At 37.8% G+C, this 288,358-nt stretch overlaps 7 protein-coding genes and 2 long non-coding RNA genes across 21 annotated transcripts; 3 read left to right on the forward strand and 6 right to left on the reverse strand.

Moving 5' to 3' along the window:
• The first annotated feature begins 86,385 nt into the window (after window positions 1-86,385).
• On the forward strand, window positions 86,386-99,537 carry LOC128020602 (heparan sulfate glucosamine 3-O-sulfotransferase 6-like). The gene is made up of 2 exons (XM_052607226.1): window positions 86,386-87,015; window positions 98,695-99,537. The coding sequence occupies exons 1-2, from the start codon at window positions 86,537-86,539 to the stop codon at window positions 99,311-99,313; spliced, it is 1,098 nt and encodes a 365-aa protein (XP_052463186.1). The 5' UTR covers window positions 86,386-86,536; the 3' UTR covers window positions 99,314-99,537.
• Window positions 99,538-113,668: 14,131 nt separating this feature from the next.
• LOC128020613 (GTP-binding protein Rab-3D) lies at window positions 113,669-123,477 on the forward strand. Its single transcript, XM_052607235.1, has 5 exons — window positions 113,669-113,999; window positions 115,449-115,685; window positions 120,249-120,367; window positions 120,549-120,673; window positions 122,660-123,477. Exons 2-5 carry the CDS (start codon window positions 115,449-115,451, stop codon window positions 122,845-122,847), a joined length of 669 nt encoding a protein of 222 aa, XP_052463195.1. The 5' UTR covers window positions 113,669-113,999; the 3' UTR covers window positions 122,848-123,477.
• Window positions 123,478-124,426: 949 nt separating this feature from the next.
• Window positions 124,427-126,652, reverse strand: LOC128020624 (uncharacterized). The gene is made up of 3 exons (XR_008185370.1): window positions 126,344-126,652; window positions 125,264-125,341; window positions 124,427-125,146 (listed from the first exon to the last, which is right to left on the reverse strand). It is a non-coding gene; the product is annotated as an uncharacterized LOC128020624 (long non-coding RNA).
• A 2,462-nt stretch (window positions 126,653-129,114) lies between these two features.
• Window positions 129,115-134,600, reverse strand: LOC128020710 (ATPase GET3). Its single transcript, XM_052607340.1, has 7 exons — window positions 134,339-134,600; window positions 133,680-133,827; window positions 132,989-133,137; window positions 132,024-132,174; window positions 131,528-131,635; window positions 131,235-131,435; window positions 129,115-130,544 (listed from the first exon to the last, which is right to left on the reverse strand). The coding sequence occupies exons 1-7, from the start codon at window positions 134,479-134,481 to the stop codon at window positions 130,416-130,418; spliced, it is 1,029 nt and encodes a 342-aa protein (XP_052463300.1). The 5' UTR covers window positions 134,482-134,600; the 3' UTR covers window positions 129,115-130,415.
• Window positions 134,601-134,815: 215 nt separating this feature from the next.
• On the reverse strand, window positions 134,816-138,352 carry LOC128020719 (RING finger protein 11-like). 2 transcript variants are annotated; one of them, XM_052607350.1, is made up of 4 exons: window positions 138,221-138,352; window positions 137,872-138,095; window positions 136,713-136,882; window positions 134,816-136,639 (listed from the first exon to the last, which is right to left on the reverse strand). In XM_052607350.1, the coding sequence occupies exons 2-4, from the start codon at window positions 137,968-137,970 to the stop codon at window positions 136,468-136,470; spliced, it is 441 nt and encodes a 146-aa protein (XP_052463310.1). In that variant the 5' UTR covers window positions 137,971-138,095; window positions 138,221-138,352; the 3' UTR covers window positions 134,816-136,467. The 2 variants fall into 2 exon arrangements, with proteins under 2 accessions (XP_052463310.1, XP_052463319.1); XM_052607359.1 differs by lacking the exon at window positions 138,221-138,352 and having other exon boundaries at window positions 137,740-137,876.
• A 1,439-nt stretch (window positions 138,353-139,791) lies between these two features.
• Window positions 139,792-145,461, forward strand: LOC128020703 (UV excision repair protein RAD23 homolog A). Its single transcript, XM_052607328.1, has 9 exons — window positions 139,792-140,058; window positions 140,794-140,955; window positions 141,053-141,231; window positions 141,402-141,448; window positions 141,523-141,650; window positions 141,783-141,858; window positions 142,709-142,839; window positions 142,932-143,096; window positions 143,808-145,461. Exons 1-9 carry the CDS (start codon window positions 139,993-139,995, stop codon window positions 143,919-143,921), a joined length of 1,068 nt encoding a protein of 355 aa, XP_052463288.1. The 5' UTR covers window positions 139,792-139,992; the 3' UTR covers window positions 143,922-145,461.
• A 51-nt stretch (window positions 145,462-145,512) lies between these two features.
• Window positions 145,513-233,326, reverse strand: LOC128020632 (nuclear factor 1 X-type-like). Of its 12 annotated transcripts, none has more exons than XM_052607315.1 (14): window positions 233,280-233,326; window positions 225,537-225,620; window positions 197,248-197,779; window positions 166,216-166,278; window positions 165,632-165,706; window positions 164,765-164,885; window positions 164,593-164,628; window positions 164,374-164,498; window positions 164,034-164,108; window positions 161,547-161,678; window positions 157,869-158,038; window positions 156,964-157,120; window positions 154,929-155,020; window positions 145,513-150,440 (listed from the first exon to the last, which is right to left on the reverse strand). In XM_052607315.1, the coding sequence occupies exons 3-14, from the start codon at window positions 197,663-197,665 to the stop codon at window positions 150,426-150,428; spliced, it is 1,479 nt and encodes a 492-aa protein (XP_052463275.1). In that variant the 5' UTR covers window positions 197,666-197,779; window positions 225,537-225,620; window positions 233,280-233,326; the 3' UTR covers window positions 145,513-150,425. The 12 variants fall into 12 exon arrangements, with proteins under 12 accessions (XP_052463275.1, XP_052463214.1, XP_052463207.1 ...); XM_052607254.1 differs by lacking the exon at window positions 233,280-233,326 and adding an exon at window positions 231,825-232,778 and having other exon boundaries at window positions 154,929-155,017; XM_052607247.1 differs by lacking the exon at window positions 233,280-233,326 and adding an exon at window positions 231,825-232,778.
• Window positions 233,327-260,048: 26,722 nt separating this feature from the next.
• Window positions 260,049-262,143, reverse strand: LOC127947379 (DAN domain family member 5-like). The gene is made up of 2 exons (XM_052544496.1): window positions 261,368-262,143; window positions 260,049-260,928 (listed from the first exon to the last, which is right to left on the reverse strand). The coding sequence occupies exons 1-2, from the start codon at window positions 261,845-261,847 to the stop codon at window positions 260,653-260,655; spliced, it is 756 nt and encodes a 251-aa protein (XP_052400456.1). The 5' UTR covers window positions 261,848-262,143; the 3' UTR covers window positions 260,049-260,652.
• Window positions 262,144-262,802: 659 nt separating this feature from the next.
• Window positions 262,803-264,522, reverse strand: LOC127947443 (uncharacterized). The gene is made up of 4 exons (XR_008151293.1): window positions 264,125-264,522; window positions 263,751-263,815; window positions 263,585-263,660; window positions 262,803-263,505 (listed from the first exon to the last, which is right to left on the reverse strand). It is a non-coding gene; the product is annotated as an uncharacterized LOC127947443 (long non-coding RNA).
• Between the last annotated feature and the right edge of the window lie 23,836 nt (window positions 264,523-288,358).

A 288,358-nucleotide genomic window follows, 5' to 3' on the forward strand; every position in this document is an offset into this window, starting at 1 on the left:
TGATATTGGTGGATGTTTCAGCAGGGGTTGTTGTAATTGTCGAAGTCGCTATTGTTGAAGATGTTTCTGCAAAACTAGTGATAGATGTTTCTGCAGGAGTTGTTGTGATCCTGGACGTGTCTGTTAGTGTAGATGTTTCTGCTGCACTAGTGGTAGATGTTTCTGCAGAAGTTGTTGTGATTGTGGAGGGCTCTGTTTTTGTAGATATTTCTGCTGTGATAATGGTGGATGTTTCAACTGGGGTTGTTGTAATTTTCAAAGTCTCTATTGCTGTAGATGTTTCTGCTGCACTAGTGGTGGATGTTTCAGCAGGAGTTGTTGTAGTTATCTTGGAAGTGTCTGTAGTTGTAGATGTTTCTGCTGCAATGGAAGTGGATGTTGCAACATGAGTTGTTGTGATTATGGAAGTGTCCGTTGTTGTAGATGTTTCTGCTGCACTAGTGGTAGATGTTTCTGCTGTAGTTCTTGTAGACGTTTCTGCTGCATTATTGGTAGATATTTCTGCAGTAGTTGTTGGGATTGTGGAAGGCTCTGTTGTTGTAGATGTTTCTGCTTCACTAGTTGTGGATGTTTCAGCAGGAGTTGTTGTGATCATGGAAGTGTCCGTTGTTGTAGATGTTTCTGCTGCACTAGTGGTAGATGTTTCTGCTGTAGTTCTTGTAGACGTTTCTGCTGCATTATTGGTAGATATTTCTGCAGTAGTTGTTGGGATTGTGGAAGGCTCTGTTGTTGTAGATGTTTCTGCTTCACTAGTTGTGGATGTTTCAGCAGGAGTTGTTGTGATCTTAGAAGTGTCTGTTGTTGTAGATGTTTCTGCTGCAAAGGAAGTGGATGTTTCAGCAGGAGTTTTTGTGATCCTGGAAGTGTCTGTTGTCGTAGATGTTTCTGCTGCAAAGGACGTGGATGTTTCAGTAGGAATTGTTGTGATCATGGAAGTGTCTGTTGTTGTAGATGTTTCTGCTACACTAGTAATAGATGTTTCAGCAGGAATTGTTGTGAATGTGGAAGTTTCTGTTGCTGTAGATGTTTCTGCTTCACTAGTTGTGGATGTTTCAGCAGGAGTTGTTGTGATCATGGAAGTAGATGTTTCTGTTACTCTATTGGTGGATGTATCAGTTGGAGTTGTTGTGATCTTAGAAGTGTCTATTGTTGTAGATGTTTCTGCTGCATTAGTGGTAGATGTTTCTGCAGTAGTAGTTGTGATTGTGGAGGGCTTTGTTTTTGTAGATATTTCTGCAGTGATAATGGTGGATGTTTCAAATGGAGTTGTTGTAATTGTCAAAGTCTCTATTGCTGTAGATGTTTCTGCTACACTAGTGGTGGATGTTTCTGTAGGAATTGTTGTGATCGTGGAAGTGTTTGTAGTTGTAGATGTTTCTGCTGCAATAGTGGTTGATGTTTCTCCAGGATTTGTTGTAATTTTGGAAGTGTCTGTTGTTGTAGATGTTTCTGCTACACTACTGGTGGATGTTTCAGCAAGAGGAGTTGTGATCATGGAAGTGTCTGTTGTTGTAGATGATTCCACTGCAATAGTGGTTGATGTTTCTGCAGGAGTTGTTGTGATTGTGGAAGTCTCTTTAGTTGTAGATGTTTCTGCTACACTAGTGGTGGATGTTACAGCAGTAGTTGTTGTGATCATGGAAGTGTCTGTTGTTGTAGATGTTTCTGCAGTAGTAGTTGTGATTCTGGAGGGCACTGTTGTTGTCGAAAATTCTGCAGTGATAATGGTGGATGTTTCAACTGGAGTTGTTGTAATTATCATAGTCTCTATTGCTGTAGATGTTTCTGCTACACTAGTGGTGGATGTTTCAGTAGGAATTGTTGTGATCGTGGAAGTAGATGTTTCTGTTACTCTATTGGTGGATGTATCAGTTGGAGTTGTTGTGATCTTAGAAGTGTCTGTTGTTGTAGATGTTTCTGCTGCACTAGTGCTAGATGTTTCTGCAGTAGTAGTTGTGATTGTGGAGGGCTCTGTTTTTGTAGATATTTCTGCAGTGATAATGGTGGATGTTTCAACTGGAGTTGTTGTAATTATCATAGTCTCTATTGCTGTAGATGTTTCTGCTACACTAGTGGTGGATGTTTCAGTAGGAATTGTTGTGATCGTGGAAGTAGATGTTTCTGTTACTCTATTGGTGGATGCATCAGTTGGAGTTGTTGTGATCTTAGAAATGTCTGTTGTTGTAAATGTTTCTGCTGTACTAGTGCTAGATGTTTCTGCAGTAGCTATTGTGATTGTGGAGGGCTCTGTTTTTGTAGATATTTCTGCAGTGATAATGGTGGATGTTTCAAATGGAGTTGTTGTAATTGTCAAAGTCTCTATTGCTGTAGATGTTTCTGCTACACTAGTGGTGGATGTTTCTGTAGGAATTGTTGTGATCGTGGAAGTGTCTGTAGTTGTAGATGTTTCTGCTGCAATGGAGGTGGATGTTTCAGCAGGAATTGTTGTGATTGTGGAAGTCTCTGTTTTTGTATATGTTTCTGCTACACCAGTGGTGGATGTTTCAGCTGGAGTTTCAGCAGGAGTTGTTGTGATTGAGGAAGTGTCTGCTGTTGTAGATGTTTCTTCTGCGCTAGTAGTGGATGTTTCAGTTGCAGTAGTTGTGATTGTGGACAGCTCTGTTGTTGCTTTAGATGTTGTAGCAGGAGTTGTTGTCGTTGATAGGTATTCTGTTGTTGTTTCATAAAAAATGCTTATCAGTTTAGAAGGCACTCTCAATAGTAATAACAAAAGAGATTAATTGTGTGTACATTTTGAATGCATATTTTAATAGAATATTTCTGAAACACCAAAGTTTATGTAAAACCATGTCTAATCTGACCATTTTTTACAGTCTGTTCAATGTCTCACATATGTACAATACAACATTTTTTCAAACCTTTTGCTTTTAATATATTGTCAGACAAACCTGTATTATTAACTGAAATTGAAGTTATGCTCAGGGCATTGAGAGTTGTCTCGTCACTCAGTAATTCTTCTGCAATTTGGAGTTCTGAAGGCACAGCCTGAATAGAGTTGAAAGCAAGTTCTGATGTGGTGATGACTGATCCCTTGCTGAAATACATTTTTAGAAATACTGTCATATTGGACTAATAAATGGGTTAATCGCATGTATGAGTTATCTCTCACAGTTGAAAACATACACAAAGGCATTGCATTTAAAATTATCAGCAGTGAAGTATTCAGTATTTACCTGAATAGTAGCACAGTGACTCTAAGGAAGGAATGGAACTTCTTCAAATTAAGTGTGAGCTGTAATAAAGTACAGAAAGTTACAATGAAACTATGAGAAATATAAAGTATTTATGATTCATTAAATGTAAATAATTAATACGTTCATAATTTGAATGATTATATAGTGAATACAGTATGTGGGTTTGAACTCACGATATCCTCAACAAGCCTAGCCCTGTTTATGAAAGCAGGAGACTGTCGATCATTGAGGTCATCTATGAAAGAATCTTTAGAGCGGAATTCCAGCTTAATTTTCACTTCATTTACTGGCTCCTCTGTTGTAGATGATTCTGCTACACTAGTAGTGGATATTTCCGCAGTAGTTGTGAACGTGGAAGTCTTTGTCGTTGTAGATGTTTCTGAAGCAGTAGTAATTGATGTTTCCGCCTCAGTTGTTGTGAGTGAGGAAGTCTCTATTGTTGAAGATATTTCTGCAACACTAGTGGTGGAAGTTTCAGCAGGAGTTGTTATTGTGGAAGTCTCCGTTGTTGTAGATGTTTCTTCTACATTGATAGTGGATGTTTCAGCAGGAATTATTGGGATTGTGGATATATCTGTTGATGTAGATGTTTCTGCTGCACTAATAGTGGGTGTTTCAGTTGCAGGTGTTGTGTTCATGGAAGTCTCTGTTGTTGTTGATGTTTCTGCCACAATAGTGGAGGATCTTTCAGCAAGAGTTGGTGTGAATGTGGAAATATCTGTTGTCATAGATGTTTCTCCTACACTATTAGTGGATGTTTCACCAGGATTTGATGTAATTGTGGAAGTATCTGTTCTTGTAGATGTTTCTGCTTTACTAGTGGTGGATGTTACAGCAGGAGTTGTTATGATTGTGGAAGTCTCTGTTGTTGTAGATGTTTCTGTCGCACTAGTGGTGGATGTTACAGCAGTAGTTGTTGTGATCATGGAAGTGTCTGTAGTTGTAGATGTTTCTGCTGCAATGGAAGTGGATGTTTCAACAGGAGTTTTTGTGGTTGTGGAAGTCGCTGTTTTCATAGATGTTTCTACTGCATTAGTGGTAGATGTTTCTCCAGTAGTTGTTGTGATTGTGGAGGGCTCTGTTGTTGTAGATTTTTCTGCAGTGATAATGGTGGATGTTTCAACTGGGGTTGTTGTAATTGTCGAAGTCTCTATTGCTCTAGATGTTTCTGCTACAATAGTGGTGGATGTTTCAGCAGGACTTGTTGTGATCATGGAAGTGTCCGTTGTTGTAGATGTTTCTGCTGCACTAGTGGTAGATGTTTCTGCTGTAGTTCTTGTAGACGTTTCTGCTGCATTATTGGTAGGTATTTCTGCAGTAGTTGTTGGGATTGTGGAAGGCTCTGTTGTTGTAGATGTTTCTGCTTCACTAGTTGTGGATGTTTCAGCAGGAGTTGTTGTGATCATGGAAGTAGATGTTTCTGTTACTCTATTGGTGGATGTATCAGTTGGAGTTGTTGTGATCTTAGAAGTGTCTATTGTTGTAGATGTTTCTGCTGTACTAGTGGTAGATGTTTCTGCAGTAGTAGTTGTGATTGTGGAGGGCTCTGTTTTTGTAGATATTTCTGCAGTGATAATGGTGGTTGTTTCAAATGGAGTTGTTGTAATTGTCAAAGTCTCTATTGCTGTAGATGTTTCTGCTACACTAGTGGTGGATGTTTCAGCAGGAGTTGTTATGATCATGGAAGTGTCTGTTGTTGTAGATGATTCTACTGCAATAGTGGTTGATGTTTCTCCAGGATTTGTTGTAATTGTGGAAGTGTCTGTTGTTGTAGATGTTTCTGCTACACTACTGGTGGATGTTTCAGCAAGAGGAGTTGTGATCATGGAAGTGTCTGTTGTTGTAGATGATTCCACTGCAATAGTGGTTGATGTTTCTCCAGGAGTTCTTGTGATTGTGGAAGTCTCTTTAGTTGTAGATGTTTCTGCTACACTAGTGGTGGATGTTACAGCAGTAGTTGTTGTGATCATGGAAGTGTCTGTTGTTGTAGATGTTTCTGCAGTAGTAGTTGTGATTCTGGAGGGCTCTGTTTTTGTAGATATTTCTGCAGTGATAATGGTGGATGTTTCAACTGGAGTTGTTGTAATTATCATAGTCTCTATTGCTGTAGATGTTTCTGCTACACTAGTGGTGGATGTTTCAGTAGGAATTGTTGTGATCGTGGAAGTGTCTGTAGTTGTAGATGTTTCTATTGCAATGGAAGTGGATGTTTCAGCAGGAATTGTTGTGATTGTGGAAGTCTCTGTTTTTGTATATGTTTCTGCTACACCAGTGGTGGATGTTTCAGCTGGAGTTTCAGCAGGAGTTATTGTGATTGAGGAAGTGTCTGCTGTTGTAGATGTTTCTTCTGCGCTAGTAGTGGATGTTTCAGTTGCAGTAGTTGTGATTGTGGACAGCTCTGTTGTTGCTTTAGATGTTGTAGCAGGAGTTGTTGTCGTTGATAGGTATTCTGTTGTTGTTTCATAAAAAATGCTTATCAGTTTAGAAGGCACTCTCAATAGTAATGACAAAAGAGATTAATTGTGCGTACATTTTGAATGCATATTTTTAATAGAATATTTCTGAAACACCAAAGTTTATGTAAAACCATGTCTAATCTGACCATTTTTTACAGTCTGTTCAATGTCTCACATATGTACAATACAACATTTTTTCAAACCTTTTGCTTTTAATATATTGTCAGACAAACCTGTATTATTAACTGAAATTGAAGTTATGCTCAGGGCATTGAGAGTTGTCTCGTCACTCAGTAATTCTTCTGCAATTTGGAGTTGTGATGGCACAGTCTGAATAGAGTTGAAAGCAAGTTCTGATGTGGTGATGACTGATCCCTTGCTGAAATACATTTTTAGAAATACTGTCATATTGGACTAATAAATGGGTTAATCGCATGTATGAGTTATCTCTCACAGTTGAAAACATACACAAAGGCATTGCATTTAAAATTATCAGCAGTGAAGTATTCAGTATTTACCTGAATAGTAGCACAGTCACTCTAAGGAAGGAATGGAACTTCTTCAAATTAAGTGTAAGCTGTAATAAATTACAGAAAGTTACAATGAAACTATGAGAAATATAAAGTATTTATGATTCATTAAATGTAAATAATTAATACGTTCATAATTTGAATGATTATATAGTGAATACAGTATGTGGGTTTGAACTCACGATATCCTCAACAAGCCTAGCCCTGTTTATGAAAGCAGAAGACTGTCGATCATTGAGGTCATCTATGAAAGAATCTTTAGAGCGGAATTCCAGCTTAATTTTCACTTCATTTACTGGCTCCTCTGTTGTAGATGATTCTGCTACACTAGTAGTGGATATTTCCGCAGTAGTTGTGAACGTGGAAGTCTTTGTCGTTGTAGATGTTTCTGAAGCAGTAGTAATTGATGTTTCAGCCTCAGTTGTTGTGAGAGAGGAAGTCTCTATTGTTGAAGATATTTCTGCAACACTAGTGGTGGAAGTTTCAGCAGGAGTTGCTATTGTGGAAGTCTCCGTTGTTGTAGATGTTTCTTCTACATTGATAGTGGATGTTTCAGCAGGAATTATTGGGATTGTGGATATATCTGTTGATGTAGATGTTTCTGCTGCACTAATAGTGGGTGTTTCAGTTGCAGGTGTTGTGATCATGGAAGTCTCTGTTGTTGTTGATGTTTCTGCCACAATAGTGGAGGATCTTTCAGCAAGAGTTGGTGTGAATGTGGAAATATCTGTTGTCATAGATGTTTCTCCTACACTATTAGTGGATGTTTCACCAGGATTTGACGTAATTGTGGAAGTATCTGTTCTTGTAGATGTTTCTGCTTTACTAGTGGTGGATGTTACAGCAGGTGTTGTTGTGATCGTGGAAGTGTCTGTAGTTGTAGATGTTTCTGCTGCAAAGGAAGTGGATGTTTCAACAGGAGTTGTTGTCATTGTGGAAGTGTCTGTTGTTGTAGATGTTTCTGCTACACTACTGGTGGATGTTTCAGCAAGAGGAGTTGTGATCATGGAAGTGTCTGTTGTTGTAGATGATTCCACTGCAATAGTGGTTGATGTTTCTCCAGGAGTTGTTGTGATTGTGGAAGTCTCTTTAGTTGTAGATGTTTCTGCTGCGCTAGTGATAGATGTTTCTGCAGGAGTTGTTCTGAATGTGGAGGGCTCTGTTGTTGTAGATGTTTCTGCTGCACTAGTGGTAGATGTTCCTGCAGGAGTTGTTGTGATTGTGGAGGACTCTGTTTTTGTAGATATTTCTGCTGTGATAATGGTGGATGTTTCAACTGGGGTTGTTGTAATTGTCGAAGTCGCTATTGTTGAAGATGTTTCTGCAAAACTAGTGATAGATGTTTCTGCAGGAGTTGTTGTGATCCTGGACGTGTCTGTTAGTGTAGATGTTTCTGCTGCACTAGTGGTAGATGTTTCTGCAGAAGTTGTTGTGATTGTGGAGGGCTCTGTTTTTGTAGATATTTCTGCTGTGATAATGGTGGATGTTTCAACTGGGGTTGTTGTAATTTTCAAAGTCTCTATTGCTGTAGATGTTTCTGCTGCACTAGTGGTGGATGTTTCAGCAGGAGTTGTTGTAGTTATCTTGGAAGTGTCTGTAGTTGTAGATGTTTCTGCTGCAATGGAAGTGGATGTTGCAACATGAGTTGTTGTGATTATGGAAGTGTCCGTTGTTGTAGATGTTTCTGCTGCACTAGTGGTAGATGTTTCTGCTGTAGTTCTTGTAGACGTTTCTGCTGCATTATTGGTAGATATTTCTGCAGTAGTTGTTGGGATTGTGGAAGGCTCTGTTGTTGTAGATGTTTCTGCTTCACTAGTTGTGGATGTTTCAGCAGGAGTTGTTGTGATCATGGAAGTGTCCGTTGTTGTAGATGTTTCTGCTGCACTAGTGGTAGATGTTTCTGCTGTAGTTCTTGTAGACGTTTCTGCTGCATTATTGGTAGATATTTCTGCAGTAGTTGTTGGGATTGTGGAAGGCTCTGTTGTTGTAGATGTTTCTGCTTCACTAGTTGTGGATGTTTCAGCAGGAGTTGTTGTGATCTTAGAAGTGTCTGTTGTTGTAGATGTTTCTGCTGCAAAGGAAGTGGATGTTTCAGCAGGAGTTTTTGTGATCCTGGAAGTGTCTGTTGTCGTAGATGTTTCTGCTGCAAAGGACGTGGATGTTTCAGTAGGAATTGTTGTGATCATGGAAGTGTCTGTTGTTGTAGATGTTTCTGCTACACTAGTAATAGATGTTTCAGCAGGAATTGTTGTGAATGTGGAAGTTTCTGTTGCTGTAGATGTTTCTGCTTCACTAGTTGTGGATGTTTCAGCAGGAGTTGTTGTGATCATGGAAGTAGATGTTTCTGTTACTCTATTGGTGGATGTATCAGTTGGAGTTGTTGTGATCTTAGAAGTGTCTATTGTTGTAGATGTTTCTGCTGCATTAGTGGTAGATGTTTCTGCAGTAGTAGTTGTGATTGTGGAGGGCTTTGTTTTTGTAGATATTTCTGCAGTGATAATGGTGGATGTTTCAAATGGAGTTGTTGTAATTGTCAAAGTCTCTATTGCTGTAGATGTTTCTGCTACACTAGTGGTGGATGTTTCTGTAGGAATTGTTGTGATCGTGGAAGTGTTTGTAGTTGTAGATGTTTCTGCTGCAATAGTGGTTGATGTTTCTCCAGGATTTGTTGTAATTTTGGAAGTGTCTGTTGTTGTAGATGTTTCTGCTACACTACTGGTGGATGTTTCAGCAAGAGGAGTTGTGATCATGGAAGTGTCTGTTGTTGTAGATGATTCCACTGCAATAGTGGTTGATGTTTCTGCAGGAGTTGTTGTGATTGTGGAAGTCTCTTTAGTTGTAGATGTTTCTGCTACACTAGTGGTGGATGTTACAGCAGTAGTTGTTGTGATCATGGAAGTGTCTGTTGTTGTAGATGTTTCTGCAGTAGTAGTTGTGATTCTGGAGGGCACTGTTGTTGTCGAAAATTCTGCAGTGATAATGGTGGATGTTTCAACTGGAGTTGTTGTAATTATCATAGTCTCTATTGCTGTAGATGTTTCTGCTACACTAGTGGTGGATGTTTCAGTAGGAATTGTTGTGATCGTGGAAGTAGATGTTTCTGTTACTCTATTGGTGGATGTATCAGTTGGAGTTGTTGTGATCTTAGAAGTGTCTGTTGTTGTAGATGTTTCTGCTGCACTAGTGCTAGATGTTTCTGCAGTAGTAGTTGTGATTGTGGAGGGCTCTGTTTTTGTAGATATTTCTGCAGTGATAATGGTGGATGTTTCAACTGGAGTTGTTGTAATTATCATAGTCTCTATTGCTGTAGATGTTTCTGCTACACTAGTGGTGGATGTTTCAGTAGGAATTGTTGTGATCGTGGAAGTAGATGTTTCTGTTACTCTATTGGTGGATGCATCAGTTGGAGTTGTTGTGATCTTAGAAATGTCTGTTGTTGTAAATGTTTCTGCTGTACTAGTGCTAGATGTTTCTGCAGTAGCTATTGTGATTGTGGAGGGCTCTGTTTTTGTAGATATTTCTGCAGTGATAATGGTGGATGTTTCAAATGGAGTTGTTGTAATTGTCAAAGTCTCTATTGCTGTAGATGTTTCTGCTACACTAGTGGTGGATGTTTCTGTAGGAATTGTTGTGATCGTGGAAGTGTCTGTAGTTGTAGATGTTTCTGCTGCAATGGAGGTGGATGTTTCAGCAGGAATTGTTGTGATTGTGGAAGTCTCTGTTTTTGTATATGTTTCTGCTACACCAGTGGTGGATGTTTCAGCTGGAGTTTCAGCAGGAGTTGTTGTGATTGAGGAAGTGTCTGCTGTTGTAGATGTTTCTTCTGCGCTAGTAGTGGATGTTTCAGTTGCAGTAGTTGTGATTGTGGACAGCTCTGTTGTTGCTTTAGATGTTGTAGCAGGAGTTGTTGTCGTTGATAGGTATTCTGTTGTTGTTTCATAAAAAATGCTTATCAGTTTAGAAGGCACTCTCAATAGTAATAACAAAAGAGATTAATTGTGTGTACATTTTGAATGCATATTTTAATAGAATATTTCTGAAACACCAAAGTTTATGTAAAACCATGTCTAATCTGACCATTTTTTACAGTCTGTTCAATGTCTCACATATGTACAATACAACATTTTTTCAAACCTTTTGCTTTTAATATATTGTCAGACAAACCTGTATTATTAACTGAAATTGAAGTTATGCTCAGGGCATTGAGAGTTGTCTCGTCACTCAGTAATTCTTCTGCAATTTGGAGTTCTGAAGGCACAGCCTGAATAGAGTTGAAAGCAAGTTCTGATGTGGTGATGACTGATCCCTTGCTGAAATACATTTTTAGAAATACTGTCATATTGGACTAATAAATGGGTTAATCGCATGTATGAGTTATCTCTCACAGTTGAAAACATACACAAAGGCATTGCATTTAAAATTATCAGCAGTGAAGTATTCAGTATTTACCTGAATAGTAGCACAGTGACTCTAAGGAAGGAATGGAACTTCTTCAAATTAAGTGTGAGCTGTAATAAAGTACAGAAAGTTACAATGAAACTATGAGAAATATAAAGTATTTATGATTCATTAAATGTAAATAATTAATACGTTCATAATTTGAATGATTATATAGTGAATACAGTATGTGGGTTTGAACTCACGATATCCTCAACAAGCCTAGCCCTGTTTATGAAAGCAGGAGACTGTCGATCATTGAGGTCATCTATGAAAGAATCTTTAGAGCGGAATTCCAGCTTAATTTTCACTTCATTTACTGGCTCCTCTGTTGTAGATGATTCTGCTACACTAGTAGTGGATATTTCCGCAGTAGTTGTGAACGTGGAAGTCTTTGTCGTTGTAGATGTTTCTGAAGCAGTAGTAATTGATGTTTCCGCCTCAGTTGTTGTGAGTGAGGAAGTCTCTATTGTTGAAGATATTTCTGCAACACTAGTGGTGGAAGTTTCAGCAGGAGTTGTTATTGTGGAAGTCTCCGTTGTTGTAGATGTTTCTTCTACATTGATAGTGGATGTTTCAGCAGGAATTATTGGGATTGTGGATATATCTGTTGATGTAGATGTTTCTGCTGCACTAATAGTGGGTGTTTCAGTTGCAGGTGTTGTGTTCATGGAAGTCTCTGTTGTTGTTGATGTTTCTGCCACAATAGTGGAGGATCTTTCAGCAAGAGTTGGTGTGAATGTGGAAATATCTGTTGTCATAGATGTTTCTCCTACACTATTAGTGGATGTTTCACCAGGATTTGATGTAATTGTGGAAGTATCTGTTCTTGTAGATGTTTCTGCTTTACTAGTGGTGGATGTTACAGCAGGAGTTGTTATGATTGTGGAAGTCTCTGTTGTTGTAGATGTTTCTGTCGCACTAGTGGTGGATGTTACAGCAGTAGTTGTTGTGATCATGGAAGTGTCTGTAGTTGTAGATGTTTCTGCTGCAATGGAAGTGGATGTTTCAACAGGAGTTTTTGTGGTTGTGGAAGTCGCTGTTTTCATAGATGTTTCTACTGCATTAGTGGTAGATGTTTCTCCAGTAGTTGTTGTGATTGTGGAGGGCTCTGTTGTTGTAGATTTTTCTGCAGTGATAATGGTGGATGTTTCAACTGGGGTTGTTGTAATTGTCGAAGTCTCTATTGCTCTAGATGTTTCTGCTACAATAGTGGTGGATGTTTCAGCAGGACTTGTTGTGATCATGGAAGTGTCCGTTGTTGTAGATGTTTCTGCTGCACTAGTGGTAGATGTTTCTGCTGTAGTTCTTGTAGACGTTTCTGCTGCATTATTGGTAGGTATTTCTGCAGTAGTTGTTGGGATTGTGGAAGGCTCTGTTGTTGTAGATGTTTCTGCTTCACTAGTTGTGGATGTTTCAGCAGGAGTTGTTGTGATCATGGAAGTAGATGTTTCTGTTACTCTATTGGTGGATGTATCAGTTGGAGTTGTTGTGATCTTAGAAGTGTCTATTGTTGTAGATGTTTCTGCTGTACTAGTGGTAGATGTTTCTGCAGTAGTAGTTGTGATTGTGGAGGGCTCTGTTTTTGTAGATATTTCTGCAGTGATAATGGTGGTTGTTTCAAATGGAGTTGTTGTAATTGTCAAAGTCTCTATTGCTGTAGATGTTTCTGCTACACTAGTGGTGGATGTTTCAGCAGGAATTGTTATGATCATGGAAGTGTCTGTTGTTGTAGATGATTCTACTGCAATAGTGGTTGATGTTTCTCCAGGATTTGTTGTAATTGTGGAAGTGTCTGTTGTTGTAGATGTTTCTGCTACACTACTGGTGGATGTTTCAGCAAGAGGAGTTGTGATCATGGAAGTGTCTGTTGTTGTAGATGATTCCACTGCAATAGTGGTTGATGTTTCTCCAGGAGTTCTTGTGATTGTGGAAGTCTCTTTAGTTGTAGATGTTTCTGCTACACTAGTGGTGGATGTTACAGCAGTAGTTGTTGTGATCATGGAAGTGTCTGTTGTTGTAGATGTTTCTGCAGTAGTAGTTGTGATTCTGGAGGGCTCTGTTTTTGTAGATATTTCTGCAGTGATAATGGTGGATGTTTCAACTGGAGTTGTTGTAATTATCATAGTCTCTATTGCTGTAGATGTTTCTGCTACACTAGTGGTGGATGTTTCAGTAGGAATTGTTGTGATCGTGGAAGTAGATGTTTCTGTTACTCTATTGGTGGATGTATCAGTTGGAGTTGTTGTGATCTTAGAAGTGTCTGTTGTTGTAAATGTTTCTGCTGCGCTAGTGATAGATGTTTCTGCAGTAGCTATTGTGATTGTGGAGGGCTCTGTTTTTGTAGATATTTCTGCAGTGATAATGGTGGATGTTTCAAATGGAGTTGTTGTAATTGTCAAAGTCTCTATTGCTTTAGATGTTTCTGCTACACTAGTGGTGGATGTTTCTGTAGGAATTGTTGTGATTGTGGAAGTCTCTGTTTTTGTATATGTTTCTGCTACACCAGTGGTGGATGTTTCAGCTGGAGTTTCAGCAGGAGTTATTGTGATTGAGGAAGTGTCTGCTGTTGTAGATGTTTCTTCTGCGCTAGTAGTGGATGTTTCAGTTGCAGTAGTTGTGATTGTGGACAGCTCTGTTGTTGCTTTAGATGTTGTAGCAGGAGTTGTTGTCGTTGATAGGTATTCTGTTGTTGTTTCATAAAAAATGCTTATCAGTTTAGAAGGCACTCTCAATAGTAATGACAAAAGAGATTAATTGTGCGTACATTTTGAATGCATATTTTTAATAGAATATTTCTGAAACACCAAAGTTTATGTAAAACCATGTCTAATCTGACCATTTTTTACAGTCTGTTCAATGTCTCACATATGTACAATACAAAATTTTTTCAAACCTTTTGCTTTTAATATATTGTCAGACAAACCTGTATTATTAACTGAAATTGAAGTTATGCTCAGGGCATTGAGAGTTGTCTCGTCACTCAGTAATTCTTCTGCAATTTGGAGTTCTGAAGGCACAGTCTGAATAGAGTTGAAAGCAAGTTCTGATGTGGTGATGACTGATCCCTTGCTGAAATACATTTTTAGAAATACTGTCATATTGGACTAATAAATGGGTTAATCGCATGTATGAGTTATCTCTCACAGTTGAAAACATACACAAAGGCATTGCATTTAAAATTATCAGCAGTGAAGTATTCAGTATTTACCTGAATAGTAGCACAGTGACTCTAAGGAAGGAATGGAACTTCTTCAAATTAAGTGTAAGCTGTAATAAATTACAGAAAGTTACAATGAAACTATGAGAAATATAAAGTATTTATGATTCATTAAATGTAAATAATTAATACGTTCATAATTTGAATGATTATATAGTGAATACAGTATGTGGGTTTGAACTCACGATATCCTCAACAAGCCTAGCCCTGTTTATGAAAGCAGGAGACTGTCGATCATTGAGGTCATCTATGAAAGAATCTTTAGAGCGGAATTCCAGCTTAATTTTCACTTCATTTACTGGCTCCTCTGTTGTAGATGATTCTGCTACACTAGTAGTGGATATTTCCGCAGTAGTTGTGAACGTGGAAGTATTTGTCGTTGTAGATGTTTCTGAAGCAGTAGTAATTGATGTTTCAGCCTCAGTTGTTGTGAGAGAGGAAGTCTCTATTGTTGAAGATATTTCTGCAACACTAGTGGTGGAAGTTTCAGCAGGAGTTGCTATTGTGGAAGTCTCCGTTGTTGTAGATGTTTCTTCTACATTGATAGTGGATGTTTCAGCAGGAATTATTGGGATTGTGGATATATCTGTTGATGTAGATGTTTCTGCTGCACTAATAGTGGGTGTTTCAGTTGCAGGTGTTGTGATCATGGAAGTCTCTGTTGTTGTTGATGTTTCTGCCACAATAGTGGAGGATCTTTCAGCAAGAGTTGGTGTGAATGTGGAAATATCTGTTGTCATAGATGTTTCTCCTACACTATTAGTGGATGTTTCACCAGGATTTGACGTAATTGTGGAAGTATCTGTTCTTGTAGATGTTTCTGCTTTACTAGTGGTGGATGTTACAGCAGGAGTTGTTGTGATTGTGGAAGTGTCTGTAGTTGTAGATGTTTCTGCTGCAATGGAAGTGGATGTTTCAACAGGAGTTGTTGTGGTTGTGGAGGGCTCTGTTGTTGTAGATTTCTCTGCAGTGATAATGGTGGATGTTTCAACTGGGGTTGTTGTAATTGTCGAAGTCTCTATTGCTGTAGATGTTTTTGCTACACTAGTGGTGGATGTTTCAGCAGGACTTGTTGTGATTATGGAAGTGTCCGTTGTTGTAGATGTTTCTGCTGTAGTTCTTGTAGACATTTCTGCTGCATTATTGGTAGATATTTCTGCAGTAGTTGTTGGGATTGTGGAAGGCTCTGTTGTTGTAGATGTTTCTGCTTCACTAGTTGTGGATGTTTCAGCAGGAGTTGTTGTGATCATGGAAGTAGATGTTTCTGCTACTCTATTGGTGGATGTATCAGTTGGAGTTGTTGTGATCTTATAAGTGTCTGTTGTTGTAGATGTTTCTGCTGTACTAGTGCTAGATGTTTCTGCAGTAGTTTTTGTGATTGTGGAGGGCTCTGTTTTTGTAGATATTTCTGCAGTGATAATAGTGGATGTTTCAACTGGAGTTGTTGTAATTGTCAAAGTCTCTATTGCTTTAGATGTTTCTCCTACACTAGTGGTGGATGTTTCGGTAGGAATTGTTGTGATCATGGAAGTGTCTGTTGTTGTAGATGTTTCTACTGCAATAGTGGTTGATATTTCTCCATGATTTGTTGTGATTGTGGACGTGTCTATTGTTGTAGATGTTTCTGCTTCACTAGTTGTGGATGTTTCAGCAGGAGTTGTTGTGATCATGGAAGTAGATGTTTCTGCTACTCTATTGGTGGATGTATCAGTTGGAGTTGTTGTGATCTTAGAAGTGTCTGTTGTTGTAAATGTTTCTGCTGCACTAGTGGTAGATGTTTCTGCAGTAGTAGTTGTGATTGTGGAGGGCTCTGTTTTTGTAGATATTTCTGCAGTGATAATGGTGGATGTTTCAAATGGAGTTGTTGTAATTGTCAAAGTCTCTATTGCTGTAGATGTTTCTGCTACACTAGTGGTGGATGTTTCTGTAGAAGTTGTTGTGATCGTGGAAGTGTCTGTAGTTGTAGATGTTTCTGCTGCAATGGAAGTGGATGTTTCAGCAGGAATTGTTGTGATTGTGGAAGTCTCTGTTTTTGTATATGTTTCTGCTACACCAGTGGTGGATGTTTCAGCAGGAGTTATTGTGATTGAGGAAGTGTCTGCTGTTGTAGATGTTTCTCCTACACTATTAGTGGATGTTTCACCAGGATTTGACGTAATTGTGGACGTATCTGTTCTTGTAGATGTTTCTGCTTTACTAGAGGTGGATATTTCAGCAAGAGTTGTTGTGAATGTGGAAATAACTGTGGTGGATGTTTCAACAGGAGTTGTTGTGGTTGTGGAAGGCTCTGTTGTTGTAGATTTTTCTGCAGTGATAATGGTGGATGTTTCAACTGGGGTTGTTGTAATTGTCGAAGTCTCTATTGCTGTAGATGTTTCTGCTACAATAGTAGTGGATGTTTCAGCAGGACTTGTTGTGATCATGGAAGTGTCTGTTGTTGTAGATGTTTCTGCTGCACTAGAGGTAGATGTTTCTGCTGTAGTTCTTGTAGACGTTTCTGCTGCATTATTGGTAGATATTTCTGCAGTAGTTGTTGTCATTGTGGAAGTGTCTGTTGTTGTAGATGTTTCTGCTTCACTAGTTGTGGATGTTTCAGTAGGAGTTGTTGTGATCATGGAAGTAGATGTTTCTGCTACTCTATTGGTGGATGTATCAGTTGGAGTTGTTGTGATCTTAGAAATGTCTGTTGTTGTAGATGTTTCTGCTGCACTAGTGCTAGATGTTTCTGCAGTAGTAGTTGTGATTGTGGAGGGCTCTGTTTTTGTAGATATTTCTGCAATGATAATGGTGGATGTTTCAAATTGAGTTGTTGTAATTGTCAAAGTCTCTACTGCTGTAGATGTTTCTGCTACATTAGTGGTGGATGTTTCTGTAGGAATTGTTGTGATCGTGGAAGTGTCTGTAGTTGTAGATGTTTCTGCTGCAATGGAAGTGGATGTTTCAGCAGGAATTGTTGTGACTGTGGATGTCTCTGTTTTTGTATATGTTTCTGCTACACCAGTGGTGGATGTTTCAGCTGGAGTTTCAGCAGGAGTTATTGTGATTGAGGAAGTGTCTGCTGTTGTAGATGTTTCTTCTGCGCTAGTAGTGGATGTTTCAGTTGCAGTAGTTGTGATTGTGGACAGCTCTGTTGTTGCTTTAGATGTTGTAGCAGGAGTTGTTGTCAATGATAGGTATTCTGTTGTTGTTTCATAAAAAATGCTTATCAGTTTAGAAGGCACTCTCAAAAGTAATGACAAAAGAGATTAATTGTGTGTACATTTTGAATGCATATTTTAATAGAATATTTCTAAACCACCAAATTTTATTTAAAACCATGTCTAATCTGACCATTTTTTACAGTCTGTTCAATGTCTCACATATGTACAATACAACGTTTTTTCAAACCTTTTGCTTTTAAAATATTGTCAAACAAACCTGTGTTATTAACTGAAATTGAAGTTATGCTCAGGGCATTGAGAGTTGTCTCGTCACTCAGTAATTCTTCTGCAATTTGGAGTTCTGAAGGCACAGTCTGAATAGAGTTGAAAGCAAGTTCTGATGTGGTGATGACTGATCCCTTGCTGAAATACATTTTTAGAAATACTGTCATATTGGACTAATAAATGGGTTAATCGCATGTATGAGTTATCTCTCACAGTTGAAAACATACACAAAGGCATTGCATTTAAAATTATCAGCAGTGAAGTATTCAGTATTTACCTGAATAGTAGCACAGTGACTCTAAGGAAGGAATGGAACTTCTTCAAATTAAGTGTAAGCTGTAATAAAGTACAGAAAGTTACAATAAACTATGAGAAATATAAAGTATTTATGATTCATTAAATGTAAATAATTAATGCGTTCATAATTTGAATGATTATATAGTGAATACAGTATGTGGGTTTGAACTCACGATATCCTCAACAAGCCTAGCCCTGTTTATGAAAGCAGGAGACTGTCGATCATTGAGGTCATCTATGAAAGAATCTTTAGAGCGGAATTCCAGCTTAATTTTCACTTCATTTACTGGCTCCTCTGTTGTAGATGATTCTGCTACACTAGTAGTGGATATTTCCGCAGTAGTTGTGAACGTGGAAGTCTTTGTCGTTGTAGATGTTTCTGAAGCAGTAGTAATTGATGTTTCAGCCTCAGTTGTTGTGAGTGAGGAAGTCTCTATTGTTGAAGATATTTCTGCAACACTAGTGGTGGAAGTTTCAGCAGGAGTTGTTATTGTGGAAGTCTCCGTTGTTGTAGATGTTTCTTCTACATTGATAGTGGATGTTTCAGCAGGAATTATTGGGATTGTGGATATATCTGTTGATGTAGATGTTTCTGCTGCACTAATAGTGGGTGTTTCAGTTGCAGGTGTTGTGTTCATGGAAGTCTCTGTTGTTGTTGATGTTTCTACCACAATAGTGGAGGATCTTTCAGCAAGAGTTGGTGTGAATGTGGAAATATCTGTTGTCATAGATGTTTCTCCTACACTAATAGTGGATGTTTCACCAGGATTTGTTGTGATTGTGGAAGTCTCTGTTGTTGTAGATGTTTCTGCTTTACTAGTGGTAGATGTTTCAGAAGGAGTTGTGATTCTGGATATCTCTGTTGTTTTAGATATTTCTGCTGCACTGGAAGTGGATGTTTCAACAGGAGTCGTAATTGTAGAAGTTTCTGTTGTTGTTGTAGAGGTTTTTGCTGCAATAGTGGTGGATGTTGCAGCAGGAATATTGTGGTCTACAATAATGGAGGATATTTCTACAGGAGTTGTCGTAATGGTCGAAGTCTCTGTTGTTGTAGATGTTTCTGATTCACTAGTGGTGGATGTTTCTGCAGGAGATGTTGTGTTTCTCGGTGACTGCAATGTTGGTGTTGATATTTCAGCTGTACTAAGAGTACTCTCATAGGTAGTTGAAATGGTAGTTGTTTGCGACTTGGTCATTGCTAGAAAAGATAAAAATTTAGTGTTCTGTTGAAGTTTACATATACACATTTTGTTACGTATATAATGTTTTATTTGTCAAAACATTTCGAAAATTCATGTCAATTTTTTCCCCTTGCTAATAAAATCTTAAAATATGTTATAACTATGAATGTAAAAAAAAACTGACAAGAATCAGCCACTAGGTGGCAATATAGTATTTACGATCTCAATTCTCAATCTCATGTGGACTTCATTATGAAAAGAATATACTTTTCCGATGATAGAGGGCACTGCATGTTAAGAATATCATCAGAAATATTCAGCGTCTTTATGTACAGACATGTTCTCCACGAGTGTTTTAGAACCACCCTCCAAATTAATGTAGCTTGTTGGTGTTTTTTGTTGTTGTTGTTTTCCAATAAATAAATTTTAATGCAATATTATCGTTACTGTAATACTATCTGTGACGTTGAATCACTTACTGATAAAAATCCATATTATAACAAAAGTTCTCCACTCCATTGTGGAAAATTTCAAGTGGTGAAGAAAACAGTCTGTAAAGTAAGCAATACATCACTTAAGATTTGTATACACACATAAACATATTTTCCTTAATCAAAGGAAAATAAAGCACAAATCATTAATTCATTAAATTCATTCATTCATATTGCAATTTACAATTCACACATGCTGACCAAAGTACTGAACAATAAATATAACACATAAAATACAATAAAACATGAAATAAGATGAGTCACCTACCATATTGGTTAGAACATATAAACACACACGCACACACTAGCTTTAATCCTTTTAAATGAAAAAATTATAATAACACTTTCTCGATGGATGTGACTTCAGATTTTATGCGGGAGGTCGTTTTAGAGCCTTGGACCCACAACAGCAAAAGATAAATGAATAATTAAATAAATTATAAATGTAGTCTATGGGAACCACCAGTGTAAATTCAGACAATCAAACAGCATTTTAATTTAGTGACAGTTTCCGGAACTTTTACCCAGTGTCAGAAATAACAGTAGAGTACCTAAAACTGTTTTATTTTCTATTATATATATATATATATATATAAAAAATTAATTTATATTAATTTAATATATGAACTGAATAAATTATCATAAAACACATTTAGTAACACTACACACACTACACACTTCTGCTACAATCAATTTACTATCCCTTTTTTAACTTTTATTTTTATTCATAATTCACATACTATGAGAAATAAATGCAATTATTTTTTTCCTGTAGTCTGTTAAAATTCCCTGTTTACTTTATAATTAACACAAACATCTTTCATAAAAAATAGATTTATAAAATTACCTTACCTTATACTTGAGCAAATATCTTTTACACTAAACGGTAAAATGAAAATTGTTAATCCACTGTTGGTTTAGCAACTTCAAGGACTAGTTATCCTTTGCTCAAGTTTCAGCGCTTGACTCACCTGTAGCAATACTGCCTTAAATAGAATGCATGACGTGGTTGTTTTTTTCTTCTTTATTGAATTGCATAAATAAGCAAAGGAATGCTACTCGGCAGGGGGTTATATTATTGTGTCTTCAACAGTGTGTGGTTCTCTCTCTCTCTCTCTCTCTCTCTCTAATAATAGCTGTGATGAAGATGCTAAATGAAGGTTTGCTAGGTTTTAAAAATAAACGACTTGACACCCCTGTCTTCGAAAAGTTGATGATGAAAATCTAAGCATGAAAATATCATAGGATACACACTTTTATAGAGTGTATTTTTTATAGAACCTTGGGATTACTTTTATAGAGGAATTCTAAACTTGCTTTTTTTGTTTATTTGGTTGAAATCGTTATATTCTTTGTGATGTTAGAAGCTTATCTTTCTGTTAAACTGATTGTCATTATCACTGATACAAAAGGTATGTATTTCTAAAACTTTGTAAAAAAAGTTTTTTTTTTTTTTTTTTATGAAAAATGTACCAATTACAAGCATATTTAACTTTCCTTGAATAAAACGATAATTTGCTATTGAAACAAATATAAAACTGGAAGACTTGGATTCGTATGTGGTAGATTATCATGCAGCACATTTACATATAAGCATGTTTATTTTTGAAATGTCATATGTTCAAGATGTCAAAAGACACCTGGTTAACCAAAGCATTCTTTAAATTCTCTGCTTCGGGAAAAGTTTCCCACATACACCTTTTGAAATTTTTTTCACTAGTTAAATTCCTAGTGCTGACTGGGTTCATGTAAACTAAAAATGTTTAGTTTAATATGAAATTGATCTATTTCTTTTAGGGTTGGGCAAGTTAACGCGTTATTATCACTTTAATGAATTAACTGATTAACGCAGACAATTATTTTATCTCGCATTAACGCAGTTTTTAATTATTATGAATTCCATTGCTCACTGGCTCTGAATACACATACAGACAAATCATGGGTCACAGGAGTGGAGCTCCCGATCAAATTATTTAGGCTAAGCATCAACATTCACAAACCACTGTCCACTGTTATTTTTAACAGAAAAGAATGCAACAAGCTCATAATCACGACTTCATAATAGGGAAACAGGAAGTTTCCGATATCACGTGAAGACAGCATTGTTTTTTTTAACTTTGTGGTTTATTATTTAGAGTCATATGGGATGCGGTAACACATGGCCCTCTCACAATATATTGCTGTACACATCAATCGCTTTTGCCACTCAGAAATATTCACTCAGTCATGCAGCACATATCAGGAGATCTGCACTCCGGCGCGGTTAGCACTCACACTCACTGATCTATTTATAACTGGACCGCGCTCTGGCCCACCTCTTCCAACTGAGCTTGGGACTATTAAATGGAGCAATCACACTAGCCAAAGAACCAGGTTTTGGGGGTTAAGATTGCCTAGTGTGAGGACAACCTAATTATTCTCCCGCATCCCGCGCACACGAGAATCTACCTTCCCATCTAGTGCTGTCCTGCGCTGCACTCTACTGCAATGGGTCTCACGATTGTGCAGGTTTCTAATAGGAAGGTTCCTGTTATAATGTTATGATCGAGGCTCTGAACTCTGAGCATAACTTGCTTTTCTATAACAAACTATCAAATATTTTCTACAAATGTCCTGGCAGTGACAAATAGCTTGTTTTATATTTAATTTAATTACATTAATGTTACCAGTTAAGTGTGTGTGTGTTTACTGCTGTGTGTGTGCACTTTGGATGGGTTAAATGCAGAGCACGAATTCGGAGTATGGGTCACCATACTTGGCTGAATGTCACGTCACTTCTTTATACATCTGTCTTACAACTACCAACCCGATTCCAAAAAAGTTGGGACACTGTACAAATTGTGAGTAAAAAAAGGAATGGAATAATTTACAAATCTCATAAACTTATATTTTATTCACAATAGAATATACATAACATATAAAATGTTGAAAGTGAGATATTTTGAAATGTCATGCCAAATATTGGCTCATTTTGGATTTCATGAGAGCTACACATTGCAAAAAAGTTGGGACAGGTAGCAATAAGAGGCCGGAAAAGTTAAATGTACATATAAGGAACAGCTGCGGCAATATAGTGGAGCAATATCAGAAAGGAGTTTCTCAGAGAAAAATTGCAAAGAGTTTGAAGTTACCTGTATCATCATCTACAGTGCATAATATCTTCCAAAGATTCAGAGAATCTGGAACAAACTCTGCCCATGATCTTCGGGCCCTTAGACGGCACTGCATCACATACGGGAATACTAATGTAATGGAAATCACAACATGGGCTCAGAAATACTTCCAGAAAACATTGTCAGTTAAGACAATCCACCGTGTCATTAGCCATTGCCGGCTAAACTCTATAGGTCAAAAAAGAAGCCATATCTAAACATGACCCAGAAGCACAAATAAGTACACTCTTTCTGATGTTAGAAGCTTATCTTTCTTTTAAACTGATTGTCAATATCATTGATACAAAATATATATGTAATGTGGACGACTTGGATTCGTGTTTGGTGAGTAGCACATTTACATATAAGCATGTTCAAGGCGTCAAAAGACACCTGGTTAATCAAAGCATTCTTTACATTCACTGCTTCTGGAAACGTTTCCCGCATACACCTTTTGAATTTTTTTCACTAGTTAAATTCCTAGTGCTGACTGGGTTAATGTAAACTAAAAATGTTTAGTTTAATATGAAATTGATCTATTTATTTTAGGGCTGGGCAAGTGAATGCATAATTATAGCTTTAATGCATTAACTGATTAACGCAGACAATTATTTTATCTCTTTTTAGTTTTTTATTATTATGAAAGTCCATTGCTCACTGGCTCTGAATACACATACAGACAAATCATGGGTCACAGGAGTGGAGCTCCCGATCAAATTATTTAGGCTAAGCATCAACATTCACAAACCACTGTCCACTGTTATTTTTAACAGAAAAGAATGCAACGAGCTTGTTGAGTGAATCGTTTTGTTAACTTTAGGGTTTATTATTTTGAGTCATATGGGACGCAGTAACACACATCCCTCTAACAATATATTGCTTTACAGAGCTATTGTTTTTGCCGTTCAGAAATTTTCATGCAATCATGCAGCACTTATCAAAAGATCTCCACTCTGGCATGGTTAGCGCTCACACTCACTGATCTATAAAAAACTGAACCATGCTCTTGCCCACCTCTTCCAACCAAGTCAGGGACTGCTAAACGAAGCGATCACTCTAGTCAATGAACCAGAATTTGGGGGTATCTACCCGCCCATCAAGTGTTGTCCCGCGCTGCACTCTGCTGCGATGGGTCCCACGATCATGCAGATCTCTAATAGCAAGGTGCCTGTTGTAATGTTATGATCGAGGCTCTCGACTCTGAGCATAACTTGTTTTTCTATAACAAACTATAAAATATTTTCTGTAAATGTCCTGGCAGAGACAAATAGCTTATTTTTAGTTTAATTAATGTTACCAGTTAAGATTTACAAGATATTTTTACCTGCTACTACGTAAAGTGTTTGTAAACCAAATGTTTTTGCACTTTTGTTCATATAGCAGTACTTTTAAATGAAAAAAGATTTAGCATTTTCCAACATGACAATGCCAGACCACATACTGCATCAATTACAACATCATGGCTGCATAGAAGAATGATCCGGGTACTGATATGGCCAGCCTGCAGTTCAGATCTTTCACCCTTAGAAAACATTTGGCGCATCATAAAGAGGAAGATGCGACAAAGTAGACATAAGACATTTGAGTAACTAGGAGCCTGTATTAGACAAGAATGGGACAACATTCATATTCCTAAACTTGTGGAAATTGTCTCCTCAGTCCCCAGACGTTTGCAGACTGTTATAAAAAGAAGAGGGGATGCCACACAGTGATAAACATGGCCTTGTCCCAACTTTTTTGAGATGTGTTGATGTCATGAAATTTAAAATCAACTTATTTTTCTCATAAAATGAAACATTTACTCAGTTTAAACATTTGATATGTCATCTATGTTGTATTCTGAATAAAATATTGAAATGTGAAACTTCCACAACATTGCATTCTGTTTTTATATACAATTTGTACAGTGTCCCAACTTTTTTGGAATCGGGTTTGTACATTAGAATTTTGCAGTTTTAAATAAGCAGGTAAATAAATAAATAAATAAATAAATGTTGGAACAAAATAGCCAGGGTTCATCCACCATGTATCATGCTTGTGCCACATTCTTTTATTATGTGACTCTGTTTTAAGTCCTACATAGATGTGACAGAGAAATTTCCCTGTAATTACTAGACAGCTTCACCTTCAGGCTAGATCATTTACATAAACAGATGCATAGTTAAAGACTTCACATTTTGTTGATAGGGTTATTTCCTGAAAATATAAACACAATTTTCCCATAATCAGATCAGCAATAATTATATTAATAAAATAATTTCATAAAAAAATAACAACTGAATATTCACAACAGCGGTTAAATGCTTCTTCTCTCCATTTAAAGCTCTATTTGGTCCTTCTCCAAACCACTTTTTAATCTGTCTTTCCAATGGAATTTACTTAGTTAGAGGTTGAACTCATAACCATTTATAACACATAATTGGAAAATCATGTGTCAAGTCAGGTCAAGTCACCTTTATTTATATAGCGCTTTAAACAAAATACATTGCGTCAAAGCAACTGAACAACATTCATTAGGAAAATAGTGTGTCAATTATGCAAAATGACAGTTAAAAGCAGTTCATCATTGAATTCAGTTATGTCATATCTGTCCAGTTTTAATAGTGTCTGTGCATTCATTTGCAATCAAGTCAACGATATCGCTGTAAATGAAGTCACCCCAACTAAGCAAGCCAGAGGCGACAGCATCAAGGAACCAAAACTCCATCTGTGAGAGAATGGAGAAAAAAAACTATGGAGAAACCAGGTTGGGGGACCATTTCTCCTCTGACCAGACAAAGCCAGCAGTTCAATTCCAGGCTGCAGCAAGTCAGATTGTGCAGAAGAATCACCTGTTTCCTGTGGTCTTGTCCTGGTGGTCATCTGAGACAAGGTCTTTACAGGGGATGTGTATCTGGGGCTCTAGTTGTCCTGGTCTCCGCTGTCTTTCAGGGCTGTAGAGGTCCTTTCTAGGTGCCGATCCACCATCTGGTCTGGATACATACTGGATCCGGGTGACTGCAGTGACCCTCTGATATGGATACAGACTGGATTTGGTGGCTACAGTGACCTTGGAATAAGAGAGAAACAGACTAATATTAGCATAGATGCCATTCTTCTAATGATGTAGCAAATATATCGGGTGTTATGGGAAGTGTTCCCGGTTCCTGTTTACCTAATTAATGCAGCCTAAAAATATTTTAACGGATTTGGATATTAGAAGCATATTAGTGTAAGCCAGGTTAAAGAGATGGGTCTTTAATCTAGATTTAAACTGCAAGAGTGTGTCTGCCTCCCGAATAATGTTAGGTATTTTTTTCCAGAGTTTAGCACCAAATAGGAAAAGGATCTGGCGACTGCAGTTGATAATATCAAATTGCCTGAGTTTTGAGAAATCAGCAGATGTGGAGGATTATAATGTAACAAGAGCTCATTCAAATACTGAGGTGCTAAACCATTCAGGGCTTTATAAGCAATAAGCAAGATTTTAAAATCTATATGATGTTTGATAGGGAGCCAGTGCAGTGTTTGACAGGACCAGGCTAATATGGTCATACTTCCTGGTTCTAGTAAGAAACCTTGCTGCTGCATTTTGGACTAACTGTAATTTTTACTAAGCATGCCGAACAACCACCCAATAAAGCATTACAAAAATCTAACCTTGAGGTCATAAGTGCATGGATTAACATTTCTGCGTTTGACATTGAGAGCATAGGCCGTAATTTATATATATATTTTGTTAGAAACGTGGCTTTCTAAGAAAGATTGCTATCAAATAGCACACATGTTCTTAACTGATGACGAAGAATTGACAGAGCAGCCATCAAGTCTTAGACAGTGTTCTAGGTTATAACATGCAGAGTTTTTAGATCCTACAATTAACACCTCTGTTTTTTCAGAATTCAGCAGTAAGAAATTACTCGTCATCCAGTTTTTTTATATCGACTATGCATTCCATTAGTTTTTCTAATTGGTGTGTTTCACCGGGCCGCGAAGAAATATAGATCTGAGTATCATCAACATAGTGAAAGCTAACACCATGTTTCCTGATGATATCTCCCAAGGGTAACATGTAAAGCATGAAGAGTAGTGGCCCAAGTACTGAGCCTTTAGGTACTCCGTACTGCACTTGTGATCGATATGATACCTCTTCATTCACTGCTACGAATTTATGGCGGTCATATAAGTAGGATTTAAACCATGCTAATGCACTTCCATTAATGCCAACAAAGTGTTCTAGTCTATGCAAAAGAATGTTGTGGTCAATAGTGTCAAACGCAGCCCTAAGATCCAATAACACTAAAAGAGAGATACAACCACGATCAGATGATAAGAGCAGGTCATTTGTAACTCTAAGGAGTGCAATCTAATTTGCATCACGAAGAAGGAATATATTTGTGAGGATACTATCTTTTCTAGTATCTTGGACAGAAAAGGGAGATTCGAGATCGGTCTACAATTAACTAGCTCTTTGGGGTCAAGTTGTGGTTTTTTAATAAGAGGCTTAAACAGCCAGTTTGAAGGTTTTGGGGACATTTCCTAAGGACAAAGAGGAATTAATAATAGTCAGAAGAGGATCTATGACGCAGAGTGGGTATATAAGGAGCAGCGCAAGCAACTCACATTCAAGTCTTCACTAAGTAGCCGAGACAGTGACCCGGCCGTTCAGCGGAACAGTGATGTGGCAAGGGGACGTAATGTCTCCGTTCCCTCCTTCAGGGAGCGAGGGTTACATACGTAACCAAGACGTTCCCTTTCAGTCAGTCATGTTCGACTTTACGAATGGGGTCCCTTACAAAACGCCACATGGCTGTCTTCCAGCGACCCGTGTGAGTGATAGCACCCTGTCGTGAGGCCAGCACGAGTGAGGGCCTATAGCTTACACAGAATACACTGGGTAGCATTTTCCAGCTGGACGTATGCTAGCAGGTTGCCTGCCCGTGGGAGGACTTACAGAGGGCAGGTATCCACCAAGGATACATAAGAACTCTGAGGTACCCAGCCCGCAGGGTGAAAGTTTCAATGACAGAGCTGGCAAGGGGCTTGCCAAGGGAAAGACACATGCAGCGGAGAGACTTACTGTGGACATATACGGGATTGCCCAGAAAAGGGGAATCAGAACACATGGAGGCACCTAGTCCCACACAGGGCTGACAAAAGGGAATGTACGCAAGTGTTGGTCATTAACAGTGCTGGAGGAACCCAGGGTTCTGACTGAGGAACTCACCTGAGTGGAATAACACACGCATCCAGTCCGCGGAGTGGAATGGCGCAGCAAGCGGATTGACACCAAGCAGGTCCTTACTGGCCCGAAGGGGTGAGTACCCGAGAGGACACAGGCTCAACACTGAGATTATAAAATCTTGTGAATGTGTTAGGTGTCGCCCAGCCCGCAGCTTAACAGATGTCTGTTAGCGAGGCACCATGCACCAGCGCCCAGGAGGAAGCTACACTACTAGTTGAGTGAGCACTCACCCCTAGGGGGCATGGCAGGTCTTGAGCCTGATAAGCCAGGGCAATAGCATCCACTATCCAGTGGGATAACCTCTGCTTGGAGACAGCCTTTCCCTTCTGCTGGCCTTCCTAACAGACAAAGAGCTGGTCTGAGGTCCAAAGGCACTGAGTTCTTTCCACGTAGGTGCGGAGCGCACGTACTGGACAGAGAAGTGCCAGGGCTGGGACTGCCTCCTCTAGGGGCAGCGCTTGCAAGTTCACTACCTGATCCCTAAAAGGAGTGGTGGGAACTTTGGGCACTTACCCAGGCCGGGGTCTCAAGATAACGTGAGAGTTAGCCGGCCCGAATTCCAGGCACACTTCGTCAACTGAAAATGCCTGCAGGTCCCCGACCCTCTTCACCGAAACCAAAGCAGTCAGGAGCACAGTTTTCAAAGATAAAAACTTTAGCTCTACTGAGAGCAAGGGTTTGAAGGGAGCCCTCTGCAGTGCTGATAGAACCACTGCGATGTCCCAAGATGGGACTTGCTGAGGGCAAGGCGGATTGAGCCTCTTTCCCTCCTCTCAGGAACCTGATGATCAGATCGTGCCTCCCAAGAAACTTACCTTCAACAGGGTCATGGTGAGCCAAAATGGTGGCCACATAGACCTTGAGGGTGGAAAGAGACAGCCTTCATTCCAACCCCTCCTGAAGAAAGGAAAGCACTGACCCGATCGGACATTTCCAGGGGTCCTCATGCTGTGAAGAACACCAAGTGACAAAGAGGTTCCACTTCAAAGCATAGGCGTGTTGGGTAGACACAGCTCTAGCTGAAGTGATGGTAGCTACCACCTGTGGTGGCAAAGTACCTAAACCTTCTGTGACCCTTCCAGAGCCCACACATATAGGTTCTACAGATCAGGACGTGGTTGCCAGAGGGTGCCCTATCTCTGAGAAAGAAGGTCCTTCCTCAGAGGAATTGGCCAGGGAGGGGCTGTCGCGAGTAGTACAAGTTCAGAGAACCAGGTCTCGTCCTCCCTGATCTTGCACAACGTCTGTGCAAGAAGGCTCACTGGGGAAACGCATACTTGCGCAGGCCCTGCGGCCAGCTGTGTGCCAGGGCGTCCGTGCCGAGAGTGCCCTCGGTCAGGGAGTAAAACAACTGGCAGTGGGAATTTTCTGGAGAGGCAAACAGGTCTACCTGAGCGTCTCTGAAGTGTTCCCAAATCAGCTGAACCGACTGGGGGTGGAATCTCCATTCCCCGGAGCGAGACTGCTGCCGTGAGAGCTCGTCGGCTGCACGATTGAGCTTTTCCGGAATGTGAATGGCATGAAGCGACCTCAGATGCTTGTGACTCCACAAGAGGAGATGGCGGGCGGGTTGCGACATGCGGCGGGAGCGTAGACCACCCTGATGGTTGATGTACGCTACGGTCGCAGTGTTGTCCATACGGACCAGAACATGCTTGTCCTTCAGCAGGGCCCTGAAGCGGTGCAGAGCAAGCCATACTGCTAGCAACTCGAGGCAATTGGCATGCCACTGAAGTTGGGGTCCTGTCGAGGAGCCTGACTCAGCATGCCCATTGCACATGGCACCCCAGCCCGTGGCAGAGGCATCTGTTGACACAACAACATGTCTATACACCGGTTCTAGGGGCACGCCAGCCCGTAGAAACGACGGGTCCAACCACGGGGTGAAGTTTCGGCGGCAGGCCAGAGTGATGGTCACTCAGAGCGTGCCCTGTTGCCATGCCCATCTCGGGACTCTGTACTGAAGCCAGTGCTGATGCGGTCTAATATGAAGTAACCCAAGTGGTATGACCACCGCCGCAGACGCCATATGCCCCAGGAGCCTCTGAAAGAGTTTCAGTGGAACCGCTCTCTTGCCCTCGAATTGTCTCAGGCAATTCAGCAGTGACTGCGTGCGCTCGTTCGTAGGCCGCGCGAACATGGCGACCGAGTCTATTTCCATACCGAGAAAAGAGATCCTCTGCACAGGTGAGAGCTTGCTCTTGTTAAAATTACAAATGACCTGCTCCTTGCGTCAGATCAAGGCTGCATCTCATTTCTAGTCTTACTTGATCTTAGTGCTGCGTTCGACACCATAGATCATGACATACTCATAGATAGATTACAAAACTATACAGGTATTCAAGGGCAGGCTCTAAGATGGTTTAGATCCTACCTGTCCGATCGCTACCATTTTGTTTACTTAAATGGGGTGTCATCTCATTTATCATCAGTAAAATTTGGAGTGCCACAAGGATCTGTCCTAGGTCCCCTTCGATTTTCAATATACATGTTGCCCCTTGGTAATATTATTAGAAAATACGGAATTAGCTTCCACTGTTATGCTGATGATACTCAGCTATATATCTCAACGAGACCAGATGAAACTTCTCAATTGTCTAAGCTAACAGAGTGTGTTAAAAATGTAAAAGATTGGATGACAAATAATTTTCTCCAATTAAATTCGGATAAGTCCACTAAAGGAGGTAGAGCTTTTTCACATTTGGCTCCCAAACTCTGGAATAGCCTTCCTGATAATGTTCGGGGTTCAGACACACTCTCTCTGTTTAAATCTAGATTAAAAACGCATCTCTTTCACCAAGCATTCGAATAATGTATCTCTTAAATTGTGAGTGTAGTTGCATCTGATCAAATGTGCATTTTTATTCATTAGCTTGGGTTAAACTAATTTTAGTTTGTTGGATCAGCAGCTATGCTAATGATGTCTCTATTTTGTTTCTATGTTTTGCCACGGGATTTACATCCGGTGATAACTAGGATTTACACAAGCTCCAGTCTGGATCCAGAACACCTGAGAAGAGATGATGCTGACCCTCAGAGGACCTCAGATGATGCTAACCCTGCATCAACAAACTAACAAATATTGCTACATGTGTGACTGCAATATTAATAATGTTCATCGTCTTGCTGACTACGTCTTGTATTATTTTTTTCTAAAAATCCTGTCATACGTGCACAAACTGACAGTCACCACCATAAGTTACTACTAAATATTGTAGAAACATTATTTTCTGTAAAGTTGCTTTGTAACGATTCGTATTGTAAAAAGCGCTATACAAATAAACTTGAATTGAATTGAGTTGAATTTTCCCAGTTGACCTGAAGACCCAGTCAGGCAAGGTGTCTGAGCACCAGATCCCTGTGCTCGCACAACCACTCTCGGATCAGCCAGTCGTCGAGGTAGTTGAGGATACGGACACCTTGTTCCCTGAGAGGAGCCAGGGCTCCCTCCGCGACCTTCGTAAAGATGTGGGAAGACAGAGTCAACCTTAATGAGAGAACCTTGTCCTGATATGCCTGCCCCTCGAAAGCAATCCGAAGAAACGGTCTGTGTCGAGGAAGAATGGAGTACGCATCCGTCTGTGCAGAGCTCGGTTCAAGGCATGCAAGTCCAGGATTGGCCGTAACCCACCTCTCTTCTTGGGTACTTTGAAGTAAGGGCTGTAAAAGCCGGACTTTATGTCGGCTGGAGGGACCGGCTCCGTGCGCATGACAGGGGCATCTTTGCCCACCATCGTCGCGTGGACACCCTGAAACCTGGGGAGACGCCGGGCAAACTGAGTCGCGTAGCAGAGCCTTGAGCATCCGGATGAGCCAGCGGGAAGGCCTGCGGAGCTCTAACCAAGCTCCCAGACACCGAACCGTGCACTCGTCTTACTCCAAGTAGCAAAGAGGGCATGAGAAGTGGCGGAACAAAAAGAAAATGAGAACAAAGGATTCTCCCCTGGCCCTCTTCTGGGGGAAGGAGTGGTCCTGCTACCATCTCCTGATGAGCTGACGTTTCCAACTCTGGGTTGCCCGTCTCAGGAACGACGCTTGGCCTGGCGTTTGGCAGGCTTAGCGGCAGAGACGGGTTACGCCACCCTTCTGCGGCCATCTCTTCGCTGCGGCTGGGGTGAAGGCTGCTGCTGTGGCTGAGCGGGAGTGGAGGAGGCCACAGGGGGTGCCCTCGGCGACAAGCAGGCTGAGGCGGCTGCGCCGGCGGCAGGGTGGAGGCATCAGTGGGCCGACAGGGCAGGATGTGTCTGATGGCCTCAGACTGCTTCTGGGCGGCAGAGAACTGCTGGGCAAAACTCTATACCGCATCGCCGAAGAGGCCATCGTGGGAGACCGGGGAGTTGAGGAGCTGAGCCCGATCAGAGGTCGGTAGCAGTGCGCACCTCCTGCAAAACCCCTGGGTCAGCACTGCCCTCGTGCAGCTGCAGGAGCAGCTTGGCTTGATAGACCTGAAGTGAGGCCATGGCATGCAGGGCAGAAGCGGCCTGACCCGCAGCTCTGTAAGCCTTGGCCACAAGCGTGGATGAGAACTAACAGGCCTTGGAGGGCAGCTTGGGACCACCACGCCAAGCGGAGGCGCTCTGTGGACACAGTTGCATCGAAACAGAACGCTCCACCGGGGGAATCCCTGCATACCCCTTGGGCGCCCCGCCATCGAGGGCAATGAAGGCGGAGGAAGTACCAGAACGGTTTCGGGCAGTTAAAGGTGCCTTACTTGAACTGGTTACTTCCTGGTACACTTCCGGGAAGAAAGGAACCAGAGGGGGGTGTTGGCGATCCGCATGAGCAGTCCCCAGGAACCAATCAACCAGCCTCAATCGCTCGGGACAGGGCGGAGGATTCCACTCAAGCACGATGCTCTCCGCTGCCCGGGAAAGCACGGCCGTCAGCTCGTGATCGGACTCGGACAATGCTGGCACTCCCGAGGGAGGCAACGCAGGCAAATCCTCATCTCCCGAAGGACTCAAGCCCGCATTGTGATGTGGCAATCGACATACTGTCCTCTTCGCGAGCCCCGAATGAGAGAAGCCTGAGAGGGTCCAGCAAACTCATCTGGAAACTCAACCGGCTGTGGCGTATGTGAGGGGGTGTGGCCTGAGGAGGTTGGCTCTTTGAGGAAGCCTACACAGTAACCCTCAGATCACCCTGGCCACCAGCTGAAGTAGCCCTCTTATGAGAAGAAGAGCTAGAACGGGGTGTGGCCTTTTAAGGTAATCGAGTCTCGATCTCAATGCCGAGATGGTCATGTCCCCGCAATGAGAACATGAGCCATCCACGAACGCAGTCTCAGCGTGCTGGAAGCCCAGACACGTGACACATACATACCCACTCTGTGGGGCGGAGCTTGTGATGCAAATCTCACAGACCAAGGTACTTTGTGTACCATTGGCTCGTTTTGTACCACTCGAAGGTGATTGGGCTCTCAGGCGAGATCCCATTCGTAACGTCGAACATGACCGACTGAAAGGGAAGTAGAATTTATAATTTTGGCTATATGAACTTTGCACAAAACTAAATAACGATCTGAGATATCATCACTTGGCTGCATAATTTCAACACCATCAACATTAATTCCATGTGACAGTATTAAATCTAAAGTATGATTTCGACAATGAGTAGGACCTGAGACATGTTGTCTAACCCCTATAGAAAGTGAAAAGTGAAAAGAAAGGGACGTGACATACGGCCAAGTATGGTGACCCATACTCAGAATTCGTGCTCTGCTTTTAACCTATCCAAAGTGCACACACACAGCAGTGAACACACACACACCATGAACACACACCCGGAGCAGTGGGCAGCCATTTATGCGGCGGCACTCGGGGAGCAGTTGGGGGTTCAGTGCCTTGCTCAAGAGCACCTAAGCCATGGTATTGAAGGTGGAGAGACCACTGTAGATGCACTCCCCCACCTACAATTCCTGCTGGCCCGAGACTTGAACTCATAACCCTTCGATTGCAAGTCCAACTCTCTAACCATTAAGTTCAGAATGTCTATAAATGCTGATCCCAATGCATCTTTTTCATTATAAACTTGGATATTAAAATCACCAACTATTAAAACTTTATATGCAGCCAGAACTAACTCGGATTTAAAATCATCAGTCTCTTTAATAAAGTCTGTATGGTGCCCTGGTGGCCTGTTTACAGTAGCCAGTACAAACATCATAGGGGATTTATCATTAACATTTGTTTCTCTGGATAATGTTATATGAAGCACCATTACTTCAAACGAGTTTTATTTGAAGCCTGCCCTCTGAGAAATCCTAAAACATTGTTATAAATTGAAGCAACATCTACCCCTTTGCCTTTTGGACACGGCTCATGTTTATAACAGTAATCTTGGTGGGTTGAACTCATTTAAAATAATGTAATCATGAGGTTTTTGCCAGGTTTCTGTGAAACAGAGCACATATAGATTATGATCAGTGATCATATTATTTACAAAAAGTGTTTTTTTAGAAATGGATCTGATATTCAATAACTCAAGCTTTATCATTTGTTTATCCGTATTGCATCTGTTTTTTATTTGTTGAACCTCAATTAAATTATTACTCTTAAATTGGTTTGGACATTTTTTAGTATTTTCCAGTTCGGGGAACAGACACATAAACAGAAACCATAAACAAAACCATGGTGACATGGCGTGTAGCATGGACTGAAGTGATGGAGGGATAATTTGTGGAGTTATCTCTGTGTACTTAATTTTAGCGAAGGTGGCGCTGCTCATTGGCTGACATTCACACGGGAGCTCCGATTGTTTGGTCAATGTTTGTTAGTATACGTTGTTTTTTTTCTTTTCTCTTCCAGTTTTTCTAGTTTTTGTTTGTTTATTAATTACGGTCCCACTGTGTCAAGTTGTGTATTTGAATATCGCGAGTGTAAACGTCTGCAATTGGATGTAAACAATGGACGGTAACATGGCTTATTTGGAAATCTTTCTGGCGATCACTCTACTCTCTCTACTTCTGTCAAACACTGAGCCATTCAGGATAACCTACGGCAGACATCAACTACTTCAGCTGGGCCCTTACAACACAGCTGCAGTGGACACCTCCAATGGATTTTCCCTTGGAATACCTACGTTCAACTGAACAGCGATTTGTCAGGACAAAGAGGAAGCGTGGCTCGAGAGGAGGAATTAAACACCCCGTTCGTGCAAGAGGATCTAAATCCCCACTACCAACCATGGTCCTCTCTAATGTGAGATCGCTAAGGAACAAATTAGATGAACTCCATGCCTCTACGCAATACATAATAATAATGAATACAGAGATAGTTGTCTGTTATGTTTCAGTGAGACTTGGTTGAACCATACAGTGAATGATGACAGTCTTTCCCTACCTGGCTTTGGTACACAGTTAAGACTTGATAGAGATCAACAAGCTACGGGGAAATCGATTGGTGGAGGACTATGCATGTATATTAACATCAAGTGGTGTAGACACCATATCATTAGACACACCATCAATTCCCCAGACCTTGAACTCTTATCAGTTTCCTTAAGACCTACATATTTACCACGAGAGTTTGGACAACTATTTGTATGTCTAGTGTACATTCCCCTTGACGCAAACTACAAAGCGGCTGCAGATGCGATATATCAACACATACAAGAACTTGAGGCAGTGTCTCCAGACAGTCCCAAATTTATTTTGGGTGACTTTAATGGCTGCTCTTTGTCATCTGCATTACCCCGCTATCAGCAATATGTGAATTGCGCAACGCATGGATCAAATATAATTGATCTATGTTATGGCAACATAAAAAAATGCTTACAAAGCAGTCAACAAACCAGCGATAGGCGGCTCAGATCATAACTTTTTATTGCCCTCTTATAGACAAAAATTGAAGAGGGAAAAATCTAAAATCGCATCAGTGCATGTGTGGGACGATGACAGTGTGACAGCTCTGCAGGGCTGTTTTGATTGCGCAGAGTGGAGCATTTTTGACTGTGTAGATCTCGACGAGCATGCGGATGTTGTCACGTCATATATTAACTTTTGTGTGGATAATGTGATCCCGACAAAACGTGTGAAACAATTTGCCAATTCAAAACCTTGGATTACAACTGAGATTAAAAAACTCTTAGTGGATAAAGAAAGAGCATTTAAAGCAAATGAAAGGTATGGGGGGAAGCTGATTCAGAAGGAAATACAGACGGAAATCAAACAGGGCAAGAGACAATATAAAGACAAAGTTGAAAAACAACTAAAGGAAAATAATTCACGTATGGCGTGGGGGGGTATTAAAATATCATAGGTCAAAATAACTGCTCTAATACCCCGGAGCATACAGTTGAGCAGGCAAATGCCCTGAACGAACATTTTGCGAGATGGGAGAGTGACGTGCCAGCCAATCCAATAAGCCTTGATGGAAGAGCAAGTGCTTCAATCAGGGTAAGCTGTGAGGAAGTGGGGCGGATCTTCTCCCATATAAGGACAAGGAAAGCTGTCGGCCCTGACAGACTGGAAGGCACCATCCTAAAGAGCTGCAAAGAACAACTGAGTCCAGTGTTCAGAGGATTGTTTCAGAAATCACTTGACACACATAAAGTTCCAAAGATATGGAAAACAGCGGAAATTTTACCACTTCCTAAGAAACCCAAACCAGTTGGACTAAACGATTTTAGACCAGTAGCACTCACTTCGCTTCTACAAACCGAAGCTCACATAGATACGTTACAGTTTGCTTATCGGGAGAAAAGGGGGGAGGAAGATGCTGTCACAACCCTTCTGAATGGAATTTACAAACACCTTGAAACACCTTCCTCTCATGTACGCATCCTGTTTGCAGACTTCTCTTCAGCTTTTAATACTATCCAGTCACACAAGTTGATAGAGAAGCTGACAAACATGGGTGTAAATCTCAATCTTGTAAAGTGGATTCAGGACTTTTTAACAGGTAGACAACAGTATGTGACGGCGGGTCACAGCGAGTCTAGAACCATCATGACAAACATGGGAGTGCCACAAGGATGTGTTTTATCACTATTGTTATTTATTTTATATACTAATGATTGTGTCAGTCACCATTCTAACTGTTCACTGATTAAGTTTGCAGCAGATAATGAAAAGGACAACAGGACTGAGGTTGACCAATTTCATGAATGGTGCAGTCAAAATTCATTCATTTTAAATATTTCAAAAACAAAAGAAATGGTGATTGATTTTAGGAAAAGGCCCCCTCCACTGCAACCTGTTACTAATCAAGGGACAGTTACTGAGACTGTTGAGGAGTAAGTATCTGGGCACTATTATTGAACACAAACTTACCTGGTCTGTTAACACATTAGCAAGATACTCGGAAGCACAGCAATGGTTTTATTTTTTAAGGAAATTGCGCAGTTTCAATGCTGATACAACAACTTTGACATTGTTTTATTTAACTTTTATTCAGAGTGTGGTGACTTTCGCCATCCAGTGCTGGGGGGGGGGGTCTTTCTGTCCAGAACAGGAATATGCTCGAAAAGGTGACAAAAATGGGCAGGAAAATTACTGGATCTGAGGTTAAAAGCATCTCCAATCTCGTAGATCAGTATACCCTCAATTTGGCTCTGAGGATACTGGATGATCCATCCCACCCCCTTTTTTCAGAGTTTTCACCCCTCCCCTCTGGACGCAGATTTTGAATGTCCCTAACAAAAACTAAACGTGCCATTACATCATTTGTGCCGAGGAGCATTCATTTACTGAACAGATCAGACATAAGCCCTATTCGGACGGGACTAGTTTTACAGGGGGTCGTTAGAGAAATCTGCGTTTCACAGACGTAATTGGTGATTTTAATCCCGTCCGAATCTGCCATGTCTGTGTTTTTCTCACACAACCTCTGTGATAATTCCAGAGCAAATTACCTACTGTTTTTCAGCAAACTCAGTGATCCTCTGAGAAAACTAATCCTGTCCGAATGCGAATGTCTGTGACTGCCGGTGATATTTTATTTCACAACGCGTTTCCTTGTGTGTTTTGGCCAATGTGACTTACCGTAGATGCTCTTACCGCGCGGATGTTTGAAATATTTGCTTAAGCAAATAAATAATAATAAAAAATAATAATAAAATCAAGAGCAAGATCACGTAAACTGTTAATACCGACTATTGTAATATCAGCATCAGGTAAGATTACTCACGTGCTTTTATGCATCGGTTACATAATGTTTTTATTACATTTAATAAAAAAAAAAAAAAGGAAAACAAGTTAAACTAAAGGAACCACACATTAACATGGTTTTGCTATACTAGCCATTTAGTATTTATTGTTTAATAATAAGAATGGCAATCATTCTGAATGAATGCAATGCAAGCATACAGAGCGCGTGACCTCTGTGACGCCCAGATGCACAAATCAGACCCTCCCATCTCTGTAATAAACACGGAGATGTTAGTCCCGTCCGAATTGGTACATGAAAATCACAGACGTCAGGTGGTAAGAATCGAAACTCAAACGTAGTTTAGAAAACTAGTCCCGTCCGAATAGTGCTAAAGGCAAAAAGACATTTTTTAATGTGTACTATTGATTATTTGTTTAATTATTTACTGATTTATTTTAGTGATTAGATTGATGATTGTATGTCAACACCATTGCTGTTTTGTTGTTTGTTTTGTTTTACTTTTTACTGTATCCTTTATGTTATCTGTGTTAAGGTTAAATGTGGCTCCCTTGAGTGCAAAACAAATTCCCCTCGGGGCAATAAAGGTTTCATCATCATCATGGCAAAGAAAAAGAAAAATAAAAGAGGGAAGAAAACACCTTCTTGCCTCCAGTTCGCATTGCAAAATGGATAAATCATATTGACCACGTCTAGCCACCTGTGCATCCAGATACACGACGCCTTTTTTTTTGGTTGGGCATTTCAGCACACAGAATTACGCATATCCCAAAGCAGTGCGTTGATCCAGGGAAAGCATGTTTATTCTGAAACAGCCACAAACATCCGGGTTCTGAGGGATCCTACGTGTTGATTCAGTTGAATCCCCAAGTATAGTGTGAGCAGTCAAATCGCAACTCGACGATCGGACCGTACAGTGAGCACACAAAAGTCATGAGCTTTGGCTTAACATCGCATGCGATCTACTCGTACAGTGTGAGTTGGTACCTTGCCAAAATCGCACAGAAATCGCACAGTGTATGCCCGCCTTTAGACATCCAGCCATTGAGTAATGACAATCTGCTATGCATCTCGTCACCACGGTAAGCAGGGAGGGGACCAGAGAATATTACAGTGTCTGACATCATCCTTGCAAGCTCACACACCTCTTTAATGTTATTTTTAGTGATCTCCTCGACTGGCGAAGTTGAACATCATTAGCGCCAGCATGAATAACAATCTTACTGTATTTAAGTTTAAATTTGCCAATATGTCAGACGCTCTGGCTCCCGGTAAACATTTGACTATGATGGCTGGTGTCTCTATATACACATTCCGTACAATAGAATCGCCAATAACTTTGATCGGAACAGAAGAGCAGTGTTTTGACCCATAACTATGCTGCCTCACTGTCACCCAGTTGCCCTGCTGCAGGGGCTCTGTTGCCAGAACCGAACAATGTACAGGAATCCCTGAACTAGACACAACCAAAGCCATATCTAGAGCCCTCACATTCTTACTGTCCTCAATCAAAGTTTGGATGCGTGTCTCTAATTCTGAAATCTTCTCTGTCAGCCTAACTATTTCCCTGCATTTATCACATGTGAATCACTCATCACAGACAGAGATAGATAAACTGTATATGTAGTAAGAGGTGCAAATAACAATAGCAGGAGAAGCCATTACTCACCTTGCTTGATGAAATATTCTTACCACAGTTGTTTGATGAACTTGTGAAAAACTGGAGCAAGAGAGAAGATAGGAGAAAAGAAATCAGCGATAGGTACGAATCAAAATGCTAATGAAAAGCTAATGAGTGCTAACGCAATGCAGCTGCACTGCACTCACACATTTAAAATAAAAGTGAACGATCAAAATTAATCTGATAAGATTGATCGATAAAATCTGAAATATGGTGGGAATTCAGTTTTAAGAATTTTAAGATAAGAATTTTATCACTTTAAACAACAGAGAGTGATAGTAAGATAAAGATTCTAGAGAAGAAACAGCTACACGGAGCTATGATCAGCAGCCAATGTGTCTGATTAAGAAAACCATCAATTAAGTAAAAAAATACTGAGACACCTTTTATAGTACAACAACAAGAAGTAGCATGTTTTACTGTAAATGTATCGCATCAAATAAGAAATGGAATATTGAGCATGATGTTGTGCACCACTTATTCTCCACCTCAGATCTTTATCTTAATCTAAATGGTAAATGTTCCCTGGACATTAATGGCTCTTCATGGAAACACAGTTGTCAATAAAGAACCTTTATTTTTAAGAGTGAAGGTGATCAATTTTAGCACTATGCAGAAGCCACACTGAAAAGGTTCATTAAGATTGTTAACTAAATGATCTCTAATACCACTGAAAAAGAGTGGAAGCATATTAAGCACAATTCAACATGCAATATATAAGAGCTCAGATACCCTTAAGGACATTGCAACAATACCGACACAACCCACACAGCAAACCACTGCAATGGTACAAACGTCATATATCCTGTCATGCTTGTGACACACTTTCTCAGAAATGGTTCTTATGTGAGCATTAGCATTTTTTTTCAAGTTCTATTGCATTGTTGTTACAGTCATTATTTAAACTAAGAAAGAAACTAGGTCAAACTTGGTATGTCGGATACTTTTATTTTTAATCAGCATATCAGGAACAGTAGAGTGCCTTCAATTTGGCTGTGGAAAGATAGCACTCAACCCTGATGTCCAACTAGACAGGTTGCATGCAAATTAAGCCAAAATCCTATTTTTAGTACCTGTTAGAGTAGATAACAATAAAATAGACAAAATAGTAAAAGGTGTTTAATAATAATTTGCTGTTCAAGTTCATTTTGTGATATTGGTGGAGATGTGGGGATTGCAGACATTATAACAATATTTTTCTAAATTACTAGGATTTTTGAAGTTGACACTGCAAGCAAATGGCATGCACAACATGAAAAAAATAAACAAAAAACAAAAGTCAGAAAGAGAGACTGTCTCTCTTATGAAGACTGGCAAATTAATCTGGGGACTTGGCGAAAGAAGCTGACAGACTGGTCTAACCAAACCGCCTGATAAGACATACAGTGGGGAAAATATTTATTTGATCCCTTGCTGATTTTGTAAGTTTTCCCACTTACAAAGAAATGAATGGTCTATCATTTTTATTATATGGTTTATTTTAACATTGAGAAAAAGAATACCAACCAAAGAATAAAAAATAAAAAAAAACTTTATTATAAAGGTTAGAAATTGATGTGCATCTCAGTGAGCAGTGATGCCTAGATCCCTAGAAACTGAGAAAATTATATAAATACTGTTCGTTCTCTTACACAAACCACTCATTTCATGTCTTAGGTCATCAGTGTATACTTACGATGGGGAATTGTTTAATTTGGACTTCTCTGTGCATGCTCTTTGAGGTGGTGACATAGACCTGCATTATATGAGTGACAGACAAGAACGGTTTGACCTAAAAATATCAAAATTGAAACTAGTGTGAAAACAAAGACACCTACATCTTGGATGCCCTTGAGGTAAGCTTTTGCCAAAGTTGCCAACATTTGTTTTTCAATAGGATTGAGGTCTGGAAACTGGCTAGGCCACTCCATGACTTTAATATGCTTCTTCCTAAGCCACTCCTTTGTTACCGTGGTGGTATCTTTCAGGTAATTGTCATGCTGGAAGACCCATCCATGACCAATCTTCAGTATTCTAGCTGAGGGAGGGAAAATATTTAAGCTTTTGTTTTTGTTTTTTGTTTGTTTTTTTTTTTACTTATTTAATATAACCGTATGTTTCAGTTCAGTTTTATCTATAATCAATCACGAAACTATCACAAAAATTAAGTATCCTGGGGATGATAGAGGGTATGCCCATAGCCAGCTATGAGGTCATCAAGGTCTGGACCTTGGTATTTTTCTGAGGCGTACTTTGTGAAATAATTGCCAAATATAGTATTAACTCTTCCTTCGTAAAGCAAAGATATTTAATCACACCAAGATTAATCTTAAACTTCCTCATCTGAGCTGCCTTAGTCATGTCACGATGACAGTCATTGCTCGTCAATGTCAAAAAAAATATTTGAAATGACAAACCAAATCAAAGTAGACAGGCTTTATGTTCACAGAAGCTGCATACCGCAGGGTACGGGGGTGAGATTTAGGACCTCAGTACATTTAAATCCCTGGCTATGGCCCTTATTGAGAGGCAAAAGCCATGCTGAGGGAAGGAGGTTCTCATCCAAGATTTAACAGAACATGGGCCCCTCAATGTGGTGAAGTCTCTTGTACCATTAGCAGAAAAACAGCCCCAAAACAGAATATTTCCACCTCCGTGCTTGACCGCAGGGATGGTGTTCTTTGGGTCATAGAAAGCTTTTTTTTTTTCCTCCAAACAAGGTGAGTCGATTTAATCCCAACAAAACAGAAAATTAAGTCCAACAAATTAAAGCAGGTAATTCAACTCATTTATCTTTCTCTCAGAAAGGTTTCTGAAGTCTGACTTGATTGTCACTTGTTTGTCACATGTCAAAAAGAAAACTTGATGATCTGCATGCATTTTGTAAATTCATCACACAACAGGAATCCTATGATGCCCTAAAATGCTGATTCATTTAGAAGCAACTGCAAATGTCTGTAGACCAACCCCCCCCCCCCCTAAAAAAACGCACAGAGCTTAATACAAAAATAGTATTTTGATCTAATCCTCATCTTACCTTACTTTCAGAAATTATTGTAAATTCCAAGAATTGATTCTGAACTAATATTTCCTATTTTTATATTCCTAATTTTTATATATGTACTGTATCTCTTGGTTTCCCTCCTATGAACTGTGACAGAATGCTGATCCTTTTAACAAGATGAACCGGGCTAAGGACTTTCTCCTGTATATCCAACAGGAGGGACGGCCTTTGGTGTTTCTGAGCATGCTGGTAAGTTGGAGAGAATCCATTACTGATGTGTGCTTCTGGATGGGACTAAAAAGATCATATGTTTAGATTCTTGACTCCTGATGATTGCCGCAGACCCGTAGCAGATTTTATAAATTACGTGCTAAAGATAAACGGTTCCGAGTTCCTTGTAGATGTGGAGGATCCTCATCCTCTTCTGGAAGCATGTCCCTCCACATACCACTCCAATGAGTCTGCTCCCTCCTTTTCAGCCCAGGAATGCCAGCCACTCGGAAATCAAGGCTGCCGGCTTATCCGCTGTCAAGCCCAGGAAAACGGGAGCTAGATTATGTCCCTGCGCTCCCTGATATGGCGCTACCCCCAGAGTTCTCAACTATCCTCACTCCAGAGTCCACTCTAAAAAAACTCACTTTGGTCTTTGTGGTGTGTTTTTTTCTTTTTGTTTCTCCTCATGTCTACTGCCACCATGCTTATGCTGGACATGCTCATGCTCATGCTGGATTTGTATTTTGTTGCTTTTGAACAGGTTGCCACAAAATTGCGTGGCCGAAATATGTGTGGGCTCTGCTATTGCAGTCCAGTCTTGTTGGTAAAGTGCAAGAGGTTTGCTCTGCCTTACCAATAGATCAGTCCCTTGATTATGATATAGTGAAATCTGTCATTCTACGAGCGTTCAAGTTAGTGCCTGAGGCATACCGTAAAAAATTTGGGTCACATTTGAAAACAGCCAAACAGACGTATGTTGAGTTCGCAAGGGAGAAGAAACCCCTTTTCGAGAAATGGTGTCTTTCATGACTCTTGATCAGCTTCAAGAGCTGCTCTTGCTGGAGGACTTCAAAAGTTCTATTCCAGAGAATGTTGTTGTCCATTTAAATGAGCGGAAAGTTGCAAACGTTTTCGATGCTGCGGTTTTTGCAGATGAGTTTGTGTTGACCCATCGGACTGTGGTTTCCCCCGCATGTCGTGTTAATGTGCCCCCTTCCACTTGCGAAGTATCTGATAGGGAAGCAACATGTGTTTTCTCACGCATTGGCAAAGGTGAGACTCAATCAAGTGCGCGCCGTAGGAATGCTTCAAATGATAAACGAGTTTGATTTTACTGTCTCGACAGCAGTTATTTAATTTCTGACTGTAAGGCATGGAAGCAAAAGAACTCTGATTCCAAATCTAAAAGTGTTGCACGTATGTGAGGAAAGCCATATGACCGCTCTGTCCTATCAGCCTTTCTTACTGACTGGTTCAGTGTCTGTCTCAGTTGACGCTGAGTGTAAACCTGTCACCATTTTGCAAGACACTGGGTCAGTTCAGTCATTTATCTTAGAAGAATTATTGCCCCAGTCAACCAAGACTTATTCTGGGACAGACGTGCTTATATGTGGAATTGGAATGCAGTGTATAAATGTTCCTCTTCACAATGTCTACTTAAAATCAGACCTTGTAACGGGTACTGTAAAACTTGGTGTACGTTCTCAGTTACCTGTCGAGGGAGTGGGTGTGATTCTTGGAAATGACCTAGCTGGGGGCGAAGTTTTTCCCAGACCAATTGTGGTCTATACCCCTAAATTGTGTGAGCAACCTGACCTAGCCCATCAATATCCTGCAGCTTTCCCTGCATGCGTTGTGACACGTGCCCAGTTGGCTAAATTCAGAGACATGGTGGATCTCTCTGAATCGTTTTTGGTGGCGCATGATGAACTTGTGGAAGATAAGAAGGTAGTAGAGGCAGAAGTTTGCCCTAATTACGAGAATGCAGTTATAGTTTCTTTAAAAGTTGCTAGGGAACAATTGGCTGTTGCACAGAAGTTAGACCTTTCATTGGTGAAATGCATTGAAGCTGCTGTCCCCCTGAGCCAAGTGTCTAATGCTAAGGTGGCTTATTTCTTTGAAGATACAGTGCTCATGCGTAAGTGAAGGCATGAAGTTCACGAGGATTCACAAGAATCGAACCAAATTTTATTGCCAGCTGATTACCGAGAGCAGGTGTTAAAATTGGGTCATGAAACATGTGCTATCAGGGCATTTGGCTGTCACAAAAACCTTTCATCGAGTTTCCCGGTACTTTTATTGGCCTGGATTAAAATCAAATGTATCTAACTTTTGTAGATCGTGTCCTGTATGCCAATACAAATATACCAGTTGCCCCTTTGCAGCTGATACCGGTTATGAGAGAACCTTTTGAGTGACTCCTTGTTGATTGTGTTGGTCCTGTACCAAAATCCAAGTCAGGACAAAAATACATTTTGACAATCCTGTGTACCGCAACACGTTTCCCAGAAGCGATACCTTTACGTTCAATTAGAGCCCAGGTGGTAATTAAAGAGTTGGTGAAGTTCTGCACTACCTTTGGTTTGCCTCGTGTTGTGCAAACTGATCAAGGTTCTAACTTTACATCAAAGGCATTCAATCAGACCCTTGCTGAATTAGGGGTTAAACATCAGCTCTCAAGTGTGTACCACCCTCACAGGGCGCACTTGAAAGATTTCATCAAACCCTTAAATCCATGTTGTGCTCTTATTGCTTAGCAAGTGGGAAGGATTGGGCTGAGGGTCTTCCATACCTTCTGTTTGCTGTCCGTGAAGCAGAGCAAGAGAGTATTGGATTTAGCCCCGCTGACCTTGTTTTTGGGCACACTGTGCGTGGTCCTTTGAAGTTGCTAAGTGAGCAATTATTAGCTAAAGCCTCCACTCCTGTGACTGTACTTGACTATGTCAGCACTGTTCTTGAGCAATTGCATAAGGCCTGCGAACTTGCTAGAGAACACTTGGTTATAGCCCAGTCAAAAATGAACACCCGCTACGATAAGAGAAGCATGAGTCGTAGTTTTTAACTGGGTGATAGTGTTCTTGTTCTCTTGCCTGATCTGGGTTATGTGTTCCAAGCTAAATTCTCGGGTCCTTATGAAGTCAAAGAGAAGCTCAGTGACACCAATTATGTCATTCACACTCCTGATCGCAGGCGAAAGACCCGTGTATGCCATATAAATATGTTGAAGCAGTTGAGAAATGTGCGTGGTGAGAAATGTGTTTCTTCCCTTGTTCCATCTGTGGCTGTTGCTACTGCTGGTGTGATTCCAGAGGATGAACCTGTTGGGAAGGATGTGCCAGTTGTAGCTAAACGGCTTCAAAACTCTGCCATATTGAGTGACCTGCAGAGCTTTCTTGTACACCTGACATGTGAACAGGATGAGCAGATTAGTCGAATGGTTCAGGACTATCCTTCAATCTTTTCTGACGTGCCTGGTAGAACAACCATGTTAAAACATGATATTGTGTGTGAATCTCTTCCAGTTAAGCACTGGAAGCATGACATAATGATATCTGAGGTGGAGTACATGCTGCAGCATAGAATAGCAGTGCATAGTCAAAGTCCATGGAGTTTGCCCTGTTTGTTAGTGCCCAAATCCGACGGCTCTTATCGTTTCTGTACCAACTATCGTAAGGTTAACTCCTTAACGAAACCTGACTCTTTCCCTCTGCCTAGACTGGAAGACTGTGTTGACAGGGTAGGCTCTGCTAGGTATGTCACAAAATTAGACCTGTTAAAGGGTTATTGGCAAGTCCCCTTAACTTCAAGGGCATCTGAGATCTCTGCATTTGTCACCCCTGAACACTTCCTGCAGTCCCACTTTATATTAGGTGGCCTTGTATTTTAAAATACTTTTGCTGCTATTGAGGTGGGATAGGGGTAAGGTTAGGGAGAGGGTTGGAGGTATGGGTAAGTTTAAGGGTGGGTTGAGGTGTAAAGTATGGGTCAACAGTGTAATTATAAATGTAATTACAGAAATTAAATACAGATGTAATTACATGTAGTTTTTTTAAATATAAGTACAATGTAAAAACATGTATGTACAGAATAAGTACATTGTACTAAATTATTAATTAAAATGTAAGTACATAGTAGTTAAGGCCACTTAATATAAAGTGGGTCCCTTCCTGCAATATGAGGTGTTAGCTTTCGGCATGAGAAACGCTCCTGCCACCTTCCAGCGCCTTATGCAGGTGGTTTTGACAGGAGTGCCAAATTGTGATGCGTACTTAGATGACTTAGTCATCTATTCAAAAACTTGAGAAGAACACGTCAAAACTTTGAAGTTAGTATTCAGTCGCCTGGCGGTTGCCTCCTTAACCTTGAATATTGCCAAATGTGAGATAGGAAAAGCTGTGGTAACCTATCTGGGGAAACAAGTTGGCCAGGGTTGTGTCAAGCCAGTTGAGGCCAAGGTTGCTGCCATACTTGAGTTTCCTACACCCCGTAACAAGCGTTAGTTACGCCGAGTGGGTATGAGTGGGCATGAGTGGGTACTATCGGGATCTTGTTGTAATTTCTCCACTGTTGTCACCCCTCACAGACCTTCTCAGTACTAAAAAGAGTTTTAAGTGGAACACTGAGTGTGACCATGCTTTTAAGGCAGCAAAAGATCTTCTTTGATATACCCCAGTGTTGTCTGCCCCTAACTTTGATCTGCCTTTCAAACTCCAAGTGGATGCCAGTGGTACTGGTGCTGGGGGAGTTCTGCTGCAGGAGGACACCCATGGAATTGACCACCCTATCTGCTACTTCTCCAAAAAATTCTAGAAATGCAAGCAAAGCTATAGCACAATTGAAAAAGAGGCCCTTGCTTTGCCTCTAGCTCTTCAGCATTTTGAGGTTTATTTGGGAAGTAGTGCCATACCTATCGATGTGTACACTGACCATAACCCGCTGATTTTTCTCTCCCGCATGTCCAACTCCAATCAGCGTTTGATGCGCTGGGCCTTAATTATCCAGGAGTATAACCTTAAAGGGGGGGTGAAATGCTCGTTTTCACTCAATATCCTGTTAATCTTGAGTACCTATAGAGTAGTACTGCATCCTTCATAACTCCTAAAAGTCTTTAGTTTTATTATATTCATAAGAGAAAGATAGTCTGTACCGACTTTTTCCGGAAAAACACGAGCGTCTGTAGGCGTGACGTGTGGGCGGAGCTAAAGAATCACGAGAGCCAGTAGGCTTTTGCGCTGATAGCGTTTGGAAGCTGTGACATTACCTGAGGACAAAACCAACCAAAACAAACCATTGCTAACAGTCAGATTCAGCGTATATTTATGATCCAGAGGCTGAAATTTAACAAGAGCAGCAGCAACGGCTCTATGTGGTATGTACTGAAACTTTATATATATTTGCTTAGCGGTTTTGGAAAATGATTAAGTTGCACTTTGTCGTTTTTTTTTTTTTTTTTTTTTTTAAGCTGTACATGTGGAAAGTGCAGTTTGATGACAACATCGCATGTTGTTTACTTGATGTGCTTACGCGCCGATAGCTAAGTTAACAACAAAGAGATATTTGAAGCAGTTTTACTAGAGCTGTAGTCAAGTCCGACTTTGTCGAGTCCAAGTCAAGTCCAAGTCCAGGACTAGTCGAGACCGAGTCAAGACCGAGTCCAAAGAGGTTCGAGTCCAAGTCAAGTCCAAGTCCAAAAGTTTCGAGTCCAAGTCCAAGACCGAGTCCAAATGAAAGAAAAAAGGGTCCTCTTCAAGACCACATACTAAACTACTGATAATGTTTGTGATGCGAGAGAAAGCATATCTCCTATTCTAAGAAAATCATTTTACATTATTATTTGTAATGATCAAAAAGCATGTGCAAAGTAACAACTCTGTAGGACAGGGGTCTCCAAACTACATCCTGGATGGCCAATGTCCTGAAAAGTTTAGCTCCAACTGGCCTTAAAACACCTGGAAGATTAGTGTGTCTAGTAAGAGCTTGATTAGGTTCAAGTGTGTATAATTAGGGTTAAAGCTAACAGGGGTGTTAAACAAGATCCTGGGCCCTGTGCATAGGCAGTCCTGATGGGCCCCCATGGCCCCCACCCATGAAAATATCCAGGTAAAAAATATATATTTCAGATTCATACTTTTCAAGGGCCCTCTCTTCCTTTGGGGCCTTGCTAATGAGTACTGGTTTTACTCCCAGTCCGACCCTGGGAGCTAAACTTGGATAAACAAACAAAGTTTGGAACTGTAAGGTCAAATAATTTTTATGTACTTTATTTTTTGTTGACATTATATCTGTGGTCAAAAATGTATATGACTATGCCTAATTGGAACAGTGCACAGACACACGCAAAGCTCGGGATATGACAAATGCGCGCAGCAAGGCTAGAATGGATACGTTTGGCTCTACTGGCCATGCGCACATAAATACAGCAAATTTTTTGTCCTACTGTGCTAGTGCTTGCATAGACTAGTCGAGCTCTGTCGGAAACAATCGACTACTCCAGCATGCATTAACCATAATGAATACAAAGTGTTTGCAAGTACGACGTGAATTTTAGAATTACAATATTGCGTGGAGCTGTTACTATATGACCTTATCTATGTTGCATGTAAAAATAAAATATGTAATGTAATAATTAGGGTTGTGCCTGAAGCCGAATACCTTATTCGGAATGGCAAGGATAATGGCTTAAAAAAACGAATAACGCTCAAGGAATAATTCTGCCTGAATACTCGGCTAAAGCTGACAGAGTCTGGTGTTTGCTAGATAACAGGTGAGCCAGGGCATCAGCGCCAGAAATGAATGAATGTAAACTATATGAGTGAAAAGAGAGCAAATCAAACACCGCATTGTTGTCGCCTCTCTGTGCATCTCTCAGAAATCAGAGCGTTGCAAGAGTAATTTTACCTATAATAATACATCATAGCTACACGTTATATTATTTGTATATATTTAAAAGGCAAATATTGAAAGCTACCATGATACGAATGAATGGAATAAGCACAGCGCGCTCACCAATCAAACAGCCGCGCTGCGCGTCTCAGTCTCTCAAAAACCAAATCAGTTCTCTCTCAAGAGTAGGCTAATAATCAGCTTTGATACGGATACATTGTCTACTTGTCCTACATGTTTGCATATTTACCTTTTGCTGGTTTGCGCGGAACACACACATCTGTTTAGTGAAGTTCATTAACATTAAGACTGCTCAAAGTTTTCTGCGTAATGAAAATGTGCGCATTGAATGGATTCAGTCGTGTTCAAATGATCACTAAACGTTTGTCATGACATCTCTCTGCTTGCATGATAAATATTATTTTAGAAATTAATAATTATTTCAGTTTAACACGACATACTTGTTCAGTGATAACTACGAAAAATATATAAAAAGTCATAATGGTCTTATCAAGTAACTGTACGATGTTGTATCCGAATGCAGATAGGAAAAATTTTGTGATTGTTACAGATACAAATACTGGCTGTTACATGAAAATGTAAATATGTAATGTCATATATATTTTAAAGTTTTTAAAATTTACATATGTAATTGTTGCATAAGGCTATGCATTAATACGCGTTTATTGATAAAAAAAAAAGGCTATCTAGGTGTAGACGTAAATAAAACACAATCTAACAGGTTGAAAATTAAATTAGGAACATTAATTTAACAGTAAGTGCACCACTGGTCATGCACATCCTTTCCCGGAACAATACTGAAAGCTAAGGCAAGATGGAGAAACAGATTATCATAGTTGTACAAGGATAGCCATTTTTTAAATGAATCTATTAGCAGAGCTACTGCAAGTGATTTTAAGTGAATTCCATTTATTATTTGCTGAAACTTCTTCGTCATCATGGAGAGCGGGTCATGGTTGCCCAGCAACAGCAGACGCCACTGGAGCGCAAGCGCAGGCTACAGAGTGCTTTGGAAATAAGGAGAGCGGTGCGCCTAGCGTTTTCCACACGTTTTCAGTCGCGACATCATGCAAATGTGGTTTTGTTTTGAGGGAGAAATTTTTTATTTTATTTTTTTGCTGGACTCGGTCGAGACCAACTAGAAGACTTGGCGAGTCCAATGGCCAAGTCCGAGACAAGTCCGAGTGCAAATTCAACGAGTCCGAGACAAGTCCGAGACGACAGAAAAATGTCTCGAGTCCGGACTCGAGTCCAAGACCGGACTCGAGTACTACAGCCCTAAGTTTTACTCATGCAGTTTGATGACAACATCACATGTTGTTTACTTGATGTGCTTACACGCTGACAGCTAAGTTAACAACACAGAGATATTTGAAGCCGTTTCACTCACCGCATGCGGTTCCAACACACGATTGTGACCCTTTTTCGTTGGGACTGCATTATCCTTAAGAAATAAACGATGTGCAAATCCGTCGTCAAACTGGGCCTTGTTTGTAAAACAAGCATCTTCAAAATGCAGTGGAACAAACACAAACACTTACACAACTCCGTTGATGCTCTGTAAAAATAAACTCCATCCACTGGTCCCTTAATGCTGTTTCTCTTTAGGTAATCTGTGCAGGGTTGTCTTGCCCTGGCAACCAAAAACACACTCCTTTTGTGACATTTCGCGACGCTCTTGCTTTGATCAGTGAAGTCTGTTGTGCTCTCAGTGCTGTGCTATACGGGAGTGCGCGCTCTTCCGGCAGACGCGCCCTCAGGACCCATGTAGCTGACACAGAAAAGGTGTATTTCTTGCTGAATATTTTGTTACCCTTAAAGTATTTGTTTGTTTGTTACAAATGTTGTTTAATAATTGAATGTTTATTTGAGTATTGTATATGTTTAACAATTGCAAATAGTGACACCTACTGGGGAAAATATGTAGCATTGTACGTATGTAGGTCACGTGGTTTGATAAGCTGCATTGCGCAAGCACGAGGTAATCACGGAGAAAAACTTCAGGAGCCGTTAGAGTGAAAAACGTGCATTCACGTCCTCTAAAGTGCAAGAATTCATCGTGAAAAATTAAGAGTTGCCAGCCCTCGTGGTGATCCAGTTGACCCGGTGGAAAATAGCAGCCGTCAGTGGAGGTGAAGATGTCGTCATTCAAGGGAGCAACGCGATTTCGTCGTATTGAAACTCCATCTTGCTTTTCGCGTGACTGAATTCCTTTCTGTGTAGAAGAGCAGCGCAAGAAGACATTTTGCAGTGACAACCGATAGCCACAAGGCGGCGACATTGCAAAGTTTGAACAATTAAGTCATCAATAAGAGTTGATACCCTTGGATTTGGAGGTCAGACTGTATTTTTTCAGCTTGAAAAATTAATTTCTTGGTTGATGTTGCATTAACATTTATTCTAATTGAAATTGTATGCAAATGGTTGAAAAAAGTTTTTGCATTTAATACTTCTCTGAGTTGAGATTAATGTGTAACTTGTTTAATAATTGACATTGTACAATTTCAATGTGTTAGTACAGCTGGCTATTAGAGTTTAAGGCTGAATCATTTTGTGGTTTAAACCAAGTTACCAACATGGATGTAAATAGATCAGACAGTGTCTTGGACCAAGTCATTCAAGCTCTTGAAGATGAAAAAGCGCAATTAGAGGGGAAATTAGAAACTGAAATTGATGTCTCAGAAAGACAAAAGTATGAAGAACGCCTTGCAGAAATTAATGCAGATTTGCAAGCTAATAAGACAAAACTTCAAGGGTCATCATCACAAGTTGAGCAAGAAGTTAGGCGTTCAGAAAGAGAAAGACGTCCAACAGAAAAAATGCTTGAGTTAAGACGTGATGAGTTAGCAAAAAGAGAAAAGAAGTTTATGTTCACATACTTAAACTTTAAAGCTGAAGCTCAGTTTATCAAATCTAAACTGAAAGAACAATGCTCTAAAACCGAGTTAGGTGATATGATAGTGACTGCAGAAAAACGTGAAGCAGAGTTAAAACAAACCTATGAGAGTATTCGTGCAATGAACGTCCCATCTCAAGATATAAGAAGGAAAATGGATAGCTGCACTTCAGTAACTAGTGAAGTAACCGTACTGTTGAAAAGATGTTGCGCAGAAGTTGACACTAAAGAGTTTGATGCGGAGGCTGTAAAAGAAACACTCCTCCAGTTACTGCAAAGAGATGACGCCAAGTCAATTTATGGATCAACTGTGTCGAGAGCTGAAAAGGAAAGTCAGCAGGGAAGTCATATGTCAGTAAAAAGAGCGGAAGCAGCGGCACGCTTAGCTGCAAAACGTGCTGAACTAAATCGAGAAAAAGAAATCTCAGCTCAAAGAAAAGAGGTGCTAGCCCAACAAGAGAGGTTAAAAATGCTGGAGGAACAAAGGGATCTTGAAGTCATGGAAGCTGAATATAGTGTGTACGCAGAAGAGGAATCAAGATTGAACGCTGAAATAAGAGAAACAAACGAAAAATGTGCTTTGCCTCCATGTCAGCATCCGCTGCAACACAATAGCCATTCGTGCACCAAGGTTTCAACCTTTCAACCTTTAGCTCAACCGTGCTCTGAAAATAAGCTAGAGACTAGGGTAGATGAGGTTGTATTAGTGAAAGCACTAACAGAATCCCTGGCAATGACCAAACTTCCAGCTCCAGAGCCATTCACCTTTACAGGTGACCCACTCAAGTTCATTGAATGGCGCACTTGTTTTAAAGCTTTAATTGAAACAAACTGCACAACTTCAGCACATAGGCTCTTCTATCTAAAAAAGTACATAAGTGGAGATGCTCTTAGTGTACTAGAGGGAACATTTTATAGGAGTGATGAAGATGCATACACGCAAGCTTGGGATGCCCTGAATAAACGCTATGGACACCCTTTTGTAGTTCAAAGAGCATTTAGGACAAAGCTGAGTAACTGGCCAAAAATAGGACCTAAAGAATCACTGAAATTGAGGGAGTTTAGTGATTTCCTTATCTCCTGTAAAAATGCAATGCCTCATGTACATGGTTTGGGAGTTTTGGACGATTGTGAAGAGAACCAGAAATTGCTTCAGAAACTTCCTGACTTTATAACAACTCGCTGGAATAGGCATGTCAGTAAAGCACTCGATGATGAAAAGCCATACCCAAGTTTCGCTGAGTTTTCAGACTTTGTGGCAGAAGAGGCACATATTGCATGTAATCCTGTTTCCTCTCTACATGCTTTAAAACATGCAGATGAAAGGTTAGGAAAGGAGCAAAAACGTTTCAAAGCCAGTGCTCTGATGCAAAATGTTAAACCCATTTCAAAGAACTTTAATGCATTGGAAAGAGAAACCAGTACCAAACTCAACCCTTCTGCCACTCGAGATAAAAGACAACTAGAATGTATCTGCTGTCAGCAAAATCACTTCATATACAAATGTGAAAAGTTTGCGGCAATGCCTCTTGAGGAGAAGAAAAGGTTTGTCATCAACAACAAGATGTGCTTTGGTTGTCTGAGAGTCGGCCATATCTCCAAAAACTGTAGAAAGCGAGCAACTTGCAACATCTGCAGGCAAAGTCATCCCTCTCCACTTCATGAAGAACGTTTTCAAGGAGGAAAACCAGAAGCTTCATCTGACGAAAGGGCTTCCATTAGCTTATGTAGTGTGGGAATGGACAACTATAATCGCACTTCAATGATAGTTCCAGTATGGCTCTCTTGTGCAACAAAGGACAGCCCAGAAATTCTAGCCTACGCATTGCTGGACACGCAGAGCAGTAATACATTCATCAATCAGGACATCTGCGAAAACTTCAAGTACATACAGAACCTGTGAAATTAAAGCTGTCCACAATGACTGATCGAGCTACGATAGAGGATTGTCAGAGAGTAGATGGGCTAAGAGTGAGAGGCTATAGTTTGCAAGAGTACATTGAGGTGCCACCAGTTTACACTCAAGACTACATTCCCTTGGAACGAGATAGCATTCCTACTTGCAAAAAAGCTCAGAAATGGACCCACCTGCTCAGTGTTGCAGACAAAATGCCAGATCTATTGGATTGTCCTGTAGGGCTTCTAATTGGCTATGATTGTCCAAGAGCTCTAAAGCCAACCCAAGTGATATCAGGGAATGATAACGAGCCTTACGCAGTCAAAACAGACTTAGGCTGGAGTATAGTGGGATCCATAGCTCCCAATAGTTGCTCTAGAGATGTAACAGGGTTCTGTCATCGCATATCGGTGAAGGAACTCCCAGCTATAACACCTGCCTCTATAATCAGGACATTAGAAGCTGACTTCCGGGATACAGATTCAAAAGAGAGGACAATATCTCAGGAGGACATTCAATTTCTTCAACAGTTGGATGAAAGGGTTCAACACAACAGAGAAGGACATGTGGAAATGCCCTTACCTTTCAGAAAGCGTCCTCAGTTGCCGAACAATAAGAAGCTTGCTGTGGTTCGTTTGAGATATTTGAAAAGGAAAATGGAGAGAAGTCCTAAGTACAGAAAGGACTATGTGAGATTTATGGACAGTGTCTTTAGAGATGGAGATGCTGAAGAAGCAACTACCACTGGAAAAGAAGACAGTACATGGTACATCCCACACCACGGGGTGTACCACCCAAGAAAACCAGAGAAAATAAGAGTGGTATTTGACTGCTCAGCCAAATTTGAAGGCACATCTCTAAATGACCACTTACTCACAGGGCCAGACTTAACAAATACTCTGACTGGAGTGCTGTGTAGATTTCGTGAGCATCAGATTGCTATTGTTTGCGATGTGGAGAAGATGTTCCATCGCTTTCATGTCAATCTAGATGATCGTGATTTCCTGAGATTCCTATGGTGGGAAGAAGGGAACATTGAAAAGGAACCCAAGGAATATTGCATGCGAGTTCACATATTTGGAGCAGCATCCTCTCCAGGGTGTGCGAACTATGGCATGAAATATCTAGCCAGCAAATATGAGAAGGACTACCCACTGGCAGCAAGTTTCATTCGCAAAAACTTCTATGTGGATGATGGTCTTGTCAGCATTGATTCCAATGAGAAAGCCAACAAGTTGATTAATGAAGCGAAGAGATGTTTTGGCCAAAGGAAAACTGCGCTTACACAAGTTTGTGTCCAATAGCAGAGAAGTTTTGAATGCAATTCCAGAGAGTGAACGTGCCAGTGTAGTAAAGGATGTTGATCTGAACTACAATGAGCTTCCAATGCAGAGTGTACTGGGAGTAAAGTGGAACATAGAGACTGATACATTCTCATTTAAAGTCGACCTTACTGAAAAGGCTGCTACTCGAAGGGGAATTCTATCAGTGGTTGCAAGTGTGTACGACCCATTAGGTTTTCTTGCTCCCTACATCTTTGTTGGAAAAAGAGTGCTCCAAGAAATGTGTAAACGAGGAGTAGGATGGGATGAACCTCTTCCCTCTGATCTGAAGCCAAAGTGGGATACATGGCTCCATGACTTGGAAAATCTCCAAAGGATTCGAATACCAAGATGCTTCATTCCTGAAAATATGGGCAAAATCCAGAAAATTGAACTGCATCATTTTTCAGATGCCAGCAGTGAAGGTTATGGACAGTGTTCATATATCAGGACTGTTGCTGATGAGCAAGTGCATTGTGCGCTGGTCATGGGAAAGGCCAGAGTAGCCCCTACAAAGGTTTTCAGCATACCACGCCTTGAGCTGACTGCAGCCACAGTTTCAGCATCAGTAAGTCATCTTCTTAGAGAAGAGCTAGATCTGGAGATAAATGAGGAGTTTTTCTGGACGGATTCCCAGATAGTATTAGGGTATATCAAGAACGAAGCCAGACGCTTTCATGTTTTTGTGGCTAATCGTGTCCAGAAAATAAGAGACTCTACAGATCCAAAGCAGTGGTTCTATGTGGAAACCAATCAAAATCCAGCAGACTGTACATCTAGGGGTTCCAAGGTGGCAGACCTAATTGACTCAAGTTGGTTGAAAGGCCCAAAGTTTCTATGGGAAAAAGAAATTGTTACTCATAAAACTTCACCAAAGCTTCTTGTAGGTGACCCTGAGGTAAAGGTCCTGAAAACAGATGCCTGTGTAAGAGACAACTTTCTTGAAAGACTAACAAGATTCTCAGATTGGAATACAGCAATCAATGCTATAGCTAGAATCAAAAGACTTGTGAAAAGAGACAGATCAGGGTTCATTAGTGTAGAGGAGAGAGAGAAAGCAGCTCTTGTGCTCATCAAGGCAGCACAAAAAGAAGCCTTTGAAGAAGAACTGAAATGTCTCAGTCAAAACCCTGCTAAGCTACCGAAGAATAACAGGTTATACCAACTTGATCCTGTTCTCCAGAATGAACTGCTCAGGGTTGGAGGACGGTTAAGAAAGTCTAACGCAGCATTGGAGTTGAAACATCCAATAATTCTTCCTAAGGAAGGCATTGTCACACAGCTGATACTTGACCATTGCCACAAGAAAATTCAACATCAAGGTCGAGGTCAAACCTTAAATGAGCTCAGATCCAGTGGATATTGGATAATGGGTGCAAGCAATGTAGTGGCCAAATACATCAAAAATTGTGTTACATGCAGAAAGCTGCGCAGACCAGTTGAAGAACAGCGCATGGCTGACCTTCCAGCTGACAGAGTAGAACCATCACCCCCATTCTTGTATTCTGGTATTGACTGTTTTGGCCCCTTCTACACGAAACAAGGTCGGAAAGAATTCAAACGGTATGGTCTGTTGTTTACGTGCCTGAGCTCCAGGGCTGTACATTTAGAAATGTTAGAAGATCTCACTACTGATGCATTTCTGAATGCTTTAAGATGTTTCATAGCAATCAGAGGAGCCGTGCGACAGATCAGATCCGACCAAGGCACAAATTTCGTGGGGGCAAGGAATGAGCTGGAGAAAGGTTTGAAGGATCTAGACCAAGAGAGGATCTCTACCTATCTTGCAAGCAAACAGTGTGATTTCCTTATGAATGTTCCTGAAGCAAGCCACATGGGAGGTGTGTGGGAACGCCAGATAAGAACAGTAAGGAGTGTGATGAATGCTGTTCTGGCACAAGCTAAAGGAAGACTGGATGACACCTCATTAAGGACATTCTTCTACGAGGCAATGTTAATTGTGAATAATCGTCCGCTTACCACTAACACAATAAATGACCCAGAGAGTCTTGAGCCCTTGACTCCTAATCATCTGCTTACGATGAAGACATCAGTGCCTCTGCCTCCTCCTGGCAAATTTATTCGTGAAGATCTGTACGCTAGGAAAAGGTGGAGAAGAGTGCAATACTTGTCAGAGCAGTTTTGGAGCAGGTGGCGTAAAGAATACCTGGCCAACTTAAGCCTCAGACAACAATGGCACAAACCTAGAAGAAATGTTCAAATTGGAGATGTAGTGATTGTCAAAGAGGACAATGTTCACAGAAATGAATGGAGGTTAGCTAGAGTTGTTGAGACAAGTGCAGATGATGATGGGCTTGTAAGAAAGGTTAAACTCCAAATGGGACAAAGTAAGTTAGGTAAAAAGGGTGAGAGATTGACACAAATAACTCTTTTGGAACGTCCAATTCAAAAAATAGTGGTAATAGTTGAGAACAATTCCTAAACTACGAGTATACACACAGTTGTCTTAACATACAGAGTAGTGTTGTTCAAAGAAAATGAAAATAACTCCTATGTTGAAAGTGTTGAAAGAAGAATGAAAGTTAACTGACAGCTTATAGGAAAATTACAGGCTTAATTGATTTCAGTTAAAAGGTAGTAATTTCATAAATCCTTGTAATTTTGGTGGCAGTGTAGCTGACACAGAAAAAGTGTATTTCTTGCTGAATATTTTGTTACCCTTAAAGTATTTGTTTGTTTGTTACAAATGTTGTTTAATAATTGAATGTTTATTTGAGTATTGTATATGTTTAACAATTGCCAATAGTGACACCTACTGGGGAAAATATGTAGCATTGTACGTATGTAGGTCACGTGGTTTGATAAGCTGCATTGCGCAAGCACGAGGTAATCACGGAGAAAAACTTCAGGAGCCGTTATAACCCATATAAGGAAATTCCGCTCCATCTAACGTCACACAGTGCCATACTCGAAAAAAACTTTCCGAAACTTGTGACAAACCGGAAGTAGTATTTTTGGAACAGAAATACTCCTTCAATCATACAACTTAATTTTTGAAACTTTGTCCATGTTTAGCATGGGAATCCAACTCTTTAACAGTGTAAAAAACTCAGTATGCATGAAATAGCATTTCACCCCCCCTTTAACCTCCAACACATCCGTGGAAAAGACAATGTGGTGGCGGAAGCACTTTCTCGAACTGCAGATGGAGACTTAAGTGGGTTGGTTAACCAAGTCAGGTTTGAATTGCACTTCTATTGGTGTTCTAGGTGTAGTTTATTTTACAATCTGTGGGTTGTAAAAAATTAATGTTGGGGGTGTTGCGTCCTAAGACGCATTTTAAGACGTATTTTATTTGTAATCATTTAATGTGCTTTGTGGTGTGTTTTTTCTTTTTGATTTGCTGCCCATTAACCTCAGCTCCATTGATTGGCTGCAGTCGGGAGAATGTCAGCATATAAAGCCAGCACCATCTCACAACAAGGAGAGAGAGAGAGGGCTGCAGATGCTAACTTGCCACATGGACTTCTTTTCCCCTTGTTCCAGATAGCTTCATCCTGTTATGTTGTTGAAATCTGTTAACTATTGGGGCAATTGTAGATATAGTTGGAGACTTATGGTTTTGTTTAGAATTTAAGATTTTCTTTTAAGGAAACCTGTAAGGAGATGGGTGGCATTTTTATTTGGATCTGCTTTTCTCCTGGTTCTGGGTAGTTAGGGAGAAAGGGAACTTTATTTGTTATTTATTTACTTTTTGTTCTAATGTTTAGGTAAGTTATGGTTAAAACGGAGTTAGAAACCTTTTTGTTTGTTTTGTTGGCCTTTGCCCCCTCCTGAAGTTTGTTTCCTTTTTCTTTTGATTCAATAAATACTTTTTCTAAGTTTACTAGTTTTGGGATGTGTGTTACTGGGACTAGAGATAAGAAGGACCTGTGCTCTCTCTCTCCAAAACTTTGTTACTGCTATGCTTAGTTCCCCTAGACTTTAAAAGAAAAATAAAGCTAGCACGTAACAAATGCATTACATGTATGGTGAGTATGCTGTCCATGCAAGAACTGGGATCTTTCCAGCTTCCAGGAATTGTGTACAGATCCTAGCAACATGGGTCCATGCATTATCATGCTGCAATATGAGTCACAACAATGGACCTCAGGATGTCGTCACGGTATCAATAAAATGCACCTGTGTTCGTTCATACGCCTGCTCATACCATAACCCCACCGCCACCAGGGGCCACTCAATCTACAACACTGACATCAGCAAACTGCTCACCCACACGATGCCATACACACTATATGTCATCTTCCTGTACAGTGAAAACCAAGATTCATCCGTGAAGAGAACACCTCTCCAAAGTGCCAGACACCATCGAATGTGAGCATTTGCTCAATCAAGTCGGTTACGATGACGAACTGCAGTCAGTTTAAGACCCCTATGAGGACAATGAGCATCCAGATGAGCTTCCCTGAGACGGTTTCTGACAGTCTGTACATAAAATTCTTTGGTTATGCAAACCAATTGTTGCAGCAGCTGTCCGGGTGGCTGATATCAGACGATCTTAGAGGTGAAGATGCTGGACGTGGAAGTCCATGGGAAGGAAAAAGAGCAACAAAGGCTTTAGAAATTGTGTATTTCAGACAGATTTCTTTGGTAATTTCAAACTTGACATTTAAACATAACCTTTATTAACTGATTTTGATGTTTCCCCATCAAGGCCATCCTTGAGGTGGCCCAGCAGCAAATGGACCGAGGGGTATGTATGCCCCACTTACAGTCTCTGCCCAAATGACTAGTCTTGGGTTTTTCCAGTGAAGTTGAAATTGTAAAAATATGTAATAATATCTGTAGCAGATAATCTGAAACCTGAACCAAACTGCTTGTCACTTAAATAAACACCTGTAATAATCACAATATAGGACACACTACCACAAGCTCAGTTTTGACTGGCATTCATACAGAATCCATCATGTTTCAATGAGATGTAAAATGATCTTACTATAATTTAAAGTGCATGTGAGGTTGTGCAATGTTAACCAAAGGCAAAGGGTGTAACACAGGGAAACTTGTGACATTTTTGTGAATTCCTGTGCGTTAAAAATAACTCTGTCAACACCTAATGATCATTAGTCAACTTTTATGAAATGAAATGATTTATTTTATTTTTTTTCTGTTAGAGATTGGCTAACAAATGGTGCTGTGAGAAACATAACGGCCTGCAATGTTTGCCAAAAAAAAAAAAAACTTAAATAATCCCTATTTAATATGTATATATGCTTATGACCTTTTTGGCCGATTCCAACCAAAACATCACCAATATGACATATATGTCTTGTAGCAACACAGACACGCATCCATTCATGTGTAGGTTGTACTTCAATGCAGGTGAGCTTGGGAGAAGAGTTTTATCTGTCTGAGCACCTGCCACAGATTCACAGATGTGAATAGTTTTGCTAAACACATGCTTTCACTGAAAGTGCTGAGAGTATAACATGATATATACACAGTACAGACCAAAAGTTTGGACACAGCTTCTCATTCAAAGAGTTTTCTTTATTTTCATGACTATGAAAATTGTAGATTCACACTGAAGGCATCAAAACTATGAATTAACACATGTGGAATTATATATGGAATTATATACATAACAAAAAAGTGTGAAACAACTGAAAATATGTCATATTCTAGGTTCTTCAAAGTAGCCACCTTTTGCTTTGATTACTGCTTTGCACACTCTTGGCATTCTCTTGATGAGCTTCAAGAGGTAGTCACCTGAAATGGTCTTCCAACAGTCTTGAAGGAGTTCCCCGAGAGATGCTTAGCACTTGTTGGCCCTTTTGCCTTCTGTCTGCGGTCCAGCTCACCCCTAAACCATCTCGATTGGGTTCAGGTCCGGTGACTGTGGAGGCAAGGTCATCTGGCACAGCACCCCATCACTCTCCTTCTTGGTCAAATAGCCCTTGATCCCTTCAGTGTGACTCTACAATTTTCATAGTCAGAATCAGAATCAGAATCAGAATGAGCTTTATTGCCAGGTATGTTTACACATACGAGGAATTTGTTTTCGTGACAGAAGCTCCGCAGTACTACAGAATGACAGCGACAGAACATAAAACACATAATAAAAGAATAAAAAATACAAATAAGTAGATAGTGAATGACAATATACAAATGACAATTGTAGGCAGGTATATTACAAAATGAAGTTATGTACATACATATATATTGTGTGCAAAATTTAAGTGTATACTAAGTATGTGTGTTAGATAAATAAAGTGTGTGTGTATATAAATATAAAGTGTAGTGTGTTCGCCGTTATTATCAGCTGTTCATAAGATGGATTGCCTGAGGGAAGAAACTGGTCCTGTGTCTGGTCGTTCTAGTGCTCAGTGCTCTGTAGCGTCGACCAGATGGCAACAGTTCAAAGAGGGAGTGTGCTGGATGTGAGGGGTCCAGAGTGATTTTGACAGCCCTTTTTCTCACTCTGGATAAGTACAGTTCTTGAATAGATGGGAGAGTTGAACCGATGATTCGCTCAGCAGTCCGGACTACTCTCTGTAGTCTTCTGAGGTCAGATTTAGAAGCTGAGCTGAACCAGACAGTTACTGAAGTGCAGAGGATGGATTCGATGATGGTGGAGTAGAACTGTTTCAGCAGCTCCTGTGGCAGGTTAAACTTCCTCAGCTGGCGGAGAAAGTACAACCTCTGCTGGGCCTTTTTTACGATGGAGTCAATGTGAATGTCCCACTTCAGGTCCTGAGAGATGGTGGTTCCCAGGAACCTGAATGACTCCACTGCAGTCACAGGGCTGTTCATGATGGTGAGTGGGGGGAGTGCAGAGGGGTCACTCCTGAAGTCCACGATCATCTCCACTGTTTTGAGCGTGTTAAGCTCCAGGTTGTTGAGACTGCACCAGACAGCCAGCTCTTTTACCTCCTGTCTGTAAGCAGACTCGTCACCGTCCTGAATGAGGCCGATGAGTGTGGTGTCATCTGCAAACTTCAGGAGCTTGACAGAGGGGTCCTTAGATGTGCAATCGTTGGTGTACAGGGAGAAGAGCAGTGGGGAGAGAACGCAGCCCTGGGGAGCTCCGGTGCTGATTGTACGGGTGCTGGATGTGTATTTTCCCAGCCTCACTAGCTGCTGCCTGTCTGTCAGGAAGCTGTTGATCCACTGACAGACGGAGGTGGGCACGGAGAGCTGATTTAGTTTGGGCAGGAGGAGGTTTGGGATGATCGTGTTGAAGGCCGAGCTGAAGTCCACAAACAGGATCCTCACATAAGTCCCCGGTCTGTCTAGGTGTTGCAGAACATAATGCAGTCCAATGTTTACTGCATCGTCCACAGACCTGTTTGCTCTGTAGGCAAACTGAAGAGGATCCAGCAAGGGCCCAGTGATGTCCTTCAGGTGGGCCAGCACCTGTTTTTCAAATGACTTCATGACTACAGACGTTAGAGCCACAGGCCTTTAGTCATTTAGTCCTGTAATTTTGGGTTTCTTAGGGATGGGGATGATGGTGGAACGTTTGAGGCATGAAGGGACTTCGCACAGCTCCAGCGATCTGTTGAAGATCTGTGTGAAGATGGGGGCCAGCTGGTCAGCACAGGATTTCAGACAGGCTGGTGTTACACAATCTGGGCCTGGTGCTTTTTTCCTTTTCTGCTTCCGGAAGACCTGGCGCACCGCATCCTCGCTGATCTGAATTGCAGGTGTGGGGGAGAGGGGGGATGCAGGAGGTGAGAATGGTGAGAGTGCTTGATTGGAGAGGTGTTCAGGATGGGTTGCAGGAGCTGTTAATGGTGTGAACGGTAGTTTGGAGAGGCATTCAGGGCTGGTTGCAGGAGTTGTGAAGGGTGTGAATGGTTTTGTGGGGAGGCGTTCAGGGCAGGTGATGGGTGTTCTTTCAAACCTGCAGTAAAACTCGTTCAGATCGTCTGCCAGTCGTTGATTCTCTACAGTGCTGGGGGGTGGTGTCTTGTAATTGGTGATCTTCTTTAGACTTTTCCACACTGATGCGGAGTCGTTGGAAGTGAACTGAGTCCTTATTTTTTCAGAATAATTCCTCTTTGCCACTTTGATCTCCTTTTCCAATGTGTATTTAGCCTGTTTATACAAGACATTGTCCCCCTTCACGTAAGCATCTTCTTTGGCCTGACGGAGCTGTCTGAGTTTTGCAGTGAACCACGGTTTGTCATTATTGTAAATTATTTGAGTCTTTGTAGGAATACACATATCCTCACAGAAACTGATATACAGTTTTGTTCAAAATAATAGCAGTACAATGTGACTAACCAGAATAATCAAGGTTTTTAGTATATTTTTTATTGCTACGTGGCAAACAAGTTACCAGTAGGTTCAGTAGATTGTCAGAAAACAAACAAGACCCAGCATTCATGATATGCACGCTCTTAAGGCTGTGCAATTGGGCAATTAGTTGAAAGGGGTGTGTTCAAAAAAATAGCAGTGTCTACCTTTGACTGTACAAACTCAAAACTATTTTGTACAAACATTTTTTTTTCTGGGATTTAGCAATCCTGTGAATCACTAAACTAATATTTAGTTGTACGACCACAGTTTTTTAAAACTGCTTGACATCTGTGTGGCATGGAGTCAACCAACTTGTGGCACCTCTCAGCTGTTATTCCACTCCATGATTCTTTAACAACATTCCACAATTCATTCACATTTCTTGGTTTTGCTTCAGAAACAGCATTTTTGATATCACCCCACAAGTTCTCAATTGGATTAAGGTCTGGAGATTGGGCTGGCCACTCCATAACATTAATTTTGTTGGTTTGGAACCAAGACTTTGCCCGTTTACTAGTGTGTTTTGGGTCATTGTCTTGTTGAAACAACCATTTCAAGGGCATGTCCTCTTCAGCATAGGGCAACATGACCTCTTCAAGTATTTTAACATATGCAAACTGATCCATGATCCCTGGTATGCGATAAATAGGCCCAACACCATAGTAGGAGAAACATGCCCATATCATGATGCTTGCACCTCCATGCTTCACTGTCTTCACTGTGTACTGTGGCTTGAATTCAGAGTTTGGGGGTCATCTCACAAACTGCCTGTGGCCCTTGGACCCAAAAAGAACAATTTTACTCTCATCAGTCCACAAAATGTTCCTCCATTTCTCTTTAGGCCAGTTGATGTGTTCTTTGGCAAATTGTAACCTCTTCTGCACATGCCTTTTTTTTAACAGAGGGACTTTGCGGGGGATTCTTGAAAATAGATTAGCTTCACACAGACGTCTTCTAACTGTCACAGTACTTACAGGTAACTCCAGACTGTCTTTGATCATCCTGGAGGTGATCATTGGCTGAGCCTTTGCCATTCTGGTTATTCTTCTATCCATTTTGATGGTTGTCTTCCGTTTTCTTCCACGTCTCTCTGGTTTTGCTCTCCATTTTAAGGCATTGGAGATCATTTTAGCTGAACAGCCTATCATTTTTTGCACCTCTTTATAGGTTTTCCCCTCTCTAATCAAGTTTTTAATCAAAGTACGCTGTTCTTCTGAACAATGTCTTGAACGACCCATTTCCTCAGCTTTCAAATGCATGTTCAACAAGTGTTGGCTTCATCCTTAAATAGGGGCCACCTGATTCACACCTGTTTCTTCACAAAATTGATGACCTCAGTGATTGAATGCCACACTGCTATTTTTTTGAACACACCCCTTTCAACTAATTCAACTAATTGCCCAATTGCACAGCCTTAAGAGCGTGCATATCATGAATGCTGGGTCTCATTTGTTTTCTGAGAATCTACTGAACCTACTGGTAACTTGTTTGCCACGTAGCAATAAAAAAATATACGAAAAACCTTGATTATTCTGGTTAGTCACATTGTACTGCTATTATTTTGAACAATACTGTATGATGTTACGGTCTCTGTGAGTTCATCCAGATCGGTGGCAGCAGCTTCAAAAACACTCCAATCAGTGAGGTCAAAACAAGATTGTAAATCCTGCTCTGCTTCATTAGTCCATCTTTTTACAGTCCTTGATACAGGTTTAGCTGATTTTAGTTTCTGCCTGTAGGACGGTATAAGATGAACCAGAAGGTGATCAGAACGTCCCAAAGCTGCTCGTGGAACAGAGTGAAATGCATCCTTTATTGTGGTGTAACAGTGATCCAATATATTACTGTCTCTTGTGGGACAAGTAACATGCTGTCTGTATTTTGGCAGTTCACGGGACAGATTGGCTTTATTAAAGTCCCCGAGAATGATTAAAACAGAGTCCGGGTGTTGTTGTTCTGTCTCTGTGATCTGATCAGCGAGTTTCTGTAAAGCTGAGCTCACATGCGCTTGAGGATGGATGTAAACACTGACCAGAATGAACGAGTGAAACTCCCGCGGCGAATAGAACGGCTTGCAGTTAATGAAGAGTGTTTCGAGATTTGAGCAGCACGTCTTCTTTAACACAGTTACATCTGTACACCACCGTTCATTGATGTAAAAGCATGTCCCGCCGCCGCGCGATTTCCCAGTCGATTCTGATTCGCGATCCGCTCTAAACAGCTGAAAGTCCGGCAGATGGAGCGCGCTGTCCGGTATGGTGTCATTCAGCCAGGTTTCCGTGAAACACAGAGCAGCAGAGTGTGTGAAATCCTTATTTGTCCGAGAAAGCAGAAGGAGTTCGTCCGTTTTGTTGGGTAGAGAGCGGAGATTTGCCAGATGGATGCTAGGCAACGGCGTTCGAAATCCGCGCTTCCTGAGTCTGACGAGCGCTCCCGCTCGCTTCCCCCGTCTGCGCGTCCTGAAGCGCTTGATCAGCGCCGCTGCTCCTCCGATAACAACGTTCAGTAAAACATCTGAATAATTGAAATCCGGAAAAACATCTTGTGGTGCGTTCTGCCGAATGTTCAGCAGTTCTTCCCTGGTGAAACTGATGGCAGGAATATAACTAAAGACAGGACAAACTAACAAAAACACAAAAACATATGCGGAGCTCGTCACGGAGGCAGCCATCCTGTATCGGCGCCAGCGTGAAAATAAAGAAAACTCTTTGAATGAGAAGGTGTGTCCAAACTTTTGGTCTGTACTGTATATATATATATATATATATATATATATATATATATATATATATATATATACGGAGGCCAGCGAGTAGTGCTGTGCAGGTAAACCTCACTCCCCGATCTCAAGAGACGCACTAGCGACAGACGCTAGTGGCTGTAGCCATTTAGCCTCCTTGTTAGTGCGTCCGCCTCCCATGCTGAAGACCTGGGTTTGAGTCTAAATGAACAATGTTTAAAATCAAATTATGATTAATAAATTTAGTTTCATTTTGTTGGCTGCAGTGGAAGAATACAGTACTTCATTTTGAAACCTGAGTCTGGAAAAATAGCCAGAATCACTAAAAAAAAAAAAAAAGAAAAATCAGTAGTTCCTTTTAAAAAGGAACATGAGGTCTGAAGCATGTAGCCAGCTGTAATGTAATTCATGTCTTGGCTAGGAAAGCATCTCTGATTTTAGGCTTTCTGTTAGCCTCAAGATGTCCTGAGCTTAAGGTAAGACCACACGCTGTCTGCTTCATGTCTTTTCTGAGCATCATCAGGTCTCCTCTCAGGGCCGGATTAACCATACGGGCAACTGGGCAATTGCCCAGGGGCCCAAGACCTCTAAAGGGCCCAGGGCAGCAAGGGCACTAGCAAAAAACTGTATCTGGTAATCTCCCGCTTTATATTAAACGAACTGTCAACACAGGCTTTTGCGCGCTGCACAGAAGAGACGCTGCGCTGCCTATGACTATGGCTGAGAGTCAGTCTCATGCGCACTAACCAATGAAGAGAGGGCCTCAAGTTAAGACCCTCTCCTCATTGGTCGGTCCGCATGAGGTGGGTCAAATGTTACTACATGTTGCTACAACAGAAAAAAAGTCTCTGACATGGAGAAGCTAAGTGGCAGCGCGAAGCAGAAATTAAAATAGGAAAGGACATCAGAAATGCAGAAAATTTAAAGTATATACCTAAAATAGGCAATTCCTTCACTCCTGTTAATGTTGCCGACAGTTCTGTTAAGTCAGCTTCCATCAACGACGAGGACAACTCAGCTAGGACTCAGCTAGGACTTTTCTACACCGCCAGCTTACGTTTACAGCCCGGAGAGCGAAGAGCATTTCAAATTCAAACATGCACTTCATCATTATTTAGGACTTAAATTGTGTGTTTTGCCAGATTATGTAGCATTTATTTCTGTCTAGTCTTCTTCAGAGAAATAGGGTGCCAGATTTCTATAGAGCCTTCCAGGCGAAAACCCGGCTAAAACACACCGTAAACGGGTCTTAAAATGTAGCGGAGAAAACACCCAATCTGACAACACCATATAACTGGCAGATTTCAAATTGTTTGTGTTGGACTAATAACTTGATTGCCTTGTTGAATTCTGAGGAAACAGGGTCACCCTGTCAGGGTGATTTCTGCTTAAAATTAGCTGAGGACCAAATTGTTTCTTGATGTGTAGTCTGTGGTCTTCTGTTATAGGTCTATCAATTCAATACATTTCTATTGGGGATAAATGTTAAATAAACAATGGTTTGAAAGTGGTTGCTTATTTATTAATTTTTGTGAAAATGGAGGATATTTCCCTCCCTCTCAATGTAGTGGGTCAATTTTACCAGATTATACAAATGCTGATGTGTTTTGTTTTCATAGCATTAAATGTGAGTGAATGGCTTTAGTGCATTTGTAATTCTATGAGCATTTAAATATTTGTAAATCAAAATACACCTGATGACAGTTAGAATTTGAAGTATTGAGTATATTTACTGTATATTACAGTAATATATTCTGTATATGACCATATTATGGTGATCCTGGGGTCGTGATGATGGGGCCCTTGAATATTGTTGCCCAGGGTACAACAAAGTGTTAATCTGGCCCTGTCTCCTCTCGGTACAGAGAGTTGTCTTCATTGAGACCTCCACTAGCTAGAGCTCCGCTAGGACAGCATCTGTATGCTCTCTGTGAGCCTCCTTGCAAGATGTCCTGACTCCTGAGCATGGTGCGTCTTTAGGCCTCCTCTATTTTTAAAGTATCATCATGCTGAAATGCATTTTGTGCCTTTTCTAAAATCCATTTTTATGGTAAAACCACATGTTGACTGCTTCGTGCCCTTTCTTAAATCCACGGTTATGGTAAGGGTACACCCCATGTGCTTCGTGACCTTTCTATCTCTCTTAGACCCCACTTAAAAAGGGGTCCTATTATGCTTTTCCACTTTTTCAGCTTTAGTTAGTCTGTAATGTAGCTGTTTGAGAATGAAAAAAAAGTTCTTCAAAGTTACAAAGCTCAAAGTCCAATTCAAAAGGAGATATTTAACAGAAATCACTTTTCAAAAACTACACCGTTCGACTCGTTTGTACTACAATGCATATTTTCCGGGATTTGTGACATCACAAATACCAAGGAATGGGTTGAGACCTAGTTGAGCTGCACTGGAGAAGGCAACGAGTGTTATCACTTTCTGTGTCTGAAATCGCTCACTCATTCACTCATTCACTAATCCCTATATAGTGTATGGCAGTTGAGTTCACTATATCAGGAAGGAGCGAACAAAAAAATAAGTGAACGGATTCGGACAGTGACGTACAGCCTACACTGCGCGTGAGACTTGGAGCTGTTGCAAAAACATTGCCATATGTTCTTTTATATTACATGTAGGCCTACCTAATTTTCGAAAATAAAACTAGTAGCAATAATACTCAAAATTACCTTATATTGCTGTTATACATACCTCCGCATCATCTTTGCAGTGGTAACGTTATATAATTATTTTTTTTTTTTTTGTAATGCTTTTATGTTCATAATCATTAAATGCCATTAAAATAACATACTGAGAACAAAAATAAACACACATAAACACGTTCATAATTATGTATTTATTATTTTTAGTATCTTGACACTCGCTCAAGCAGCGTTTTGAGCTCAGATAAAATGGTTGTAGAGCGTCCTCAGGCGACCGATTTTACATCAGAATACACTACCTATTATTAACGAAAAAAAATTTATTATCCACCAAATTATCATCTTTTTTGCAAGTTAACAACGATGCCACCTCAGTAAATTAGTCAAATATTAAACTGGGGTATTGCCTACATAACACATTTTAATATAAATAATGTAGGAAAAACGTTAAAACAGAAATAATAAAGATGTAAACGTAATCTCTCATTCAAACTCGCTCACTCCCACTCTTGCTTCCAGCTCGACGCTACTCCGCATTGGATTGTGGGAAATAGTGCTTCAGTGAGTGTACATCGGTTGTACACTCGAAATCAGAATGAATTGTGGGTAAAAAGTAGTGGACAAATGTAGGGAATGAAGTAGTTCACTCGGAATTCGGACAGCACTACAAAATGGCTGACACCCCATATAGTGCACTATATAGTGGATAGGGAGCGGTTTCGGACACAGCAACTATGTCAGAGAGTGTTCCCAAAGCAGACAAACTTAGAGTTGTTACAATCATCCGGGCGCCAAGTGCAGCCAATCACAGCACACACTGGCCCAGCTAACCAATCACAGCACATTTCATGTTTCAGAAGGTGGGCCTTCATTTGATACAGGAAATATATTACAACCATTCATACCAGACTGGTGAGAGAGGTGGTATAATGTGAAATAAGTGAAAAAGAATGCTTTTCGAACAACTCAGTATGAGAACCTGTTTTAGCACACCGACAAAACAAAATAACTCTTTAAAAGAGCATAATAGGACCCCTTTAACCAGAGCAAGTTTGCCACGTTAAGTAAGCTCTCTGTGAGCCTTCTTGAAAACTGCAAACGTTGGTAGGTCTCCTCTTGTTGAGACCTTCTCTACCCAGAGCTCCACTTAAAGAGTAATGGTCAGTAGCAGGCTCATTGTAAGCCTCCTTATAAGACATCCTGAGCTCGGGGCATTGTCAGCGCAGCTCTCGATTTGGAGAATTGTTATGAGACTGAGACTACTGCTCTCAGCTAGGCAGTAGGGCAGTATGCTAAGTTGTTAATCTCTCTGTGACTCTCTTTGGATGCTGGCCTGAATAAGAATATAGTTAGGCTCCTTCTCTCCTGTTGAGGCCTCCATTCTTGAGAAGCTCTGGAATTCCCCCAGAGCCCTCTAAAGGACACAACATCTCATTCCTCATTCTCAGGGAAACATGGTAAAATGCTTCACCTGAGACATTATGTTTTGTAATGTTTTCATTTATTTTAATACATTTGATAGAAACACGTCTACGCACTTGAAGAAAAAAATAAATAGGCATTATAAAAGCAACTATAGGCCAATTCTACTTATAATTAAATGAATAGGCATAATCAGTGAAAATTAATTATTTATGTGTGCAGGCAAAACAGCATAAACTGATCTGTAAAAGTTTTTTTTAACTCTTTGTTTTGAATTGTGAAGCACAGAGATGGCAGCATGAAAAGAGACCGTGTGTCATATCCTTTGATTATTAAAGCTGTTAAAACAACTGGATTTTACTGGATAATAAAAGCACTTTGCTATGGTTAACTGCAAAAAAAATGTTCAATGGAGCTTAGGATTTATCCTTCTGTCCATGTCTGTGTTGCATGTTTGCTGTCCATCTCCATTCAGATAAATGTATCATAAGAATCAGCATGAAATTAAAATTGACCATTTACTATAAGGATACATTTTCCAAGGCTTATTGCGAACAGTTCATCCATGCATATTATCCTATAATATAAATTAATCTTTTTAATCTTTAATCATGCAACAACTTCCTTAGCCTCAGAAATGACTTTGTTTTAGACGATGCAACCCTCTTTTATTTCAATATCTGTGGTAACACCCACTTTTTCCAGTCAGTTTTAGATCAATCAATCAATCACCTTTATTTATATAGTGCTTTAAACAAAATACATTGCGTCAAAGCACTGAACAACATTCATTTGGAAAACAGTGTCTCAATAATGCAAAATGATAGTTAAAGGCAGTTCATCATTGAATTCAGTTATGTCATCTCTGTTCAGTTTAAATAGTGTCTGTGCATTTATTTGCAATCAAGTCAATGATATCGCTGTAGATGAAGTGACCCCAACTAAGCAAGCCAGAGGCGACAGCGGCAAGGAACCGAAACTCCATCGGTGACAGAATGGAGAAAAAAACCTTGGGAGAAACCAGGCTCAGTTGGGGGGCCAGTTCTCCTCTGACCAGACGAAACCAGTAGTTCAATTCCAGGCTGCAGCAAAGTCAGATTGTGCAGAAGAATCATCTGTTTCCTGTGGTCTTGTCCTGGTGGTCATCTGAGACAAGGTCTTTACAGGGGATCTGTATCTGGGGCTCTAGTTGCCCTGGTCTCCGCTGTCTTTCAGGGCAGTAGAGGTCCTTTCTAGGTGCTGATCCACCATCTGGTCTGGATACGTACTGGATCCGGGTGACTGCAGTGACCCTCTGATCTGGATACAGACTGGATCTGGTGGCCACGATGACCTCGGAACAAGAGAGAAACAGACAAATATTAGCGTAGATGCCATTCTTCTAATGATGTAGAAAATACGGTGTTATGTGAAGTGTTTCCGGTTCCGGTTTACCTAATTAATGCAGCCTAAAAATCCTTTAACGGATTTGGATATTAAAAGCATATTAGTATGTTATGTGTATGCCAGGTTAAAGAGATGGGTCTTTAATCTAGATTTAAACTGCAAGAGTGTGTCTGCCTCCCAAACAATGTAAGGTAGCTTATTCCAGAGTTTAGGCGCCAAATAGGAAAAGGATCTGCCACCCGCAGTTGATTTTGATATTCTAGGTATTATCAAATTGCCTGAGTTTTGAGAACGTAGCGGACGTAGAGGAGTATAATGTAAAAGGAGCTCATTCAAATACTGAGGTGCTAAACCATTCAGGGCTTCATAAGTAATAAGCAATATTTTAAAATCTATACAATGTTTGATAGGGAGCCAGTGCAGTGTGGACAGGACCGGGCTAATATGGTCATATTTCCTGGTTCTAGTAAGAACTCTTGCTGCTGCATTTTGGACTAGCTGTAGTTTGTTTACCAAGCGTGCAGAACAACCACCCAATAAAGCATTACAATAGTCTAACCTTGAAGTCTTAAATGCATGGATTAACATTTCTGCATTTGACATTGAGAGCATAGGCCATAATTTTGATATATTTTTGAGATGGAAAAATGCAGTTTTACAAATGCTAGAAACGTGGCTTTCTAAGGAAAGATTGCGATCAAGTAGCACACCTAGGTTCCTAACTGATGACGAAGAATTGACAGAGCAACCATCAAGTCTTAGACAGTGTTCTAGGTTATTACAAGCAGAGTTTTTAGGCCCTATGATTAACACCTCTGTTTTTTCTGAATTTAGCAGTAAGAAATTACTCGTCATCCAATTTTTTATATCGACTATGCATTCCATTAGTTTTTCAAATTGGTGTGTTTCACCAGGCTGCGAGGAAATATAGAGCTGCGTATCATCAGCATAACAGTGAAAGCTAACACCATGTTTCCTGATGATATCTCCCAAGGGTAACATATAAAGCGTGAAGAGTAGCGGCCCTAGTACTGAGCCTTGAGGTACTCCATACTGCACTTGTGATCGATATGATACATCTTCATTCACTGCTACGAACTGATGGCGGTCATATAAGTACGATTTAAACCATGCCAATGCACTTCCACTGATGCCAACAAAGTGTTCAAGTCTATGCAAAAGAATGTTGTGGTCAATTGTGTCAAACGCAGCACTAAGATCCAATAAAACTAATAGAGAGATACACCCATGATCAGATGATAAGAGCAGATCATTTGTAACTCTAAGGAGAGCAGTCTCAGTACTATGATACGGTCTAAATCCTGACTGGAAATCCTCACATATACCATTTTTCTCTAAGAAGGAATATAATTGTGAGGATACCACCTTTTCTAGTATCTTGGACAGAAAAGGGAGATTCGAGATTGGTCAATAATTAACAAGTTCTCTGGGGTCAAGTTGTGTTTTTTTTTATGAGAGGCTTAATAACAGCCAGTTTGAAGGTTTTGGGGACATATCCTAAAGACAATGAGGAATTCATAATAGTCAGAAGAGGACCTATGACTTCTGGAAGCACCTCTTTTAGGAGCTTAGATGGTATAGGGTCTAACATACATGTTGTTGGTTTAGATGATTTAACAAGTTTATACAATTCTTCCTCTCCTATAGTAGAGAAAGAGTGGAACTGTTCCTCAGGGGGTCTATAGTGCACTGTCTGATGTGATACTGTAGCTGACGGCTGAATGGTTGCAATTTTATCTCTAATAGTATCGATTTTAGAAGTAAAGTAGTTCATAAAGTCATTACTGTTGTGGTTTTGGAAAATGTCAACACTCGTTGAGGCTTTATTTTTCGTTAATTTAGCCACTGTATTGAATAAATACCTGGGGTTATTTTGTTTTCTTCTAAAAGAGAAGAAAAGTAATCAGATCTAGCAGTTTTTAATGCTTTTCTATAGGATATGCTACTTTCCCACCAAGCAATACGAAATACCTCTAGTTTTGTTTTCCTCCAGCTGCGCTCCATTTTTCGGGCTGCTCTCTTTAGGGTGCGAGTGTGCTCATTATACCATGGTGTCACTGTTTTCCTTAACCTTCCTTAAGCGTAAAGGAGCAACTGTATTTAAAGTGCTAGAAAAGAGAGAGTCCATAGTTTCTGTTACATCATCAAGTTGTTCTGAGGTTTTGGATATGCTAAGGAATTTGGATACATCAGGAAGATAACTTAAAAAGCAGTCTTTTGTGGTAGAAGTGATGGTTCTTCGATACTTGTAACAAGAAGTAGAATTTACAATTTTGGCTATATGAAGTTTACACAGAACTAAATAATGATCTGAGATATCATCACTTGGCTGAATAATTTCAACACTATCAACATCAATTCCATGTGACAATATTAAATCTAGAGTATGATTTCGACAATGAGTAGGTCCTGAAACATGTTGTCTAACACCAATAGAGTTCAGAATGTCTATAAATGCTGATCCCAATGCATCTTTTTCATTATCGACATGGATATTAAAATCACCAACTATTAAAACTTTATCTGCAGCCAGAACTAACTCGGATGTAAAATCACCAAACTCTTTAATAAAGTCTGTATGGTGCCCTGGTGGCCTGTATACAGTAGCCAGTACAAACATAACAGGGGATTTATCATTGACATTGGTTTCTCTGGATAATGTTATATGAAGCACCATTACTTCAAACGAGTTATACTTGAAGCCTGCCCTCTGAGAAATCCTGAAAACGTTGTTATAAATTGAAGCAACTCCTCCCCCTTTGCCTTTTAGACGCGGCTCATGTTTATAGCAGTAATCTTGGGGGGTGGACTCATTTAAAATAATGTAATCATCAGGTTTTAGCCAAGTTTCTGTCAAACAGAGCACATCTATATTATGATCAGTTATCATATTATTTACAAAAAGTGTTTTCATAGAAATGGATCTTATATTCAATAAGCCAATCTTTATCATTTGTTTATCCATATTGCATTTGTTTTTTATTTGTTGAACCTCAATTAAATTGTTAACCTTAACTTGGTTTGGACGTTTTTTGTATTTTCTAGTTCGGGGAACAGACACAGTCTCTATAGTGTGATATCTAGGTGAAAGAGTCTCCATGTGCTGAGAATTAACTGACCTCTGTGACGGGAGGCAGCTAGCAGACGGTCGGTTTAGCCAGTCTGTCTGCTTCCTGACCTGGGCCCCAGTTAGTCAAGTATAAACACTAAGACTATGTGCCATATTACTAGACAGAAGAGTGGCGCCACCCCAGGAGGGATGAAGACCATCTCTTTTAAACAGGTCAGGTCTGCCCCAAAAGCTCGTCCAATTGTCTATGAAACCTATGTTATTCTGTGGGTACCACTTAGACATCCAGCCATTGAGTGATGACAATCTGCTATGCATTTCGTCACCACGGTAAGCAGGGAGGGGACCAGAGCATATTACAGTGTCTGACATCGTGCTTGCAAGTTCACACACCTCTTTAAAGTTATTTTTTGTGTCGTAGTTCATGATGGTGATTCTTCCACCGCAGTTTCACCGGAAGGAGGGTCGATGATGTGGGTGAGGACTTCTCGGCGGAGATCCCACCCGATAGTAGCCTCAGGTTTACTATCGGGCTGACTCTTTTACCGGGCAAGAGTAGTTGTTATGATCAGAGCCTCCACAGTATAAACATAGTCCTTGGGACCTCCGCCGTTCCCTCTCCCTCCGGGACAGCCGAGCTCGACCCACCTGCATGGGCTTGTGATCGTCGACAGAACCGACCGTGTTCTCTCGACTCAAGCGCCCCCTACTGGGAGAGAATGGAAGTCTGGAAGGACTGTGTTGGCGGCCCAGGCGATTAAACCTGGCCTCCACCCGCAACGCCAGGTCGATGAGTTCGTTGAGAGTAGGGGGCAGCTCGAGGAGGTAGATCTCCTGCTGAACACGGTCGGATAACCCATGCAGGAATCTATCCCACTGCACCGCCTCGTTCCACTGGCACGCGGCCGCTAGGGTACGGAACTCGATGGAATACTCGGTGACAGATGAATGTCCTTGTCGGAGTTCCGAGAGGCGATGGGCGGCCTCCCTGCCGGTCGCGGCCCGGTCGAAAACTCTCTTCATCTCGTCAGATAGGAGGTGGAACGAGGCACAGCACGGATGTTGATTTTCCCACACCGCCGTTCCCCATAAGGCAGCCTTGCCAGATAGAAGGGTGAGCGTGAACGCTACCTTGGATTCTTCCGTGGCGAAAGTGCGGGGCTGCAGAGCAAAATGCATAGAGCACTTGTTAAGGAATGTTCTGCAAAAAGTTGGCTCACCAGCGTAATTCTCCGGCGCCGGAAGTCGCGGCTCTGGCTGGAAGTGGTCCTGGGGAATCCCAGAGGGAACGGTTGGCGCAGGCGGCGCGATGGGCGCAGTGGGGGACATGAGCTGATGGATCTGCTGGGTGAGCTCGGACACCTGTGCCACCAGCGCTTGGACAGTGCGTCCGGTGTTCGAGATGCTCTCCTGCTGCCGATCCATTCTCTTGACGCTGTGATGCATGAAATCGGTGAGGGTGTTGGTGCTCGCTGCTTCCATGTTTGGGTGAGATCGTTCTGTGACGGCTGGTGAAAGGACAGTGTGGAAACAATAGAGAGTTAACGTATTTAATGAGATGATGAGATATTGTACAAAGACACACAAAGACGATGATACAGGAACACTCCAGAGGGATGATTAAGGCGGTGAGAAGTCCAGACGGTAATGGAGTGCAGGTGAGGAGTCCGGGTGTTGACGGCCTGAGGCAGCAGGAGAGAGTGGCACAGGAACTGTGGGGAACAGAGCCGAAGGTAAGTGTCCGTGGCTGAGTTATCGTGCGGAGAGTGGATGAGGTTCTGGGGAAACACAGACATCCAAACGCAAACTACACAGAAGCCAGACGGGGGTAAACACATCGACATGAAACAACGATCTCACAAACACAAGACGTGAGACAAGCCATTATATAGGAGATGGGTAATGAGTGGCAGCTGTTGCTGATACAATTAACTGAGACGCCCACACCTAATCAGTGCAGACGCAGAACACACAGAATTCACCACAAAGTGTAAACAACCCGAGATCACGGTTTACCAACCGTGACATTATACCATCGCAAATACAGCAGAGTAAATAAGTATTGCTAACCGTGTTTCACATAGATTATCAAGGTGAGGTGAAGTGTGTAATAAATGCACTACTAGTAGCACCAAACTTAAAACTTTTTGGAAAAAAGTTGTTACCTTTGAAAGTCTGTTTCTGCCAGAGAAATTACACACTTTAAGGTTTCAAAATGTCCTGCCATGACATGCCCATTGATACCCCTTTGTCTCTTAATGCCTTCTTTACTTTTATCTCCTTTCTTTCTTGAGTGATACACCCATCCACTGTAATGTAATTTATGCCTTCCCTTTACTTAAGGGTAACCACTGCCCTTCCATACCATGCAGCGGGCAGAGACTGGCTTTGCCACCATAGACTTCAGCTTTCATGTGCAGAAAGTGTACTGAGGTCCAAGAAAGGCACATCAGAGGCACAGTGCATTTCAGGCAATATTTTTACTTGTGTGTGAATGTTTGACACTTTAAACACTTTTCAACCTTCAAAGCGTTAAATTACAACAAATAGGCTGCTGTGGGCAAGCTACAGATGGCATTATGCCACAATATCCAGGTGTTGTGCAGGATAGATATTTATCTCCTCTGCATTGTTCCTCTGAAGTTCTAAGCATGTGCTGTTGTTTTTCAACCATTAGCATGATGTGAACATTCACCCTTTACCAATTGAGCATGCAGATTAAATTGTGTTTGAATGTCAGTATAAACGTGTATGTGAGCACAAATGTATGTATGCATGCAGGTTTGTTTCTAAGTGCAGTCATGTAATATTGAAGAAACACATCCCCAGCTGTGAAAACATATGCCACATCTGGCTGAAGGTGATTAAGAAAATTTGCACACAAAAAAACAAAGAAAACATGTAACACTTTACAATAAGGTTCAGTCTGTTCACCTTAGATAATGCAGGTAACTTGTTACAATAAAATTATGTGAAAAATGAACAGTAACCAACATTAAACAACCTGTTAAATTCTCTCATAGTTTATGATTCCATACATTAGGAATGCAGAAATATTGTTTTGTTTTTTACCATTTGTTTTTCTCTCCCTAGTTTTTATCGTTCTTCATAACAACAGTAGCCTATATTATTTGTTTGATTACAGTAGCCTTTGTTAGTGAAATGCTGTCGATCTTGTCGATCGTGACCTGATTTATTTATGTAGGCTAATTACTTAGGCAATCGCAGGGGAGGAAATAGGAGAGTTAAAAACTGCAACACGTAGGGATGCTGGTTATTTAAATATAGCCTATGTACCTGTTGTACCCAAATCAGTCATCTCAGATGCAGGTGCCGAATTCTGAATTCCGAATGATCTTGGCTGTGTCATTCCATACCAGACCCTAAATACCTCCTTAATTGCATTTATTGTTTAATTGACAACGGTGCACAAGTAAGACAAAAAAGTCAAAATATTAACAAACAGAAACGTATAGAGTGTGTATCCATGCTATATGCACTTGCTTTTCATAACTATCTTTCCCCTTTCTAGCCAGCTTTAGCCCTTTAACTGCCCCACCAAGAAAAAAGCATTTGAACAATTTTTTGTTTGCATTTCTTATCTCTTTATGTCATTAGTTACCACACTCAATGTAATTTTTTTCAACACGTCCCATAATTTTTAAAATATCGGCCTCTACCAAATGGTTGATATGTCACTTTATGGCAAAAGTACCGGAATTCATACACATACTATGGAAATCAGAAAATATGAACTATAATGAATGATCAGAAAGTTATATTTCTCAGCAAATAGTACATTCTGACAGCAGAAAGGATTATCTGAAAACATTAGCTTAGCTTTTCTACGTTTACCATAAAGTGACAAATCAATCATTTGGTTGAGCAGGCAGTTAAAGGGTTAAAATGCACGTGTCTAATGATATAGACTTCTTAGTTTTTTATGTTATCTTATAATTTAGCATTTGCTAAGATATCACCCCGGAACTGGAGATTTTCTGAAATTACTACATTCCTCCATCACTCTATCATCCGTTTAAGCTTCAGTAAATGCAAACGTTGTTCATGCAACTAGTGAACAGTGCAGTAGGCCTCAGTGAACGAAAAGCATCTGCTAAATGAAGCGTAACCAGCTGAGAAAACACATCCATACTAATATGCAACTGTAACGGTTCGTAAAAGAGGAGGAAGCAATTGCAGGCAATCAGAAGAAGTTTATTGATAGTCCAGAATGTAGGCAATGGAAAGGAAGGTCTACGGTGGCGTGAGAAGAGCTGGATGGTGAAGTCGATGGTGAAGGTGAAGACGGTCAATGGATGAAACCAGGAACAGACCGGAACACTGACACGAAGACGACAACACGAATACAATCCAGCACACGAACACGGAGACGGTAATCCAACTAGGAAGTGGAGACATGAATGAGGATCTGACAACAGACAGAGAGATGAGTGAGTATATGTAGCTGAGTGGAGATGAGGATCAGCTGGAGCGAGACAATCAACGCACAGGTGACAACAATAACCCAAACGAGCACATGGAGACTACGGGAGTACAAATACAAACACGAAACATGACACGGAGGAAACAATGGATTTCCTACCGTGACAGTACCCCCTCCCCTAGGACGTCACCTGACGTTCCCAGCCTGCTTTACCTGTAGATTGTAATCATCAATAAGGCGGTGATCCAGTATGTCCCGAGCAGGAACCCACCTTCTCTCCTCCGGACCGTAACCTTCCCAATCCACCAAGTACTGAAATCCGCGTCCCCTCCGTCTAGAGTCCAGAATACGATTAACCAAATATGTGGTTTCCCCATTAACGATACGATGGCGGGTTAAGACGGGAAAAAATCACCGGTTTAATTTTGGACACATGGAACACGGGATGAACCCTCCTGTACGCCGGAGGAAGGCTAAGACGCACTGTTACCGGATTAATGATTTTGGTAACAGAAAACGGGCCAATAAATTTAGGAGCAAGCTTATTCGAAACGGAACGCATAGGAATATTCTGGGTTGAAAGCCACACTCTTTGACCGACGACGTAACGGGGAGGCTTCGACCGGTGGCGATCGGCTTTAGCCTTGGTGCGCGACCTAGCCTGGAGCAGAGCTCTACGAGCTCTGGTCCAGGTGCGGTGACACCTCTGGACTAGTGCGTGTGCGGAGGGGACCGAAACCTCGGATTCCGTACTGACAAAATTAGGTGGTTGGTACCCTAAACTACACTTAAATGGAGACATGCCCGTAGATGACACTGGCAAAGAATTGTGTGCGTACTCCACAATTGAGAGTTGCTGACACCAGGACGAAGGATTATTGGAAGCCAAACATCGCAAAACCCTTTCGACATCCTGATTGGCTCGCTCGGTTTGACCATTGCTCTGGGGATGGAACCCGGAAGAAAGACTAACAGTCGCTCCTAACAATTTACAAAACTCTCGCCAAAATTTGGACACAAATTGGGGACCCCTGTCAGAAACCACGTCTGTCGGAAGGCCATGTATACGGAAGACGTGGTCAATGACAGCTACCGCTGTTTCCTTGGCTGATGGTAATTTGGGCAAGGGAATAAAATGAGTCGCCTTCGAGAACCGGTCCACTACGGTTAAAATCACCGTATCGGTTCGGTGGGCAACGAGCCGGGGGCGTTACCCCTTCTAAGGCAGTCAACACCTTCGATTCGACCTCCCATCTGAGCGCGGAGATAATGATGGTCCCCGGTAAAATGGGCTCGGGAGTAGCAGTACGATCGGAACGCTCAAAAAGACGGGATAAAGCATCGGGTTTGATGTTTTTGGAACCCGGCCGGTAAGAAAGTGTAAAATCGAAACGACCAAAAAACAATGCCCACCGAGCCTGCCTGGAGTTAAGTCTTTTGGCGGTTCTAATGTATTCAAGATTCTTATGGTCCGTCCATACAATGAAAGGTACACCCGACCCTTCAAGCCAGTGACGCCATTCTTCCAGTGCAAGTTTGACTGCCAACAACTCTCGATTGCCAATGTCATAATTAACTTCCGCAGGAGATAAACGGTGAGAATAATACACGCAAGGATGCACCTTTCCATCTGAGGATGCGCGTTGGGACAACACTGCTCCTACCCCCACCTCTGACGCGTCGACCTCCACTATGAATTGACGTGAGCGATCAGGAGTGACGAGAATGGGAGCTGAAACAAAGCAGCTTCTCAGTTTGGCAAACGCAGCCTCGGCTGCGTCTGACCACCTGAACGTCAAACTAGGGGAGGTCAAGGCGGTCAGAGGAGCGGCTAGTTGGCTGAAATTGCGAATGAAACGCCGGTAAAAATTGGCGAACCCCAGAAATCTCTGCAGGGCCTTGCGAGACTCTGGGGATGGCCAATTTACCACAGCCTTAACTTTCTCAGGATCCATGCGAACACCCTCAGTCGAAATGATGTGTCCTAGAAAAGAAACAGACTGTGCATGAAAAACGCATTTCTCCGCCTTGACAAACAATCCATTCTCTAGCAACCGCAGAAGCACTCGTCGTACGTGTTGCATGTGTTCCTGGAGAGACGAAGAAAAAATCAATATGTCATCCAGGTAAACATATATGAACAGATCGACCATGTCTCGCAACACGTCATTAACGAGTGCTTGGAAGACTGCCGGCGAGTTCGTTAGCCCGAAAGGCATCACGCAGTACTCAAAATGGCCTCTAGGGGTGTTAAAGGCAGTCTTCCACTCATCCCCCTCCCTGATGCGGACCAAATGATAAGCATTACGTAAGTCCAATTTAGTGAAAACGGACGCTCCCTGCAACCTCTCAAAAGCTGAAGACATAAGCGGCAAAGGATAGGTATTCTTTACCGTTATGTTGTTCAGCCCTCGGTAGTCAATGCAAGGTCGCAAGGATCCGTCCTTCTTTCCCACAAAAAAGAACCCCGCCCCCGCTGGAGAAGAAGAAGGGCGGATGAACCCCGTTGCTAGAGAACTGGATATATATTTCTCCATGGCCGCCGTCTCTGGAATAGACAAAGAATATAACTTGCCCTTAGGTGGAGAAGTACCTGGCAATAACTCTATCGCACAGTCATAGGGACGATGAGGAGGAAGAGAATCAGCACGAGACTTACTGAACACCTCCTTCAGGTCGTGGTACTCCGCGGGCACGTTAGCCAAATCCACTGCTTCCCCCTGAAACACAGACTCAGAAACATTAACACCAGCAGACAAAAGACAAGACAAATGACACTCCTCGCTCCAGCTAACCACAGATCCGAGGCGCCAATCGATCCTGGGGTTGTGTTTCTGGAGCCAGGTGTGACCGAGAACAATGGGAGATTGAGGTGAGTCCGTGATGAAGAATGAAATCTCCTCCGTATGGTTGTCAGATGTGATGAGAGAAACAGGTAAAGTGGTCTGTGTGATGACTGGCAGTCTGTGTCCGTTGAGTGCAAAAGGTGCAATGGGGTGTTTGAGGGAGGTGAGAGGAATGTTGAGCTTACTAGCAAACTTAAAGTCCATGAAACTACCCTCGGCCCCAGAATCCAACAAAGCGTGATGATCGAGTGCGTGGGTGGACCACCGTAGACTCACCGGAAGGAGTGTCGATGTAGATGAGGTCTTCCTGGCAGAGATCCCACCCGATAGTAGCCTCCGTTTTACTATCGGGCTTGGTCTTTTACCGGACAGCGCTGGATGTGATGTTCTTGGCTGCCACAGTATAAACACAGTCCCAGGGATCTCCGCCTGATCCTCTCCTCCCGGGAGAGCTGAGCTCGCCCCACCTGCATGGGTTCAAGATCTCCAGGTGGGCTGACCGCAACCTCTGAGCGCTGACGCTGAGCCTCCGGTCTGGTCGCGAGAAGTGCTCTCCCCCTCCGTCTGGCGGCTTGGTCGAGTCGGTTGTCTACTCTGATGGTGAGGTCAATCAGGCCATTGAGAGAAGTGGGGAGCTCAACGGCGCGGATCTCCTGTTGGATGCGGTCAGCCAACCCATGCAGGAAGTGATCCCACTGCGCCTCTTCGTTCCACTTACACTCCGCCGCCAGGGTGCGGAACTCAATAGAATAATCGGCTACGGACCTGTCTTCCTGATGTAGGTCCGTGAGAAGTCTAGCCGCCTCCCTCCCGGCGACGGAGCGGTCGAAGACCCGTCTTATCTCCTCCGAAAGGGCGTGGAACAAGGCACAGCAGCTGTCTTGGTTCTCCTACACCGCCGTCCCCCAGAGGGCAGCCCTCCCCATCAGTAGTGACAAGACGAATGCCACCTTCATTTCCTCGGTGTAAAACGTGCGGGGCTGCAGGGCGAAGTGCAGAGAACAATGAGACAGAAATGATCGACAAAACTCTGGCTCACCCGCATATTTCTCAGGGATGGGGAGGCGTGGTTCGGACTGGGAAATCCCCCCGGAGACGATCGGCGGTGTGGGTGGCGTGGGAGGCGCAGCGGGTGGCGGTTGTTGTTGATGTTGAGCCTGGAGAGCGAGCTCGGACACCTTCGTCACCATTGCTTGGAAAGCTCGACCCATCTCATCTATCGCCTTGTCTTGGCGATCCATACGACCAACGGCTCTCTGCAGAAATTCCTCCAGATGAGATGGGGAGCGATCGCCTGCTGCTTCCATGATGGTCAGATCCTACTGTAACGGTTCGTAAAAGAGGAGGAAGCAATTGCAGGCAATCAGAAGAAGTTTATTGATATCAGAGTCCAGAATGTAGGCAATGGAAAGGAAGGTCTACGGTGGCGTGAGAAGAGCTGGATGGTGAAGTCGATGGTGAAGGTGAAGACGGTCAATGGATGAAACCAGGAACAGACCGGAACACTGACACGAAGACGACAACACGAATACAATCCAGCACACGAACACGGAGACGGTAATCCAACTAGAAAGCGGAGACATGAATGAGGATCTGACAACAGACAGAGAGATGAGTGAGTATATGTAGCTGAGTGGAGATGAGGATCAGCTGGAGCGAGACAATCAACGCACAGGTGACAACAATAACCCAAACGAGCACATGGAGACTACGGGAGTACAAATACAAACACGAAACATGACACGGAGGAAACAATGGATTTCCTACCGTGACAGCAACATCTTAAACAAATGATCACAAATGCAGCCAAACAGTGGCAAAATACCTTGTCTTCAATAAATTATTTAAAATAACAAAGCAAAGCAAAATTGAATTTTTGCCTAGTGGAACCAGTTTATCCTGCAGGAGTGCATAGCTTTGAACATGCCTAACAATATACTGCACACACCATGAGTTCACGCAAGTTCAGAGAAAAAAAAAAAAAACAGGTTTTATAGCTGTTGATCATATTCTGACAAATGTGATGATACTGTGATACCCAGACCAGTAGTGTTTATTTGAGATATATCAAATATATCTGACCCTGGACCACAAAAGCAGTCTTAAGTGTGTTTTTTTTATTAGTATTATTGAGATTTATGCATTATCTGAAAGCTGAATAAATATGTTTTTTTAAGATAGGACAATATTTGCCCGAGATACAACTATTTGAAAATCTGGAATCTGGGAGTAGAAAAAATTTAAATATTGAGAAATTCACCTTTAAAGTTATCTAAATAAAGTCCTTAGCAATTCATATTACTAATCAAAAATGAAGTTTTCATATATTTAAGGTATGTAACTTACAAAATATCTTCATGAAAGATAAATTTTACATAATATATAGTAATGATCTTTGGCATAAAAGAAAAATCAATAATTCTGACCCATACAATGTACTTTTGGCTATTTGTACAAATATACCCATTCGACTTAAGACTTGTCGTCCAGGGTCAAGTATATGTATGTATACCATGTCCAGCCTGAAGCGACATACATTTTTGCATAACAAAAGCTATTTGGAGTAGGCCTACTTAGGGTAGGTTTTGAAATCTTGTCTTTCTACATTCCAAGAAAAGCACATAAAGTGCACAATATGTTATTATATAGGAATTTGTATTGATCTGTATTGATTTTTCACAGGTATTCGAGCATATTTTGAATTACTTTGCATTTGTGTTGTGTTTTGGAATTAAAGGAAATGTCTTTAAACGTAATGAATAATGTCTTGGCAGAATTGTTTTCTTTCTAGTGACAGGTCTGATACATTTTCTGTCAGCAAGAGTATGCTTAAGTTCATTTTATGTAAAATTGTGTGCCACAAAATGGTGATTTAATCTTGGCCTGGGGTGAACATGTAGCCAGGTCATCAGTCATGTGTTTAATATGTGTTTGTGGGTGGCAGATCACTGGTGGTCTTCCTAGAATATGTAGATGGTAGACAGGAACACTTCTCAATTATCCTTCAGTACTTTTTTTTATTTTCAGTGCAGACAATGATTATCTCGTACAGGTAGCAGATGATGAACAGTATATTGGCCCTCTTATGTGGCATGTTTATAGTAACCCAAGCTGACAACATTTTTATGGTATCTTGAGTGGTGCTATAAGTGGTCAACATCATGTTCAATGTCAGGTTGCCTAGAAAAGTAATAGAACTACAACCTTTTCTTAAAAATACAGGTTGCAAGGTTTTTTTTTGTTTTTTTTTTGCCATAGAAGGACCATTTTGGGTTCCCCAAAGAACCTTACAATGTTTTGGAACATTTTATTTATCCAGTATTGTCCAGTAAAAAGTCCAGTTTTTGCTGTAAAGTCTTAACAATCTCATTTTATGGCATAATCGTAAGTGTGATACAGGGGTCCTGTGGAGAGAGTTTTTAGTCATAGTCAGGTAGTGTTGTTTTTAGCCTTGCTGCAGGCTCCATGGAGTCTGAACCATAATGACACCTGCCCTGTAGCGTTAACAAGAGTGTATATTGTGAAGAAAGATGCAAAATCATCTTTTTCTGACTATCCACAACTGTGATCCATAATTGTGAGGGAAATTGTGCATCTTTTGCACCAAAATAATATTATGTCAGAATGTTTCTTATATTCTTTAATACTGGGTAAAATATAAATTGTTAATATGCGTACATATAATTTTACTAATTTACAATGATAAAGTATGTCAGTTGTGTTATTTTAAGTCAATTGTTTAATTTGCGTAATTTATTTTTATTATTATTATTATTATTTTTAAGGTTTTTGTCAAATGGCAGTTATTTATGTTATGACCCATACCGACCGTAAAAAAGCTCTCTAGCTATCGTCGATTTAACAGCAGTTAATGCATCTGTAACAGTTTAGGTTGGAAAGTCATAAAAGTAATTTGAGCAAAAGGGGTGGGACTCGGAAAACAGGGCGTGGTTACGCACCCAAAACGAGTGGGAGATTGAGGGGCAACCCTGGTCCCCCGAAGCTGCACGACCACGGGACCTCAAGCCAAAAAAGACCAATTAGTTATAATTCCTATGTTAATTCTTTTGATAGGACATCATCGCGCAAATATGGAATGCTTTTGATTTAGTGACTTTGTGGTGCAAACATGTAAATCTGACAAAAAAATAAATAAATGTATTATATTTATTATTATGATTATTATTTTATTTATTTATTGCAACAAAAACCGTTATTTTACATTTAATACGGCATGGTTCCTCCGTTTAACGTTGTATTCCTTTCGAAGCATAGACACTCATGGGATGTTGGACAACGAGTTGCGACTTCGGACACCTGAAAACGCACTCCAAGGTGTCTGTGCTCTTTACCATGATCCTTATATTCACCTATTTATTCTATTGTCTCACTGGATACTGCGATTCCATGCCGAGTCCATTGTATGTCCATCAGACTTTTAGAAGTAAACTTTTCCTAAAAGAAGGGAAGAAACTCGTGCACTGGAACGGCTCCATCGCTCGCGAACTCCCCGAGCAGGATGCGACAGATGTGGAAGATGAGAAGCGGCAGCGAGGTGTAGGTTATGACACGTACAACAATCTCTCCGTGTCAAACAACTTTGGGACCAAAGAGTTTCCTAAGGCGATTATTATCGGCGTGAAAAAGGGAGGAACGCGCGCGCTTCTGGAGTTCCTGCGCGTTCATCCTGACGTGAGAGCCGTGGGCGCGGAGCCGCACTTCTTTGACAGATTCTATGGGAAGGGTCTCCACTGGTACAGGTGGGTCTCCCGTTAGTAGTTGTGAATAATATGTATAATTATCATTTTTCTATAGGGTTAGGAATGATCAAAACAGCCAGACGTGTATTGAAATTCAGCAAGTAACTTCATTGCCATACAGCCATCAATGGTAGGTTACCTTGCTGCTTGTTGAATGGACACTTAAGGCACAACTAAAATATAGTTTATTTTGAATTTTGTTTTGAGAGATAGATGAGAAAGTACCCCTTTTGTAAGTAAGATCTGTTATGTTTGTTATTTTGGTCTGGTCCCCTCCTGAAGTTTTTTTGCTCAGTGCTTAGTACTTTTTTTAATTATTATTTGTTAAATAAATCCATTTTCTAGACTGTGATGAAAGTCTGTGTCTGGTGATTTTTCTGTGGAGGGCTGGGATGGGAGAAGATCTTCCGGTGGTTGGTAGAAAAGTTGTCTTTTCTAGCTCGTTCATAAATTTCCTTGTTTTTGCCATCCCTGACCCTAGACAAGGGCAGCACGTAACAAATGTCTTTGCAATTTATACCAGTGGCTTTATTTTAAAGAAATATTGCACAAGCAAACGTGTTTGCAGGTGTTGTATCTAATAGATTGACCCTTTCATGCCTATATATGTGCAAGTACCTGTTTAGAGTCACTGTACATGTAAATGCAATATATATATATATATATATATATATATATATATATATATATATATATATATATATATATGTATGTATATATGTATATATATATATATATATATATATATATATATATATATATATATATATATATATATATATATGTATATATGTATATATATATATATATATATATATATATGTATATATATATATATGTGTGTGTGTGTGTGTATATACTGTATATACACACATACAGTAGAATAGACCTTACAGTATGTGGCCCTGCCCCTTTTCAGCACTACACTTGTTGTCCTCTGTCTTCTGGTTTGTGTTTCCACAGCGTGAAGGTAAGGTCGTACAAATTTATAAATGAAGCGCTCCTTGTAAAATCTTTCCAGTCTACTGGCATACATCCTGAGCATTGCAATGCTCATGATAAGTTTCATTAATTCTAGTCAATACATCCACACTTAACCAGCTAATTATTATTCAACAGCGATGCTATAGATGTAGGCCTACCGCAAAACATTTTTCTTGTTTATTATTTAATATGTATACATTTATTACAAACAGATCACAAATAATAGTTATTTGTTATATTATAATATTTCTATTATATATATATATATTATTTTATTACTGTCTTTATAATCACTCCCTATGGTTTTGATTCTTATAGACTGCAATTTTCTTTATCCATGTTACCCACTTAAAATCTTAAGAGTAGTGATTAAGTAAGCCAGCGAATGTTTTATCTCAAAGAGGACCAGTTTTCTAACAGACATTGTAATTTATGTAGAGCTCCTGAAATGCATGCATCCGAGGCCCATAAAGTTAATGCAGCTCTCGTCATAAAGTCTTCCAGCAAAGAAAATTGGTTTAATTAACTCCTCAAAAGAGTTACACACTGAGATTCCTTCATTCATCAGTTGTTTTGGGCCACTGTCAAAATTGCATGTTTAGACTGTATCAAGGAGCTTGCATTTATCTGCATAATCATAATTCTTTCATTCTCTTTAATGCCACTTGGTTCATTTATATCAACTGTCAATAACCCTAACCCCACCCAGTTTTAGAGCCGTGTCTCATTGGCAGGAAATTCAGCCCTCTGCCAATAAATTGACCATCAAATGGGACAAATGGAAATGTCTAAGTATTGCTGGGAAATTAATTAAAGGGATAGTTCAGCTAAAATGAACATTTTGTAATCGTTTACTCCCCCTCTTGTTGTTCCAACCCTATATGAACCTTTCTACAACAGCGTGTTGGTTATCAAACTTTTTTGGGTCCCATTGACTTCCATTGTATGGTTTCGGTTTCCAACATTGTTCAAAATATCTTCTTTTATTTTCTAGACAAGAAAGAAAGTCATACAGGTTTGGAATGACATGAGGGTAAGTAATGACAGTTTTAATTTTTTGGGTGGACTGTCACTTTAAAAATGTCTTTCAAGGAACGCTTTATTCCAGAATTAAAATCGTTTACTTTTTTGTCACAACATAAAAGGAAGTTTTTGGGTAAAACTTTAATAATCATGGTCACTGTTTCCTTTCTTGTCAAGAAAGCTATAGCTTGTGAAGTTACTTTGAGGTTTAGTATGATGATTTGTCTCTCTTTCTCGTGTGCACACACACACACACACATTTGTTCCAGCATGTGGTGACAGCCTTATGTAAACTAAATGTGCATGTATGGTTCTTTTGTAAAGTATAATTCGATATCCGCCTTGTCAACACCACAGGTCTTCTGTGTGTGTGCAGATGTGTAATGACAGCTGAGCTATTGTGAATGCCAGCTGGAAGCTGTACATGGAAGAGCTTTGTCACATGGTCACTGTGTGTATACGTGAGTGAGAAAGAGAGAGCAAGAGTGAGTGAATGAGTTGAGAAAGAGAGACATACAAGCTCTGTAAGTGACCAGGTGCTCATATAATTTAGTCATTAAAAGGTTTATGGAACTCATGACTGTAGCCCTTGCCAAAAATTTTACATTGTACAAATAACTGATTTTATATCCTGCAAATACTGTTTATAGTATATGTGTGTTTAGTGAAATATCATTGCATCGTTTATTTTATATATGTGTGTGTGTGTGTGTGTGTGTGTGTGTGTGTGTGTGTGTGTGTGTGTGTGTGTGTGTGTGTGTGTATATATATAAATACTACAAAAATATTTACTTATGATAATTATTAAATAATGTCAGGATGGGCTGCATAATTTAATAAAGAATTGTAATTAAGTTCTATATTTAATCTAAAATTCTTAACTGAAGATTTAAAAATTCTTCTGATCTTCTCATGAATTGATAATAGGCTGTTCTGATTAATATGTCCATGCCTTACATATTCTTCAATTGTGTTCATTAATCCATAAAACTGTAATTGTTCCTCCCCCATCAATGCAGGCTGCACCTTTTCATTACTCCATAAATCACTGTCCAGAATAAAAGTCACCTCCCAATCAATGATGTGTGCGGTGTGCGATTTCTCCTTAACCAACTTTATTGCACTTAGGCATAGAGATGGTTAATTAACATGCACATATTCAGTCTAGTAGACAAAGTGCTGCTGCCTTTTTCAGCTCTTGACATTCTTTATGACGCTCCAAGGTGCTTTGCAATAAAGGTTTATGTTTTAAGAGCTGTGTTTTAAGATAATGCTTGCTCTTGTAATAGGTTTAGTTCCTTGCTGTCTTGAGTGTTGTGTAACACAGAAGGCTCTTAGAAATGAGGAGGAGAGATATTTATATATTTCATGATGTCAAAGTGCTGATTTGACAGGCTTGATTTCCCATATAACCCGGGTGTCTAACATTAAACTAGCCATTGATTGATCAGGAAACCATCACGGCACACACCAGTGGTGCAATACAGAGACAGATGTGTTATCTATATCCTCAGCCTCATAATGAAGAATAAGTGTCAGGAAGCAACCGAAAAGGAGGTTTTCACAGCGATTCCATAAAATAACTTTATTTGATCATTTCAATATCCTGAAGAACCTTTTTCCCCCATAAAGAACCTTTAGTGTAATGCAAAGCTTCCATGGATGTTAAAGATTATTCAGTGGAACCATGGATGCCAATAAAGACATTTCTTTTAAAGAGTGTAGCTTTGCTTTGCTTGTGATTTTTTTTATGATGTGGTTAGCTGGATAATCATTTCCTCTGAGGTATTCAGTGGGTAGGTTCCAACCGATGCCAAGAGAAAGAAAGCTTCGACTTATCCCAAGTTGTTCACCAACCCACAATGGCATTGATAGTTTCTTAACAACTTAATGCATGTCTTCTCAGCAGAAATGCCTAGTCTTTTTTTAGGCCTGCTTTAGAGTAAATCTCACTCTATTTCTTTTGAATACTGCCCTCCCAACAAGAAAAGTATGATTAATCAGGCAATAAAACAGAGTGTTTAAAGACAATAATTATACTAGAACATCCCAATTCTGCAGCTGCAGTCGTTCTTCTGCGGATGACTTAAAGCTGCACATACGGTAGGCTGTTAACAAAGCCAGGGATGTGGTTTCCACTAGGCTGGTCTTAAAGGTTCATTATGCTGCTATACACTCCATATTGAGTCACTTAAAATTATGTGTGGTGCATATTTGAACAGATTTCCACTGAACGATCTGTTTTTACTTTTATATTCCTTCATGTGTGCATTGTTACTTCTTTTGGAGCTATAGATGATATCTGCTGCTTACATATAAATTTACTTCTGTTTTATAAATCTAATTCTCTAAGCCTCACTTCAGTCAGCAGTTACACATTTGTCACAAAAGTCACTGCACACACCATCATAGCATATAGCATACACTGTGCAGGTCTTCTTTTTTTTTCCAGGGTACTCTCTCCAAATTTGTACCAATAATTTATGCCAGCCAGTCTGATTAGATAATTAGGAGCTTCAGAAGAAGATTAAAAAGCAGGAAGAAAAGGAAGCACTTCCTGACAGAGCTTCAAGAAACTAATCAGGAGGATGTAGGTAGATCTGCAGTATTTAAAAATATATATTCTTTTGTTTTTGTGCAAATGACCAGATGAAAAAAAAGATAATGTAAAATTTAAATAATAATGAAGTATGTGGTTATAGTTAAAATATAAAATATAATATAAAATAAAAAATAATGTATTATTTAATTAAATACAATAATAACTTAAAAACTCTAAACTATAAAAACTACTTAGATATGTTTAAAAAACATTACATAAAATTATAATGAAAAAAATATATAAAATGTAAATGTATAAAGTGTAATATGCAAAAAAAGATGTCATGCCAATAATTGTAATTAAAATATAAATAAATCTAAATAAAATGTTTATCAGTAATACTCAAATAATACTGTTCAATACAATAAAATTGTGTATGTATATATAAATGTAAATAAAATAAATACTTTTAATGTTTGGTGTAAGTATGCAAATTAAAATTATTTGATTAATACTTAAAATATATTGTGTGAGACATGGTATTTTAGATGTTTTAGACATTTAGATGTTAACCAGCTGATAAGGTTAAATTAATAGCAATTTGTGATGGAATTCGGAGGGAATTGGCAGTGTGCTGAAATCTGACTGAAGTTGGAGTTTGTGTTTTTGTGTCTTCATCTGTGGGTGTGGTCGTCCTGCTGCTGCTTCACAGATAAACCCACACAAACACAAGCTCGCAGCAGCAATGCTGATTTTCCCACATGATAGAAAGAGCAGAAGGACCATTAGTTCCCCTCTTTCTCTCTCTCTCTCTCTCACACACACACACACACACGCACACACATGTCTGTAATCCCTAGTCTGTTTCCTGTTAATGCGGGACCTCATTCTCCCTTTCAAGGATGTGAGCATTTAAATCTTGGTTTCTCTTTTGACCTGTGGCTTTCTTGCTGTGCCACACATGTAGATCTGATGTTTCCCTGTCCACGGAATGTTTCTAAAATTAAGATATTTTATTTCTCTGACGCTGCTCTTTCAGAGCTTAACTAAGATGTCAATCTTGACTCATGGTTGTTTCAGATATTTGCTCAGCATTCATTTGGAGAAAAGCTGAGTAAAATGACTGTGTAAAATGTGTATCTTCTGTGTCTTAGAGAGGGCAAATTAAATTACTAGAACCTTTTCTCAGGAGAAAAACCTGAGAAGAAGCTTCCATTTCATACAACTGATGTGTAGGAGGAAGAATTGAGATGATATATATATATATATATATATATATATATATATATATATATATATATATATATATATACAGTTTTGTTCAAAATAATAGCAGTACAATGTGACTAACCAGAATAATCAAGGTTTTTAGTATATTTTTTATTGCTACGTGGCAAACAAGTTACCAGTAGGTTCAGTAGATTGTCAGAAAACAAACAAGACCCAGCATTCATGATATGCACGCTCTTAAGGCTGTGCAATTGGGCAATTAGTTGAAAGGGGTGTGTTCAAAAAAATAGCAGTGTCTACCTTTGACTGTACAAACTCAAAACTATTTTGTACAAACATTTTTTTTTTCTGGGATTTAGCAATCTTGTGAATCACTAAACTAATATTTAGTTGTACGACCACAGTTTTTTAAAACTGCTTGACATCTGTGTGGCATGGAGTCAACCAACTTGTGGCACCTCTCAGCTGTTATTCCACTCCATGATTCTTTAACAACATTCCACAATTCATTCACATTTCTTGGTTTTGCTTCAGAAACAGAATTTTTGATATCACCCCACAAGTTCTCAATTGGATTAAGGTCTGGAGATTGGGCTGGCCACTCCATAACATTAATTTTGTTGGTTTGGAACCAAGACTTTGCCCGTTTACTAGTGTGTTTTGGGTCATTGTCTTGTTGAAACAACCATTTCAAGGGCATGTCCTCTTCAGCATAGGGCAACATGACCTCTTCAAGTATTTTAACATATGCAAACTGATCCATGATCCCTGGTATGCGATAAATAGGCCCAACACCATAGTAGGAGAAACATGCCCATATCATGATGCTTGCACCTCCATGCTTCACTGTCTTCATTGTGTACTGTGGCTTGAATTCAGAGTTTGGGGGTCGTCTCACAAACTGCCTGTGGCCCTTGGACCCAAAAAGAACAATTTTACTCTCATCAGTCCACAAAATGTTCCTCCATTTCTCTTTAGGCCAGTTGATGTGTTCTTTGGCAAATTGTAACCTCTTCTGCACATGCCTTTTTTTTAACAGAGGGACTTTGCGGGGGATTCTTGAAAATAGATTAGCTTCACACAGACGTCTTCTAACTGTCACAGTACTTACAGGTAACTCCAGACTGTCTTTGATCATCCTGGAGGTGATCATTGGCTGAGCCTTTGCCATTCTGGTTATTCTTCTATCCATTTTGATGGTTGTCTTCCATTTTCTTCCACGTCTCTCTGGTTTTGCTCTCCATTTTAAGGCATTGGAGATCATTTTAGCTGAACAGCCTATCATTTTTTGCACCTCTTTATAGGTTTTCCCCTCTCTAATCAACTTTTTAATCAAAGTACGCTGTTCTTCTGAACAATGTCTTGAACGACCCATTTCCTCAGCTTTCAAATGCATGTTCAACAAGTGTTGGCTTCATCCTTAAATAGGGGCCACCTGATTCACACCTGTTTCTTCACAAAATTGATGACCTCAGTGATTGAATGCCACACTGCTATTTTTTTGAACACACCGCTTTCAACTAATTCAACTAATTGCCCAATTGCACAGCCTTAAGAGCGTGCATATCATGAATGCTGGGTCTCATTTGTTTTCTGAGAATCTACTGAACCTACTGGTAACTTGTTTGCCACGTAGCAATAAAAAAATATACGAAAAACCTTGATTATTCTGGTTAGTCACATTGTACTGCTATTATTTTGAACAATACTGTATATATATATATAAATTAAAAGTGAAATAAAATTTAAAGCAAGGATATAAAGTTTTACCTATCATGTGTTCCCGGGGAATCGAACCCCCAACCTTACACTTGACAGTACAATGCTCTACCACTTCAGCTACAGGAACACTATATATTTTCAATACATTTTTTGCTTTATTATATGATTTTGATTAGATTTAGATTTGCAGTTTTGCTCATTTCAAGATAATTTTTTTGAAAACTGACCCATTTGAGAATTCAATCAAAAATGTCTTATATATATAAAAATATATATATTTTGTATATACATATTGATTTTTACCTAATCATAACCATTCCAACCTATGAAAAAGACTCATATTGAAAATATCACTACTGAAATATCTATACTATATATATATATATATATACTCATTACAGACTCAAAAGAGATGTCTTTTTTTTTTTTTTACATTTCAGAGACCTCTATCTTCTACTAAAATATCTGTACCCATTCAGGCCCATGGTGAGCTCTTTAAGGGAAGAAACTTCCTCCCAGAGACTCATTGCTGCCAGATGTGGCAGAGATCAGGATGGGAACATCCCGGGTCACTGCTGCCAGACACAGGGCCTGTTCTGTCTGGATGTTTTCCTAATGGGAGAAAGGTTGTATCCTGTGGTTCATTCAAAAGAGGGATAGAAGATCCCACTCTGTTCTGATGTGTATTATGCAAACATCAATGAGGACTAGCTTGTGTATGTGTGTTGTGTAATAAGGCATGACTTACCACACAGTGTCTCTTTTTTATAGTTCAGCACGTTTTTGGTTCAGAAATGTATTTGAATATTTTGAAAAGTAACTCAGTAACAGCGCACCACAGAAACCTAAACCAAATAAAAATAGCCAGTCTGTATAATTGTTTGATGCCCAGAAAGAAACCATGTTATTTTGTATATAATTTGTAAAGAATCCAGATTGATCCAGATTGCTCATAACAATGACAATAAATTAACAAATACATATAAAATAAATATAAAATGTAAATTATACATTAATTAATTAATGAACTCCCTGCTTGCTGTTTTTAATAAAGTTAATACATTCAAAATACAATTAATTAATTAATTGTCTGTCTATAAATAAATAAATAAAAACATAAAACATTTAAAATATGAATAATATTTTAATAAACACACAAAGTATCCAGAGTGCTCATAGCAACATAAATAAATCCATACTTACATGCATACATGACTAAAGTAATTTAATATATTTAAAATAAGTAAATATATGTAAAAGTATAAATACATTTACTAATTTAAATTGATTAATTAAAATACAAATAAATAACTGTCTGTCTATCTATCTATCTATCTATCTTAAATATCCTATATGGATATAGTCATGTATTTCACCAGTAGCAAAATATAAAATGCACCAGACAATATAAATATTTTCTAAATCGCTTATGCAGTTTTACCTAGGTGAATCTATTTTGTTGTAAGGATGTTTAGAAATGTTAGGGCACTTCTAAAAACAATGCACAACAATGTGTTTTTCTTAACATTTTAATGCATTTTAAAACATAATTATTGATGTAATAACCAACTGAATGGCAAATGGATGAAGTCTGTTGATATGTTTTTAGGTGATTTTTTTTTTCTTCAGCAGGCCACCCGCAGCTGTGCCGTATGTACCAGTAAACAGGAATAAATAGTTGCCAGGTTCTGAACTAATAACCTTATACATACTCCAGGCTAGCATTCCCAGTCCAGATGCTAACCACTAACGCTACACTAGGTGTGATCAAAACAAACAGCATGGATGCTAGCCTAACAACTGCACAGGTAACAGCAGCTGTCATGAGCCACCAGATAAAGAACAAAACACACAAGTGCTCAGCTGGCGAGAGTTTAAAGGTTATCCGAGGTCGCTAGTAAGCTGCGTTTGCGAACCTGGACTAAATGAGGGCTTTATCTTGCGATGCTTCTTTGGATTGGGAGATCAAACGGGTGGACCACAGTGTGTGGGCCTTTGGCGTGAATTGAGAAAAGCCCAAACTTTTCACTGATTACCAGCCTGCTCTCCACAACATAAACATGATGTCAGCAGACACGGCCATTGCCATTATGGCTTCCATTAACTTGATTACTCTGAATTAAACATGCACTTAGCAGTGTGTACATAGCCAAACAGCACTTGCACTTTAGATGCAGGGTGAGAATGACAACACTGACATTAACCATGACATGCTCATGTAAGGCTTCAAGATCACATCCCTAAAAGCAGGCACTGGGAACATGCATCATGTAAACGCAATCAAAATTTAAAACATGGCTTCAGAAGTTGTACGGGCAATTTTCTTGGAGCTTAACATACTATAAAGTGGTGAACATGTGCTGCATTAAGAGTCATTAAAAATTCTCCTTAAATAATAACATACAATTTGGAATGATACCAGGGAGGATAAATAGTGATAAAATGTCATGATTTATGGAGCACTGTTTATTTAAGAGCATTGCATATCAAATGGCAAATCCAATTTCTCAATGTTACTCTTTATTCTCCTTTACAAACCCGTCAGCCTGATCCTCTGATTCTTGTCTCTGTGGTGAAGCTCTTAAAGAGGAATATGATTCATATTAGAGTTAATTATTAGCCTCATGGCAAAGAGATGATGGCCAGAGTCAGAGAAGGAAACAAAGAGAGATCGAGCCCTTTCCAAACCCTATCCCAGACCAGTGAAAAGTTAATCTACTGCATATGTTCTCTATGGAAATAATCAGAGTTAGTATAGAGACTTTTCCACTTGATGCAGGAGCCACTGAACAATAATTGAAGAGATTAACTGAACCTTAACCAATATGATCCTTAATATTTATACGTTTATGTGTCATTATCGCAAATGTGCACCAACTCCCTTCTCGCTTACGTTTATTTCACAAGGCTGGTTTTTAAAAAAGTCAGCTCTTATGTTTATTTAACAACACTTTACACTTTGCATTACTCAGGATAGAGTGAGTAATTCAGCACTGACCTCATCAGAGAAATGCTTTATTTGATAATAAAAAGAACATCTTTCATCATAATTAAATGAATTGCAAAACATGTGTGAAAGCTTTGTCCGCTGGCAAGAGCTGAAATGGTGGCAATTATCATGTCTCCAGAGTCACTCTTAATAAAGTTTTTCATTTTGCATTATTGCTTATAATTAAAGTTTAATATTTAGTTTGGATGCCACAGGTGCAGCCACAGAAAACCTGTCCCAAACCTGCCTACATACAGTAAATTACATTTTAGGTGCAGTCCAAACTGTTCCTGATGTTGGCCAAATTCTAATGCAGCGCTGAATCCTTAAAGGCACAGTTCACCAAAAAGGAAAAGATTTTTATATGTCGTTCCAACCGTGTATAACTTTTTCAAAATATCTTGTTTTGGGTTACACAGAAAGAAAATAAGCCATGCAGGTTTGAGATAACATGAGTGAGTAAATGATGATAGAACTTGAATTTTTTGGTAAATTATCCCTTTAAAAAATATATAACAAGAACAAATAACAATCGATTAAGTGTTTTCGCTATTTCAAGAGGATGCGGGTTATTTGTTTTAAATGGATGACCAATCAGAGCAGACTTGGCATTCTATCTATTTTTTTTTTTTTTTTGGAAAGGTGTTATTTAAAGAGACAGGAATTAAGGGAGTGTTTATAAAACATTTTTCAACTAAAATGGGAAAAAATTTATGTATTTTGGCTGTTCATGTACACGACATGTCTCAAAGTTTTGAAAGTGATTTTGAAAATAGTGAAAACGGGGATAGTATGTTCAGTATAGTGTGTGTGTGTTGGCTTATAGTGTTTCTTTGCAAAGTGACAACGCCAACTACTGGCCTGGCATGCATGATTCAGCATTTTTAGCCATTTTTGCTGATCTGTCAACATGGATCCTTTTGAAAATCTGTACACAAAAACAAATAAAAAGAAGAAGAAGATGAAGAAGAAAATAAAAATGTTTCTGTTTTTGTACATCAATGCTGTTTAAAGATACCCTAAAAATTAGAGTTTCAGGCAGCGGTACTGCACCTGTGTTCAGTATGAGAAAAATAATGTGATTTTAAACTTTGAAGCAGAATCCAAAAATATGTGGCAGGATTTGAGGTGTTTCAAACCATTTAGAAATATTGATCACAGAATAAATTTTTACTTTTTTGTTCTGTAGGAATCTAATGCCTCGTACTTTAGATGGCCAGATGACCATGGAGAAAACACCCAGCTACTTCATCACCCATGAAGCGCCATCCCGCGTCTTCTCCATGAGCCGCGGCACTAAACTCATCGTGGTGGTCCGTGACCCTGTGACCCGGGCCGTGTCGGACTATGCTCAGACCCTGACTAAAAACCCCGGCCTGCCATCTTTCCAGAATCTGGTCTTCAAGAACTCCACCACAGGTCTGATCGACACGTCCTGGAGCGCCGTGAGGATCGGCATCTACGCCAAACACCTGGAGAACTGGCTCAGGTATTTCCCACTCGCGCAGTTTCTTTTTGTGAGTGGCGAGAAGCTGGTGACGGACCCCGCGGGAGAAATGGGCCGGGTGCAGGATTTTCTGGGTCTCAAACGGGTGGTGACCAATAAGCACTTCTACTTTAACCAGACTAAAGGCTTCCCCTGCCTCAAAAAGCCAGAAGGGAGCAGCAGACCGCAATGCCTGGGGAAATCGAAAGGGCGACCGCATCCACACATAGCAGCAGATGTGCTGCACAGACTCAGGGATTTCTACAGGCCTTTCAACATGAAGTTCTACCAGATGACTGGTCAGGACTTTGGCTGGGACTAAACACTTGCAGGACCCTTTGTGATAATATACAAAGCAATTAAACTGTCTATTTATGACTGATCAATGTTGATTTCCAGTATCTTTAGCTGAGTACGCTCAGAAATTGTTAATTTCAAAGAAACTACAGGTGCAAACAAGGAGATTGTTGGCCAAATTAAATCCAGACTGGAAAAGGTCTAACAAAAGTATATTTTATTATATAAACTATATGAAAAAAAAAACAAAAAAAACAATGCACAGTGCAAGTGAATTTAAACCTAGACCAGCATGAGCAAACATTTCAGTAAATTGCTTTCTTTCAACCACCATTCACCATTTTTCTTGATTACTAATTAGAGATAATCAGCTGGATTCAATTTGCAGGTGGACCCCAAAGAATATGTGGCATTTATACAAAGCCATTGCAGATATACTAGAACAACAAATAGTATAAAAATGCGAATCATTCAAATAATTACAAAAATGTATAAAAAAAAAAAAGGCACAAATTATAAAAATAATACAAACTTGCAAAGTCAACACATTTCCAAAAAGTAAAATGAAATAAAAACTTGCACAGTGTACTTTAATTTATATAAGAAATTCTCCAGTCTGGATTTAATTAAGTGTGCAGCCAGCCATTGAAACATTTTTATTTCATGCTCCTCCTCATCAAATGCATTTTAAAATGCATTTCACAGTATACATTTGCATTTTACACATGTATTTTAAACTGTTTTGGTGTGCAACAGATTCAAATGAGAACTATCTCAGACTGAACAGAATAACGGCTCTGTGATTTCTAAACGCTCCCTTATTTCAGATGCCCATAATGATACAGCTCAAAACACATTTGTACTTTGTGATTTATTGCTGCCAAAAAGAGCAAAAACTTGGATGTTCTCATTCGACCACTGTTATGTAATAGACATGAGACATAGAGGAAAGAAAAAAGACAGACAGCAATAGATACTGTATAAACTTTATTTATTTCATGTGTTTTTGCTCATTAAAATGAATTTCCTGCTTCAGAAAAAAAACACATTTGTTTTATAATGTGTTACAGTAAAAATGGTTAATGTTGACTCTGTTTCTTAGATTCTGGACCATGCATTTCATATGCCATACATTGTTGATAACAGAATTCTCTAAACATGTGTTTCCATAGTGAAATAGAGCTATGTAACCCTTTAAAAAGTTTATTTTATTTTTTCAAAATAATTATTAGAGATGTTATACAGCTGACTGAAAACAAAGTTTTGCTTCTGCTGTAAATTACTATTATTTATATTTATGAATGTAAAGACGTTTTGGTCTGTCAGTGTCTGAATATAAATTAAAATCAGTGAATCTTCTTTTTCTACAAAACTTATAATAAACATGATATGAACTAATCATACACACATTTTCTTCATTTTACTGTTCTCAGTGACCAATTATTGGTCTAGCTGTTGTTGTTGTTTTTCCCCAGTGTATAGAGATACATAATGAGTAGAAAATACATAGAATTTTCAAATGAAAAGCATATACTGTCTGAATAGTAAACAAAAATAAATAAAACATTAAATTTAATTTTCCAATTTAACCCATTACATAAAATACATTTGCAGTATCTGTGCATAGACATACTAGTTTATACCTTATTTTATAACTTTAAAAATAATATTTGTATAACTTCAGGGAAGAATTTGTAATTATAGCTGTCAGTGCCAACCAGGCTAAATGTGAAGTTAACATTCTGAGCTGAAGCTTTCTGATGTGTAAGCAATCAGTTTGCAAGGGTCATAGAGACTTTTAGGATGGTAATCTTTGACCCTTGATCCATTTTCAGAGCCTCCCCCCATCCACATTAATGTTACTCATCTAGAGAAAGCTTATTCATTCCAAAAAAATATCAAAATCAATAAGTGTCTGTTTAAGTTTATAGTTCCACTGCAGTGTGCCATCATCCATTTAGTCCCCATCACCATGATTTAATCCAGATCGAGTGCTTCTTGCTTCCAAACATCCATAAAGTGTTATTTAACGAAGGATTTACAGTATTTTCCAAATCCTGATATATTAACGTGGCCTGTATGGGTTTATATGAAGATGTGGATTGCCCAAACCATGATTTTGATCTAACAAAAAGACACACGGTTCCCCTTTTACCATTTCTTGCATTCTCTCTATTTATCCACCTTGAACTGAGCACAAAATGTAAGAGGTCAGGCTATTTTTTTAAGAACAATGTTCTTTTCAGCAAATGACATTAGATAAAAAGTGACAGTAAAGTATAATGTTTCAAAATATTAAAAATGCTATTCTTTTAAGCTTATATTCCTCCAAAAATCCTGAAGACTGGAGTAATGATGCTGTAAATCCAGCTTTGCATCACAGGTATAAATTACATTTTACAACATAAAAACAGTTACTCAAAATTGCAATAATAGTTGAGAATATTACACATGAAGACAGAAAACTGATGTCTTACTTGGAAAACGTCAAATTAACTGCTTTGAAATGTTCATTTGAAGTTATCTCAGATGTTTATGGTTTATGAGGACACTTCCTGTGTCCCTGTAAAACAAAAGGCTTAAAAACGTTAAAAAACCAGTGAGCCTGAAACTAAAGGTCAAGTATCAGCATAGTGCTGGAGAATCTCTTAAGTGCTCTGATATTCATGATATTCCTGCTGACATCCACACAGAAGTTCAGAGTGTTTATGAGTATAAAGATATACTTCAGGCTGTATTCATTTTTTATCCTGTCAGTATAGTATTGCCAGCAAATCAATTAAATCAGGATTATTATAATTAAATGAAATTAAAACAATAAAAATGATTTTATTACCTGAAACAAAATAAACTTTACAAATGAAATACAAATTGTACTTTTTTCAGCCAAGAATAAATGGTTAATTTTTCGATGTTTTTTTTTTTTTTTTTTTTTATGTACTTAATGAAAACTTATTTAACTTATTTATTTGAAACTTACTTTAACTTATTCATGTATTTATTTATTTATTTGTTTATTTATTTATTTAAAGAAAATTAATAAAACTATATAGACATGAAAAAACATCTTTTTTTTTTCTTTTTTGCTGCAAGACCTTATGTACTGTGACTGCAAAAATGTAATTACAAATGGTGAAAAATTAACTAAAGTATTTACCAATACAATATATATATATATGTGAAGATTTTTCAAAAGTTCAAAAGTTCTTTTATGTCCCACAGAGTGAATACCAGTATACAGGTTTGGAGCGACATGGTGATGGCAGAACTATTCCTTTAAGGATATGCCATACAAAGTAATGTCTATGACAGTTAACCCTTACAGAACAACTCTACTGGGACATACTGCAAAATATAATGTGATATATTACATAATACAGTTCCATATATGGGAAACTAGTGCTTATATTTTTCAATATACAGCAATATATACATTGACAATGTATGGCTATATATTGATGCATACAAATATATTTACAAATGAAGACAAAAATACATCTATTTTTCATAAAGTTTAATTCCTAATTAAGTAAATATTGCACATACTGTACAAGTTCCCATATAAATGTGAATGTATGAACACACATTTATGCACATACTTGTGGAATGAGATAAAGAAGATTTCTAGTTCCCAGCATGCTTTGGTTCTGACTGTTAAAGGAGTGTAAAAATTTAATAATTAAGTATTTTTGCTCAATATCATTACAGGGGGCGATCTGATAGTGTTTAATGTTGTTTTATTTTGCAATTTAAAATGGTTTCTGGTATGTGTACGTTTAGTGGGGTTACCGTTGTGCTAAAGAGTAGAGTCTGTGGTAAGGATGACGATTGGCCAAACACCATTAAGACAATATGTTTCTTTATTCAAAAAGTAATGGCTGTGCACATATCAGCACAGTGATAGTCTCTTCACTGAGTGCTTTGGTATGAGCAGGTGTGCTTATGATATTGCAAATTATTTTAAAATATGAAACATGTATGTGTGTGTGTGTGTGTGTGTGTGTGTGTGTGTGTGTGTGTGTGTGTGTGTGTGTGTGTGTGTGTGTGTGTGTGTGTGTGTGTGTGTGTGTGTGTGTGTGTGTGTGCAAATGAAGAGTGAAAATGTAATAGGATCAACTTTGATTTCATGTTGATTTGAAGTCATATTTCAAAAGAATAAAACCCTATCATCAGCAATATTTTTCCAGATACCTCTCATAACCAAATAACCCATTTACTGTAGCTGTTTGGTGGATCTGGCACCATGACAGATCTGAAGTAGCTGTTTCTTGACAAAAGCACTAAGTGTTTCTAAGATCTCTACTGAAGGGAGGGTTGGCCTCTCCTTTCCCACACTCAATAAAGCTTCCAGCTACATCATGATCAAATCATAAGAACTGGAGTGTGGATCAGAACTGCCATCTGGAATAGAATATGGAACTTTTGATGATTCAGAACCGCTTCTGTTCTATGTCGTCTCTTCTTATATGGGCCATGTGTTGGATCCCACATTCAAACACACATCCAACAAACCCAAAGACAGCCGTACATTTTATAAGGTTTCCTTTTTAAAAAGAAGTTACTATAAACAACAACAAAAAAAGTGAAAAACCATTCCATACATGTATAATTAAACAAAAACCTAATGCTCCATGATATCTGTTGTTTGTGTGACATGAGATCCTACAGTACATGACATTTTGGGCTCTGTAAGATTCTGTAACACTTTTGGAAGTGTTTTATGTTCACCAAGCAGCAAAATTGTAAAATATTATTACAATTTAAAATAACTATTTCCTATTTTAAGATGCTGTAAAATGTAATTTATTTCTGTGATGCAAAGCTAAATTTCAACTGCAGTCTTCAGTGTAACACAATCCTTCAAAAATTGTGATTTGTGAAAATCACAATTTTTGTGAAAAATTTTGAAAATTACTGATTTGCTGCTCTAGAAACATTGTACTTACACGTCTACTTACTTTTGAATAAAAGTATTAATTTCTTTAAAAAATAATAAATAAATCTGACACCAGACTTCTGAATAAGAGTGTATGGCATCCAGTGCTTCGCTTTATGTCTGTTAACATGCATTGTCATGCTTGTGTGATTATTGTGTGCGTATAGCATACTCTGGCTAGAATCTATCCCAAAGTGGCCAAGGCTTTCTACACATAGTTAAATGTGGCTACATGAGACGACTAATGGCTTTACATCACCGACTGAACTATGACTGATTTCTGAACCCATACAAGTAGATGCCAATAGAGACTGCAACCTGATTCTGTTGCAAATGTAATGTTGATGTGAAGTGACCCAAAACCAGGGGTGGAGAAGCTTCTGTATGCTCTCCATGACCTCTGACCTTATATCGAAAGCTTTTTTGGCCTGAAAGCCATGGCATGGCTGATTACAGGAGAAAGGAAGGCAGACTAGTCAGATTCATTAAAAAGTGAGCAGGCAGGGACAATGTGGGCTCCGGAGCTTTCTGTGGTCATGAGTGAGTAGTTCAGTTCCCTAAAGACGCTCGTTCCCCTGTACTGTGGTCAGTCGTTGTGTGTTTTCCAGAATTAAACAGCGGTACCTCTCGCTGGTCAGCTGTTATAAGAGGTAACCCCTCTTACCCCACATCCTGCGATCTACACCCCTCACCTTACACAAACTATACCTACACCTGATAGTTCATATTCGCCAACGTCTAACACAAGTCTCTGAGTATATATGATTTAAACTAGTCAGAACAGCAAATTAAAACAAATTAATTAAGTTACATTTTACAATATTCACATAGAAATCTGTTATTTTAAATTGGACAAATATTACTGACTTAAATGCATTTTTGAATCGAATAAATGTGAGTATCAGAGATTTCTTTGAAAAATTATTTTAAAAATCCAGCCAAACCAAAACATTTGAATTGTAGTAAGCAGATAAATGAATAAATCAAACAAACCAGCATGGATTTCATCATTTGGTTGGTACACAAGGTCTCAGTATTATAAGCTTCAGTATCAATTTATGTCAAAAAATATGTATTTTCACTTACTAATGGGGGGGATATCTCTGTGGGTAAGTGAAGGAGGGAGTGTTCAGACAGCTTATGAATGAATGTATGTAATCCAGTTATGTCTTGTGCATCACATGAATTCATCATCACAGTGACAGTGATGAACAGCCAAAGTTTTCCATCCCTCTCTTTCCATTCCAACGCCTGTTTTCAGATGTTGAAGCTATTTGCCGTCATACTCACACTTAAGTCATAGCAGTCTCAGCCTCAGACCGCACACAAATGCACCACCCAGGGGCCATTCACTGACACACGAAACCGTAAAGCAAAAGAAAAATCCAGAAAGTCCAGTCAGGTTATTGGACAACGCAACTTTAGGGTGCGTGTATATATCAGGATTAGGGATGTAGAATAAGGTCATGTAGAATACAGCATTAATATGTGCTTAATTACTACTAATAAATGACTAATATTCTAGTAATATGAATGCTAATAAGCAACTAGGGTTATTTACAGCAGACACTTTTATCCAAAGCAAATTACAAATTAGGAAATATACACGTTTTTATCATAAGAGCCTCTCAGGGAAAAAAAAGTTCTCACAGCTGTGTATGCCTTTCAAAAGGTTCTAATACATAGGCCTGTACTTAAGGTGCAAATATGTACCTTTAAAGTGCCACTTAGGTGTAAATTGGGTACAAAAATGCACCTTTTAGCCTTTGTATCCCAAGGCTTTGTGCAGGAAATATGCATGAATGTCAAATGTCATAGGCCTAAATGTTGTATGATTAAGTAGACGTGATTTGGTCATAACATCAGTGTTGTTATTGTTAACTGAAACTAAAACTATAATAATCTAATACCTCCTTAAAAAAATCAGAATTTTAACCCAGCTATTCATCACACACACTTCTTATTACCAACATGGCAAATGTCCATCTATCAGATCTGTCGCATTCAATCTGAATCCAAGTACTTCAATACATATACATGAAGATAAACTGTTATAATGCAATATATTCTGCAACATCTAACAGCCACTTATGCACCAGAGCAGAGAATCCCTCTATAGAAATCAATGAAATTTACTGCCAGGGTTTTAGTGTCGTCTTCACCACAGCTGCCAAAACGAGATGGAGGCATCAGATCAATACGGAGCTGGTGGAACAGGTAATAATATATTAATGGCTTTTATGTGAGGTCTGGAGGGATCGGGGCGGTGTGTAAATGAAGAAGGAGTTACCGGGTAAGACTGAAAGCATGTGTGATGTATTTTCACATATCACTGAGCTTGTCATGGTGATGATATGGCTGATTTGCAGTTCTTCTATTTCAAACTTAAATGATGTTATTCAGATCTTTGTACTTGACAGTGATTGGAGTTTGAAAGTCTTTGGGATGGAGGGAGATCTTATATGACACTGATTTATTTAGCAGTAATAAGCACACCTGGTCATTTATGGTCTTTCATTTCTGTATGAGAGATGAATTCAGCTTTTAGATCCTTGAACATTTTCAGATGAATACAGTGCCCCTTATTGTTACTGGATCTGTCTTTATTAAATTTGTACAACTGGATTTTATTCTTTCATGAAATGCCTCCAAAAGACAGAATAATTGAAAACATGCTGAAAGGAAAGACATTCGATGAATTGTGCGGACAATAAAGCATCGAACAGTACTGTACTCTGAATGTAATGATTGGCAAATGCAAACTGTAATTCATTCTGGATGAGGTTCCCTAAAGGAGTATACAGTATGTAAAGATGATGATACACATACAGTGGGGTCAAATTTTCTAAAAAAAAAAAAAAAAAAAAGAAGAAGAAGAAAAAACTCAGATTTTTCTTTATTTTTTTTTTATTTAATCTATGAAATAAGCAGAGTTTTAGGATTTTGAACAATGCAAACCCATACAGTGACTACATACTTAAGATTCTCCACTGTTTATAAGTAGTAACACTTATCATGCTTTTTGTACAGATGTTCTTATTCCACTGAAGTTTAAGATCCTCTAATGAGCTTCTGGAGAACTTGATCGGCAGGTTTTGCTCGTGTCAGCTCCAGTGCTCCAGTGATGTGACAGTGATGTGACATTGATATACAGCCAAGTATGGTGACCCATGCTCTGCATTTAACACACACACTCAAATTGTTATTTATTGTGTATAATTTCTAAAGGAAAAATTATTTCTTTAAATTAGAAAAATGTTTTAAATAGAAACTGTTTTCACTCATTTTCTCAGACATTCAGATTATTTATAAATTAAAAATGAATATGCATGACATAACACAAATAAATGAATACGAAAAGTTTGTGTTGGATATAACAATTATTTCTTTATCATGTATTATTTTATCTATTTTATTCTTCACGTGCCTTTTTGATGGTCTAAGAGGTCTGTATTATAATCATTAGTGACCCTTGGCCTCTGTAGAGAAGAATGATGCAGAAGAAAATGAATCTGGAGTGAAATTATGTCTTTTTCCCACATGGCAGTCAAGCTTGTGTAGCCCACATTGTGCAGAATATATGGTTCACTACAGAGTTGACTTTAGATTCTTGACGCCCGTGCTATTAGCTTTGTCTATATTACAAACTGTTTTTGGATAAGTGAATTAAAGTTTCAGACTCAAACAGTTTTTTCTTGTCTGAAAGACAAGTACCTGGTAAATCTTAAAGTCAAGGGTAGATTTTTAGAGCTGCTAGGCAACATTCTGTCGTAGGTCAAAACCTGCCTTAAAGGCACAGCAGAATTGTGCAATATTTCACCATTATTCATCCCTGTCTTCTGCTGATTATAACAATATGTTACATGATGGTGCAGGTAAGAAACCCTGTAGCGATTTGAACCGTCAAAATCTGAAGAAATTAATTGTTCTGGATGTGCTTTAATTTATACTGTGCATGTTTCAAACTCCATGGCTTACTTGACTGATCTGAAAAATACTCTTCATGCTAAATAACTGTGATGTTTGCGTGACACAGATCTGACCTAAAGTTCAGGGACTTTGTTTTTGAGTGCTTTTAAACTGGAATGGTTGTGTATGAAAGGGTGTGGGGTGTAAAATAAATTAATATATATACATATTTAAAGAATGAAATACTAACTCAATGCTTAATGAAGAGCATATGCTCTATACTGCCTGCTATTCATTAAAATAAGATGGGGTTTTGCATTATGTAACTATGTTTAATGCAAATGGTAGGATGCAACATTGTTGTCATGATATGACCTCATTGACATTGCATGTTTAATTTAGTTATGTAAAATAATGAGTTTAGTAGACATATATGATGCATACAGCAGAAATTGTGATAGTAGTATGTAGTAGTAGTATGCTAGTATGCAATGCCATACTCTGCTTCTTTTGAAATTGTAGGGCAACCAAGTGAAGAGCTAATGGCTAATAGTCCTTCTAGCCAAAATGTTAGAAGAAATATAGAAGAGAAAGAGAAAATTAGGAAGCTGAAAGACTGTTTGAGTAAATAATCTCATCAAATTTCTATTGAAAAGCATGTATGTTGTCAACATCCTTGTGTCTAGTGGCAAAGGTTGGTCTTACCGCCATCTGTTGGAAAAGTAGAGTTGTTACACGATAAGATGGTAAAGTATCTAACTATCTGTGTGTGCGTATCTGCTTTAATATTTTTCTTTTTTTATTCTCCTCCTTGTTCATATAAAGTTACAGAAACTCCGTGTGATAGATCAATGTGATGACCTCAGCTCAGTTCAGTTTCACTCTGGATTCTTTCTGTTATAAATGTCATGTGTCTAACACATGACAGCTATAGGACTATCACGAACAAACAAAGAGCGTAAATTCCATCGTCTTCTTTCCTTCCATCCACCATCATCTTCCTGCCCTCCTTGCTTAATTTATTATTACCTTTGCAATTATAATATTAGCAATCATTAACTATTATTACGTGTGCTCTTTTGAATTAAACCAAATGCAGAGAAGAAAACTTCAAAAGGCAGAGAAGAAAACTTATGTCATTTGGATTTTTCATTCTTGTCAATCTATTCCTTTAGAAATCCTTTGACCCATGCCAGCAGCACATTCATGCTCATGACTGTTTAGGTGGTCAAGAGGCCTCAGCCAATGAGCTGCAGACTTGTACAGTATGACACATGGACAGAAGGGCATTTATAAGATGGAGAGAGATCAGAGCAGAACTCCTGGGCCGCAGCTCAGAGAGCAGATACAGACCACAGGAACATCAACAGGACAGAGACCATGAGCACCCAGTTCAGCAAAGGACCCAGATTCGAACTGTCTGCTGATGTCAGGAACATGGTATGTGCACTATATAATACAAATGTCATAAACTGGAAAGCCCTCACTGCATACAAAAGTAAAACAAATGTTGTAGTTTAACAACTTTGCCCAACAGTTTTGCAAAGAAATACAAAATATGAGCAGTGCCCTATGGCAATTCTGTGCCTAAATTCATTTCCTCGTTAGAAAACAAGTGGTACAAATAAAATAGTATAAATATTTGAATACATTGATTCAGAAAAGAAACATGAACTTAGTTCGAGGTTAAACTTAAAAAAAAGAAATCAAAAGAGGTTAAAGGAAAACTCCTTTCATTATGGTACGAGTTGACAAACAGCAACATTTCCAAAACATTTGTCACGTAAAAATAAGAAGAACAGAACTTTTACTGAATCGGCACAAGGTAGTGTGTATATCTGCAATGTTTACATTTTGATGCATCACTCGTGTCACTCCTAATTAAATGTGTATGCATACTATGCTTGCTGGTGACATCCTAGATGTCATATTTTGAAATAGAAACTATGAGTCACATTTTTGCCATTTTAAGAATGTAACTGATGTTTGTTACAATACATTAGTAAATGCTTCAACTTTACCAGTATATGCTGTTCAACTCCAAGAAATGCAGAGAATGTAGATGTGTACAGAATTTAGCTCTAAGCACTGTTAGGATTAAATATCTGTTTAAAACACCAACGCAAACTGGCTTTTCTTTGGCACTATCAAAGTGCTTATTGATTTAAAGTGCAAATAGGTACAGAAGATAAAACAAACATGCAATTAAGAGTAGATTTGTATAAACAAGTAATGCAGCACAAGAGTCCAACTCTGATCGATCCACCATAAGCCTCAGAATGTGCCAACATGAGGCCACATGCTGCATTAAAGCCAAAATCACTGTAATTATGAGATGACTACTATGTTCATGTCCTCATCAGATATAGAAGATATTGTTTATTTTTATGCCAACACTCATAATAGTAAAATGGATGCATGTTTGGCTTGATTACTGATGACAGTGAAAAACTGTCAGTAATATGCTAATGAAAAATACTGAATAATTCAGAAAGCACACCAGTTACTTCTAGAAAGTTCAAGAAAGCCCTAAAAATTCTGAAACTGTTTTTGTCTTGTTATAGGCCAGAATGTTTGCTCTTGGCACGGCGAGACACAGACATTAAAGACATTAAAGTGCCATCTCAGGCTCACGTCTAGTGAACGACCACAAATACTGCGCCAAGTCCCTTTCTCCGGATCCCAGTCCAGCATAACTCAACCAAATAATCATCTTTATGTGGACAAGCATTATACAGTAATTGTTTAAATAGTGTATCAATTAAGATGTTCTCTGATCAATTTAAAGGGGATCATCTACTGCACAAAAACTTTTAAACTCAGAATCGACTGGTTAAAGTGCTTCATTATGGATCAGTTTGCCTTATATAACATATTAACCTTTATCTTTAAATTTCTCAAAATTTGATGTTATTGTATCATCCTTAGTATCAGAAGATCAGAAGGTAATTAAACATAAACTAAATATCATCAGTTAGTGTCTATATGTTGGGACAGGAATAAATATATCTACACGAAAGTAATGAAAGCATAAAATGGTTTTGTTATTTTTCTGAAGTGGGATAGAGACTAGACCTCATCCCCTTCATTTGGTTCCTTGACAGCAGTTATTAATTAATAGTCTCTGGGGTCATTAAAACAAAAAGTATTTTAATCCTTCACACTCAAAAATAGATGTTCAGAATATGCACAACTTGTGTAAGTATTGAGTAAGTGATGCAATGACATTTGCATATTTTACACACTTTTAAACTTTTCAGTCTGCATATGCCACGGCCAAGAAATATTAGTTTCACAAGAATGATTCTTCTCAAAGAGAACGTGCACATGCATTTTAGAGTTCGGCAGATATGTCCCAAAAGATATTATATCAAAACATTCTCACATTTTGTGATATAAAAACTTAAGTCAAAACACGCTTCTATAATACATCATTTATGTCAGCTATGACAACCACAATTGTTCATTTCAGAGATTAAGATAAATGAGCAAAAATGATAAATTATTTTAATTATGCTTCATATTTTGCCTGACACAAAGCGCTCTGGAATGCTTGCTTCTTATTGGCCATTCACTTCAATCTATGGTCAAGTATTTTTTGTAAAATGCACTATAATTGACCCTGGCTACCATGTTGCTTTGTTAGTTTCATGTAGGCCTACCTGTACATATACAAATATTGTTTAAGTTGCATTAGTAAGTGAATACTGAAACTGGAATACAGTTCAGTGGTTATAATACAAAGCATTTGATTGTGAAATGTTTTCATGGACCAATCAGAAACAAGTATTTCTGTGTAATATTTAGCAACATGCATACAGTTAATATAATTTCTTTGGGTGGCCTCCATCCTTACAGGACTTGTCGCCTTTGACAATATGCCTGATTTGGGAAAATGACTGGTTGAGAGTGTGTGGTCCCAACTGTGTGTGGTAATGAATCAGTAGAACAAAATTTTCAACTTAAAGAATGTGCGGTCTATTTTTTATTGTTCATAAAGTGTAATATAACTCTGCTTTACTTCCTAATCTGTTCTTTCTGTGTATTCTCAGATGTCATTTAATGACTTGATGAAAGTGTTAGGGCTGGAAACGTAGCTTTCGTTCTGGGGGTGGAGTGGTTAATCTGGATGACGCGGCGTCTGAGAGAACATTCCATCATATTTCAATTCTTACTGACTGTGTAAACCTTGAACCCGTTATTTAGCATGTCCTCACAACTCTGTGGCATGCAGTATGAAACGATTCATAGTCAGAACTTGCAGGTAGTAAAACTGTCATGTTATTTCAGTACACACTGCTGTAATTTCTGCAAGCTGTTACACCCGGCTGCGGCAGACTGTGATGATGCATTAGAGCAGACTTAAAGGATTTAGATGAAAGCACACACACTGAGAGGTTTGACAGATGTCGAAATCGTATCTGTTGTTCATTTGCAAGTGGATTTGGAGCTAATTGATAGTTTCCAATCTGTTTTGACCTCTGTTACAGCCATCTGTGTGAGGCATGAGATGAGCACAGCTGATCCACTATAAGTTTGCATTGGTGGAACTGATCACTGGCTCCCTCATCTGGACCTGTCCAGAGCAACAAAGGAAACGTCATGATTAGGGAAGAGCCAGAGCTTGTGCGGTCCAATCAGCAGGAGTTTCAGAAGCTGTAGGAGGCCAGTGATCCAGCCAATCACAAACCTCAATGCACCAACGGGCAGCTAAATAGATAGACTTATAAAAACAGATAGGCTTTACATTTACATCTTTTTCCTTACAGTTTACATTACACAGTTCTACACAGAGGAGTTAATTTTATTTGTTAGATTACTTTTAGAAGGTAAAAGCTAGTTTTCTTTCTTCTGATTGTTTGTCAGCCCCTTTAGGTGTTTTCCAGTTTTGATCCAAAGTATTTTATTTTATTTCTTTATTTTTTATCGTGGGTTTGAAAGATGTATTATTTAGTTCAATTTAACAGAGTTAATAAAACGTTTTTAAAGATGTGTGTAGTGTAAGTGAAAACTAGTTTAAATAAACCGATCTGCTAAAATAATACATAGCTTTGTATTTCATAAACACCGAGTGTGCACAGCAGGCTGAAACCTGAGTGTGAGTTTCATAGCCATGCCTTTGATTGCTCAATTTCTGATGGTGTTTGCCTTTTGTTTTCCTCGCCTTTTGTTTTCCTCTTTTGTGACTAGAATATTTCAGATAAGCTTGTTTCTGTATATGCACCTGGATATATATATATATATATATATATATATATATATATATATATATATATATATATATATATATATATATATATTTATATAGAACTGATCAACTGGTGAATATTTGTAGAAATATCAGCTTCAAATTCTCTTTCTTATAAAAAGGCACGGTTTATCGGCCAAAAAGCTTGTGTAACTCAACTGTAAAACGGTCGATCTTGTTACTCTTCTGTTTTTTTTTTTTATCACGATGTGAAAATGCGAATGGCCCTCGTTTCACAGAATGGCCCGTATGTAAATCGCAGAAGATACTGCTGTGTGGCTAACAGGGGACCGTTGATTGGTTGCTCCGTGAGTGCGGGCTGGAGGCTCGCCAGGGCACTGGCTGATCTGGAAACAGTCGGCGCAGTTTCAGCACGAACAAATAACTGGTCGACAGCCAGGTCTCTGCAGTCATCAAGCGTCTGATTTTGCAACGCCCCTCTTTTGGGAAGGGGATGGTCGGTTTTTAAGCCGATAAGGCGAGTGGACCCTTTCCAGTGTGTTTTGCGGGAAAAGTGAAACTGCATCTGCGAGGACTGGATGTCCGAAACCAGCTGAGGAAAAGCGCAACATCAAGTGCATAGAATAAAATAAACACCTCTAAGAAGAGCCGGATAAGGTTAGTCACTGTTCTGTCTGTGCCCGACGGATACGCATTTTTCTTTAGTCGCTTACAGTGGTAAGGAAGATGTCCATATGGAAGCACAATTAGAGCCGTTTCAGTTGGCTATTAATTTACCTTTCAACCCTAAAACTCAGCTTTTGATGGCATGCTCAAATGTATATTTTCTGAATGTGTTTGACTTGCTAATGTAAACTGAAATTATGTTTGATAAAGTTTCACAGTTCAGGGTGTGTGCTGCTGTTTGGGTCGACCAGCATCAGATCAAATGTAACCTGTCATCTCATCCTTGTCTTTGCAAAAGGGATCCCTTATCATTTTATTTAAAAATGCATATGTAGAGTCACTGTGGCACAACCGCATTGTGTTCAATCATATGTGTAAGGTGTGTCATATCCTGGTAACTCCCTCTTCAGGTACTTACAGGTGTTGATGTGATCAACTCTTTCTCATATGCTTGAGCAGGATGCAATACTTGTTTAGTTTAATATAGTCATATGCTATAAGAGGGTTTATTTTGTTTTTCTTAAATAAAGAATTTTTGAAGAGTCTTAATGCTGCTTTTTTTCCAATGAAAAATAATTCATAGTCTTTGCGTGAAAGTCTCGAAAAAAAAGAGGTATAAATTATTATAATAGTAAACCAAATGACTTATGAGCTGTATTTCAAGTCTTTAAAGACAAAATATAGCTTGTGCGATGAACAGACCAGGATTTAAGTTGTTTTTCACAGAAACTGAAGAAAATAAAATTGAAATAATCAGAACTTGAAATAAACCTTAAACTTACTAACTAAAATTGAAATAAAAGTACTAAAACACAAACCGAATTGAAATATGAAATATATTTTTTTATATTTTGTAAAAAATAATAAAAATGACAAAAAAGCACATAACAAAATGACTAAACCACTTAAATTAAAATGAAAACAAAAATATAAAAATGAATGCTAATTGAAAATATTAATACTAGTATACTAAAATTGCTTATAAAATAAAAATAGTATATCAAATACAAATAGAGTAATACATTGTTCACACACTTTTTTTTGGGGGGGGGGGGGAGGGGGTTTAACTCTTCCTTAAAGTATTCTCATTATATGCTTTCCACTTTAAGTACTGTTTTTATGGCCAGAATGAATTGTGCTGAGTTAGTTTCTGCTGTAATGGCCTTTAAATCAAGGAAAGATCCTCACTCAGCATGTCTGATGCACAAAGAAAGGAAGATAGATGGATGCCAGTGCTGGAAGAATACTTTAACTACATATGAGTGATCAAGTGTATCAACAGGGCTTTAGCTAAATGGACAGAAGAGCCATAGCTTCCTCAGGGCCTGACATACGATGGTGTTCTCTTCTGTCTGACAACCTTCATTATTTACTAACACAGTAAATGGTGACTTTATGACTTGTCTGTCTTACATTCACACTTTCCCTCCACCCCTCTAGATGGCGTCGGCCAATGAAACCCGTCATCAGACACAGGTGCAGAAGGATGTAGCCGATCAGAATTTTGACTACATGTTCAAGCTCCTCATCATTGGCAACAGCAGCGTTGGAAAAACTAGTTTTCTGTTCCGTTACGCTGATGACTCCTTCACCTCTGCGTTTGTTAGCACGGTCGGCATCGACTTCAAAGTCAAAACTGTTTACCGCAATGAGAAACGAGTCAAGCTGCAAATATGGGTGAGTTTGAAAAATGGGACATAGGAGTCATTTATATAGTTAAAATGAGGAGGGTGAGTAGAATTTCAACAAATTTTGTTTATTTAAGGTTTTTATTTAAATGTATTCTTTGATTGTATATTATTGTGGTATCTATCAACTACATTTTTAGATTTCCCTCCCCTACATGGCACATAAAAACAAAATAACCTCTGGTTGGATGTTTTAGATATCAATCAGAAAGACTTTTCCCGTCTAAAGGCATGTTTAAACCAAGGACGATAACTGTAATGACAAAGATATACTTATACAAATCGAGTCCACACCACATTTATAATGATAACGATTCAGAGGAACGATATCTTTGGAGTCACTTTCAGAATGGCAAAACAATGACAGCCAATCAGAATTCAGATTCTGATGGAGCGAACCCACGAAGGGGGGATGGTTTTGTTTTGCAGACCTGGCAACCCTGGAGGACAAGCCTTAACTTCCCATTCATTTTTCCCATAGGGTTTCTTTAAAGATTTCTAAGCCATAAACCAAACCAACCAGCTACAAGGTGAATCACAACATTTGAAACTTTGATTTGAAGCAAAACCTATTTGAAAATCAGACAAAAGGACAAGGCTGTGTACTCAATGGCTTAGAAATACAGTACCATGAAGTATTCCGAGTGTCATCGAAAAAAAAAAATATATATATTTTTTTTCATTATTATTATTATTATTATTTTTTTTTAAATAGGTTGAAATAATGCAGGTTGATGGTGTTGGTAGGTCTATCTAGGTCAGGTAGGGCTATCTAAAAAGGTTTTAAAGTTATTGTTAAAAATGTATTCCCCTATGGAGAAATTTAATAAGATTTGAACTTCTGGAACTTGACTGCTGCACTATACGAGACATTTGGTGCAATGCTTTTGGTTCCCATATATATGCATGTGTGTTTGTGTCTCATTGCCAAAGTCTAGTTTGTGAAAAGAGGATCTGTCAATCGTCTGTCAGCATGATTAGTGATATCTTGATCAAGATAATCTAGGTGAGGTATGTGTCAGCAACGATGGATGATGTTACAGAACATCCAGAGTTACCCAAAGCAGATGGCCCCATCATTTGATGCATTATTTGTGGAGCGCACACACACACACACACACACACACACACACACACACACACACACACAGGGCCAAATCCATTTTGAGGGAACCTTTAGAAAATGAAAGCCATAAAATCAAATTGGTTGTGCTTTTTGACAGTCCAGACCAGCATGCATCTGCCTTCTGCTTTAAATCACTAACTGAATCAATACCCAGACAGGAAATGGATCAGAATATCAACTACCCACGGCGCAGTCCTGCCAAGAAATTATTTGTGATCCAGTTATAGTCCAGAGTGTAGTTCTAAGTGAAATATACAGTTACACTCTTTTTGTTGTGCGCCGTTTCGCAGCCGCAGACTTCATCGACAGAGGAAGCGACAGCTCTTTCTGTTGATGAAAGGAAGTGGGTGAGAACGCCTCAGATGTGCCGAGTGGCATTTTCCCAGAATGCACTTGTGTGTTGATAACCCACCATAGAACAGCTCAGCTCTGCCTGCAGTTTTCTGAGATTGACGATAATAGAGCTTAAATAATTAGATTTTTAAATGCAAAACTAGTTTTGTTTGGTACCATTAAATAAGCTTCAGAAATATGACATCATGTCAAGTCTGATGGCTGCTTATGGCATAGTCCAAATTGTTATATCATATTTCTGTGATGCTTTAAAATACATTAGATCAGCGGTTTCACATTTTACATTGGACATCAAGTGGCGACCCATTGCATGGGTGTATTTATATATTTTTTCATTTATAGCTTACCATACAGGTTTATTACACAGAAATTGAAATGCATGCAATTGTGATTTACCTGTGATCCCATACTTAAAGGTGACATATTATTATGTCTCTGTTGTCCCCAGAATGTGTTTCATTCAAAATACCCCACAGATCATTTATTATATCATTTTGAAAATGCCTATTTTGAGTGGAAGCAGAAACACGCAGTTTTTCGTGCCTGTCCTTTAAATGCAAATGAGCTGCTGTTCCCCGCCCCTTTTTCCAGAATAGAGCTTACCTTTTGAAAACATCTGTTTTGGTTCTGATTATCATGTTTTATCATGTTATAAATAAATATTCAGGGCTCTGGAGTGCGACCTAATTTCTCAATGGACTAAAACAAATCAGAGGTCACACCGTTCAAGGGAACAAAAAGTCTCTGCGACTCTGAAAGTCTCCCTGTGGTTCAACAACGGACACTAGAGCCCTGCATTTCAGATCGGGCCAATTTTCACTTCATAGTTCAGACGCGGGCCGGACCTCCCGCCTGTTTTAGACTTCTACTTACTTTATATTTTAGACATCCATCAATTCATGCTAGAAAATTGATGCATACATTTATTTTGCTATTTTAACTAATGTTACTGTATGCATAATTATATAGTTATTTGCATTTTATTTTTTGCTTTAGGCATTGCATCTGTTTCAGGCTGCACCTGTAGGGAAGCGTAGTGTAAAATCCTCACTGATGGTGGAAACACATCCTTCATTCCTACTGTGTCTGTAGATTCGGTTTCATATTCTGTAGGTCCTCTTCGGTTGTCAAGCTCCAAGAGCGCAGACCAAGCCTTGTGATGTGTGTCTCTGTGTGTGTGGTGTATTTAGAGGGTGGGGAAGACACAGAGCCTTTTCTAAATGTCTGGAGGTGTTTAGTTAATAATCAGTCATGTTTTATTGACTATATAGCTATAGCAATGAGAATGTGCAGTATGAAGTAAACCAATGATGCCTGTGTCTCCATACACAAGTGTGTTATTATACATCCCACTAATAAGGTGAAAAATAAGGCCTTAAAGTATTAAAAAGTTTTGGTTTTTTTTTATAAATGGCCAGTGAATGTAAATATTATGTTTAGTTCATTAATAATTAAAATAATTTAAAATGTAGTATATATATATATATATATATATATATATATATATATATATATATATATATATATATATTATCCATTCAAAATTATGACATTATGACTATAAGTTTATTTCAAGACATCTGAAATGGTACAGGCACAAAACCTCATTGTAAGAGCTTAAGGTCTTTTATAGTATTTTATAGTTGATCTAATATTCTTTAGTTCCCAGAACACAAAAAACATGGGGATTTGTGGCTTCCAGTGCTTTTTATAAACACTTTGGACACCAGAGTATGTCTTATTTGTGGAAAGTTATATGTGCGTGTTCACATTTAAATATTCTCTGTTTACTTAAAGGAGGAGTTCTTGATTTAAAGACAATGACGAAAGTAAATTGAGTCATTTTGCTAGGAAGGAAGAGCAAATATTATACATGAACTGCTGTATTGCTGACACAGTCATGGCTGTTGGTACATTTTAATTTACATGTCCTGACTCTAAGGTGTGCTTTAAGGTCTTTCAGCATCTGAGATGGCAGTAGGCAGAATGTTTACAGATCTGATTCACTTCTCTTTGTTGTGAAGTTAGTCACCGTGTGTGTGTGTGTGTGTGTGTGTGTGTGTGTGTGTGTGTGTGTGTGTGAAGGGCAGGTGGCACATCGTATCTCTGTTGAAAGAAGGGGCTGAGGCTTTTGTCAAGCTCCCATTAGTTTAAATTCAGCTCTTCCACTAAAATACAATCCATGCATATACACAAGTCTCGAACAGCTGCCCAAACCAATGGTTACTATGGTTACCTGCATATGTGAGGTCGCAGCATTCTAAATCACGTCAGGGCTTCTCAGTATCATGGAAACTAATCAAACGTTGCCTAGTAACCACATTAACATGGCTGTTAAACTCTGAACATCTGACTGTTTGTTTGCATTGCATTTACTGCAGAAGTTAGGCAGACTGTCAAATATTCAAGATATATTTACAGGGAATTTGCTGGCAATGTGAAATTATCCAGCATTGTCAATAATGCTGTGATTTTTAAACACACATTTTTTTTTAGCCAACAGGTTTCCTAAAGATGACTAGTTATGTGATCCCTGTATAAGACCATGGTTACATTATTAAATACCTAATCAAAAATTGTTTATAATCCCCTTCTGGTATTTTACGTGTTTGAAAAGTTTTATAAAAAATACGTGGAGGAAAATATTTAAATTCAAATATTACAATTTGCTAAACTAATATAGTGAATGCTGTGTAGAATACATTATTTTAAAACAGATATTTTACTTGCATTAAACCTTGTGAATCTAAGTGTATTTTTTTTTTTTTTTTTTTATATTTCATTTTATATTACATAATATTTGTTGCACTATTATGGAATATTTACTGGGATATTAGACTCTTGTAATAAGAAATAACAGCAACGAATAATTAAGAAAAATAACTCATGAAGTTGACTATAAAAGCATAAAACAATGAACGCTTTCAGCAAACCATAGGCTTTCTGCTGTGCAGTTTTGAGAAAAAATGCTTTTAGATATGAGGTGTGTGTGTGTGTGTGTGTGTTTACTGAACTAAAAGAATACTGAAAGGAGACGTTGATGGCTGTATTTTTTTGTATGTGGTTCCTCAGGACACAGCAGGGCAGGAGAGGTACCGCACTATCACCACAGCGTACTACAGAGGGGCCATGGGCTTCCTGCTAATGTATGACATCACTAACCAAGAATCCTTCTACGCTGTGCAAGACTGGTGAGTTTACTTCCTTTATTTACAGTCCTAGAGTCAGATGCTAAATCCCAAAGTAAATCATCCTACTATGACCCCAGGTAGTGAGAATGATTGAAAGGTCAAATGTTCCTTGTTAAAGTGATGCACACGTTTTGAGCATGTCAGAATTGACTTCATTCGTGTGTTTGTGTGTGTGTTCCAGGGCGACTCAGATTAAAACGTACTCATGGGACAACGCTCAGGTGATTCTGGTGGGGAACAAATGTGATCTGGAGGACGACAGGCTGATGTCCAGGGAGGACGGACAGAGACTGGCTAATGAGCTAGGCATGTTACAGCACATATTAAAAACAGGCTTGAAAGGACATGCTGGGAGGATTAAATTATTTTAATTGTGGTAGACAAATTATTTATTGAAACCATGAAATGTTGAAGTTTAATTTAAAGCCAAATGCTACTCTCATTAAGGGCTTGGCGAGCGTTCATTTTGGACCCCGTTCATGCTTCACCACCCTCTTAATTTCCTTTGTGCTTCAGAGCCTTATATGGACAAAAAAAGACAGGAAGGAATGATACAGGCATTTCAAAGTACTGAGAGCAAGTGTGTTGCTCAAAGGGTGTGAATCTGCCTTTATTGCCCAATAGATGTTAGATATAACGCACCATGTAGTGTAGAATTATAGTGTATGCTGATGATCGACCAATATGGATTATTTGATGGCTGATATAAAATGCGTGTGTGTGTATATGTGTATATATTTATATATATATATATATATATATATATATATATATATATATATATACACACACACACACACACACACACACACACATACTACTGGTCAAAAGTTTGGGATCAGAACGATCTTTTGCTCATCAAGGCTGCATTTATTTCATCAAAAATACAGGGAAAAAATTAAATATTGTGAAATATTATTATGAACTAAAATAGCGTTTTTCTATTTTAATAAACATAAAAAGCTAGTTTATTCCTGTAATGAAAATATGTATTTCCAGCATCATTCCTCCAGTCTTCAGTGTCACATGATCTTCAGAAATCATTCTAATATGCTGATTTATTATCAGTGTTGCAAACTGTTTTGCTGCTTAATAATTTTTTGGAACGTGATACTTTTTTCCAGGATTTTTATGAATAAAAAGTTAAAAAAGAAGAGCATTTATTTAAAATATAAATCTTTTCTAACAATATACACTACAGTTCAGAAGTTTGGGTTCAGTATATTTGTATTTTTTTCTTTAAAAAAAATAAAACTTTTTATTCTGCAAGGATGATGTTAAGATAAATTATGTCAAATTGTTAAGAAGTGATAGCAAAGATTTATATTGTTATAAAATATATATATTTTGTATAAATGCTGTTCTTTTAAACTTTTTGTTAATAAAAGAATCCTGAAAAAAGTATAGAAAAAAACTTATATGGTTTAGAAAAAAATATTTGGCAACACCACGGTTGGCAACATTGATAATTCTAATAATAAATCAGCATATTAAAATGATTTCTTAAGGATCATGTGACACATACTGAAGTAATGGCTGAAGGAAATTCAGCTTTGCATCACAGAAATAAATGATATTTAAAAGAATATTAAATAGAAACCATAATTTTATATTGTAATAACATTTTGCAAGATTCATGTTTGTTTTCTGTATTTTTGATCAAATAAATGCAGCCTTGATGAGCAGAAGAGACTTCTTTATTATAATAAAAATATTCAATTTAAAGATAGTATTCATAACAATTTCTGTAATTAAATGATAATTATTTTAAATAATATATTTTTTTAGATAAATCCATTTGAAAAAATAATTTGATAAAAAAAAACCTTTAAAAAAAAGTTTACAAATTTGTAAAATAAACAGATTACTTTATACTTATTTTAACCAAATTTTACTTCACACAGAAATAATAATTTTGTAGCACAAGAAGTGGGTCTAACAGCTGGATTCACCAACATTTGTGAGGTTCATGTATTTAAATATTTATTTGATATTCAAAGACTTGTTTAAATGATATAAAAGTGTATATCTGGCTGTATTTGAAATAGTATTATACCATTCGTATTTCATTTACTATAACAAGTAAACCAATGAAGACAGAATAGGTGCTTTTGTGTGTCTGTCAAAATAAAAGTCCCACTTATAGGCCAAATAGAAAAATTGATTAAAATATAATTACTAGCAGAATACATTATTCACCTACACCTAGTGGCCAGTTAGTATTTGCAGTTTTTTGTATGAAACTTTATATATCCTCCTCTTTTTCCCTCTTACTCTGCCGTCTTTTTGCAGGCTTCCAGTTTTTCGAGGCCAGTGCAAAAGACAACATTAACGTCAAGCAGGTGTTTGAGCGGCTGGTTGACATCATCTGTGACAAAATGAACGAGAGTTTGGATGGAGACCCGAGCATGTTAATCAATCACAAAGGCCCGAGTCTGCAAGACACGCCCCCTGATGGACAGAGCAGCTGTGGATGTTAATGATCATCTCTCAACAAACACTCATACTTGAAGGCAAACATTCACACACATGCACTCACTCACTCCCTCTCTCTCTTACACACGTACACCAGAAGAGAGACTCTTTCACAAGTGTACTGCCAATATATAGTATGAAATGCCAACCAAACAGTAAGAATATGGCATAGTCACCTTATGCTTTACATCAGTTACATAAACAGGCCCCTCAGGGATTAATTGAAATGGGATGGGTTTATCTCAATGTGATGTGAGGCTGCCAATACACTGAACTGTGATATCATGAGGAGAACTAACCCAGCCGGGAAAATACTGCATGAAACTGCAGGAATCAGAAATTCACATGCCAAAAATCTCAGCTTTTTAGGAAAGTTTCAAATTACTCCAGTGCCTGTTTACAACATGTTCAGATAAAATGCATCTGGCTGTCATTGTGAAGTAGCTTTGGTTATTTTAATGGATGCAAGATCATGTTTTACTTCAATATAGGTGATAAAGCATTTTAGGACTGCTCTAGAAATATCCGGTCCGTATGACTTTGTTACTTGTTTCAAAGTATGTACTTAAGTCAGATTATATTGTTCTTGCCATTTGCTTTGAATGCAATAAATTTGCTTCCCTGTGGACACTAAAGGAGTATTTATATAATGTGTATATTTTGTGTGTGTGTGTGTGTGTGTGTGTGTGTGTATACATACTACCAGTCAAAGGTTTTTGAACAGTAAAAATCACTTTTAAAAATCACTTTTTTTATATGTGTATCTGCATTTTTTGTTGACCTGCCTGCTCTTACTCTAAAAAAGTGCTGTGACATTCAGACATTTGTTTGTGGTCTTTGTGCATGATACATAATTTCCCTTTTTGCATGAACCTTGTACGCTTGTGAGGATGTGAGCTTTTAGCACCTCTAGAAGAACCGTGTGTGCTGTAGGTGGGGCATGCACAGAATCAAAATAAAAGCACGAGCACATTCTTTAAGGGTGGATGTGGAGAAAACATTTAAGAGGTGCCAAAACATACACCTCTATGCCAGAATCACTTCTCCGCTCTGGAACTGCTTGACACCGCTGCTGATCTACAGGACGCATCCAGCTGATGTGAATATTTCTGTCTGTACTAAAGTTATAGTGGACAGGCTACTGCCAACATTCTTCAAAATATCTTTTTAGAAGAAAGAAACTCATAAAAGTTGGGAACAACTTGAGGGTGAGTAAATGATGACAGAATTAGCTTTAATACAGCGTACGATGTTTGGAGTTGATGGGCTTGATCAGCTTTTTTGGTACTCTGAAGAAGAAAAAAGCTGGATGCTCTTGGTTGTGAGTGTCAAATATATATATAAAAAAGTTGTGAATCTCAGACTATTCTCAAATTTCTTAATCTTAAAAGCTTAATATACTGCTTGTTTAAATTAGTCTGTTCTTTTTTCCCTTTCATTTCAGTTTTTCATCAGTGTGTTCATCATCTTCATCCTCCGGGTCATTGCTGCAGTGTTTGTCCTCCTCCCAAATACGGTGGGAAGAGCAAAAATTAGGATTGCTTGCAACATGTTATTCATTGTGGACTTGCATGACGACAGAACAACATGACACTGTTCAACTTTAATAACAATGATTAATTAACTTGATGATGAGGTCATAAAACTTCTGTGTCAGTAAATCCTCTTGTGGAATCATTAAAAGCTTGAAAACTGAAATAGTTTTATTAAATTATATTAGCCGATGCTTTATTCCAAAGCAACTTACAAATGAGAAGAGCAAAAAGAAGCAACCTTCCTTTCTGTTGTAAACTATAAAATATGAAGAATAACTGCATAGCTATAGCTTTATTTGCTGAATGTTGTTTCTTTTTTTATATATATTGCTCTTATGGATCTAACAGCACCAGAAATCTTAGAATGCTGCAATACTGCCCACATGAGGATCATTTCCATCATTACAGTTTGGATCACTGTCAAACCTATTTATCTTCTGAGCTTTTATTCATATACATAAGAACATTGCCTGTGTCATATTTATTCTTTAAATGATTGTTTATGTGTGTGTGCGCGTGTGTGTGTGTATTCTGTTTTACAAATTATGATTTGAATCTTTCTTGTTTTTTTACAGATTGGATTGTTTGCAGTTGAGATGAAGCACACAGAAAACTGTCTGGTCTGAAAAGATCTGTGTATTTGTGTCAGGTGAGCACTGACGCCATGTCGAAGGTGGAGCCTTGGAACGAGGGCTTGCGCAGCACAAAGAGAAGCTCGCCATCTTGGGCAAATCTCCGTACATCTCATCCACCGCAAATCATAGACACCCTTTCAAACACACATACAGAGAACAGCTCAGTCGTATGAACAAACCAGTGTGTGTTTCTTGACAATGAAAGACAATAAGAATATATGATTTGATATACTGTAAATGGCAAATAGCACCTGGAAGTTTCTATCAATCAAGTTGGTCTCAAATTCATCATCATCCTCTCCAAATGGATTTATGAGCTGCTCTGCCACCTGATAAAGAATTACACCATGAAACAAACAAACATTACTGACTGAAAAAATGGCTAATCTTGATACAATCTGAGTTCTTGTTTTATAGTAATGTTGTGGGCGGGGTCATATATGAAGACGGAGGGGCATCTAATTAATGTTTAAATCAAATCAGGGATTGTGATTCCTCATCTTTAACCAGCCAGTATAGAAAAAGAATTGCAGAAGGGTAAAGAGGGGGATATAAAGGTCAAGGTTGTGACCCGGATAACCCTGACCCAGGTACAGAAACTGTCAACCAATCAGACACACCAGAAAGAAACTGTACACCGCCAGAGTCACAACCTGAAATGGACAAGACTATCTGTTCATATTCACCACAAACACACATCCAGTCTCTCTTGTCTTAAGCACGGATGTGACCTGCGTGTAGACCAGGGGTATGCTCAAGCTCCTGGCAGAACATCAACGACAGGACATGAAAAAATATTTTATTTGAAATTATATTTATATTTATATTTATATTTATATACTCGCTGACAAATAGGTCAAACCTAGTGGTTTAAAGGATGGGGGGGGGGGGGAGACTGGTAAAGATTTAAAAAAGAAATTATTTAAAATTAATTTGTATTTTGGGGCTGTATTTTGGTGTCTTTTTATAACGTATAATTATTTTTATTATAAATATTCTTGACAATTATATGTAAAAAATGACAAATAATACTTAAAATATAAATACAAATCTCTCTATAGTTTGCAATGTCTTTTGAGTTTTTATATATTTAGCTGAGGATGGCATAAGAAATGCACAGGTGTTTATTTCTCCATGAGATTTCATCTGCTCTAAACAATTAACCCACAAGAAACAACTTTAGAAGAATTTCTGCCTTAGTCTGTTATTCAATTAACAACATATTGTTTTTCAATACTGTTCCCTTAGGACGGATGTATTTGCAATAAATGACTTTATTCAATAAATTTTACGTCAACCCAATTATTAAATGTAACTACAAGTGTTCTTACCTTTTCACCAGACGTCCCAGAGGAGATGCATGTCATGAGTGTGTTTCTGTCGTTCATGTTCTGCCAGGAACTTGAGGCCTCCTTCATCAGGAGTTTAAGAAAGGACATCATCTCTGTATCCTCCTAGACTCATCCAGATCGAAACACAGTCATCTCATCTCTGCAAAAACTCAGCTGAGAAAAATGCATCTGTATGTGTGAATGTGCAGAGGAGGGCGGGACAAAATGTCACGGGGGCTTTGACTCAGTAACAGTGCAGCTCAACTGCACAAATGTATTCACTCTTTAAACTGTTTTAAAAAATGTCTTAAACTATGCCCTCAAAATGATAATGTTATTATTAACGATCAATATATTATTGATATGGTAAACAGTCACAACCCATCACGCACCCTAAGGTCAAAAAACGCTGGACTTTTGGTCGTTCCTAGGATAGCAAAGTCCACTAAAGGAGGTAGAGCTTTCTCATATTTGGCTCCCAAACTCTGGAATAGCCTTCCTGATAAGGTTCGGGGTTCAGACACACTCTCTCTGTTTAAATCTAGATTAAAAACACATCTCTTTCGCCAAGCATTTGAATAATGTATCTTTTTAATTGTGTGTAGTTGCATCTGATCAAAGTTTGCATTTTTATTCATTAGCTTGGGTTAAACTAATTTTACTTTGCTGGATCAGCAGCTATGCTAATGATGTCTGTATTTTGTTTCTATGTTTCGCCACGGGATTTACATCCCGTGGTAACTAGGATTTACACAAGCTCCAGTCTGGATCCAGAACACCTGAGAAGAGATGATGCTGACCCTCAGAGGACCTCAGATGATGCTAACCCTGAATCAACAAACAGAACTAACAATTATTGCTAAATGTGTGACTGAATCATATAATAACTTAATTAATAATATTGATAGTTCATCGTCTAGCTGACTACGTCTTGTATTATCATTATTTTTTTTTTTTCTAAAATCCTGTCAAATGTGCACAAACTACTAAATACTACTACTAACTACTACTAAATATTGTAGAAACATAATTTTCTGTAAAGTTGCTTTGTAACGATTTGTTTTGTAAAAAGCGCTATACAAATAAACTTGAATTGGTAACAAGTCAGAGGTTATAAATAAGGGTAATTTTCAATGTCAAAAGTTCTCATATTTTTTTATGCTGTAATTTTATCAAATTTATTACAACAGACCAAACCAATGTTTGCAGCTTTATTAACTGTTCTAGTAATTTTACTATTTAATTAAAAAGCCTCTAAACAGTCTATAAAATACTTTAACATGATCTGGAAGATAATTTTTTTTTTTAACATTTTTAACTATCTCATATTTCAAACAAAGTTTTTTTATTATTATTATTATTGTGTCTGTGTGTGTGAGAGAGAGAATTATCCCCTTGAAACTAAATGTCCATTATTATAACACACACACACATATATATATATATGTACATTTGTTTTTTTACTTTAAGGACCATTGTGCTTTGAAAACGTTTTATGCTAAAAGTTCTTTATAAAACAATCAATAAAAAAACTTTATTTCTAAGCGTGTGAAATGAGTCATTCTTAAAGTGGGATTAAAATAAGGTAAGAGTGCCCAAACTGCTGTTTCTCACATAATGAAAGTCAGAGACTGGTCTGTTGCTTAGACTGCTTAGACTATAAAAGTCTTAAAACTTAATTATTTTTGCAAGACTGGTCATAACTTTTTTTAAATCCATTAAATAAAAACTTAGATTGGTCTAATCTGAATCTGAAAAGTAAGACTGATAACTGGTTAACTGTTAGTAAATCAAAGTAGTTCTTAAGACACTAACAAGGAGACTATCAACTGGCCCCAGTCTGTCAGTCTCCACATTAAACCAGCAGAAAGTATTTTCATGTCTTTTCAATCTGTACAATGGATTTAAATTTTTTTTATTTGTATTTAACAATGGAGAAGAAACACAAAACTAAACAGAAACAGCTTCAGCGTTCAGTTTGTTCCAGACAAACACAACTGTACGGCTTGTGAGCTACTATAGTGCTTTACTTTTACTGTACTGAAAAAGGCCTATATCCTGAAAACCTTTCCTTTTATTCTTAAAGGAAAAAAGACATTTAGATTGGTTTCCAAGAGCATGAATTCTCATTTTAAATAAACCATTCATTTAAAAATCAGACAAAAGTTTGGGGTCAGGAATATTTTAAATTATTGATTTATCTTAAAATAAATTCATACTCAGTAAGAACACGTCGAATTGATCAAAAGGGTGTTAAAGATATTGAAAATCTTAAATCAAATTATTGCATCAAGGAACAGAAGATTTATGTATAGATTTGTGCATTATGTACTGTTACTGTATAAATAAAAATGTGCATTATATATACACATACTACACGAGAGAGGGGCAATAACTAGTTATTAAGAAATTAATTACAGAAGACAGGTTTAAGATGGAGATGGCATGGGGGGCAAATCAGCATATTAGAATTTCTGGAAGATTACATTTTAAAATATAATGGAAAAACATTAATTTTTAATTGTAACATTTTACAATATTACTGTTTTTACTGTATTCAATCTGAGGTCACAAGACATGAGAAACAACATAAAGGTCTTCTTTCAAAAACATTTAAAATCTTACTGACTCCAGACTTCTGAACAAAAAAAATAAATACAAATGTGATCCTAAACTCTAAAATATTTTTTAGTTGTGTTGTTAAATATTTTAGCCTTACTAGACACCCCAAATATTTCTATTCACATAAATAACTGAACAGAAACACCTGCTGCAGTAGATGGAGGATAGCATTTTATTTTCTTTGAAACTTGGTGTGCTTCTACAAAAAGAAGCCAGATTTGGAAAGGCAGAAACAAGATAAAAGAGGACGAAGAAACTTAGCAAAACTGATTAATAACTGATCAAAGATTCAAATCTTTCGGTCCGATACACTGTCAGGTTTGTGAGGTCTTGTCCCTGGTGTTCATAAACTAAGGAGCCCACTGCTTCATGCTGTGAAATCACAAGAAAACACTTCACCAGCTCAGTATAGTATTGTGTAATAGTAGTCTCAGCTGACAGGCTGCAGGGTTTTTGTGGCTGGTTTAAACAAGCGTCTTATCTCCTTAGGGTGTGTGTGTTCCTGTGTTTTGACACAAGCAGACATTACTGCCAAATGATAAGAAGAACAGAAGCGAGAGGAAGAACAAGACAGCTCTCTCAAATAAAAGATCTGAATGGAAATTATCTTAAGTCATTACAAGACTATATAAATACAATCACTTTAACTGCAAAACTTAAATTAGATAAATTTAATCACAATGTTTATACAAAGTAATTACAGTTTGGTTCACTGCAACTAGAAGTCGATTAAATGCCAAATGCAAGTTTAAAGGGAAAGTTCACCCAAAAATGAAAATGTAGTCATTTACTCACCCTTGTTGTAACAAGCTTGTATGCGGTTTATAATTTGTGCATGAAATGCAAAAATAGAATTGTGAATTGCATTAAAATCTAGGGTTTGGAATAACGTAAGAGTAAAAATGACTGGGGGGGGTGAACTGTCGCTTTAACTGTATCATCTAAATGCATCATCTTCCCAAGTTTGGACCCTCTAAATTAACAACAATACTGACTAGTTCAGGAACCAAAGTAAAGTCTATTGATATTGATCAGAACCTGAAACAAAGTTTATGGTATCATTGACTGATCCTAAATCAGATCTGAACTGAACTAGAGACCGACATCTACACTGATACCGAATCAGAGTCCAGATGTACATTCCTGCACTGACATCAGTTTGAATCTCCTTTCTTCAGGAATGAGTGTTTTTTATGCTTAAATACATCATCACAAAGCAACATAAACCACCAAGACTTCTAAACGGGCCTTTTAACTCTCGGCCGACATTCATAACGGATCACTGGAGCATCATGGCGGCATCTATTATGACCAGAAAACCAGAGAGTGTGGAGAGAAAGTGTGGGGGGGGGGGGGGGGGGTGAAGGTGTGTGTGTGTGTGTGTGTGTGTGGAGATGTGAAGACCAGAGGGATGCAATGGTGTGTGTTTGTTCTGTGGAAATCATTTCAGTCACTTCTTGGGCAGGCTGTAGGGCTCCAGCAGCTGCTTGGAGAAAGTGTTGACCTTGTCCACTCCTCGAACCTCGTGAGGCAGCAGAGGCAACTTCACTATGTGGAAATCTTCATATAAATCCTCCATCTGAGAGAGAGAGAGAGAGAGAGAGAGAGAGAGAGAGAGAAGAAAAGACAAGAAAAATATGAAAAGAACAGGAAAGGGGAAAAAAATACAAAGAAAGGAAAAGGTACAGGAAGAGAAAAGGAAATGCATTTAGTATTACGGATAAGGAAGAACAAATGGGAAGAGAAAAAGTAAACAGGAGCAAGAAAAATTAAGAGACAGGAAAAAAGGAAGAAGAAAACAAATATTGAGGAAAAACAAAGGAATGTGAAATGAAGTGGGGAAGGAAAGGGAAAATAATTAAAATAAGTAAAAGTACAAAGGAAAAAGTGAAGAAAAGAGATTAGATAACAAGTAACAAAGTAGGGAAAAGAAAAAAAAAAGAGCAGAAAGAAAAAAAGATGGAAAGGAAAAGGAAAGAACAGAAAAAGGGCATAGAAAAGTGTATAAAGATTAAAAAGCAGAGGAAAAAGAAAAGGTAAAGTAGGAAAAAGAATAAAGAGAACAGAAAGGAAAGGGAAATATTGAAGAAATGAGATGTGCAGTAAACTGTAACTGAAGTAAATTGTGCCTTTGTTTAGATCTGAATGTTATTTGATCCTCTAGTTTATGTTTTATCATAAAGATACTGAGACAAAAGTGGCACAGTATAGAAGGTTTCCATTCGATGAGAACAGAAATCCTGTTACAGTATAAATGTCACACACACACCTGGTCCAGGTACTTGGACTGAATCTTGTGTCGGGCTTCACACATCTTGCAGGGCCGTCGCTCGCTGTCAGGGAACACCAGCTGGTTGACGATAATGTTGTGTGTGTCGATGCGACACTTGGCCAGCTCCTGAATCAAACGCTCTGTCTCATACAGAGACAGGAACTCTGCGATGCACACGCAGATAAACGTCGTCTGCTCCTGTATGCCAAACAGGACACAACATTTAGGAATCAACATTTTTCATCTCTCTGATCAGGCATTAACGGGGACCCCTGAGGCGTGACACTCACCGGGTCCTTAAACTGCTCGCTGACTGAGCGGATGACAGGGAGCGTCTCCTCCAGTTTCGACGCCAGCTGATCTGCATTCATGTCTCCCAGGCCCAACATGTTACACATCTGCAATGGTTTGACAGAACTACAATTAAACCTGATATTTAACTCCGTTCAATTGTAGGAGAAATAGAGTTTTTTTTGTGAACCGATTCAGCGGGGAAAATAAGTATTTTGCACCTTATCTTCATGTGTCCAATACTTATTCCCTGTGTCATTTCACTTTATTTATTATGACTCAACTTGTATACTTAAATGTTGTGATTTCTTTGTATGAATTCAATATTTGGCTTGATGGCTACATCTGGTGGAAATTTTATCTATAGCCCACTTAGAAATCCCCTTACTGATAAAAATGCCAATGTCAAATACTTATTTTCCCCGCGGTATCATGCATTTCTCTGCAGTACACTATTGTACAAACACTGCAATTCCCAGAATGCCGTGCTGATACCTGTGAGATGAAGGGGCTGATCTGGTTCTTGATCTGCATGAGGCGGCCCAGTCCTCTCTCCACGATGGTGGGGAAGTTGAGCAGACGCAGAGTGTGTCCTGTCGGGGCCGTGTCAAACACCACCACCGAAAAATTCATGCCTTTCACTAACCTAGAAAAATAAATAAATAAAAAGAGACAGAGGTGGGAATGGGATAAATTAAGAAATTATTTCATTACTGATAAAGTAATACATTTCATATTAATTATATTTATATAAGATTTTTGTATTTATATTATATATTTTGACATTGGCGGTCAAAGGTTTGAAGTAACTAAGAATTATAATTTTGAAAGAAGTCTCTTATGCTCACCAAGGCTTTGATATCACAGGAAGAGATCAAGATATAAAATAAGCAGTTATTTAAAAAAAAAAAATTTATCAAATAAATGCAGCCTTGATAAAGATACAAGACACATTTAATTAAAAAAATCCAGTGCCTGTGTGTGTACATGCATATAAAACATAAATATGCTACATATATTTTTTTAAAGGCTTCAAAATGAATTGAATGTGTTAATAACAATGATTGTTGGTGGTTCGCCATCTAGATGTGGACAGTATTACTGCATTAAGAGGTCAGTTTAATACTGTAGAACTATTTTTTTTTTTCAATCACACAACTTCATTCCCTTATGAAAGACAATAAGTGCACACTTTTATCTGTCTCTTTCCAGATTTATTTATTTTTTTTGCTTTGAAGTGAAGTTTGTAATGCTGCGATTCATTTTGGAGCCCTTTTGTTTCAGTCTCAGCTTGCAACTCTTTATTGAAGAAGTGTTTGAAATGCTAATGAAGGCTGAAACCTCATCTAAACACCCCAGTGACAAGAGCTTGACAAAACAATGCAGCTTAGAAAGAACTATTGCATTATGAGCCGATTACAGTGCAACATGTTCAGTGCGTGAAGCTGTCTGAGTCTGACCTCATGACCTCTGCGTAGCTCATGGCCTCGTCGATGCCGGGAAAAGCGCTCATGGCTTCCTGCATCATCTTCTTCCCCATACTGAGCATGTTGTCCTCCTCGAAGAACTCATCGGGCAGCTCTGCCACACCCAGACTGGGGTCGATCTCCTACAGACAGACACGACGACGGAGAACAGTCTCATCTCATGGATTTCTAACGTGGTTATAATAAGCTAAATTTAACACTGGTATATTGAACTAAATTTCAAAGAATAGTAACCATTGATAATAAAACAGATGATAATACTGTGCATTTCCTAGTTTCATCTTTCCGTTTAATTTTTGCATATCTTCACTGTCAGAACGGAAAAGGATGCAATTTATATTTCTGGCAAGAACAGCACAAGTTCCTGAAGTAAATCACACACAGTCTAAGCAAGTCCCATGCATTTCAATTTTAAATTGACAGAGATAAACAGAGATTTATGACATGTAAAGCCGGGTGAAATACTAAATTAGATCACAACATATTTTCAATTATTTAATTGACAGATATATATAGATCCTGTACAAATTATCTAAATGATGCAGTTTATTAGATCTGCTTTTATGGTTGTGTACATGGATTGAGTAGGTGAACGTCATGGCATTGTTTTTAGTGTAAACACCGCAATGTAGTGCAAACAGTGTGCGTGTCGTTGATAGCGTACCATGGCAAACAGGTTGTCGTAGCCCTTGACTTTGGTGGGCACTTTGGAGAACTTCTGGTCGAAGGCATCTGAGATGTTGTGTGCTGGATCTGTGGATATGATGAGGACGCTCTCTCGCACCGCCGCCAACTGAACCGCCAGACTGCAACTGCAACACAACAAGCCAGAAAACAAACAACACTTAGTCTAGACAGAATCATTTACATTCAGAGAAGAAACCAGCAATCAGTGAATGACATTATATTATCTTATGTTAAAGACAAACCTTAAATATTGGCTTTTTTTTTATTTTATTAATATTATTTCATATTACCCGCTTTCATGTAATATATTTCTGTAACATTTTAATAAATAAGTAATTAATTATAAATTATTATAATTCCCAAAGAAAGCGGTTTTAAAAACTACCCACGCGTTGGTGTTTTTATGAAACGACCATTTCGACTCATGTAAGGTTTGCTGACAGGTTATATTTAGAGTATTGTTTTAACAGGTGTTCGTTTTTAAACAGATTTTAAGGGACACGTTGTTGAGTTTGAGAGTGTTTTTTAGCCTGTGTTTTAAATAAGTAAAAATGGCTAATCAGTGTTGTGTTGCTAAAGCAGCACTGACAGCAAACAGCCTCTCAGCTGTGAAAACCCCGACGTTCATTCACCCACCTGCACGTTGTCTTGCCCACGCCACCTTTACCACCGACAAATATCCATTTGAGTGATTTCTGCTCTATAATATTCTTTAATGTCGGCTCTAACGGCTCTACATCAGGAGCATCTTCAAACTCGTCTTCCACTGAAGCTGCCATCTTGCGCTCAAGTCAGTTGGAATACAGCAGAACGACAACTGCACACTCCGCCATTTTGGCTCCGCAACGGCCGAAAACACCGCCCTTAAATGAACAGAAGTAAGATCCAAAATGGCCCTTGTAGGGTGACCAGTTGCGAACGGAAGTTGGTTATACTGATGACTCAGCCGGACTGTACCAACTACTTTAATTCAAGGAGAATATTCCAAAAGTGCTTGCTCAGATTTTATTTTTTAATAGTTGGAAATGTAAGTACACTAATATTCTAATTATATCACATGTTGGGTGAGTTCATTTGTGTATTTGGAAGACAGAATCACACAAAACTTGTAGATATGGAAGAATTTGGCAACCTTTATTGTATTATAATACTATTCTTGTGCTGTCATTGCACATAAACAAAGCCACGTTTTTGTTGACATTTCTATTGCACCAACAAGCAAATACTTTTTTAGAAATGAATTTGGTTTTATTTTGAAACAAAATAAAATGTTGTGATGATTGTACTTCACATAATTATTACATTTATTTTCACGTTTGTGTTGTGCTAGAGCTACATTTCAATTCTGAATCATGAATAGAAAATTAAGTAATTCATCCAGTATGATATCAAAGAGCGACAACAGGTTGATTTTTAGATTTTCAGACACTGTTCTTGGTAGTCAATCACAATTTAAGTCACAATGATTCAGTACAGAGATACAGAGGAAGGCTAGAGCAGGATGAAATATTTTATGAATATGGTTTCAGGCTATACATGGAGCTCCTAACACAGTTCAGTCCGATTAACATCATTAATCCAGCACAATAACTGAGCAAACAAAACAACAAATGTGAAAATCTTCCTTGTTGCACAAGCAGTTCAGTGACAGGAACAAGATCATATATTCAGCTGACTTACACAAAAGACTCAAAGACATTACGAACAGTATCAAAACTGACTGAAGCATATGCTCCTTTTTTTAATTTTAATCTTTTTTTTTTATAAATTAAAAAAAAAAAGTTTGCATTGATCAGGGAAAAAAAGGAACAACTTTAAAGCTTCCACTGTAAAGGCTGACTTTAAGTCTGCAACATTTGAAGGTGCACAAAGTTTAGTGATTGTATTAATATCATTCTCATTGACAAATAAAGAAAGAAAACTACTAAAGACTGTTCATTCCAATTCCAAATAGACAAGGCAAAGCTAACTGGGGACATACAGGATCCAACATGTAACACCAAAAACAACCATTTAGGAAAAAGATGATTCAAAACCAGTCTAAAAAGGCATCTTACATCTCAGAACCCTGAAAACAGCAGCTGACGAGGCAAAAATCAAGAGTCTAACACTAAACCACTAGACGGGAGAAAATTATAGAAAGACTCTGTAAAACTACCACCTCAAACACCAGTTAGTGCATCACGAGATTGCAAGTAAAACGTTATCACGGCACGTCTTCTCGTAAATAAGGTTCTCTCATGTAATAAAGGTTTTTCAGCATTCTAATTGTGAGCCATAATCGGCACATTCACAGCCTGCAGAAATGAAACTCCGCCCACTGGACTCCTCAAATTCTCATTGGCGGAAGTTTGGCGATGGGCGGGTTTCATATCCAATCAGAAGGACACGAGTCCCTCTCGCATATATTGCACATTTCATGAATTTGGTTAGAACACAAAAAGAAAACAAGTATATAATGAATTCTATCCTAATATAAATTTCCTCTATCTTCATTAGAGATGCTTCAGTGGGTTTTCCACCTTGCCAAACTTCACATCTTCATCAATTACATGTATATGTGACTGAAAAGAGCTTTGACATGCAAGTGAGAGATTTTAAACATTCTTCTGGGGCCTTTTAAGTTTAACATTGGAACTGTTTACAGTCTCTGAACACACACACACACACAGTAACGCCACCTTCATTTGTTCAATCTACCGTCCCGAGTGTTTCGGGGCTCTTGGCAGACTCATTGGCACATCTCTCGTTATGCGCAGGCACTCTCAGTTTGTCTCGTAGGAAGACAGCAGTGCCGCGTCGACGGGCTCCATACAGGAAGGGCAAGTGAAGGAGCGCATGAGCCAGGCGTCAATGCAGTCCATGTGATAGATGTGCATGCAGGGCAGGAACCTGATCGGGTCGCCGTACTCAAAGTCCATCATGCAGATCACACACCTGTGGGCAGAGGGCAAACATTTTTACATGCAACCAACTAATTAGAATCAAATGTTTTTTGGGTATCACGCACTCTTTGATCTTCTTGTCAGACGGCTCTGAGCCCGGGTCGAAGATCCCACGGGGCAGGTGCTGGATGAGGCCGATGCGCTGAGCGATACGGACCTGCTCCTCCTCCGTCAGCTGAGAGGCCAGCCGCGTCTGACTGGGCGTGGGATAGTACACGGGCACCTGCACCCGCTCCTGCGTAGCATTCAATTGCACATAATTAATACAACCCTAAAAATAAAGGAATCTTTCCATTTTACAAAATGTTCTTTGGATTAAAATCACATTAAGATAAAATGGTTCTTTCAAGAATTGTTCACTGAGAGGTCGAACCAAAAATGGTTCTTCTATAGCATCACGGTGAAAAACCCACTTTTGGAACCTTTATTTTCAAGAGTCCAAAAGTGGGTTTTCAACGTGATGCTATAGAAGAACCATTTTATTAGCATGCATATAACTAGCATATTGGCAGTTTACTAGTACTTATAAAACATATATTAAAGCTCTATTATTCACAACCATATTTTAGATCCCTTAACGATACAAAAACTTAAAACATCTACTTTACTAACTACTAATAAGCAGCAAATTAGGAGTTTTCTCAGGGAAAACTCTTAGTTAACAGTGAACATGTGCTCCTTATTTTAAAGTGCTACCAATTTTTCACTGATTTTATCCTGTATTTGCAGCCATTAGTAGATATATCTATTTCTTATGTGACGATTATACTTTCTGCAACACAATATTTGAAGATCAATGATTTTTTAAATAGATTTTTTTGAAAATTAGTTTTTCTAATAGCTTTTTTTTTATGTTATTATTTTGCAATTTTTTGTATTTGCAAAGACATTAGTACAGATTTTTGCAATCCAAGGAGGCATTCCTTTAAAATGTATAGCAGACTTTCAAAAATATTATCTGGCCATCATCTTATTATTATACCTTTATATGGTATATTTACAAACTAGAATGCCACTGTAGTATAAGCAGCATGTCCAAAACAATCATGGTATACATTTTCTCAGTCATAGATCACAATCAATGCAACATACCAAAAAATGCATATCAATGACAAACTGCATTTCTCAAAACCTGCCTACAGCGAACTTGTCCTGTTCCTTTCTAGATCAAGATCACACTGTGATATCGGCTAGCTATTGCTATTACTACACGGTGTGTGGGACCTGGTAGGGCGGCGGAGGCTCTCCGGGCAGACTCGCCCCCTCGGACTCGTTCAGCAGCGACAGATCATCAGTGCCTTGAGAAGACAGACAGTTCCCCATCGAGTTGGCCCTGCACGACACGACAAACACGACGAAACACGTCTAGGTGGCCTTTAAAAGACTCGCCAGGCTTCCGTTGTGTTTAGGGATCGTCCTTTCTGCAGCCCGCTGTGTCTGATGTCTGTCTAGTATGTAGAAAAACAAACCCCTCGCCAAGCAGCGATCGGATTTTCTTTCTCACACACACACACACAAAATATTGTTTTAAAAAGACGGAATCCTTGAAAACATAAACTGGTTTAATTCTTACGGGTGTGCACCGCATGCAGGACATATATTATGCACTTATTATGGCCTGTACAGAGGAGTATTTTTAGGTAAGACCTCTTGACGACTCCATATCTCCTTTCATTGTTTACAAACTCTTGGACCGGAAGTGCGTTGATACGTGTGCATTGTGGATAATGTAGTTTTTTCACTGAAAGCTAACGCAAACCCATTTTAGGAAAACCATTTCTCCTTTGTATGTATAACACGATTAATTTAACCACATTGTGTATTGATAAAAAAAATAGTTTATTGATTAATAGATCATTGAAAAGTAAAATGTTGAACTTTATTTTATCCTTTTAATTTATTTAAAAAAAACTTCTGTATTATAATTCTGTTCTTTATTTCAATATTTTATTTAAAAAAATGTGAATTCTTTGTGTTGTGTTTAGATGGATAGATGTAAATAAATATATAAATAAATTAATGCTGTCAATTGATTAAAAAAACAACTAATCGCACTTTGTTCTGAAATGAATCACAGTTATTTAACTTTTATATTGCAATAATTTCACATTAAATTTTTCTAATTAATGTAGAAACAACATTAATACAGTATCTTTTTGATATTTGTTTAATGTCATTATTTTATGACTGAAGGCGAGTATCACAGATACCATTACTACCGATGTCTCTATGAAATTATTTTATTTTATTATAATTGAGTAATTGAGAGCTATACATTTTAACATTAAGTAGGCTTATTTAAGTGAACTTAAAACAATCCTCACATAACCCCATTATAATAAATGTCATATTCATTTGTAGGAAACAGAGAGAAATTTAATTATCAAAAATTAAATTCTAAATTAAATATGAATCCTTACAAATGAATCTACAAAGGTTATTGATTTCCTCTTTTTTTTCTTTTGTTCCTGATTAACAGACATCACAGCAGCTTGGTTAGTTTTTTTATCCATGTCCATGTTTTCTCTAAGGCAGTGGTTTGCAACCTGTGGGTGTGTATTGCAATGGTATTGCAGGTGGACCGCCAATTACTATTAAAATAAATAATAATATTGTTAATATATGTAAAAATGTCTAAGTCATAACATAATAACATAATTTAATATATAATTAAATAACAAAAAAATAATATTAAACTGTAACTATGCTTCCGAGCTCGCTGATTGGTTTAAGAATAAACCACCAATTTATCTTAGATATTTTTTTCTGCATATGCTACAGAACAACAAATTCAAACATGCATAAATGGCTTTCAACATGTTTCCTCCTGACTGCTTGCTCCGCTGTCTACCCGCTGCCGAGCTCTGCCTGGATCTGGTTTTCCCGTTGCCAGCCCTAGTTATTTTCTGTTCATTGCCAGTTCATTCAGTAAATACAGTTAACAATCTAGTTCCTGAGTACTAAGTTATTAACCCAACAATAGCGGAGTCAGTTAATTTTTGCAGTGGGCCGTGCAAACAAATGTGTTTGGTTGTATGGGCCGCGAGTTGAAAAAGGTTGGGAACCACTGCTCTAAGGTAAAAAACGAATTCAAACTGCCGTTCTCCTCCTTTCCGAGGGATGGCGGTGTGTCAGAGAACTACTTCCTCCGCCGCCCACCACCGAAGAAACGGACGCAGCGCACCTGACAGACGCGTGTTTAGCCTGCTAGCTAGAGAGCTACATCTGTAAACGCGTAAACCGGTCCCTCTCTTTCAAAGTCAAAACATTTTTCCTTCGGATATAAAAGTTCTGAAAGGGCCCGAATTGAGAAGAAAGGAGAAGACAAAAGCGGAGAAAGCAGCAATGCAGATCACACTAAAGACTCTGCAGCAGCAGACCATTCAAATAGACATCGACGATGAGCAGACGGTATTCACGCGCTTTCTCACGCTCAATTAAACAAGTTAATTACAAGTAGAAGTAACCTTAATCTGAGCGAACAACTAGTCACGAAAGCAGCATATTTCGAGCGATTTAAGTGGCGTTTATGAGTCACTGGGCGTGTCAGGCGATAGATAGATAGATGGCTAGAAGATAGATATAGAGAGAGATAAATGCAATTTAAAGTTAGTTCGTCAGGTTTGTGTACTATAGGAACATTTTGAAGATTCAGATAATATTTAAATAGTGTAACATTGTTATAACAGTATTATAAAAAGACAGGCTTAAAATAGCTAGCAGAGCATGTCTTGTTGCTTAAAATCCATGTGTTTTTTCCTTTGATGATGTAATGTATGATTTTAACATAAGCTTTAACATAACCAGGCTCAGAGTTCATGGGTTAATTAATATAAACATGATTATGAGTTGATCCCTTGTCATTTGAGATGTAGTTTAAAGCTTAATGAAGTGTTGGGAATACACATATATGACATTAAACACTTTAACTGTATATTTTCCGCATTCTTGTCGCTAAAAAAAGTCCTTTTCTGATTTGTTTGTGGTTTGCATATTTATTTATGTGGTATTTTGCATGGTCTATTATTAGAGGAGTGTCCCCTGGGTGGGAGTTTTAACGGAATCTTATCACTCAGCACACCCGGTTAATAAAAAATCAACACTTGCCACTGAGTTTTAAAAATAGTAATGATGGTTTTGACTCAGGTGAAGGCATTAAAAGAGAAAATTGAGGCTGAGAAGGGCCAAGAAAGTTTTCCGGTTGCGGGACAGAAGCTGATCTACGCTGGGAAAATCCTGCAGGATGATACGCCCATCAAGGAGTACAACATCGACGAGAAGAACTTCGTGGTGGTGATGGTGTCCAAGGTCAGAATTGGGAGATTTAACCACTGGTCATCTGAAATAAAATGAATTTGACAAGATTAGGCCAAATTTTTAAAATATATTTAATTTTTCTGTCCAGACAAAAGCACCAGGACCGACCGCTCCACCTTCAGAACCACCCAAATCTGTCCCTGCACCTTCCTCTTCTTCTTCCTCTCCTCCTCCTCCTGTTCCAGCCCCTGCAGCCATCCCCATCCCCAGGGACGAGTGTTTAGATGACCCTCCTGCAACCATCTCGCCTGCACACAGCCCGGACGGGTGAGACTCAAGCAGAGGCAATCTGAAAAAAATAAAAATAAATTATACATTGCTTAGTATGATTTAAAATGACCCTCAATACCAAAAGTATACCACAGAGCTTTTGTACTGTAAAAGCAGTGCCGACTGCTCCAATAAATACATCATTAATCATAATGTTTGATTTGCAGTGACACAGGTCTCATTGCTGATGGGGAAGATGCATCTTCAACACTAGGTAATGCAAAAATCATTCATTAATAAACCGTTGTTTTTTTGTCTGCCAGACGTTCATGTACATGTGTTTTGCAGTCACAGGTCAGGAGTATGACGCCATGCTCTCAAATATCATGTCTATGGGCTATGAGAGAGAGAAAGTGGTGGCTGCACTCAGGGCCAGTTATAACAACCCTCACCGCGCTGTGGAGTATCTGCTCAATGTGAGTCTGCTTGTCATACAAACACATGCTTCTCATGCTCTCTCTTTCCAAATGCATTTATTATGCCAGTCATTTTTTAAGAGCACTCCATGCATGTTTGTGAGTCTGATGTACTGTTGTGTCCTCTCTTAGGGGATCCCTACTGTCCCAGTGCAGGAAACCAGACCTGCTCCAGCTCAGCTCCCCACAGACACACAGCCCACAGAAGGTGAGATGGGGCTTGAGATAAATGTGCTTCAAAGGTGTTAAGGTCACTCAAATGAGAGGAACAATGATTTTAAACAATCTACACCACCATTCAAACGTTTGGAGTTGGAAAGAAGTCTCTTGTTGAATTTATTTGATTAGAATTACAATAAACGGTAATATTGATAAAATAGTTTAACTGTTTTCTGAATATATTTTAAAGTGATTTATTTATTTCTGTGATCAAAGCTGAATTTTCAGCACATTACTCCAGTTTTCAATGTCACATGATTCTTCAGAAATCATTCCAATATTCTTATTTGCTTATCAATGTTGAAAACATTTCTGCTGCTTAATGTTTAATTTTTTTTAGGATTGTTTAATGCAATCTCAAGTTAAAAAGAAGCACATTCATTTAAAATATTTATAGATGTCAGTACTGTCACTTTTCATCAATTTAATATATCCTTACTAAATAAAAATTAATAAAAAAGAAAAACAATCTTACTAACCCCATACTTTTGAATGGTGATGTATATTCTCAATAAAACAATTAAAAGTCATTCACACACATTAGCACAAAAATAATAATTAATTATTTGTATGCCATGTTTTTTTTTTTTTTTTTTTTTCACAAAAACATTCTAATAGGAAAAAACTCTACGCTGAAACTGAAAATTTAATGTCATTTTTTACTATTGTAATTTAATCTACTTTTAATAGGCATATGTAATGATTTTAGTCAACTAAAACCCATTCAAATCATTGGAATATTACTGTCATTAGGAAATAAATTGACTGTATTCAATATACTGCCATACCTAGCATAAAGACAGACTGGTGAGGTGACCGAGCGCTTGATGTTGTGTTAGGTGAGAATCCGCTGGAGTTCCTGCGCTCTCAGCCGCAGTTCCAGAGCATGAGGCGGGTGATCCAGCAGAACCCGTCCTTACTGCAGGCCTTCCTGCAGCAGCTGGGACAGGACAGCCCCGAACTACTGCAGGTGAGCCAACATCTCCAGCTCTAAGCCTCACAAGAGTCCGTTTGTACTGTTACTCACAGTGTGCTCATGTTTCACTGACATGCTGACCGCAGCAAATCAGACAGCATCAGGAGCTCTTCATGCAGATGGTGAACGCACCAGTGGCTGAGGGTGAAGGCGAGGGCGGAGAGTTTGCAGATCTGGGTGCGATACATGATGAAGCGGCATCTGAGGGTTACATCCCAGTGACGCAACAAGAGAAAGAAGCCATCGATCGGGTGAGTGAACGCCATCTGACCAGACAGGTTTCCTTGTACCATATTGAACATGTTTGGTTTACTTTTTGGTGAGTTTGAATGAAGTTCCCCAAATAACCTTAAGAGCTTCAATATTAACTTCCACCCATTTTTGCAGCTTAGTTTGTGATACATCACACCAGTGCTATTTTGAGATTTTTAGTTTGAATTAGCTTGTATCTGTCTATTTTCTTTAAAAATGTTGAAAACAGGTTTTGCTGCTTAATATTTTAGCAGAAACTCTAATAGACACTGAAGACTGGAGTAATATTCTGAAAATTCAACTTTGATCACAGGAATAAATTACATTTTATATTTTATTAAAATAGAAACTTTATTTTAATTTATTAAAATGTTTTTGTTCAAATAAGTGTAGCCTTGGTGAGAATTATTGCAAAAAATAATTTTAATTAATTAATTATTGCAAACTTTTGACTGTCTTGTAGTTTTTTTTTTTTTTTTACTTTTATTCCAGGTATATTTTTGTCTCATTACCGTCCAGATGGAATTAAAGTTTGATATATATATATATATGTATTATTATTATTTTATTTTTTTATTTTTTTTCAGTAGATGTTTGTTTTATTTCAAGTGACCAAAAAAAATGATTTTTTAATATTTTTAGTTAACTGTAATAAACTTAAGTCACACAAATGGAAAGCAAATAATCGAGCCTGTCTGTCTTTCTCTCAGTTAAAAGCTCTGGGATTTTCTGAACCTCTGGTGGTCCAGGCGTACTTCGCCTGTGAGAAGAATGAGAATCTGGCTGCAAACTTCCTTCTCAATCAGAATTTTGAGGACGAATGAGAGCCGCAGAGCGAGCGCCCACGTGCCCCTTCCCCCTCCACCACACAAGCGCTGCATCGACTCGGAGCACCGGTTTCCCTCATTATTTCTTTGAGTTTACAAGTCAAAGGGAAACTCTCAGACTGGTTGGGGATGGGGCGGATCCAATCAATCGGTGAAGAAATTCCAGTGGAATTGACCGCATTTGGGGCACTCTAGCATGTTAAAGAAGTGTGCTTGCACGCGTGAATACGCCTTCCCTTAGAGAATATTAACTTAATCAGCATCAATTGAAAGCAAACGCTCTTATAGTAGTATTATGGGTTCTGAGGAGGTTAGATGTGGGCACACACCTTTGCTTGTATGTTTTTTTTTTTTTTGTTTAAGTTGGGCAAAGGATTAAAAAAATTGTGTCTAATGGAGGTTTTATATATTTCTCTAAAATCTGAGATATTTCTGTATTTTTCCCAGCACACACCTCTGATGAATGTGATAACAGCATTGAAATATGAAACCGTTTGTGCAAACTACAGCATTTTATAATATTCTCAGCAAAACAAATGACCTAAATTGATGCTGTTTTGTAAATGAATCCATATTGTGTGAAATATCATAATCAGAGTGATGATCGGTACAGGTTTGAATGTAGTTGAATGGAAGAAACACAATAGGTCATGTGTCCTATTTAAAGTCAACATGAAAAGGCAATCGTAAGCTGTTTAACTCATGTAATCTGATGTATTTGAAAGTTTAAGAGGAAATCCAATTCACAAAAATGAGGGATTTGTTGCTTAATGCCTGACAGTTTAAGTTATTTTGATGGAAGATTGCACTAAAAGTAAAGAAAGTCGATTTCATGTTGACCTTAAAAGCTTCTTATTTAAACTGATTTCCGTTAACCGTTGAAGCAAAACAAATCTCAAATATACATAAGGATAGTTTTTCTTAGACATTAGCTCTGCTTATATTAATACGAGAGGACAAACCTGTATGTAAAACAAAGCAACAAAGGTTTTTGGCACACTAGAGCTCACTGTACTTCCGAAGCCAAAAGCAGAGACCTGTTACAGCGTGATGATACTCTGGGCCGCTCAAATTCTTCAGTCCTGTCAAAGAGAGGTTTTCTTGAATCGTGTTGGTGTAAAGCTGACAGTGGTTCATGTATTGAGAGTAAAGTCTTGTAACATTCACCTCTTACAGCAGGTTCAGTAGATGGCAGCAGCTCACCGTAACATTATTTTCGCTCCTTTATAACGTAGTGGCCAAACTGCCAGACAGTTATCAGCAAGCCTACATGAAGTCTGACCTAGCGGATTTTGGGAATTACAAATAAAAACGTAATCTTTGGTCAATGCATTGTTTTTATTGGTGGCCGAATAATGTATTAGTCAATTCTTTGATGTATTAATGTGGTGAAATCAGCAGAGATTTGTGGATGTAGATTTCATGTAGGCCTGTTTTTAATTTTTAATTTTTTAATTTTTAATTAATTTTTTTAATTCAGTTGATTTATTATAGCTTGAACTCCCCTGGGAACAATAAAACTTTGTTGCCAAGAAAAGTCTAATAGCGTGGCATTGATTTCTCACCATAAAACAAGCAGATATCAGGATTTTTGTACAGTCAAGAACATCATTTATTCAATCAGGTGCTGCTCTTTACAAACATTGTAGTTTTTTATAATGGAAAAGAATCTGTAAATAACATGCAGATTGCCAGAGGCTCTGGAGAGTGCTGGAACAGAGATACTTCTGTATCAAAACAAGCAAATTGGAAACACAATCTGAGTAGATATCCATGGGTAAATCGGGGCAGACTATGAATAAAAGTCTGCAACTAAAGTTTAATAATACTGACACAAGCCAGTGTGGATGTAGGGAAGATTTTACTGCTAACGTAACCTATTACTAGTCCAACCATAGATTACAAAGCTGCCACCACATCTGGATCAGTACTTGTAAATGCATGTCATATATTATTCTAAGTGCACTATGTCTTCTGATTTAATCGATGCATAAGGTGCAATTAGTAAATCATCGGGCAAGTTCTTTAAACAGCTGGTCTCAACCACTAAAAGGTGCTTTATAGAGACTTTTGAATTATGACTAAAATGGAAATAAATACACACAAACAAACACGACAGAGCTATTGTGCATCTTCTGGTTCAGCGCTCTCCACCGACAGCCCAAAATGATTTGGTACCAGGACCGCACCGCTTCCCAAGACACACCGGTACTGCTGGTCTCAGATTTAGGAAAGGTGAGCGGAGCCGGTCCTGGGTCGACTTCAACTCAGTGCTCACTGCGTTTGACCAAAGAGCAAGAGATGTGTATGATATAAACATGTGAAGCATACAGACAGGGATATAACAGAGTTTACAACATCTTGCTCGAGAGAAAAAGGTTCAACATTTTTTCATCAAAAGTAGGGAGAGGGAGGAAAGATAAGGATAGACATCTACGGTGCCAAGAGCGAGAAACTGATAAAGACAGGTACAGAGAAAAAGGGACCCTTTTTTTTAATCATCGTACAATAAAAGAACGAAATCACATCCATTTTCTTGTAATACTATACACTGTGTTTACAGCTTGGAAAAGCACAGAAGGAGGAAAGATGGGTGTTCATCATTTACAAGATGGTGTCTGTGAACAAAAGGCACTTTAAATGGCTCAACCTTTAAATGCTCACCTATACACTACAGCACGAACACTATGGGAGCTCATTTACATACAGGAACTGTTTCCAGGATGATAACGGGGTGGCCGTGGGGCACTGAATGTTTTTTTTTCCAGATGCGTTTTTTGCCTCTCATCTTGAACCACATGTGCTCTAAACTACAACGAACAAAACCCTACTCACATTAACATCGATACAATCTTCTCTAAATGAAGCCCAGAGTGAATGTGACGAACCCTCTACTCTATTCTCAATCGTGACGCTTCATTATAGCCGTTCCTCCAACCAAGACATGCTTTTCTGCATATTCATCTGCTATTACGGTACATTCAAGTCCTCCGGGAACGTTCGTATTTACGAGTTGTGAAGTCCTCAAGTGTGTTTAAATCCCCTTCTACTGTTCTTCTGAAAAATGGCAAATAAATAATGCGTATCAGGTGTGCATTTTGATTTTTATTCAATTCATGGAGGTGCTGTGAACAGAATCGTTGTGCATTATATTGCAATTGTGGAGTATTATCATAATTTATTATGCAACTTTATTGCAAATGTAATGTATATATAATTTCATACATTTTAACAAATTTAGATGCTGCATCAATTGCTATGACATTGTGGTGACGTTCCTTTGCTTTCAACTCATAAATACGATCTTTCTGACATGACTTGAATGCACCATTTGAAGAAGAAAGAATGGGCACTGCTTTCTTAAAGGTTGTAATAAAATGCCTTTTGTCAGAACCAAAATATATATATATAAAAATATGAAACCCCCTTAGTAAATACAAAAGAGAATAGGAGAGAAACAGAGGCTCGTCAGAAACAGTTGTTCTGGTGTGGTATTATTCGCATATGAGTATCAGAAGCACCAGTATTTCTTTTCTTTCATTTTTGTCATAATACATTTGCTTTTGTAAAATCATTCCTTCGGCTCCCCTAGAATAGTTTAAAAACAAAAGCTTACAAATAAAACATTAAAAAAAGATAAATGAAAAGTAAAAATTAACTTCCCCTCTTTAACACTTTGAAAGACTGGGATTCTTTTTGTGGCCCTTGTGTTTAGAGTCCAGGAGCTTGCAGACTTAATTTTTTTTGTCTTTTTTTTTCACTTGCTTCGCTTCCTTAAAAATCTGAAGAAAAACACAGATATCTACCCAACACATTGCACAAGGCTCAGTCCACAAAGAACTTCTTTTCCCTCTCAATAATAACACTTTTCAACAAAGAGAATTTTTGATTTCTCTGAAAAATTAGTTTCTGCTCTGAAGCTGTATTTGTGTCCTGTTTTTGATCTGCACTGACCTGATCCGACAGTCCTGGCGGTTCTGACAAGATGATACGATGTTTGTGGGTTTAACATGTTTGGACATTTCTGATGACATCACTGACTCGGGTCAAAGGTCAAAAAATAACTAGACTGCCATAGAGCTAATTTCACAGCGGAAGAACTAATATATATATATATATATATATATATATATATATATATATATATATATATATATATATATATATATATATATATATATATATATATAAACACACACACAGTAAAAGTACGATATGTTCTATAAATATAATGTTTGCAGTTGCTTATTTGATGTTTGACAAGTCCATGATACATATTGTACATATTTTCTGTAGCTTATACATGAAGTGAAGACCCTGAATTGCATGTAAAGGGGACACTGAGGCACTTTGATGCGTTTCAAGTGAATGATGAAATTGTCAGCTCTCAGCCAATCAGAGTCCCTGACAATGTGACTGACAGCCAGGCAGTCCAGTTATTTAGTGAGGTCAGTGGTTTAGAGTGTTTGTACTGAAAACATGACTTTGTTTTTTGAGTTCACCTAAAAGTTAAATACACTGTACTTTAAATAGGGTGCATATTGTAAAATCATGTTTGATATAGGGGTTTGAGTTTAAAGGTTTCCCTTTGTCCTTTAAGGAAGTGGGTGTGTGTCATTGTGCAATGTTTGTGTATGTGTGCATGTATCTTATTTAGTTGACCACTGTGCTGACAGGCTAAATATAATGGCAGTCGGCCGTGAGTAGATTGTTGTGCGAGTCAGGCTGTACCTGTGAACTGAAACAAAAAACCGAGGAGTGGAGGAAAAAAACTGATGGTAAATATACAAACTAACTGTAAAGTGATGGAAAACATGATTGACAGGAAGGGCAGAGCACTGTCGACATAATAACGATCTAAAACATCTGATTAATTAAGCTCTAAGAGGAAAAGATGAGATTGTCTGTTTGTTTGTTAGTCACATTCTAGTTGAAGGAGAGTTGATCTTAACCTGTTACTCTAAAAACAAAATAGCACAATTCCACATGCTGTCCAATCTGACGTTATACAAACTAAAATCACAAAAAACCAGATTTAAAAAACACAAGTGAATGGGCACGTCACAAAAACATATCCAGGTCACATCCCAGAATCAAAACCCATTTTTGGGTCATTGAGATTGACTGCATTGTGACTATATTTCTATGACAATTAAGCACATTTTCATCCATAATTCTAACTAGTAAATAATCAGTAATCATAACATAATAATAATAATAATCAAATAAAATGCTTTGCATTACAGCACAGTAATGAGATTAATAATTTTCCGTGAGAACATTTAGAGAAAATTGGCTTGATTATTAGGAAAATAATTTCACTGTTAAATGTTATTGATGAAGTTTTTTTTGTAATCATATTTCTTTATTACTTTCAAACATAATTTTAGAAATTTGGTTTTAGGGTGAAATATGACCTGGAAAGTTTTGACATTCACCTAAAAAAAAAAAAAAAAATACTGCAACACCAAACCAAATGCAAAGTAAAGCAGAAGAAGCCCTTGTTTGCAGGGTCGACTGTAGGATACTGATGCACAAGCATTGATTGATAGACGGTAGCGAAGAGGTCAGAGATGGATGCACCAAATGCACCCTCATTAGTTCATGCAAACCAGTTTTATGACTCAAATCACTGGCCTTTTAATCATTTAAAACACTACAAAATGAAAAATGATGAGTCACAAGCTTGACATTACAGTCACTCGTGCTTGACCCTTCCCATTCCTGTCATCAGCTGTCTATATGATGCTGTGATGCGTGTCTCAGTCTATTGTCTCAGTGTAGCGCTGTCATTGATGTGTGTATTGCTCATCTGTGTGTGCTTTACCTTACAAACATGTAGCCTGACTCCACATCACAAATCTAAGACAATATGTGCATATGTTTAGGTGAAATGCACTGGGTTAGTGTTATCTGTTGTTTTGCTTACAGTCTATTGCTTGTCAACTGGTAAACAGTGAGAGGATGCCGAGTTCACACTGTGGAACAGAGGGCATCACCAAAATCATCAAATCCAAATAAGGAAGTCTAAGCCTGAGCCAATCAGAAGGCTTCAGCCAAGTCTCTCCATCCAATCACATGTGTCCGAAATCAAAGGTCCATTTTTTATTATTTAATTTTCTAAAGAGTTCTGACTGGGAAGAGATGGATTTTCCTCAACATGGCATATGACTGGCGGATGAACAAATGAAGGAAAGGTAAATGGGGTTGGTTGATGTGCTGGATGTCTCAGGAAGATGACGATAGCATCAGTGTGTCATTTCTTTGTTTTGTTCTCCGAGCTATCCAGACTGGCAGGGTAATGATGAAGTCTTCCAGATCCCTCGATCCAAAGAGGGTGTCAGCAGTTTGGGCAATCGAGTGTGTATCTGTGCGTGTGTTTTGTGTGTGTGAGTGAGACTTTAAAGGGGGGGCCTGCGGGAAAGTTCCATACTTAGCTTTGTGACTCCATTTCCAGTTTTCATTGTGGATTTGTGTCTGTGTCATTCATGAAAAGTCTCGTCAAAGGAACCATGACTGTAAGAAAAGGAAATTAATGTGAGTCACCCTAAAAATAACTTTAGTTCATAAAAATAACCTTTGTTAAGTTTGCTGAGTAAATTAGATTGATATGTTTATTTATTTATTTGTATATATTAATAATTGTTTCAGCAAGGATGCACTATACTGACCAAAAGTGACAGTAAAGACTTTTATAATGTTGGTAAGCAAGGTTTCCACAAAAATATCAAGCAGCACAACTGTTTTCAACATTGATAAAAAATGTTTCTTGAGCAGCAAATCATCATATTAGAATGATTTCTGAAGCATCGTGACACTGAAGACTGAGTCAGATTTGAATCACGGGAATAAGTTACATTTTAAAATATATAAAATTTTTACTGTTGTTTTGATCAAATAAATGCAGCCTAGGCGAGCATTAGAGACTCCAAAATGTCAATAGTAAAACCCCCTTTCTAGTCTTGAAATTCACCATGGTAATATTTGTTTGAAACGTGGATTTGGAATGACATGAAGGCAGGGACAGCATATCCAAACACTTCAAAATTATTTTTTTCTGCTGAGTGAACTATTTCTGACATTTCCTGACAGTTTGACATCTCACATGATTCAACAGAAATGCTGTGGCAGTTCTCAGAATAACCACTAGAGGACAGTGGTCACAATATAAACACACACACCACCTCTACAGACCAGCTTAGCCTCATAGTGTTTAGATGGTATCTAAAGAGAAATATGTGACTTAAGAAGGTTACTGATTTTTTGACTCAGTAGAAGTCCTAGAATCTGTTGATTCCTGTGGGACCCATATTATACTTCTATCTCTCTCACTGTGTCCTCAGTAGTGAGGTCCATCCTTTTTCTTAAGTTCTCTCCTTAAGTTCAAGTTCAACTACCTATGACATCAAGTCTGGTTGCTGAGGGAAACCAGACATTCGGACGTGTCACCCTCTTCTCTGTCTGTCTCGCTCTCTCTCTCTCTCTCTCCTCAGTATGTCAGACTTTCTCTCTTGCATAGATCTGCGTGTTAAAACTACATTTAACACATGTGAACTAGGCCAATGCTCAGTCCGTACGTTAAAAATGAACAGGACCTTTTCTCCTCTTACAACTTTTTCCCTCAGTGCAAATGCTGTTACCTGAAGTTTACTAGGATGTGTCTAAGAGTTTTTCCCCTCTAGATCTCTACGTGGTGGCACATATGTGGAATATTCTTTGCAATAAGTCACCAAGACAATAATATATTACATATATATTATTTATAAAAAAAAAATTTATTTACAGTACTTTGAGCCTGAGAAACTTCTTTCAAAAACATTGAAAATCTTACCAACCCCCAACTTTTTTTTTTTTAAGTTTGAAACTTACAGTTAGAAATTTACCGTATTCAATCGTACTAAAAGTAATTCAAAATAACTTCACAGATGAGGCAAAAAGTATATTTTGGACCTTGCAAGTGTGTAAATGTGTATGCAGAAACATATGGAAGCATATGGGTAGCATTATTCAATTTGGGATGTAATATGCAAAATGACAATGCAATATGTAAAATGGCAATGCATTTCTGTATTTACATTTACATTTTCCAATACATTTGTGCAACTTTGGTGCAAAATGAAAATGAAAATTAAATTACATAATTTTCATTTGCCATTTACTACACCAGTTTTAAAATGTAAAATGAATATAAATTTTAACGCTTTATAAGTTGCAAAATTAAAATGAAAATGTATTACAGAAATGATTAGATATGTCTAACATGTTAAAGCAAAAACTGTGGCAAAAATATCATTTAAATGCTATTTTTCTTAATTGCATTAACACTCACAGTCAAGACACTTACGATTGCATTTTCATTCGGTGTCCCGCAATGAATGTAGCAAAACTCAATGTGCACATTGAAAATGCATTCCGAGCCGATCACGTGTCCCCGCCCTCGCGCCACGTCAATCATTGTGTGAACAAGGCGGGGCTTACAGAAGGTCAGAGACTCAAGTCTCAAGAAGAGGATTTAATCAAGCGAGACAACATGGACAAGACAGTTGGTCCGTGTATGTTTTGATCATTTCGGTTTATGGCTTCAATATTTCATTCGCACTTGTGGGCGGAGCTGAAACGCTGCTTTCATCTGATTGGTCGAATCGGATCGGTTTTCATCTGACAGCCTTCAGCTCGGTCTTGTCATTCTTTCAGGCAAAATAAGAGTCAGTGCGAGTGAAGCACTGAAATGTCTGAAACTATGCTCACTGTTAATTAGCATAATATTTGAATCAGATGTAGCTGGGCACATAATTCGTGCTGCTGAGACCTGCAAATTATTTCTAGGTTATAGTATTGTATGAATATTGTCCCACTGATAAATACAGTGCAAATAGTTCTGTCCCTTTGGATAACAGTGAAGTGGAAATTAAAATCAATAATAGACTGAACAGTTCCATGTCTGTAACATTTACCACTCTCATCTTTTAAGTCATAAGGCACTAGGTATGTGTGTGTGTGTGTGTGTGTGTGTGTGTGTGACATTAATAAATAATTGTAAAAATGAATATAGTTACATTTCTAAATAAAAATAGTAAAATTAGCTCTATGCTGCTCAGTGCTCCTGTAGCCTACCCCAGAGCGCCCTCTCGCGGCTGTAGACGGTAATGTTTTCTCTTGCTCTTGAATAAATGTGACATATAGTCCAGTGCGACTTATATATGTTTTTTTCCTCGTCATGACGTATTTTTGGACTGATGCAACTTATACCGAAAAATACAGTTAACATTATTATTATTATTTATTATGAGAGTAATTGACACAGACTAGAACTTTAATGTTTCGCCCAATTCAGCTCATATCTTTAGACTCGTCCGACTCGTGTTGCTTGTATAACTGGCCAGACTTACCTTACCAAAAAATCCTATTTAATTTTATTTCATAAATTTAACTATATTTATTTCCACTTTACTGTTATCCAAAGGGACAGAACTATTTGCACTGTTTTTATCAGTGGGACAATATTCATACAATACTACAACCTAGAAATAATTTGCAGGTTTCAGCAGAACGAATTATGTGCCCAGCTACATCTGATTCAAATATTATGCTAATTAACAGTGAGTGTAGTTTCAGACATTTCAGCTGAAGGCTGTCAGATGAAAACCGATCCGATTCGACCAATCAGATGAAAGCAGCGTTTCAGCTCCGCCCACAAGTGCGAATGAAATATTGAAGCCATAAACCGAAATGATCAAAACATACACGGACCAACTGTCTTGTCCATGTTGTCTCGCTTGATTAAATCCTCTTCTTGAGACTTGAGTCTCTGACCTTCTGTAAGCCCCGCCTTGTTCACACAATGATTGACGTGGCGCGAGGGCGGGGACACGTGATCGGCTCGGAATGCATTTTCAATGTGCACATTGAGTTTTGCTACATTCATTGCGGGACACCGAATGAAAATGCAATCGTAAGTGTCTTGACTGTGAGTGTTAATGCAATTAAGAAAAATAGCATTTAAATGATATTTTTGCCACAGTTTTTGCTTTAACATGTTAGACATATCTAATCATTTCTGTAATACATTTTCATTTTAATTTTGCAACTTATAAAGCGTTAAAATTTATATTCATTTTACATTTTAAAACTGGTGTAGTAAATGGCAAATGAAAATTATGTAATTTAATTTTCATTTTCATTTTGCACCAAAGTTGCACAAATGTATTGGAAAATGTAAATGTAAATACAGAAATGCATTGCCATTTTACATATTGCATTGTCATTTTGCATATTACATCCCAAATTGAATAATGCTACCCATATGCTTCCATAGAAACAAAAGAGGACACTGTAAAGTCATACTTGCTTACATAATAAATCTGATGAATCATAAGACATTTGGTTTTGGAATCAGTGAAGAGGAGGAGGAGGAAATGATTGTTTTCATGTGTATGGTCTTATTGTTAGTGCTTGTGGTTTTTGTAGCTGGTGAGAGTGGGAACACGGCCACAAAATTCATTTGAAATGAGCAGCGTGTCCCTCAGCAAACCCCCAGAGAAACACTGACTGCTACCAACCACATGCACTTAACAACGCTCAGACCCACGATACTCGCTGATCAAAAACACAGGATTGATGGATGGACTGAAGAGCCGATTTTCAATTTAAAGGAATACTCTTGGGCATTTTAATGTCTGCACACCACATCTTTAGCATGATGATGATTAGAAAAGACACTCACCCTCAGCTTGAATAAAACAAAGAGGACATGTGTTTACAGTAAATACACTTTCAATGGAAGCCTACCAGACAAGCAGGCCTGAGGGTCTAAATGCAAAAACGTGCCTTATTTGAGTGAAATCAAAATGGACAAAACACTCCTCATCTTGCTTGCTAAGCTTCAAATGAAACTTTGCTTACTGTAAACATGTTTCCCATTGTATACACAGATCATCTAAATAGAAAGCTAATCAACAGCATTGCACGCATGTCCCTAGAGTAAATCTGCATGCATGTATGTACCTGAGTCTGCTGTGGGATGTTCAGAAAGTTGTCCCGTGATCCGATGCTGACAAACCTGTTGGAAGCTGAGGAGCCTGACGCTGGGTATGCTGCTGGGACACACACACGTCTGTCAGCATTCACAGCTGTGATGCTTGTGTTTGTATTGTAAAGATTTTAATAAGAAGCTCATATTTGAATCATTGGCATTAAAATGTAAAATAAGCAAGTGACTTAAATGTGAAGTGCGCATTTGTGGCATTAAATGGGATTGTGATCTGTTAGAGTAAATTAAGAAATTAAGGTTTGGCTGGTTTGAATTGGCCAATAAGCATCTGCTGGTTGATTATGAAAATACACAATTATGAGAGCAAACTCTTTTTACATTTCAAAGTTCCGATTTACCAGTCAGTAAGTTAAAAAACAACCAGCAGGGATGGAATTTACAGATTGGAATTATTATTTAATATTAATCATATTATATATATATATATATATATATATATATATATATATATATATATATATATATATATATATATATATATATATATATATATATATATATATAATATTCTTAAATATTAAACATTAAATTTTAGGATATGTTTTGTTGTTGACCTTTTTTCTTTTTGAAACATCTAATGGAGTTCTAATGTCTTCTGCTGCCTTTAATGACACATCTATTCTAGACGACCATTAATGACGATTTATAGAAAATGTATTACTTTCCTTGGAGTACTATGATAACCATATTTGCGTGCTCAGTGTGTGCTAACAATTTTTGGGTTTCGATAAATGGCTGATGCATATTAAACTGCAGTTTGGGATCAAGGATTTGAATGAAAAAAATGTTCAGGTGAAAAATGCCAAAATTGAAAATTAATTTATACTTTCTAAATTCAAATTCAGGGCAGTTTTGCGGAGTGGACTCCATGGAATATGAGGAACATTTATATGTTTGCAGAAGTGTTCATAAATGTGTATGTCTGTGTGTGTGTGTGTGTGTGGGGGGGGGTGTGTGTTATCTTCTTAATATGACTGAAAAAGGTTGCTGTGTGTGTAAAAACACTGAAAGATGAAAGATAAAAAATGAAGGGATGCAACAGGTTGAGACCAATACACCATTCCATAGATATGAAATGAACGAATGAGGAAAAACACAGAAAGAGAAAGAACATTAGCAAATGAGAAGGGAGAACAGGACGGGATGTTCTTCTCATAGATTTGCTCAACCAGGCTCCTCTTTTTGCCCAGCCGCCCTGCTGACAGCACCCGACACACACACATCCCAAGCAAAGACCAACAACCCAGTGCCGCCTGCTCTCACACACTGCCAGACACAAAATCCCTTCACCTGCACGTCTCCACAGATTTCCTTTTTGTATTTAGCTTGATGTGTCAATGGAAAGGCGCTCTTGCTGAATGCGGGGCATACATTTTTTATTTGTTTGTTTGTTTGGAGTCCATGCCAGCTGCCCTGAATTTGATCTCTTGAAGGAAGAAAAGAAAGAAAGGAAAATGAAAAGTGAGAGTGATGTGGAGGGAGGCTGATCTATGGGAGTGATTGGTTGGTGTTCTTGCTTTGATTCAGCCAATGAAATGTCAGTGACTGATTGCAATTGGATAAATAAATGAAAAAACAGGATGAAAAGGGAATAGAATGAGAAAAAATTAACAAAGAAAAAAGTCAGATGCAGAAGAGCAGGGCATCTAAAGACAGAAATATACTTTACGCAAGTATGCAAACAGGAATCCATAAAATAGCTGAGCCTATTATTCAGATATCTTATAATGAACATGTCAATCCTTTAACTAACCTAAAAAGAAAGAAAACTGACTGTAGAAGATAAAAATATGCAAATGGCCCCAATGTGCTCTGAAACATTTTGAAACACAGCTAGAACTATCTGCGTACTTGCGTAGGATATGTTTCAGGCCTAATGGTCAAAAATTTTGGTTTTATACTCGAAAAATGGATGAGTTATTTTCAGCGCAGCGGTAATGGGACGTTTTCGAGGGCTCTGGTGGGTCTGGTGCTTGAGCGGACACTTACAGGGCGAGGCCGGAGAGCCGCCTCCGCTCTCGGGGTGTGTGTGGCTGGGTTTGTGCTCGGGCAGGGGGAGGGGCATCGGCACCGGCCGCGCTACCGGAGGAGGAGGAGGAGGCAGTAAGAAGGAGCTGGGCAGTTTGTTCTGACCGCTCCCGTTAGGCTGCAGATACACACACACATACAGATGGTGAGGGGGTGAAAGAGGCACACGCACACACACACACACACACACACACACAGATACAGAAATGTGGAGGAGTGCAATCACAAAGGGTGAGATTGGAATGTTACAAATGCACAGACACATTCAAAAATTAATAAACACATGCACAGTTAGTAAAGTGTTATGAAACATGCCCTTTTAGTATAGATCTGTTTTGGAAAATGCAAAAACAATTGCAAAAGCAAAACAGACATTTTTCTAAACTCGCTATACAATTTCTGATTTCAGTCTCCACAGTTAATCGTTACTGCATTTTCTTGAAAAAAGGCAGACTTAGCAATATTCTCTCCAACATACATGAGGTTAATATTACTTTTTTTTTCATGTGTAATATTTTTTTATTTTTTTATAATGTAACTTTTCAGATCATTTTCATCACAACCATATGATGAATCCTTGATTTTAAACCCAGATGAAGAAAAATATAACAAGAAATAATTGTAAACACTACCATATCTGTTTAAAACAAGTGTTTTAGTGTTTTCTTTGTATAACAAATGAGGCGATGAAACTGAAATCAAAACAAGATAAATGGAGACTGTCAAGTGTTAGATAATGAAGAGAAAGAGAAAGGAAGAGAGGAGAAAGAGAGGGACTTTAGCAGAGATGTGTGTCAGTGAGTGTGTGCGTGTGTGTGTGTCCACACTGGTGCTGTGTTAATCATGATATTGTGTGTGTGTGTTACCTGTGCCCCTGGCTGCCCGGAGCCGTCAGCACAGACGAACTGGACGAACTCTTTGAGCGGGTCCTGATGGTGGTGATAGCGGATGGTGGGGTGGGTGAAGTATGGACTGGACTGCTGGATGATGGAAGGAGCAGGGAAATGAAGGGCAGAAGCTGAGGCACGCGGACTCCCTGAGAAAGACAGAAAGAAAGTGAGCAAAGTGTGTAAGAGACACAGAGTATTGTAATATTGTACTGGATATTAGCATTTGTGTGTGTGCTCATATAAACCTAAATTCTTCAATTTCCCCCATTTGTGAGTGTGACCCTGGAGCACAAAACCAGTCACTGGGGTATATTTGAAGCAATAGCCAAAAAACATTGTGGACCCTATCATACACCCGGCGCAATGCGATGCAAGGCGCAGCGCAAGTGTGTTTGCTAGTTTCAGTCCGGCGCCGTTTGCATTTTTCCGTCCTGCACCACGTCATTTAATTAGCAAATGCATTTGCGCTCATTTTTGCACCCATGGGCGTGCTGGTCTTAAAAAGAGGTGTGTTCAGGCGCATTGCTGGCGCATTGCTATTGTAAGGAGCTGAAAATAAACTGCACCATAAACTGCTCAAACCTGGTCTAAAGTCTGGCGCAATGATTTTTCTTTGTTATTGAAGGAACGTACATGCTGCTTATTAAACTCAAGGATGGACTGCAGCACACAAAATAACAAATATTAAAAATTAAATGATTGCAACGCATAAGATAATGTTTTTGAAAGAAGTGCTTTACACTTTGTGTTTAAATCATTAAAATAGTGCCCTGTATGGGTCAAAATTATCAATTTTTCCTTCACGCAAAAAATCACTAGGATATTAAGTAAAGATCATGCTCCATGAAGATATTTTGTAAATTTCCTAGCATAAATATATCAAAATGTAATTTTTGGTTAGTAATATGCATTGCAAAAAATTCATTTGGACAACTTCAACGGCGATTTTCTCAGTATTGAATTTTTTTTGCACCGTCAGATTCCAGATTTTCAACCAGTTGTATCTCGGACAAATATTTTCAGATCCTAATAAACCAAACATCAATGGAAAGCTTATTTTAAAAAAATAAAATAAATAAATTTAAGTTTTTAAGATTTTAAGTTCCAGGGTCACATTTTAATAGTGTTATAACCTTAATGGAATAGCATAACTTTTTGACATTATTTATTTATTTTACATTTATTCATCCTCATTTACCATATAATGAATGTAAATGGGGCTCCAAAAAGGACAAAAAAGTGCCAGAGAAGAAATCCATACAACTCATGTGCTTCACGTTAAGTCTTCTGAATTTACACAATAGCTTTGTGTAAGGAACTTTTTAAAGAAAACCACTATTAAGTCAAGAAGTAGGATTTTTCAAATGTTTTTGAAAGAAGTCTCTTATGCTCACCAATGCTTCATTAATTTATTCAAAAATACATACGTTATATTTTGAAGTATTATTCCAATTTAAAATAACTGTATTCTATTTGAATATATTCAAAAATGAGATTTATTTATAGTATTATTCACCTCTACTGTATGGAAAAAAGCAGCTTGGACATTCTGCGTAACATCTCTTTTTGTAAGCCACATAAGTCAGATTTGGAACGACGTGAGGATATATGATGACACAATTTTCATTTTTAGCTGAACTGTTTCTTTTAACGCCATTTCCATCATCCTCTTTTTCCTCTTATCTATCTCATCCTGTCCCTCTTTTTTGTCTATATCCAACTCCCTCTTTTTCTTCAGTCTTCTTAATCTCATTAGGTACTGGGCAGGAGCCAGGCACATGGGGTGCCAACAAACACACACACACACAGAAACAAACGCACTCATAAACACCCTTAACACACAAACAAAAATTATATCTTCTCAATCTCCACAAGAGTTCTTCATCACTCAAGAAAGCAAACCACAGTATCTCTCTCACAACAGCAGCCAACATCCATCCATAACTCACACAAACATATTAGAAACGGCAGCGAGACGGTCTTTCTCATGTGCATGCAGTCTGCCCTCGTCTCCCGGCTTAACACAAACCTTGCTTTTTCCACTGTCTGACTCTACATAAATAATCTAACCAGAAGCGTCTGCCGAAGAAAAACCTCCATAGTCACACGCACGTATAATCCACTTAAAGCCGCTGCTCTCTGTCCCGCTGACCTTTACTTGATTAGGGCTCGCCAGCTGCAGCCGGACCCGAACGGATAGCAATTCTGTGCTTTTCCCAGGGCCATCGGATGGGATTAAACATCTGGGACGTCAGAGAGAACACGGGAGGGAGCTCTGAATCGCTCTCCTTTGGGTGGGAATGGAGACGTTTGGGGCGGCCTGAGAGACTGCGGTCTTAATGCCTCTGAATATCATCGTTTTACTGACTGGATTTCCATGCCGCTTTGAGTGTGCCTGCCAAGAAGAGCCCGATAAGAGCACCCCCAATCATCATCCCCCACATACACATGCTCTCCTTCACATTTTGTCCTGTGCCAATACGACTGACAGCATGTCTGTATAACAAGCAACATGCTCGCTGGCTAATTTTGAAAACGGAGAGAGCGAAACGTACAGTTTTTATATGAGTCTCTTCTTGGTCACGCATCTGTTACACATTAGGAAGCTTTCTAAACATTCCCTCATGGCTTTCCCCGTTTATGTCTCTGTCCCTCTCCTTCACTTTTCTTCAACCAAATATAGGCTTATTCACAAGGATGTTAAAATGAGAATGTTTGAAATGAGAACAAAATGAGCAAATCCACTCTCTGACATTCAGATGAGAGCTCTGCACACTGTTGTTTAATTGTTAAATGAGTGCGGTTCATCACAAAGAGTAGAATATGTGTCCTGAGAATGGAGGAAAATATTTTTTAGTAGGGATCTTTTTGCAATTTGACTCTTTTGAGAACTTTGATTTATCATTTATTCTTTTTAGGAATTCTATACAGTACATTTTTGTGGAAAACTAGATTTTTTGAATGATTAAGATTGACTAAAAAGAACCGACTCAAAAGATGTATTTGTTTGGGAACTGGACTATACTGGCTACACAGATTTCCACAGCAAATTCAGCTGAACAGTGGTGCGAGAAACACTGTCAGAGTATTTTAGTATGGTTTTCATCCACACCGCACATTTAACAACTGTTATAAAGAGAACCAAAATCGATTCTATAAACCAAGCAAGAATTTTAAACTCCACTGTATGTGCACAGGATTTCACAGAACATCTTTAATATGACATCTACATGCAATGATGCATAAGTTGATTCAAATGAAATTAAAAAATAAAATAAAATGTAGGTCACACATTTGAAGAAAGCATCCAGAAAAACACACTTGAGAAATGAAGGTAAAAGCTGTGGATGAGATGATGATGAGAGAAGAGAGGAAAAGATGGAGAGCAAGAGGGAACGTGGATGGATGGTGCCGTTCACGAACTATGGCAGCTCCTTACTTTCTCTGTCTCTCTGCCCAGCCAATCAGAGGCCTCCATTAATAACTCACCACTGTTTAGAGCCAATCAAATGCCACTGAGGGCAATTTAGGACTAGTGTGGTGTCATAATGGGACTTTGGGACCAATCAGAAGCCTGCAATCTAAAACTTGAAATCCCTCCTTTCCCCCTCCATTCTGTCTCTCTCTCTCCCTGCTAGAGTGTGTCTGTCTCACCTGGTCTCACGCCTGCCAGCATGGGCAGCGGGTGGTGTGTGAAGGCCATTCGGGGGGACCTCGTCTGTGCTGACAGGGCGCTGAAATCGAATTTCCCCGCTGGCTTCTTTAGAGACCCAGGAGAGGACAGCCCTGCCAGAAACCACACGTCAACAACAACAACAGCACACACCAATCAAACACTCGCTAGCTCAACTGACTCAACTACACCTCAAATTATCACTGTTGGTTCTTGAAGGGATACCATACATACACTGGTCATTTTTGCTAGTATTTTAACAACAAAAAACTTTATATATTCGGTATTATTTGGATAATCTAATGAATTAATAGATACTTCATATGAGCTCTCTTTCTATGGAACCTGATCAACAAGTTCTAATATTTTTTAGATAAACATATTAATATAAAACATTATAATAAATATAATCGCTATAATTGTAACGTTGTTATTTTAATAACTTTGGTAATGTCTACTTTTGAACAATCTAGTGAATAAAACAAAAAATACTTCATCATATTTGTTTATTTTACCTATTTATTTGGAACTTGATTGACAGGTTCTAATATTTACAATACTTAAAGGGATACCTATTAATATAACTAATAGGTTTTTCCATAAAAAAAGTTTTATCAAAGCAAAAACAGATTCACATTACAAAACTCTTCAATTAAAAGACAGAAAACGGTGTAATCAATATTATAAAACTGATAGTTCTGAGCCACACTGCAAAATATCCGATATTCACACACCTGTGAACAAGTTGCGACATTGCTTGCCAAGCATAAAAAACTAAACTCAGTTTCACAACTTCTTCAATAAACAAGTTATTCCTCGTCTTGACTTGTTTAGGTCACATTCTACTTTGTATTCTTTGCCGTCCTTAATGTGTAAATAACATAAAGCAGTGATGTCCACAAATAGCCATGCAAATATAGCCTGTAGCTGTGTAAACAGTGACACATTTCTACCATCAAATAATGTGTATAGCATCATACCACCCAGCCGTAGTCTTTAACTATTAAATTAGCAACACCTCAACTAGTTCAATCCATCACCAGAAGGATGAAAGAGAGATTAAAATAAAATGAAAAGGTGAGATATTGCAGGAGAAAGTGATAACAGAGAAGGGATGGCTCATAATTGGAAGATAACCAAAACACATGCACAGTCCTCCTGGCACCCATTGCTCAGTATTACTCACACACACACACACACACACACACACACACACACACACACACACACACACACACACACACACTTAAACTTAATTTCAGTTTGATGCTATTTTTTTCCTCTCTGCATTACAAGGCATTAAATCCCATTTCAGCTTAATTCCCCTTCCTCGTTCACTTTCGAGTGCATTTGTTCTCGCATGTGTGTATGCGTGTGTGTGCCAGAGAGAACACCCGTGTGTGTGGGAGTGTGCAAATGCATGTGAAAGTGTTAAGTCTGTATATGTATATTTATCACAAAATGTGTACACATGCACTCAACACATCTCGCCTCCTGGTTCTTTTGAAATAAGAATTTGATGTACTATAAAAATAACACATTCAAAGATTCTCAGAACAAAACATTTACGAAAACTTTTATGAATGCCAGCTAGTTTATTTGTACGACCAATTTTCAGTTTTAAGCTTAATTTACACAGACATCTGGGACCCTCTGACAACATCCCCCATGTTTGAAATTAAAAGTTCACTTTCACTCACATTAAAAAGTTTTTTATGGTCAGTAAGATTTATAAAAAATAGTATTTTATGCTTACCACGGCTGATTTTTTTTCCCCTCAAAAATACAAAATATTATTACATTTAACAGAATTAGTTTTCTATTTGAATAAATTGTAAAATGTAATTTATTTATGTGATGCAAAGGTGAATTTTCAGCATCATTACTCCAGTCTTCGGTGTCAGTTTAATGCATCCTTGCTAAATAAAATTATTCATATCTGTTAAAAAAAAAAAAATAAAAAAAAAAAACAGCCAAACCTTGACCCACTGTTTAACATGGTGTAAGGGTCAGAGAGGCCCCAAAAATGAGTGGGTAAAACTAAATAATATTTCTGCTGCTGGAAACCTTTGCTAATATCATAAATTGACATAATGGGAAGAACTAAACTGCTTAAAAAGCAGTTTTCTTTTCTGAAAAAGGTTTGAAATGAAAAGCATTGCTTTCTGATTATGACATTCACACACAAACGTGGAGCAAATGTCTCCCACTATACTGTTGATACTCGGAAGTGCCATCTGGGACCAGAACACAGACTGAGAGTGTGTGTGTGTGTGTGTGTGTGGCTAATGCGTGGACAGAAGGTGCACCTGTGTTGTGCATTTTCTCAGTGATTGTTTGTGTGTATGTTGCTCTGACTTTGACTGTCCCATCTGGGTTCTTCCAACACTACTAGCTGATTGTGACCACAGCAATCATTTCGTTTAACCTTGTGTACATGTGTAAGTGTGTGTAGTATGTATTCTAACCATGGTAAGGAAACTGCACACCATCATTCTCATGTTTTATCTTCCTCTCTTGAATACTCGTCAAATGGTGCTGCACTGCAACCGGAGAAGGGAATTATTATTAACACGAGAGGAGAGAGGAAGAAGGAGAAAACATTGTGTTGAGATCATGAACATAATGCAATTGATCCCTTTTTCACCGATATGGTACCAATACCCGATCTATCCCCATATAGCCTATATCAGGTCAGTGGAAATCTAGGTCGCTTCTCAAAGGTTCTCTGCTACTGCCGAGTCCAGACTCTGGTATCAGCACCATTTCAGTGTAAAAGGCATGTTCATATGTACACGTGATGCTCACCTGCATCGACATCATTCGGCCAGCCGCTGGACTGGGAGCTGGTGCCAGCCGGAGAACGACTGTAGAAGACATCATCGACAGGACTCTCCATCTCACTGTCATCTATAGACTTACGCTTATTAGAGCTACAGAGAGAGACAGAGACCATGAGAGAGGTTAATCAATATCCCTGTGACTGATAGAGAGTAACACACAAGAGGACTGTGACAGACTTAGTACCTCCGAGGAAGACTGGCGTACAGCTCCACCTCAGACCTACAGAGCAAGAAGAACCACAGGCAAAGGAGAAACAGAAGGAAGGACAAAAAGGAGAGCAAAACCGATCAAATTTGTACTGAAGAGAGACTGAAATAGACACAAAGAGGAGGAATATGGTTGTTTGTGTGTTCACCTTGTGGATGGAGGAGAGGCAAGTGAACGTCGGCCAAGTGCTACTTGGTTGATATTGTAGTAACCGGGACTTTCCAGATCCGCAAGAGAGAAATTAGGACCGGATGCTGCTGCAACAGGGGCTGCGGAAGAGAGGAACGTGTTTGGAGTTTGAACTTTCCAAATGTAAAATCTAAAAACTTAAATATCAAATAGAGAGGGTGAAGTTACTAATGAATCTATGCTAAATGAATGTTAGATGTAATTTACTATACTTCCCATAAATACCATATCTGGGTATTACAACTTGCTTAAGGACGGCATCATTTTTTTCAGGATTATTATCATTAACTAAAACTAAAACTAAAAGCATTAAAACATCTTTGTTACTTGAAATAAACGTTAAAATAAAATACATAAAAAACTATTTAGTTTCAGCATTCCTCATTTTCTTTTAATAAAACTTTAAGAACTAAAATAATGTAAATTAAAACTGAAATAAAAATGTATCTTGAAAAATGAAAAACATTATAAAAAAATGAAAACATTATAAAAATATTATATATATATATATATATATATATACACACACACACACATTTGTAAATAATAACAGTATAATAATGACACTAAAACTACATTCTTTTTTATAAAAACAACTTTACAACAAATTGTAAAGATACAGTAACCTAACAAATCAGAATATCAAATTAGCAAATTGAGTCAGACATAATAACTTCAGCGAGAGGGTCTGTTCACCAAACTGTTCCACTGATTCATCAATAAGAATTCATCAATAAGCGATTCGTTCATGAATTTGGCAACACAGCTAATATTTTTTGCAGTGTGGTGTTCATTTCCGAAAACACTGGTGTGTTAGAGCACTTACTCTGAGACACTCGTACCAGCTCGGCTACGTTCCACACCCCTGAAGTCACAAAGCAGTCCTGAAAACTCAGGTGTCCTGCAGAGACAACACAAATCACATTGCTTTACTCAACATATTCCTCACCCATCTGGAACCTGGTCTCTGTGCTAAGAGACAGACATGAATAACTCTAGTCTAACACTCCTGCTCGTGTGATACTGCTGTACTGAAGTGTGGGGTAAATAAAAGAAAACTTCTATTCATGAAGTATGCATTCAATTGTTCAAAAGTTACGGTAAAGTTAATTATAATATTACAAAAGATGTCTATTTAAAATAAATGCTGTTCTTTCGAACGTTCAAATCAGCGTATTAGACTGATTTCTGAAGGACTGGAGGAATAATGGTAAAAATAGGAATAAATAGCATTTTAAAATATATTACACTTCAAAATTCAAAGTGTAAATTCTAATAATATTTCCCGATATTATTTTTCAAAATACATTTTTTTTAATCAAATAAATGCAGCCTTGGTGAGCATAAGAAACTTATTCATAAACATTTTTAAAAAAACGTTTAAATGGTATAACAGTGTGTAAGTCTCACCGTTTGGTGGGGGTTTGATGTCCACTTCTCCCTGTTGATTGGAATTGTCTGATTGCCCAGATTCTGCATTGAGAAGCAGAGAAAAGATGCATATAAATGTCAGAAAATGACTCATATTCAATTCCTACTGTTTGAACTGGATTGTTCGGTGATGTTTAGGCACTTAGATACTACAATATTGCAAGCAGACTTTATTGAGCCGTGTGAACACGAGAGAGAGAAAATGAGAAACGAGTGTCTAAGTACACACGCATGAAAGTGTGTGTTATCAGCACAGTTTATGGCAGGCTGCGTGTGCGTGTGTGTTTGTGGAGGTGTTGTAGGTGATAAGGGAACACACTGGCTCATGCCAGCATGATTTGATAGAGTGTGTAGAGATTAGGACAAACACACTCGCACAAACAAAAGAACAGCAGTCTAAACTGAGGAGAAAGAGCAAGATGCTTTCTTTTTTCTCTACATTTAGCGTGTTGTCTCCATCTCTCGCCTTCTCTTTCTCTTTTTCTGGAGTCCTGGCAGCCATTTTAGTCTTTGGCAGCCATCTTATTATTGGCGGTGCACACACATTCCTGCTAGCTGACGACATAGACACACAGGATAAACATAGGCCGAAACCCATGAACAAGGCTGAAAAATGTGTACAGTAGATTGTGTTTCTCATGGCATACAGCATCCCTAGTCCTGTTTGAGCTCACCGACGCTCGGACTGAGAGCAAAAGAGCTGCGACAAAACCGTCCACAATTCATTCAGCCTTAATGAGAGCTGGAGATCCCGGCTAACATCTGAGCTCGCTACACATTCAAAAGAAGCGCAGGTTGGTGTTACATAAGCAAATCTCAAAGGCATCACGTTTTTTAAGCTTGGCTGCGGCTGTCACACTTTTAATAAATATAGAGAAAAGAGCGGCTGGGATGTTCTTCAAAACGTCTCTTTTTGTGTTCTGTGAAGGCAAGAAATTCAAACATGTTTGTAATGACTAAAAGATGAGCAAATGATGACAGAACTTGTGAATTTTGTGATCTTTTGATACAGTGCCATTGGTTACACACAGATTGGTGCAGACTGAAAACACTGCAACAACACACAAGTGACCAAAAACTGTCGCTCTGCAGCTTCATCAATGACAGTCCTGACCCTCCTTGTGTGCTCTATAGGTGAGAAAAGACACAACCCAAAAACTCTTTTTTAAACTACATGTAACTGCCACTTTAATGTGTTCGGCCATTAAAACCCCAATCTAACTTTATTATTACAATTACTAATAACTTTTTATATTAGGATATATTTTCAAATGTCATTCATTCCAATGATTAAAGCTGTATTTTCAGCATCATAACTCCAGTCTTCAGTGTCCCATGATCCTTCAGAAACTGATTTGCTACTCAAGAAACATTTCTATTATTATCAATGTTGAAATCAATGACACACGTTTTTTTTTCAGGAATCGCTAACGAATAGAAAATCTAATAGAACATCATTTATTTGGAATAGAAATCTTTTGCAACATTCTAAATTATGTTACTGTCACTTTATCAATCTAATGTCAAAGCATCCATGTCATCTCTTTGATTTTCTGTCTTATTTCATTTTCTTCTTTTTCCTAAATTGTATGTAATGTAACTTTCCTATTTCCTCCCCCCCCCCCTTTTTAGTAAACTCTTTTTCCTAAAAAAAAAAAAAAAAACCTTGTGTGAGGAGTAGACCAAAATGTAATTAAATTCTTAACACAATTGTATTTACCGAAAGTCTTTCCATCCGCTGTGGCTGTCAAATGAAGTTTGTTATACGCTGCATCAAGTTTAATGTTTATGAGTGTCTACACAAGTCCTTTATACTAGAATTTATAATAACATCAGGAGGTACGTGTACATATCTCTCTGTGTCTTTTAAACACTCTCTCTCTGACCCAAACAGATGTTAAACCCCATACAGCCTTTTTCTTCGCCCCCTTCTTCGTCCCAGTTTATCAGCATGCAGTTGGGTTTCACTTAAGAGGTTTAGCATTATGTTGCTAAACATTCTGACCTTTTTTTAATCCATAATGCTCTTAAAGTGTTCCAAAGCGTCCTAATCCCCCTCCGCGGCTCTCCGCACTCGTTTATCAGCCAATACTCATCATTCTCCGGCTTTCTTTCGGCTCTAATTATTTATTTCTCATCCTGAGCTCAGTGTCACGATGAGAACTATCTCATAGCTCGAGGACATCCATATATGTGCGGTACTGGGCTGTTCGACTGCGAGAGCGGTGGATTACAGATGCTCGGGAGAAACATCTGTCTGCACTTACACATGAAGAGCTTTGGGGAGCAGCTCAGCGAACCTAAACTCATTCGTGAGGTTATTTTATTAAAAGCAAGCTGTTTTTCAATGTGCATTTGTGTGTACATTTTTCTATGTATGCATGTGTAAGTCTGTGTATGAAGGAGCAGGTGTGTGAGAGTGATTTCGGCACAGCCTGTCACCCATCTGTGTGCCCGTCTGCAGCCAGAGTGTGCCAACACACACACACACACACACACACACATATAGAGAGAGAATAAATGGAGAAAGAGATATACACGCATGAAGAGAGACGAGAAAAGAGCAGAAAAATAAAGATCTTCTTTCACACATTAATCCAATATTCTCCATCCATGTGTTGAGATAAATAGCATTAATACACATTCACACCAGTGCACAACACCCTGGCTAAAGTCCACATGTGATTTGGGCTCTTTACAAGCTTTTGATTAGATGGCACTAAAGACGGATAATAATTTGTTGAATGGAAATACAGATACAGTTCTATTTTACTCTTTTCTATTATATATTTTTTAAAAACTGTCAAAGTCACATTTCTATCTCATATTCAAGAAAAAAAAAGAAGAAAAATATAACTGCTATTTGGGTAAGTTTTTTTTTTTCAGAAAGAAATTCATACTTTTATTCAGCAATGATCCATTAAATTGATAAAAAGTGACAGTAAATACAATAATAATTGTACAAAAATAAATAAATGCTGTTATTCTGAACAATATATTCATATAAGAATCCTGAAGTGTTTTCAGCATTGATAATAATCAGAAATCTTTCCTAAGCAACAAATCAGCATATTAGAATGATTTCTGAAGGATCATTTGACAATGAATACTGGAGTAATGATGCTGAAAATTTAGATTTGAATCACATTAATAAATTATGTTTTAAAAGATATTCATTTCAAAAACAGTTATTTTAAATTGTAATAATATTTTGCCATATAGCTGTTATTATTTTATTCTTGAGAAAATAACATTCAAAATATTACAAACCCATACACATTTGAACCATAGGTTACTAAAAACAAAATCATATTTTCTTAACTTTATATCAGTAGTAACAATACATACAGAAATATTCTTAATTTCCTTTGTTTTTGCACTCCATTGCGACATAAACCTGATATTGCTAGGTTTACCTATCCCAGGTTATTCAAGTCTACTCTCTTTCTTCCCAGTAGGGGGCTCCTCAGGGCAGTGAGGAAGTCAGACATGTAAACAGCAGAGCTAAAAGCCCCAGAGCTTTGGAGACAGCAGGTGATGCGATTTGGGCCATTTCATGGCAGTCACAGGTGTGCAGACTGACATCAACAAACATCACCTTTCAGTGTCAATAAAAATAAACACAGTTTGTTGATATTTGTGCTTTGGTCGCTGTGGTTCTCTCTCCCAGCACAGTACAAGCACAGGCCCAATAAATGATATCATACACTACAACAGAGAAATACACTAATGATGATCTCTAGTGCTAAATCTGGCGAAGATGAATGCACATCCTTCTCCATTTGTGTGTGTGTGTGTGTGTCCTCAGAACACCCCATGACCCAGACAGGATGTGACTGTTAAACAGGCTTCACAATAGTTCATATGTGAAGGGCTGCACAGGATACCAGGCATAAGATACACACACATGCTCTCTCTCTCTCTCTCTCTCACACACACACACACACACAGGCATTTTAACCTGTATTACAAAATTTAGAAAATATTTATCAACTTTTCTAGTGCATGTTAGCAGGTTGCAACATAAACCTCCAAGTTTTGACATAAAAATCTTAGCTTTGCTTGGTTTTAGTGTTGCTCTCTGAGCCAGTCGTTGCTATTAGTATTGCACACTCAAACAATGATTTGATTGTTAATTTGTCAATGTTAATATTTAGAAACATTAAGATTTCGTTTTTTTTTTCTTTTCAAATTTAATATATATATATATATATATATATATATATATATATATATATATATATATATATATATATTTAAGATTATGTGATCAAAGCTGTATTTTCAGCTTCATTACTCCAGTCTTCAGTGTCACATGATCCTTCAGAAATCATTCTGTTGATTTTCTATATAATATTTATTTTGATCATAAACGTTGAAAAAAGTTGTGCTGCTTAATATTTTATTAAAAATGGCACTAATATGAAATATAAATCTTTTCTAACATTCTTAATGTATTAAATGCATCCTTAATATATTAATGAATTATTAATATATACTTATTTATTAATAAACTATTAATAATAATAAAAATCTTACTGACCCCAAACTTTTCAATGCTAACAACACCCTGGCAACAAAGCAGTGAGTTTTGTACAGACCAGCACTCTTGATCTTCAAAAATGTGCAGATCTTTTTGGATAATGCCACAGAGATCCACCAAACAGATTATGTGATGTAAAAACGCCACTTTGTGCCACAGAAAGAGAAAGAAAGTGATACAAAGAAAAAGAGCCCGAAGGAGGTCTGGGAACAGAAGGTTCTGCCAAAAAAAAAAACGGGAGAGAGAATTAGGAGGGGGAAGGCAGACAGGATCTGTTGCCAAGGAAAGTGAAGAGAAAAGAGGAGTACACAACATACATCTATACAAAGAGAACAGAGCGAACAGACAACTAATAGAGGAGGAGAACAAACAGAATAACAGACAGAAGATACACACTGATACATGAACACACGCACACTTTGACCCCCAGACATAGAGCCAGAAACCTAACATGCTTGCATGTGGACGATGGGGTTCCTTTTCCAGCCAATCACAGAGCTAGAACCTGAATACACAGGCCAATGACATATGGGGATCCAATCCAAACCCCGCCCCCTGAGCTGCCTGCCTTGCTGTTCTTTCTGTATTGTGTTGTTGGAGCACACAGATGCTCAATAAAGTCATGAGTGTGTGTTGTGTTTTGAGTCATTTCTTTTTATTCCCTTAATCTCTATATTTACTTGACTTGTATATGTACAGCACTTTGGGATACACTAGCTGCTTTTAAACGAGCTATATAAATAAACTGACCTTGACCTTGACCTTTTGCAGCGGGTCGAATGCTCATCTGAGGTCACAGAGGGTTAGCGAACTGTCAATCATCACAGCTGGACAAAGAGTAGAAATTTCTACGCATGGATACACAGGCCTCACATGAGTTTATCCACTAAAAATTGGGGCAAAATGCATGTCTGCGTTTATGTGCTCATAACTATGATCCTTTAGTTCTACCACACTTACAAATCTCAGCACATGATTACAGGATCCAATAAGGTTTTTTTTTTCCCCAGAATCCTCCAAACGTACACGTCAGACATCATGTCAACATACACAAACATAACAAACATCTCGACGAGGAAGTGAAGACACAGGTCAGAGTTTAATGACCAGCTGATCTGTGCTAACCTGAGCTCTGAGCGTGTGTGTCTCTGTGTGTGTGTGTGTGTGTGTGTGTGTGGTTTGGCTTTTATCTTATTAAATGAGGTAAGGAGCTTGAGGAGGAGCTTGTCATGTCTAGTTTCTTGCGGTTCATCTGATTCTAGACCTTCTCTTATCAGACGATGCCAGTCAGTCTGAGCAAAGTGTAGTAGGATGGTCCCAGGCTTCAATGGGGGCTTATTGAGCCCTTCCAAATGACAGAAACTCAACTGAAGTCAATTTTCACATGTTCTAAAGAAAATGTTTACCCATGTAGCACTTGCAACCACGATGCACAACAGTTGCAGAGTAACTTTATTCAAGGTTTAAACTCTTGACTTCTGGCATCCACAATCTTTATGCTATAATGATTTTTAGAATGTTACTATGTATGTAAAATTACACCCCCGAGTCTCCATGACATTTTTAAATGGTGCTGGATGCACCTGAAACACATTGTGCAATCCATTTTACACCCAATATAGGACCATAATATTACGGAATCACTGCAATAAACAACAAATCCTTAGAAGTAATTGGATCAAGAATAGCGGTGGGAGGAAAGGGGTTAAACATTAGGAAGAGTTGGTGACATCAGTTAACGTAGTTTCTGAATAAGAACAATTCATTCCATTTTGATGAAAGACAGGAAGATTGCATTAGCAAACACCACAAAAACATCCAAATCATTTTGTACAAACAACTAATATTTATGTAGCTGTAGAGCGATCATAAAACTGTTATTCTTTGAAAATCAGTCACAAACAAAGACATTTCAAGGCTGATGTGAGAATGAGGTTTCGAGATGCAGAGAAATGAACAGAACAAGAGAGAAAGAGCCATGAAGGTTTCTCCAGTGGAACGGCAAGTGACTGCATCTGTTTGGCAGCAGCTCAGAAAAGTCTAGTGTTTCAGCTTCCACACACACACACACAGAAAGCTCAGAGAGAGCTAGTGTTTCAGGCCTCGGCCTCAGGGACAGTTATTCCAGGCTAGTTTATGAAAAACAGCTTTATGTGGAAAAAAAGGGGGAAATGCTGGAAGGGAGAGAAAGTGAGAAAGTTGTTGAATCAAAGGGAGTCTGCAGTCAGAAACAAAGGCCACGTACTGTACACACTGCAAGTGTTGGAATGATAACTATTTTTAAAAGTGGGAGTTGAATCCCTAAAGTTACCAGTATGCGTGTATGTCAGAAGCACAGGTTACTTCTGAACCTATAATAGCTGACAAAGTGATGGCCATCGTACACCAGGAACACTTATGGCAGCAGTTTCATCTGGTGGGATTTGCACCAGAATTTGTGAATGAGTCCAAACCAACACAATGGTTGCAGCCATTTATATTAAAGGGGATATGTAAAAATGCAAATTACGTTATCATTTACTCTCCCTCATGTTGTTTCAAACTTTCACTGATGTTTTGAAGAATATTGACCTTTGTTGTATGGACAGACCAGGACATTTTTCTTCAAAAAAATCTACTTTTGTGAGTAAGTAGTGACAGAATTTCCATTTTTGGGTGAACTACAGGTGCTGGTCATATAATTAGAATATCATCAAAAAGTTGATTTATTTCACTAATTCCATTCAAAAAGTGAAACTTGTATATTATATTCATTCATTACACACAGACTGATATATTTCAAATGTTTATTTCTTTTAATTTTGATGATTATAACTACTATTATGACAACTAAGGAAAATCCCAAATTCAGTATCTCAGAAAATTAGAATATTACTTAAGACCAATACAAAGAAAGGATTTTTAGAAATCTTGGCCAACTGAAAAGTATGAACATGAAAAGTATGAGCATGTACAGCACTCAATACTTAGTTGGGGCTCCTTTTGTCTGAATTACTGCAGCAATGCGGCGTGGGATGGAGTCGATCAGTCTGTGGCACTGCTCAGGTGTTATGAGAGCCCAGGTGGCTCTGATAGTGGCCTTCAGCTCTTCTGCATCCTTGGGTCTGGCATATTGCATCTTCATCTTCACAATACCCCACAGATTGTCTATGGGGTTAAGGTCAGGTGAGTGTGCTGGCCAATTAAGAACAGGGATATCATGGTCCTTAAACCAGGTACTGGTAGCTTTGGCACTGTGTGCAGGTGTTAAGTCCTGTTGGAAAATGAAATCTGCATCTCCATGAAGTTGGTCAGCAGCAGGAAGCATGAAGTGCTCTAAAACTTCCTGGTATACGGCTGCATTGACCTTGGACCTCAGTAAACACAGTGGTCCAACACCAGCAGATGACATGGCACCGCAAACCATCACTGACTGTGGAAACTTTACACTGGACCTCAAGCAACATGGATTGTGTGACTTCTCCTCTCTTTCTCCAGACTCCGGGACCCTGATTTCCAAAGGAAATGCAAAACTTATTTTCATCAGAGAACTTAACTTTGGACTACTCAGCAGTAGTCCAGTCCTTTTTGTCTTTAGACGCTTCTGACGCTGTCTGTTGTTCAAGAGTGGCTTGACACAAGGAATGTGACAGCTGAAACCCATGTCTTGCATACGTCTGTGTATAGTGGTTCTTGAAGCACTGACTCCACCTGCAGTCCACTCTTTGTGAATCTCCCCCACATTTTTGAATGGGTTTTGTTTCACAATCCTCTCCAGGGTGCAGTTATCCCTATTGCTTGTACACTTTTTTTTCTACCACATCTTTTCCTTCCCTTCACTCTCTATTAATGTGCTTGGACACAGAGCTCTGTGAACAGCCAGCCTCTTTTGCAGTGACCTTTTGTGTCTTGCCTTCCTTGCGCAAAGTTGTCTTTTGGACAACTGTCAAGTCAGCAGTCTTCCCCATGATTGTGTAGCCTACAGAACTGAGAGTCCATTTTAAGGCTTTGCAGGTGTTTTGAGTTAATTAACTGATTTGAGTGTGGCACCAGGTGTCTTCAATATTGAACCTTTTCACAATATTCTAATTTTCTGAGATAATAAATTCGGGATTTTCTTTAGTTGTCAGTTATACTCATCAAGATTAAAATAAATAAATATTTGAAATATATCAGTATGTGTGTAATGAATGAATATAATTTACAAGTTTCACTTTTTGAATGGAATTAGTGAAATAAATCAACTTGAACAACTTGAATTTTTTTTTTAATGATATTCTAATTATATGTCTAGCACCTGTATATATTTAGGTCTCATGGCTATACTATTAAAACAGTATGTATTTTAATGTTTATTTCCAGATATAAATGCTTAATTAATTTGTGCATTTTCTCTCTCTTTCTCCCCAATAAGTGAGCAGGAAGTGAGGTCCATGTTTAACGTGAGGAATAGAGGAGGAGACATCTGCTCTGTCCTGACACAGGCCACAGATGCATCAACTCTATGACTCTCAGGCCAGTAGAGCACAGCTGAGAAGCAGGTGCTGTCTATCATCTGGCATCAAGCACAATAACCTCAAATGAACCAACTCTATTCCCGCCCTCAGCAGCCGCCGGGGTTAAGCGGGACAGACCGCCTCTCAGAGATACCTACAAGCCCAGATGTCATGCACTGCCAGAGCTGTATATCATTACACATTGCTTTCCAGAGCATGACGACCTGTAAAAAACATCTTGTCAGAAACAGAGCACAGGCAATGTGCTGTTTAATATGTTTAGTACTTAGATTTGTATGTTTTTCATAGTGTTTCAAAAGGACTGTCATTCCAAACCTCTCTGTCTAAATCTCTTTCTGTGCAACACTAGAAAAGCTCTTTTGGAAAGGGCTTCTGTGTCCATAAGGTAAATTAGAACTGAGTTCAAAACTGTTGTGACTAACTGTATGGACAAAAGCAGGTAAAATATTCTCTAAAACATATTCTTTTGACTTTATGACCACTAGAACAAATGTACATACACTAATACACAAAGATTTATTTATTTTTATTTATTTTTTAATAAATTAATATTCTAATTCAGCAAGGGCATATTGTATTAGTCAAACGTGACGGCAAAGACATTTATAATGATACAAAAGATTTCTATTAAAATAAATGTTTTCTATTCATCAAATAATACTGAAAAAATCATCATGATTAGCAAAAAAATATATATTTTCAATATCTATAATGCTACGAAATGTTTAATTAGCAACAAATCAGCATTAGAAAGATTTCTGAAGGATCATGTCACACTGAAGACTGGAGTAATGATGCTGAAAATTCAGCTTTGCATCACAGGAATAAATTACATTTTACAGTATATTCAAGTAGAAAACAGCTATTTAAAATTGTGATAACATTTCACATTATTTCTGTTTATACTGTATTTTTACTAAAATAAATGCAGTCTTGGTGAGCAGAAGAGACTTTTTTTGAAATACACTGAAAAATAGCACTGATCCCAGAATTCTGAATGCATAAATGAATACTTTTTGACAGGTGAGGTCACTATAAACTACAGTTCACAAATAATTCTATTTTAATAGCTGCCAGATTTGTAACGCAGGAGGGTGCAGATAATGACCAAACTTTCACTGTGTTGGATGAAATATTCCTTTAATGCTGCCAGATTTCAGTTGTATTCATTAATTTAATGTGATCTATGTGATTTGATTTCTTTTCAGCTACTAGTAGCAGCAGTCCAACCTTTTGGATCGCAACACCAGATGCAGCTCAGACATCTAAACATTTGCTTAGTGATTTAGTTTTCTGTTTTAGTTGGGTGGCGTTCACCTCACTGGCAGTAAGCGCACATACCCGGTGGCTGAGGCGCTGGGTTTTCCCTAGTTTTCTTCCTCTCCTTTTCCATCCGCTGTTCTTTACACAAGTATTTTTGTCAGCCACACCGACATCTGCAGATTCTCTAAGAGAGCACAGGAATTCCGTCACACACTTGCTGTTGAGAAGCGCCTTAAGATTCCCCATTTTCATCAGGGGTGTCGACAGAAAGAGAGGGGAAGGGATTGAAGATGGAATCAGAGAAAAAATTAGATAATTGCAGGAAAGTGGGATTATTAAGCCATCAGTATCCTTTCAGACTGAAACTGGAAGATAAGTGGAATCAGATGGAAAGACAGAGAGAGCGACACAGGGTCTGTCTGAGAGGTTGTGATGATGGTCAAGTGTCCAGCTTATTTATTGGCTCATCAGTGTTGTACTGTTGGGGGTTGATCCTTATCCATCGCCTAACCAACATTCAAAAGCTTGGGGTCTGTAAGATTTTCTAATGTATTTGGAAGAGGTCTCTTTTGCTCACCACGGCTGCATTTGGCTAAATCAGTAATATTGTGAAATATTATTACCATTAAAATAACTGCTTCTAATATGATGATTTGCTGCTCAAGAACCATATCTTGTTATTACCAATGATGAAAAAAGTTGTGCTACGTAGTATTTTTGTGGAAATGTTCTTCTGCAAAATGACATTTAAAATTTCTCCTTTTGGGTTGCTTGGTAGTATTCGGGTCTGAACCCAAATGATGATGAGTTCTGCTTGGACTTCTCCTGTAAACACAGCCACTATCATAATATCAGACTCTGAATAACCTGCTGAAGATGATCGACTGCATCATTTTAGAGAAGCTGAAATTCTGAGGAGTCTGTGAGTGTAAAGTCACTGTAGATTTAGGTATGGGACTCTTAGACATGTGTTTAGCTGGCCAGCAAGGATACATCATTTTCTCATTAGCTTTGAGTTGAGGTAGTTACATTCTACAAGCTAATTACTTCGTCCGGCATCTCTGCTGAATAACAGGACAGCAATCTCTAGAACAAAAGCGACTCTGAGTTCTGGAATCTCGAAACCTTCTCTGGTTCTTCGATCAGAGCAGCTGGGACCCATTAACACTGAATTGTCCTCCATTCCTCCTACACGTCTTTCTCTTTACTTCACTAATGTTTCAAGACTACCTGAGGACCCAAAGATGGCTGGGACAGGCAAAAAGGTATTTTACACCATTATCCCTTTCATTTTGCTCAGACACACTGCATATCCGGCTGAATCTAAGTGAGTGTATTTAGGCTTTATCTCTGCAGACAGTCAGTTATTCATTCTAATACTTCATGGCTTGTAGCCGTTGATCTGCTGTAAGTTTAGCTATAAAATATCATAATACCCTGCAGTCACACTGCTAAATACAGGCCTACAAAACACACTTTGAGGGGAGGTGCATGAGATTACTGAAATCATCCCCAAATGCTAGTCCGACCAGTGTAAGAGCCTTATAGCTCGGGAAAGGATAAATATATGGGGGAAAATTACACAAATATGCCTTAAATTCTTCAAACTCATGCACCAGAGACACAGAAATGATCTTAGACTGGCAAAGCAATCAGAGAAAGCAAGAATAAATGTGTTGCATCCAGTACTGTTCTTAAACATAGCAGCATCAAATCAGATACTAAGATGAATAGTGCAATTGTTTTGTTTGCAGATAAACTATCTACAATAGAACATGGCAAGCCTGCTAATCTCTTTAGGAAAACCGCTTTAGGGTGCAAATCAGCTTTACTGAAATATGCTACGTACAAATGACCACACAAAAAATAAAATAAAATAAATAAAAATAAGGGCTTTATGAAACACACATCTAAGAGGCATTTATTTTAAATAAAGTGCTTGCATTTTCATTTTTTATTGGCGCTGATTTTATCTAGAAACGGATGCAACTGGGATAGTAAATAAAAAAAGCAACATCTAGACATATTATAGATCTATAGACTGATATTGTGCAACTTTTTAACAGATTTTGAAATAAACAAATAAATCAATAATTCAGTAGTTTGGGGTCAGTAACAATTGTTTTTACATAAATAACTTATTTTCATCAAGGACAAAATGAACAAATGTACTTGACAGTAATGATATTCATAATGTATTTCAAACCTATATTTAAAATAAACACCTTTTTTTTCTTTTTATTCATCAAAAAACCCTGAAAGAAAACGTTTCCACAAAAATGTTAAGCATATTAAAATTAAAGATAAAATGATTTCTAAAGGACCATGTGACACTGGAGACTGGAATAATGACTGCTGGAAATTCAGCACTCATCGCAATAATAAATTAAGAATAATTCGAATAAATTATTATATCCTATTTTAAAATATACTGAAATGGAATGGAAATGTCAAATTTAAATCATATTTTGCAGTATCACTGTTTTGTATTTCTGATCAAATAAATAAAACCTTGGTGAGCAGAAGATACTTCTTTCAAAAACAAAAAAAACCTCCCAAATCTGAACTTATGAATGGTAGTTTATGTTGCCTGATGAAATATGGGGGGTGGGGAAGAAACAAGGAAGAAAGTGTTGTAGAAGTTTATTTGTATGATCTCTGTGTATATTGTAAGCAAGTTTTTGAATAAACTCTCTCTCTCTACAAATATTTCTGGGCAGTAATAGAGCTTCCATTGTTAAAGACAAGAGGAAGCAGGAACCTTATCCTCACTGACCTGAATGTGATGTGTGTGTGTGTGTGTGTGTGTGTGTGTGTGTGCTGATAGCTCCCCGTGATGCCCTTCCTCCAGACTCAGTGATGATCCTTCACACACACACAGACAGTAATATTACACAGTCTGTGTGTCAGTGTCCTGATCCTGTAGCCGTGTATGAGTGTCTTGTCTTAATAGACTGGTCACGCTTCTTACCGCTGCTAGAGAAGAGCTTTAATGTGGGTTCTGCCTCATAGTCCTGTGGCTGACATGCTTTAATCATACTTTCACTTCAATAAAACATTCACTGAAAGTGACACAAGAGTAGAGAAGCAAATCAAAACATTACAATCTGTCTTTCTTTGAGAACAATGTGGTATTGGGAATTAAATAACTACCAACCTAACTATTTAACAACTAATAAGGAAGCTTCTTCCTGCTACATGATACAATTTTTTAAAAAGCTATAAGCAACTTTATCTCACAATACAGACATTTTTCTCAAATTCTTCAAAAACTTTTTTCTTTCAATTCAGAATTTTTTTCTTAAAATCACTTTTCCAAACAAGTAATAGTGTAATAACTGTTTTTTGTCACATTATGTTGCACACGCAACTTTACAAACTGAAAAATAAACTTCACTCCTCCAACATACAGCTTCAATTTAGTTATCTACTTTTAAATAGGAATTTGTAGTGTATATAAATACTTTCAGTAGCTGTTATAGTTCCCACACATATCCAATGGTAAAGCACGTAAAGAAACACAGGAGGATGAGAACAGACAGTTCTCTGGCAGTCTCATATCTAATGTCGTCTTCTGCCAACTCTCTTTCTGTCTAGTTATGGTTATATTATTGCAGTGCGAGTAGACAAATGAAAACATTTGTCTGCCAATAGCAAGACTACAGAAGTCTCTCAACATCTCCAAATCTCACACTCCTTCATTTCCTTTCATGTTTTCCTCTTTGACGAACACACACACAATGCAGCAGACAGACATCTCATGACCCCCCCCCCCCCACACACACACGTTTCTCACACTGCAACACACCGTTTATCACTCACTCATACACATTAGCCATACTAGTGCATACATAGACGAAACAACTAGAAACTAATAAATCAATACACAAAATAAATGTGTTTTCTGTAATCTTCATAATTACATGACTTCAGGTTAGAGCCCACCTGCAGATGGCGATATAGAATGAAAATATGAATGTTTTGGTACAAAAAATGGAACAAAAAAAATGCCTGACTGCTACAGAGTCTAAAGAAATCGGCCAATATTCTACTTGCTTTCGTATTTTTACTTTACTTTTTATTTAAATAACTCTTTAAAATATTATGTGATTTCTACTATTAAATATAAAATGTTAATAATAATCTAATACATGAAAATAGAATAGAAATATGACCATGAAATAAAAACTTAATACATCTCTGAAAAAATAAAAGTTAAACTGAAATAGTACTAAAATAATACATCAAGTTCACATAAAACATACACACGCAAGTATGCAAACATATTGCAAGTGCTGTAAGTGCCTAAAGTGTTCTTGCATTGTTGTGACAGTAACAAATCTTTTTTTACATTTTTTTATTTGTGTTCACACCTTTGTGTCCTTATAAATCTTCTTGTTTTTAACCACAATCAATTCTTGACTGATGCTTTAATACACAGATACACACACACACACACACACACACACACAACTGACTGATCTCTCACAGGTCACTAAGCATCTTTAACTGATTACTCATTACATGACCAGAACTCAACAAATCAGCACTTTTGCAGCCCTAGCAGTAATTCTTGAGGTTATTTGAGATGTTTGATCTGCTGATCTGGTTCTGCAGATTCCTGATTCTGAAATGGTTTTGAGATTGTGTACATCCACGTGAGGTCAAAAGGTTACAGGGTGTTTAGTCCCTTAATGGAGGATTTAGCTACATAACAAGACAAATCTCAATCAATCAGAGCTCAACCTAAATTACATCCTAACACAGTTAGGTAAGACCAAATGGCAATACACACACACACACACACACACACACACACACAGTTTGCATGATTGTGGTGGAGTCTATCATTTGGTAGAACTGAGAGGATACACAGAAAAAATAACACTGGGCATGTTGGCACTTTTAAAACACACGCCGCTTAAATCTAGTGCCAAACCACTGGCACTAAGCTGAGAAACACTGTGCAATTACGGGAGTGTGTGTGTGTGTGTGTGTGTGTGTCTGAGGGAAATCTTGTCTAGTGGAGGCCCTTGAGAAATCTGTTTTCAAATTGAGCCAAAACATATTACAAACACACATAAAAAGAGAGAGAATGGAGAGACTAGATAGAGATACGAATGTTGTACATCAAGCCAAAATACACACATGAGTCCCTGAAGAAATGAAACAAATAAACATTTCTCACAAAGATAATTGAACAGAGACAGAACTTTAAAAAGGCTATGTACGAGACAGAGACAGAGACAGAGAGAGGAGGAATATTTTGAAACATTAATAATAACCCTGCATATTAATCTTTGGCACATCCTTCACAGTTAGAAAATAAAAATAAAAATAAAAATAAAAATAAAAATAAATTCAATTCACTACATTCTTTCTGCTTTCTAACGACTGGTTGGAACTCATATAGTATTCTATTCTATTTGGTGACTGTGTATTTTTATATAAATACAAAATAATTAGACTCGATCCTGTTTGGTATAAAAACAATACATTTATAGTAAATAAAAAACATAGCAAAAAAACTAATTCTAATTGAAAATTAAACAAATGAGAATGAGAAGTAATTTTCCCAGTAATATTAAACACAAAAAAAATTGTCTAATACTTTTAAAGATTTTTTTTATATATATATATATAAATGGTTATTTATGGCTTTTAATTTTTGCCTGGCAGATGAAAAAAAGGATCACACTGATAGCGGTACCCAAGCCATTTATAAGTACCAGAATATCCTAACCACCTAGCAACAATCCAGACCACTCTAGACTATATCATATAGAAACACTTTAGCATGAGAGTGGTGAGACTTACACTGACAAGCACCACCTCTCTTCAGAAATCTGTAAATCTAAAAGCTTGTAAAAATCGGACATGTAGTAATTATCTCACAAACACACAGAGCTGCCGTGCCTGACAGCTATTTTAAACTTTGACCTTCAGTTTGTTGTTGTTAACACGCATCGGCATGACCTGCACACGTGCTGTTGTATTAACCTCTGACCCCACGACATGCCTCAGTAGCCTCCAGGGAAACACTCTTCAAACAAGAGCGGGGGATTACTTTCACACTAACACAGCACCATATTACATAACACACAGATCCCCAAAAATACACTACCTCTGGCCTTCTACTCTGAGCTCTGAGCATTTCGCTTTCAGTGAGGAAAATAAAATGACTTGACTTTCAGTTAAGATGGGTACTGGGACTGCATTGTGGAGGCTAAATGGGAAAAATATCACATGTATCCTAATGAATATAATAATAAACAGTTGTGGCCTGAAGTCTGTTAAAAGAACACAAAGCACAGAAAGAGCAGGAATCAACACTGATTCTGGAACGAGTCTATAAATCGGGCAGCTGTGAGACGTCAGCCATATTTTCATCTTGTTTATATTAATGTTAAGGGAATGTTGACATCTTAGAGTGCCTCTGAACTGCCGTCTGAAGCTCGGTTTAGATCGTTTATTCAGCCAGTTTCACCGCTGAGAATCCCTGCAGCTCTGAGACAGATTTCAATCACAGTGTCCAAGGATAGTTGAGTTATTGTAAAATAATTAAAAAACTTTAATACAGACTCTGGTAGTCTGTAAGATAATCACTTCTGTGGGTTTGTTTACAAAATCAACCTAAGTAATATATAATTGCACACAGCTCTGTATGAATATATCACCCTCCAGAGGGCAAGACGTCTTCCCCCTCATGTGGTTTATGTAAAATGTTAGCAGAAGCATCCAACGTGTGCATACCAACTCAAAACGGTTTTACTGTGACAGTTATTATGTTAACAAGCAATTAATTAGATACTTTTTTCTCTTATACTCACCAAAGAAGCATTTATTTAATTAAAAGTTAGTCTTCACCAAAGCTTAAAGAAGCATGAAGGAGTTAAACTGCAAGACAAACAGTGAAAGTAAGGAGGACCCTCCTGCTTCAGTGTGTATGATGTCACTGCAGCGAGAGACTGCAAGAGTGAGAAATGTGGTGCAAAGAAAACAAATGACACAAATGTGTGATTGGTGGACGGCAAAGTCCAGAGAAAGACATGTTGTGTTGGGAAGGATGACACTGGATGACACACGCTCACACTTGTTCTGATTAAAGCCAGCAGACCATCAACACTCATGCTCGCCCATGTTATTCTGGTCCTGTTTGTTGTTTATGTACATTATCTTAGACCTCACGCTTAATGCTTTATGACAGGGATTCCCAAACTTTATCCTGAACCTAAAACCCTTTTAATAGTTAATATTTCAATAATTTGTGGTTCTCTGATGTTGATTAATGGTGACACAATATGCAGGCAAAATATTTTTTGTATAAATATATTTTTGACTATTTTAATTATTTCTTTTAATTTTATCCTTTTCATCGGCTCACTCCCTCAGCTCAGCTAAGATGGTGGAAAAAGGTAGGGAAATTGCAATTATGCATATGAGTATACAGTAGATGATAAAATATCTTTAAAAATATTATGTTAAAATGTTAACACCAAACTCGATTTTAAATACATCACATAAAGAAATTTTCAAAATTATCAGCAAAACAAAAATCATTAGATAAAATTGTACTAAAATAAAATACTATTTTTGTTGTTCTACTTCAAAATATAATGTTCAATTCAGCATATTACTTGCAAATTCTTTGTAAATACCTGTAAAAAATTAACTTTCAGTTTCTGAGTGTAAATGGTTTCTACATTTTCTTTAGGATTATGTCTCACATGTGCTTCACAAGAGAGGAGTTATTTATTTGTATCCTTTATGGTGTTGCAGAACATCGTTTTTTCTTTCACTGTACATTATAACTCAGTTTTTCTTCCGACGTTCAAGTCATTTTTTCCAAGCTCTTAGTCCAAACAGAAACAAATGAAAGCGGTGTGTTACATAGAAACAAACCAGCTGTAGGTTTTACTTTGCTATATTTCCTCTCAGATGTCTCCCCCTCCGATGATTTCATTAGACCCTGCAAAGCCTCTGAGCATGTGAGAAGGTATAAATTACTCTCATCTGGGATGGCCGAAGCACAGTCACTATCTTCTGCAGCACTGCCATACTCTCTCTCTCTCTCACACACACACACACACACACACACATAAACATATATATGAACTGCAAGAATCAATCAGAGTCCAAACAAGGAGCCCCTGTGGTGCCAGCGGTCCCCTGCTGGTTAAGAGCCGCCTACAGCGAGTACACCCACAAAGACAAATATGCACACACACAGGTAAAAAAACATGAGGAGAGCGAGCGAAAGAGTGAAAAAGCACACAGAAAGAATAGTTTTCTCAGATGTGGATCTATCTGACGCTCCAGTGTGGAAAATCTTCATCATGCAGAACTTATGGAGAAAACACGTCACCACCGCACACTCAGATACACACATATACCTACAGTACACTGCACCAGTCAAAAGTTATCATGCATTTGACTGAATTTATGTTTCAATTATTAATTTTTTTAATAAAATCCTTTGCTTGAATGTTTCAAATTTGACGTGCTGTAGAAAAACACAATTTTACTTGCTTAACAAAACACATAAACACAAACTACAGAAAGTGTGGGGTTGAAATAAGTCTCTTCTGCTCACCAAGGCTGAATTTATTTGAACAAAAATACTATCAAATCAGTAAATGTTACCATTTAAAATGACTGTTTTCTATTGAAATTTAATTTATTCTTTATTTTTATTGTTTGATGAATAGAAAGTTGAAAATCACATTTTTGAAACTGGAACCTTTTAGAAAATTTGAATAAGTAAGAAGTAGGAATCATTTATAACAAATTATGCCTTTTTTTAATTGAACTTTACTAAATAAACTTTACTAAATGAAAACTTATATGGTATCTCCATAATGACTTTACATTAATTTCTGTTATTTTATCACTTTATTTTATTATTATTTCTAAAAAGTATATAACAAAATGAGTCTGTCACAATTTTTGACTAGTATTGTAGCCCAAAGGAATCATTGCTTTGAAAGCCTTTTCTTCTGTTTTAAACTGGGTTACTGGTGTATTATGTTGTGTGCATGAACACAGTGCTCAAAAAGGGCATAAAGACTAAAAGTAGCGTAATAGCTGATAACCTTACACGTACATAAAGGCAAAGTGTGGTGAAATCATTTAGAATACATTAACCTTTTAAAACACCAAAATTTTCCTTCGTCAATCCTTTGTACCTTCCCTACCTGTCCAGAAACATTCTGCTTCACAGCTCGCTCTGTGAATACTAAATCGATTGCGAATGTGCCTTCTGACCTGTATTCCTCCTTGGCTATAACATTAAGGGAGCATGGAACATTTTCTTGGCAGGAGACGCCACTTTTTTACAGTTTCCTTCATCTCTCCTTATTTTTTAAAGGCTCTCTGCTGGTTTTTCTACCACAAAATTTTGGCTTGTGCCAATGGGAAGGAAAAAATACAACAAGTCTCAGGAGCACTTGGAGAACATCAAAAAAATGTGTGTGCACACACACCATCTGATTTACCTGCAAAGTAAACAAACAGCAGAGAGAGAAATATTGTAAATGAAGAGCAGTCCTGGAGTCTTGCATTGCAAGCATGTGGCTGACACACGGTCTGATCCAGTATGTGTGTATGATACACTGTGTCTAATGTATAACGTATACAGAGCTCTCAGACTGGACATAATGCACGTACTAAAGCACTTTTCATAATGCAAATGACCGAGTCAAGAGAGAGGGAGCGGAGAGAGAGTACAGTGTGTGTAGTTGATGTGCTTGTGTTGGCAGTGTTTCAGCATTCCACATTCCAATGTGATATTCTGCACTGTGACCTTAGAAAACCCACCACACACACACAGAGCACTTTCCTTTGACACCAGTGCTCGTCACATTCTCTCTCTTAATTCAGTCTCTTATTTCTCTCATCCGATTTTTTATCGTAGCCTTTAACCTTCCAATTCTCTATTTCTCAGTCGGACTTCCTTCCATGTCAAGCCATGACTTGTAAATATTCAGAGGGGTGGTGTGTGTTCTGCTCTCAGAATTCCTCGCTCAGATCTGTGTGTGATTGAAATCCGTCACCTGCTGTTTAGCTCTGAGAGTTACTAAAGAATATTGAGGTTCTCGTGTGCTTGAGTCCTAAAGGAACAGAATTCTGTAGGACACACACACAAGCTGGTGTTCTGGTGACAGCTGCAGTTACACACACACTGAACGCTTACGCTCGCCTCATCTCAGAATTCTACAGTCAACTTGATCTCTAGAACAATTATGTTCTCAAGTCTTCTAGAACCCTTGGAATAATGTAGAACTCTCAGAATTATGTTCTAGAACCCTACAGTTCTACAGTTAGAACCCTCAGATTAATGTAACATTCCACTGTACAGCACTCAATGTTCTAGAATTCTCAAAGTAACACACTGTATAGCTCTCATAATAACATTCTAGAATGTGTGCGACATCTCACAACAACAATGTGACATTGTAACAATGTTGTAACAACTCAACTTCATGTAGCGTGCTAGAACTTTCATTGTTCTACAATTCAAAATAAAACTCGTACTATAATAATTTAAAAGTTTGTCCTTTCAGAATGGACTTCAATACAGTATATCAATGTATGCGTTAAAAGGATTTTGGACATTGTATTTGTTTTGCATGCTCAGAAGTTCTCTATTAGCTTGCTACATAAAGTCACACCCTCCTCATAAACTACATCAACCTTAAATGACCCAAGTCGACATGCACAGAACACCTTCAGGCACTGCAATGAGCTCTGTGCACAAATCAAATCCTGCATACGCACCTGTGTATGTCAAATGTGTGTCAAAGAGAGAAAAAACTTCAGAGAGATCGTGACAGAGAGATTAAGAGTTCTGAAGATACAGTAAAAAGGCTGTTAATCCTAATCATGACATACACAAACACACTTAAGAGGTCAAAAACACAGACACACACACACATAGCATGTGAGCACATGATCCAGATATCACTTTTTTGTTTGCCTGTATGTGTTTAAACACTTTCACTTCCTTTAATCAAGGGATCCACTCCAAGACCAAAGGTGAAATATGGAAAATAATTCCCCGGGCGCCGCAGCATAAATGGCTGCCCACTGCTCCGGGTGTTTGCTCACAGTGTGTGTGTGTGTTCACTGCTCTGTGTGTGTGCATTTCGGATGGGTTAAATGCAGAGCACAAATTCTGAGTATGGGTCACCATACTTGGCTGAATGTCACTTCACTTTCACTTTTTTTCACTTTCATATGGGATTATACACACACACACACATTTAATTAGCTCTCTAAAAGACCTTTTGTTTTTTTTACCAAGCTAATTACGAAGTGTACAGACTAACCCTACTCCAAAAACCTAACCCTTTTGCAAATAAATAAAATAAAAAAGATATTTAGTCATATGAAACACTATTTATCTCACCCTGAAAAAAAAAATAATCAGTCTCCATAAAATTATTAAGCGGTGAGAAGCAAATCATCATATCAGAACGATTTCTGAAGGATCATGTGACACTGAAGACTGGAGTAATGATGCTTAAAATTCAGCTTTGCATGACAGAAATAAATAATATTTTTAAATATATTAAAATATAAAACAGTTAGAAAACTCAAATGCCAAAAATGCTTTACGGTATAATTGTTTTTACTGTAGCTCGAACTTTTCAACAGCAAAGATACAACAACTTTTGCTATTTTGCCCAGTCTTCTTTATAGACATTAGAGGCCACAGGCCATCTAGGGAAATATAAAGAGCATACGTACAATAAAATGTATAACATTTATCTTCTGTTCCTTGTAAACACACAATTGATTCTTGTGACATGCCTGCATAAGGAGTCAGCCAGACTATTTGTTTGTATTCTGCAAATAAGGCTAGCACATACTCCAGTCCAATGTGGAATATTCTGTGTGTGTGTGTGTGTGTGTGTGTGTGTGTGTATAAGAGAGATGCTTAAACATTGCTCAGCATCATTTAAAGCCAAACGCTGCACAAATACACACGCATACACACCTTCACAAAGACAGTAAACCCTGAAATAACCTAAATTTTTGGAGACCACCCAGTGTTCTATACAGTATGTATACAGACACATAGTGTTTATGATATCTATCTCTTAATAAATATTACTGCATTCTCCTCACATACAGTACACATAATAATGCACAAAAGAAGAAATATTCACAGACCACTGTAATTTGAACATAATTTGAGAGCTTTCTGGTCTGTGTGAATATTTGGCTTTCAGCGGATGGAGCAGATATTCAAATTTGTTTGCAGTTACAGAAAACAACAAAATCCTTGAACTGTGTCATGCAAAACCACTATCTATGTTTGTACAATATGTGTATGCATATGCGCAAGTTGAAATGTTCCAGTGCCTGTTGCAAAAGGAGAAACATCGGAGGAGTGAAATATATGTTTCTAAGCTCTGATCAAATTCAGAGAGCTTGTGTGAATACTGTGAGGTGGTATTAGTTTGGCTCCGAGACTAAACGTGGCCTACAGATGGATATTTGCTTCATAGCTTCAGGGTATTTAATGTGACAGAAAGACTGCAAATCATATGCATGCAGCTGAATATTCATGCGAGACGAATAGTGCAGTTCAAAATAGAGTACTGTACAGTCATTTATTATGGACGTGCTGTCTTTCTTTCTCATGTGTAGGAGGCAGCTCCGGGCAGCTAGCCATGCGTCAGAAATATGTGTGATGCTGAAAATCCTCTCTATATTTGAAAATGCATATTTCTCTACCTCTCTTTCTTACTGATGTTGTACTTAAGATATTACCCTTAAAATCCATCTGACAGAAATTATGTCTATCTCAACATTAGGCGAGACTCCATGTGAACTGTCATTGCCCCATAGAACCCTGAATGACAAGGTATGTTGGGTTATTTGGTTGCCATGACACCAGCCTAAATCATAGCCAATCCCACCACTGCCAGCGGACTGTGGAGGCGGAGCATGTGTTTGTGTGGGACTGCTGCTTTTTTGCTAAAGTTTTTTGTTAGAAAACTCTGTTACAGACTTAGTGGTGAAAATCAAATATTTCCAGAAAAGTTGTAAATGTCAAAAAAAAAAAAGAAGGAAGATTTGTATTTCCAGTGTATGAAACACCGTGTCTGGAAGGCAGCAAAAGAACAGTCTTTTAATTGTTTTAGTTTTAATATATTGATTTATATATTAAAGTTTTGGGTTGGTAAGATTTTCCTTTATTCAGCATGCATTTAAATGATCAAGTGTGACAGTAAATACATTATAGTGTTACAAAATGATTCATCTTTCGGTTCTTCAAAGAATGCTGAGAAAAAAAAGAAAAAAAAACGTACCATAGTTTCCCACAAAAATATTAGAATGATTTCTGAAGGATCATGTGACACTGAAGACTGGAGTAAAGTTACAGTTACCCTTACAGCTGAAAATATCTACACTTTGGGATGATTTAAAGGCATAATTTATTAATGCTTTCACATTGTGTTTGAAAATTTATATGAAAGACATAAAAATTACACATTGTAAATTAAACTCGATTGTAGTATGTTCAAGGAATATCAATTAATAACGTGCATTCTGTTAGTTGATTTATATATATATTACATAAAAAAAAAAAAATAATATGTATATATATATATCAGTTCACAATAAATGTCTTTTCTCTTCTAGGGGAAAAAAACCCAAAACATTGATGATTATCTTGCTCAGACTGAGAATGTCCTTGCCCTGCAACCAATCAGCAAGTTTCAAAAATCATATTTAAAGGCTATGACGTAACTAAAGCAGTTTACAACAATGTGTCAACACAGAACACAAAATAGCTATTTTATGTTTATATATATTTGAACACCACAGAGACCAACAGGTGCCAAGGACTGAACACACACTCACTCACACACATATACACTCTCAAATGTATGCCGAAACATGCACTTATGCAAATACACACCGATTCTTCTATGGGAACTCATAATTAAGCACACACAGAGCTCAACACACCCATATTCACAAACAAAAACACTTCTGTATGTCGATGCATATGTATAAGGCCTGGAGTGATCTAATGCAAACACACACAGACAGACAAACACTTCATATATTTGCCTATTAACACACTAATCATCTGCTATCCCACCATCACTTCATCCGGTGGCATACAGGGGCCCTCTGTCTCGGCACACAAAAACACACCCACTTTTTATTTCTCACACTCTCTCTTTCTCCTTCTCTCTTTTATCCTGTTATCTCTGTAAACAAACGACAGACTCTCCTCTGCTCCGACAGACTGGAGGGTGGGGGGGGGTTGCCTTTCATTGTCTTAAGAGCAGGAAGATGCTCCCGTCTGATGAATGGGGCTTTCTGGAGCTGAGAGCCATGAAGCTTTACACACTCTCATTTACAGGCCTATTTTTCACACTCTTATTATAAAACACACAGACACACAAAGCCTTTCTTTCCCTTGTTATCCCATCCCCCTGTTCCTTGCCGTTTTCTCTCCGGTTTCATCCCTTGTTCTTTGCGTTCTTTCCCACTCACCGAGACGGGCGGCCTAGATCTGTGTCCAAACTGCTTTCCAGGCCTATTCCCTTACACACAAACACATGCCAGAATTGATTTGCTGTGTTTCTGGTGTGCTTGTCAACCGTTTTCCCTTATTAGGAGCTCAAAAAAAAAAAAAAAAAACACACAACACCTTCACTCTTTTTGCATGCTTTAAGTAACACCAGAAAGAATTTATTTATAATGGCTCAGCCTTTTCACCAATCAGTGAGTATTGTGCCCTTTGTGCATCTGCTGGAAGAGGAAAGATTTGGAGCTGAGAAGCCCATGGGAGACAAACAGAAACTGACCTTTAGGTACGGCCAAATAATTTCCGCGATGTGGAAAACGCAGACGAAATCACGGAATCCAGAGAAAACAGAGAAACAATATCTTTGTAATCATTTTCAGAAAGATTTTTTCAGCTGATGACAGATACAAACAATGACAGCCAATCAGAATCCATCCTGTTATAACGAGCTCGACAATTTAAAACAGCAGATGCACGTGTGCTTAGAACAAACAGACCATATTGCTCACTGGTGTGGACGCTAATATCGTTATCTTCAGAGTTATCGCTCTAGGTGTGAACGGGGCTTAAGCCAGTTTAAAAAAAAAATGACACCAAAAAGTTTTACAATACTACACATAGAACTACATGTTAATTTACATAGGATTACATTTTTTATGACAATAACTATATCATATGAGCAAATAATTGATATCATATGATATCACATGAACAAATAATTTTATATTTTTTTATTTTGGTAACCGAGCATCCATTATCAGACACTTTTTCTTTAAATTAAAGACTGTGATTATAGTGCACTTCTACAATGGGAAAAGAGAAAGTTTTTTGGGATCCAAAAAATATGATTCAGTAGAATCAGAAAAAATTGAAATCATCTTAGAATTTTTTGCATGATGCTGCATCAATGTTGCAACAAACAAAATTATTGCACCTTTAATGTATACTAAAAAAGGCTAGTTAGTTGTGAGTTTGATATATAGTTAGTTTCAATATAATGACTCCTTAATTAAGTGAATCGATCAAAATGAGTTAACTGACTACATGAACAAACAAGTCATCTTCATTTGCCTATTAACATACCTATTAACATATATATATGCACCAATATATATATATATATATATATATATATATATATATATATATATATATATATATATATATATATGCACCAATATATTTATATACCTTCATAAATTATTAAATAACTTAAAGACTTAAAGAGTAATTTCTTCAAAAGTATTAAAAGAATTGTTAAAGGAATCGTTTAGGAACCAGAATTGCTAAGTCAAATCAGAATCCATATACCTATTAAAGAGATGGATGAAAACGCCTGCGCTGACTGAAGAAAAAAAAATGTCTTCGATGTCCAACAAAGTCGATTGAGGAAAAAAAAAGCAAGCAAACAAGCAGCACCTCCCTGCACACACGTCCACACAAATATGCAAAACAAAAATCTAATTGTATAAAAAAATAATTGCCGTAACTGTTGAGTTGAAAATAGGAGGACATATCAAGATGACGGAGGCGACGCTGGGTTGAGCCCCCCAAGAGAGCAGCAGAGAATGGGTGAAAAGAAAGGGAGAGGGGGAGGAAGAAAGGATCAGAGGGAGAGAGGTTGGCAACGATGAGCTTCTGGCACCTTCTACATAGAGCTCACCATACATGGTGCCAAAAAATGGCAGACGAGGCTGCCCCCGTTCCATCGCCTTTTCTCTGTCTCCCTCTCTCTCTCGCCTCTCTGCAATCTTGATCATCCCTTTCTCCTCTTTCTAAAGAGGTTTTATCTAATGAGCTTCCTTGAGAATTCAATCTAACTGCACTAATGCAGAACTTCAGCTCCTATGGACTGGAGTTATGGCTCAACTTTCCACGGCTCTTGCGTTGTATTTGTGTGTGTGTGTGTGTAATGAGTAGGCCTGTGCTGTTACTGAGCTAGGCATTGTGTTCTCTTGACTCGTAACCAGAGTCGCTGTGAGTGGGCCATATTACTGTCTCTCGATCTCTTACTCTCCAGGCACACACAAATACTTCTTTACTTTTTTCTTTTTAATCTTTCAGCCTTCTGATTTCTTATTTTTCTTATTTTAATAAGATGCACTTACAGATTTTCAAAATATTTAGAATATTCTTTTTCAGAGCAAGTTATTACATATAATTGTTTTTGAAAATGTGCATGTGTGTTTGTATATCTATCTATCTATCTATCTATCTATCTATACATATATATATATATATATATATATATATATAAACACAAAATTTCCCAAACGTTATTAATAATATATTATGTATAGAATTTGATCTGACAAATAATATTCTAAATGTTTTGAAACAAGAAAATAAAATAAGAAAATAAATTGAAACATTAATAGTAAATAGCATAAAATAATTAAATAAAATAAAAGTAAAAAAAAAAATCAATGCATGTTTTAAAACTGATTGTTCAATAAATTAATAAGAATTAACAAGAAAAACATTTATATGTATTACGCAGTACAATGATTCAACGTGCTAAACAGCATTTACCTTTTTACATTTTTATTAAAACATTTTAATGAATGAAAAATGCATGCAAGGACTGCATAAATAAATAAATAAATGCAGATTTGAAATGATTCATAGAAATGAACAGAACTTACCAAAATAATACATTTTAAAATGCTGTTAAAACAATCTTTATTATAGATCCAAAATTATGTATAATAGAGGGATTTGAAAGGATTGATATTTAGAGAGTTGATAATATGTCATAAGCAAAATCATCTCAGACAAACGGTAAATAGCACAATGTAGACACACTATCACAGACCTAGAGAAAGAGAAGCTACTGAGAAAAGAAAAATGTAACCTTTTTCTCAGTTTCAGGATTTAACTTTTCCTTCTCTGTCTCTCCCTCATGTTGAGTTTAAGAGCAGGTGCTCATTCAGTCGAGCTGATTCTGGTATGTTTGTGTTAACATGTTTCACTTTTACAAATCTTCCTTTGTGCTCTTAAAAAGCCCATAAATGTCTGTGGTGAGCAGGGAGCTGAGAAAGTAAAACCCAGAGTAACATGCAGATCTACAGTTACACTTCACACCTTTCTTGAACAAATCCATTAGAATAAATCAAAAACAAAGACGTAAAGATCACAAAAATAGTGAAAGAATGCCAAAGGTGACGGAGACAAAGAAGGAGAGAGGAGGCACTTCGAAGAAGAGCGATGAAAAAAAAAAAAGAAATGCATTATGTACACTCGCTCGAAATGAATGACAACTGCTGAAATAATCTGTTTAACAGCTATTTCAAACATTTCATTTCCAAACAAAACACTCCCACAATGCCACATCCAGACAGAGAGAAATCACGACTGCATGCTCTTACGCATGTGCTCATTTTACGCAAGCCTCAATGTGCAAGCAAAAAAGCATTTTATTTTATTCCATAATAATACATTAAACATAATTAGAAAATATAGTAATAATTACTAAAATAAAACATAATTAACAGAAAACAATATATTCATTTATTACTAATCATTTTATGTGTAATAAGTTTAAGTATAATAAATTACAATATATAATAAAAATCAACAATTTAGCAGAAAAAAATACATACATGAGCATGCATGGATGTTTTATCAAGATTTTTCTTCTAAATTTAACAGGCATTTTTAATTCTAAAAGCTGAAGTTACATAAAATGGCAGAAAGCACATTTTTCACACTTTTTAAATATTAAATTTCCTGTGTGGCGTGTTAAAGCAGGGAAAAGTTTATATTATGTTCTCATAATAATGATATAAAAGCAGCACTAACCATACAGCACTGGATATAAAATTAATATTCTCTTTACCCAAAAGCCACATCCCTCCATTAGGACGACTTTCCCCATAATCACCATTCTTAATGGAAAAACATTTAACACGCATTTACCTTCAACACACCTGCATTACTACTTAGAGTCTTGTAAAAATAAACCATTCATTTCACACTTCATTTTAATCAAGAAAAATAAGCCTAAATTTAGCAAAATATGGAACATTTGAGTCAAATCCCAAAACTCTGTCAAGCACAAGACAGTGGTTTAGGATTCGGGCTTCAGTTCAAACTATGGCTATCCATTTTTAGGCATTTAAAATGGAAAGCATTTAATAAGAAAAAAGCCAAATCTCCAGCTACCTATTACTGCAGTAACAACACTTGTTATTTTTTAAGTTACGTTAAAGTTACGTTTCAGTTTTTTATTAAATGGCCAGAAAGAGAGCTGAAAATGAGTGCTCGAGCTCATACACACAAACAAACAAACACACAATTTCCCGCACCAATGGCATTGCAATAGTGCCAACTAGAGCAATTACTGTAGCAACTCCCATAGCCGTCCTTTCTCTTGTTTCTCTCGCTTTCTTATGAACACAAAAGAGGAATATTCAATTTGAGAGTGTGACAACGAAGGTCACATTTAATAGTGATAAACAGAGTTTGTGCGAATGAACAATCACAAGGACAAAACAAACACAAGAACCATTAAATTAAATAAACAGCTGAGCCAATGCATTCAAGAAAAAGAATGCAGAGATATTTTTTGGCACATTCAACAAATACCTGATCTGAACTGTCAAGCTATTTCAAATTAGGATAATTGTGGTGATGGTTAGGAATGCACAACTTAAATCAAGAATAAAATATCAGCTAAAAAAAATAGTGAATACCCTCAACCAGAGCAGCACATGGGGACTGTGTGTGTCTGGGGTTGAGCTCTGGCACAGGATGCCACCGGCCCTGGGATTGTGAGCGGCTGCCCTGCAGGGTGCCAGTCTCCAGTGAGGCTATTTGGAGCCTGATAAAAGCGGCAGTGCACACTGGAATTAGCCTGATAAGATAAGACCGCAAACCGCAAACATTCTGAGCGGGCAGCGCAATGGCCAACCCTGCTGGGCACTGAGTGAACCAGTGCGTGCGCTGACTAGGAGACTGAAAGACAACTGGAAACTGTTGAGCTGGTTTACAATTCAGCTGTGTGTAGTGTGTTAATTATCTTACAACGAACAGTTTTTAACAATTATGCCATGGAAAAAATAAGCTATTTTTTTTCAGTACTTGTGGTTTATTTGCAGTACTATAAAATGAAAATGAATTAGCAACAACAGCAAAAAAAGAAAGCAAGCAAGCGATTTCAGATTTGTAATGACAGGATTATGGATCTGTTGGCCTGAGTGTGTTTGGCCTGTCAGATCTTGTGTGCGTCAGAGAGAGTGTTGTTGCTGTGTCAGAAACAGCGTTTGGCAGGGAGCGTATGAGACCGTCCTAGTAACTTATCCACAGATTCACACACACATACACTCACTCCAAAAGGATACGACTCTAAAACGCACTGCCAATCAGAAAACAAGACGGCACTGAAGAATTGAAAAGGCCACCCGTCTTCAGTTTTCTTGTGAATACAACCAACATACTATTTATATTAAACACTGTCACACAAAAAAACAAAGCATCCTATTATACACAATAAAACATAGCAAAAATAATGAAGATACCTCATGAAATACAGCAAACAATGGCAGTAATACATCAGAGTTCTTCCCATTTCAGCAGGGTTTCCAATTAATTTGTATTTTTACATTTCTGGGAAGGATTTACGTTTAAATGGCAGGTATTCGTCTGTAGAATTAATAGATTTAAACAATGTTTTAGTGTACAAATGTCTCCATACAGCACAAAATCATTAAGATTTGAATGCTGCTGGATAGGATTTATTATAATAAAGAGCATAACCAGAGAGATTATAAATTAAATACATACATTTACCACTTTAGAAAAATAGCTCTTATTCACCTTGAGATCTGAATGCAGTTCGACAGGATTTAATCCATACAAAGCAGAGCCAAACAGAATATATACTAAATAGATAAACTTGCATGCTTGCAATGACTGTAATTTTTTTCATGCCTACAAATCACAACTTTAATATTCCTATATTTTTCTATGATCGTGGGAACCCATGTTAGAGGTGTAATTTTGTCTCTGGCTGCTCAAAGCACACATTTATAAGTGTGCTGGATGTGATGGTGATTATGTGGGTGTCATCTTACCCTGAATGCTGACCCCTCTTAAATAAACACATTCAAGTATCAGCAGCCGTAGGACAGAGAAAGAAAGTGTAACCCACTGACCTGGCATGTGGATGAAGTAGGCCAGGTACAGGTCCAGCTCTTTGACGGACACTCCAATGTGATGCGGCTGCACGCACAGGGTGTGGTTGGAGCACTGCGGGGACTTGACCAGTCTCTCTCCGTCCGTGCTCTCCAGTGGGCTCCCCTTGAACAGGATCACCATCACCAGGTCTAGACGCCAGACCTTGTCGGCCTGCCGCAGGCAGTCAATGCGACGGATCTTGCCTTTCTGGTCAGGGTTGGACAGCACGCAGCACGGCGGCTTCTTCCCCGTGATGGTGAGCACGAAGTCTTCGCGGAACTCCGGCCGGATGTCCTTGCGCAATTTGGCCAGCAGCCGCGACGCCCACTTCTGCTTGATCTCGGGCTTCTCGCCCAGGAGTTCGTCTTTGACGGCGCGCTCCTCATCCTTGGACATGCGCTTCTCATGCTTTTTGAAGTACTTGCGCTTGCGGGCCTGCAGATTGAACCAGGTGTAGGAGAACGCCCGCACGTGCGGGAGGAGAGCCTCGATGAAGGGATGGAATTCATCCTGGAGGGATGGAGAGAGGGAGGGAGAGACGGGAAGCAGGGGAGAGGAGAGGAGGGAAGCAGAGAAGACGTGAGAACATTGGAGCATGATTCGGCGGCGCTTTGTGAAGGAAGGTATGGTAAACACGCAAGTTCTTGTTTGCCAGGATGACAAACACACACACATACACACACATACACACACACACACACAAACATTCGTCATACTCATTAGCATCGCATAAATACAGACAATGTTATGCTAATTTAAAATTTAGGACAACAATTCCTAAACAACGTATATAATACATTTTCAGACATACATACTAAATTATAAGTAATGTCACTTTCCACTGCACTTTCTTTTTTTTTTTTTTTTACACAGACACACTTGCATTTCAAAAGATCCTTTCTCAGTTCAAAACAGACAATGATGTTTTTGAGGGACAGACGTTAAGAGTCCACAACAGCTGCTCACTGTCGGTCGTGCCAAACCGCACAACCAACCCCTGCTACCGCACGTCCTGATCCAAACTACATCACCACACTGCACAGACACAGAAGCAGCACGCCACAGACAAAACGCACAAGCCATGCAGCAAAACAACTAAATAAATGTCTGTAGTTACCATTCTGCACTTTCATTATAAACCCTGCTGGCCGAAATGGAGTGGAAAAAGTTAAAAGTCTTCTCCGCACTTGACTCGACACTACATGCCACAATTATTAGTGCACAATATCAGAGGTTTTTTATGTTGTTGCAAAAGGTAAAAAATAAAAAAATAAAAATAAAAACTGAAGAAAAAACTAAAAGCAAAAGTTTAGATTTTTTTTTTAAATGTCCAGTCGATGATGAAGAAAAAATCTGAAAATCTTGGAGGAGCCAAACAGTGACAGTTCTGGAGGTACAAAAAAATGTGCGAGGAATATTTAATGCACAAAACAGACTGGGAAATTAGAAAAAAAGGGGATTTTGCCAGACACCAAAAATTTTATATTACATATGAACACAAGAAAGCGAACTCGTAATCGAAAAGTATTGTACTCACTGTTAGAGAAAAAACATACACAATTAAATACACAAACACCGCAACAAAGAGAAAAAAACATTTGGCAAAGCAGTAAGTGGTGTTTGTTCAGATATGCGTGCTCTGCATTCGACTCACAGAGAGTGAGAGATAGAGAATGGGAGATAGACAGAGAAAGAGAGAGAGACAGAGAGGTGGTAGAGAGGAGTAAATGGTAAGCGCAAAAAAAAAAAAAAACAAGAGAACCAAATCAGTGTTGGAAGAGAGCGTACGACCGCTGGCAAACCCGATTGAAGCTTCCTTTTTTCCCCTTTTTCCTCTCCAACTCTATCTCTCTCTTCCTCTCCATGCTCTTTTCCTATCCATTGCCTCAGAGTGTGCCAGCGCGAAGCTGAGCCCACCTATTTGGCACCGGGTGCCCGATCGCTCAGCCAATACGCACGCTTGAAGGGCTGAATGGGAGGGAGGCAGGGACAGAGGGAGGGTGAAAGAGATGGAGCGAGAGAGCGAGGGGGGAGTGTAGGGTTCGGTCAGAGGGTTGGCTCCTTACTTTGCCAAATTAACAAGTTCCTATCTTGTGCAACTGCAAAGTCCAGAGCACATTAATTTTACATGTGCCAATCAGCGGAGCTGCCCGTGTTCAATTCCCACCCCGGTTTACCTCCATTTTCCTCCTCTTGTCTTCAAGAACCGAGCTCAGATGCACACAAGCACTTTTGCCATTTTCACCAATACACTTGCCATCACTTCCATCACATGAGCGCACAGCAGTGTCCCCATTTGCCCCGTCCCCTCCCTCCATTGAGCGGCGTGTGAACGCGCGGGCCAGAACTCCCAGCAGACGCTACAGACCAGCAGCTGCCTTTAGATTCAGCACACAAACAAAGAGCAAAGACAGAGACATGGTCCACAGCAGAACACCATTCTCTCTCTGAACTTATCAGAGGATGTGTCAACGTCAGATACCAATGTCTGGACACAATTTTAAAAAAGTATTTCACATTAAAATGCTTCTATAAGAAAGTGTATTAATAGTTGTTTCCTTAAAAAAACTAAAATCCCTATTCTCCTCATTATCCTTTTTACAAAACAGCAAAGCAGGATTCAACAATTAACTGACAACCATCTACTTTAACCCGTCTTGCCAATATTTTCAACAGTAACCAAAAATTGGATACATATAAATAAAAATTCCAAATAATAAACCAACCTTAAAAAAAGTTTACAAATAATTATATTTATAAAATATTAAGTATTCTTTACAAAACATAATAATAATAAAAATAATAGATTAATTTGAAATAACAGAATTATACTTGTATAAAAAACTCATAATGAAACATGAGGAACTGAATTTAATAAACATGCACCCTTTTTACAGGAAAACAGTGACATAGCACGATTTACTCTTTTGATTCTAACTGATGCATCCAAGACTCGTGCAAATCAGTATTGCAATTTCAAAGTCCTCATATCAGTTAAATACCAACAACATTCAATACATCACTGAAAACATTTTTTTTAGTTTTCAAAGGCCCATGTACATTATCTACGAACACCAGATGTATAATGACAACACAGTTTCGTGAACCAGCCTGAAACTCTCTCACACTGGCCCTGAGCTGTAGCACAAAAAAACATTCAATGATTAAATCCTGCTCCAAACTATATACAACATATTACAGGAATTCAGTCAATCCCTGTTTGCAATGATCTGGTATGATCCATAAGACAGAGCCAAGGAAATTGCTATCTTGAGCATTCATATCAAGTGATTTAATCTGGTTTAATCCCTACAATGAGTTTATGTGACATATGCCACTCTCTCAGGGCTACATGACACATTAGGGTGACCATCAGGCCCATCTGAGACCACCGGGTGAAGCAGTCTCATTTCTCAAAGCCACTCACTCACTACAGATCATGCAGTTGTCCATAGGCCCCTGCAATGTAAATGCACCGTTTCCTAACAAAGAAAGCCAAGCATCAGGTTGGTGTCTCATTTTGTTTATAAATGTTCCATTAGCTCGAGATTCACTTTGCATAATTCCAATACAAGTTAAAGGAAAGTTCTTCACAATTCATATCAGCTGTAGCCTACAAAAACAAGGTGTCTTTTATTTTATTTTATTTTTTTGCCTAGGTTGCCACAGTTCATATCTAATTTGGTTTGACACACTAGATGGATTTTGTTTCTGGTGTATTTATTTACATTAAGTAATGTCCATGTCTGCAAAAAAAGAGTTTGAAAGAGTCTAACGTTACTTTAAATTGCCTGAGGGGGAAAAATGTCAGTATAACAAATTCATTGTTCTTGCTTGAATTATTGGTTTAATGATTGCAGCAAATCTGAAAATCTTTATGACAGCATGAACTTTGTGTTGTTATCATGAGAATAAATTAGTATGCAAGCCATAAACGGCATATAAAACAGAGTTTAGTCACATTTGCGCGTCCCCGTAAGCTTGCTGGATTTTTTCACTGCCGAATGCCCTTATACAAACTCTTTTATACCACAGCCTCTCTTATCTTTGTATGACACACTCGTCTCTAAACAGTCAGCGACCTTTGTTTTAGGCAAGAAAAAAGGAGAGCGCTAGAGAAAGATAAAAAAAAAGCGTTTGAGAGAGACAAAAAAAAAGAGATTTCCACGAAAGGCTGTCTCACTCCGCTGCGTACTGCTTGTGTTTTTGTAGCAAGGCCTAACGTTACTTCTTCCAGAGAGAGAGGGGAAAAAGGCTGAGATTGTGAAAAGAAAACACTGACAGACTAACGTTATGCCCAGAATCTGTTCTTAAATGGTCTGTTACTCAATATTACACCACACAGGCGAGTCCCATCAAAATTAAGTGTCTTTGAGCACCTACGAGTTTCATCAAATTTCCTCTCCCGGTTTTTTTTTTTTTTTTTTTGGCTCATCAAATGTCTTACATTCCCTACATTTACAATATGACATTTTTAAAGATTTTTGTTTATATGATTGCCCTTTATTCCAGTCACTGCTAAGAACTATTTTACCCATCTCACTGAATAACAGTAAAACAGGCTTAACTGTTACTCAAGAGTAAGCTTTTCTATTTTACCTAACACTGAAACATAAGGTAAGGAAGCAAATTTAGTGACAATAACGACAAAAAAGGTTCTTTGTAAACAGGATTAGAAAAAAATACCATACCTCTGGCCTCTGTTCTTTTAAGATGATTGTGTTTTATTCTTTTCCATTGCTTGCCTTCTTTTTTTAAGGACCTGTAAACCTCTTAACGGTTTTTATATATTTTTTTTAAATCGCGTTGGCGGGAGCTCGAGCTCCTTCTCCTGCGCGAGACAGAAAAAAAGGCTGCGGAGGGAGAGATGCAGACACTCGCGCGGCTGACGTGAGAGAGACGGACAATCTGACATCGACTTGGGAAGTTTTGAAAGAAATATTTTTCACAAGAAAATAAACTTGAATGAAAATAGATTTACAACAGACGAAAAAAGAGGATTTATTTTCATCCTAAATACAAATGCCAAATATATTCATAATTTGCACATTTCTTGAATATTTTATTTATACTATTCATTTATTTTTAGTTCTAATGTACAAAAATGGAAAAAACGAAATCGAATATAACAAATAAATATTTCCAGGTACTGGAAACCAGCCGAATAGCGTGCCATTTTAGAGCATTTAATAACCGAAACATCAAAATACGCTAGTAAAATATTTTTTTAAAACAATATTTACGTGCCCCTTGCGCATCCTTCCATATTTTATCTCGATATGAACCGAATTTATGAAGCAATTAGGCTACTTTTTGCTTCTTAAATCTCAAGATCTGCCAAATTGGGTTGACTGAGCTCAGGGCTTTTTTTACACCGTCATTATTTAAACTTCTTCAGGAATATCTTTGTCGGATATATGCTATTAGTATTACTATTAAACTATTTCACGTTTAAATAACCATCTTTCAAAATCTTCTACAAACCTTTTCCATTCATAATGACAACCAACTCAAACACCTTAAAACTAAAATCATGAATCATTAATTTACCATATAATAGGTCGGTCTGCTAATGATAATTTGTCTCTCATATAGACTAAATAACATGCATAAATAAAGTGCTGTAGCTGGAAAATATTAAAATGTTTAATTACGCCTATATGCATTATGCACTTAGAAAGCAAGCATCTTGTGGATCCCAAGCCAAAACATGTAACCTGAGGATCAAATAAATTAAAATGATTTTTACTTACAAATCAGAGACGGAGCACGGCGGTGCTATGTGTGGAATTAATACAGTTTTATACAGAGACGCGTTTCCAAGATGCATCTGTGTAATTTACGTGTTTTCAGCTCCACACGTAAATATTCCTAATGCACATACTTTTGTGTCAGAATTCTAACAAAAAGACTTTTATATTTTTTTTTATTTATTACAGAATTACATATCAGAAAGAAATTGTGTTTTTCTTTAAAAAAAAATGTAAGTTGACATTTGAAAAAGATAACCTGCACAAGACGAATCACAACATATTTTCTTCAAACTAAGTTAGTCAATCCCCTAAAATTCAATAGCTACCACACATTAAACTCGATATTATTATCAATATAAACATTCTGATGTGATTTGGATACAGTAATTTACAGTATTAACGTTTGTTAAGGTGTCAGCCTGTACCTATATTAGCTACATGAGCCTAGCTGTAAGAATAACGCTCTTGATTTCTATTTAGATACTCCTGTTAATTACTGTTAGGAAAGTAGAAACATTCATCTTGTGAATGAGGGTGTTTCCGTCCGCGGGAGCGTGTCTGTAGATCAGAGAACTGGACTGGATGGGTGAGATCATTTAGCAGACTGATGAAGTGTAAACTGCCGAGAAAATGCCGAGACTAGCACGGCGTGACACCACAGCATCGCTTACACAGCGACTAAATACAACCGCTCCGACTGTCCAGGCACACTAAATATTGATACTGCCTACTGTGAGAGCACTGCACTCTCCCCTCCGAGTCTGTGTGTGTGTGTGTGTGTGTGAGATAGAGAGAGAGAGAGAGAGAGAGATCTCTATTTGTGGAGGCCTTATAGGTGAATGATTCATAAAGCAGCATTGTTTGCATATTATTAAAAAGCAAAGAGTTTTGATAGGGTCAGCCATAGTATGCAAAAGTGCATTTCTAGTAAAAAATAAAATAAAGATAAACAAATCACAGTAGCCTTGCAGGTAGAGTTTACTCCTATTTTTTGTAGTTGTAGTACAGCTTAATAGCCTCAGCTTAATTATTAGGCTAAATTAGCAGATGTCACTCATTATCTATTTATTTTAATTTAATTTGTACTTTTTTAAGCTGTTAAAATAAAAAAAGTAAAAAAAAAATAAATAAAAAAATCAAACAGAATGGTATTTACATGATCAACATTATCACTGACAATTTGATTAAAAAGAAAACATCTATATTTGTGAAAAAAACCATAAGCGATTCCAATAATTTATTTTGTAAGCAGCAATACTAAAAAGACATGAGAAAAATTGTTCTTCAGGAATCACATACGTTTTTATGACAGCCCTAGACTGTAAAAAATTGTGTTTCTATGGATGGGATGATTTAATTCAGTGGCTCTATCAGAAGTCAGCAAGACTGCTGAAAGCTGCATAAGCTTCATTTTACTCACCTGAACAGTCATTTAAAAACATTAAAGTTAATTCAATTAATTATTGTCCTCCCCTCTGTTCAGTGATGGACCAAGGCATTGTTTCTTAAAGGAAAATGCCACCATTTTTCAATATTCCACTATATTCTTCCCTCAGCTCGAATAAAAATGATAACTATATTTTATATAACTAGCTATATAGCAGCACTTCGACCTCGGCGCAGTATTATCATCATTCCTGAAAACTCTTCACGTTGGTTGTATTGAAGGAAGTTAGAGGGAGAGTTTTCAGGAGTGATGATATTACAGTGCCAAGGTCAAAGCACTGCGAAGTGCTCTTCCGCCATACATATAGTCATAATTTTTATCCGCTTAGGAAATCACCAGTTTATTTAAACTACTACTCATGTAACCGTCTTTAAATAGGGAAAATATGAAAGTGTTTGGTAGCTTCTAAATTCATCCCTGTTTGGATCATAATGAACGAATGTTGCTAAGCTAAACGCTAGCATAGTGGCGCTGCACGCTACAGCGACTGAGTGCATGCACTGAGACGGGAGAGGTACGTATTAACTCCTACTAAAATCAAAACATAAAATGCAACCAATATAAATTGTTTCAATGTAAATAAGATGCAACTGTGGATGGGACTATGCATCAAAACACCGGACAAATACATCCAAGTGACCAACAAAAAGTTCAGTTGCCTACAACAGAAAATAATTTTTGCATGGCAGAGCCTTATAATTTGTCATTGTCTCATTCGCACACAAGACTGATATCCTTCCTCAGTCACTAGGAAGTCGGGTTACTGCATATACATCCAATCACAACCTGAAAACAACTGCATGTAATTATGGTTGATATTTCAGCAGCTCCAGTGCCAAGTGGCAGGTTTAAACTATGTTCTGAGTTCTCCAACACAAACCCCTCCACCCTCGCTTTCATTCTCATTCTTTTCTTTACCTCCGCCACTTGGTGAGGCAAGGTGCCAACCCTTCTCCTAAACTGGGCATCGTGCCCTACCCTTTATGTAAATGAGGCACCCACCACCTCTTGTCTCTCTGCCCTCTATCTCTCTTTCCATCTTTCTCGTAAACTTTCTCTTCTCCCATTTTTTTCTAGTGTTGGCTCCAATTCCCTATCCCTACATTTCCGTCACTCAACTTTTAATTATTCTATCAAACAAACTCATCTGTCTCACATCTTTCTATGGGAAACCTTCATGCTTCAGTGAATTCACAGATGATATAAACCCTATTTCCTGAGCAACCTGTATTGTTATGTCACTATTACACCACACCAAGCACTTCTCCAGTATCGCACACTACAAGGCAATTTCATTTGCATTTGCGTTAAGGGTATTTACAGTAATTGTGCAAAAATCAAACTGACAAACATGCACTAAATACCCACAAACACTCACAGTTCAAATGTAAACACAAAACGCACAAACTCTCTCATGCACATCCATCTTGTGATATCTTAAGGCAGGGAATCCCAAACTTTTATGTCAGCCAAACCGCTTAGATATAAAATCTTTACTTGACATAAAACCCGAGATTTTAAGTTAATATTTCAATAATTTAACAACCCACAGACACTGTTGCTTCCAGCAAAAATACAAGTCCTGAAATAGTAATCTCGTCTGAATCAGGAGAGAAATATGAACATATCAAGCACCATTTACAAGCGAAAAGAGTCAAGACTTGTTCTAAACAAATACATTGGTGCATCTGCTGTGAGAGAACAACAGGTGATAAACTTGAACTGGTATTTTGGCCAGAAGCAATGGTTAAAATGCCTTAATGATGGATTTGTTTCTTACAAACATGCAGCTTTTCACTTCAGAGGACGTTAATTGATGGACTGGAGTGGTGTGGATTACTTGTGGATTATTGTAATATTTTTATCAGCTGTTTAGACTCACATTCTGACGGCACCCATTCACTGCATTTCCAACTCAAGTGATTCAGTTTTTTTATTTTGTTTCTGACATGTTTGTGTTATATCTTTCACTTGGATGTTATAAGCTGTACTAAGTAAATACAGCTGGAGTCTGGACAAAATAAAAACTTCATTTCAGGCTGCAAATCAACAAAATGTGATTATTTTAAAGGGGGATGATTCCTTTCTATGATTCTATTCACTGAAAGCTACAACATAAATATTTTTTGTCTTATCTTCTCTTTCAAATGTTCAAACTTTAAAGCTACTAACATCCTAGACAGATCCTCAAGCTTTCGATATTCTGGTGTCTTTGCAGCCTTTAAATTGACCCTGTCTTAATACTAAGTGCATTCTGTATATTACAATCTGTTATACCAACAAGTTGATTATTTCTACAATGATTCCTTGGGCCTGTGTAGATTTAGGCTTTATTTTCACATCTCAGCTGCACAGACACACTCTGCAGCTGCATGGCAGCACATTTACATAAGGTAAACATTGGCTTGCTGACTAGTCCACTACTTTTCTGGATGACTAGAGAAAACGAGTAATCGTGCAAGCCCTAGATCAACAATTTGAACACAAAACACAAATGCCTCACCGGTCACACTCTGTGATGACTGGATATAATTACACTACAATGGCAAAGGTGAGAGAGAATGGCAACTAGCTGCATGACACTCACACATGCACAATGAGGTACAATGCCTATGAGGAAATCCTTTGTTGAAGAGAAAATAGAGCTGATGGAGGAGTGTGTGTGTTTGTGTGTGTGTATGTGTGTGTGTGTGTGTGTTAGAATGTAACAGAAAATGAAAGGTTTTGACAAAAGAGTTTTGCCTAAATCACTTAATGAATTATTAATTAGTGGTTTTGTATAAATAAAGCTGATGTCTAAAGAGCTGAGAATAACCAATTTATAAACAATACTATTTAAAGACTCCATAAATCACAAAACTGTTGAGATACAAAAAATAAACAAATTCTGACTATTAGAAAACTCCTTACTTTTTATTGATAGACTGTCAATAGATTTTGAAACTATAATAAATCTCCAAATAATCGTCAAACATTGTCTGATTAATTGCCCTGATTATTATATATGTGTGTGTGTGTGTGTGTGTGTGTGTGTGTGTGTGTGTGTGTGTGTGTGTGAAAAATCAGCTTTACGTCAGAAATAAATTACATTTTAAATTATATTCAAATAGAAAAAAAGAAATGTAATAACATTTCACATTATTAGTGTTTTTACAGCATGTTTTGATTAAAAAAGCAGACTCGGTGCGCAGAAGAGACTTAAACAGACCCTAAACTTTTTAACATTAATGTATAAAAAAACCTGACACTTTGATTGCTGCATGACATTACAAGTTCATAATTCTTTTTCTGTTTCGTTTCTGACAGTAAACTCTCTCTGTCTGTCAGCATTTGTCTCATCTGTCAGTTGCTCTCTCTCATTAAGAGCTGTCCAGCATTAGTTCTGTCAGTTCAGGACAGGTGCAGTGGTAATGAGAGGGTATCTGCATGCACTGAGGGCTTTCCCATTATAGTAAGCTTAATCCAGGGGGAGGGAATGTGTGTGTGTGTGTGTGTGTGTGTGTGTGTGTGTGTGTGTGTGTGTGTGTGTGTGTTGTGTTTGAGTGTGTGTGCCAATACTGCAGCTGGGGTAAGAATGTGTGTGTTTAAGTGAGAGGGGGAAAGTCTTATTTGTGTGGCAGTTTCTTTGCAAGTTCATTAGCTTTCTACCCACAATAAAGTTATTATTCAAGCATTTATTTTGCTTGTCTTACACTGCCAGCCAGGGAACAAAAAATAATGTGTGTGTGTGTCTGTGTGTTTGTATATATATGCAGTTTTTCTTATTCTCAAGACAAGGCATGCAATATAGGAATGTTGAAAAAGCTCTAAGTATGAGAAAGGGTAATCAGCAGCAGCACCAATTAGGTAAAAGGTTTACACAAAGTAAAGTGGGAACTAAATAGAGATTTATAGGAATACACAGAAACACAGATAAAATGTAAGCATTTTAAAAGATGTTCAGAGTTATTTTACAGCACTGCTTTTTCTTCCATCTTGTCTTTAGATCCAGAGTTTCTCTCCAGAGCACAGAGATATAAATCCAGTGCACACACTCACAAAAACATAAATAAAAAGAGTTGGCCTGTTCAGGATTAATTATGATGCTTCTTGATTTTTCATAATGCCAGGAGGTTTAGCATTTATGCTGCATACATACACAAATACAGCAGATTTAAAGCTGGTCTGAACTGCACTGAAAAACTAAATGGTTTAGAAATGTTTTTCTTTTAGAAACTGCAAGCAAATTTCATAATTACAAAAGAAAAAGCAAGTTACAACCCCAATTAAACATGATATTTGTAGTAGAAAAACTGAACTGAATAGTAGTTTCTAGTAAACCTTACTCCAATAATCTATATTTCAAATATATTTTTTTAAGGGTGTAAGTGCAAGACTTGGAATATGAGAGAAAAAGTGAAATTGAGAAAGGGAGGAACCTTAGTCTCTCTGGACATAAGAAAAATGCTAGCTTGGTGAGAGCGACTCGACATCGGTTCACCAGAACACAACCCTTCTATAATAAACTTAAAGGAATGGTTCACTAGAAAAATGAATTGTTATAATTCATAACCAATTCCATGTCATTCCAAACCACATCTTCAGTGGAAGGCATTGTATACTAAAGAGATTTTTAAGTATGTCTTTTTGATTTTTTGTTGTTGTTTGAAATCATTCAGATAAGTAAATGATGAAAGAATCTGAATTTTTAGGTGAATTTTTCCATTAAAGGTCTGCTCTAGAAGCTCAATGCACAATTTGTCCGGTCGAAGAACAGAGAAGTTACCCAAGGGCCTGATCCGGTTTCTTCCACATTCACAGCACTTCGAGTTCCAGTGCTAAAAAAATCAGCAACTGTACAACGACTTCTTTAAATCCTTATGGGGTGTGGGCGGCAATGGACGCATTCCAGAGGACAAAATTTGGGAGTAAAAATTACATGATGCCCTGTCCTGGCCCCTTAAAAGGCTGTACAAAACGCACAGTGTTGTGCTTCTGAGTTCCTGTCTCGCTAAGATAAGATGAACAAAATACCTAAACCCTGCAAGGTGCATTTTAATAGCATGACACATTGATCAAACGGATAATATCTGGCAACTGTACAATTCAGATGCATTCCAAAGGACTGCGACCACAGAGAAGACTAGTGAGGGACGTCAAGCACAATGCACAAAGTTCCTGAGATCCCAAGACAGAACTTGGCAATCTGATGAGCCTCTAAGTGGGATAATATAGTTAACATTCCTTTGCATCCCCTTAAGAAATCCAATATGTGCATATCAATGCTTCTACCCGAAGCCTTACCTCTCAGGTACAAAGAAAGAAAACACTCACACTACCCAGCTAGTGTAATTAGGGCTGGAAATCAAGATTTAAAAAAAAAACTAGAACAGAATGATTAATGTCTGCCGATGTGCACTGAACACTGTACTGAAATACTTCTACTGAGGCCCTATTTTCATTTTAAAGGGTTCATTGGATGCCTATTTTGTACATGCTGTTCTAATTCTTTAGGGTCTTAATTAAAAGTCTATAACATACTTTGGTTAAAATTTCTCAATGGTAGTGTAAAAAAAACACCTTTTTAAACCTGTCAAAATCAGCTCTTTTTCAGCACGCTGTTCCTAGACCATGTTGCTTTAAATGCTAATGAGCTCTGCTGACCCCGCCCCTCTCTTCAGTGCAGTGATGAGCAGACTGTGAACTTCAGATGTGTTACTGAAATCTCTTTCGTGCTGTCTCACACTTGAATGGCTTAAAACACTTTCATGTTTAAACTGACAAGGCTCAACAAGGCTCTTTCTTGAGGAAGCAGCACTAGCCCGATCGTTCAGATTCAGGTGATTAATTAAACACTGGAGTGTCCTGTTAACCTCAGGTAACATTAAGCATATTGTGTTTGCAGGTGAACAAAAAATACCACTACTGGTGAGCCAGTCCAATGCAGATATGTCTGAAAGGTGATGATAAAAAATACAAGTCAGGTCATAAAACAAGGTTCCACAAGTACAAATCTCATTTGTATTTATTGATTTTTAGGAACAACTTATAAAACAAGATAAGCAATGTAATATAATTATGAATTTTCTACAAATGTTGAATTCACATTTACTTGTTGCTAACAAATATTGAATAGCCAATTACCCCATGAAAAACAACACCATCCAAATGCAGTCTATGGCTGCATCTCATTTCGGAGGCTGCGTCCTCCAGACGTCGCATTTGAAGACTGCAAACGTCATTAAGTCTTATTTAACAAAAGTAACCATAATAAAATTGACTGTAATTCCTTGTGAGGTTTAAAATACTAATAATTTATTTTTTATTTTGCAATTTAATGGTTACTTTTCTTAAATGAGACTTACCCGATGACCTTTGCAGCCTTAAAATGCATCATCCGGAGGATGCAGCCTCTGAAATGAGACGCAGCCAGTCCACCAATCAGAGAAGCCACTGTTACCATGGAAACAAAAAAATGCTTTTAAAAAATGTATGACCACCCACTCTGTTCACCATCAAATGGCTAATTTGTATATTTCACAATCTACTCAATACAATATACCATTAATAAAATATACTTCTTATTAAAGACTAAAAGTCCACAGGTTTATGTTATTGCATTTTTTATTCACTTACTGTTTTTGACTTCCTTCTGCATTTCAAAAATAATTTATTTTACTTCAGATCATCACAGTCATCTCAGAGCTTGTTGGATTGGTTCAGTTTATAGCTAAAGGACTTGATCCCAATTGCGAAAAATACTGTACTTCAGAAAACAAGGTGTCTGAAAAAGCATCCGGTTACTGTCTCAATTATTGGTTACTGCATGTCTTAAACCCAAATTAATTATCAGGTCATTTTATTGTGCACTGTGCATTCTCTAAAAGTGGCTCCTGAGCTGTGTAACGTGAGCACAGAGTCTGTACACAGAGAATAACAAGTGCTTCCAATGGAGGAGATAAGGACATGTTAACATAATAAAAGGAAAAAAGCTGGCCTCCAAAAGCTCCTTGTCGTACAGGTAAACTAGCACTGTGTTAATGCTAATGCTCAAGTTCAGTATGTGTTCTTGTTTGTAGACTTACTCTGTAACATCTTTTACTGATCCCAGAACATCCCTCCACCAATATCCTGTGATCTCTTTCTATTACGAAAAGCTCATGAATCAATTGATACAAAACCAGCTGTAATGAGCTGATGACATCATCACGAACTCCTCTGCGAATTATAAAACACTCATAAAACTCTCCTCCTTGACGGCAGGCTCAAGAGTAACGATAAGCATTGTCAAGCACTGCCAGATATTGAGCTCATTTAGTTATTCTATGAGAGTATGCAAGCAGAGCAGACGCTGCAAAAGTGCTAACCCGAACATGACCCAGTTCCTTAGCCTGAGCCTGCATTCAATGCCAAGATCACGATTACATCCCTGCCAAAACATTTCGAGTGAGCCTTTAAATACTGCCCTTTTCCTTTCCTAAGGTGGGCGGCATTGGTGAAAGGCTGGCATAACTCAGAGGACTGACTGTGCTATGCCTGCAGGTTAAGGTCTGGATTTTACCACCTCAATGAAAGCCAGTCTAAACACACATATCACAGGAGTGAGGCTGGAAGCTGGCAGCGCGCCACACGGCCTAAGTCACACCACTGCTTCGGACCCTGATTCACTGAGGCTAGTTGACTGAATGAAAAGACACTGGGAAGCCAGAGGCATTTGATGGCTGCAGAGAATATATTTCAATATAATTTCTCAGAAGCAGCAAACAGAACTGCAACAGTAATGGCTGTTTTCAAACAGGTTTCCTTAACTTTCCCTCTGTGTGCAATTGGTCAAACAAACAAGTAGTCCCGACTACAATTTATGCATTGGTTATGCCAGGATTGTCCCCATTCATTTTTTCCATTGAGATTTAAAATCACCTTCATTTGGAGAAGAATCTAACTAGCTGGAGAACTAAACTCCTACAAGGTGAATTACAACCTTACAAATGTTTATTTAAAAAAAAAGAAAGAAAAAATACAATCCCCATAATCCAATTAAAAACAATGGAGAAATATAAAATTATTGATAAGATGTTGATTGTGGATTTAGAAACAATGTATTGTTTGTTATTAAGTTGTTTGACCTGTCACAGTTCTCTGATTGGTAGAGGTTTTTCTGGGGAATCATGGGTAATGTAGTTTTCATCAAGAATTTCGCTGTTAAATGTGATTATTCTAAACAATCAATTAAAATAATGCAGGCTGATGGGTTTAACAAAAGCATGATTTACAACCTTGTAACTCACGTTTGGTCTGTCTCTAAAGGGTTCAAGTTATTGTTAAAAATATAAAATAACATTATTAACTGTGGCACTCCACTGGTTGAGTCGATGTTGGGTCAGTCTCCGGCCACAGAAATAGCACCCTGAACCTTTAAAATGCCATATACTGTACTGTACTAGCATTTTAAAATTTGAATTGCACTACCTACAACATTTGAAAGAATTGCAGTTCTTTCCAATTTTGTTAATTGCTCTTTTGTTTTATGAGTTTAGATGACCAATAAGACTGACAGTAGTCATCTGTTTATAGATGTGCTTTGATTAGATCACTTACATAAACAGATATCACAATTCATCATTTTAATTGGCACAACGTGTAGTAGTTTACCAACAAATCTGGTTCGAGTTGCCTGCAGAGATTTGCCTGCTGTGCTGACACTGTGCTTTGACGAATCATGAATCCTCTACCTCCAAAGGGAACAAGAAAGAAGAAAATAAACAGCTGCGCATCATTTGCAAACTGTGGAAATCAAATGCAATTGTACTTTGTGTATGCACATTTTGGCATTCATTTAGAGACTCTGACAGAAATTTTGTTCAGTTGCCAAGAGGCGTCTCCACACATCTCAGTATGTCTGAGAACTGCACAGCAAATGAAATTTATGAATATGCACACAGTGAGAAAAAAAACAGCCTCGCTGTCTACATAGGGAGCTCCCTTCTAAGGCACCATCCTCATTCTCTGATTTGGAATGTTCTACATATAAAAGAACTCTCAAATGTGACTCACAAAAGATTTCAACAATGTTGGACATCTGCATATCACTACGCTAATGGTGCAACACTGATATACATAAAAATGCACAGAAAACAAATAATTAAAACAACTAAATTATCAATATTTTTGTATTGAATTAATTAGAAAAATGTTTTAAAGATGTGGTCACTGTTGCCTTAATTTCACCAAATGTAGGTACAGTTTCTTGGAAGTTTTTGATGCCTGAAAATACTGGCTAAATAGACAACTCCTTAGGCTTCGGAACAGAACAAGTTTAAAAAAAAACAGTCACCACTTCTGCTGCACCCATTTATAACACCCCACAACAAAACAAACATCTCTTTAACAAAGGGGGATTACGGGAGACTGCTTTAACTTATTTAACATTCACCCTGGTCTCATGCCTGTTTAAATTACAAAGCTTGATTAGTTGTATGTGCACAAACTGTACAAATGTGCTGCATCTCTCTCCATCCCTGGACCTCTGCCATCCATTCTTCTTCAACGGTCCGCAAGTCAATAAACATCACCGTCACCGCAAGTCAATAAAAACCACCGTCCCTCCCTGAACTCGTTTAAAAACCGCTATCGCTCTCTCAAATCAAGATCCACCATTCCTCCTGTTTCACCACATTCCTCCCTAAATCCACAGAGTGACGGTGACACTGCCATATAAGCAAAAGTAAAAGCTTTTTAGCCTTAGAAAGCATGACAACAATGCAATAATGAGTGAAAAATATGAGAGACAACATAGAAGTAGTGAAAAAACGAAAACTAGTCAATTTAAACAAAAATGACTAAATTAAATAATTTAAGTAGGCTACTGTATAAACGCTGATGATGAGAATTAATTAGTAATTGAGAGAGCTGTATGTGTGTGCATATGTGTGTTTAGAAGGGGTAATGTATTTCATTTGAGGTTAGGAGTTGCACATGTTCTTGCATTCCACAAACATGATGCTTAGTTTAAGGGGGAGGACGTGTGTGCATATTACACATCTGCGATGGTTTACTGTAATGTGCGTTGACTTTAAAAGTTAATCTCAGATTGACCACATCTGGCCATAATTATCTGCCATTACGGGCAATTTCGATGATAAGCATCATAAATAATAGTCCATTCAGATTATATATCACAATCAATTCATTGCTAATAGACCAGAGCCAGATTACAAGACAAAACTTGGTCAGACAACATATGCTAGCAGCACCACACACGCTGACCACTGTAAAAAATGTGTTGACAAGAAATATTTGCTATTAATGAGCCACTGTTGTGAATGCATGAAAGCATGAGGTGATAGAGGCTCTGTTACAAACCCTAGCAAGAGACCTATATAGACAGGATTTTAGATTTTGGGCTTTTACCATTCTTTAATTTTTTTAAGAAATTAAGGGTGCATTAAATTGATCAGAAGGGACAGTATTAGTGTTTTCACTATATTTTTGATGAATTAAATCCAGCCTTGGTGTGCAAAATAGACTTCTTTCAAAAACATAAATCCTTACTGACTTTGGAATGCTATAGTGTATTTCTTTAACAGAACCAAAAATGCAGTGCAACAAGTTCAATGAAATAAACACTTTGTTTAATAATAAAAAAATAAACTATTTTTCAACACACTAACGCTAAATTCTTATGGAAATGCATTTTTTCACAAAGAGTGCTGTTTGTATGAAGCATACATGTTGCGGCCTATGTAGTGAAACCCAAATCACTCACTCATGAGACTACATTTCAGTTAGCAGCCTATGTAGGTAGTAAGGGAGCTCAAATTTTGGAACAAAGCCAGGCATTTTATTAGACATGTCAAATGACCTGTAGACATGAATAAAATAAACATCTGTGCAAATAAAACAATCGTAGTGTAAAATACTATTTTGTTTGTTTGTTTATGGATTGACAGACCGTAATCAATTCATACATCTTGCGATACCACATCGAGTGCCTCGAAACGGCAAGAGCCCGGAGCATGTGTGTCAACAGTCCCCCCACTGGAATGTTTGCATAAATGACAGAAAAGACTAATTGCTCTATTTTTCCCAAGATCGCAGTGCTCATGGGAATCACAGCCTAGCGTTCATAGCAAAGTAATGCAAAATTCTGCATGACTTTGGGAATATCTGTGCATTGAATGTTATGCTGCATAGTTACACACAGTTAAAAAACACAAAAAACATTTAATCTTTTTCAGCAGTTTTAAGTTATGTGATGTTAAGGTTTGTTGTCAGGTTTTCCCCGGCCTGTGTGCAGCACCAGTGCACTGCTCCACATGATCCATTCCAAAGGCCAAACAACAATATAGGGAGCAACTGAAAGCCACAGCAACAGTGCAAGGAATTCACGTCCATGCGAGTTTTGTAGATGCACACAATGTTAAAAACAATAAAGGTACTTTATTGGATTCTGCATACTCAATACAGTTTCAGCAAAGACCGCTATACTCAAAATATAACAAGAGTGGCAGAGCTGTGGTCATAGATGCCAACTGACCCCAAACCTACTGAATACACCCGTCACAAACCAACACACAGACACACAAAGCTTGTAGGACAGAAATAATCGACCTTGAGTGTTTTAGGCCCATCAGTGCAGCAGGCCTCTTCAGCTACTGTCCCTACTATAAACACTTGCTCTAAACCCTCCATTTATCACCAACACTGAGAGCCACGGGCTCATCAAACCCACTCACACACGTCGTCTTCGTCTGAAAGCCCTTTACAAAGCCCTTTTGTAGCTCTTAGGCTTTCCTTTCTCATTATGTGGTTAGTTGCAATCATAAAGACTCACACTTTGATGTAAATATTACTGAGGAGCTTCCTGAAAACACTGGAAGTATAGAATAGAATAGAATAAAAGCAAGTAAACAATATAATATTAAATAGGAATAAAAAGTTTAACAAAACAAAAAAACATTATTAAATTAAATGGAATAAAATAAGAAAATGGAATAAAAACGAATTTAAAAAACAAATAAAGTGAAAATTAAAAGAAACAAAATAAAATGGAATAAATGGAATACAAATTATTAAAGATTTTATATTAAAAGGAATACTAAATTTTTTTATAAAAAATAAAAATAGTGCCTTTATTCATTCTATGTCTGAGCCAGTCAAACCATTTTTTTAGAACCTGGATTCAAAGGATGTTTACTCACCCTAAAGTTAAATTATGAACTATAAAGAAAAGGCTTGACCTAGCATAAAAGCAAAATAACATATGCTTGTTCTTGCCTCAATATGACCGTGACCTTTCAGTGGAAGTTGGTTATTTCTGGCTAATGAAAGACACACATTAGTGAATTACAACAGCACTGGGCCAAAATGTCAGTTCTCTTTAAATGAGCAAAAAGAGAGGAGACAAATTCAAAAGTGTGGTCACCAGGGGGCAAGGAACTCGACCGGAAGTTGAAGTCGGGTGGGGGCTGCCATCTTTTAGCAGAACTTCACTTGCGTTAGCATCCCATTGACTCCCATTCATTTTGGCGTCACTTTGACAGCGAATAACTTTACATCTGAGGCATTTAAAGACTCCGTTTCTCCATTATTTATTTCTAAAGATGCACGACAATGTATAAAGGGCTCCATTACCTTCTATGTTACATTATGGCCCCGTATAAACAGTTTTTGTAAAAAATAGGCTAACGATTGCGTCATAACCACTCGTCTCTCTGTCGCATTACCATACAGACAGGAGGAGAAGCTCGCAGGCAATTAACTTAATATGGCGTACTGGCGTTACATTTTAAAATACTATACAAAATAATTAATCAGAATACTTACTCCTGCTCACTCACGCCAAAGAACTCCCCGCTCAAGCTCGCCGTCTCTGCAAGATTAACGATGGCAGTTTGCACGCACAGCTACTAGAAGATTTCCATCTGTCAGACAGGTAGCTGACGTCGTCAAGCTTCGTTTGAGTCTGCGCGTCAGAAACGGAAGTGCTAAAAAACGCTAAAAATGGACTTCACTTGTCTCAATTGAGTTCCAATGGGGTCGCTGTGTCCATTTCTTTTACTGTCTATGGTGGTCACTGCTCTGAAAGACGCCATTGGTACATAGTTGTGCTTAGTGATTATGTGAACATACTGAGTAAAATGTGTTTGACTTTGTGTTGTGCATTCAGTATGTGCATCCACAATGACTACAGAACAAATGTGCACGTTAATAAGAAAGATGGATAACTATTAGTGGGCTGTCGCCATCTTGGCAGCGCGTTGGCATGCGTTACTCCCGGATCATCAAAAATGAGCAAAAATGCAGGAGCTGGTTGCTGAAGCCACGCACACCAAGCTCAACAGCGGTGTCAGCAGCGGCAATCCACCTGTCAATCAAGTGGCCACGCCCTTAATTATGCAGAACATTAAGGCTTAATATAATTTAAACTGATGAGTTATAAAAAATATCTCCCCTCACAGTTGTCATGAAGGGAAAAATTAGCTGCATAGACCAAAAGGCTGTAAACTTTTTTTTTCTGCTGTAAATTTGGGCTTTTTAACATGGGGAGTCCAAGCGGATTTGACTTTCTTTTGGAGCCTCTAGTGGCCAGTCAATGAATTTCAGTTTTATTCACTTCCTTGTTGGCTTCACCAGAGAGCGGGAGGTTGCCGCTTGATGCTAATACAGAACCTTTTTTAAGAACGTAACACTTATTCTGCTTTAAAAGCTGACATGTTAGTTTTTTTTCTAGAACCTGAGGTTTCATTGTAGCACTTGAGCTGCGTCTTTAGCTGCCAGCTAAAATACAGCACATGTATTTTCTAAGACTCTTTGTTAAGGCTGTGTCTGCCAGAAACTTAAATACATCAAACAGTTATGCCAGCAGTACTGCAGCAGGGTCATGTTGGGCCATGAGGGAGTAACACCACTGCACCTTTTTAAAATGATTCATTCATGAGGAATCTGAAGCCGTTAACAATTTGCACCATCCTCTGATAGAAACTAGACACCTGAACAGAGTTAACTTCACGTTAACTCTCAATGTTGGAGATGTTCACACAGATGCTCTGCTTTGGTTTCTTTATGTGACGCTGTGGCTTGATCAGTACATCTGATGATTTATTTGCTTCAGTAAAATCAAAAACACGTTCAGCTGAATGGCGAGCACGTTAAGGAATTAGCCTAGGGGCGCACAAACATTCACAGTCATGCATTTTATTGAGTAAGACATTTTATAGACATTGTTTTTGTAATATTTTTTGCATATAGAAACGACCTATAATGGAGATCGAATGGTATTCCCCAGGGCTGCTGTCTTGGTCCCAACCTGTTCTCTCCTGCTTTCTGAAAGTATATACTACATTTCCCACACACTCTTTCCCATTTTAAAGCTTCTCGTTTCACCCATTTCCCTGCCAGGCAGAACAAGACAACTGGAGAAAAGAGTAGTTAATGTGCATGTTTGATGCAGTGTCTTCCAGAGCAAAATTCTTAAAAGGACCCTTATTGGAAGAGGAAATTCAATAGGTAGACAATGCAGAAGAATAGCATTTGTCATTACTGTTAAAATGTATCTGTTTATGAAAGCTGCAAGATCTATCAAGAGTGAAAAGTGAGGCCTGATAAAAGCAGCACTATCCAGGTGAACCAGGCTTATCTGAAAACAAATGTAAGAATAATTCTCTGTTTGGTCAAATTCAAATTGCTCAAGCAGCGGGTTCTCATTGCTAATCTGAGCCCAACAAATGATGAAAAAACTAAGAATGGAAGATACATTAGATATCAAGATTAATTAACATTCTGTTAGTCTGAGCTGTGGTGGGAAAAACAAGCAAAATAAAAATTTGTGATGGTGCAAGTTAACATGACTGACTGGTTTTAACACTTTTTTTCTAAATGTATTAAGCCTAGTTCTCATTTGCTCTGTCAGTAATATGCAAAAATATTTCCATTATTTGGCAATACCTAAACCTACACACACGAAAAAAAAAAAAAAAAAAGGTTTTAAAAGGGGGTTTCCACATTGATGCCATGGAAGGACTATTTTGGGTTCCTCAAAGAACCTTTCAGTGAATTGTTTTTAAAAGAACAATTTCTTTTTACTTGGCATGAAGAACATTTTAATAATCCAAATAAATGTTTTCTCATTATTATTATTATTATTATTATTATTATTATTATTATTTATATATATATATATATATATATATATATATATATATGTTTGTTTTTTTTTTTATCATATTTTAAGCAACACTATTGCTTATTCAGATGATAATGCCCCGGATCCCCATAATAATACATATCTGTCTTCAGCCACAAGACCTCCTGTTATATCTGAAAATAAAAGAACATAGGCCTAAATGTGAATACACATATTAAAGTATACTTGCTAAAGTTTAGGAAATAACATTAAACCCGCAATGTCCTGAGATCCACCCTTGCTGAAAAAAAAATAATAAAAGAAAAAAAAAATACATTATTAATGCTAACCACTTGTCCTGAGATACGTTCAAGGCCTTCAGACTCTCCAAACGACATTCGCACCACGGCACATTTGGCAACTCATGCTTAACTTCCATTACGTAGGAAGCTGGAGATCCCCCACCTGTTCGGTCCATTCCAGAAAACCTTTTATCAACGTTAATAATTCATTAGTTATTGTTTACATTTGTTGCTGCGCCTTATGCCTCCTCGTTTATTTAAATAATTAAACGTAATTAAATAAGACAGACGACTAAACAAACCTCCGGACAAGAGTTAGAGAGGGATCTCGGGGGATCGAGAACATCCGCGCAGCTGGAGAGGATTCCATCGGCTGCGCGGACACATCGCGCACACGCACGCACACACGAACGCGCGCGCCCTCCCCTCTCCCCCGGTCTCCATCTTCTCTGAAGGCACACAAACGTCCCATAAACCGCCAAACCTCACCCAAGTTTTCATTCCACATAAACATGGCCTGCCGCAGGATTTATTCAGCCTGCAATCTGAATCGCATCTAAAGCCACAGGAGACCAAGGAGGGATTCCTTTAACACACGCACTACGTGGCGCGAGTGCAGGTTTGAAGAGTCTTTTATCACTGCGATCAAAGTCACAGTCGAGCTAATGCCAACACGAGCTGAAAGATTTAAGACGAGGACGCAGTAAATCAGTGTGACGAAGTTTCACTCGTAAGCCTTGGCCTTTATTGCTCACATGTACACCCTGTTACATTCAAAAATAAATAAAAAGACATCTATACGTCATAATTACAAAACAATACAGATGTATCAATGATCAACTCTTGAGACAAAATACTTTACCAAACAAACGGATTCACAATGAAAAAAATAATTACCACATATGCAAATTATTTTTAAAAAAGCAGCCTACTTGGGCCTACAAAATATATGAAGAATACATTTCTGAAAGTCATTTAGAGGCCTTTTCTGAGGCTAAAAGTAGAAAGAAAATAAACTTGAATACCGTAAAAAAATATATATATATAGAAATTTTGCAACTAGGCAATTTTGTTTATATATATTTAAAAACTCTTGTTTGCCAAATAAGTCAGTGAGGTGTGATATTTTTGACAACAAAGCCATACAACAGAGAACATATTTAGAAGAAAAAAAAACATAATAAGACCTTTTGATGAATGAGCAACAGTTCAAACAGTGTTACTTTAAATATTTGCAGCCTATAGTGTAGGCCTATTAAATATTTTTTTACTTTGAAATATATTTGAAAGGTTTATTTCAAAATGGTTGTACCAGCATGAATAATAATAACAATAAAAATATTTTTCAAGAACTTGCAATGTATTTAAAACTGCATATATAAAAGTTGTATCCTTTTATCTAGGACATTATTAGCCACTGACCCTACTGTTTACTCTTCACTGCTAACTGGATCACCACCAATTGACCTTTAGGCCGACTGAACACTGCAAAGCAAACAGGCAACTGAAATATACAAACTAATGAACTGACGAATACAGAAACACTACAAAACCTTTACTAATAGTTTATGACAGCATAAAACTATAATACATTAAAACAAGAATAGGTATAGCCTAATAAGAAATAGACTTGAATGCGCACTACTGAACTAGTGCACTGACTAGGCCACAAGATGCAGCCTTGGAAAAGGACTGCAAATAGGCTACACTTTTAATTTTCTTTAGTTTTATTAAATAAAAATGCACACATAGGACTATCCTTTGATGAATGTGTGTCTCTTTTAAAAATAATAGCCTAGACATACTGCTTGCAGGCACTATACAAATGCTTGTCATTTCGGCCTACTTTACATTGGGGGAAAAAGACCTAGAGCTCGTCTTTGCTTTAAAAGCAAAAACATAATTTACAATAAAAAAATTATATGACACAAAACAAGAGCTGTCGATGCAAAATGAGAGAAGACGAGATTTCTTTTAGACACATTATACTGGATTCAGAGACAGTTTGGCATGACCCAGTCTGCAGTGTGGGGGGAAAAGAAAGGCCTATTTGCAGCCAAGAAATAGAAGCCAAGACCAAAATCGTCTAAAAATTAAGAAGGAAAGAAATAATTCAAAAAGAGGCAGCATAAATGTATATGCCTATAGGACATCAGCTATTGAGAATTCAATTACTTACTAATACCCCAAAGGAAAGTTATTTTAAAGACCTGTCGAATGTCTGCTACAAGGAATATTTAACAGTCAGAAAGAGCGACTGCCACAAAAGCGGGCCAAACAGCGCGAGGGAGGCTCTCCGAGACGACTCCCGCATGCGGCATGAAGCACAGACAAGCCCTGCGCGCATGGACGGCACACGACTGCAAATGCAATTTTTAAATAAACGCATCTTTGAAAAAGTTTGCTTCTTAAAAAAAAAAAAAAAAAAAAAAAAAAAAAAATAGGCTAGGGCCCTACTCCTTGTGCAAAAAGACTTCAATTGTAGGCCGTCAGAGATAAAGGCTATATATTAGGATACATTGTCTATACATTCCAAAACGTACATCTGTGTTCAAACAGGCTACATGACTACTAACAGCTTAAACACTGCTTAATATTTTTAAGCATTATATACGTGGCCAAAAATGAAAGCGAGTAAAGTACATATACAGTTTAAAAGAAAAATGTCTTTCAAAGATTGGTGACCGTAAATTTAGTCAGCGGATTAAACCTCGGCCTATAACAGCCTGCTGTCATGAAACTTTTCAAGGGAATAATTCAATTGTAATCTTGAAAGTAGCCCACTTGTATTACTCCTATGTTGATATTTGTAATGTGTTGCACAAACAATATATTTATGCATAAAAATGTCCTATAGGCCAGCGTGCGTATGGTAAGACTATGAAGAAAAAAAAAGTTCAGAAATTATGAATTAATTTATATATATATATATATATATATATATATATATATATATATATATAATTGAATAGCACATTTTAAGCTGAATATATACACTAACTTACTGAATAACGTAAAAAAAAAAAAAAAAAAAAAAACTAATTTCTCTCACTTCAGAAATAAACCCCGTCCATTTATCTACAATAAAATAAGCATAGGCTACTTAACTACTACAGGAGAACAAAACGCATCTCTGAAATGCACATGTAACATATTTTGGCAACATTTCTCAGTCAGGACAGGCAGATCAGTGTCACTTCATGTCTCTGAACTCGAGTGCGAGACATTCACGCAGTTCATCACAATTCATAACAGCTTGGGAATACAACTAAATTCATTTTTCTACAATAACGTTTTATAGTTTGACATCGAAAATTCAAACCGTTTACTTAGAAGAGCTTCCTCTCCGGGCAAACCCATCTCCTTTTATATAAAATAGATTTGGGAGAAGCGCCATTTTCTCTTCGATCCCATGTGCAACGAAATGCGCGAGAAGAGTTCCGGAACGATAACGCGCGAGAGCTGGAAGCTGGAAATAAACGCGCGGCCGAAAATAATGTTCTCAAAAGTGCAAAGCGTAACCTGTGATGCATTTATTAAGCAGCAACAGAGAAGACAAGACAGGGCATCGGTTCTATAATGCAGCATCCGCACACACAGCCACGACTGATTAATTAAATGAAGGCATTTTACCTGTGTCAGGCAGTACGGAGAGTACATAATTATCTCAGAGGCGGGAAATGAAACGCGTTTTGAAGTTGAGTGGAAGTTCGCTGCATTGCAATAGCACGCCGTCCCCCTTGCGCCTACTCCATGCTGCTCTCGCCGCTAACCCCGCCTCGAAGGCAGAAAGTGAAAGCTCAAACTTTAGGAAGGAAAAAAACTTTTCTCTCCTACTTGTTCTCCCCCTTCACCCTTTTCCTATTAAAAAAAAACAAGTTCTCTCCAACTTGCAAAGACTTACATTCATCTAGTGACAGAAAAGGTGAAATGCACAAAAACTTGGGTTTATAGAATACATCCATAGCATTTAAGGCCACAGTTTTTTTTAAACTAGTGAGATATAGCATTGCCATAACTGCACACTAGTTTCCAAAGCATGCAATACAGTTAATTTACTTTTGGCACATGTTAAAATGAATTACAGATCAATATTTCCAGGTCAGTTTTGAGTATTTCCCCCTTACTTCAACTCCAAATGCTAAATGGAATATAAATTTGCATTTGTATTTGAAGTATATATATATATATATATATATATATATATATATATATATATATATATATATATATATATATATATATATATATATATATATATATATTTTTTTTTTTTTTTTTTTTTTTTTTTAGTAAAGTTTGAGTAAATATGGTATAAAATTCATTCAAGTCATTAAGCCTTGGGAATCAGTGCAAATCCAATCAAATATGAACGGGTAGTTCAATGTCATCAGGACTGACTGCATTTGGTTTGCAATACTTTCCCCCCATGCAATCTGTATTTCGATCAGTCAATGGAAGGCAAGTAAGCCCTCTCTCCCCCTCTCTCTTATTCTATGACTCATCTATAGGCTCCAGTCCTGCATCACAGTATTGCAGGGTGGTCTCCTAAACCCACATCTGTTTTGTGGCAAACCACAGCGCCCAGGCTGGCTAGCGGCACGCTCAACTATGCTTATCTTGCACCTTCTCCAGCCGTGCAACTCTGCTGTGCCACTGCTGTCAAACTTTAAGAGGCAGATTAGCCTGCACTTTTATTAGGGCTGCTTTTCACAGACCACTTAAACCAACACCTCAAAAGAGATTTACTAATATGGCACAATTTAATCCAGGACTACAGGCATAATCCAGCACAAAGTTTAATCAACATCTGGGAAAACAGACCATGGAGAGTTAGTCAGAGAAAAAGGCTCACAGGTTGGCATTACTACATTGAAAGGCACAAATCCAAAACCACAGTATTCTTGCTTCACACACATATATCAATGCAGCCATTACTCCACAAAATAGCATGAGTTGAATGAAAAAAAAAAACAATTCAGCTTTCAGCGCACACATACTTTCACACACATACAAATACATGCACACACACGCGCACACACACCCTGTTCTTTGTTAAGCAGACCCACAGTTGAGTTGTGGTTGCAGCAGCTAAGACTTCCATTAAAACTCACATAAGAGAACCATATGCAAGAGATATAGTTCGTGTGTGTGGTTTCAACCCAACACAAACACACACACTTTGCTTTATACCATTCCCTTGTGGCTGGCAGTTAAATAATCCTGATGATATTTTATGTAGATATCTCCTGCAGCTGCTTCTCCACATAAACTCTGCATTCCTCTCAACACAAACCACCATCTTACCATATGACCATGTAAACACAGCATACGAGATTATAAACGGGCGATGAGATTTATGATGCACATGTACACACTGTTCTCTCAAAAAAAAGCTTTACCACACAGGATACGACACACATAATGAATCAAAAGCATTATAGGTTACATCTCTGCTCCATTAGAGTTTGATAGTTTGTTTAACCGATTACAGCTCATCTTATCTCAATCTGAAGTCCAACTCTGTCTGGCCTGAAAGCAGATTCATTACATCAGCCATGAGAAAGAAATCAAAGTTCAGTTTGTCATGTTACACTCAGAAAAATACAGAAACAAATAAAACAAACAATAACACGGAGGTAAAGAGGAAAATGGCTGGTACCCTGTAGGATTCAGGCACTAGGAAACACTCTGAGATGCCAGAAGCTCGATGGGGACCCTCATGCACCAGATACGATTCTGTGGCCTGTAATCCAACACAAAACAGATAAAGCAAATTTAGTCATAGGGTCATACAAAGTCTTACCAAGAGCTGCATCACAAAGCCTGAAACATAAGACTTTAGTGGAACATACCTCAGTCAATCACATGGTCTCTAACTCTTTTTGTTTCTCCATGTTCTATATGTGTTCAATGCGTGAATAAACCAGTATGTCAAGTAGAAAGTCTAACAGACAGCACATAGGCGGAGCATTCATAGAGCTGCAGAAAGCTTAACCTTCCTCTGTTATGCCTTCCCCAGGCATGCATGATGTGCATATGTGTTCTGTTCATTTGGATACTCCAGTAACAGCTGGTTGAGAAACAGTTTCCTCATCCCAGCTCCAAAGTGTTTTTTGTTTATTTAATTTTTTTTGGAAAGAAGCAAACACTGACTCTATTTTGCTTCTTTTACTTTGATTTACTTTGAAACAATTTTGTCTCATAAATTGCTAGAATATTTCACAAATAAATGGCAAGAAACATGTTGAATTAAATTAGAAATGTAAATGGTGGAAATAGTATTTTCTAGTAAAATGTACTTCAATAATTATTTGTTTTATTTACAACATGAAAAAAAATCTATTTTTATAGTGTCCACACTGAAAAAAACATATTCACTTCTGAAATGACTGTACATTGTAAAGCATGAACATTTAATAATAAATAGCATAAAAACAAGCTCAAAGTATGTATAACAATTTCAATTACATAAAGTAATATCCATATTAATATTCAACTAGACTCTCATTCAACACAGATTTAGTCTGCACTGAAATTACATTTGATGGTACTCCGATTTTAGCTCAAATTCTACAAACTTGCCAATTTGGTGCTGAATTTTTTTTATGGCAGCTGCATATTATTATAGTTATAGTATTTCAGGCAACACTGCACTTTAATGCATTGGATAAGACAAAAAAAAGTTTGCTTTTGAATCACTTAGCAATAAGAGTACTGCTAAATGATTATATGTGTAAATAATAATCGTTTGATTGCAGGATTTTCTGAATGATCTTTTGTTTAAATTTAAGTTTTACTTTATTGTCCTTTACAGGAACATTGCCTTGGACTCAAAAGCTGCAGTAGTACACAGCAACTGTAAAACAACAACAACAACATTATTAAGAAAAAATAAAATCCTTAAAACAACAGCAACTTTAAAGTTACACGTTTTGAATGGAATGCATGGCTCGATGGAAGGACATTTACTGTAGATGCAAGAACAATTCTTTACGATTTAAGGTGATGCAAACCTACATCTATATTAAAAAGAAGAGAAAAGCAAAAAGAACCATTTGAAAGAGTAAAACTCAAAATTTTACAAACCACACCAGGTATGTAGTGAGCCAACCAGGATCTGATTCAACAACCATTCACCACACACACCAGTAATATTCAAATATGAACAATATAATCTTTAACCACAAATAAACGTTTGAGTGCATAAATACATTTCAACATCCATTCCAGCACATACGCGCACACACAGTTTGCTCATAATAAGACCCAGGCATTGGCACCAGGTTCGGGCTGTGGTGAATAACAAAGCCTATTCATATCCTCCCAATGTAACATTAGCCTTCCCAGTTTTCCCTCACTTTTATAGGATCTTAGCTACGGTGCGCAAAAATCTCATTCAAGCAGGAAACAATTGCTGATTGGATTTATTAGAACATAAACATGCATTTTCATAATTAAAGAGAACGATTAAAAAGCACACGTTAAAAAGCACACATTGCTCAGACAAGTTCAAGGCTCTCGCTGTTCTGAGAAAGAAAAGCTAAAGAGTGAAAGCTGTGGGAAGGAGCATTTCATGCATGGGGCAGCAAATAGCAGTAAGCAGGAGAGCCCTTCACTGATGTTTGGTGAAGCTCTCCAGCTGTTTTTAAATAAACCTGACTGTCATTTAAAGAACATTAACCAAAAGCCCAAACATCTAGCAAAGAGTGACCCAATTGGAAGGTTGAAAGCACTTGCACAAATGTCAAAATCCCTGACAGACTCTGAATGCTGCTCGGTTGGATTTCTTTAAACGGATTTTAGCTATTGATTGACTCAAGTGTTTACTTTTGTTTAGTTTCAAGGTATTGATTACTCTCATGTTCCAGGAAATCAGCTAACCAGATTTCACCTTGCGCTCTTTCCGATGGCTCCCATCACTCTGAACCGAAGCAGAAAATGGAAAACCTTCAACTGACTCATTCGATTTGTCTTAATTTAATTGACTCGATTCTCAACCCCTAAGATAAACCAGCAAATTAAAGCCGTAAGCGAGGCCAGGCCGCACAATCCAGCTGAACAAACTCAACTCGACCGTATTTCTCAGGGCTGAGATCATCCGTTCATTTGTCTTGTCCACAGATGGAGAACAGAAGTCTACGTTGGCGCCTGGAGGAACTCAGAATTTCACTATTATCCTTATTTCGAAAGGAGGAACCTTCATACTCATCTTTGCCTCCAAAAGCTCCTATTTTTCTGTAGTGAGCTATTAATTATATATGGGCTGTATGCATAAGGAGCATATGCAGGGTCCATATGGCCAGCCCTCAGCCAGAATCTCAAGCCTCTTCTTAATTAACATTTTAGAGGCGAAACACACAGAGAAAAGAGGGACATTTCAAAGCAGCTCTGGGAGCCTCTGACCTAATTGGAGTCAATGGAGATGTATGTAAATGTGTTAATTACGACAAGTTTCCTCACTCTCGCCGATAAATAGAGCTCTTTGTTTAAAATGTTTAATTGAAGGGGTTCCTCCATAGGTCCTTATGGGGGAAGAGAGAGAGAGAGGTGTATATGGGTAGGAGGCATATGGCAATACATTTGTGGTTTAGTGGAATGTTAAAGTGGTTAAGTTCCTGATTTCTGAAGTTTTTCTCTCTCACACACACACACGCACACACACACAGACACACACTTTGTGGTTTGGAGTTTAAGAGTGAAGTGTGTAATTTCAGCGCCAAACAGCACTGCACAATTAATGACTGTTTCAAACCACTTCCAAACCCTCATTGACTATTGTTCGCGCAAACTGGTGGTCCCGGACCCAAGCTCATGTCATTGGTTGAGCCAATGTTATTTGAAAAATAACATAAGAAAATGTAAGGGATTAGTATCCATGCAGTTGGGTGGTCAATTTTTGAGACATTGAAACTAAAAATAAATTTGCTGTTATTTAAAACTGGTAAACAACATTAGAGCTCACTGACTTCCACTGTATTGACAAAAAAAAGCTTTTTTATAAGGATTTTTGTTAATTTTATATTTTTGGGTAAACTATCCCTTTAAGTTGTTTGCTGCCAATGGTTCTTGGACCCAAAAAACACTGACATAACAAGTAACTTTTTTTTTTTTTCCTGAATAAAATTATGTTTAACCAACAAACTACACTGAGATAGAGTGACTTGATTACTGCCAATTTAAAAACAAATGTGTGGTTACTACTTACACACAGTATTAAGCATAATGATTGACATTGTGTCAACAGAACTCTTCAAAATAATTCCAACCTCCAAAGGTTTCATTAAATCAATATTAGAATTCTTAGCTTGAAACCATTACCGTGTAATGCATAGGGTTAGCCGTTTTGAAAATTATCAAAATATGAGCAATAGTAATAGCACTTCTAGCCTTTTCTTATCAAAAAACATCTTTCACACAATTTCCAAAAACACAGTAATTCACACACACACACAGCATTGCAATTATTTGTTCACTCCAACACAAAGACTACATATGTATCTGCTAACTTTACACAGAACATTCCCACTCACAACACACCTGGCCTTCCTCCACACATCCAAAAACCAGCTGGCCTGAGAACAATCAGCACAAGTCGAACTCATTTTACTTTTTCTTTGTCTTTTTTTTTTTTGTCTCCAAATGACACAGCAATTACTATTAACACCATTGTTTTTTTTAATTATTATGATTTACTAACTGGCAATACCGAGCCAAGTCAGCATATAAACCTGTCCTCTATGGCAACTGCATCAAAGAGAGACAGAGAGAGTAAAAAAAGAAGAGGAGAAAAGAGGAATGAGAGAACGAGTGCTATAAAAGGATGAAGCGTCCTTTCTCTGTGTGTCTGCCAGAAGCACCTCGGGGAGAACTGGTGGAAAAATGTGATTTTTTTCACACCAGCATCTCGGAGGCAATAGCAGAAGGAGAAAGAGAGAGATGGCCAGACAGACTGATAGAGAGAATCTGGAACAAACGAAAGGCTATTAATTATTAAAGCTCTGTTTGGGGTTTTGACATGAGTTTTCTGGCTCACGCCAAACCCAGTTTGCACCCAGCACCTCTGATCTCAACTTTCACGGCTTCTCTTCTCCATAACGTGCTTGTAACATGTGCACCAGGTGCATGCTTTTGCTAGGAGTTTATAAGCGCATATGCATGAGCATTTGTGTGTGCAGGTGTGCAGTGGGGTTGTGGTGTTCGTCTGCACATGTTCATCACTGTTAATCGGCTGAATAAAAGTGAGTAGGTGGCTTTGCATTACAGCATCTCATGTGCCAACACAGATGCCACAAACACAAAACGTCCTCCCATAAGAAGTTTACACCCAGAAACAAGTTCATGCAGCCATCCACCAATCACTGCAGGGCACTGCATCCATGGCAACCCTGGCATTGTGACAACCAGTCAATCTAGAAAAGACGGTTCTGGAATTCACAGCCTGAGCCGAGTCTCCATAACTAAGTCCGTGAGGATATACTACTTCACACCGTCCAGATGCTTTAATCTGACTCAAGTGCTTGACCTCGCTCGTGGAGAATTAGTTAGCATTTCTTTTATTACGTAGATCTCACAGGTGTGCTTGGCTGAAGAAGGTGTTCATCACATTGGAAAGATTAGTCATGATATAAAAATGCTCGATGCAGGCAAATGTGGCGTTTCGTATTCAGATCCAGCCCCTTCAGCCTGCAAAGGCCTGTTAAGCTCACGTTTAAAGTCTGACTTAAAGCATAGAATTCTCCATCTGAACACAGCCTGATGTGCTTCCTGTGCAAATATTTATTCAGACAAAACTACTAGAGCGTGTAAATCTTAAACTAACACATAACTGGAAGTGAAGTTGCTCCTCTGAACGCATTTCAGGTTCTATCACACACCTGTGTAAGTCTAACACTGTAGGTTTAGAGAAACTGATCACAAGTATTCATTTGATATAGTTTCAACTTTCATTATATAGAGCATAACTGGTTCAAAATTTATAATGCTGTTCTTTTTTTTTCTTTTTTTTTTTTTTGCTGTTTGAAAACTGCCTCTTGAGCTGAAAAATCCCTTACTGAATATATTTTAAGATAACCTACCCTGCATGGCTCAAAAGATCAACCTGTGAGGTATTTAGACATGGCAAGATGTGCTGCCAGCTTTCATCACATTACAATGATAGTACGTCTCAGTAGTTGTCTTCTGACTGATGTTTTATTCATCTATTTATCTTTTAATTTACTAATTATATTTAAACTACTGGTAGCAGGAACATCACAACACTGGCCTACATGCTCAACCCCTGAAGAAAACCCTCAAAAACCTCTATAAGACAATCTACTGCAAGCAAATACTCTTGCAAACTTATATTAATTAAAAAAAATAGATTTACATCTTTTTAAAATCAGTTTAATTAGGCCAGATAGTTTTGCTTTATAATGTGGAACTGTGCGTGTGGATTTAGACCTTACCTGAACACTTCAATTTAGATGTTGCTTTTGGAGAAATAATGCCATCTGAATAAATATCAACGTTCAAGATCAAGCTAAAATTATCATTAAACAAAAAAATAAATAAAAGAATAGAAAAAAATACAATCAAGTCTAATGAGAATTATTTGTTTAAATTACGTTAATTTAGATCTTAAAGACTTATAACGACCATATTTTTTTTGTATCTCGAGGAATCATAATCATAATTACTATTAATAATAATTACATTATAATTATTATATTCCCTGCTAGACACCGATTTTTTTTTTAATGTTCTTATTTTAAAGCGTTTTCCTAACAGCTACACAACAGTTAGAAGCTAATAACTGCGTGTTGTATAAAAGAGGCTTTTTTTATATTTGAGCGACAATTATTTTGTGCTTTTTACATTTCTTAAATAGCTCTGCTTTGATGTTTGAAATCTGTTGGCTTCGATCTCTGCAAGCAGTGGGAAAGATATTGATTCTCATAGCACGTACCATTGTAGTTGAGGGGAATCTGCCAGCTCTCCTCAAAGACCCATTTTTCTTTAAACTTTCAGCGTCCAAAAAAGAGGAGAGGGAGCGGGTGCACCAGTCGGTTTCTCCGGTGATACCGGAAGAGAAAAAAGAACTCAACAAGTCGGGCTGTTTCCCGGAGCTTGTTCCGTCTGTAAAAGTAAAGCTTTCTCCGCCACTTTACGAAACGATGGATTATCGCCGTCTCCGGGCTCTGTTCCTAAACTGTTCCGTTTAAAATATATTCTCCTGTTGTCATCAGCCGAGCGATGGAGCCTCGCTGTCGGCACCGACCGGGGAATGCACAAGCCCGGTTGAAAGTCTCCGCGAGCGCCGGTGTAGCTACGCAGAACTGCTTGTACGAAGACGTTCTGCGTGACAGTGAGTGATTTTCTTCGTCTTTATGTCCTGAAGTCAGTTCCTGTTTGCCTTGAGTGCATCTCCCTCTTTCGATACTCCGACTGTCCGCACCATAACGGGACCCCCGCTGTTCCCGGACAGAAGAACGCGAGAGGCGTCCACGAATGCCGTTGCAGTCAGGCAACAATACGAGTAGTACACATTGCGACGGTCTAATCCGTGGACGCACTGAAAGGATCTTATGCCTGTTGGCTAAAGCTTACTGAGGCTGTATTTAAATCACGGGAGAATAAACCTCCTCTCTCGTGAGTAGCTAAATATCGGTGGTAGCCTCAGTCCACCCGAGGCTGCTCCGGGGTAACGGGTCGGAGAGGCGTCGAGCTGGTGAATTATTGATCAGCGTGTGGCGCTCCGCGGCCGGCCGGTGTGGCAGCTGCAGCCTCGGGGCGTTAGTAGAGCGGTGGCGCGGATGACTGAAGACCGAACCAGACTCTACACACAGGGATAGACGGGAGGGAAAAGGAAATAAATAGAACACGACCCAAAGTGCTGGAAGTAAAGAAATACCAGAGTCCTATCTTGCCTGCTCTAGTCTACTGATGATCAATGCGCGAATTATTCCGCGTGTTTGGTGGGGTTGGGGGGTGGGGGTCATTTTAGGACGACTTTCTGTCAGTAATTTTCAAGACGCAATCAACTGAGGTTCGGCTAGTGCGGCCCAAATTGTCTTTTGATGCCCCTAGCACAGTTGTCTAATTTTCAACTATATATCTTTAAGACATTTTAAACAAACAGGGTATAGTTTGATATATGTAAATCAACAACGTAAATAATGACAGCTTTTGTTAGTTATGTAGATGGTTGCATTGGTTTTTCTTCATAAGTGTACGATAACTTCATTTTTTTTTTTTTTTTTTTTTTTACTAATTGGTTTTGGTTAATGGAAAGTTGTTTTCAAACGCTGTTGAATCGTAGGCCTACACACTTTTGTGAAAATACGTAGGCCTACTTTAAGAGGACAGTTCTTTTTTAATTTAAAAGACAGAAAACACGGGGGAAGATTTCAGTAATCGTTGCCTGCAGCGAATACAGGTGTAGACTGTCTCTCGAGACCGGTGTCTCATGCCACCCGTCAGATTCTTCTGAAACGCAACAGACATCAAGTGCTTATCATTAAAATAATAGAGTGCATCATCGTAACCTTCCAACAGGAAACTGTCCAACAGGTGCAGCATCGGATCACTGCTCATTTGAAATAAAATGGGGTTGCTTAGCCTACTTTTTTTCTCAGAAAGGATTTCATAGCCCCAATGGTCCAGAGTAGACCTATTAGGCTTCAATTGGACTTGTGCTTTAAGCAGTAGGCTAGAGTTCAACTTATTTTCTACTGACCGATCAAGCCACAGAGTCAGGGATATAAGATATGTTTATAATTGTGATTGAAATACAGGAACATTGAAATTGAGATCTTGATGAACACATTTTGAACAGTTTCAGTGTAATTTCACAAATCACAGTTTCAAAAAATCTAAAGTCTTCTGCTCTTATGTGACCTTGGGCAAATTTGAGGAAACTGTAAACTGTAAACCACTACAGTGGATTTCTAAATAATTTCCCCAAATTCTAACGACGTAACTGAGGAATGTAGGCCAGTTGGCCTATACAACTTTGAAAATGTTTCACTTAAGATTAAAATAAAACCAGGGTCAACCTTTTATTTTTTTTATTTTTTATTTTTTGTATTTCTTATTGTAAATTGTCTTTTTGATAAAATTAGTAAGAAGTGAGTGATCGATAGAGACAGCTTCGTCTTCCACGGCAAGCAGTCAGGATATTTAAGAAATTGTATTTATTTTTTACATGTAGCTAATATTTTTGTGTAAAAAAATTAAATTTAAGATTCAATAGAAATAATAATGATAATGCTAATGAATAATGCTAAATAAATAACAGGTTGAAGAATTTAGTTCTTGTTATTTGTTAACAATATAAGATAGGTATATCTAAATGCTAATATATGCTCATATGGCATAATAATTAAAAAAATGTTAAAATGTTATTTAAATATTTAAATAGGCCTAGGCCTAAGCGTCTCACAACTTCATTGATGATATATTTCATTTTCGTTTTACCAGATTATTCTTTAAATTAAATTAAACTGATCATTTATCAAAATAAAAATTTCGCATTTCGTAATATTTTATCCAACTTGCCACTGCTCTCATTGTGCATAGGCTATGAAATGACAAACAAAAAGTCTTTGTAAAATAAATAACAACTTTTGCATTAGTTTAGCACTAATAAGGCATATTATAAGAGTGATAATATATAACTAATAAGACTAGTAATTAATAAGGCGTATTATTAATTTACTGAGTTTATCCCTCGCTATTGGCCAACACTGATTTCGTTATTTTAGCTTAAGCAGCCTACTGTGTTTTTAAAGATTTCTGAAGCAATTTAACGAATTTTCAAAACTAATCAACCTTTTAATGAATTTTAAGCATAATTTAAAAAAAAATCGTATTGCAAAATGGATCAAATTAGAAAGAACGATTTAATCACCTAAATAAATCCATTATTTTGTACTTAAATGTATTTTTAAAAGTTTATACCCAAGGACAATTACTTAAATTTCGGGGCAATTTGTGTGTGTGTGTGTGTTTAATATAATAAATATGATTAAAATAAAATAAAGCGTTTCAGACAAAAACTATTTTTAAAATTGAATCTTCTATAATAATACATTTATTTCATAGGCCTGTCGGACAATACTCTGCATATAGCTCTAGACATTCAAATGTAAAATGGTTCAAATACAAACAGTTCTGAAAAATGAAAGTGAATCTCTTTGAACATTCTCAAATACAGGCCAGTATTATTTTCTCGATTTTTAACTGTGTTGGGGATTTAAATGAGGAATAGCCTAAGTCTAAATATTTACAGCAATAATAGAAGTAGAAAATGGACAAGCACTGCTACCGAGAAGATAATGAATCCTCAGCTTTGATCATCAAACGGTTCGTTTATCACCTTGTAATCGAATTCTGTGGACCTGTAAAATGCCCGGTGTGTGAGTTTATTGCAGTGAGTGGCCGACGAGCGTCTGACAGAGCTGAAAACAAGAACTTCTCACTGCAGCTTCTGTGAGAAACCTTCTCCGTTGGCTCGATTTCACACGGAACAATTAGAACCAACAGTAAACTTCGTTTTTTAACGATCGAATAATGCGTTCCAGGTCGAGTTTGGAGCGACTCGAGCTCGCCGTTAATTGCGCTCACACAGCGCGAGCGAGAGTAAGACCGGAGCGGGTTCAGCATCACTGAAACGACAGCTGAAGTTAATGAGAGTCTAGCGCTGCCCCGTTCACCACAGCACCTCTTAATGTGACCGCAATGCAGCGTCGGCTGAGCTGAGTCATGCTGGTTTAAATCCTGGCACAAGACAAGACATCAGCTGTAATAAACTCTCAGTGCTGCTGCAGAAACCTGTACTCCTGACCTGAATGGACCTCAACTGTAGGCTATATTTATATCTAAGAGGGGTCACAAAAATGTTGGTGCATGTGCTCAGATATGAAATATGTTAACTACACTGTGAAAAAAGGCAGGTGTATCTACATGTAATTAAATTGTATAACACTAATATACATGCTTAAATTATATATATATATATATATATATATATATATATATATATATATATATATATATATATATATATATATATATATATATATATATATATAAAAGAATTGTTACAATGACCTAATAACAACTGAAGGTTGTCATCAATAATAATATTACTGTCCAAATACTAAATACCATTAGTGGAACACCTACAGTAAAACAATGCTTTAGATATTACCTAAACAACACAAAATGAAACATAAACAATCCAACAACTAACTCAATAAAGAATTTTCTAATATATATAAATAAATATATATATGATGGTTCATAGATTTCTGGGAAAGGCATTTTAGTCACACTAGAAGATAAATAATTTTTGTGTACAGAATGTCAATAAAAATTATGATGATAAAAGAACAGATCATGAAAACATAAAAAAGAGTAGTACAATAAAAACATTAAAATGTTTTAAAATGTCTGTTCTGCTTATAAAAAAAAATGGTTTCAGCTGCTGGTTCCTGATGTGTAACCATTTTTTAATTGGTGGAAGACAGAGAAAAACTGCCATATGAGCTTCCTCTCTTGTTTTAATCTGGCTCTCTAAGTGCAGTTTTGAATGACAAAACATTATTTTCCCCCCGCCGCTTCTTTTCTTGGTATTCTGTAACTGTCTTCTGCTGTTCACTTTGAGGAGAAATGGAAGCCGGAGAGAGAGAGGGCGAGCGAGCGAGCGAGCCAGAAAACCCAAGAAAAACAGTTACTCCCAAGCAACAAAGTGGCAAGAATGCGAGTCTTGGCCTCGACTGCTGCTCTTAACATTTTCTCATCTAAAAGTGGACGTTTCCAGAGAGTCCAAATGGGTTTAAGATAGCTCTGACACAAATTCAATTATAATTCACTGCAGGACATGTGGACACATCCTGTTACGTAGCTATTGTAGGAAAAGGAAATGACACGAGAAAGAACATCATTTTTAATCATGAATTAATTACATTTTAACAAAAGCGAATCTTATTTTTCAAAAGGTGCCCTAAAACAAACCTTTAGAAAGAGGATTACACTAGCATCAGCTCAGGTTTGAGGCCGTGTGTGTGGTCATTGTAGTGAGGGGTGTGGTGCGCGGTTCGTTTATCTCCAGTTCACCACCACAGGCCTCGTGGTCTGATAGCTGTAGACTTGCCCGGCAGCCCACAGACTCTGGCAAAGCCACAGACCACAGCGAAGGCGCTTCAGTCCGGATAACCTATCTTTATATCTGAAACAGAGTGGCTTGGACATACGTGACCTTAGCCTTAACGTGCATGAGTCAACGTCACTGTAGACCACAAAAAAACAGCTAGACTTTCTCACTTTCTTATATGCCAAAGAAGGAATATGATGCAAAATAAAGGTTCACTGCTTTTACTCAAGATACATTTTCTAGCCTAACTGGTTTAATTTCATCCACTAAAATACCTTTAAATAAAACCATTAGAGGCCTCAGAATATATGCATTATCTTGCTGGTCCAATGACTAACATTTGTACCCAAACCTCTTCGTATTTCTTTCATAGCTGAGCTACAAAGATATTGAATGTTTTTCTCCACTCACACATTCTTTAATTTCTTTCTTTTAACACGTCTGTTTCCTTATACCACATGCATAATCCACGGAGTACATTTTCCCAAAAAGACGCCTCGACACAGGCATAATGTTTCAATTAGTGTTTCAGTTTGTGTCACTTTCCATTACAGTGTCCATGTTCCAGTGCTATTACGTAAGCAACTACTGAAATAATGTCCCACGAACAATGAGGACATTGTTATTGTTGCAGAGTTTTTGGTCAAATGTATAACATGGCTACTGAAGTGCACTCAATATTTGCACTGATGTAACCTTTGCCGGAGCATCTGGTGTCTAAAAGATGAGATGTAAAGTAATAGAGTGTATTAAAGCAAGATATTTTCATGTTTTTTTTATACAGTATTAAATCCATTCCTTGTGACTTTTTTTTATTTTTATTTTAAATGTAATGCTGAACAGGAAAACACATCTACACACTAATTCTTTCACAGCCTCATTATTTGTAATTGCATATGTATTTATAATTTTGCTCTTGAAAACTACTCTTACTAAATTTTTTTTTATTAAGACTGAAAGAGTTGCTTAATAAAAGTCATAAAATTAAAAAATAAAAGTTGTGTTTGTTAAGATCATCATGATGAATAAAGCATGTAACAGTCATGAAGTTTGATGGTCAAAGAGCTAATTAATTTTCTGCAATAATTTAAAAGCAAAGGCAAAGAATACTATTGGGTTTTTGTGGAGGATAATGCTGACTTCCAGGTTGGCCTTCACTGCAATCTTCACTAGAGCTGTAGTCAAGTCCAGCTTTGTCGAGTCCAAGTCAAGTCCAAGTCCAGGACTAGTCGAGACCGAGTCAAGACCGAGTCCAAAGAGGTTCGAGTCCAAGTCAAGTCCAAGTCCAAAAGTTTCGAGTCCAAGTCAAGTCCGAGTCCAAATGAGAGAAAAAAGGGTCCTCTTCAAGACCACATACTTAACTACTGATAATGTTTGTGATGCGAGAGAAAGCATATCTCCTATTCTAAGAAAATAATTGTACATTATTATTTGTGATGATCAAAAAGCATGTGAAAACTCTGTAGGACAGGGGTCTCCAAACTACATCCTGGATGGCCAATGTCCTGAAAAGTTTATCTCCAACTGGCCTTAACACACCTGGAAGATTAATGTGTCTAGTAAGAGCTTGATTAGATGGTTCAAGTGTGTATAATTAGGGTTAAAGTTAACAGGGGTGTTACACAAGATCCTGGGCCCTATGCATAGGCAGTCCTGATGGGAGCCCATGCCCCCCACCCATGAAAATATCCAGGTAAAATAAAATATATTTCAGATTCCTACTTTTCAAGGGCCCTCTCTTCCTTTGGGGCCCTGGTAATCAGTACTGGTTTTACCCCCAGTCCGATCCTGGGAGCTAAACTATAAAGGACACTGGCCCTCTAGAACAGAGTTCGGAGCTGTAAGGACAAATTATTTTTATGTTCTTTATTTTCATTTTATTTACTTAATAATGCTGCTTTTGCTGACATTATGTCTGTGGTCAAAAATTAAAATGACTGATGCCCAGACACACGCACACGCACAGAGACACAGTGCACAGACACACGCAAAGCTCGGGATATGACAAATGCGCACAGCAAAGAAGGGATACGTTTGGCTCTACTGGGCATGCGCACATAAATACAGCGACATTTTTGTCATACTGTACTTAGTGCTTGCATAGACTACTCTGCGCTGTCGGAAACAATCAACTACTCCAGCATGCATTAACCATAATGCATACAAAGTGTTTGCAAGTACGACATGAATTTTAGAATTACAATATTGCGTGGAGCTGTTACTATATGGCCTTATCTATGTTGCATGTAAAAATAAAATATGTAATGTAATAATTAGGGTTGTGCCTGAAGCCGAATTCCTTATTCGGAATGGCACGGATAATGGCTTAAAAAACGAATAACGCTCAAGGAATAATTCTGCCTGAATACTCGGCTGAAGCTGACACAGTCTGGTGTTTGCTAGATAACAGGTGAGCCAGGGGATCAGCGCCAGAAGTGAATGAATGTAAACTTTATGAGTGAAAAGAGAGCAAATCAAACACCGCATTGTTGTCGCCTCTCTGTGCATCTCTCAGAAATCAGAGCGTTGCAAGAGTAATTTTACCTATAATAATAGGCTACATCATACACGTTATAGTATTTGTATATATTTAAAAGGCAATGATTTAAAGCTTAGGCTACGGTATGATTCGAATGAATGGAATAAGCACAGCGCGCTCACCAATCAAACAGCAGCGCTGCGCGTCTCAGTCTCTCAAAAACCAAACCAGTTCTCTCTCAAGAGTAGGCTAATAATCAGCTTAGATATGGATACATTGTCTACTTGTCCTACATGTTTGCATCTTTACCTTTTGCTGGTTTGCGCGGCACACACACATTTGTTTAGTGAAGTTCACTAAACATTATAGACTCGCTTAAAGTGTTCTGCGTACTGAAAATGTGCGCATTGAATGGATTCAGTCGTGTTCAAATGATCACTAAACATTTGTCATGACATCTCTCTGCTTGCATGATAAATATTATTTTAGAAATTAATAATTATTTTAGTTTAACACGACATACTTGTTCACTGATAACTACGAAAAAAATATAAAAAGTCATAACAGTCTTATCAAGTAACTGTACGATGTTGTATCCGAATGCAGACAGGAAAAATTTTGTGATTGTTACAGATACAAATACTGGCTGTTACATGACAATTTAAATATGTAATGTCATAATTATAAAGTTTTTAAAATTTATATATGTAACTGTTGCATAAGGCTATACATTAATAAGCGTTTATCAATAAAAAAAAAAAGATTTAGTGTTTTCATTTGCAATAGCATGAACCACGAGTATAGCCGAGTAACTCAAGCATTTTTTTTATAAAAAAATCGGCTAGTAGAAATCAGAAGTCTTGCAACCCCTATACTGTACAACAATAATTAGTATTTCATTATTGTAAAGGGGACGTTTGAGGCGATCTAGGTGTAGACGTAAATAAAACACAATCTAACATAGAAAATTAAATTAGAAACATATAAACTTTTCAGGTCGCAGCAAGTGCACCGCTGGTCATGCACATCCTTTCCCGGAACAATACTGAAAGCTGAGATGGAGAAACAGATGATCAAGGATAGACATTTTTTAAATGAATCTATTATCAGAGCTGGAAATCCATTTATTATTTGCTGAAACTTATGCATCTTCATGGAGAGCGGGTCATGGTTGCCCAGCAACAGCAGACGCCACTGGAGCGCAAGCGCTGATTACAGAGTGCTTTGGAAATAAGGAGAGCGGCGCGCCTAGCGTTTTCCACACGTTTTCAGTCGCGACATCATGCAAATGTGGTTTTGTTTTGAAGGATACATTTTTTATTTTTTATTTTTTTGCTGGACTCGGTCGAGACCAACTAGAAGACTTGGCGAGTCCAATGGCCAAGTCCGAGACAAGTCCGAGTGCAAATGCAACGAGTCCGAGACAAGTCCGAGACGACAGAAAAATGTCTCGAGTCCGGACTCGAGTCCAAGACCGGACTCGAGTACTACAGCCCTAATCTTCACTTGAACATCTCACAACTCTCATGGTAAAGTTCAATCTTAACCCAAGGCCTGTCTGTGATTAGGTAAGGCCTGGGACCACCAGCTCTCCGCAAGTAACTCCAAACAAAGGACGTTTCTTAAAAGCCAAATCATGTTAGTTGTACTGGATCACCACAAAGTGACCTTATCAGTGGAGCACACTGCCTGTGGCGTTTGGCCATATATCGGCCCAGGGTCACGGCATACCCCTGGCTGCTCTTCAGGCTCACTCCTGTCCTTTGCTTACAGCTCAAACCCAACAACAAAAACCCAACAAACCGCTGTATGCCACTGTGAACAATCATTTAGTTTGAGAGTTGTTCCAATGCCTGTATGAATTTTCTTGCCTTCTACTGGTCCATCGCATGGGGTTGATCAACAAACCAGTGAGCGTCCTCATTGTCTCGGTTGGGCCTTGTTACCTCGTTTCTGGAAGCATCTGTGGGACAAGAGGTCGGGCTCCTGGGTGGACGCCACCGTTCCGGTCACTAGAGCATTCGAGGGCGTTGACTTTGGTGCTTTGGGGTCTTTCGGAGCCCAGCCTGGGGGCATTCAGGCAGATGCTGGGGGGTTATTGGCGTGTGAAAGAGGATCGCTGGATGCGGGACAGCAACAGTACTGTGGTGTGTGCATCCAGGGGGGCAGATTTATGTAGAGATTGAAAGGACTGAAGAAAGACAGATTGAAGTGAAAGACTCATATGCAACTTTATGATACAAATAAAAATTGCTGCTTCATGCCTGCTTCCATTGCCATTTTTATGGCCAAAATCAGGTTAAAATATGATAAAAATATCTAAAGATTAAAACCTGCATTAACTTAAAATCTTTATTTGATAAAAACTCTGAAACTGAATGTTCAATTTCAATTACGAAAAAACAAAAAGACACTGAGATTGAAGGTCTTGTGTCCTTCTGTTTTACTTTCTGGTAGCACATTGTCTGTCAACCATTATTCTGATTTTTCTCAAGGGTATACAGTGTAAACACGGCTGTTTAACTCTTGGTTGACAGCAGCTTTAAAGTGAAGGTACTTGGTGTGCAACAATGCAAGACTTAGTTTAATAAACACATTTTATAGCTGAAGTTTTGTTGAGTTTGCAACTCCTGACTGGGAGGCTTTTGTTCTAAAAACTTGTCTTTTTAAGATTTTTGGATGATGTCCTGTTTAATTAAAGCCTGATTAATTCTGCATATGTTTTTTTGCTGACTGTTCTTCCTTTGGCTTTTTCTTACAGGTCTCTCTTCCCTTAAAATTCCTGGCCTTTACCTCTTTTGCCCTTCTGTTCTCTCTCCCCATCTGTCTTTTACAGGTTTAGATTCTGTGGTCTTCTCTTCATTCTTACTCCGTTTCTCATCTTTGTTTTGTGAGCTTCAGCTGTTTTTCTTTTTAGATCTCCATCTGGGCATGATTAATTAAGTAAGTGATTCATATCAATCAGAAATCATTTCTGCATGAGCCATACCTGTATTGATCTGCTGTTGTTATATCAGCATTCTGTCTCTACCTTATGAATTCCTGACAGCAGCTGTAGAGTCGGAGGAAAATAAATCTTCCAAAATGTCTGAAGAGTCACTTACCATTAATGGGAACATAAAAAAAACAAGCATCATGGACTTTAATTAAACTGTATAGCAGTACTGAATCAACTTTCCATATAAGGCTATTAAAAGCTGTATTTTATCATTTAGAACAACAACAATATAGAAGATAGAGTAGAATATAACATAAAATTAATGCATTCAACTAAATAATATGTGCATTTAAAAAATGTAAATGACTGTAAAACTATGTCTTTAAAACCTCATTCAGTGCTCACACCAAAAGCAAAAAATAAATAAATAAATAAATAAATAAAATATGGCAATAAAAACAATTTCCACCATTTTTGTATTTTACCATTTCTTTATTTTTTGTTGTTCTTTTTGTATGTCTTAAATTACAATTCTGCAGGCTTTTCTCAGCAAATACTTTACTATGACTATATATGCAATTAATTTGGTAAAATATATATATATATACACATACATACACACACACACACACACACATGGTTTCATTTTATAAATTAGTCATTTTATAAAAAGCTTTGTTATACATACAAAAAGAGCTAGAGAGGAGACCATGAGGACAAAAGTAAGGAAGAGTTAATTCTTTGGCATTAGTGAGAATCATTTGGCAATGAAATTTCACTGAGACAATGAATATTTATGATGATTTGCTGAAACCACACACACTCACGCAGGCTCTCCAACACTTGGTCACAGCGCATGGAGAGCCAGCTGTTGCTAGATGACCTGAGCATCTGCCCTTTCAGAGAGTGAGATATTACAAATATCAGTGGAACTGTGACAGGAATGACTGGTGTTGTTTTATTACTGTCTCTCAACCAAACAATCAATTACTCTACCTGGTTTAATCTTAATGTCTCTCTCGTTTCACTTGGGATATTACAGTGAATTAGTATGCATGCATAGTCTACGGTGTGTGTTTGTGTGTGTATATATATATATTAAATGTCAATGGTTTTCTTGCCACTTCTCTTAATCTCATTAGTATACTAAGACACATACACCACACCCAGCTTTCTTTCAGTCGCATTAGTGCCAGTGCCCAGGCTGTGATGCCAGCAGTGCAAAACTCATGCCCAGACCTTCTGCCGCTCCAGATAATACACTGTGTATGTGTGTGTTTGTGTGCAGATGCACAGGACAGTGGGGATTAGTGAATAGATTTTTACATGCACCCTGTTTCACACACACACACACACACACACGCACACACAAACACACACACACACACACAGTGAGTTATTCATATTTCTTAGAAACAAGTTTAATGTTATTTTATTCATAATTACATTTATGACGATGTGTATTTCAACAATTATGATTCAAATGCAATGCAGGTTGCTTAGGTTTAAAGAATCTTCAAAATGCATAAACGTACATGGGGTCACCATGTTGAATAATTTCTTGCAGCTTAAAATACATAAAAAAAATGCTTAATGTAGTGTTTTTCCAATGCTCTAGAGGGTTTTATGAACATAAAACAATATACAAGCATAAAAAAGCTACAAAACCAAACAATACAACAATAGGCAATATACATTTAAAATTTTAATATTCACGTTGATAATACAAATGATACATTAGGACTTGCGTTTACTGACCTAATAAACTCCTTTGGAGTCAAGCAAAATGTCACCGGGCCCACTCATCGTTTTAATCATACACTAGATTTAATTATATCGCATGGCATCGATCTTACTGCTATAGATATTGTACCTCAAAGTGATGATATTACAGACCATTTCCTCGTATCGTGCATGCTGCGTATAACTGATATTAACTATATGTCGCAGCGATACCGTCTGGGCAGAACTATTGTTCCAGCCACCAAAGACAGATTCGCAAATAACCTGCCTGATCTATCTCAACTGCTATTTGTACCCAAAAATACACATGAATTAGACAAAATTACTGACAACATGGGCACTATTTTCTCTAATACATTAGAAGCTGTTGCCCCAATCAAATTGAAAAAAGTTAGAGAAAAACGTACTGTACCATGGTATAACAGTAATACTCACTCTCTCAAGAAAGTAACTCGTAGTCTTGAACGCAAATGGAGAAAAACTAACTTAGAAGTTTTTAGAATTGCATGGAAAAACAGTATGTCCAGCTATAGACAGGCTCTAAAAACTGCTAGGGCAGAGCATATACACAAACTCATTGAAAATAACCAAAACAATCCAAGGTTTTTATTTAACACAGTGGCTAAGTTAACAAATTACCAGATGCCACCTGATTCAAATATTCCACCAACGTTAAATAGTAATGACTTTATGAATTTCTTCACTGATAAAATAGATAACATTAGAAATACAATAGCGAATGTAGATTCTACAGCATCTAACACTTCAGTTTCATCCATCGCACCCAAACATAAACTGCAGTGCTTTACAACCATAGGACAGGAGGAGCTAAATAAACTTATCACTGTATCTAAACCAACAACATGTTTATTAGATCCTGTACCCACTAAATTACTGAAAGAGCTGTTACCTGTAGCCGAAGAACCGCTTCTCAATATCATAAACTCGTCGTTATCTTTAGGACACGTCCCAAAACCATTCAAGCTGGCGGTTATCAAGCCTCTTATTAAGAAACCAAAACTAGATCCTAGTGTACTGGCAAATTATAGGCCTATTTCAAATCTTCCATTTATGTCTAAAATTTTAGAAAAAGTTGTGTCTGCTCAATTGAGCACCTTCCTGCATAAAAATGATCTGTATGAAGAATTTCAGTCAGGTTTTAGGCCCCACCATAGCACAGAAACTGCACTTGTTAAAATTACAAATGACCTGCTCCTTGCGTCAGACCAAGGCTGCATCTCATTTCTAGTCTTACTTGATCTTAGTGCTGCGTTCGACACCATAGATCATGACATACTCATAGATCGATTACAAAACTATACAGGTATTCAAGGGCAGGCTCTAAGATGGTTTAGATCCTACCTGTCCGATCGCTACCATTTTGTTTACTTAAATGGGGAGTCATCTCATTTATCATCAGTAAAATATGGAGTGCCACAAGGATCCGTCCTAGGTCCCCTTCTATTTTCAATATACATGTTGCCCCTTGGTAATATTATAAGAAAATACGGAATTAGCTTCCACTGTTATGCTGATGATACTCAGCTTTATATATCAACGAGACCAGATGAAACTTCCCAATTATCTAAGCTAACACACTCAAAAAAATGAATTTTTAGTTTTGTTCACTTTACCTGAACAATTCATGTTGAATTAATGCCATTTTGGCTATTTTTCATTTCAACATGATTGTGTCATGTTAAACTGACTTAAACCTGTCTCTCGTTGGTTTAACATAAAGTTTTCATTTTGAAAGAACATGTTTCAATCAAGTCCCTCAAAATAAGTTTTACACTTCCCATCATGCTTTGCACAGGACTGGATATGGGGAGAGAAAATGTTGAAATAAAGTGTTATTTTATGCAGTTTTTAATAAAATGTGATAATAAGGAGACTTTTTCATGTATAATGCTCTATTATGTGGGCATTTTAAAAGACTTTATATTGGTGTATTTTGTGCGAGTTACCATTGTGGTGAAGTGTGGAGCTTGTGGTTGGGTTGAGGACCTGGTTGAAAGAACGTCTAAAATACTTAATTTAAAAAAAAGCAACTTTAATGAGAGTGCTAGTGTATGATGTACACATAGTAACATCCTTAAACTGCAAACAATTAACATAATGTGTAAAGAAATGTATATCTTACTTGCTAATGTTTTTATAACACTTTGGCTAAACTTGCATGGACAGTGGTTCTACATGATGTAAACATATTATCTCTACTCAGATATTTCATGTAGGATGAACTAAAGCAAACTGAGTAAACTCAACTAAAGGTAGACAAGTCCTTATAACTTGATTTATTCATGTCCAAATAACATGGTACAAACATGTGGAACCACTGTCCATGATAGAATCATGTTCAGCCAAAGAGTCATTTTTTTGAGTGCAGATTGTGTTAAAAATGTAAAAGATTGGATGACAAAGAATTTTCTCCAATTAAATTCGGATAAGACGGAGATATTAATTATTGGACCAAAAAACACTACACAGAATCTTGTAGATTACAATCTGCAACTAGACGGATGTACTGTAACTTCCTCTACAGTCAGAAATCTGGGTGTTATATTAGACAGCAATTTGTCTTTTGAAAATCATATTTCCAATGTTACAAAAATTGCATTCTTCCATCTTAGAAACATTGCCAAGCTACGAAACATGTTATCTGTTTCTGATGCAGAAAAGCTAGTTCATGCATTCATGACCTCTAGACTGGACTATTGTAATGCACTTCTAGGTGGTTGTCCTGCTTCTTCAATAAACAAGCTACAGGTCGTCCAAAATGCAGCAGCGAGAGTCCTTACGAGGTCAAGAAAATATGATCATATTACCCCAATTTTACAGTCTCTGCACTGGCTACCTATTAAGTTCCGCATCAGTTACAAATTATCATTACTTACCTATAAGGCCCTAAATGGTTTAGCTCCAGCGTACCTAACTAGCCTTCTACCACGCTACAACCCATCACGCACCCTAAGGTCACAAAACGCTGGACTTTTGGTAGTTCCTTGGATAGCAAAGTCCACTAAAGGAGGTAGAGCCTTCTCACATTTGGCTCCCAAACTCTGGAATAGCCTTCCTGATAATGTTCGGGGTTCAGACACACTCTCTTTGTTTAAATCTAGATTAAAAACACATCTCTTTCGCCAAGCATTCGAATAATGTATCTTTTTAATTGTGAGTGTAGTTGCATCTGATCAAAGGTGCATTTTTATTCATTAGCTTGGGTTAAACTACTTTTACTTTGTTGGATCAGCAGCTATGCTAATGATGTCTGTATTTTGTTTCTATGTTTTGCCACGGGATTCACATCCCGTGGTAACTAGGATTTACACAAGCTCCAGTCTGGATCCAGAACACCTGAGAAGAGATGATGCTGACCCTCAGAGGACCTCAGATGATGCTAACCCTGAATGAACAAACAGAACTAACAATTATTCCTAAATGTGTGACTTAATCATATAATAACTTAATTAATAATATTGATAGTTCATCGTCTAGCTGACTACGTCTTGTATTATTATTATTTTTTAGTTTTTCTAAAATCCTGTCAAATGTGCACAAACTACTAGCTACTACTAAATATTGTAGAAACATAATTTTCTGTAAAGTTGCTTTGTAACGATTTGTTTTGTAAAAAGCGCTATACAAATAAACTTGAATTGAAAACTTGAATTGAATTGAACATTTATTTACTTAGGAGGTGGTATTATCCAAAGAGAGTTGCAATGCATTCAATGCATGCTTGTTATCAGTTTGTGTGTCGTCTGGGAATCAAACCCATGACCAAACCCAGCAAAGGCTCCACCAGCTGAATATTTAACACAATATAACACCACACACAGCAAACAGCCAATTGAGGACAGACACGCCAGCATGAAATTCCAACAAATGCAAGTTGAGACTGAAGAGGCAGCACTTAGTAAAACAGCATCCATGCCAACAGGTGTCAGTGTATAGCCAAAGATCACTGATATAAAGAGCCAGTTAAACAAAGCAACAAAGTCCTGATAGCAACTTTAATTATCTACATGATGATCCTTGAACATACCAGTGTTGTTGTGTTTATTCTTCCAAACCTTTTGAAACGTATATGTTAATTGATTTCTAATTTAAGTTTCCTAAATATTTCCCTGGACAATGGCCCTCTCAACAAATGATGTACATTCCTGCAAAAAACTAGTTGATATTCAGCATCTACATTAAATGCATCATTTTCAAAAAAGTGTAAACTGTAGATAAATAGATAGGGTTAAAAGGATTTGAGGTCTTGCGTTAGTTCAGCACTGGTGAGTGAATTAAAGGGCATCAGAGCGTACGGTGCTCTCAGCTTCACATTAGCCGCTAACTGAGAGCCGCGTCTCACAGGACGGAAAAACACTCCTCTGACACCAGGAGTTAGTGAAAACCTTTGTGAGGGTCTGTGTGTGCGAACAAGAAAAGTGTGAGAGAAAGACTATTAGTTGAAGCTGTGATTATCAAGGCAGTTAAAAGCATGGCACTGCCTCAGTGTGTGTGTGAGTGTGTAAAGTGCCTGGCGCGAGGTGCTAATTTAGAGGAATTAAAGAGCACTAGACAGAGCGCTTTTGTAGCAGCAGTTCCTGGTCTAATCTGCCCGTGCCTCAACGGACACACACACACACACACAGAGCTGAGAGTGGGCAGCAGGCCCATATCACTCCAGACTATATAGAAAGCTACAACCACATGCACAGAGAGAGAGAGAGAGAGAGACAGAGATGCAAACATATAGTTTTCAAAATGCACACTCTCTAATCCTACCAACAAAACATTGCACTTCTTTGTTGGAAGTATATTCTTATTAGCATGCTGTGGTTTTGTCTTACTGCTCAAATTGCTCCCCCAGCGATCAGCTCCAGCAATCATCACACCACAACACATGCACTTTCTTCACCGGAGCTTTGGTAAGAAAGTGTCTGCCAAGATCATAAATGTAAACACACACCAAATTTAACCAACGCAGAGTAATAAAATTGCTTTCATACAGCGCTTTCAAACTGTTTGTCAGCAGACCCCCAGGGGACTGCAATGGGCGCAAAAAATTTAGAAAATTCAATTATGTTTTAACAGGGAAATAAAACTAAAAAACATGAATATATTTTAATTATCTTTAAACTATTTATCGGTTCTTTATTGAAATTCACATCTGTTTGAAAGATGATATTAAGATTTTTTTTTTGTTTTGTTTCTGAAACAAGTGTTTGCTCACCAGTGCTGCATTTATTTGACCAGAATTACAGTTTAAAAAGTAATATTGTGAAATATTGCAATATCAAATAACTGCTTTATATATGTATATATTATAAAATGTCATTTATTCCAGTGATGCAAAGCAGAATTTTCAGCATCATTACAACAGTGTCACATGATCCTTCAGAAATCACTCTAATATGATGATTTGATGCACAACCAATCTTTCTTATTATTAAAAATATTGAATAAATTAAAAAATAATAAAAAACGTACTGACCTCTAACTCTAACTTTTAAACAGTAATTTAGGTTTAAGTAGTTCAACCACACAAACGACAGCACCGAAAATAAAACATTTAACCTTTTGGGAGGGAAACATGCTGTTCTTTATGCAAAATTAATATTTTATAAATGTATAATATAATATTTATTAAAGTGTCTTGCATTTTGTACAATAACAACTAAACTCCACTAACTGCATTTTTGGAACAACATGCTCTCTTTATAAAAATCACAATCTCATTTGCATTTTATAAATGATCTGTATTCATGAAAATATCTAGTAGCCTGCCCCATTACACATTAAAATACATTTGAAAATCCCTGATGTCTAGTGATGTTAGTTTTCCAACATCGCTTCCCAGAAGGTCTTATGAAACTACAACAAAATGTATGTCCATATACAATAACTTTGCTGATTACCACAAATGACTAATTGTGTCCACACACATACATTTAATCACGGCCTGATTACAGAATCACAGAGTTCTGTATTTGATACAATGATGCAATTTGGCCCAGAAAACTATACATTCAAATGTCATATTTCCTTTTCTGGGTCTATTTATCTTCCCCCTCCCCCATCTATTTTAACCCCCTATCAATTTCTCTACCAACTTATTTCCCTTAATAAGTTTCAAAGGTTGCTGGGCAACATGTTGTTCTTTTTTAAGTTACCATGGCATTTATTTGGCATATGGTTTCCTTTCTAGCTGAGAACATTGGGGTTGCCATGGCATCGTGGGCACCTTATAAAGCAGACTATTGTTTGTGTGTGTGTGTGTGTGTGTGTGTGTGTGTGTGTGTGTGTGTGTGTGTGTGTGTGTGTGTGTGTGTGTGTGTGTGTGTGTGTGTGTGTGTGTAAAAACCGATGCCAGGTTCCTTTAAGTCTCAGACAATCTAGATGCCCAGAATATTGAAAATACTAGGCTGCATTTTATTAGCTACCACACAAACAACAGCACCATAAAACGCCAAAAAGCCTTAAAATGTATGCTTATTTAACTTTTACAGGGTTCTTAACCTAAAGAAATCTAAACCTTTACACCTAAAACATATGTATATACTCCTCCTATACTGTCTATTGTCTCAGAGTCTTAAAGGAGTCATATGATGCGATTTCAAGTTTTCCCTTCTCTTTAGTCTGTTACAAGCTCTTGGTGCATAAAGTTCTGTATAATTGCAAAGACTCAAAGCCAAAGAGATATTCATTATAAGAGTCAACCACGCCAACCTAAAATGGCTTATTGAAACACGCCCCCCAATATTTGCCTAACTCCACCCAAATATTCATGCAAAGAAAGAAGGCGTGACTTTTATTCTCACTGTAGCCACTGCTGCCATGCCATGGAGACGGCATTTCATTGTGAAAGCAAACATACTTTGTTTGGGCTTCCAAAAGAGGACACAACTAGAAATCAGTGGTTACACTGTTACAGAACAGTTCAACCAAAATATTTAGTGTGCAGCACATTTTATGGAGGACTGTTTCCTGATCCTGGGAGAGAAGACTGCCATCTCTGCGCTTCTGACTCACAGTCTGTAAGTATGTTTACATATGTAAAGGATTGGCCACTGATGATTCAAATGCAAGTTAGAGTAGAGCTTGATGTTTGTTCATTTCTCCAATCACAAATGCAGACAAGGTTTTGTTTAAGCAGCACAATTCAACGTAACATGTAAAAACACATTATAAGCCATTATAACCCTTAATTATGTCCTCACTGGATGCAACAAATGGCTCATTTGTAATGGGTCTTATTTTTCACAGCACTGGATAGCTGGCCAATCAGAGCACACCTCGCTTTTCAGAACGATGAGCTTTGTCAAAAAATGATGTGTTTCAGAAAGGCCAGAAAGGCGGGGCTTAGAGGAGAAACAATAATTTACAGTATGTGGAAAATACTTCTTTTTTTTCTTTTTTTTTTTACCTTAAACTCCATTAACAAATTTCATTACACCAAATACACCAAATAATGTTGTTGTTGTTTTTTTTGTGTTTTTTTTTAGCAACATCATGTCAGCTCAGACAAGTAAAGACTTCAAATATCTTCTTAAATTCATCAAATGTAGGCTATTTTATTGCATTTTTCAACCATATATTTTGTTGGTCAAACTGACTGAAAACATACAATTCTGCATATATTCCATAGTTCATAACTTCTGTGAACTGTGTATTTACTTCAGAAGAAAAGATTATAATAGTTAGGGCACAATAAATGGAAAATAAAGTTTAAATTGATTTTTGTACACATACACTGAGGTTTCTCAAAATATTATACATTTAAACTTCAAATAAATGAGAAGGGTTAATCATTCATGTGGACGATTCATTAGTGATGACATCTCATAGATGCTAATTTTGTATAGATTTGGTGGTGATTACATATGCTAAAGCCTAGTCTAACCCTCAAACAAACCTGTAGATTTAAAGCAAAACATGGTTTGACAGATTTATGAGAACGGTTTTTTATGTATTTTGTTTGTCCCTCACAAGTATAATCATACATTTACCACAAAATACACACACTTGTCAGGGTATCATAAATCGTAAATGGAGACGGGGTTTGTTTGTCCTTATCTGTGACAATAGTATTTGGCGCCCTCTAGTGGATTCATAGATTTAATACAACATTTAACGGATATATATATATATATATATATATATATATATATACACACACACACACACACACACACACACACACACACACACACACACACACACACACACACACACACACACACACACACAAGTGTTAAGTTTTCTTGTCGTTATATATGTAGATATTTTTCTACATCCTGTAAGATGCTATATAAATGCCCTTATACGGGCCCTAATATAAAACCATTTAAAAGAGGACCTTTTCATGAAACTGTATTCTGTGGATTTATTAGGATAAAGAAGTTTTTTTTTTAACTACTTTTATACACTTTTCACACTCTCACATAGTTTAATTTCAATTGTAATTTTGTGAAGTCCACTTAGATGTTAAATTATGAATTTTGTTTAATAGCATTCTGTGATTGAAATGACTTTTTCCTCATAGCTCAGATATTTCATGTAGGCTATCCTAAATACAAACAATTTAAATAATTTTTCACACATTTCCTTCAAGATTTTCACAGACAGTTTTTTTTTTCTCTTGATAACCAGCTAAACCACCACCACCAACGACAACAACAAAAAATAATAATAATTCAATAATAATTCAACATAATTAGGGACATTTATTCCTTGTGGACATAGATAATAGACAGTAATTTGAAAATATAATAAAATCTTTTTAAAAACACAAATAATAAATATTAAAATGGTATGTTTTCATTATACTCTTTATTAAAAGCATAATGGTTTTTAAACATGCAATTTCTTTTATAAATATATTCTCATAATTTATGATTGAAATTGTGGATCTAGGACAATTAAATATTAATAATGTCTTTGATAAAATGTATTTAAAAATTAGGAGAAAAACTTCCATTTCACCTCCATAGTTCGATTTAGGGTCAGGCCAGGTCTTGGCATACAGGGTCACAGATGGAGCACAACACTCAATATATTTGAGAGACTGGCATAGTTACCCAGCCGTGCCATCTGCTTCACACACTCTTCATATGTACACATATCCACTTCCAGAAACATATAAACACTTAATCTGGAGAGCGGATGTATTCAGGCCGAAAACCCCCATCACTTCCATAGCCCTAGTGATCACTTGACCTTGAAGAGAATAAAAAACCCTCCCCTCTGATTTCTTATCTCCAATGTGTTATAGAGTCTGTGCCAAAGACAGGAGAGGTGTTAAAGACGGATAAACTCAGTCATCTTGCAGGTGTTTTTATCAAAAGGCTCACCCTACAGGGCCAAACTCAGCCTGGCAGAGTCTTAATGTCATTCTCAGGAGATGTATGTCATTGATAATGTATGTGTGTGTGAGAGTGTTTATTCTGCACCTGTCAGATGGTGGGAGGCAGAGTGTGAGATAGAGAGATGAAAAAGAAACCATCTGTTTTTCTAAAGGAACAAAAAAACAGGAAAACTAAAATCTAAAAACCTTCAAAAATAATGCATTGACAAAGTAGTCTATGTCTAAAGGAAGCGTGCATATGATCAGTACTGCCGCTCCCTATAGTACGCAGAGTAGGCAACGCAGTTCAGGTGCGTGTATAATTATAATTATGTGTTTGCATTTTACAGTGAACGCAGTAGGCACTAGCTAGGCTAAGCACATATGACGTGCCATTCCCGCATCTGCATATGCACCCTCATGGCCGCCTCATTATAACTATAATTAATATTCATTTCAGTTCAACGCTGACCTCATACATCATCAGCCCGGAAGTACTTCTGTGTACATCAGTGAGCGCAAGCTGCATTAAAGTGATTATTACGTTTTAAATATAGTTTTTTTTTTTATTACAAAAACACATCGATTCACTACAGGAGGACTTTGTTTACCCCTCGGAGCCATGTGAGTCACTTTTTATTAAGGATGGGCGCTTTTTATTTAACTTCTTTTGGACTGATGCGCTGCAGCCTCCCTCTGAGTGCCATTAAACATCTTGAAAGATCAAAGACAATTTGTTATTATTTTAACACAACTCTGATTGCATTCGGAGGAGAAAGAAGAAAGTCATATACATCTCGGATGACTTCAGGGTGAGTAATTTATGGGCTAATTTTCCTTTTTGGGTGAACTAACCCTTTAAGGGCTTAATTAATTAATTTGATTGTTTGAAGTGTATCGGTGTACAAGTGATCAATATTATATAGTCATAAATGTATAAAAAAATACAGATGTCCTAAAAATATGCTCCGGAACCTTCTTCCACACCACACACGTGTTATAGAACACTTTTCTTAATAGAAACACGACGTAGCATTTTCCCGGGAAATCTGTCCAGAAAGCTCTAAATCAGAAATCATTAAAGACTTACCACAGTGTATCTGGGTAAGGTAATACATGATAATAAACATTGATAAACTTGAATGTTAATCATAAATTCTGCATTGATTTCTTAAAAAAAAAAATGCTGAAACTAAATAAGTTTTGTTTCATATCAGCATAATTACATTATTTTTGTCTTTTAGTCAGATGGTAAAATATAGGGACATTGGTGAATGCAAACTGAAACCTTGATTTGTGTAATATTATATTTATCTTACCAACAGATAGTCAATAAACAAAGCAGTGTAAGCTTTTACAAACATTTTAATAATGTAAAAAAAAAATGGTCATGTATCTTACAATAACTTTTGTATCAGGGTTGAACTGGTCAGCTTTATGAAAGCGAACTCTAAAATTAAAAGTGAAATTCCCAAAACACACACACAGGAAAAAACTATTTTTATTTTCTATTTCAGTTGCATTTTGCTCGATCCTAATAAGACCTGTAGCTGTATTTTCTCCATCTCTTTCTCTCGTTACTTTAACTGTGGGTGACAAGGGCACCTTGAGCTGCAGATGTTCTCACCGATGACAGATGGCATTGGCATCATCTGTGTATGTGTGTGTATGTGTGCGGCACGCTGGCATCATGCAGGGACAGCGGGCAGAGCCCATACCGGCTTAGCGCCACCTGCACCCCCTAAATTATAGCCCGAGACCCCTCTTCCACTTCCATATATAGAGCTATGCTTTCTGTGTGCATTTGTGTGTGGGAACCTGAATTCTAGGCAGTCACAAAAGCGAAAACAAAAACCTCTAAACATTTGAAATTGGCAATGAAAATCGAAAAACAATTTACCTAAAACTGGCATTCATGGTTTAGATTGGTGCCCGATGGGAGTCTGAACAAAAGAATGTGGATTCACAGTGAATTACAATTGCAGTTTTTGATGTAATACAGCTGTCCTGGATGTTTAATTGATAACAGAGAAGCTCTAATGGTCTCATTTATCTTCATGCAGACAGTGCAGGGTGGAGCGAAATGAAGGTTCCAAAAGGGCGTTTTTACAGCGATGTCCAAAAAAGAACCGTTCAAGAACCATAGATTTCTTAGTGCTTCTAGTCCACTGTAAAGAACCTTTTATGGAATTTAAAAGGTTCCCTGGACATTAAAGATCCCTCATGGAACCATCAATGCCAAAGATAAAGAACCTTTATATTTAAGAGCGTAACTGCAAACACAGTAAGAGTAGCATGTCAGTATGCTATTCCAACCACTGCCACATTCTCACAGCTCTTTTAAAAAAAAGTTTTGCACGCCATCTGTGCCATGTTTAACAAAAGCCATTTAAAAGCTCATGGCTGTGTCACTCACTACACCTCTCCGAGAATTGTGATCTCGAAATGAGCGAAGAATCAAAGTCCCAAATCAATCAGAGACTCTCTGGAGTCTGAGTGACATTCAGAATGCACACTCAGCTGTGCCCACATTTTCTCTCTTCGCTGCACTCCACTCAGCACAATTTGAGATACAAAATGGCTCCCGCGGGCACTTCCTGCATCTCTGAGAGTGATGAATTATTAAAGAGAATTCCATTTCCTCTTCCTCTTTCCCCTTGTGCACTCAAAAAGTCATGTGTCAAAGCTGAGGAAAAGACCAAGAATGAGCTTCTCGCCATTAAAACCTGGCATAAATTTGTGGAAGAAATTCATCAATTCTCTAACTTTGTGTCTTCTTTCTTTATATTTGAGACATTAGATTATCCATTTATATGCATCTGTTCCAAGTCATTGTGAGCTGCCTTGCTGTCTGCCAGGCATTCTTTTCTCTCTGTGTTCATCACAATGCCTTGTATGAAGAAAACATTACATTCCCTACCTTTTGGAACAGACTTCGTGTTGGGAAGCACATATGATGCCTTTAAACAAAGGCAGCTCACTAGGTGCCGTAACAGAGCGTATGTCTCCTGCTCTCTCAGGGTAAATGAACACAGTAATCCTGATGCCAGCAGACACCGGCACACATGGACGCTGAGCTCGGAAATATGGCACGGTGAGGCAGACGACAGGAAAATATGACATCAGGCACGGCTACACAAGATGCTTTCGCCAAATGTCTAACCTTAATTACCCTAATTGATGCAATTAGAGTTGTAATGTGACATCACCTGCATTTCACAGGCTTTATTCTATAATGTCTAATTAATATGTTTGCACGTCCCACAGGTCAAAGACCGAGACTGAAAATTGCATACATGTGTGCATGTAAATGAGAGTGAATGAGAATTAAAGTGAGGCTTTTACAGTAACAGTATCCTGTGAATGAACACCAACTGCAATCATGGCCTTTTATTTAAATGTATTCATTTTAATTTTAAAATGCTTTTTTCACTTTCTTTATTATGCCTACATGTTCTTGTATTAAAATTGGGTAGGAAATGTGCCACATAAAAACTGGCTTTGGCTTGCAAATTTGAGCTTCAATAACACAAGTCACACTGTCTACCTTTATGATACTTTTTTGTGTTTTATGTATTTTTTTGGAGCTTGACCGATGCATGAACAACAGAAGCTTGTCCATTTTCCCTTCCAGGTTCCATTGCAGAAAATAAAGAAAAAATGGTGGGTAAATAAATAATACCATTCTCATATAAATGAAATTTTCCTTCAATTCCATGAAGTTTATCTATGCACAATCTTCGCAGTTAGATATAGTAATAAACGATACCTTCAATTTCTTCTAAACCAAGAGAGTTTTTCTATGCATAATCTTCAGCGTAAGATACAGTTAGCTAACTTGCTACCATATATACTGTAAATGATTGTGATCTATAAAAGACCCTGGCTCTGTGTGCTCTACAGCTGCTTTGGGTTTATATATGGCAGGTTGAACATAAATTGAAGGCAACTCAGTGTCCAATTGTAATGAAGAACTGTAGATTCAACTGAAGCACTGGAAGCTTGTGGAGCCCTGCGGCACAAACTCCCAATGGCAATCATGTGCCAACCATGCCCAGCTGCTCCTAGGCATCCGTGCCACGTCCATGTCATAGCAACCGTACCATCTCTAAGTTTACCCTGGCATTTCACACTAAAGACCCTGAGGCCTGCAGGACCGTGGCCCTCTCACCATGCTTAGAGCTGTCAGGCCCAACCAATCCACCATCCACCCATGGACCAGCTTCAGACCCATGTCCCCATTTCAAAGGCCTCGATCAGTGCCACGTTATTAAAAAGGTTCAATATGCCAACTGGTCCACTCTCAGGAGATATGCAGTGCTGGGCATGTGTGTGGGGTGATTGCATATTAAACCAAGCTTAACACAATAAATGGGCTTAGTGACAAGTTGTGGGCTACTGGCTTTTGCACTGCTGTTCATGCTCTATCAGCTTTAAAACTAAAAAACTGATTTCGCTGTAATGCTTTAACCAAATTTCCCTACCAATATGCCACCCCGGGTTGCAACAGCAGCTTAATTTAACCACGCGACCCTCACGAGCTCACTATGAACACAGCACTTTCCTCTGATGCAGCTTTAATGGCGCGTTTCTCTGGCGTATTTTCCCGCCTTTCTTTGCTTGCTCAGCCTTGCACAAATACTAGGCAAGTATGTTGTCATTGTCTACCTTTAACGAGCTTACCGACGGTGCTTAGATTTCCCCGAGGCTCTGGTTCTTGGCGCGAGCGAAGCGCGAACCCAAATAAGACAAACGACCCCCGCCTCGTTCAGCGCTGCCATGGCAACAGCGCCCTCTAAAGCGTTTTCACTACTTATATAAAAAGCTCCACCTGTGTTGCACGAGGAACCACTTTGGGGTAAATAAATTATTAATCGACTTAAATTGACCTCATTAACCAGTGCACAGACTGACGCAGACCAGAAGAGCTCGTAAAATCCACAACAAAAGTGAGGAGTCTGTGGAGGAGTCGCGCGCGATGCACATTGCAGTAAGAAGCGATTTTGACAGACTGCCAAGGCGATGTAAAGAACCCCCTTGTTCTCCCTCGGGCGATTCCTCCTATAGGATGAGTAAACAGTGCTGCTGTCCTTCAGTATGGGGCGCCGTTTGTTAAATTAAATGTGTAAGAAAAACTGGTCAGATTTGTCAGATTTAATTAACTACAAGACAAATACATTTGTTCAAGATTTACAAAAAATAAGCTTTATGCAATATTTTACTACTTAAAAAATATTTTTCATAATTTAATTTAATTTATATATATAAATTCCTATATGATTATACTACAATAAACTATTAAAAGCAAATCTAAATATTTTATCTAAATCTTCATTTTAAATCTAAATGTTAAATGTTAAGTCCAAATCATAAATGTTAATCTTATATCTAAGTGTTTATATATATATATATATATATATATATATATATATATATATATATATATATATATATATATATATATATATATTACTATATGATTATACTACAATAAACTATTAAAAGCAAATCTAAATATTTTATCTAAATCTTCATTTTAAATCTAAATGTTAAATGTTAAGTCCAAATCATAAATGTTAATCTTATATCTAAGTGTTTTTATATATATATATATATATATATATATATATATATATATATATATATATATATATATATATATATATATATATATATATATATATATATATATATATATATACATATATAATGTTCTAAATATTTAGCTACACTTGTAAATATTTAGCTATATATATATATATATATATATATATATATATATATATATATATATATATATATATATATATATATATATATATACATATATAATGTTCTAAATATTTAGCTACACTTGTAAATATTTAGCTATATATATATATATATATATATATATATATATATATATATATATATATATATAAGATTAACATTTATTTTTTAACATTTATTTGGACTTAACATTTACATTTAAATGTAACATTTAGATTTAAAATGAAGATTTAGATTCAGATAAAACATTTAGATTTATCTTTAATACTTTATTGTAATATAGTCATATAGTAACAAAAAAATGTTAAATTATTAAGTTAAATTATTAAAAATATTTAAGTAATTAAAATACTGCTTAAAGCTTAGTAAATCTCGCACAGTTGTATTTGTTTTGTAGTTAAATCTGACCAGTTTGTCTTACACATTTTATTTTACAAACGGCGCCCCACTGTAGGGAGATTGCCATCAAAGTATTGAAAAGAACAATTGGGCAGCAACAGAGTCTAACAACGCTTGAAATGCAAGTTAAACCATATTGTTTACCTACACTGAATAACTTTTAATCCATATGTTCAATACCCCAGGTTAGAGCCCATGGTTAACGAATTTCCAATATAGCCTGACAACACACAGCACATAAATAAAATACAAAGAACAGAATAGCCTACATATTCTGTAAGTGGTTGCTTAGTTTGCTGCTATGAATAAAATTTAATTCGATGGCATTTAAACAAACACATTACAGGCATTTTTTCCCCAGATGTTTTATTGATTTAGCACATTTTCATTTAATACTTCCCCACTTTGAGTGGTATTTGTTGCTAGGTAGCCTACAGTTTAATTATTTAAATTTTTCTTCAAGAACTAAATTATCTGATAATGCCACAAGACTCAAATACATCTCAACAAATTACAACAAAAACACTTTGATCTGTAAGATTAATGATGTATAAGAAGAAGTCGAGAAAACCGGACCACTTTTAACAGGCACTGCAATGTGATTCAGTTTATCTCATTCACATTATTCTTTATATGTGTACGACAGAGTAAACTAAAGTATTAAAAAAAGATGAAATCATTTTCATGCAACAGCGACACTCATCGGTGAAGCTTTTAAATTACACTTTTTTTCTTAAATAATAAATTTAGGACCAGCATCGTCATAACAATTAACACAAAGATACCGCTGAACATCAGACGGCAGTTTACAGAAAGATTTTACAGTCTGAACCGTATTTCGGTCACTCGTCAGACACACAACACAAATCTTCAACATGCAGCCATGTGGCTTGGTAATCCTCAAATACACACACCATTGGTGCACTTAAATATTAGAACGCTTCAAATAAAAACTTTAAACTGCCTATTATAAATGAGACATTTCCGTGTTATGAACTTTGACCTCTTCACTACTAGTTTCGCATTTGCACTCTTCGACGACCATGACGCGCCTCTCGCGCACCTCTGTCCCGCAGCGCAGGGGCACGAGCACAGAGCGCGATTTAGAGGGCCCGCAGCGCGTGCACTGGGCTCCTTGCTGTGCACGAGACTCTCCGCTGGACGGGACGAACATGGAGCTGCACTGACCGAAGCAGAGGTTATTGTGAACGGTCACCGTCTCACAGCCGTCCTCCGTTACGCGCTGTGAACAGAAAGTCACTTTGAAAAAATATTGAACCAAAAAAAACAAAAGGCTAAATGAATAGGCTACACTCAATTTAATAACCATTTAAACGAAGTCAAGCTGTGTCAGACAAGTTCATTCAAGTTCGTTTCCGATTAGACTGTAAAACATGATCAGTTAAGTTGTCATTCTTTTCATTTAATGTTTAGTAGCTTTTTTTTTTTTCTTGTTAAATTCTCTTATATTTTCCCTTTGGTCACAATGTTTAAGTAACAATTATTACATGGATATAGGCCTATCTATCCATTTAATTATCATTTATGCTTAATTCATAATGTATAATTTGTTAAAACAATACTTAGGCCTACGAGAAAATATATATAAGAACATGACCACCTGTATACAGTAACAACCTTCGCTAAAAAGACATTGACTTTAAAGAAAATCCGAGTGCTACCTGTGTGAAGGGCACTGCGGCACAGCTCTGTTTGCTCAAGTCTTTGGGGTTGATGCGTAGCGCCACGGTCTCTTTGCTTCTCTCGCTTTTGTGCATGACTTTCTGCCACATCTCCAGACCTTGTTTCCTCCGGGCGTCTGCGCTGGAGCTGCTCGCGCTCACCGGAGGGAGCAGGGCCCCTGGTTTGCTGTGGGACAGGACTGACGGACCGGGACGTCCGAAAGCCAAAAAAGCCGGAAACGCGCCTCGACTTCGTGAGTTTTTGGACGGCACGTGACTACCAGCAGCCCGTCGCAGAAAATGAGGGCTGAGTTTGACAACTCTGACAGATCCCCGAAGAGGTTCGTCTGGTCCGTTCCCGGAGAAGTCTACATCTGTCGCGACGCGTCGGTGAAAGTCCCGCGGAAAGACGCCGCGAGGGAACGCGCCAACCAAAGCGACCACTGACAACACAATAAAACAGCTGATCTGAAACGTCATTTTGCAGAATATTACAAGCTATACTCGAAAACTGATTTCTTTTCTCCCACTGTCACGCACGAAAAAGTCGCAGAAGTGCTTTTGAAAAATCTCGCGGTTCAGGGTTCCGTGGGGTCACCCTGCTGTCGTTGTGGACATGGAGCCAGAGCCGACGATTATATACTCTCAGCAGGTTCTTTCATGACTGGTCATCATTGTTTTATAGTAGGGGTGAATATAGCTCGTACCTGTCTGAGTAATGGCTGTGAGTGACAGGTGAGTTTTCGTGTGGAAGTGACAAGTGCTCCTTTCATCTCTCCTCTTCATATCACTCCGTGGGAACGGAAAAGCTTCGCTGTTGTATGCTTAAAAAGGTTCAATATGCCAACTGGACCACTCTCAGGAGATATGCAGTGCTGGGCATGTGTGGGGCGATTGCATATAGCAACTGTTGTTTCACATTTATTCTTTGACATAATGCCGGTACATTTTTATTTTACAACTTAAGCAGCATCGATTGTGTAGGTTATGTAGAGGTATAGGCCTATAATTTTTTTTGTTAGCCTATTCAAGAAAAACGCATGGGGTTTTAATTTATAGTAAAAAAAAAAAAAAAAAAAAAAACATTAATAGTAGCTAATATGGTTAAGAAATTGTTCTTCATTTCACAATGAAAAACCATTATGCATAATAATCACTTACTTACGTGTTTATGGCTTAATAGATGGTTCTTTCTCACGGGTAGATCTTGCTCACCTGAAGTTCAAACAGTCAGATGTTGAGCTCAAGTGTTAAGTGTTTCCTATCTTCAGGTACACTGTGCATGACAAGTAGTCTGAATCAAATTTACGAGCTTTAATAATCCCTTTGGAAAAAACTTTCCCAAGGGGAACACGCAACAAAGGGACTTCTTGATTTAAGAAAAGATTTTACCACAAGATGTAAATCTTTCTCCACATTTGAACTTGAACTGCCCTTTTATTTGCAACTTTGATTTTGGACTGAGCCACATAATAATACAATTTAATCTTTCATCAAAGATCCACGTTTAAATTTTCAAAACACTTCATGAGGACCAAACGAAATTTTCCATTATATATAATTGAACAATCCAAACAACAAATCCATTTTTGGCTTGTAATAATAGGCTATTGCTAAATAAAGACAAAAAACCCACTCTAAAAATCATTGGTTGTTTTGCACTTAAAATAAAACAATTACATTTTTACCATAGAATAAAAAAAAAGCTACAGCCTAAGACGCGAAATCTCACAGGTGTGTTTGCAGAAGACTGAAATATGATCAGATAATACCAGAGGACAATACGCTATCTGGAAAAACTTGGTTTGGTTATGTTATGAAGTTATTTTCTGACATTTTCTTTTTTGCATATTTACTCAGTGTATGTATATATAATAATTACAGTCTATCAGCATAATTGTGCATGTAAACGCATTCAGTGTCCAGCAGGTGGAGCCAATGACTTTGTGTCTCACCAATGCCCTGTGCACTATATGATTCGTAATATGCAATAAGGTTTATATTATTATTTTTTATTATTTGTCTTTGCTGAGCTGGACCCTCCTGAGAGCAGCAGACAATCTCTGTTGGCCGAGAAATGACTGAGGATGGCTGGAATCTCTCGCTTCATTCTCTGATATCTGATGGAACGCTGTGGTCTAAGAATGACAAGGTCAAATATTTGATAAAATATACAGAGACACACACTTAACACATTAATGGCGCACATACACTGACCATACTATGCCATGCATTTGTTATAAGATTCTTGTCCTTGTGATGTCTGTTGACATCCGAGTTTGGTCTCTGAGAGCTGGAAAAAACAGAGACGCACTCTGTCTAAATTTCTTGTAATAAGCATTTTATCGATTCAAGCCACTCACTCAAATTCCCTTAAACTCACAGTTTGGATGCCATACTAGTTTTTGATTGCAGGGACAGAGGACGCCTCCAGGTAGAGCCAGTGACCTACAATAGAATAAATGCAGTCAAAACAATAGCAAATAGATTCAAAAGAAGTGGCCAGTGTCTGTAAATGTCTTATCTGTGGGGGAATTAGCTTTCTTCACTATTCCATTGGAGATTAAAAACTATTTATATATTCATACAAAAAAAACACTATATATATATATATATATATATTATGCAAGCAACAAACTTTTTTCTCCTGTCTACAGTGCAGCTCAGGTTGGTTGCATACAGCAGTTTCACACACGGCAGTTATAATATATAAGTTATACATCCTGTATCAGTTACTATGGATTTCTCTTCACTTACCCTACTGTTCTCTTCTCCTGTGCTCTCTGTTCTGATCACATGGTCCCATGTCCACAGAGTAAAAACCTTTTTTTATGTGTGACCCAGTAGGGCAACTGGTGGTATTGTGCTAGAGAGAGCAAAACACAGGAGAGGATTTAGAGAACAGAAGAGATGCTGACCAGAGCATGTGCATACGCCACAACACAAATGCATGAATTCATGAAAACACACATAACACTCCTAAAAACAAAGGTTATTTATTGGCATTGATGGTTCCATGAAGAACTTTTAACATCCATGCAACCTCTTCATTGCACTTCATAGTTGAAAAAGGTTCTTCGGATAATTAAAATGTTCCTCACATGAAGAAAAAATTAAATAAGAATCTTATCGGTTCTTTGTGGAAGCAAAATGTATTCTGCTATGGCATTGGATTCTTCTATGGACCCTTTAAAAAAAAAAAAAAAGATTAGAAATTTATGACAAAAGGTATTTTCACAAAAAACATGTTCAGGTGCTCAAAAATAAGAAAAATAAAAATTATATATCGTATATGAAAATGAAGCCTATAAATAAATACATACACACACTGGGACTATGGTATACATATGCATTTTTAGAGTGAATATGCACAACAGGAAATGGGCTGAGGTCAAATGTTCTTTATTAGAGCACGTGTACAATATTTGAAAGCAGTGTGTGTTTGTGGCTGGTTTGGCAATTCTAAGAACCTCAGTGGAGAGATGAGAACAAAAACTGGGTGTTCTCAGGAATCTGTTTTTCATGTCAATAGGTGTTAGGCCTGTTTGTCTGTAGGCTGCAGTGCATTTATCAACTGACCACAAACCACAGAGTTCACACAATGTTTGAGTATTTGTGTCGGTACGTGTGTTTCAGATGAGGGGGGAAATGAGCTGAGGTTTGACTCGGAACTCTCCGAATCTAGGACTTGTGAAGAGACTTCATTCAGACTCTTCTGTGATGATGACTGCCCAAATAATTGGACGAAAACATAATCATTAGCGAAAATTATTGTTTTCTTTTTATTTGTCAAGTGAAACATAGGCTACTCAAATATCCAGCCCTGTTTATCAACAAAAAAACACAAGACCACACCATCAAGATTTCACATTATCAGTAGCCTATATCTGCATCTAGAACACGCAACTGGCAGTTACCAAAGGAGAACAACTTATTATGACCAGAACAGAATAAACACACAGCCTACTACTGAATGAGTCAAAGTGGGTGTTTTCAAATGAGTAAAAGCTTTTAGGGATGAGTATATTAAGTACTAAAGACGACTTCTCAACCAACATTTGTGGTCTGAACATACTCTTATAGTGAATTAGATCAAATTTCACTGATATCTTTATTAAGAAATATCAATCCACGAATATTTAGTAATTTCTTTTAATCTGAGGCGAATAGGAAGACGAGCATTTACTAAACATCACCACACGGGTGCGCTGCTGAGTCAAGAGGATGCGTTTCATTCAAACGCTCCAGAGAAACTTCGCTACTTAAAATTAGACTTAATGAAATTCAAGTTACCTTTTATACCATTGGACCTTTTAAAGTTTTTACTCAGAAAATAAACACGTTTTGTCATAGAGACAAGAAAAAGGCGGATATGGAAGGTCTTCTCACACAACATCCCCCGCCAATTTCCTCCAACCATAGAGCGATTTGTAAAATATTTAAGACTGTATCAATATACTGTTCTTTTTACTACTACTACTACATGTTTAACAAAACAGGGATTGTATATGAAATAAAAAAGCACAAGGAGGATTGTTTGTAGTTTCTTGTTAAAAACAAAAATAGCCTACTGTGCCTTTAAACTAAAATGAATGGGAAAATGACTAAATTACTATATTTGCTCACCACAGAGATGCATTGGTCCAGTCACACCAAACAGCTACATACCTGATGGGTTACATGGGATATCTGAGCAATATGTGAATTACCCAAGCCAGAGTGTGGTTTTGCTGTTTTACAAAACACTAGTTTCATTAGTGAGGAAGGACCCTGTGTGAAGGTCTCTGAACTCCCCTTTGCTTCTATGGAAATTTGAGTTTTTTCCACCGCTGTCTTTAATCTGTGTGTGGTGTTGCTAGCCAAGCTAGCCATTATAAAGCAGCAACACACATAATCCTACACAAACACTACATCATTGTTTCCACAAAGGGATTTAAGAGTGGTTTTCGTGCAAGTAAACATCTTACCCGTATCTCTTTTTTTTCACACAGAAACACTGGTACTTCTTCTTTTCTATAATTGTACTGTTTACATGTGCGAGCTAGTTTACAACTGCATGTACAGTAATGGCCAAAAGTTTTGGGAGTGACATGAATTTTGTGTTTTGTAAAGTTTCCTGCTTCAGAATTGGTCGATTATTTTTCCATGTTTCCATGGTATACAAAAAAAATGATCAGCGTATTATAAGTTTTAAACGCTTTACTGGCAATAAATAAACCTCTGTTGTTTGCTCTGGCATTGATATTAGCTTTTGGGACAAATCCTGACTGATCATGACTGTAAGTGTTTTTGGATAAATGGGTGTTGGCATGAGGATGTGCATGTGTCTGTATGTGGATGTGACCGTGAGTGTGTCTGTGTATGCGGATTTGAGCATTACACTTTCTCTCCAGTGTCGTGTTTAACTGTCGTCCAGCCCCGCCAGACTAGACAGTTTGCAAGCAAGGTGTCTAGTCAAAACTACACCTGTTTGTCTGCAAATAACCTTGAAAAGCGCCGACTCTTTGTGTACCTGTCTGTCTATCTGTCAGTCAGCCAGCAATTACAGCTTCATTTCCAGCCAAGTATTTGCTTTCACACACACTTTCCTGTCCTGTCTCATTTTCTCTCTCTCTCTCTTATCAATATGCACTTGAGTGCAGTCTCATTTTTACAGTCTGTGTGCTGGACTGCTCTTATCAGCGCTGTAGAGTAAACAGACTGTAACTGTCTATCAGATGGATTCAGACACAACAAGTCATTAGACGTCTGACTCTTTACACGCAGCAGTGGGGAAATCTGGTGGCATGTAGCCTGCTTTTATACAATGTTGTGCAGCTCACTTTGATGTTGTGATTCAACAAAGGAAATCTGTGTGTCACTTTGGGGTCTGGCATAACCACTTCAATAAGAAACCTTTGATTTACAACCGTTTGACTTGTGTGAGATTAATTGCCCATGGAGAGCAACAACAGGGTTCCAGAAGTCAAAATCATTCCATTTCTGAATTACTGTAACTTCTTTATCTCTGTAGTAACAATAATAAATTTTTCAAGAGCTCTGTGATATGCACTCTCAAACTTATGTATACATCAATATATTGCTCTAAATGTAAAATATAGGCCTGTCATTCAAAAGTTTGAGGTCTATAAGATTTTATGAAAGTTTTGAACTGTTATGCTGTATTTTATATTATTTCATTAAAAAAGGTAGGGTGATTTTTTTTTTTTTTTTTTTTCAGAAAGTCCAGAAAATTTAAAACTTTTCGCCTCAAGCCTGGTTTAGTTTGGTTCATGGTTTAGAACTCTGTATAATAATGTTTTGAAGTACAACCCTAATAAAATTAATAAAATTAATTCAAAAGAGCACGTTTGGAGACTTATTTTTTGGGACCACAGCCCGCTTGAAAATTGTTGTCTGCTTGTAACACACATGATGATGATATTGTATTATGATTTAAAGAGAGCTCGTTATAATTAATTGTCTGAGGTCTTGTACCCTGATGTAATCACAGTAGTTGTTGTAGTATTTTAATTGTGCAATTTCTAGGAGACTGATGTTTGAATAAAGGACCTAGACGTGGGTGTATGTGCGTGTTTTGGGAGCGGAGGGCATCTATATTTAAATGTTCCTGCAGATTCCGCTTTTCTTTCTCTGTTACAGTTCCACAGATGTGTTTCCTTCCTGAAAATAAAAGTGGTACTTCTCTGTCTCTCTCTCTCTCTCTCTGTCTTTTTTTTTTTTTTTACAGACAATACAAGGAGGAGGCAAAATTGTGTAAAATTATCAGCAAGGCCTTCAGCATGCATGACCCTTGACCCCTCCTGTATATTCCCAGACAAAAACTGCAGAAAACTGAATGAGAATTCTGCAATATCAAGCTGTTTGGGTTGTGGATTTTGAAGAAGACAACATCACACAGCAAAAATTCAAAGACAGACAATCAGTTTTTTATACTGATCTTATAGGTGCAACAAATCAAGGAAAGCAAACAATCTCTGGTTTGATTTAATGTTGACTTTAAATAATATCTGACTCCTGTCAATAATTCACTGCAAGCACACTATCTGTAGTGCAAGCAGGTACTGAATGAAGACAATATAGGGTTAAATTAGCTGTATTATGTGTTTTCTAAACCGTTTCTTACTCATACTCATATTGCATTTTACACAGGCTGGCTGCTATGTAATTCCTGATGACGCTCAAAAGGTTTCATCGTCGAACAAATAGCTTTCTGTTCATCACCAACTGTTTACTGACAGCTTACTGTCAACACTCAAAACAGAAAACAAAGAGAGAGTAGGCGTACACACACTTCAGCACGGACAGTCAAATAAACATATTACATACAGTGCCAATCAAACTTTGCATGTGCTTGACCGAATAATATTTTTCACCGTTATCTTAAAATATTGACCACGGATGCATTAAATTTATAAAAGTGTTACAAATTATTTACATTTTATTTTAAATCGTAATTGTATTTCACAATATTACTGTTTTTATCATAGTTTTGATCAAATAAATCCAGCCTTGCAGCCTCAGTGAGCATTAATATTTGTCTGAGTGTGTGTGTGTGTGTGTGTGTGTGTGCGTGTGTAACATTATTGGCTACACCATGAGATCGACTATTTATGCTTCAGAGTTTTCACTTTCGAAGATGTAGAAAATTATTCATATAAGTAGAATAAGTAGGTGTGTCCAATTGTTTGACTGTAGTGTGCCTAAATATGAAACAAGCAGCCTGGAAGTGTGCCAGCGTGCCCACGTATTACCGTACATGACACATGACGTAAGATTAGATCAGTGTGTGTGTGTGTGTGTGTGTGTGTGTGTGTGTGCGAGAGAGCGAAACAGGCATCAGAAAACAACCCTTTCCTAGACATGAGGTCATAAGAATGCAAAAAACAAGGTCGGCAAGAGCAATACATTGAAAACGAACCCCTCCCCCATGTTGATTCATGTGTGTGTGCGTGTGTGTGTGTGTGTGTGCGCGCAGGTTTTTCAGATTTCCACCTGTGGAACACTTTCACCCTCCGGGCGGCCATAACACGCGCACAAACATCGCAAAGCACTGTAAACCCACTCATCATCAGCATCATCCAAGTGTCGAAATCGCTGAGTGTGTGCATACAACCCGTGTGCTAAAACATCATTCACTAGTTTGTTTAATATGAGAAGGACAAACCAGATGGAGATCACAATTTGCAGAATGGACAATTGTTGAAGAGTGTCTTTCCTGTATGAATGTCTACTAGCCAGATGTTTGGGGAGGAGACATAGTGAAGGACCCAGTAGGATTTTTCCATTGGCTTTTGTATATCATGATAATATTCCCAAATACAATCGGTAGAAGCAAAAAGCTAAATGCTAGCTATAAACGAACTACACCACGGTCACATGACTTCAACATCCCCATCATTAACCTTCCAACAACTCTCTCAGTCTTTCTTTTAAAAACATAGTCTCTGAAAGGTAGAACAGTTAGAATATAAAGGGATGGCTATAAGCACAAGGAGGCTGTGAAAGCAACTAGTGAGAAGATGAGTTTACCTGTTCAGTGTGATGACATTTAATGTTACGAAAACCTCTTTAGACCAGTTAGACACTTGTTAGCAACTGCCTTTTTCAAGACAAGTAAAAGCTTAAACAAATACCTGGTATTACTGATATATTTTATGCCGTAGAATAAAATACACAAACATCTTGAGCTCATGTTGACCACAGACCTTATGTCAGCTTTTATTCAAAAATACAAAAATACAAAATGTATACAAAAATCCACTGAATTCAGGACGACGGAAGCAGATATGCTGAAATACTCACTCAATTTTGGCTTACAGAAAATGTACACCCTTCATCACTCTATAGGTTTTAGTTTACGTCACAGCCGTTAAGCATGATTTTCCAGTTGCTGTTCCCAGTTAAACAGCATTCAAAGTCAAACCCCATTGCAGGTCAAACAGTAGAGCACTAGCAGCAAGGTCTGATGGGAATGTGTGAGCTGATACAAATCTAGACCTTGAATACAAGTCAATGTCATTTTTGATAAAAGTGAAAACTTTAAACGTAAAAGTGATTAATTTGAGAAAATGAATATATTCCTCAGTGAGTGCAGGATGAGTCATCAGTCTTTTTAATTTTTTGCTGGAAGGAAAACTAAAGTATGAGACTAAAATGTCACACGCAGATCGTGCTGGATAATGTTGGATAATTTCTTCAGAAATAAGATGTGAATGAGTTTCGTAACTTCAGCTGGCTAAAACTGGATTGTGCTTACTGTGTTTGCTGACAGCAGCGCAGATGGGATGACGTTGTGACTTGTGTGAGCAAGTCTTTAAATCACAGAACCAGTTTTGAGTGTTCACTTTTATTACGTTCATTTTCATTTAGCTGCCGCTGCTGGTGCTGACAGAAACAATCCTGTGACAGTAAACGTTCAAACAGCCACACAAAAAAGTTTCATAATTTATTGTAGATTTTAATAATAATAATAATAATAAAAAAGCATAATATTAGTATACATTTTATGGTGAATTCTGTGTATTATTTATTTTAATATATTGTATTTTCTAACAAATATCTGTTCATAGTGCTACTGAAAAGTTTCAACAGCATGAGTATTTATTGCATTTTTAAATCAAATTTTTGTACATCTATAATATGATATTACTAAAGTATAAATGTTATGATACTTTTTCAGTATTTTTTATAATATATGTTTTTTTATTTTCTAACAAATGCTTATAGTGCTACAACAACAACAAAAAATCAACAAAGTAAAATGCATAATATTACTATATATTGTATTTTTATTTAATTTTAAATTAGTTGTTTCTAACAAATATCTATTCATAGTGCTCAAACAAAAGATTTTCAACCAAGTAATTATTTTTCATTTTATTTTATTTAATAGTTTTTGCTCACCTAAAAAAAAATAATAATAATAATAATTAATGAGATTTCAGTTATATTGTGTCACATCTGAAAATCCTGAAAGCAACATACATTTATTAAAGAAGCAATACCGCATTAGCTACTGAGACTTGCTTTCATGGAACATATCTGTAATAAAACACAGTAAAAAAAAGACATTTCTGGGGAAACAGGAAAAATATGTAAAAATCATAAGGTAAATTACTTCATATGAACACTAATAACTTTAATTTATGGACCTTTTCACATTTTGAAATATATATGAAAGTTTTTCAAGTGCAGTGTGCAAATGTCAGTACACAGCACTCTTTTCACTACTGAAGACCACCAAAGAAAAAACAAGATACCGAAAAACACTGCAAGATATTTCCTAGTCATCCAGCTGCTGTCTGAGGGGGACGTGGAGCACTCTGAGCCCCGGAGGCCCCTCACTGCAGCTGGGTAACCGCAGGGTCAGTGTCCCTCTGTCCCATGTGTCCAGAGAGGTGTGCTGATGTGAACTGACAGCATCCTCCACACACACACACACACACACACGCACGTTACACATGCCCACAGATGTCCCAGGAGCATCACCACCTGACCTCTCCTCAGCAGCCCGAGGACGAATGATACCCCACCCTGGCATCCAAAAGAACAATGCATAATAACACAAAAAGTGTAGTTTGCGATTAAAAATTATCAGTCAAAAATTCCACTCCCAGACAAGTTGAGCTTCACTGCCAGAGTTGAAAGCAGGGACCCAAACGCTTTAGTTATTTCATTTAGGAAAATAAATGATAATAATACAGGTGAATGAGTGTTTCTAACAACAACTTGAGGGAGTAACAAACTCTGACCAATTTTTCCACTTTTGGAAAGTCACAGAAACGCTACTGTATTTTTTTCTTTGGTACTGCAGCAAATAGGAGTTGAGAAAATACGATTTCTTATAGATTCCGTTCACCACTATAGAAGTTTATCAAACTACGATGACTTCGGCTCTGAGAAACCTAGAAACCTGACAGGTTTCACTATCAGTGATGTCGTTCGAATGTGAGCGAATCCCAGGAAAGACGGTTGATTTCCTGGAAACTCTATTTTAAGAAAGGAAATGTTTGAGATTCCATGAAAGGAATCTATTTTCATAACATACATCTGGTCTTTCTAACTAAACCAGTTAAACAATCAAACATCACACCTACACAGGTATGAACACTGAACCTGCCAAACATGCCCAAACACTCACTGTTTCCTGCTCAACACACACACACACACACACACACATACACATATTTTATATAAATTTTTTGAGTGGCACAATATCCTGTGAAGATTCACCATTTGCACAATATTTGTGTGGGTTTTGTTTTTACGCTCTAGAGGTTTGTTTTGTTATCTTAGCAACATTCAACTGAAATCAATTTTTTTTTTTTTTTACAAAAATGACTCGTGAAGTTAGTTCTAAGAAAAGCTCATTTGAGAATCATTTATTGGCAGATGCCACCTATTAGTATTATGTCATCATATTATAACTGTTGAATTTTAAACCCAACTTAAGTGTCCAAATAATATTTGGGAACTTTTTTTTGGGCATGTAAATATTTAGTATACAGTCCTCTTTACTATAAATGTTGTCTATTTAGATATGCCTATGCAGAAAGTGTGTGTGTGTGTGTGTGTGTGCTCTTGTTTTTGTGACATATCAGGACACAACTTTGTATAATGACATGGGTATGACACAGATATTACAAAAAGACGGCGACTTATGGGGACATGACCCATGTCCCCATTTTTTTAAAGTTTTTTTAAGAAAGTAAAAATGCACAAAGTTTCCTGTGAGGGTTAGGGTTAGGTGTAGGGTTGGTGTAGGGCCATAGAATATACAGTTTGTACAGTATAAAAACCATTACTCCTATGGGATGAACCCACTTTTCACAAAAACAAACAAGTGTGTGGGTTTGTGTGTGTGTGTGTGTGTGTGTGTGTGTGTGTGTGCGTGCGTGCGTGCGTGCGTGCGTTCGCGTGTGTGTGTGTGTGTGTGTGTGAATGCATGTCAACTGTCTCAGGGTCCGTGTCTAATTATCACTTCTGGACTGTAGAGAGTCGGCCTGGGCGCACACACAGTGGCCCTTTGTTCGTCTGTGTTGTTTGGGATTTACTATGTTGTCAAGATGGAAAAAATAAAAGTGTGCTTGAAAGTTTTTAATATTCATTGCCAATACATTACTTTTCTGCTTCCTTACCTTGTGACTAACATTTTAAGTAGATGACATTCAATAAATACTATTAGTGTTGTTTGCATCATCAAGGCAAGCTTTATTATTATTATTGCTCATATAGGGTTGGATATTAGAACAGCATTAAACTCCAGTGCTTAATTTGCATTGCTTGTGTTTGTGCTACAACCTTAAAAAAATAAAGGTGCTCTCTTGAGACTGGTAGTTTCATGAAGAGCCTTTAACACCCATTGCATCTTTCCACTGCAAAAAAAAAAAAAAAAAAAGGTGAATAAAATGCTCTTCACACCAAGATAAAATGTTTCTTTTTAGACTGAAAGGCTCTTTGGGGAACCAAACATTGTTCTTATTTGTGTTTTTGTTGAGGAGAGCTGTGATGTTACTGTTCATGTTTAAGTGATTGGTCTTGCAATAACAATATAATGGTTGCACTTTATTTTACAGTACGTGTACTAACATGTACTTATAGTGTACTAACAGTGTATTTTTCTAAGAAAGTTCTGGTAACACAAGGTAACTACAATGGGGTAGGGTTAGGTTTAGGGGTAGGTTCAGGGTTAGTACCTATTTATTACATAGTTATTGTAATTACTATAATAAGTACATAGTATGTACATGAGGAACAGGACTGTAAAATAAAGTGCTACCAATATAATGATTAAAAAAATATGAAAAAGGTGAAAACAATCTATAGACTTTTTTTGTGTGTGTAATGTATCTAATACATCTGGTTTGATCCAGTAATTTTAAAGTATGATTCTGACTTTAAAGCAATTAATCAATTGTGCAAACATTTTTATTTATTGCATAGAGACTAGAAGACTTTGGGGGTGAATCTTTTGACGTGCATGAGTATAAAGCATGGGCAAGCACCCGTCACATTTTCTTACGTAAACATGATTAAACAAATCTAGTTAGTAAATGTAAAAATCGTATCAATTGTCTTATAAAGACAAATCTGCAGTTATGTACCGATACATCCACAAGCACAGAGATGGTGACAGAAGTCTCACATAAAGCATCACAGTGAAACCAGAAAGTGATAATAGGAACAGAATAATCACACTTTTCTAGTCACACTGAACGGGAGGAAGCGGGTGTTTGATCATCCAGTGTGTTTTCTTGCTGAATAGGGATTAAAGGTATGGCATCTTCTTATCCCGCAGTGATGACATCATTTCTGGGGAAGTGTGCTGACTATGATGACGATTATTAATTATAGATGATAATCATCGGTGATTCCTGCAGCTTGTGGATGGTGTCTTATGTTTATTAATAATTATATTTTAAAGCTGTTCTGGATGGTTTCTAGGGTGTTCTTGGAGATTATGGTGGTGGATTACTAATTAAAATGTATTACTCATTTTAAAAAGTCCATCTCTTAGTAGTATTTGGGGAAAATGTATGCGCGACTTTTCTGATAAATGTGAAAAAAAGAACATTTGGCTAAAAATGTAGATTTATATCAATATGGTGATAATAATAATAATAATAATAATAATAATAATATGAATATGAATATGAATATTATTAATTAATAAAATAAACAAAATAAGAAATTACTATTTCAAATTAAAATGAAAACGTATTTATTATTATTATTATTATTTTATGATTTCATTTTATTTTACAGTGTCGCTGTAACATCACAGTACTAATATTTATGACTTTGTTTATGCTGTTGCACAATTTGGCTAAACTGTGATTTATCAGTATGACTAATAATAATAATCTTTTTACTCTAAAATAAAACAACGTTTTTACGGAAAAATTATAATTTTACAGTACTAATGTAAAAATACAATACTAAAATGTAGTAATGTATTTAAATTCTTTTGCCTTTGCAATTTAATAGTCGCGCTAAACCATATTGTAATTTCCAGTTTTTATTTTGTGTGATATTGTGGTCTCTAGATACGGACCCTTGACTCTTCTTTTAAAGTAAATGTTTGTACGTCTTTAAATGTCAGTGCTTTAAAAAAATTATATCTCACCTGTCTTCAACAAGACTCATTATTTCAGGTATGATTTGCACACAAGCTCTTAATGCCAAGGCATGATCATTAGCAATAGTGAAGATTTACTTTGCAAACGTCACTAATTGTATTTGCATCCAAATGGCTTCCCTGATCTCTGGACCATCTCTCGGATGTGTTTGTGACCCCTCGCTGCCTTTCTCTTAAGTTTGTGTTTCTCAGCTCCTGTCGGGCCAGACAGTGGCGTTTCCAGCATGGATATTTCCTCCCTCCTCCTAAGGAACTGTTTATGTTGTGTCTTGGATGGGGTTTTTCCAGTCTAGAAAGGCTATTCTGGACAGATAAACAGTGTGGTGTGGGTGGGATCTCTGAAGAGCAGCACCCATGCGCACGCTCTAGTGAGGTGAGGAAACAACTTCAGGACGTGAACCAACATGGGCGAGACATTACAGAGTGTGCAAAAAATAGATGTGTTTCCATTCCACCCCAAGGTGCCCTCAGGGCGGAAATTACCGGATAGATTCTCCAAGGACACGGCCAGATGCAACAATACAGCAGAGAATGGGAGGATAATAAGTCAGACAGGTTAATACCAGCTTAGCCTTTTTGGCATACAACTCTATTTCACAGGTTGTTCTATCTAACGTAGAAACACTAAAAATACCAGTGCAGTTCATTTAAGGAAATTTAAACACTGTATTATTTGTAAAAACACTACCTGAAACCTCTCAAAACTCAGCCTCCCCAATTAAAAACTAAGCTGCCAAAATGGCCAAATCTTCAGAGTCCACACTATTAAGAGCAGCAGACCCAAATTCAAGCATGAGTTGCACCCTCAGCAGCGTCAAATCACATGCTTGTTGCAAAAATTTGCTTTATGGCAGTGAAATCAAATGCTCATTGGCTCTCACAGATTGCATCATGCCGTGTTTTCATGTGATGTGCATTGAAATGAGAAATACGTGCATTCCAGTGCTATCAAAGATTATAGCCTCTGTACAGTTTGGGGTATCTGCTCTGTGTGAGAAAATTTTGAAAAATTGAAGAAGTTACAAATAAAGATATTACTACTACTACTACTTCACAGAATAGATTTAAGTATATGTATATGTATATGTTATGTTTTTATTTATATTTTTAAGAAAAGGTTACAGTTAGGTTTAGTGGTAAGAGTGGAAATAGCGACTCCTGCACATTTACGCCTGTTACATTTCGGATGTTTTCTTTGTATTCTTTCTAATATGGTTATGTTTATGCTTGGAGGACTAATTAAGAGCCACACCTTTTAGAAAGTTGTCATGTGTCATGGCTTAATGTCATTTATCAGTCCCTTTCTCTCGGTGTGCCTTGCACGCTTCTGAAGGACACCCAGACTGTGAATGCTGGCGTGGCTGTATGCGGTCACTCCGTCCCTCACACGGTTTGAGTGTGTGTGTGTGTGTGTGTGTGTGTGTGTGTGTGGTGGAGTTATAATGAGGTCACCAGTCTACTGACTCAGGAATTATAAAATGACACACCCTAATACTGACAAGACAATGGCTCTTCAGCTTTTAATTTCACACACATGTGTACACACACACACACACACACACACACACACACACTTCCTGACATCTACAAGATTCAGAAAAGCATTTGAGTGGTATTCAGTCTCTCATCAGGCCACTGCTTGTGGGGTCTTCAGACATACAGACTTGAAGCTGATCATGATGCTGATTTTGGGGTCAAGTACCCATTTGTCCATTTCAGTCTCAGTCAATCTGATAATTGGGTATATATATCGAATTTCAAGAGCAGCTCATTTCAAATGCCGTGCTGTATTGTATATATATTGTGTATAAATTTAATTTAATTTAATTTAATTTAATTTAATTTAATTTAATTTAATTTAATTTAATTTAATTTAATTTAATTTAATTTAATTTAATTTAATTTAATTTAATTTAATTTAATTTTGAAAATCTTCCAATGTCTAGAATGTGCCCATCAAAATAGTATTATTTTTCTTATTGAGCATGTATTGGTATCCTTATAATATTTGCACATTCTGATTGGTCTTTTCTTTTTGATGCATCATTTTATTTACACTGAACCAAAGCCTAAAACTCAAGCTTACCCTAATGTTAACTCTAATCTTTCGCCGTGTTGCAAACATTGGTATCTGCTTTCATTAGGATTCGGTTTTCGATGTCACTTTAATGCCATTGTATGTTGTTGTGCATTGGTCGGCACTGTGTGGTAAACCTGACTTGTGTTGGCATCCATGTGCATCTACTGTCACATCATCAGATGTGTTTTGGCCTCGTCTCCACCGAGGACAGCTCAGTTTGACACACGAGGTGCAACCGAGCCATGATTGGCCAAGTCACATGTCACAGTCTAGTCCTGCTGCTCGAGTCAAGTGACAAATGCTCGGATGTTGATGTACACAAAGTCAAGACAAATTCAAAGGCTATGGGGCTGGGCGAGACGAGTGGGGACTGTACATGCCGTTTACAACCGATACTCATTAGAAGGGTTTGCAGAAACAATCACGCTAAGCCAGTGTATGCTGCATTTAATGGTTCAGCGATTAAATGCTTAATGCTTAATCTCTGATAGGCGGGAGGAAATTAAATGACATGCATTGTTCATTTTTGCGTTAAGCCACACCTGCATATTACTAAATAATTACAAACAAAATATTATGGAACAAAAATATTATGGAGTTTTGTTATAGTCATATAAAGATTGTTGTTTACTAACCTTTAACTCTGCTTTGCCTGAATAAGTGCAAGCAGACGGTGTCAGCAATCATGTTTCTAACACATTGAGCCTTGGTGCTTATCCAAATGATGCAGGTTCAAATCTGGATTTCTGTGTACGAATCCTTTCCCCTCTTTTACCCCGTTAGGTTCCAGTTGATTTCTAATGTACATGTCTTAAAAATAAAAATAAAAATTAAGAAGGATATAAACTGAAATCCAAATCACAAGTAAATTGAATTCATCTTTAAATTCAGTCATTGATCTAAAGTATGAATCATCTGTGACTTGGTTTAAATCCGGGTGACTTGAGCAGCACTGTCTGTAAAGGACAAGTCACAACAAGTTCAGAAATACTCGCATTCCAGTAATGTGTTTCATTTATGGAAGTACAAATTTGATTCTTGATTTTATTTCTTGACATTCAAAGTAACCTCTCGCTGAAACCTCACAATAAGAGTTTACTTGTGTTAAAAAAAACCTTGAAATCTAATGAAAAACAGGTTTTAAAATATAAACTGAGCACAGAAAGATTTTGGAAACTTAAAGCACATTAATGTTAAAATGAATAATAAATCACTAGTCAAATCAGCAGATTTGTAATCTTGACACTGAAATATCTCAATGTTTTACAGTATCATTGAAATCTGTTCACCGGTGTTCAATTTTCCATTTTCTTTCATACAAATAAAATGAGTAATTCTAAATTTGAGAACTGGAAATGTAGTTTGTGTAGATGAACACAGAAGTGAGTGAGAACAAAGAGACAATAAGACATAAACTGATAATGACACACAGTTCCAGTGATGAAGCTGGGTGGCTTACAAACTCACTAACAACTGCTACTCGTGTCATTTTAATCAGGTACACACACACACACACACACATGTCTGGTCAGCTATCCTTGTGGGGACTCTCCATAGGTGTAATGGTTTTTATACTGTACAGACCGTATTTTCTATCGGTGTACACCAACCCAACCCCTAAACCTAACCCTCACAGGAAACTTTCTGCATTTTTTTGATTTTCAAGAAACTTCACTCTGTGTAATTTATTAGCTTGTTTACCCGTGGGGACCTCAATTTAGGTCCCCACCGTGACACGAGTCCCCATGAGTCTGTGTGTATTCAGGTTTAAGTCCCCACCAGAATAGAAAAACAAGTACAGAGAGAGAGACACACACACACACACACACACGCCCACACAGGCTGACCCAGCTCTGCTCTTCATATAGGCAAAAATACACCCGGTTCCCGTCAAAATTATTGTGACAGAGGTGGTGGGGATTGCGAAAGTGATTGAGTCACACCATCGGCAAACTAACATTACTGCTGTAAATTACTGCTCAAGCCAAACACACCAAGCCTTCACCGACCTCAATCAGTGAGGATGCCATATCATTTAAACGAATGAAAGCAAGGTTGTGAGAGATACTCATATAGTCTGAACACATTTAACAGACTTAACGTGTCCCTCACAGCCTTGCTTTCATTTGTGAATCATTAAATACAGTGTCAACCCTGAATATCTTTTCTCATTATCTTACAAAAAAAAAAAAAATCTGTGATCTGCATTAAGCAAACTGAGACTTGTTATAGCACTTTCATATCATTGCTCTCTTGTTGATTGTGATTGCTTCCATTGTCCTCATTTTTAAGTCGCTTTGGATAAAAGCGTCTGCTTCATGACTAAATGTAAATGTTAATGAGGAAAAGGTGCCATGCAAATAGGATGCATTCTTGCATTAATGTTTTACATGCATCAGACGGACATCTTTGACCATTGCATGTTCTTGCTTTTTTTTCTTTTTTTACACACATCTACAGTACATGCATTTTGTTTAATTCTGCATGCAATAATTGTCTACCTGGGTTTCAGTTATTAAAATAACAAAATAATAAAATCATAAATAATAATGAGGAAAAGGGTGTCTCTTATCAATTAATACCATATTTATAATAATATTAGAGGAGCTTTATGCTTTTAAATGTATTTAAAATCACATCGCAACAACATTGTCAGAAAACATTTATGATAATGAAACATGAGAATGTACATCATTCAAAACTTTGAGGTTGATTTTTATGATTTTTAAATGTTTCTGAAAGAAGTTCGTCAAAGCGGCATTTATTTGATCAAAAATACAGTAAAACAGTAATATTGTGACATATTACTATAATTTTAATAACTGTTTTCATTTTAATATATGATCAAAATGTAATTTATTCTTGTGATGTAAAGCTGTATTTCCAGCATCATTCCTCCAGTCTTCAGTGTCACATGATCCTTCAGAAATCACTCTAATATGCTGATTTGCTGCTCAGGAAACATTTTTGCTGCTTAATATTTTTGTGGAAACCATGCTACATTTATTCCTGGATTCTCTGATGAACGGAAAGTTCAAAGGAAATAGAAATCTTCAACAACATCATAAATGTCTCTAGTGTAACTTTTGATCAATTTTATGCATCCTTACTGAACATTAGTTTTTGTTTTATGTAATGCATCGCCAAGCTTAAAGTATCTCCATTTTGAAAAGTATGATCTCATCTTATTTGAACAACCCATTAATGAAATAAACATCCTGTTTCATCTGCTTCAGGCTGAGAGAGGTGATAGCTAAATTTAAAGCACGGGGAAAAGAGAGGAAAGATTGTTTTAGACTACATCCTCAGTTTAGGAGAAATAAAATCTACTGTAGTTTTCCACCACAGGCTCCTCGGAGACTAAAATTGCAAGTTCCAACAAGACAATAGTATCCAACTGGTTGGAAGTAATTACAAGTGTTAACAAAACGATGGAAGAAATTACCATTTTAAAGGTTGTAAACATCGCCCAGCATGCTGTCAGAATTGCTCTGTACCCTTCATTAGGGCGGTGGTGGTGACACACAGACTGACGTAGTGAAGAGTCGCAGGTTTTTTGTGCTGGCTGTCACTCTCTATAAGGCGTATTGCCAGCACTTGTCAGATGCTGTAGGCACATTGTTGGTTACAAACATGGCACGACTGTGCTCTAAACAATTGCTCACTGTCACTGTCGGTTTGTCTTCCAGTCTCCAAGATAAATTATGGAGGGATGAATCTTACATTGACTTTACCATGTCTGTAGAAGGAGCATGCAGAAGTCAGTCTCAAACCAGTGTTTGTTAAAGGAAGTGTTCAACCAAAAATTACAATTTAGCTGAAAATGGACTTTGTTTCTTTATTGAAACAGATTTTGGAGGAGAAATTCAGCATCACATCACTTGCTTACCAATGCAGTGAATGGGTGCCGTCAGAATGGGAGTCCAAAACGGCTGATAAAAAACATCACAATAACGTAATCCACACGTTATCTCTTATTCTGATGGGTTGAATTTCTCCAAATCTTTCCCAACGAAGAAACATACTCATCTAAATCTAGATGGTTTGAGCATGAGTGCATTTTCATTTCTGGGTGAACTATTCTGTTTACTCAAATTCTATCAACATCACCAGTTTCCTAAACAAAATATAGACATGCAAACACAGCCGTTCTGTTGGGACCCCAAAGCACGTTCGACCTCAAAAACAACATCAAATTCAAGGTTAATATTTTGTGAATTTTTTTTTAAATCTGTTACTTAACATGCATCAGGGAAGGTCCTCCTTTTTACATAATCTGCATTGAAAGACTCTCACCAGGCACTCACAGGAACATGAAATTATGTCACGGGAAGGGAGAGTAAATTTGATTAGTGTTATTTTAAGCGCACTTCACAGGGTTCTTAAGGATCTCAAATATAAAGACGGTAAAATTAGTCTCAAAACATGAGCTTTAAAGCTCCATCAGAAGCAGTTAACACAAAAAAGCTTTCAAAATACCCTCATGTTTTAAATCCTTTTGACATTTCTAGAAGTCATCAGATGTTCCACTCTCTTTCCCAAAACCTCTCGACAAAATCCTCCAGCTGAGTAAACAAACTGGGTTTCTTGGTTTGCTTTCAAAGCTGTTGTTTGGTAAGCCTCTCAAATGGTTCGATTGGAAACCATTTACAAATCAGGATTCAATCCGACTTTTTTTCCACACATTCTTCCAATGTCAACACATTCCTGAGTCACTCACACACATGGCTCTATTTTCCAAAATCGGACACCCTGATGTTCTCAGACGCTGTAGACTGATGAAGAGAGTCTGAGCCAAGATCTTCTCATGATTAAAGGGTCTACAGCTGGTGATGAGTCACTAAATTGGCCACATGATTATATTTTGGATTGAACACATATTTCAGTGTCTCTTTATTAAGAGCAGAATGTATTTGTTAAGACATGTTTTCTTAAACACCCACCCACCTGATCAGTGAGACAAAGATGAGCTAAGGACAAAAAACGGTTGCACTTTATTTTACAGTACATGTACTTACATGTACTTATAGCGTACTTACAGTGTATTTATCCAAAAAAGTTCTGGTAATACAAGGTAACTGCATGGGGTAGGGTTAGCTTTAGGGGTAGGTTCAGGGTTAGTACCTAGTTATAACATAGTTATTGTAATTACTATAATAAGTACATAGTATGTACATGAGGAACAGGACTGTAAAATAAAGTGCTACACAAAAAACAAAACAATGAAGGACATGGAAACAGAAGGAGATAATAATTTGATTGATCAATTGATTGATTGATTGACTGATTTTTATTCTAAACACCATGCCAGCTACTTCAGCTATGTATATTCATAGTAAAAAAAAAACTGTGAAAATTTGCGAAAATAAATAAATAAAAACCTACTACTAAATTTTTTTAAATGTTTGTCTTTTTCAAAACTAAATATAAAAGATAATTAGCAAATTGTAGTTGTATATTTTTATATTACAAGTAAAATTAAATTACATAATATATACAGTGTGTGTGTGTGTATATATATATATATATATATATATATATATATATATATATATATATATATATATATATATATATATATATATATATATGTATATATATATATATATATGCCATTTTTTCATAACATGTTATATTGCACATATAATGTAAAATAGTGTAATATAAAAAATGTATTACAATAATTTGTATTGGATTACATTATATTTTCTTTCAAGTAATGATATTTTTTACAACAATAATGGAGTTCAGTTTAAAAGATTACAGTAGAAATCACAATCTTTTAATTACATTTTATTTTTAATTTTAATAACTGGATTTAGTTGAGAAGACAAAGGCCACATTTTTGTGAGAAATGCAGATACAGTAAAAGTAGCTAATTCTATTTTATATAGTTATTTACCAAACATATATAACCATGAAAAAACTAAAAAGAAACCGTGAGACAAAGCTATGTATCGCTTTGTGAAATGTGCCACTTTCTCCCTTTCTTTCTTTCTTTCTCATGAAGACATGCACAAATTCGAACACAAACATACATGCAATGCATATTCGAGGACTAGATCGCATGTGCACATGAACAGACTAAACAGTCCAGCTCTGGGGAAGGCCAGTGACTCAGTGCGACTCACATACATTCGCAGACTGGAACAGGAGAGTGTTTCTTTTACACGCTCAAATATTCAGACAGTCTTTGAACTGATGAAAGGGGCACAGACAGAGTAAACAAAAACACACACTAAAAAACTAATTCTCGGACTCTGCTGGGAATCCCCCAAGGCTGCACAGGCTAAATGCTGTGACACGGCACTATGTCCGTCCTGAGAATACTAGTTAATGTTTTAAAGATGATTTCATTGATACTAAGGGAAACTTTGAGGGGGGGAATCCAACTCACCCCCAACACCTAACACACCCCACCCCCCCAACACCCCCCGCCAACGTCCTCACCTGGGGGGCATTATGGGAATACGGGGAGGTTTGTGGTCTGGGACTTCCAGGCATGAGCGTTTATGTAGACCAGAGTGCTCTCCCCCTACACATCACTGCTAGATAGGCTTGGTTAATCATGCAGCTGGCTGCTTTTTCAACACAGTTCTAAAATCAGTTTAAACAGCCCGTGTCGCTTTTATTTAGCTACAACCGAAAGAACACAAGACTCCAGTCAGTGCTGTAATGCAGCCCATGATTCGTGATCAGGGTGAGCTCATCGCATGTGTCTGATTCCACTTTTACTGTTGCTAAACATGAAGGCTCATAAAGTTCTGTTTCCAGTGGCAATAATTCAAAACAAACAATCCCAAGGGAAACATTTACAACACGCAGCCCCTTGCTCACATCTTGTGGTTGTAAACTGTGATTATTTTGTTTGCAAGGTTAGGAATAATGGAAAAATGCACATTACAAAGGGGTGGATAAAAGACAGGAAAACACAGAAAGCAGAATTCTCCATTTTTAAAACCCATAAAAGTGAGTAGTCGATGATTACATAGATTGATTTTTAATGGTGAAAAAGTGTGGTCCTTGTGGTAGCTTATTCATATAAAGTGACAAACCCAAGTTAGTTTTGTTTTAAGTGTTGTTTAGGGGGTAAACTAAACTAAAATAGAATAAAATAAAAATTGCATACCTCAATTAAATAAAGCATATGTCAAATGATAATAAAATAAAACAAAACATAAATAATAAAATAAAATAAAAGCATACATTGCAACAAGTGTCTGCCAAATGCATAAAATAAAGTAAAATAACACAATAAAATAAAAATACAATTAAGTAAAATAAAAAGTTCAATAATATAAAGCATTTGTCAAATGCATAATAAAATAAAATTAAATCAAATAAAAAAAAAATTGCAATAAAATAAAGCATTTGTCAAATGCACAATAAAATAAAATAGTACCTCAAACTAAACCTGCCAAGACCTGGCAAACTTTAACAGTTAAATAAAATAATTAGTTCTCTTTCATTAGTTCAATGCAAGCACTCAATCATTTTCTGATTCATTATGAAAGGAAGTTTACAGACTTCACAGCTTTTGCAGTATATTTGTATGTGTGTTTGGCTCAATCAGTTTATGGCACTTTGTTTCCAGACAAGCTGATGCACCTACTGAATAGGTAATCACCTACTGCCTTAGATTGAGAAAAAAAAGGATAAAAATGATTTATCCCAATAATCTAATGGAGCATGTGAAGGCAGAAGGAGCTTGAGTGCAGCATCACATTGCCAAGACTCTACAGCTGGTGTTTGGGAGCAAGTGCGTCAAAGAGCCTATTCCCAGACGCGCTTGTGCATGATTGCATGCGCACCCTCTTCCACACACTTCTGATCTGCCAGGAGATAGTGTGGAGATTGTTTGTGACGGCAGAGAATCTTGAGCCCATTCATAATATTTCTGATACTTCTTAATTGTTTTTTTTTTCTTTTATTAGATCACAATCCCTAAGATCACTCTGACAGGCGTTCTACCCATAACCACAGCAACATTAAGACACATGCCATTTACTGAACACTGCACACAATACTGTATACTAACTGCAATTTCCCTTTGAGGAAGTCAGCACGGAATTCAAATTCACCCAGTGAGTTTTCTAAACGCATGTATAGATCTTACTGTGAATATTACATTCAAAAATGTTTTGACCTCAATTTCTTTGGCCGTTCTCTGTAAGATCCCACCTTCTCACGCGCCACGATTGGTCGATAATGTACAATCCTTGCATGTTATTGGTCAAACTCATTTTTAGTCATTTATTTCAGCAATTATGAAAACAGGAAATCAACAGCAAAACCTGTATATTTTTAGGCAATATAGAAATCCTGGCCAGGACGTGTCCAGGAAAAGGGCACGTATGGTCACCCTTGGTGAGTTAGTTATTCCTTCCCTATTCTCGGACACAGATTTCAAGAGCCTCTTTTGATTCCGGAAGTGTTTCTGAGGGATGCAAAAGGCATTAGGCATTCGCTCTCTCCCTTTTGGCCTTCACCACAATGAAAAAGGAAGTGAAACACAGTAGCCCTTTACACAAAGGAAACAGTTAGAACCATTTCTGCACAGTCCAAGGAGCATTTCTCTTCCACAAATGACACAAAAACCAATATCAGGCTTGAAACGCAATTCGCTTCGACTGGAATCCATGCAGGCAGAGATGAGTGAGTGGAGTGAATGGAGACTTGTTTTGAGGTTAAAGTACCTGTGCTCCTGTTGAACCTATACTAACAAGGCACATAAAGAGCACGCTTCTTTGAATTAACAGAGTTGAGCAACTCAAAGTGGGACAACGAGTGGCAGGAAGTATATGAGAAATTCCCAGAAACCATGACCAGAAAAACAATGGAGTATCATCATGATAAAACAAGACAAGTGGAACCACTTCTTTCCGGGATGTTTTATTGTTCTAAATGATACGAGGCTAAGAAGAATTCCAGCTAAAAGCTTGTTTCTTCCCTTTTCTTCTTTTAAACTAAACTATAAAAAGCATATAGCTAGAATTTGGTAGAGCACAAAACCACCTCTGGTTCCCCTGCGAGTGCAAACAATGTCAATCTGTGAAGAAAATGTCGAAATAAGCGCTAGAGAAGGAAGCTGTCTGATTCATGGATTGCTTCACTCATCTCTCGTCCTCTATTGACGTCAATAACCACACACACACACACACACACACACACAAAACTCACCGTTTGAAACACTGAGCCTAAAGTGCAAAGTTCACACATCTGCTGGGCAAATAATAGGAACTTGGAATCTGTGGTCTTTTCAGAGAATATATTGAAGAAAACATCATTGAGATCATTGTTTCCATGAGAGATGATCTGATGGAAAGGAAACATAAGTATTCATATACCTGTACACCTTTGAAGAAGGTTAATAGTAAGACAGAAGTGTGTCAACATCCTTATAAACACTGCATGAAAACAACACAAATGACAAAGATTTCTCTCAAATGACAACGTCAGTCTGCACGTCATTATCTGATTAATGATACTTTTTCTTTTGATCTACTGTCAGTACAAGTGTCGAAACACAGCTAGAAGCCACACTGCATGAGGAAATCAAATCAAAGAGAATGTAAGACTCTTGGCACTTACAGCTTTTGTAAAAGAAAGAAAAAAAAATAACAGTAACAATAATATGATATTTAATAGGATAAAATATTTTATGACATTATATATCATCTTAAATGCTAAATGATTATCAAAAAAAAAATATGTAGGCTGATCTAAATGTAAAAATTAATAATCAAATTAGATTAAAAAAATACAAAAAAATTCAATGTAAAGTACATTAAGCAAAACCCAGATAATATTTAAAGATTTGATGCACCTAACCTTGCAAACTTTGAATGTTCAAATAACTTGTTCCTCATAAATCTTTTTTTTTATTATTATTCACAATCTTTAGCACTTGAATTTAAAATGATGTATTTTGCTGTGTTTTGCAGCAAACAATCTGAGATTCTAGCATTGCTTCTAACACAACATCTAAAAGTATTTATGTTTAATGCACTTAATCTGGTAGTTCAGGATGTGAATCTTTGGACAATTGCTTTGCTTGCGAGGGCCACCGACCTTGCTCATCTCTCATTGCCATGGCAATGATGACCGCTGCAGACTGATTATAATTGGCCAATTACTTAAGTGCTCGTTACAGCATGTTAAAGCTAGCCCCTCTGATGCAGATTATCGAGACAGATGTTCGGCCGATTTAATTAGCAGAGGAATAGAGGGTGAATTCCATTGAAAGTGAGCATTGCTGTATCCCACTCTCTCTGAACAACACAGCACTTCACATCAGTGACTTTGAAGCAGAATTTTTAAAGCTGTTGTGACAAATATGAACTCAAGGCAATGTGAAATCAAAATTGAATCCATTTATTATTGGCCTTACTGTGAGCATTCTAATTATATCTTGTCTTCATAATATATAGTAAATCAGAAATGCAATAAAATATAACTATTACGTGAAAAACTTGTTTTTGTCTCTGCAACAAACTGAAAAAAAAGTTACTATAACATATATAAATGACTTAAATGTGAATAAATAGCTACATAAAAAATAATTGTAAAAACTAATACAAAATGACAAAAATATCAGTATTACTAAAACCAATTAAAATACAATATATATATATATATATATATCTTTCTTTGGACAATATATATATATATATATATATATATATATATATATATATATATATATATATATATATATATATATATATATATATATATATATATATATATATATATATATATATATATATAT

Source organism: Carassius gibelio, chromosome A1, assembly GCF_023724105.1.
Source record: "Carassius gibelio isolate Cgi1373 ecotype wild population from Czech Republic chromosome A1, carGib1.2-hapl.c, whole genome shotgun sequence".
Taxonomy (NCBI): Eukaryota; Metazoa; Chordata; class Actinopteri; order Cypriniformes; family Cyprinidae; genus Carassius; species Carassius gibelio.

What these genes read in the sequence shown, in the direction of transcription:
- LOC128020602 (XM_052607226.1), top strand. Translation starts at nt 86,537, where the DNA reads ATGGGATGTTGGACAACGAGTTGCGACTTCGGACACCTGAAAACGCAC. An exon ending in AAGGGTCTCCACTGGTACAG is followed by an intron (nt 87,016 to 98,694) that starts GTGGGTCTCCCG and finishes TTTGTTCTGTAG; the next exon opens with GAATCTAATGCCTCGTACTT.
- LOC128020613 (XM_052607235.1), top strand. Translation starts at nt 115,449, where the DNA reads ATGGCGTCGGCCAATGAAACCCGTCATCAGACACAGGTGCAGAAGGAT. An exon ending in TTCTACGCTGTGCAAGACTG is followed by an intron (nt 120,368 to 120,548) that starts GTGAGTTTACTT and finishes TGTGTGTTCCAG; the next exon opens with GGCGACTCAGATTAAAACGT. An exon ending in GAGACTGGCTAATGAGCTAG is followed by an intron (nt 120,674 to 122,659) that starts GCATGTTACAGC and finishes GTCTTTTTGCAG; the next exon opens with GCTTCCAGTTTTTCGAGGCC.
- LOC128020710 (XM_052607340.1), bottom strand. Translation starts at nt 134,481, where the DNA reads ATGGCAGCTTCAGTGGAAGACGAGTTTGAAGATGCTCCTGATGTAGAG. An exon ending in GTGGGCAAGACAACGTGCAG is followed by an intron (nt 133,828 to 134,338) that starts GTGGGTGAATGA and finishes GTTGTGTTGCAG; the next exon opens with TTGCAGTCTGGCGGTTCAGT. An exon ending in GCGAGCAGTTTAAGGACCCG is followed by an intron (nt 131,436 to 131,527) that starts GTGAGTGTCACG and finishes TTTGGCATACAG; the next exon opens with GAGCAGACGACGTTTATCTG.
- LOC128020719 (XM_052607350.1), bottom strand. Translation starts at nt 137,970, where the DNA reads ATGGGGAACTGTCTGTCTTCTCAAGGCACTGATGATCTGTCGCTGCTG. An exon ending in AGCCTCCGCCGCCCTACCAG is followed by an intron (nt 136,883 to 137,871) that starts GTCCCACACACC and finishes AATGCTACGCAG; the next exon opens with GAGCGGGTGCAGGTGCCCGT. An exon ending in TCTGACAAGAAGATCAAAGA is followed by an intron (nt 136,640 to 136,712) that starts GTGCGTGATACC and finishes CTCTGCCCACAG; the next exon opens with GTGTGTGATCTGCATGATGG.
- LOC128020703 (XM_052607328.1), top strand. Translation starts at nt 139,993, where the DNA reads ATGCAGATCACACTAAAGACTCTGCAGCAGCAGACCATTCAAATAGAC. An exon ending in TGGTGGTGATGGTGTCCAAG is followed by an intron (nt 140,956 to 141,052) that starts GTCAGAATTGGG and finishes TTTTCTGTCCAG; the next exon opens with ACAAAAGCACCAGGACCGAC. An exon ending in AGAAAGAAGCCATCGATCGG is followed by an intron (nt 143,097 to 143,807) that starts GTGAGTGAACGC and finishes TCTTTCTCTCAG; the next exon opens with TTAAAAGCTCTGGGATTTTC.
- LOC128020632 (XM_052607247.1), bottom strand. An exon ending in CTACTTCATCCACATGCCAG is followed by an intron (nt 166,279 to 197,247) that starts GTCAGTGGGTTA and finishes TTCTCAATGCAG; the next exon opens with AATCTGGGCAATCAGACAAT. An exon ending in CGGCTCTCCGGCCTCGCCCT is followed by an intron (nt 155,021 to 156,963) that starts GTAAGTGTCCGC and finishes TGTGTGTCCCAG; the next exon opens with CAGCATACCCAGCGTCAGGC.
- LOC127947379 (XM_052544496.1), bottom strand. Translation starts at nt 261,847, where the DNA reads ATGACGTTTCAGATCAGCTGTTTTATTGTGTTGTCAGTGGTCGCTTTG. An exon ending in CCGCAGTGCCCTTCACACAG is followed by an intron (nt 260,929 to 261,367) that starts GTAGCACTCGGA and finishes TTCTGTTCACAG; the next exon opens with CGCGTAACGGAGGACGGCTG.